Source organism: Osmerus mordax, chromosome 3, assembly GCF_038355195.1.
Source record: "Osmerus mordax isolate fOsmMor3 chromosome 3, fOsmMor3.pri, whole genome shotgun sequence".
In the NCBI taxonomy this organism is placed as follows: domain Eukaryota; kingdom Metazoa; phylum Chordata; class Actinopteri; order Osmeriformes; family Osmeridae; genus Osmerus; species Osmerus mordax.
In genome coordinates, this window is record NC_090052.1 from 13,861,432 (window position 1) to 14,143,356 (window position 281,925).

At 42.8% G+C, this 281,925-nt stretch overlaps 26 protein-coding genes and 1 pseudogene across 33 annotated transcripts in view; 12 read left to right on the top strand and 15 right to left on the bottom strand.

Annotated features, from left to right (window-relative positions):
* Positions 1-6,010: 6,010 nt before the first annotated feature.
* Positions 6,011-13,455, top strand: cbx4 (chromobox homolog 4 (Pc class homolog, Drosophila)). Of its 2 annotated transcripts, XM_067232917.1 has the most exons (5): positions 6,011-6,189; positions 6,290-6,333; positions 6,975-7,040; positions 8,972-9,038; positions 10,319-13,455. In XM_067232917.1, the coding sequence occupies exons 1-5, from the start codon at positions 6,121-6,123 to the stop codon at positions 11,723-11,725; spliced, it is 1,653 nt and encodes a 550-aa protein (XP_067089018.1). In that variant the 5' UTR covers positions 6,011-6,120; the 3' UTR covers positions 11,726-13,455. The 2 variants fall into 2 exon arrangements, with proteins under 2 accessions (XP_067089018.1, XP_067089019.1); XM_067232918.1 differs by lacking the exons at positions 6,011-6,189; positions 6,290-6,333; positions 6,975-7,040 and adding an exon at positions 7,273-7,328.
* Positions 13,456-19,597: 6,142 nt separating this feature from the next.
* Positions 19,598-22,150, top strand: cbx8a (chromobox homolog 8a (Pc class homolog, Drosophila)). Its single transcript, XM_067233113.1, has 5 exons — positions 19,598-19,738; positions 19,865-19,908; positions 20,313-20,378; positions 20,496-20,562; positions 21,068-22,150. Exons 1-5 carry the CDS (start codon positions 19,598-19,600, stop codon positions 21,923-21,925), a joined length of 1,176 nt encoding a protein of 391 aa, XP_067089214.1. The 3' UTR covers positions 21,926-22,150.
* A 3,554-nt stretch (positions 22,151-25,704) lies between these two features.
* LOC136940825 (meteorin-like protein) lies at positions 25,705-30,469 on the top strand. Its single transcript, XM_067233141.1, has 4 exons — positions 25,705-26,423; positions 26,768-27,165; positions 28,376-28,435; positions 29,909-30,469. Exons 1-4 carry the CDS (start codon positions 26,320-26,322, stop codon positions 30,244-30,246), a joined length of 900 nt encoding a protein of 299 aa, XP_067089242.1. The 5' UTR covers positions 25,705-26,319; the 3' UTR covers positions 30,247-30,469.
* A 3,419-nt stretch (positions 30,470-33,888) lies between these two features.
* aqp8b (aquaporin 8b) lies at positions 33,889-36,421 on the bottom strand. The gene is made up of 5 exons (XM_067232812.1): positions 36,118-36,421; positions 35,494-35,620; positions 34,983-35,197; positions 34,199-34,333; positions 33,889-33,950 (listed from the first exon to the last, which is right to left on the bottom strand). The coding sequence occupies exons 1-5, from the start codon at positions 36,369-36,371 to the stop codon at positions 33,908-33,910; spliced, it is 774 nt and encodes a 257-aa protein (XP_067088913.1). The 5' UTR covers positions 36,372-36,421; the 3' UTR covers positions 33,889-33,907.
* Positions 36,422-37,570: 1,149 nt separating this feature from the next.
* On the bottom strand, positions 37,571-40,545 carry LOC136940701 (aquaporin-8-like). The gene is made up of 5 exons (XM_067232969.1): positions 40,256-40,545; positions 39,729-39,855; positions 38,713-38,927; positions 38,100-38,234; positions 37,571-37,632 (listed from the first exon to the last, which is right to left on the bottom strand). Exons 1-5 carry the CDS (start codon positions 40,543-40,545, stop codon positions 37,590-37,592), a joined length of 810 nt encoding a protein of 269 aa, XP_067089070.1. The 3' UTR covers positions 37,571-37,589.
* Positions 40,546-45,093: 4,548 nt separating this feature from the next.
* arhgap17b (Rho GTPase activating protein 17b) lies at positions 45,094-65,902 on the top strand. The gene is given in 21 exon segments (XM_067233755.1): positions 45,094-45,449; positions 49,964-50,003; positions 53,735-53,839; positions 54,586-54,662; positions 54,863-54,974; positions 55,333-55,409; positions 55,666-55,783; positions 56,918-56,986; positions 57,104-57,185; positions 57,285-57,412; positions 58,071-58,182; positions 58,447-58,528; positions 58,735-58,815; positions 58,905-59,018; positions 59,219-59,310; positions 59,524-59,656; positions 60,343-60,603; positions 61,403-61,524; positions 61,663-61,685; positions 61,687-62,110; positions 63,877-65,902. Coding segments are annotated over 21 exon segments (2,457 nt in total). The 5' UTR covers positions 45,094-45,396; the 3' UTR covers positions 64,029-65,902.
* Positions 65,903-66,062: 160 nt separating this feature from the next.
* On the bottom strand, positions 66,063-73,497 carry slc5a11 (solute carrier family 5 member 11). 3 transcript variants are annotated; one of them, XM_067233759.1, is made up of 16 exons: positions 73,405-73,497; positions 72,176-72,369; positions 71,730-71,801; positions 71,342-71,446; positions 71,007-71,066; positions 70,805-70,909; positions 70,575-70,680; positions 70,086-70,166; positions 69,654-69,859; positions 69,288-69,423; positions 69,021-69,128; positions 68,680-68,830; positions 68,400-68,568; positions 67,314-67,529; positions 66,806-66,980; positions 66,063-66,664 (listed from the first exon to the last, which is right to left on the bottom strand). In XM_067233759.1, exons 2-16 carry the CDS (start codon positions 72,320-72,322, stop codon positions 66,447-66,449), a joined length of 2,055 nt encoding a protein of 684 aa, XP_067089860.1. In that variant the 5' UTR covers positions 72,323-72,369; positions 73,405-73,497; the 3' UTR covers positions 66,063-66,446. The 3 variants fall into 3 exon arrangements, with proteins under 3 accessions (XP_067089860.1, XP_067089858.1, XP_067089859.1); XM_067233757.1 differs by having other exon boundaries at positions 68,400-68,830; XM_067233758.1 differs by having other exon boundaries at positions 68,400-68,830; positions 72,176-72,363; positions 73,401-73,482.
* A 2,221-nt stretch (positions 73,498-75,718) lies between these two features.
* grid2ipa (glutamate receptor, ionotropic, delta 2 (Grid2) interacting protein, a) lies at positions 75,719-101,601 on the bottom strand. Its single transcript, XM_067232710.1, has 25 exons — positions 101,521-101,601; positions 100,017-100,319; positions 99,532-99,864; positions 99,287-99,441; positions 90,829-91,104; positions 89,434-89,519; positions 88,796-88,865; positions 87,264-87,572; positions 86,869-87,013; positions 86,491-86,644; positions 86,079-86,182; positions 85,766-85,915; positions 85,563-85,581; positions 84,869-85,224; positions 84,183-84,629; positions 82,644-83,801; positions 82,357-82,444; positions 81,654-81,731; positions 79,908-80,104; positions 77,982-78,137; positions 77,438-77,524; positions 77,218-77,347; positions 76,983-77,101; positions 76,647-76,811; positions 75,719-76,217 (listed from the first exon to the last, which is right to left on the bottom strand). The coding sequence occupies exons 1-25, from the start codon at positions 101,599-101,601 to the stop codon at positions 76,137-76,139; spliced, it is 5,247 nt and encodes a 1,748-aa protein (XP_067088811.1). The 3' UTR covers positions 75,719-76,136.
* A 1,380-nt stretch (positions 101,602-102,981) lies between these two features.
* Positions 102,982-109,468, bottom strand: e4f1 (E4F transcription factor 1). The gene is made up of 14 exons (XM_067233756.1): positions 109,375-109,468; positions 108,795-108,937; positions 108,563-108,644; positions 108,274-108,458; positions 107,985-108,105; positions 107,577-107,729; positions 107,279-107,439; positions 106,769-107,119; positions 106,490-106,604; positions 105,933-106,150; positions 105,526-105,724; positions 105,039-105,208; positions 104,693-104,755; positions 102,982-104,499 (listed from the first exon to the last, which is right to left on the bottom strand). The coding sequence occupies exons 1-14, from the start codon at positions 109,466-109,468 to the stop codon at positions 104,143-104,145; spliced, it is 2,412 nt and encodes an 803-aa protein (XP_067089857.1). The 3' UTR covers positions 102,982-104,142.
* Positions 109,469-112,728: 3,260 nt separating this feature from the next.
* Positions 112,729-118,668, top strand: zgc:113333 (beta-N-acetylhexosaminidase). The gene is made up of 14 exons (XM_067233770.1): positions 112,729-112,813; positions 114,135-114,306; positions 114,879-114,932; positions 115,101-115,210; positions 115,318-115,405; positions 115,640-115,804; positions 115,927-116,110; positions 116,276-116,347; positions 116,555-116,762; positions 116,889-116,971; positions 117,194-117,269; positions 117,416-117,514; positions 117,647-117,736; positions 118,163-118,668. The coding sequence occupies exons 1-14, from the start codon at positions 112,734-112,736 to the stop codon at positions 118,344-118,346; spliced, it is 1,665 nt and encodes a 554-aa protein (XP_067089871.1). The 5' UTR covers positions 112,729-112,733; the 3' UTR covers positions 118,347-118,668.
* A 1,422-nt stretch (positions 118,669-120,090) lies between these two features.
* On the top strand, positions 120,091-124,118 carry narfl (nuclear prelamin A recognition factor-like). The gene is made up of 11 exons (XM_067233762.1): positions 120,091-120,160; positions 120,676-120,771; positions 120,891-121,034; positions 121,102-121,231; positions 121,332-121,466; positions 121,664-121,782; positions 121,948-122,077; positions 122,221-122,293; positions 122,423-122,560; positions 123,077-123,234; positions 123,398-124,118. Exons 1-11 carry the CDS (start codon positions 120,095-120,097, stop codon positions 123,637-123,639), a joined length of 1,431 nt encoding a protein of 476 aa, XP_067089863.1. The 5' UTR covers positions 120,091-120,094; the 3' UTR covers positions 123,640-124,118.
* Positions 124,119-128,273: 4,155 nt separating this feature from the next.
* hagh (hydroxyacylglutathione hydrolase) lies at positions 128,274-131,461 on the bottom strand. 2 transcript variants are annotated; one of them, XM_067233765.1, is made up of 9 exons: positions 131,348-131,461; positions 130,612-130,790; positions 130,442-130,506; positions 130,138-130,255; positions 129,918-130,026; positions 129,553-129,656; positions 129,389-129,460; positions 129,173-129,252; positions 128,274-128,979 (listed from the first exon to the last, which is right to left on the bottom strand). In XM_067233765.1, exons 1-9 carry the CDS (start codon positions 131,418-131,420, stop codon positions 128,880-128,882), a joined length of 900 nt encoding a protein of 299 aa, XP_067089866.1. In that variant the 5' UTR covers positions 131,421-131,461; the 3' UTR covers positions 128,274-128,879. The 2 variants fall into 2 exon arrangements, with proteins under 2 accessions (XP_067089866.1, XP_067089865.1); XM_067233764.1 differs by having other exon boundaries at positions 128,275-128,979; positions 129,359-129,460.
* A 358-nt stretch (positions 131,462-131,819) lies between these two features.
* On the top strand, positions 131,820-133,333 carry fahd1 (fumarylacetoacetate hydrolase domain containing 1). Its single transcript, XM_067233766.1, has one exon. The coding sequence runs from the start codon at positions 131,896-131,898 to the stop codon at positions 132,556-132,558; it is 663 nt and encodes a 220-aa protein (XP_067089867.1). The 5' UTR covers positions 131,820-131,895; the 3' UTR covers positions 132,559-133,333.
* Positions 133,334-142,211: 8,878 nt separating this feature from the next.
* On the bottom strand, positions 142,212-159,848 carry LOC136941291 (heparan sulfate glucosamine 3-O-sulfotransferase 6-like). The gene is made up of 2 exons (XM_067233763.1): positions 159,334-159,848; positions 142,212-143,884 (listed from the first exon to the last, which is right to left on the bottom strand). Exons 1-2 carry the CDS (start codon positions 159,846-159,848, stop codon positions 143,266-143,268), a joined length of 1,134 nt encoding a protein of 377 aa, XP_067089864.1. The 3' UTR covers positions 142,212-143,265.
* An 8,486-nt stretch (positions 159,849-168,334) lies between these two features.
* On the bottom strand, positions 168,335-169,644 carry LOC136941295 (methionine-R-sulfoxide reductase B1-A-like; annotated as a pseudogene).
* Positions 168,335-176,620, bottom strand: LOC136941296 (methionine-R-sulfoxide reductase B1-A-like). Of its 2 annotated transcripts, XM_067233769.1 has the most exons (5): positions 176,494-176,620; positions 176,383-176,453; positions 175,196-175,338; positions 174,920-175,034; positions 174,303-174,834 (listed from the first exon to the last, which is right to left on the bottom strand). In XM_067233769.1, exons 2-5 carry the CDS (start codon positions 176,435-176,437, stop codon positions 174,815-174,817), a joined length of 333 nt encoding a protein of 110 aa, XP_067089870.1. In that variant the 5' UTR covers positions 176,438-176,453; positions 176,494-176,620; the 3' UTR covers positions 174,303-174,814. The 2 variants fall into 2 exon arrangements, with proteins under 2 accessions (XP_067089869.1, XP_067089870.1); XM_067233768.1 differs by lacking the exon at positions 174,303-174,834 and adding an exon at positions 168,335-168,776 and having other exon boundaries at positions 176,383-176,586.
* Positions 176,621-184,401: 7,781 nt separating this feature from the next.
* On the top strand, positions 184,402-192,050 carry LOC136941285 (testis-expressed protein 2-like). Its single transcript, XM_067233754.1, has 11 exons — positions 184,402-185,625; positions 187,154-187,354; positions 187,794-188,082; positions 188,192-188,397; positions 189,260-189,418; positions 190,070-190,169; positions 190,610-190,742; positions 190,830-190,967; positions 191,188-191,394; positions 191,561-191,681; positions 191,829-192,050. The coding sequence occupies exons 1-11, from the start codon at positions 184,402-184,404 to the stop codon at positions 191,970-191,972; spliced, it is 2,922 nt and encodes a 973-aa protein (XP_067089855.1). The 3' UTR covers positions 191,973-192,050.
* Positions 192,051-192,815: 765 nt separating this feature from the next.
* On the bottom strand, positions 192,816-197,572 carry LOC136940875 (large ribosomal subunit protein uL3-like). The gene is made up of 10 exons (XM_067233203.1): positions 197,448-197,572; positions 196,050-196,242; positions 195,530-195,698; positions 195,278-195,413; positions 194,414-194,600; positions 193,998-194,158; positions 193,666-193,767; positions 193,417-193,512; positions 193,094-193,213; positions 192,816-192,929 (listed from the first exon to the last, which is right to left on the bottom strand). Exons 1-10 carry the CDS (start codon positions 197,448-197,450, stop codon positions 192,873-192,875), a joined length of 1,224 nt encoding a protein of 407 aa, XP_067089304.1. The 5' UTR covers positions 197,451-197,572; the 3' UTR covers positions 192,816-192,872.
* Positions 197,573-199,050: 1,478 nt separating this feature from the next.
* ndufb10 (NADH:ubiquinone oxidoreductase subunit B10) lies at positions 199,051-200,667 on the top strand. The gene is made up of 4 exons (XM_067233178.1): positions 199,051-199,262; positions 199,719-199,857; positions 200,191-200,330; positions 200,513-200,667. Exons 1-4 carry the CDS (start codon positions 199,115-199,117, stop codon positions 200,596-200,598), a joined length of 513 nt encoding a protein of 170 aa, XP_067089279.1. The 5' UTR covers positions 199,051-199,114; the 3' UTR covers positions 200,599-200,667.
* Positions 200,668-201,547: 880 nt separating this feature from the next.
* On the bottom strand, positions 201,548-203,499 carry rps2 (ribosomal protein S2). The gene is made up of 7 exons (XM_067233268.1): positions 203,480-203,499; positions 203,045-203,182; positions 202,819-202,908; positions 202,632-202,739; positions 202,206-202,539; positions 201,771-201,862; positions 201,548-201,669 (listed from the first exon to the last, which is right to left on the bottom strand). Exons 2-7 carry the CDS (start codon positions 203,177-203,179, stop codon positions 201,589-201,591), a joined length of 840 nt encoding a protein of 279 aa, XP_067089369.1. The 5' UTR covers positions 203,180-203,182; positions 203,480-203,499; the 3' UTR covers positions 201,548-201,588.
* Positions 203,500-204,011: 512 nt separating this feature from the next.
* On the bottom strand, positions 204,012-205,937 carry LOC136940924 (RING finger protein 151-like). The gene is made up of 4 exons (XM_067233269.1): positions 205,923-205,937; positions 204,928-205,097; positions 204,697-204,793; positions 204,012-204,479 (listed from the first exon to the last, which is right to left on the bottom strand). The coding sequence occupies exons 1-4, from the start codon at positions 205,923-205,925 to the stop codon at positions 204,012-204,014; spliced, it is 738 nt and encodes a 245-aa protein (XP_067089370.1). The 5' UTR covers positions 205,926-205,937.
* A 428-nt stretch (positions 205,938-206,365) lies between these two features.
* tbl3 (transducin beta like 3) lies at positions 206,366-218,837 on the top strand. Its single transcript, XM_067233659.1, has 23 exons — positions 206,366-206,504; positions 206,637-206,688; positions 206,823-206,918; positions 207,020-207,067; positions 207,156-207,297; positions 207,930-208,014; positions 208,154-208,324; positions 208,446-208,521; positions 208,610-208,706; positions 208,842-209,053; positions 209,327-209,468; positions 209,926-209,984; positions 210,133-210,239; positions 210,569-210,704; positions 213,437-213,667; positions 214,555-214,625; positions 214,745-214,901; positions 215,154-215,212; positions 215,427-215,530; positions 216,349-216,420; positions 216,700-216,858; positions 216,988-217,081; positions 217,965-218,837. The coding sequence occupies exons 1-23, from the start codon at positions 206,473-206,475 to the stop codon at positions 218,350-218,352; spliced, it is 2,790 nt and encodes a 929-aa protein (XP_067089760.1). The 5' UTR covers positions 206,366-206,472; the 3' UTR covers positions 218,353-218,837.
* A 3,035-nt stretch (positions 218,838-221,872) lies between these two features.
* Positions 221,873-232,668, bottom strand: LOC136941006 (NADPH oxidase organizer 1-like). Of its 2 annotated transcripts, XM_067233375.1 has the most exons (10): positions 232,331-232,668; positions 231,738-231,797; positions 231,090-231,197; positions 230,899-231,000; positions 230,685-230,815; positions 230,354-230,413; positions 225,791-225,951; positions 224,325-224,438; positions 224,100-224,217; positions 221,873-223,614 (listed from the first exon to the last, which is right to left on the bottom strand). In XM_067233375.1, exons 1-10 carry the CDS (start codon positions 232,559-232,561, stop codon positions 222,852-222,854), a joined length of 1,848 nt encoding a protein of 615 aa, XP_067089476.1. In that variant the 5' UTR covers positions 232,562-232,668; the 3' UTR covers positions 221,873-222,851. The 2 variants fall into 2 exon arrangements, with proteins under 2 accessions (XP_067089476.1, XP_067089475.1); XM_067233374.1 differs by lacking the exons at positions 230,354-230,413; positions 230,685-230,815; positions 230,899-231,000; ... (1 more) ...; positions 231,738-231,797; positions 232,331-232,668 and adding exons at positions 226,148-226,322; positions 226,436-226,508; positions 226,599-226,679; positions 226,870-226,982 and having other exon boundaries at positions 225,791-225,996.
* A 1,630-nt stretch (positions 232,669-234,298) lies between these two features.
* Positions 234,299-239,666, bottom strand: drc3 (dynein regulatory complex subunit 3). Its single transcript, XM_067232711.1, has 12 exons — positions 239,507-239,666; positions 239,273-239,389; positions 238,934-239,100; positions 237,798-237,944; positions 236,825-236,944; positions 236,590-236,702; positions 236,285-236,459; positions 235,536-235,667; positions 235,157-235,227; positions 234,902-235,025; positions 234,528-234,659; positions 234,299-234,412 (listed from the first exon to the last, which is right to left on the bottom strand). Exons 1-12 carry the CDS (start codon positions 239,664-239,666, stop codon positions 234,299-234,301), a joined length of 1,572 nt encoding a protein of 523 aa, XP_067088812.1.
* A 1,272-nt stretch (positions 239,667-240,938) lies between these two features.
* LOC136940497 (TOM1-like protein 2) lies at positions 240,939-262,205 on the top strand. Of its 2 annotated transcripts, XM_067232677.1 has the most exons (16): positions 240,939-241,003; positions 246,962-247,046; positions 248,994-249,072; positions 249,722-249,871; positions 250,376-250,510; positions 250,638-250,808; positions 251,068-251,184; positions 252,083-252,216; positions 252,365-252,407; positions 253,916-254,090; positions 254,795-254,912; positions 254,993-255,068; positions 256,038-256,106; positions 258,267-258,326; positions 258,990-259,026; positions 259,201-262,205. In XM_067232677.1, the coding sequence occupies exons 1-16, from the start codon at positions 240,952-240,954 to the stop codon at positions 259,356-259,358; spliced, it is 1,659 nt and encodes a 552-aa protein (XP_067088778.1). In that variant the 5' UTR covers positions 240,939-240,951; the 3' UTR covers positions 259,359-262,205. The 2 variants fall into 2 exon arrangements, with proteins under 2 accessions (XP_067088778.1, XP_067088779.1); XM_067232678.1 differs by lacking the exons at positions 256,038-256,106; positions 258,267-258,326.
* Positions 262,206-263,623: 1,418 nt separating this feature from the next.
* Positions 263,624-277,662, top strand: srebf1 (sterol regulatory element binding transcription factor 1). The gene is made up of 19 exons (XM_067232612.1): positions 263,624-263,970; positions 266,462-267,037; positions 267,499-267,674; positions 267,820-267,966; positions 268,192-268,410; positions 268,645-268,759; positions 269,347-269,507; positions 269,808-270,015; positions 270,168-270,352; positions 270,626-270,887; positions 271,128-271,294; positions 271,786-271,954; positions 272,207-272,315; positions 272,402-272,511; positions 273,212-273,344; positions 273,712-273,877; positions 274,762-274,983; positions 275,348-275,459; positions 275,596-277,662. Exons 1-19 carry the CDS (start codon positions 263,865-263,867, stop codon positions 275,814-275,816), a joined length of 3,564 nt encoding a protein of 1,187 aa, XP_067088713.1. The 5' UTR covers positions 263,624-263,864; the 3' UTR covers positions 275,817-277,662.
* A 2,342-nt stretch (positions 277,663-280,004) lies between these two features.
* Positions 280,005-281,925, bottom strand: part of LOC136940524 (retinoic acid-induced protein 1) — a 13,868-nt gene continuing 11,947 nt past the window's right edge. Inside the window, exon 4 of the mRNA XM_067232712.1 lies at positions 280,005-280,030. Coding sequence (XP_067088813.1) covers positions 280,022-280,030 — 9 coding nt within the window. The 3' untranslated portion in view covers positions 280,005-280,021. The remainder of the gene's footprint in view (positions 280,031-281,925) is intronic.

A 281,925-nucleotide genomic window follows, 5' to 3' on the forward strand; every position in this document is an offset into this window, starting at 1 on the left:
AAATGTAATACAAGTCTGAAATCCTTATTGTCCTCTCTGCCCCCCCCCCCCCCCCCCTAAAAGAAGCCTTATCTCCCGACCCCTCCTCTGAACTCCTTTTTGCTCTGCGCAGCCAATCAAAATCCAAAATGAGTTATAAAAAACCACCAGGGTGGTTGGCAGCGCGGCGGCATTTCCATATAGATGGCTCGACACATTAAACTCGTCTGTCTGTACTCCATCCATCCAACCGCCCTTTATTACACTTAGATGGAGAGATGGTCTTTTTCATCTACATCATCGACTTCTAACATCCCCTTTTACTCTCTCTATCGCTTCTCTCTGCCCCAGACACTAGATTGTTTTTAAACCACCGCTGACCTACAGAGTGAACCCAGGTCTGATTCTGCTGCTTGGTTTATTTGTGTTTACGTTGATGCAGTTGGAGCATTGTGGTTGTTCATGGGTTGAGGGAAGGTTTTGGTCAGCAGGAAAATCAGCAGCCAGTGTTTTTGCTATGGCAAGACAAAAAGACAGCTTTTTGTCACACAGCTCCAGGGCTTGTGTAAATTAAAATGCAATTAAAAAGAGGCAAATAAGCTCTCCCCAGAGATGAGGCAAGCGATGGAGGGTGGGAGCAATGGAGGGTGGGAGGGAGCAATGGAGGGAGAGAGGGAGGGCGGTAGGGAGGGGGGGAGGGGAGGCAAACAAGTACCATATTATAGACTCAGGATAAGAGCCCATGTCACTCATCATTAGCATGTTATTAGGCTAGGCGTCTAAGTCAGAGTGTGGGTGATATGAAAACTGAAGCAAACTGTAGCGGATGTTATTCTCATGTCGGCCTAACAGAGAGGTAACAAAAGTATGTTTTAACAGTTTTTTTTTACCATCGATTCTGTTTTTATTGGCAACTATTTGTGACCTACATTGTATAACCCTAATAAGGATTTTTTACAAGCTGTGCTCTACAATATTTACCACTGGCAGGGAAATCTATGCCAGACAGATAGTCCATTCTCAGACACCGTGGCCCAGACTGCACAGTGTCAGGCTCAGTACAGTATTGACAGGACTGCTGCTACGACTGCATTCCTAAGGATTCCACAGCACACCATCACAACCTACCCCCCTCTGCCCCCACCCACCACCACCCACAGAGCCCCCCTCCAGCCCCTTAGCCCTTTTGGAGCGTGGGGCTCTACTACCAGGCCACCCCCCCCCCCTTCCCTCATACATTTTTACCCCCACCCCGTGCCCTCCAATCTCTTCAAACCCCTCTCTTTGGCTCCTGGCTAGGGGGGGTAGAAGAGGTGAGGTGGAAGGGGGGCATGTGCCCCACACAACGGCAGGCAGGAGGGGGAGCCCACCCTCGTGGGGGCACCCCTCTCCCTAGATGAGAACCCCCCTCCCCGCTCACCCCCCCAACTCTGCCAGCACCACCACAACAATGACCGTGACAATGACACTGGAGAAGGAATTTCCTCTCCCTGCTCCCCCCTCCCTTCCCCTGTCACACAACGTACCACATAAAAAATCCTGCAACGGGCCCTGGATTAATGGTTTCCTAATAGCCTTCATTTGTTACAATTATCATAATTAAACATCTGTCTGAAACCAACAAAGGAAAGAGAAATGTATGTTTTAAGACATGAGTGCCAGGAGTTGTATATTTGAAATTGCCAAATTTGCTGTCTAAAAATTAATGGCTTGTCTACAATGATCACAATGTCTACAATAGGCACACAAATTCAAGGCCTTCAAACTACAACTTCACCCTGAACCCTAATCTATAATAAACCATCCAATTCAACAGGGCTTTCCAAATAAACATAATTCAATATTGTCAGCATATGTAGGTGGAAGATGCCCCCCACCCCAAGTACTTCCATTGGTTTGTGTGTGTATTTATGTGTTTTGTGTGTAGCCCTGCAACATCAGTCTGTTTGAAGGGAGGGGGGGTCTTAATAACCCCCCACTGGGCACTGTGAGAATGGCTGTAGGGCCCTCTTAACATTTTTGTAATGCTTCCCCTCCCTCTCCTTCTCCAACCAATCCCCTTTTCACCCATCTCTCTTTTGATGGGTAAATCAGACGGACACTTGACCAGGCTCCACCACGCTGATACCGCTCTGATATCTTCTCTCTCTTTCTATCTCTCTCTCTCTCTCAAATCTCTCCCTCTTTCTTTTTACATCTTGTCTCCTCCTTACATTCACTTTCATCCCCTTCTCAGTATGCCCTTAGCACTCCTTTATTTCCAAGAGTACACACTGTGTCAGTAACGCCCCTCTCTTACCCAAGTTGGCACTCTTGGTACTGTCAGTGGTGGCACCCTCTCTCACCCCCCTTCCCTCCCAGGAGAGAGATAATGAGAGAGAGAAAGAAATAGAAAGAGAGAGATAAAGGGGGAAGGAGAGGGGGAGGGAGGGAGGGAGGGAGGAGAGAGACAAGAGAGTGAGAGGGAGGGAGGGAGGGAGGGAGGGAGGGAGGGAGGGAGGGAGGGAGGGAGGGAGGGAGGAGGAGTTGTGGGTGATCCGCTGTGTAAAGGTCAGATTCTGAGATCTCACACAGGGCCTCACTGTCTCAGAATCCCTGTGGTGAGGCAATCAAAGATCACAGCTTAGCCTGACCCTGGCCCTGCCAGAAACACCACACACACACAAACATATGTGCACCTACCCACAAACATATTCATACACTCACATACAGCCTATAGCCAAAAGTAAAGTGTGTATAGGCCTACACATACAGAAAAAAGTGATTTGCTTGCTTGTATACTCATAGACATAATTAAAGGCCTGCACGGCTCTTGGCATGCACGTGTATATTGCTCACAATCAAACCATTACGCGCACCTAGATTACTTAAACACTTTCTCCTAGGCCTGCTGGGTGATCGTTTTGCGAAATGTTTTAACGTTAACTTTTTGCATATAAATAAACTAAAACCTGCACAGAAAGTATTTATGGGTTCCCATTTATGATGAATAGTACTTTCTGGTGGCGACGGCAGAGTGTTTCTTCCCATCAGCTCCATGATAAATGTTCTGTTCGTGACGATGACCTCGGCTTTGATGGCCAAGGCTTTTCATTCCAGGTAGCTTCCTCTGTCCAGGCCAACATTCCAACCACAGCCGCAACAACATTTGACCTTGATCAGCTACAGATAGCAGAATGTTTTTTTTGTTGTTGACATTTTCGCTCTGTTTCTCTCTCGGCTCATTTTCTCTTAACTCACATTAAAGTCTGATCCTCTAAGCAATACATTAAAGCATTTGAGTCAACTTTATTTAAAGTGTTATGAAGAACAATTACAAACACAGAATTCGAGTTTTATAAATAATGAATAAAGGCCATACTTCAATTTCTGAAAAATAATCCGTCTTTGTTGAATACACAACTGAGAAATGTGCCCGTTGAGAGTTGGCCTACATGTTATTGTATACAATCATAGGCTGTCTCCACAATTGTTCAATAGGCTAGAGAACGTTTGAATATAATAATGACTCTTGTCTAGTTCCAAGCCTTTCAGAGGACAGCCTCGGAAATAATTAGACCTAATGAAGACAATCTACAGAAAGTGTGAAAGCGCAACAATCATATTGGTCAAGAACAGACAGCGTGTAAGAGGAAACAAATCTTTCACTTAGGTATGGTATGAATGCATATTTATTCTGTCACTGAGGAACTACCGCAGGCTTGTGTGATGAAGTCACAAACATCCACAACTGTCACCGTGCATGGTTTACCTTTAACCGGTATGACGCAGTAAAGCTTTATGCTTTGAAAATACTTGTACATAGTGTTATTATGCTAGATAGGCCTAAATGTTACAAATTCTGCTTGTTGGAATTGTTGGTTTCAACTCAGTTGTATGCTATAGCACCCAAGGGTTTAGGGATGGTGTTGAGTTAGACGGCTGCAACAACGTTAATGGTAATACTAAATGTAGCCATCTACTTCAACATTAACCAGCATTTAGCTTACCAGTAAACGCTGGCACATCCAGAACTCGGGTTGCGTTTGGATATAGCCAACAAAGGGTTGGTCTCTACTGAACAATTTAATCCCTTAAGTAGGCTACTGGTATCATGGCTCAATCGAAGAAATGCAGACTGATAATGTAAGAGCCAGTAACAACAAATGTAAGACATTTCCGAAAAGGTGATTCTATTGTAACACTTTACGTGCCAATTCGTGTTACAGGCATTTATTTTTGGGATGTTTTCCAAATAAAGACATATGCTTATTAGAGGGGAACTTGAGCTCTACCTGTGACATTTGCTCATATTGGCAACATCCAGAGTTGGATTATAGCTTCCCATATCCCTCAACCCTTCTGCTGTTGCTAGGGAAGCAGGGCGTATTCGCCCCCTGACCGCAATTGAAGGACAAATGAAAAAACACAAAAATTGCACGGTGCATGCTTCCATCGTCGACTGGTTTTACAATAGGCGATATCTTATTGGTACCCACTATGTATTTCTAAAGTGAGATGTGGGTATTGATAAAGTAATGGTGAGAAATTTCGCTCCTTTAAATCCATTACCATATATGGAAGGGGAGCGCTGTATCGTGCTTGTTTGCAATAGGCTGGCTGTTGCCGCTCTATGAAGGTTTATCTGTTAACCCTTGAAGGGCTGAATTACATTTTTAGTGTTTTAACATAGACTACATAACCTTTAGATTTCAGCCCTATTTTGCACTTAAGAGTCCAACCCATAGGCTACTTAATCAACACACCAAATCATTTTGATGCACATCTCGGCTAATACAATGTTTACATGCAAATAAGAATGATCACCTGTTCCAAATGCAGTGCCCGAATCGATAAAGACGTTATTTCTCATCTATTCGTTAAATAATTGTCATAGACATCGTGAATGTTGGTTTCCACAAGGTGTATGGCTAGTTGATGAAATTCGTTTAGGTCAAGGCTATTTATCGTGAACAGTAGGTTAGGCCTAATGATTGTGGACATTTTAAACGTTATGGGTTTTGGAAAGGGTAGGCCTACCATGAAGTTGCCAAGCTCGAGTAGGACATAGCTTTCTGGCATCTGTCAATGTTCAAATGGCATTTGTAAACGTCCAGAGGACATGACACTGGTTTCAGTGAGAGTGTAGTGTGACCTATTTGCAGTAAACCAATACAGTATAGTGTCGTTTTTTTCTGAATGCAATATTGGGTTTGTTAGACAAAATACGTTTTTTCAATGTCTTTCAATCTTAGCATATCGTCACATTGGTCTGTCTGTACCAGTTAGAGTTAGGCATTTCATGAATTAAAATATCTAAGGTAATCCACGATAGGCCTCGATGCTGAAGGTCTACTGTCAGATTCGCAGAATTGACAAACTATTGGATTAATTGTAAAGTTTCGTGAATCAACCCGTGGCAAATATTTAGGTAGAAGATATGCATTTAGGCAATTATGAGACATTGACGATATTAACTGTAGGCTAATGACGTTAACTTAAACATCTGTAATGTGATAGCAGTTTGAGTTTTGAAAATGTGCTTAAAGTTTAACCGACAGCATTAGACATAAATTGCACCTGGCATAATACCTTACTATTTTAGGCTGAATGTATGTCATAGTAAAACTCAGGGTTCGCAACCTAAACCAAAAACTTTGGTTTAGTTTAATAGAACTAACATTTCTTACAGAGCACTTAACCTATTTGTTTCCTGTGTAAGGAATACGCTATAGCATTTTTATTTTCATATCCCCAAGCAGTCCAACTTTGCTCTCAAACCATGAGCAGAAAGGATAACCTCTACGAGCTTTCACCTCCCCCTCATGGTCCTGACGTCATGTGGCAGGCTACTGCACAGTGCAGCGCAGCTACTCTGGTGTGAGTATCGTCCTGCTTATTGCCTGTGAGGACCCCGAAAGAGCGAGAAAAGAGTGAGTGAGAGAGAGACAGAGAGACAGAGAGAGAGAGAGAGAGAGAGAGAGAGAGAGAGAGAGCGAGAGAGAGAGCTAGCGTGAAAAGGGAGAGGAGTGGAGGAGGGAATACAGTTTGGTTTGATAGCGTACAACTGGAAAACTACTAAACCTTGAGAACGCACGGAGCGAAGGCATCAACTGTTCCTATATTCCAGTCTCGGTTCGCTGAAACCGGATTCAAACGAGAATGGAACTACCTGCAGCCGGAGAGCATGTCTTTGCGGTTGAAGGCATAGAAAAGAAACGCATTCGGAAGGTAACATTAACGTCAATGCAGATTTTAAGAGCTTTCAGCGCCACAGCTAATGTTCATTTGGTTTTCAAGTGGCTCATCAATATATTTCTCTCTCCGACAGGGTAGAATAGAGTATCTGGTGAAGTGGAGAGGGTGGTCTCCCAAGTAAGTAGACACAGTTATTTAGAATGTGATTATGATTTTGCACTGTGGGAGTCCTACAGTATATGTTTTTCTCAAAAATCCCTCTCGCCTGATATGGGTACGCGCGCGCTAAAGCGAGCGAGTGTGTGACAGTGTAGCCACGGATGCCTTCACTAATTTATGCGAGGGAAGGGGGTAGGCACAGCCATGTAATCCCGTTTTAATTATTTCTGCACTGCCAGCGAATTTACGAGACAGTGGTGCTAAAATGGCCGACTGTAACTCGGTGCACCGAAAATATTGGAGGTGCAAAGAATCTGTCTTCCAAATTTAACTCCTACACATCATATCATACTTGAGACATAACCAGGCTTTCATTTCTGTAGAATGCGTGAGATCCGCATGTATTGGAATGGATTTCCTTAGCCAGATGCACTAAATCACCCACATAATCCATAAATTTACAACAACTACGGGCGTTGTTATAAAAACGCGTAGCCTAGTATAATGCATATCAGACCAATTTGATTAGCAATAGCACGACGTTAACCAACATTAATGAAAAGGGGGACATCAATGAACACACATTTTGAGCAGTTGTGTCAGTAGCTAAGTTGTCTTTTACCCCCGTGGTCAATTGACATGTTTGTTTGTATCTGCAGATACAACACATGGGAGCCGGAGGAAAACATCCTTGACCCGCGCCTTCTCGTCGCCTTCCAAAACAGGTGAGACAGACTTTGTACATGGCCTAGAAACCCCGAGCTGAGCCATGACCTTATATAGTCATGGGAGGAGGGGCGGTGTAGCAGCACTGTTATGGATACCCCCACACAGGCTATATCCCACGGGGGAAGTGTTTGAATGCTGCTTGTAATAATTCAAAAGACATGCTCACGGAAGGATTTGACACGCGCATATGTTGGCTAATGTTTGAAATGCAGCATTTTGTTGACGACTGCTGGGTTTTGTGTCAAGGTTAGGCCTGCATTATAGGCCTGGGAGCTGGAATAATGGTGAGATGATCAGTCTTTTGGGTCCCATCTGCGTGTTTGTTGTAACATGCAATAAATGCAGTCATATAATTAAACATTAAACCTACAGTAGGCATGGTTAACCACTCCCTAACGGTTTATGTTGGGTTTACTGTCGGGAGACCATGGTCAGTTGGGAGTGTATAACATTAGAGTCTTTTAAAATTAGCTGCATTTATTTCTGAGACAATAGCATTCAGTAATGGCATAACCGCACAGGCATGACACTGACTTCGACTGAAAACTATTAATTGCCTATTAAAAATTAGTTCTTAGACCCTATTTGAATGCAAAAATATAGGCCTAATACTCATAGTCTATGCTTCGGATATAGCGTGCTTTTGGCTTAAGGAAATACGCCTACATCACGACACACAGACATGATTGTGTAAATGATTACATATGTTGCTGTCGTTATATCTCAATAATGTGACGGAGCATTGTGTCCGGTCGACTGGTTCTATCCCACGGGCGTAGGCCACCGACCTTGTGTTATTCGGGCAGTGGTACTGGGCTAGGTCGACGAAATACACGGGGGAGGGAATGCTATCACATTATCCGAAAACACTAATTGACATCCAATGCTCCCCGGCCTTTCTGCAACAGTAGCCAGCCTAATATTCCCGGACCCCCGCGGCCTTGCCTGCACGTGTGTCAGAATGCTACGCGGTGAACTCTGCTGGATTCAACGCGGTTTGGGGGGAGGGGAGCCAATGTGGGAGGCAGCAATTGCCAAATCTTCTGTAACAGAGGTCGACCCTGTACATCTCGTGTGTTAAATTATACACGGTCACATATGTGATATGATTCAAGAAAGTTTACATTTTGGTTTCAGTGCCTCCTTTGTCAGACATGGTACATTGGTACATTAGAACGGGCAGCAATGGTCGATTTCAGTCTGCGGCGTCACCCAGTAATAGGTTATGAGCAAATAATTACTCAAGGTAGGCTATAGCTTGGAAAATATTTCAATAAAGACCGGCCTAAATAGGATGTAATGAATACACCCCTCCCCAACTACAGTGTTTGTGGAGTTATTTAGTTCCTGATTGTTACTAATTGCATAACCACACTATTAAATCAGCAGTTAAACATTAAGACTTTTTCCTGTTAATTGCATACAAATGTGTGCATCTCAAACACCCCTCATGACCCTAATTAGGATTTAAAATTACTTTTTCAACCATAGAAAATGTCATATAGGTTTGCAAGAAAAGATGATGTTGAAGAGAGAGAGATTCTCCTTGCTGTAGCCCTAATTTATTTTTTTCCCCATAATGAGAATATGGAATGGGCCGATTACCATGGAGAGAGCTATGCAAATAAGAAAGACTATAATGCTTTACAGCAGGTCACACTTGGGCCTTCATTAGTCTTCCTAATCAGAATTCCACTTTCGACCTTGACTAGATCACATTTCTACAATGTACCTGAAATGTCAGACCAATTGTCCTAGCAATGTGATTTGACTTACATTTGGTTTTATAATAGAGTACATTTGCATGTAGTTGATAACATATGTATTTTTGTTAGTCAATTAATATTTTTTGTTGGCTAAAGATGATGCTTGACAAAAAATACACCACAGATTGTCAACAGAGGTAACATTGATTTTGTCTTTACAGAGAAAGACAGGAGCAGATGATGGGGTGTCACAAACGGGGCCCAAAACCAAAACATCCTTTAGTCCAGGTAACAGTTCTCTTCACACATATGATTTCACCAACATCTGCTGTATTTACTGCTGTTTACATTATGCTGAAAGCAACCAGCTTAATTTAGCATTCTCCAAAGAGAAAGATTGAGAGAAGGAGAGAGAGAGAGCTGGCTCCTATGTCAGGTGTTTTTGAGATACTCTCATTATGGCTGTGGTTATTTTGAGTACATTTGCATTAAGGGGGAGACAGAGATTGGGTCCTCCAGCTGGTCTGCTCTACAAACTCATCATGAAACACAGTTTCATGATGAGGGAGGGAGGGAGGGAGTCAGGTGGCTGAGCGGTGAGGGAGTGAGGGAGCGGTGAGGGAGTCGGGCTAGTAATCCGAAGGTTGCCAGTTCGATTCCCGGTCATGCCAACTGACGTTGTGTCCTTGGGCAAGGCACTTCACCCTACTTGCCTCGGGGGGAATGTCCCTGTACATACTGTAAGTCGCTCTGGATAAGAGCGTCTGCTAAATGACTAAAAAATTTTTTTAAAATTTTTGTTGCCTGGGGTTATGGAAGTATTGCTCCAGTGCATTCATTTCAGTGCTTTCATTTTTGTCTATGATAGCAGCTGTATGTGCACATCTAAGTTTCTTTTTTGGAACCGTTTGAAGTGTAGTAAAAACGTGTTCTATTGTCCCTTGTAAATCAAGACTTAATTTCCATGTTACCAATGGGCCCTAATTTCATGTTCGTGTTGAAGGAAATAATAACAACACATTATCTTTACTACAAGTTAAATGTGTTTGTGGTGGGAGAAGGGGGGGGGGGGCATGGAGGTCAACAGATGATATATTCCAAAAACAGACATTAGTTTCCTGTGGCCTCAAGTGTGAGACATGGGTTCATGTATGCTTGTGTGCATATGGTTCTTGACTGGTATCCTAGCATATTTGTGAGTGAGAAGGCCTAGTTCTGTAACTTTCATGAACACCCTGTCAGTACATTTAGTCATTTTAGTTAAGAGACATGCAGTTTGACAAGTCTCTTAATCCAATTTAACCCTGACTCCATATTTACTCATTCTACACCAATTTTTAGAGACTGTGTTCTAAGTATTTCTCATAAATATGTTTATTGGCAAGAGGAATTTATTGACTCCACACTGGCCATTCTAATAATGATCATCCATGCCTGAACCACCCAGACTTGAGTAATAATAGTTCACATCGTTCAGTTGAAGAACTAGATTTCCAATACTTTTAAATGTGTTTTTGTCCATAAAAACATGTGATGCTGATATCCTATCCTATTTGTCTCTCTTTTAGGTTCCATCTTTTGCCCGGAGATCCAGTATCCCAGCCGGTTTTGAGGAGACATCCCAGGATGCAGAGAACCGCCTCAAGTCTGACCTGGTCCAGATGCAGAGGTCTCAGCCCCAGCAATATCAGCTGAACAGCAAGAAGCACCACCAATACCAGCCCAACAGCCAGGAGGTCCCCGCTGACCAGGTAGCCAATGGGAAGAAGAAGTACTTCTACCAGCTCAACAGCAAGAAGCATCACCATTACCAGCCTGACCCCAAGATGTATGACGCCCAGTCGACCAGACCCAAGGAGGTCAAAGTTCAAGAGGCAGTCAGCAAACCGTCTAATCCTGGTTGGAACCTGCCCCCGGCACTGCAGCAGAAATGGGTGCGGGACAAAGACACGGGCTGCCTGAGCAAAGTCAAAGACCTGGTTGTGGAGACCAAGAATCCGCCGTCCAGCCTCAGTGAGGGTGAGAGCGAACTAGCCGTAAAGCCTGGCCCCAAAGAAGCATCCCTACCCAGTGCCCTCAGTAGCAAGATGAAGATAATCAAGAACAAAAACAATAACGGACGCATCGTCATAGTCATGAGCAAATACATGGATGGAAACAAGGCTCAGTCATCAAAGGGTAAACAAGAAGACCCAGAAGGGGAGGAAGAACAACAAAACACCAAGCAGTTAGAGAACTACCCTTCGGACAGATCCAAAATAACTGGAATCTTGCACCAGGACTTCAGTGTCCCAAAAGAGATCTGTAATGGCAGTTCACCCCCTGCTGCAGAACACCCGAAAAAATGCTGCCCAAAGGACAGACATTTCTCTAAACCTTCTCCGAGTACAGCGGAGGAATACAACACTGAAGTAGCTAGGGGTCAGGCGGACTTACCAGATGACCTGCCCCTCCAGCTAACTCCCAGGTCTCCCCCAACACCATGGGCAATGGACACCAGCATCCCTACACAGACGACAGTGGACCACATCCGGATCCCTTCGATCCCCTTTGACCGAAAACGGAAGCTGTCTGAGCCTGTGGTGGACAGGAGTGTTTGTAAGAAGGTTCTCAGCTCCAGGAGTCTCAGTGTGCCCAGTGCTGCACTATCTCCGCCCCAGGACAAGCCAATTGACCTCCATTGCAGTGGCCCACGCCTGAGCAGTGGATGTGAGGTTACGGACCCAACTAGTCAGGACGAGCCCATGGACCTTAGTTGTCCAAAGACCAAGAAACAACCTGAGCTAGAACCAGCACCAGCACCTGAGCCTGATATTAAGACCTCAATGATTGTGGGGGAGGAGTCTGAGAGAATCTCTGAGAGGGCGAAGGCAGAGCTTGCCCTGACATTTTCACCTTTCATGGGAAATATTATCATCACGGATGTTACTACAAACAGTCTAACTGTCACATTTAAGGAATATGTTCCTGTATAAATAGCTCTTGGACAACATCGGAGTACTTGAGGGAGTTGGGGGGGGCATGTCAATATGTGTACAAATAATTAAAAAAAGAAGAAAAAAAAAGAAGAATTAACATTTTGTATATATGGAAAAATGTATAATTTATCTTTAAAATCAATATGTTTCTTATAATGCTTTATACTGTAACTCCTCTGATGTAGAAATGCCAAGAAAGTGCCCTCATGGATTTGAGTGACTGCATTCAGGTGGATTTAATTTACCAGTATAAAGATCTGTTGTCTGTTGACAACAGATCTTGTCTGTTGTATGGAACTTCAGGTGTAATGGAATATCTTTTGCTGTCGTTTCATAAAGGTGCTACAAAAATACCCACCAAACCTATAGCCTGAGATATATGAAGTTTTATAGATATTTTATACTTAATAATGGCAACTATTTTGGTCCAAATAAAAGGTAGGCTTGAAGTAGTTAATTGATGATCACAGTGATCCAAGATCAGTTTAAAAGCACTTAACTATATTTGCATTCTTGGTTGAGTTTTTCATCCCTCTTAATGCTTTTCAGTATAATCTAGTACAGTGTATTCAGTCTGAGTCAGGTGCCTACTATGTTGTTTGGTTTGTGGAGTGTAGGAGGAATTAATGGACGATGCAAATGTAAAATGTGGTTGTAGTATCTAGCACCCATATTGACTCTACCCACTAATGAAAACATCAATGACTGCATTGTGTTTCAAGTACTTGTTAACTTATACTCCAGTACTTTTAAGACCCTTTTAAAAGTTGATTCTTAAAGGTTTAAGACAATACAGAAACTAATTAACTGAGTGTGAGATATATGTTTATTTTATTGCTTAGCGAAAGGTGTATGTGTAGTAATCATTATGTAAATTACCTCAACAATGAATTGTGATGGACTGAGTTTCTTCGATCAATACTAAATTTTATCCATACATGCAAATTCTGATTTATATTTTTACAGTAATCTGGTAATCCAAATTGTGAGCTTTTTTTAATGCTATAGATCGATTATATAATTCCAGAAAGCCAATATTTGACCGTATATGCATTTGAGATTCCTATTAACGTTTGAATTTTACACTAACACATATGTATCTCAGCCAGCCACAAAATTAGCTTTACTCTGATCTGAAAGATACATGTGACTGATGAAAGTTCAGCACAAGGGTTACTTAAGGGTTACAGGTCTTCTTGAACACTCATCTCTTAATATCCCTCTTCTAGGTGACAAGGATTTTAAGATTAGCATATACAATTCAATGAGCACAAGCTTGATTATCACAAATGAATGCTGCTAAACATGAAAGTGTCATAGTGTTTCCTGTGAGAGAATTAGAATGTAACCTTGATTTGAGTCAAAATGACTGCAAGCCAATGACTACACACTGACTGCAAAGCTGTATGATTTCTATAACAGAAATCTGAGATTTTTAACGTATACATGGTAATGACCATACTAAACAGCTATATATTCTCAATACTGTACTGTCCAATATATATGTAAAATTCCTGTTGCATCAAAACCTTACAATAATACTGTTAATCCATAACATTTGGCGTTTTTGAAAAGACAATGTGTCCTTTTGTTGACATGACTTCCATGCACTTGGTTCAAAAGGCAAGATGTTTTCTGAAAAGGTGGGGCTTTGGGTGGAGCTGGTCCTGTCTGTTGGCACAGCTTACTCTGGTATGTTTCACAATAAAGCTAGAGAAATGACCTTTCCCTGACGTTGTCTGATGTTGGTATGCTGTGGAACCCTGCTGTGTGCTATGCAGTGTTAAGGGTGGATGAATTAAGGCTTTGTTACACTCAGTGTGGGAGAAATTTCTTTATTTGCATGTTGCTGGCATACAGGCAGCTTTTTGTACCCTCAAGTTACCTAAAAATATAGAACTTCAAAGTATATTTACAAGGTCTTCCCCATAAGAGCTTCTGTAAGTGTCATAATGTTTTAATTAGTTATTTATTTAAATTATATTAATCCCCTAAAACACTTTCTGTCACATTTTCTGTGGCAGAGAGACCTCTTAAAGGAAGAAAAGGTCACGTTACATAAGCACAAACAACACAGAATCATCTGTGTTGCATAACTCAACCAACCACTTAATTAAAACTTTATTATCCAGCCAACACATAACTGTAAAGTAAGGACAGCATTTAATAGGACAGCATACCTCACTGAAATACTCAATTAACATGTTACTGTCATGTCCACTTTTATCATAAAGAAAATCTTAAGTAAGTTAAATCTATGGATACTTAAGACATAGGGTCGTTTTAAATGAATCATTGAACTTATGTATTACTTAAATGATTTCCATTTCAAGTACACACATAGCTTTTATTTCAAACAGCATTATACGTTTTGGAGAAGGGACTGGAAGCCTCACAGCACGAAATTCTCCTGTCTTGTCCCAAACTTCCGTATTGGGAGTCAGGTGGCTGAGTGGTTAGGGGATCGGTCTAGTAATCTGAAGGTTGTTCGATTCCCGGCCGTGTAAAATTACTTTGTGTCCTTGGGCAAGGCACTTCACCCTACTTGCCTCGGGGGGAATGTCCCTGTACTTACTTATCCAGAGCGACCTGTAGGTCGCTCTGGATAAGAGCGTCTGCTAAATGACTAAATGTAAATGTATCACAACCTTATTGAAACGTTGGTAGGCTATTTGAAACGATGAATTATTGACACAGATTAAACCAATACAAGTCACATTTACTTTTAATAGTTCATAACCCTTGCTTGACTATTGAAGGATTAATCTAGACCGCAAACCATTTAAATAAATGATCATCAGGTCTAACATCAGGCTGATGTAGCATAATGCAGGATTAGGGCTGGGCCATGGTGTTCATGGACACAGTAGGAAACAATACAATTTAATAGGTAGCTCGCCCACGGCCCTGTTATTCACGTTATATTCCCACAGACCCACAGCAGGCCTCCCCCGTCCTAATTTCGACCAAGATTGTTATGAATAGACCTATATTTTGCGGTCAGTCTCTGACTCACAACTCACAAACATTTCACTTTAGAAACCTTAAGACATTTTGGATGTATAGGCTTTTGAAGTAAGTAAGTACATTTTCGAATTCCTGATGGAGTGTAGTGGATTCTAGAGTTTGCTTTGACTGTGAATAAGTGAAATAGTCTATAAAGATTTAGAGCCAAATGTAGAGCCACAATAAATAACACACACACACACACACTCACACACAGAGACACACACACACACACACGGGCACTCATTATCACGGTACTCAAACGTATTTCATATGTTTATCGAAAGAAAATGAAAAGAAAATGGGTAGTTTCCTCTTTATCATCATGTCTAAATTCTTTGTAAAATTACTATTGATTATAAACCTATCGGCGACAATTATTGATTCACTCGTGTAGCTTATTTATATATTATGAACGCATAGCCTATAAAAAAAGTGTTAACAGTATACGCTGATGAACATGAATTACATTTATTTTGATTTAACAGGTTGAAATCCATTATTTGTGTTCTTTCAATGCCCCAAAAACCTCAACATGTATCCTTATTTTCAAACAAATGTAGGCTAGTTGTGAAAGAGGAATCTGTGTTACAACTCCGTGTTAAAGCACATGCTTGTAGACACTTGTTGAATTACAGCACTAGTCGGTGATATCCTCCAGTAGTATATAAAATAAGTGAAATAGGCCTACGATTTAAAGTGAAAATCTTAGCCTATGACTTCGGAAAAATAAGTTGCTATTTCCCACTTTCCTGCCAGTTGGACTCGGTCTATTCCAAAAGGTGCTTTCATTATCAAATAAGGTCATATCACAAACTAAATTAGGTTTCTGCAGTATTCGAACCATTCACGGTTTCTTAACTAATTGGCCTATATGTTTCAGTTGATATTGATGGAAAATCTACCTAGGCTATAGACCACGTCGGAAGCATACGACTGCCCTGCTTGGTCGGTTATTGTTCAACGTTTATAGGCTATATTCTATTTAGGCTTAGCCTATACTGTTCTTACTCTCATTAGCCCCTTTACTTTTTCACGCATCGAAGCGAAGGCAGAAAAGGAGACAGCCATTTGCTACATAACCCCCTCAACATTGAATGTTCTCTGTGCTTTTGCTAAGGAAATGGTCGCTTGGTGTAATGCGCTGAGAGTTAGAGGTGTATAGCCTTATAATTTACAGATTCAGATATGAGATGTAGGCTAATACATCAAGGTAATTCTGGCCACATGTCAACTGGGTCATGAATAATGCATTAACCTACAGTTGAAACATAGGTAAAAAGAGTCGAACAAAACTAGGCTACATCTGCCACATTTTTATCTCTAGGCTACTGAAAGCAAAAAGTAAATTGCTACAATATTATCACAGAACATGCCATCTTTAACTGTGCGCTAACTCGGTCGTTCAGTCAAGTCAAAACTAGGCTTCGCATCGCTTTACATAGGCTAGAGGAGGCGAGCATATTTATAGAACAAGTGTGATGTTTCACATTCCAGGTTTATCTTTTTACAGTGCGTCCAAGCATTTCACCGCCATGAGCGTTCAAATTATTCAATGACTGACCAGCTCTCTAAACAATTCTCTTATTGTACATGGACGTAAGGGTGTAGGCTAAATTAAACCTACACTTGATTTTAACATGGAATATTTCCCAAACGTGTTTTCGACTTATGATATTTGACTTGTGCAGTCCTGTTAGTCATAAAAGTGACATCATTTTGGCATCATTTTTCTAACGAGACTTGCAAGGATATTTATTGCAAACAGGCCTCTGCCAAGCCATCATAAAATCACAATCTCGTAGCTATAGCTATGGGAGCTTTTCATAAACAGTTTTGCCAGCAGGGCACCCAACATGTTAGTGGTTTTAATTTGTAGATTTAGGAAAACAGCAATAACACGCAAGCGGTAATATAGGCAGTCGCCCAGAAATCGTAAGCCGATGTCGAATGTTTTCAAAGCACTGTGTAACTGGCTGTCGCCATTGCGGCACTGCCGTCAAAGTGCTACCGCAATCGTCGACGCCACCAAATAAGAGTCTCGCAGATTGCGTTGTGCTAATGTCTTCTAAGCAAGAGACAGTTATCTTGTGATAGGCAGTGACTTGTCTTGGTTATGCATAAACCACGGAAATGTCGCTCTGTGGTTGAGCCAGCATCAAAATGGTGGTATGAATTCAACTGCAGACGCATCTTTTGTCCGCACCCTTTGTCTGCTGTTTCGTAAAAAGCGAATAATAAGGCGAATGAATAAAGGCAGAGAAAGTATTAAAGGTCGCTTATATGTAGGCCTACATATATTTGATTAATAATCGATAATTATTTGGACGTTCTCTTTTACTTTACATTCTGTCGACCAGGCAACATCTCTCCATAGTGCATGTGATGGTGTAATTAACGCACAAAAACTGTTCACATAGCTTACTATAGGCATATGTAATTCAAGAAAATGTGATAATGCATGGAACTTAATGGAACCATGCACCAATTTTGTTGATGCATGTTGTATAGAATTGCAAACGCATGGCTGAATGTAGCCTATCATTCCATTAATCCGCCATGTTGTTACAAAAAAACCCACACGGTAATTGTGTCCTTATTGCTACAAAATAAACTCTTAATATTTAATTCATACCCATCAACACAAATTAATAACCAATGTAGTCTACAATTAAGTCAGACTGCTCTGTCAATATTAACATCATAGCATGTACGGGCCTATGCCAATTAATATAAAGGTGATGTTTCCATAATGTAAGCTATTTCCAAGTGAACTTTTCTCTTTTGTTCCCATAAATACCTTTTGCATATCCCAGTCCATTTATCGGTTACAAAATATTGTATGGTTATGCTGAACCAGTAGCCTATTAATTAGCCTATATTTGGTTTTGTCACAGTGTGAGTATGGGTTATCTTTACTTATCCATAACAGTAGGTTAGGTAGTCTAAAACCTCATCTAAATAAAATAGTATAGGGCAAATGTTTGATTGTAAATCATTTAATAATGTATCCGCTGTATGAAGCAAGATAGAGGCGATGACAAGACGTCACGAATAAAAATAAGTTAAGGAGCTCTCATGCTAAAAATAATAAAATAAAAAAATGTATATTGTCTTATTTTCGGATAGCTTGTTCAAAGATCACAATGGTCGTAAATTATTATTAATAACAAATGTTATTCATTTTATCCTGCGTTAGCATACATCTCATATTATTTAAGCATTGTCAGCCATTTTTTTATAAAGGTATGAAGGTGAAATTGCTATTAGTTAGTATTAGAATTGCTAATAGTGCAATTCATTATTATAACTTGAGATATGATTGTTATTGGTATATTATAAACAGTAGGCTATTATTATTTATTATAATATGTACTATAATTGTTGTTATAATGGTTTGTGTTTTTAGGATTGTTGTTTTCTATTAGCCTTTTAACAGTTTATGACAATGTTTCAGAGAGGTTAATTGAAATAATAAGCCTTAAAACTGCTGTAATGCTTCAATCAGTCTTTATCGAAAACAAGCCAGTGAAAATACAGAATGAATTTATCTTGTTTATATGTTCTAGCCTATGTTTTGGAGGAGCATGAACTCCAGTTTGCATTTACATTTAGCAGACGCTCTTATCCAGAGCGACTTACAGTAAGTACAGGGACATTCCCCCGAAGCAAGTAGGGTGAAGTGTCTTGCCCACGGCCGGAAATCGATTTGGCAACCTTCTGATTACTAGCCCGATTCCCTAACCGCTCAGCCATCTGACTCCCTTTAAAGAAGAATATATTTTATTGTAGAATTTAAATAGGAAATCCTATCAATACGAAGTGAATGCCAATGATAGTCCTACCATCCAATTCAGAGAAAATATCTTTGAACTTTCTTCTGGCATTCTGTCTTTTGTAATCATAGCCTAGTCTATAGGCCTATAGGGCTCAGAGAGCAATTAAACAAAAAATACGTATTTCTGTATAAGAAATTAAAGTGACAGCCTATAGCCTCATAAAGTATTAAATGTAGCCTATACTAGGGCCGAGGCTATTTACAAAATTACAGTTTTATCATTTGGCCTATGGAAAAATTGTGTCAACGGTAGGCTATAAAGGGAAACATAATAACTGTCACTTAAGTCTTGTAGCTGTAGGTGCTGAACCTTTCATTTCACGTGAGAACAAACGAGTAGGCCTATAAACTAGATTTGTCAAATTCTAGCCTATAGGCCCTTGGTGGTTGTTGTAGCCTAGGCTACAACAATATATAGGCTAGAGAGATCAATCAAACGACTGGCGCCTAAATACGGGCTGGGAGTCCAAGTTCAATTGTATTGTTAAATGTTTGAATAGGCCTTCCTTATAAATAGGCTATACGATAGGCCTACCTTATTCAATTTTCAAGTTAAGGAATAGGCTAAAGAAATAGAGCGTTCAGACATTATGAACAGTCAATGAAAATGCACATGATGATATAGGCAAGGCAACAGTCAAGGTTTAGGCTGGTCAATTATTTCGCTTTTGGTAAGCCGGCGTATCAGCACCTTAAAACTAGGCCTATAGTTAATGCTGACAAAACTCGGATAAATCTGCGGACAAATTATTTAAATTATTGCGTCCTCTGCACTTTTCCAAAAAGACCACACCAAAAGATCAATTGTGGTAAAAATGGAAGAACGGAGATAAAATCTAGGCTACGCAATAAATCGAAGTAGCGTACACATTTGAGATTCAAGTAGGCTAAAGTTAGGCGACCCCCTTCAGCAACTCAGAGCACGTAGCAACAGCTGAGCTAATGTGCTCAACCAGACAAGGTCCCAGCGACTGCGTGCCTGGCAACAGAAAGAACGTGATGACGTCTTCGTTGGTCTGCGTATTATGGGATGTGTGGAATTAAACAGCGAGAGCAGTGGAAAGAAAAAAATATATATAAACGACATTGAAGTAAACATGGAGCTGTCGGCTGTTGGGGAGAGAGTGTTCGCTGCCGAGTCCATCATTAAACGACGTATACGACGGGTATGTAGCTAATTTTTCAACACACATCCGTGTTTCTTCGTATAGCGCAACCATTTGTATGAGCACATTTCACTGACATAACGTCGCCAATAAGTAATACCCCTGCATTTGCTGTTTTACTTGCAGGGCCGATTGGAATATCTTGTGAAATGGAAGGGCTGGTCTCAAAAGTGAGTAAATATAAACGCAGCCTTGGTTTGTCGTTCTGTAAGGCAGCAGAGCTTGAAGCTTGACATAAGCGTTTCAGTGGTTGTTAACGTTCCTTGCGGTGTAGGCTAGGCGATAAGCAAGCATTTAGGTTACCCAAAGTCCATACACGTAATGTAGCCTATAGATAGTTGTGCGTAACGATTGGCTTTTGGAATCGCTTTTGCATGTAGGCCTACGGGACATAGACGCAAGACGTCCGTTTTACTAGCAAATCACTAGCGCACCAAACGTCCGTTAGTAAAAGTCCACGACGTTTTCTGCTTAGATAATTTATTTACAAATGTAACCTTTAGTGCTTTTAATCATGAATACGCACAGATTTAGGAAACCTTTTATAGGTCCGTCGTTTACTTGTTTTGGATAGGTATAGCACCTGGGAACCCGAGGAAAACATTCTCGATGCAAGGCTCTTCGCAGCATTCGAGGAGAGGTACAGTTTTGACAGCACCGCAGGGCCCATAAAGGGCGAATTCAACTTCCATCCCATACACTAGTTAGTCAAATGCTATTAAATCTGTTTAGGTCTGATAACATATTTATATTACAGGGAACGCGAGAGGGAATTATTTGGGCCGAAGAAGAGGGGGCCCAAACCTGAAACATTTCTGCTGAAGGTGAGAGAATACACTGCGAGCAACTGGACAGTTTAGCATCTGCAGTTCTGTCAAGCATTCTGACTCGTCATGCTGATTGGCTGACGCATGAATGATTAATATTTTCATGACAGGAAACTACACACCAAAGTTTTCAAATGAGATGAAAGCACAGCTTGTGAGTTGTTAAGCTAACTTTTAACACAGGCTACCAATAATGCATCCATCATGGAAAACGTATTGTAAGTCTAAACATACAGATGTCTCTGAGGTGATATTAATCCCATATTAGTATGGTTACATTTATTCAACATCATATGACATGATATGCATTTTAATACAATAATAAAGCCAGCCACGACAAGGTCACAGATTGACTGTGATCAGTTTGGACCTCTGCGTTCTCACAAACTGTTGTTTCCAAACGTTGTTTTCTGACGAGATCAAAATATATAACATACAATTTGGTTAACTTTCAAGCGGTTTCAGAAACACAACTCTTAATTCCTGTTTTCTGTCTCTCCAGGCCAAAGCTAAAGCAAGAGTAAAGACATATGAATTCCGGAGAGAAATTCCAAGGGGTATTCAAGTTTCATACCCTGTCCCAGAGCCTGTCTTTACGCCGAGAGCTCGAGAGGGGTTAAGAGCCGTTGTCCCCACAATATTTCCTCCAAGCACCGTCAACAGAGGGGAGAGTGTGCGTCTAAGACCGTCGGGGCCTGAGAGAAGGCCTCGACTTGCCTCTCAATCCTCATTCAGGGTGGAGGAATTTGTTAATGTTCCCAAAAAGAGAGGACCAAAGCCCAAAGTACACTCACGTTTTGACATAAATTCTGACAGCTCTTCAACTGTACCTGCAAATAAGAGCAGGTTGGGGGAGGTGGAAGAATATGATCTGTCTAAAACACAAAGGCATTATCCTCACGAGGAAGAAACTTCAAATAAAAGCGTTATCCAGCTAACACGAAAGTTTCAAGAAGACACAACCATCACGCAAAAAGCAAGCAGTGCACAAAGGCAAGTGGGGAGTGCATCCCACTCACGCACCATGAACCGAGACAATGGACACCCCCTCATGGCCGGACCTGAACATCAAAGCCACAGGACTAACGACTGCCCAGGTGCCATATCTATTCAACACCCCAAGTTGAAACACTTATCTAAGAACTATCGACACAACAGTGATTACATAAATCAAGACCAGCCCACCGTAGTTGCCAAAATACCGGAATCAATTAATGTTGACAAGCCCTCAAAGGTGTCTTGGACCCCATGTCTGGGCAACTTAGAGAAGGTGGTGGTGACAGATGTGACAACAAACTTTTTGACAGTCACCATAAAAGAGAGCAGCACGGACCAAGGTTTTTTTAAGCCTAAAAGATAAGTCTGTTTACATCAGTTTTTGATATAAGATCAGAGATGTATAATTGCAAGAACCTTTTGTTGGTTATTATGCCTATATTTAACATACAATTTTAATTTGTTACTACCTAGAGCAATAGGCCTTCTGTATAAGCTATGTATAATAAGTATTTAATGTTAAATGTATATTGACCAAATTAAACTACCCAGTCTTTTAATTGACTATAGGCCTACCTGTACGATAAAACATGTTTTCCTTTCATGTTCTGCATGCTTTACATCTTGACCTTTAGGCCATTAATACATGATATATAGGCAAATATACATAAATAGCAACCATATCAACGAGTTACCCTTTTCGAAACAATTGGCCGCATTCTTGTCCTATATTGATTACGAACTCTTATGACCTACATGCTTCACAATCGGAAAAATAGGCTATATGGTAATAGATGCCTTGCATTTCTTAACAATGATTATAACTATTTTTTTTATTGAATATGTGAAAATGTACGTCAAGAATAATGCTGACTTTTGCCTTGTAACTTCATGCTGAGTACCCGGAAGTTTTAACAATGTAATTGGATATTGGCGATGGAACAGTTTCTTGGACTCCCTGCCAAGTGTGTCAAATCAAAACGGCACAGCTGTGAAAGAAACTGATATTATTTAGGTTATACCTTACACTGGACTTCCTGCGCATTATACACCGATAAGTTCAGTTTTTAGGATTTAAGTCGCAAATTTTTCATGCATTTTAGAACCGTTCTGGTTTTTTATTGAAATATGCAATTGTTAGTCATGTGTTAGGGTAGGCTATAGATAGCTTATATCGGCCTACAGGCCTGCATACAATTTTTATGGCCTAATACGACATCGATATTCCATGGAGAATTGCTACTCGAATACTTTTTGAGGTTGCAGACGGTTAGTCTTGTTCAATAGAATCGCCATGTTACCATTGCATTGCATTGGACGACAGGCCTATCAATTTAAGCAACGCTGAAACAAATAATTATCGCCTGTTAAGATCGAAACGTCAATTGAGACTTGTAAAAGCATTTTTCACGTGTCACGTTTCATGTGTCACGTCAAAGAAATACATAACATTACGGCTGCATCTTAAAGATAGGCTACAGGCAACTTAAAATCGTTTCACTTAGCATCAATCTCATCAAAATTTGAAAACGAGATCGGCCATTACCTTCCTTTTTACATTAGCCTATGCTGAATCTGGCTTTCATGCAGCTTGAATTTTGATTCATGGGATAAGCGCGTCATTGTGTGCCATTTCTTTGCAACTGAAGAAAATATCAGGAGACTTGCCTATCTGGAAAAGTGCCAGAAACACGACTGATCAAAGGTCACAGCTGTACACAGGTGTTTATAAACAATTTGACAACAAATTCATCATTTCACCCTGTGTCGTCAAGTCCTTCACGCAGGTGATTTTTGCGTTTCAGATTTCAAATGTTCAGACAGACCTGAACGACATGAATAGGCCTAGTCGGCACAGGTCTTGCATGACAAAGCATATGTCAGATATAGGCTGTCGGCGTATACCCATTCAGACAGCAGATTCGGTCCCACCAGGAGGAGCCTACAAAGCCACTGCAGGGTTATTCTTTTTTCAGTTGAGTTACAAAGCATCTATTCATTTTACCCTCCCAATGGTACCAGGCACTGAAGCATGCACGTGACATAAAAAGTTTAACCCAAAATCAGCCTTATGCAATCAAAATAGGCACTGACTAAAGCACGAGTCGGTACCGACGATTTAGTCTTGTCCTCACACGTGAGAGATGAAAGAGGAATGCGATATACAATTGTTAGCTGAGGTAAGCCTATACATTTCGGAACCATGCCAAACCAACAATTGAAAATGAATTTCAATGACCTATGTTGGTATTTCGTGCGCCATAAGAATGTGGAGGTAATATTAGGCTACATGTTGATCAAGTTTTCAGTTGTAGGCCAGTTGAAATACTGAAATCCTTCAAGCCTTGCAGCCTCAGCAGCAAATAGCCTACTTATCCCGCAGTTGTGAAAATATTATGCCATATGAGTGCAATTTACCCAACAAAATAGGCCATAAAACCGCATAAGCCTTTGGATCTATCTCTAGCCATGCCAATGAGGTATTAGACTTTGCCAGCCTTCCACTTCCACACAGTGCTAGACATCCAGACTCCCGCAAGATGTCGCCATGGACGTGACTTTGCCTGATTTGGGCTCAATTTGATTATCCATCCTTCCACAGAGCCTACGTGTAGGTTCATTAACACGATGCGATTTGTTGAAATATGAGTTTGAAACCCTTTTTATAATTGCTTAACAATATAGTATTTTACACACAATTTATAAATTAACCGCTGCTACCGAATGAGGGCTTTTTTGTATTTGTATCTGTCGGTATTTTGACACTTAACTTGCCAGATATGCGTGTAGCCTACATGCGACAACTAGGCTATACGAAGCGCAAACGCAAAAAGTAATCAATTAGCCGACATTTGTGGAAATTGTCGAACCCTTCCATTTACGGACATTTATCCTTTCAATCCTTCTTTTTCAATGGTAGTTCCAGAACAAATACTTTCATGCGGCACTCTTTTGAGATCTTAGTCTCTGCAGTACCTAGGGTGAATACAGGTAAGGGACACTTTCAGAAAAATTGCTTTGTACGTCACCTTTTGTCATGAACGTATTATCAAACATGATACCTTTATGAAAAGCTTAAAGTCTCCCTTAAACTAGTCATGAGGAAAAAACATGAAAGACCAAACACAGGAAGCATGACCCTTCTTTGAATCTCTGCTGACCAAACCCCAAATATTTTGATGTGCTATTGGTAAAGTGGGACACCTGTCAAAGTGGGACAGCATTATTATCTATTTAAGTATTACATTTAAGTATTTTAAAATACATTTTCTATTATAGTATATAGTATAGGCTACTATTAAGTATAACACTTAACTTCTTTACTCGAAATAAAAATCTAAGGCTACTTTAATGCACTCTACTCACTCTACTTATTCAACATTCTCTTGATCCCTGCCCTTATCTTCTCTTTCTCGTTCCTCATCTTCCTCCTTGTCTGTTTAACCGTTATATTCTGAAATAAATTTTTAACTGTTTTACATGATACAAAAAATAAGTCAATTATAGCCTATCCCAAAGTAGTTACTATTAATAGATGCAATCATTCTTGACATGTAAATTCATAATAAACACAGAAAAAGGGTACACAAACCCCCTTTAAAAGGACTAGGACTGACTTTTCATAGATTTTGGAGATCCTGTCGTTGAAAAGACACATATGCCACTCCCCCAAAAGTGACATGACAAATATAGAACCCCACCAATTCAGCCCTTTACCCTCCAAGGATGTACTCTGTTATGAGTTTTGATCAGTTTTGGGATTCAGGTGGATGAGCGGTTAGGGAATCGGGCTAGTAATCTGAGGGTTGCCAGTTCAATTCCCGTCCGTGCGAAATGACGTTGTGTCCTTGGGCAAGGCACTTCACCCTACTTGCCTCGGGGGAATGTCCCTGTACTTACTGTAAGTCGCTCTGAATAAGAGCGTCTGCTAAATGACTAAATGTAGTATTTACACATGAAGACACAGACGATCAAGCTTAAGTCTCCCACTTTACCCTCTGTCCCACTACCTATTTCCCCTATAATGCTATTACATGTCTAAATGTGGATTTGAAAATTATGCACTCAGTATGCTGGATAGATATACGTGTGCTACAGCCTCATGAGTTAATCTGGGGTACACTATCAGTGAAAAACATTACTGCAGAATAATACATTATTAATTTGAAAAAGGATCAATCTAAATGAGGAAAACGCTCAAGAAACCAATCCTTGTGGGATACTTCATTCGATAGTGGCATTCTAAATACTCCATTACAGCTGTTGAGAGTCTGCACGTTGGTCCCGCAAAGAAACAGATGGCTAGAGCCTTTCCGGATTGTCTTTACAGAAAGCTAAAAGAAAGCGACAAAGAGACTTACAGCGTTAAATGGACTGGCATTCACTCTGGCAAAGCCTAATTTGGCCGTGCACTTACCACCAGTGAATTAGTCAGTGCTTTCCAATCATTTAGGTTAAACTTACCTACTTAAGTAGCCTAATGTTTTCGTTTTGTAGAGTGTAATTTCTGAAATTATAATGATATAAATCTATATATCCCAGCCTACGCTTGAAACGTTTTGTGACCTGCAGCGACGACCTCTGACGCACGCGCCCAAATCAATGACAAAAGTGGTATGATGCAGTGAAAAGTCACATCCAGTTGTAGTCACAGCAGCGGATAGGCTCACATTCAAAGAGTTTCTCTGTTATACAAACAAGTCTGGGGATACATGTTGTGCTTGGGGATGTTTTATCACCAAGTTTACTTTGGAGATCATGTTAATGATGGTGAATACAATGTCACTAAAGCCGGTCTTTTTAGCTTTACTGTGTTTATACTGGCGACAGTGTGTGGCTGACCTGTGTAACTGGAGTGGAAGGTGAGACTTTATTTAGAATATTTATGTTTCAAACATAATTATATGTTTTAATCAAAACATTACATTGTGTTTGCATCAAACATCCGATAGCCTAGCTTTTCCGTCTGAATTCCTCGAACTCTTTTGGTTTGAGTTTGAAATAATCTTTGGCTAGGTCTTTCGCTTAGAAGCGAACCTATGTACCTAGTGTATTTTATCTAACCAGAACTAATCTGTTAAATGACCGCTTTTCTTTGTTTATGAGTAGCCTATGCTAGATGAAGAGTAGGCTAGTCTTCATTTGAGTCTGTTGTAATTGTCCCAGACCTAACAAGTGTCCCATCTCACGTGTGCTCTCTATCCAGTGGTTTGGCGCGTGAAACTCACTCTCGGACGGTGCTGCAGGTGCGGCTGCGCTGCACGGAAGGGTCGGTAGAGTGGGTGTACCCGAACCAAGCTTTGAGGGTTGTCCTGGAGCCCAATCTTTCATCTTCACGCCACACAACAGTGTGCATCAAACCGTTCCGCAACTTCCGTGGCGCCAGTGTATACATCGAACGTGGTGGGGAACTGGATTTGTTGTTGGCTGATGAAGGGCGTCCTGAGCAGGTGTTCTGTTTTCGGGCGGATGGACCGCAGAAACCAGCTATTTTTCTTCAGGCCAACCTGGAAAGCGATATCAGCCGACGGCCCGTGGGCTTCAGATACGAGTTGCTTGGAAACCGGAGTACAGCGCCAAACCTGGGCAAAAGTGTGTTGCAGGGTGGGTATAATTGGGATATCATAATTATGTGTCCATCCTGTTCTAAGCTATTGAAAGGTGTGTGACGTGGTTCTTAATTATTACATTTGTGAAATTGTATCAAATACAGTAATTCTACTGACTTAATCATTAACAACCTTTCATTTAAATTACTATGACACTATACATAAAACCAGTGTACCAGCCATGTAAAAGGGTACTATTGTAAAACGTTGTGAGGTGTTAGGTTGTGGTGGAGGGGCTCTGAGGACTGTAGTTGCCAATTTCAGGGGCCAAAAAGTCAGTTCATTATTCAATTAAAGACTGACTCCAATCGCACCAGGCAGAGCTGGCAGCTGCTGGCCAGCCTGGTGTTTTGTCTGGCTGTCTGGTGTCTGCAGGGGACAAAGCAGAGAGAACAGAGTTGTGAGCAGGGAATCTGGAGGGCACTGGCCTGAATGGAAATAGCAAATACTTTTTGGATTCCACAGATGCCTCATCTGTGTGTGTGTGCCTGTCTCAAAAGAATGATGTCATTCTCTTTAGCCCAGTTGTGATGTCTGTTTATTACATTTGTTAACTATGTGTGTGTGTGGAGTGGAAAGTGGGCTGGTGGTGGTGGTGGTGGTGGTGGGGGGGGGGGGGGTCTGATGTAGATTACTGGTAGCTGACTTCACCAAAGGGTCATTCAATTATGATGGTACTATGAGAGTCAGACATGGAGGTCAAGACTAATGAAGGCCTTTGATCTGTAATAAAGAGTGTGAATGGAGCAGTGATGCATGTCTGGCATTCCCCCATCTGACCCTTGGTTTCTGGGTGGGAGAGATAGCAGGATCCTCTGGTATTCTCTTCAGTCAATGGAGAGTGTTAGCTTTTGCCAATTGTCTTCTGTGAACAAATAAAGAGGAAAGTTGAAAGTTAGATTAAAGGTTGATTCTTGCCTAGTAATCAGGTGTGTTGAAGTTGGTGGTTTGAAGGTCAGTGAAACTCCTACAGCTAGGGAGGGAGGGTGGAAGGGACAATCTCAGGCTGAATGACAGACTGTTACGTGTGATTGCGAGAGATGGTCAGTGTAGTGCATTAGTGTACTAGTGTACAGTGACATTTAAAATGGGATAAGGGAAATGGGACTGATAGACAGACTGTGCTGCATTTTCACCTCTGTCAACCAGCATACAGTATCTCATTACTTATGATTCTATAAACCTTCTGTTCTTTCATCCTATAGCTGCCTGCCGGCCCTGCAACAACACTGAACAGCTTCTTGCCATCTGCACCAGTGACTTTGGTACGAAGCTTTAATTTTATCTACCAATATCTCACTATTCCAATTCCTTCTCACTATTCCTATTACTATAGGGAATCAGGTGGCTGAGCGGTTAGGGGATCGGGCTCGTAATCTGAAGGTTGCCAGTTCGATTCCCGGCCGTGCCAAATGACGTTGTGTCCTTGGGCAAGGCACTTCACCCTACTTGCCTCGGGGGAATGTCCCTGTACTGACTGTAAGTCGCTCTGGATAAGAGCGTCTGCTAAATGACTAAATGTAATGTAAATGTATTCCAAAGTTTTTGTCTTATTCAAAATTCATATTAAAGATCCTGTAAAGTTCATCACACCACAGAAGAATGTGTTGTTAACTACGAATCCAAATTCGAATGAAAAAGAAACACAGACAAGTATGTTAAATTAGGCTTTGAAATCGTGAGAAAATCCGCAGTCTAATCTACTAGAGACTGGGGGAGGTGTGTCGCCTGAAGGAGCTGAATCTCCGCCCCCTCGAATTAATTGAATTTAGCAACAACAGCAACACTAGCTAAATCAATTGCAGATATCAGAACAGACCTACCTGCAGACTATGAGTGTTTTATGTATTAATTACTTTGTCTTTGCATCGTACTAACTGAGTAACAGAATGCAACCATCTGTGATTTGACGTAGATAGGTCGCTGTGACGTAGATCGGCCGGATTTTGGCTCCGCCTATACAAAACCTGAGCTGAAAACGGAAGAGAAACTGTTCAACGGTCTAACTCCACATTTCAGTGCGACAAAGTTTTTGCGCTTTGCACATGCTTTCAGGAACTCATTTCACACGTACTATGTAATGTACTGAGAAGCAAATCATGGAATTTGCTTTACAGGATCTTTAAGACATAAAATGCCCAGATCCCTCTTCTCCCGAGGGCTGCTAATTCATGCAACAAAGACTGCATGCAAGGGAATGGAGAAGAGGGTAGTGGAAGGGGGTAGGGGGGTTGGGTGACCTGGTTTGTTCCCAGAGAACAGCACCCGTGGCTGGACAAGATGGGGCTGAACAGATGTGGGGGCTGAGAGAACACAATGGAAGGCGCACAGGCTTAAAACAGCAACAGAGCAGAAGCAATAGGCCCATTGAGTCCCAAGTCCATTTATAGCCTGACTCTTGTGCCCTAATCTCACAAATTGTCATCATGGACTTTTTGATGAGAGAAAATAGCTGGCTAATGAAAGTGTAAATGGTTGTAGAGGATGAGTGGAAGGCATGGGAGGGATTCTTGTGTGTAGAGAGTTGAGATTTGGAAGGAAGTCTGAATCTTAGTATTCTCTCACCAGAGCATCTATCGCTCTTTATCGTTGCCTCTTCTGGATCTTTTTCCATTCTCTGTGAAGGACCCTGTGTTTCATTGCACTCACTTGTAAGTGGTCGTAGATGTGTGTGATCACCTTTTTCTTGTTTCAGCACTGATCCCTGGTGACCGTTTCCTGCTTTGTTTTTGCTACAGTTGTCCGTGGCTCCATCAGAAGCGTATCCCATGACAAGGAGCGGCAGACCTCGCTGGTGGAGATCTCAGAAGGGAGGATGTTCCGCCAACGCAGTGGGGTGTTTGAACGAGAGACGGCCACCGCAGGGGCAACCAGGTCTGGGTCCTCCTGGCACGGACACATCCACACCCTTCTACAGTGTCATGTGAAGCCAGGGGGTGGGGAGTTCCTCTTTACAGGGTCAGAGCACTTTGGGGAAGCCTGGTTAGGCTGCGCCCCGCGATACAAAGACTTCCTGTCTCTATACCACAAAGCTCGGAAGGCCCGTTTGAATTCCTGTGACTTCCCCCTGGACTGATTGTCACTTCTAGAGCCCTGCTCTCTGCTTAAAAACTATATTTACTCTAAATGGAACACAATCCCCAGAGTCTCTCCACTGTGACACCACAGGGTGACTTTGTTGACTTGCCACAACAACGCCTGTATGCCATTGCCGTGGCTCCGTGCAAAATCAGCAGGGACCTATCTGGTGTAGACCTAGGGCAGAGACCCCGGTGGGGGTTAGAGCTACGGGTTCTCCTGAGGCCGTGCCTGCTTCACTGGGGGGCGGGGCGGGGGGGGGGGACAACTTAGAGAGCCTGGGCCTTTGTCTTTCTCCCCTCACAACCCACTCCCCAGCAGCCGATAGAAGGCTGGACGGCTGCTTCTCTTTGTGCTTTCTTCTGCTTTGACTGCTGCTCACTTTAGAGCCTACGTATCAGAGTTGTCGCCTGAACAGATATAGCAATTTTGAGGAATGTGTATGTTCATGAATAGATAGGTTTTATTTACACCCATCAGTGCATTTGTTTTGTTTAAAACATTTTATGGATATAGTTGATGGTGATGTATAATTATTTACTTATTATCTGGATTCCAAACAGGGTAAAGATGATGTTCCTGGAGCACACTATCAGTTTGTATGCTGACAAATATAAAAAAATACGCTTCGATCTCCAGAGGAATCCAAGATTAAACATCTTCATTCATCATTACATTGCGTGAAATCTTTCCGTATTTTTTACCCTTTACAAGGAATCCAAACTGTAATATGTAACACTTATCAAATAAAATAAGTTGAAGGGCTTGAACAGATATTGTAACAGTCTTGCCTAATAAAATAAATTAAAGAACTGAACAGATACATTTTGATTGGAAATGAAAACATTGGGTCTAATTGGATGGAAAGTCCTGAATCCCCCCCCCCCTCACACACACACACACACACACACACACCACCACCACCACCCCGCCCCCTCCCCCCTCCATATTGATGGGCGTGGCTGTCATTGCTGCATTGTAGCAAGCCAGTGAACTGAGCAATGCAGAGTGGGGTTTTACAGAAACACTGGGTTAGTGAATGAACAGGCCTGCTTTTCTTCAACCTCATGATAAATCTCACTATCTCTCTATTCCTCCTTTATCAAGCAGGTTCATATAGAAACCTTAGCAATGTTTTCATAAAAAAATTTGCAATGAATTATGGCAGATTTATATGTATTCGACATTAACAGAGTTATGATTTAGATCAACATATAACATTGTTTTACCAATGTTCAGGTAATTAATTAATTTGGCTTCAAAACATTGGTATCCAAAATATTGCACAATGTATGCAATCAAAAGTCTAAATGCGAAACAATTAGAAATATAGCTAGGGGTAATGAAGTATATAACAGCAAAGTCTCAAGAACAAAGCATTAAAGTCTTACAAACATAAGATTATTATCTGAGGCCATTGCATCTTTTTATATATTTGGACTGCTTAGGATACAGGAATTTTTACTTCCGTTTCTCATCGTAATGCATAATCTCTTATAGGAGGGGAATTAGGGTTTTGATTCAAAAGCGTTATTTTCTTGCCATATTCTTCAATCAACCAAACACCTAATGGAAATTAGATAGCTCTACCATTAAATGATATACATATGTCTGTAAGATAGCTAAAGCAATGAGGGGGATGAACCAGTTTTCTAAAAGGGTGTTTTGCCCTTCGATCATAGCTTGGGAAATAGAATGGACAGATGTGGCTTAGGGGTTCTTGAGAGCTCCCAAAGTCTAAGGCTTAGCCCCTCCCACAAAGGAGGAACAATTAATTGACTTTTAAAGCAACTTATTTTTCTGCCTATTCCACACTTCTCCTTGGCTGAGCAGGATTCACAAATTGCTGTGTTGAACTTTTTATTGGGACTAAATAGGTGCCAATGAAAGTGTAAATGACTGTGGGGTGAATGGGGCCCACACAATGGCCTGGTGGTGACAAGGCCCCCAGCAGACATAATGATCATTGTCACGGCTGCTGTCACACAGAGACACCATGGCTCATGAATCCAGGCGGGTAAATTCAGTGAGCAAAGCAATGGAGAAGTCTTATCTTGCTATGTATCTGTTTATGTAACAGTTTTTACTCATATCTTTTCATTTCCTTCCTTCCGATTTCTTCTTCTGGACAGAAAGAATAATAAAAATGAAAAAGATCTTTGACCATTTACATATAGTAATAATTTCGTTTCATGACAAATTACTTTGCTTCTGCTATATACATTTACATTTAGTCATTTAGCAGACGCTCTTACCCAGAGCGACTTACAGTAAGTACAGGGACACTCCCCCCAAAGCAAGGAGGGTGAAGTGCCTTGCCCAAGGACACAACATCAATTGACACGGCCGGGAATCGAACTGGCAACCTTCAGATTACTAGCCCGACTCCCTCACCGCTCAGCCATCTGACTCCATATATACTCCATATACACAGTCAGAAACGTTTTACAGAATACATAGATTTTCCTCAAACCAGTACTTTATAGTGTTTTGTAATTGACCTAAATATAATCACAAACTCAAAATATTCAAGAAATGTTTTCTATCATGAGGAATATGTGACACAACAACGTTTTTAAAACTGCACCCGAAGTTTTGTCCGTTTTAAACTATGCCTTCCAGTCAAAGTCAAGGGGTTTCAATCCCCGACCCCTCCCTCCACATTGTCCTGGTGCTGGGGGCTGACCATGTCAAATTCCCCATCTGAATATTGTCTGCTCGGCAGGCTTTTCAGCCCAAACAATTCCCATCTCTGGGAATTCCAGCAGGCCCTCATCAGGGGAACGTCCGGGGAGTCCCTGGAGGGCCGAGCTGGGAGCCCCTCGCTGGCCGTGCCTGCAGGAGTCCACCCTGGCTGAGGGGTAATTGGTTTACCCAGGCCCCAGACTGTGTTCCCATGTGGGCCGCTGCCGGGGAGAGGCCCAGGGTTACAAATGGAAACAGCAGGATCCCCTCCGTCTCTGCTTTAGTATTCACGGGTCTGGCTATAGAGACCAGGGGCTGGAGACCCAAGAGCACAAAGCCATGTAGAAATGGGACCAGAAATTCAAAAGATTTCCATTCGGCCTTCAGTCTTTGGCTGTATTTTTTGTCAAAGCTCCATTTTTCATAATTGGGTTATAGAGAAAGTGATTTTGTTATCTTGTTGTTTGTGTCCTTTCTGTTGATTCATAAGATAATGAGAGGAGAGTTGATTGCAAAGTTGTAGAAATTGTGTTCCTCCACAACTAATACACCTGGTTGGCTTTCAGTCTTTCCTTTGTCTTCCATGAAAATTTTAAATTATCATATTGAGTAACAGCTAACATCATTTTGTTCTGCCATTACATTTTAGAAGTGTTGTGTGTGTGTCATTTGTCTTGCCAAACTCTTGCTGCCAAGAATAACTATAATCCAGTCTGCTCAATGGACAACATAACACATAATGTGGCTTTAGTGTCCGTATGAATATACATTTTTATTAATAAAAAAATCTCATCTCAAGCTCAAATACGAGCACAGGGACTATTATTAAATTCAAAAACATACAGAGAAATTGAAATCTAATTTAAACTTACAAAAAGGTATTACTTTTGCGTCCATGTATGTCTACAAATAACAAACAAGTTGCAGCCATGAACAAACATCTTAGAGAAATGGCAACGTGATTCATTTAATCTTTATTTCAGGATGACACGAGTCTTTTTGTCTCCGAGAAGAAGTCTGAAAAAGGAAATAACAATAGACAGAATTTGTATCCAGGGTTATTTAAATACACGCAACATAACCACATTATTGTGATCCTATAAGCATCCATATCATGACGACTACACAGGCTAACAAGCATATGGTTTATGTTGTGTTTGCCAACACTCATTGCCCACCAGTCTCGTGGATCTCGTGGAGAATACACTACCAGACAGAACTTGGTGACACAGTGAATCTTTCTGGGACCATCATTCTACACCTACCTGACCAAGGCAGCTGCTATTAGGCCTCCTGTAATGGGTCCAACCCAGTATACCCAATGGTAGGTCCAATAGTTGGTCATGACTGCAGGACCCAAGGCTCTGGCTGGGTTCAAACAGGTTCCAGATACATCTCCTCTGTGAAAACAAAGTGAAAAACAAGAATTTGTCAATTGGATTACAAGATTTGGTGTAGGCTATATTGTGTCAAGGTAAAATTCAACTTTACTGTCCGTAAGCTTTAGACTGTTAAATGAAAACAGTGAGTCAACAGAAGTAAAAGAGTTTAGTCAAAAACAGACTATACTGTCATGACTATATTACTATATAAAGAACTTCTACTGTTTGACATGATTTTCTTATCGTCATGCTGAAGATGGGTTTCATGTACACACATGAAACCCATCTTTAACCTGCAATGGAAAGGAGGATCACAAAATATTAACTTTAAGTCAGTGAGTCTTTAACTGTCAGTTTATCATGAAGCTATTAACCATTGTTTGACAAGTACTTAATTATTAACATAAAACGTAATCAGAAATCATACATGATTTATGTGTTATTCTTTTCATTAAGCAGTTTTAATCTAGTTGTTACCGTAACACAGTTATGGCCTGATGGGGTGATTCAACATTATTGTTAGTCTTTGGATCTATTTTCTACCATCTTATTTCCTTTTGGGATACAAAAGTGGTTCCTGAATCAACCATCACATTACCGAACACTTCCACCTTTTCAGAGAGACAATGGACAAAGTCGTTCGCCCAGTCCTGCTCCAGTGACTCACCCTGCCAGCACGTTGATGATGACAGTGCAGCCCACCATGAAGGGCACCAGGGGGCTCCTGCTCTTGGCGTTGACGGCCCCCAGCAGCACCACCATGGTGATGAGGCAGGTCATGGCCACCTCCCCAAACAGAGCGCCCCACAGCTGCGTCTCGGACTGCAGCAGGGAGAAGGCGCCCCCCTGGGCCCGGGCGTAGTTCTCTGCTGGGGTCATGACCTGAGGACGAGGGATCGAGAAAATGGGACATCACGGAATCTGCCATTGATCAAATCCAATAGAAGCAAGTTTTATTTTGTATAACCTTTTTTACAAGCGTTGTCACAGAGGGCTTCACATACGCACATAGAACTGATGAACCTGCTGTCTGTGACAGGAGGCTGAATAGTTTGTATGAGTGGTTGTTCGCATGCCTGGATCCATGTACACAGTGAGAGTCAAAGGACTTGGAGGGGAAGTGAACAGGTGTTGGCATGGATACATGTGCAAAACTGGTTGCAATGGTGTGGCCTCACCTTGGCCATGGCCGCCCCCACGATCCCTCCTATCAGCTGACTAATGAGGTAGGGGGCTACCATTTTCAGCTTCATGCCTCCACACAGGTATATAGCCAAGGTGAAAGGGGGGTTGAAATGGGAGCCACTGTGAAAGAATACAAAAGGTCAGTTGCCTGGGTTGAGTTTTATGAAGTGCTGTTTTGCAGTTTTACACACTGTTGTCCTCAACTTTCACCTTTGTATCAGTCAGGAGGTTTGTGTTGAAGGACTAGCCCTATTACCAACGATTAGACATTGGTAATAGATCAACCCAATAACAGGACAACTCTGAGCACTTTGAGGGTAGCCTGGTGTATCTAAGTTGTCAAACGTACACAGCATATGGGGAACACAGGATTTATATGTCAGAACAATCTTGTTTATGGATGGAGTCAGCTAGTACTCAAACTTTTTTATCTGCACTTCTGAACTTCAGATTATTTTGCATTTCTCAACAACGTCAAACGTGAACGTGCACCAAAATTATTTCACCCAAGAACTTGCATGTCCTCAGGAGAATACCTACACTGCACATTCAGGACACAATATTAAAAATAGATTAGACAAGGGACTTAACAACTGCATCCATGAGGTTCTACTTACCTGATCTCAGCCATGCAAGCCACCAGCACAGCCACAGCTAACCCATGCACCAATGCTGGCTGCAGTCTCCCTGCTGCCTCCACATTCTCAATGACCGACACGCACCCGATGAACACAAAGAACATTGTCCCCACTAGCTCTGCCAGGCAGGGCTGGACCAGGCGCTCAAACATGTTTTGAGGACTGGTCAGTGTTTTCTTGTGGTCCACCAAGGATGTTTCCACATCACTAAGCTCCATCTTCTCTTCAGCCATGTGGGAGTTTGTGTGTGACACGAGACAGGTCTTGAAGTGTTGTGCTGGAGATCAAGAGACAGTGCTGCAAAGGAATCTGTGTCCAAATATATCCACACCAGTGCTCTCTAATCACCTGAACTTTGATTAGTCCACAAGGAGAGAGAGTGTGTGTGTGGGGAGGGTATAAAGTTTAATCACTCCTTTTAGTAGCTATAGACACTTTGGCACAGTGAATGATCTTTTCATGATTACAGTTGTTTCATTAAAACACAGTACAGCAAGATTAACCACACATCACAAGATTTTGCTGACATGCTTATAAAATGGACAAACTGATGTTTCTTATTAGTACTGCAATCTACTTCGGAGTGGTGTCAGATATTAATGAATATCATTAAAAGATGTCACACATACTAGTAACAGTAACCACAGTAAAAGAATTAAAGTCATATAGACACAGATGTGGGCAAGTAACCGGGTAGATCAGACAAAGCATTTTTAACAGCTTTATTAAGTGTTTTTCAGCTGTGTAATGTCTGCTGCTGGACAGGCTCACAAAGACAAAAAGCTGAGTGAACATGGGATTTTTCTTTTTTGAATTAAATATAGAATATTGATTATAGATTAATGCTAAATATTGCATTTGTAAAGTATTCAAAATCAAACAATGTTATTGTTGTGGAGTTGCAGACACTAAATGCAGGCCATTATCCTTTTGTTACCAGAGGTTGGAGACATGGAACATCTAATACAACTTCTTGACCTTCTAAAGGTGAATCATTTCTGATTGAGTTAATAAATAATGTATCTTGGACCTTTGACATCTGCAGGTTTTGATACATGATACAATGCTGATGTGTTACACTTGAAGAACATTGGACACGTACAGTAAGTTACGGGAATTGGAATCGAATTTCACGTTTTGTCAACTTAATAAAAATAAAGTAAACTTTAAGTAAAAAGTTCTGTGATATGTCATCAAAACTTTTCACCCTTCTTTGTGTGAAATTTAAATCCCACAGCATTGCACAGCAACAGCAAGTAATGTATTTGTACATACATCGAGAAGTGAATTACAAATATGAAAATAAATTAAACCTTGGTACACAGGTACAAACCTTGGTACACTTGGTACAAACTACTATAATTATTTTTGAACTTGTCAGATAATTAAAGACTTGTTAAGGTATCTCAAAAAACAATTAAAAGTTAAATTAGGATCATTAGTTAAATCCATCACCTCAAAAAAACTCGAACTTTTTCATCCCCTAGCAGCAATCTGAAAGAATAAAAAACACATATTGTCAAAACTATGACAGACAGTTCAGAAAGTTTAAAAATACATGAGGTGAAACACAGCACTGTTAAGGAAAAAAATAACTAAACTTGAGTGAAAAACAAGGTTTATGACTGTCTGAGAAAACAACAGTCACAAGTTCCTTTTGTCTGCTGGACTCGAGGTGAGGTACAGCAGGTTAATGTTTGTCAGAAAGTAATGTGCAGTGTCTTCAACAGCTTGTTTTATGAAGCTGCTTTTTCCAACAGCTGTATAACACTATCAGCTGATTTGCAAGCCAATATGAGCAGATATAACATACTTTCCCCCACCTACCTCACACCATATATTCATGAATGTCTGAACTATGACTGAATAGAGGGACACATTAATACTGTGATTGATGTGAGACCTAGACATTTAAGACTAATGCAGTGTAAAGTGGACTAAAGGACTGCAGGCTAGCATACCTGACTATACTGCCAGTCAGCACAGCCCCGGCCATGGGTCCAAGCCAGTAGATCCAGTGATAGCTCCAGTAGTTAGCCATCACAGCAGGACCAAAGGCTCGTGCTGGGTTCATACAGGCTCCAGACACTGCCCCCCTGGAAGACAGAGGGGGATGTCAAGCATGCATGTACTGACTGTACATTTACAATGTGTGTAATGCTTGTATGCAGAATGTTAATGTTGTATATATGTAACATCTGTATCTTGGCACTCCAGCTTAACCTCTAGTTCTGTTTAATTGTCTACAATATCCGAAGGACATTGGCAGGTAGCCGTGACAAAGCATGATAACAATAAAGTAACACATTAATGACCCCTTGATAACGATAAAAACGAGTCGTTGCAAGCTACAGCATTGAGCCAATTTTTTTTAGTCTTTGATCCCATTCTGTTTAGCCCACTCTTCTAAAACCCATCCTAAGCACAGAACACCAGGCCCTAGCCTAAGTCTCCCCACATCTCTGAAACCCATCCAACACAGTACACCGCCAGGCCCCGACCCAAGTGTCCCCATCTCATCCAACACAGTACACCGACAGGTGTCCCCACCCTTTGTCCCACACAGGGTCTCACCCAGCCAGTATGTCTGCAGTCACAGTCAGCCCAATGCAGAGAGGGGCCAGTAGGCTGCTGGTGCGTTTGTTTACTGCTCCCATACACACCGTCATGGTCAAGAACATTGTCATCAACACCTCTGCAATTGTAGCTGGGCCTATTTGGGTGTCACCCTGCACCGTGTTGAACGCAGCCCCGGATGCATTGACGTAGTTCTCCATGGGGGAAATGGCCTAGAGAGGGATATAAAGGACCAAACATGACAACAGTCCGTTCTGTTTCCAGATTATTCTTGGACTGGAAAACCACTTGGACCTGGTCTCTTCTGTTTATTTCAAGTAATTTTTTAGCTCTGGAAACATTTCCCATTGTGCCTCTAACCATTAACTTCTAATGACAAGTGAATGTATGTGGAGTCACTTCATCCCATTCTTCAGCGAAAATCGTTCTTTCATGCCCTTAAGAAAGCCAGTGCAGACAAAGATACTGTAGCAGGTTAAGGGGTGTGGGGTTTCCACAATATCAAGCTGAATAAAACCTCGGCACACACCGTCCAATTTCCATGCACAAGTCTCTTTAATTCGTCACATACGTCTCTGGTCATATACACCCTTTTATAAGCAACCACACAATCAATTAACCTCTCAACGAGACACAGCCTGTCTCGTTGAAGCAAGAAGTCCCTACATGGCTCGGGGGTGGATCCAACGGGCTGCCAGATACCTGCCCTCAGCCACCACTCCCCTCACCTCTCCCTGCCGTCTGCCACAATACTATATAAATAACCATTATCAATACTGGAGACAATTTCAGGATAAGGATAAGAATGGAATGTGGAAGTGCTAAATGTGTGAAATTATTTCCCTTTATCTTTTAAGCACTTGTTTGTCTTCTACCTTCGACATAAGTTGTTTTTAAATGTGCTTTATAAATACATTTGACTCGACTTGACTTCCTTTATGTTTATGACAATATGTTTTACAGTGACAACACAGTACATTTGACCTGTTAGGACGAGACGGAGGGATGCCCACCTTGGCCAGGCCAGCCCCCATGAGCCCTCCACAAAGCTGGGCCAGTATGTAGGGGAACAGCATCAGCAAGTTGAGACCACCGACCAGAAAGACAGACACAGACACGGCAGGGTTGAAATGACCCCCGCTGGAGAGAGAACAGGACATTCACATCAAACTTAATCTCAAAAATGTATTATTGGCCCCAATAAAACCTGTTAAATCTACACTCATAAGCTGTGGGGCTCAAAAGTACGATATAGAGTTCTGAGAATTTATTTAGCATCTCTCTGATCTTTTTTTTTTTTAAGAAACAAGGTGAACAGCAGTTTGTATGATTGTTGGCTTATCTAAACCAGCACCTTTCCCTGAGTTAAAAATGACTTCCTGGGTGGAGTAATTCTGGGATTTAAAAAACAAAATCATCATCACTAAACAAACTGTTGATATACTTTTGAGACATATTTTCATATCATCACAAGATAAGAAAGTCGGCATCGACCCCACCTAGCCTCCCCTCTCTTCTCCCCCTCTTTAGTGTTCTGTACCTGATCTCTCCAAATACAGCGATGACGATGCCCAGAGCAAGGCCGTGTGCCAGGGCTGGCTGCAGTCTCCCGGTGCCCTCCGAGTTCTCGATGACAGACAGGCACCCCACAAAGATAAACAAGGTGGAGCCCACCAGCTCAGCCAGGCAGGGTTGAACGATGCGCTCAAACGCACCCCTTAGGGTTTTGGAGCCAGTCTGTTTGTCTATGACCCCTTTTTCACCATGAACAACACTAACGTCCAGCGTTGACAGGTCACACAGCTCCGTCTTGGACTCACTCGTGGACATCTTGGAAAGTTACTGATAGCAACTGTGGAGAGCTTGTGAGTCGCCAATGCTATCTGATCTAGATTTTATGCTTGTGTCAGAGCTGGGGGGTGGGGTGGGGGTATAGTGGAAGAGGGAGGTGGTAGAGAAGGAGTGAAAATGTGAAAATGGAAGGAAGGTGACCCTGTTAATTTATAAATGATGATATTGTCCTAGTAAACCTACACCTCAAACCTATTTGAGTTTACTATATTTGCTTCCTGTGATTTACTATTCTGTGTTTTTTTCTGGAGACGGCTTTAAGGTGTTGTGAGGCTGTAGAGAGACTATAAAGATAAACGTGGGTTCTGATGGGGGACAGGTAACAATGTGTCTTTGACACTTTTTGGATAAATAAACAAATCATACTAATATTGTAGCATCATATACTGTATATGAATATTGTAAGAACATATATATTTTGATATTTAAGGCTGCAAAAGAAAGTATCAACCCTTTCAATTGCTTTTGTCAAATGAAAAAATTTTTTTACTGAGATTGTAGCAGACCTTATTTTATAATGAACTTACTTTGTACATTTAGCTTGGAAGGGCTTTATCATTTCATGAAGGAAACGTCTAGGACAAAACAGCATTCAACAATCCTTTGACATTGATTCTTCAAGTGTTTGTCTTTCCAGTACTTGTGTTAGTGGCTGCAGAGAATTACAGGAAGGAAATGATATACAAATGTGGTTATCTCTGTCTTTTTTTTATTTATCACATAGGTGTTTCACAACATAATTCACCCATTTAATGACACTGGTTACATTTCTAGAGGTAACGCTCTCTCTTCCCAATGAAGGTTCTGTCTGTTCTTTACTTGAAAGTAATGTAGAGATTTATTGTGAAAAAGGGTGTGATGAAGAAAGTGTTTTGTCCGTTTCTTCATAAACGGAGTGACTAAGTTCAGTTGAGTTCTGGATTTATTTAGTATTAACAATCTGCAGATTGGGAGAGAAAACCAGACCTCTGACCATAAATGACAACACAACACCAGGCTTAGGTCTCAATCATGTCTCTCTACGCTCTGAAGGCCAGAAGACCATCTTTTATAGGGCACAAGAATGTAAACATAGATAGTGACAGTCAGGCAGTAATAACGTTAGAACAGTTGCAGAGAAAGAGATTCGCCAACTATGATCAAGAGATCATAGTTGGCGCTCTCCTTGTAGTCATGACAAGGGACGTTTACCCAGTACTTTCTCCTGAGCCCAAACATCTATTAACCCTGACACATAGACACAATCTACTCTTATTAATAGCAAGCTCACATGAGAACATACTAACTAGTATCCAATGGCTTGTTCTATTGATTAGTGAATAATGTAAGCACACAGGAAATCCCCCCAAAAAATATAAACAGAAATGTAACTTCAAACTTGAAATGATTAGCTGTTCATTCATCCATTCATTTATCTTAAAGCAGAATGGCTGCATCTACAAGTCATGTCTCCTTTTTGGGCAGCACTACATTTTCTCTGCACATTTGTATGTTTACATTGGGTTTATTTTTTCCCTTTTATTTCTCAAAAGTAATTAAAATACAATATACATCACAGTGATATCAGCTGTTTCATGCACGTCATTCAGAATGTAAGTTGACCAATGGGTACTTTTACTGTTGACTCAGTATATAGAGATGAAGGCACTAAATATATTCAGCATTTAATATTATCTTAAAATAAGTTTGACTGAGTAGAAATTCCCTTAAAATGGAAAGCACATGTCTGTGCATTGTGCCTCTTATGCAATATCACATTTCTTGGACATGCTCTCTACAAGGGTAATAGTTGTCAGGGAGTCAGGTGGCTGAGCGGTGAGGGAGTCGGACTAGTAATCCGAAGGTTGCCAGTTCGATTCCTGGTCATGCCAACTGACGTTGTGTCCTTGGGCAAGGCACTTCACCCTACTTGCCTCGGGGGAATGTCCCTGTACTTACTGTAAGTCGCTCTGGATAAGTGCGTCTGCTAAATGACTAAATGTAAATGTAATATTTAACGGCCCAACAAGTTCCAAGGATATAACATACTATGGCAGGTCAACATACACATTTTGAATAAACTTTTTAACAAAAACATGTATTTTCCATAATAATAAGACTAATTACAAAAAGATTTAAGAGTGGGTTCCATTTCCTGGAGCTTGTGTCCCACGTGTCCTTGTCTATGCTTCTTAACACGACAGAAATGACTGGCCTTGTCGGTGCATTGTCGGGGCGTATCTACCAGTTCTCAATTTGTTATTGAGCCCGTATAAATCCTATCAGTTATGTCTCTCAGGATACATGCAATGAAACAACTGATCTCAATATACAAAGGTATCCATCCCTGGCTGCCCCTGTAACACCATTTAATCTAGATGCATAGGGCAATAGTTCTGGAGGTTTAGTATCTAAGACAAACGCCACATGGCCTCAGTCAAATCATAGACCTACAGAAAAGAGTAAACTGCAATAATATCTTGCTATAAACCAGGCAATTACACTTTTGTTTGTTCAAACAAGTTAAAAGATAACTTTGAAAACCATCCAACGGCCACCTGGTTGGTCACTGGGGTAAATGGTTATACCTCCTCATCATATAGATAAGATGAAGCTCTGATATGCTCCTTTAAACCTGACTGAGGTTTCAAGGCTCATAACTCCTGCCTGACTGAGGACATAAGATGTAAATATGTTCTGGACCTGAACTCTGTGACAAGCTCAATACTGGACAATAACATAGGGATAAACCATGACAAAACCAGAGATGGGTATTTTTTAAATAAATATTGTAGGTGGTGTCTTCAAGGAGATTGTATTTATAATAGTGGTGGTCATAGATTATTATTATTATTTTTTTTATCTAGATAATCTCACTGTAATCTTGGCGTTAATCTAGATTAATATGGCTCATTTGAATTCTGTCAAAGGCATTCAGAATATGTGTGCTACCCAAATAATTACTAAAAGTAAGTCTTTGAGAACGGGTTTCTCAAGCCAGGTGGCGCATTATACCAGGAGCTCATCTCCTGTTTCCAAAATGCATCACAAACTGCTTGAGAAAGCTGTTCTACTATGATAATTGGTGATGAAAATAAATTATGTTCAATAAGATGTACTTGTGTTTATTAACTGTTTATTAGATTAGTTAGCTTGGCTGATAGAGCTGTGCTGACGGGCTTGCCTCGGTTGCACTCAAACATCGTAGTTTGACGACGACTCTTCCCCTGCGCTACATCAGTGCTTGGCCCGGCATCTTCCGCATTAGTTAAGGATTGCGTTTAGGTGGTATTTGAGACTGGAAGAACTCCTACAGTAAACTAATTCCGCATAGCACAAGGTGCAAACAACCTTAGTCTTGTCGAGGTTTCCATTGGGAAGCTTCTTAAAAATACATTTTCCCTGAAGCAAACCAGGCGGCTTCATAGCTGCATCCATCTTATCACGTCACGTTTGATGTGATAATTTCATACACAAGATACAGGTTCGAAGACTCGTTCTCGCCCCCTACAGTGCAATTCGGCTAGGTATACATCCGCGCTAAATTATCAAGGTGAAAGTCATCATAGCTTGCGTAGTATAGACCCAGCTCCCAACCCATTTTTTTTATTGCCCGATAAGAGTCTCACGTTAACGAAGCGCGTTAACGCCGATAACGGCCCACCACTAATTTATAATAAACTACAGTATAGGCCTACTGCCTTTTTCAGAATCAGAATCAGAATCAGAAAGGGATTTATTCGCCATGAAAGTTTGCACAGACAAGGAATTTGCTTTGGCAGGAAGGTGCATACAATAAACATATACCTAAAATTTAAATATGTGGACTAACTATACTAATATGTGGACTAACTATACTAACTAGACTAACTATACTTTTTTGAACCAATCATCCCAATGAAATGGAATTAAAACATGTTTTGGTGTAGAATCTGGGAAGGTTGTACACATGTAGTAACTGCACAATGATTTAAAAGACAAGATACCCAAACAACCACAAGGTTGCAGTAGAACTCTAGGAATGACAACATAGCGTTCTAGAAGTTAGACTTTGTCCTTTAATAAGATCGGCCCCTCTGTCATATAAATATGCTCTTGTTGGCATACTGTCTAGTATGGTTAACCTGCTTTGATATGACGGATATTTACAATGATTAGGCTTTGCAATTAAGTGTGAGTAAGATACGTAAAATAAATATACATTGCGAGCCGAGTAGCCTATATAATTTGAGCTCGAAAGGCCCATCACAATACATACACATACCGACAGAAATAATGCAATTGACTGCTACTACAGTATTCTATAACACAATAAGGATAAACCCTGCTACATCTTGTCACCAATAAACAGGTATGATAGAACTTCAACCATAACGTTTATCAAAGGCTCAGCTTTACAACAATGTAAATATTTTGGAGTTTGCATATCATATTGGCCCATTACTAGGGCCGTGCTCCTGCAGTTTTACCAAGGTATCACATGTCACCACTGGGCCACAGAATACAGTAGGGAAGTGAAGAGCACTTCCTTCTTTCCCCATACAGCACAGTTCAACACATAATGATACGATGGGAGTATCTTACAAACTTGATATGGAGCCCGAAAAAGTGGGTGAATGTTGTATTTTGTAATCTAATTTTCGATTAGTAAAGGTGGAAACTTTTGGAAGGAATGAAAAATCTGTTCACAGGCTATTTAGTTATTTAACATACGTGGTCGGCGTCGCCTTTTCCATGATAATGGCAGCAACGTAAGACAACTTTTGGATTTACGATTGATGAAGAATAAAAGGCAACTTGAGGCACCTCACAATTTCTAACTCATTGGATTCAGTGGAACTGGAAAGCAAAATGAAGAAACAGTTTAACCGCATGAAACAGCTCGCCAACCAAACAGTTGGAAGGTATGTGATACGAAGAATACGTTTTGACTGACATTTTGTCCGGACTGAGTTATATAGGAACAAGTCATGGGCTACCTTAAAAATTCACTTACTACTTTGTTTACTGTGTGCGTAAACATACTATGTTGTAACATTTGTACCAGTTCAAGAATTTTGAGTTACAATGATACGTGTCACAATACTTCTGTTATTTTCTGAATTCGCGAGCTAACCACCCCCATGTGAGCCACAGAGCAGCAATCAGTGGGCGGTGTCAGAAGGTTTTGACCATCTACCTGCAAAGTTGATAACATTGGATAGGTCAAATTCAAGCTCATTGCATCCTCATAAACGTATTCATTAACAGTCTTGCCATGTACAACAACTTTGGCATAATACAATGCAATGATAGCCCACTGGACGCACATTTGATTTAATGCACGCATATGTTAATTAACAAACTGGATTAACAGGTAATTATTTATGGCTCTGAAAGTAGAAGGCTACTTTGAGAAAAATTAATGAAAAGTGGGGGAGCAACTATTAATCCACACACTCAGATCCCCAGGACCTACATATGGCTTATGTCGCGGCCCTTCTCCATTTCTCTATCCTTCTCCATTTCTCTATCCGGCTTCTATCTTTCTATCCTATCAGGGATTACCTTTAACCTCTCAGAGCCCCTCCCCTCTTTCTCCTCTCACTCTCAGCCTCCAACTATGGTGTCTTTAGCTACATTAGGAGTTGGTCTGTCCACCATGCCTGAAATCATAACAATTTTGTTGCAGTTTTGTGTAAGAGGAATGTTTCTCCATGCATCATTATTCAGTTGAATGGAGTCGCCATGTTTTTTCATTTATTGGGTAAGAGCAATGAAAGAAGTAGCAAAGCAAACTGAATGCTGTGCAGAGTACAGGGATGTGTAATTGCATAGTATTTGCATGTGTGTTAGCCTAGATAAAGTAGATCCAGTCCTGGATTATATGTATGTTGATGTCAGTGATTGTCAGTGATCTAGACAGATCATCAACATTATTCCACTGGTAATGGATGTGTCCTATTGTACAGAGTAAGGATACATCCCTTAGAACACCTGTGGTCTAGTTAAAGACTGCTGGAATACCCATCACCTCTTTCATATTACAGTAAACTGGAAAAGTGAAACACCCATCCTAATAGACCAATATCGGGCCTCACGTTAAGTCAGTCCACGTAAATTCCTCCACGTTAAATTGATCTCAGAAGCACTATACTAGTCTCAATATTCAGTTAATTGGGGCTGTTGTCATGAAGGCGTACTACTGTATTTGGTCTTTGTGAGGGACACCAGCTCTACATCTAGAGACACTGTATGTGAGCAGGCTATGCGGCATCTTCAGTTGCTTCCTCTCAGCGCTTACGCCTGTGTAGCTTTATCAGTGACAATGTGTTTCTGTATGAATTACACCTTTAGACTCTATGCTGTAAATAACTATGGTTCAGCCATAGTAACCTTCATCAACCCATAGCGTCCACTAAGCGCTATCAGAAAGCCATTCAATACACTATCTGTGTATTCTGGTTTCCAATAGTCTTTCTCTTTCTCAGTACTTCCTGTTACTCCACACATACCATAACGATGAGTTATTTCTAATATATATACTGTCATTACTAGTTAAATAACTGGTATTGTACTGTGTTGTTTTGGGCTTACTTGCCATAGTTGTATGCAAAGCATTATGGGTTATCTGGTTGTTGTAACGTCGATAATTGTCAGCAAAACATAGTTAAACTATCTCTCTGCTTCGGACTCGGATTATATTATGAAGTATATGATCAAATATTGTATAAATATAAGAAATGTAAAGTTGAACATTTTCCCGCTCTGCCAAACAAATCCATCTGAGGGGAGAGGTGGAGTTTGCATGCGTGCATATTCCTAAAATCATTTTATTGATCCATTCCTCATCACCACAGTTTACCTTGTAGAATTGTAATATAACACCAGTGCTTGGCTTCCCTGGTTCAGTCTGGGCTGTAGCACAGGAGAGTCTATTCATAGAATTATGTCTGAAAGTCCTGCATGCACAAAATCAATGCTAATTCAATATTGACATTTTTTAATCGGCGTCTACCTCCTAGTCTTTAGGCTGCTATCTAGCTAACATCAAACATACGAAGACCTTGCAATAGATTGCAAACACACAACTTTGGGACTAATAAAAGCATTCAGTGCCACACCGGTTGTACATTTTAAAGTAGTGTGTGTAGTGGAGTGTACTGAGGATATTACTTCACATTTACAGTATTATATAATGTTGTTAATCAACAAAAAACTGTAGTAAGTTATGGTTTGTGAAAAGCCTTGAAAGAAAGGAAATTCTAATAACCACCACAACCCTAACTGAATCGATGTCAAAGTGTTTTGTGACGTAAGCAGTTTGATGTTCAGCAGACTAACATAGCAATAGGTGCTGTATCAGTTGTGATAGCTGTGTACTGGAAGGTTGGCTTGTTCTATAAAATCTTACTAAAGAATATTACCAGAATCAATAGGACTGTATTGGTTATAATCATGACCCTCCATTTGGTTGAAAAATCCATGTTTAACCTGGATTTGTAAACAATCTGTGATTTTGCAGAAATAGCACTACTTACAATATGGGGTATTTACAATATAAGTTGATGTGTCAAAGGGCTTTGTGATTGGTTGTGAAAGTGATGTGATGGAAACATTAACAGTTTGTTTGGGGGGAATTTTGAATGGAAGTGCCAACCAAACCATAACTATGCACAGATGCCGAAATTGTGCTTGTGTGAATGAGGGTTTACTGATCCCAGTGAGCTTTAGGCCTAGTCTGCTGGTCCTGTTAGAAAGCCTCTGGGGAAGGATTGTGTGTATGTGTGTGTGTGTGTGTGTGTGTATGCACATGATTGTGTGGATGTGTACCATGACTGTGTGCCGGCATATTGGAGAGTGTATATATGTATGTGTGTGTGAGGAATGACCTCAGTTTATGATCTTCCTGGCTCAGCAGTATAAGAAATCCCCAATGATGCATTAACAATTTTCTTCAGCCATACCACATGCGCGCACACACATACATGCACACACAATGTGTTAAGTTTGTCATATGTTATTATGCGTGTGGGGAAAATATACCAGGCTTTCCTGTCTTTCCTGACTTAAATCAGAGAGTAATTCCATATTCCACATCACTTCCAACCAACTAAGATTTTCTGTCTGTGTTGAAATTGTCACAGTGGAGTGACATACTTTATATATATCATTTACATTTAGTCATTTAGCAGACGCTCTTATCCAGAGCGACTTACAATTAGTACAGGGACATTCCCCCCGAGCTAAGTAGGGTCAAGTGCCTTGCCCAAGGACACAACGTCAATTTTCACGACCGGGAATCGAACCAGCAACCTTCTGATTACTAGCCCAATTCCCTAACCGCTCAGCCTCCTGACTCCCATATACATATATCTAACAATATTGTTTTAATTTTCAATTTATTTAATAACTTTTCTGAAAGAGTCAATATCTAAACTGCACTGTGTCATTTAATATGTATTGGACTGATACAACATAGGTTACATTAGATAGAATAGTAGTATTTATATCTCAAACTGGAAAATGTAGGTTTCACAGCAGCTCTGTTAAACGTACATTAAAAAGATTGCTCCCTGTCAAAACTTTTCCTTCCAACCCCCATAGCTGACAAGCTTGCATCAGACAACACACAAATAGGTTACACCTTACCTCACCCTGTTGCCATAACAAAGAAGGTGGATTTCACAGAACAGGAAGTCAGAAATCTAGCAAGCTCTTTCTATTTAAACACCAACACTGAGTAGAGATGGGATGCATGTATGTGTGTTGTAGGTGTTAGTGTATGTCTTTGTGTGGGTGCTGTAGGCTTTGATTTTATATTTTGGTCAAGTAGATATTGACTATGGATTTAGGCCAATATTTGTTGATTGTAAAGTTGGTATTAACACATGCACAGTATGGATATAAGACTACTTGACTACTTGAATTCATAATATACATGTTGTTTGCTTAGATAGTCAAACAACACTCTTTATCCTGACAAGACTTCAGTTTGATAGTCACACTGCAAGTTACTTCTTGTTCAGCTAAAATAATGCGATGCAGTTGCACCACTCAAAAATAGTTAACTCGTTACGCTATTTTTGTTAGCGTATGAATTGCAATGAAAAAATATTTTTGGGAGGGTTACACCAAGGATCGCTTCTGAACAGCATATACATGTTGATGCAACCAAGTCCATTGTCTCAGGATTTACTTGAAAATGTCATCAGGTGCTCATAATTAACACTTTAATATGTATTTAAAAGTTTACTAACTCAGTACTAATATTGCTTTAGAAGACATTTGAAGTCTTGCCCTGGGATAGGATATCATGTTACACACACTTCCAGGAAGTTGGTCGTAGCTATGTCATGCCATTTTAGATAACGGTTTTAAGCTTTGTGATTGACTGCTTTGGTTTGTCATCTAACCTTTGACGTGCTTCCCTCCACAGAGCAGAGAAGACAGAGGTGCTGAGTGATGACCTTCTACAGGTAAACATGTCCATTCTTACATTTCTCAGAAGTGTACTACCATTTCGAAGTGTACTCCCCTTCAAGGTGTAGTCTCCTTTCTTAGGACACTCAGAACAGAACCCATAGGCCTTGTCCCATTCCAGTGGAGCTGTGTTTTATAATCACCTCAATGCAGTCTACTACACCTACTACGATTTTTTTATTTGATTTGATTTACTACCATGATTCACTCTTGGAAGTAAGTGAACCCAAAACGACTTGAATAACTTACTCCAAAAAAGCAACATCTAAGAAATCCAGGGCTCTCCATGGTCAGTGGTCTTATTGGCAGCGATAGGTCGTTGTGTTCGTTTTTAATGAGTAGTTGCCAACATACGGCCAGCGTGTGTGTTAAAGGGGGGCATGTGTATGTTGCCAACTTCTTTGTGTGGGAAAGAGAGCTCCCATGTTTTTTCAATCAAGGCAGATCTCGGCAGTTTGTGCTCTTGAACGCAAGGATGCAAGAAGTGGAACATGTTAGCTGAATGAGAAGACTGGTTAGTAGATGGATGAACAGAGAGAAGAAGGGTTGGACAGATATGAGTTTAGAGATACATGAGACAGAGAAGGTGAATAGTGACCCTGGTAGGTGTAATAGGAAAGGCGGGGTTGGAGGGGTTGGGGGCGCAGGAGAGTGTGCGGTGTGTTTATAGGGGAGGAGTGTGACTGATTGGGAGACTTGTTATGAAGGAGTGACAGAGAATTACTTTATCTGAACAGCATGAAGACCCTCGCCCCCAGCTCCTCATTATAAAAATTTAGTCACACTTTTATGACACGTCAAGCTGTACTATGAACCGAAGCCTCACCCTGCACACATGAAAAGGTACTCAAATACTAGATGGACTATTGTATATAATTAAATAGTTATGTTAAAAAGACACAATGATACTGTCCCTTAATAACATTACTATATACTATATACAGTATTCTCAATCATTCAGTTTGAGGTGGCAACTCCTCAAACTGAATAATATCTCAGTTAAAGAGTTAGTCAGAGTTAAAGCCAGTGTTCTAGCCCTGAATGATAATTTACACTGCCCTGACCCAGCCCCTCAGGGGAATGCATGATAGAATCCCTCTCTATGGGTGTCTCTGCTGAACTTTGCCTCTGTGGAGAAATGCTTTGTGCTGTGCTAGGACATTCCTACTTCTCATTCCTGCTGGATAGAGTAATAGCTGTTTGGATATCTGGCCTGGCCGAGTCATGCTCCTCACTGGTGTCTCAGTGATGATGCAGTCCAGCGTTTAGATAGCTAATCTGGATGTTAGACTACTAAAATCTATCTTAGTATGGTTTTACAGAAAACACATGGATGTAGGAAGGGAGGCAGGCACATATCCACAAAATCTTGCAGTAAACATACAGGAGGGATGATGGCAATCAACAGATATTACACATGACATGTGGGAAAATAGTTTAGCACTGTCAACAAGAGTAATTGCATATGGCAGACAGATTTTTCTATGTAAACACAAGACGTATCATTTCAGCGTGCATAGCAGAGATACATAGCGAGTTGTCTTGTTTGATAATGGCTCTTTACTGGGAGTTCTGTCAATTTGGACCGTAAGTAAGTACAGATGTGCCTGTTTGAATTCGTTTTCCACACATCCTACAACCCAACTCTGCTTGTGAGACTGTCCATTGTGTTTACTTGGCCAATTCTCCTCCCAAAAAAACGAGCAACAAATCTCTCCCACTCTTTCTCTCCTAGCACTTTAGCTTAAAGTAATGTGACAATGTCGTTTTACTGCTGGACTTTCCACTGCAGTACTACGGCCTCCAGCACTTGTTTCAACACGTCTCTCTCTTACAGAAGATGCAGCCCTGACTGGCTGACTGGCTGACTGACATTAGGGTCTAGCCAGAATGGCCTACAGTACAGTTTCTGTGGGCTGCCACACTGAAAAGTAAGGCAAGGGCTCTGCCACGACTGATACAAGCAAGTTATTTAGTCAGCCAGTCAGTGAATCAGCCAGTCAGTCCTTAATTTAGTGAGTCATCCAGTCAGCCAGGCAGCCTATGAGAGAAAGCTGGAGGTACAGCCTGAGTCGTAGGACGTTCCAAATTCTATTTTATTTCTGGTCAGGGGCTCAACAGTTGCTGGCTACTGGTCTGTCTGGAAAAAGATAGACTGTAAAACATATAATCAAATGGAGAGGGAGGCAAAAATGATGTGCCTGTTGTTTTGTATGACTTGCCATGGCCCTCTGTTAGTTGGCTTGTTCTTCCCCACCCCAGCCAGAGGGCAGGACTAGGTAAATGCAGCCATCGACTGAGCCAGATGGGTGAGAAGGAGCAGTGGAGTGTGTGTTCTGTGTGTGTGGAGCCAGTCTGGATCAGGCCATGGCCCCGGCCCCCTCTTCCTGTCGGTGGAAGTGCTGAACAAGTGCTTGTTTTTGTCTGTTGGTTGCTGTTTTTGTGGTCACACCTCTCTCTCTCTCTTGCCCTCTCTCTCTCTCTCTTTTGTCTCCCTCTCTCTCTGTCTCTCTCCCTCTGGCTGTGCCCTTTTCTCTCCATCTCTCCACTGCCCCTCTCTCTTTTGTTCCATTCTCCATTCCAACATGACCAAATGCATTATCTCTTGATCAGATCCCTACCAGTCTTTACAGTGTATCTTTATGGTCTTCATATTTAACATGCATAACTCACTCAACGATTTTCATCAACAAAGACAGTAGAGGTATTGTGGTGACCAGAAAACATGTCTAGCAGTCCCTGGAGTCACGTCAAGCCTATCAACCCATCCTCAGCCTGGTCAGACATGAACCAGGACTTAGGCATTAGTTCTACAGTCTACAAATCAATTGGGAGTCCTGGTCTAGCTGTGGAAAGGTAGAGGGGGGGGGGGGGGGGCACCTGACGGCGTGAGAAAGAGAGAATGATAGATAGATAGATAGATAGATAGAGAGAGTGAGAGAGAGAGAGAGAGAGAGAGAGAGAGAGAGAGAGAGAGAGAGGCAATACAGAGGGAAAAGAGTGAGATGCAGCAATGGTACATTAACAGGACAGGAAAGGAGGATGAGAGCCAGATAGAGAGAGAAGAGGAAGGAAGGGTTGGATGTTGCCAGTGACATGGCCCTAGAGACAGTCGGGTGGGCGCCTACTGTAAAATAGGAAGATACATGAGGAAGTTAACACTTTAATGCAGACATCTCTCACCTCATACGAAAAATGCTGTGTGTGTTTTTAGTGTGGCACAAAATATGGCCCAGCGTTATACCTATAACTTTTCTATCAAACAAAAATGCATTTTCACAAAGTGTTTCAGTTAGATACGTTTCATAGTTTGAAACGTACCCCCCCACACACACACACACACACAGTCACGAACACCCAGACATTAACATACACACCCTCCATCTGGCTGTCAGGGCTGCATGTTAGCGTGCAGCATGCGCTACACACTTTCCTGTCCTGACTGAAAATAGGGAAATGAAAACAGGCCTCCCTCATATATCATGTGTAGATAACAAGGCCTGTATGGAAAGTTTCAGCCAGAACTAACTGTTACACCTCTGTAAGTGTAACATCTGTGTTTTCAAACGACTTGCGCTTGATATCGGTTTAACAAAATGTGTCTTTTTCATTCATCTGTTTTCCACATGGGTGTATTCCTGGTCTAGTAAGCCCATGCTTGCATTGTGTGTGTGTGTGTGTGTGTGTGTGTCTGTGTGTGTCTGTGTGTGTATGTGTGTGTTTGCAGATCGAAAGGAGGATGGAGCTGGTTCGTCTTGTGTCTCACAACGCCCACAAGAGGCTAGTGTCTTGTCTGCAGGGACATATTGGCACAGACGCAGACAAGAGACACGTGAGGATTCTCTCTCTTCTAGTATTTTTCACTCACTCTCTCTCTCTCTCTCTCTCTCTCTCTCTCTCTCTCTCTCTCTCTCTCTCTCTCTCTCTCTCTCCTCCAGTACATCACCTCCCTCTCACTCTCCACCATATCTCTCCCTCCCTCTCTCCCCTCTCCATACCTCTCACTCCCTCTCTCTCCAGTACCTCTCCCTCCATTCTGTCCATCGTCATGTGTCTACCACTCATCTATGAAACAAACTCAGTAGGATTTCTGTGTATATCCACTCTATCATGATACAGGTCTGCTTGTCCTGTTCAAACTTGGCTCTTTGAGACAGCATTTAAGTAAATTAGGTTCAGAGTTGGGTTTCTCTGCTATTACTATAAAATACAGTAGCTCCCTCTACTTACAGAGACACTTGGAGAAAAAGTGTGCAGCTTGCCAATTTCCGAGCAGCCCCAACCCAGCTCTATAACAAAACTTGGACGACTCAAAGGAAATCCTCATTATCCTGGCTTTGAAATCCTCTCCCTATCTTATGCACCCTCTTGACGATTGTCACATCATAAGCAATGACGCCATTCCAGTTTGACCAATTTCCATGTTACGTTTCCCCCAAAATCCCCTGGACTATATAACCAAGGGTGCTTAACACATACTCAGCTATACTAATCACATATACCTACATTAATATATACAATGACAATTATTGTAATTCAACTCCATTTCCCAGCATGCCTCTGTTTACCTTGCTGCAGAAAAAGCTTCCCCTGACGGCCCTGTCCCAGGCCATGGAAGACGGTGGGGCTCAGCTGGGAGAGGAGAGTTTGATTGGGTGCGTCTGGAGACTGCTGTCAGAGGGTTTGACCACAAATGGAAACACATATCTACCTTCACCACCCAGTCGAGGGCCCCTCACTTGTGTTTGTGCTGTTTTCTCTCCAGGAATGTTAGAGATAACGTTATTTTTTTATCCCTCCCTCCCTTCCACCCTCTTTGTGTGTGCGTGCCTGCTCCCTATGTGCGTATGTGTAGGAAGATGATTGGTGTGTGTGGGGAGGCTGAGAGCAAGCTGGCGTCTGAACTGATGCAGCACGAGGTCCAAATAGTCAAAGATATCCTCGACCCTCTCAACCTGCTAGCAGAGGTGGGCACTGACTAGCACACACAGCCACACACACACACAGCCGCACACATAAACACACACACATACACTCTGTAGATGAACACCCGCTTGTCCCTGTCTTTAAGCTTTACATCGATAGCATATAAACTGATTGTGAAACCATTTTACCCCATAACTCTTTCCTGTTCATTAAAGTATAATTGTAATTTCATTAGGAATGTTTCACATGAGGATGAATCCAATTCTAACTCTACTAACCCTACTAAAAGTAGAAAGTTTAATTGGAAAGCATTTTTCTCATTGTGTGTGTGTGTGCCATGTACATGGTGCATTTGTGTACATGCTTTGTGACACACATCCTTTTTTTTTACTGTCCTAGGTGGACATTCCCAACATCCTGAAACAGAGGAAGCAACTAGCCAAGCTGGTTCTGGACTATGACTCAGCCAGAGCCAGGTAGTGTGACACATCTGACCCACTGCTGCTCTGCCCCGCACCCTGGGGGCCAGACCTGCAGGGAGGGCAGGGGGTTGTCTAGGACAGTACTAACACACAGAAAGGTTTCACTGATAGTTTCATATCAAGTTATTAAACACTGTCCAACACAATCCAAAAAGGCATGATGTGTCAGTTGAATTTGGGATGTAAAGCTTTTGTACACTCAGTAGAGAAAGCAGGACAAAATAACAAACAGAACTTTTGTTGGCCTCAGGTGGCACCAGGCAACCAAGTCTGTCATCAGTGCTGGCAACAGTCAGGCGATGGCCGCCAAGGCCGACTCCCTCAAGGATGAGATGGACGAGGCTCTGAACAAAGTGGAAATTTGCAAGGTACTAACAGGTTTAAAAAATATATTAAATGGACAGTTTATTTGCTAAGTATTTCTGCAATATAGTAATCACATCGAAACCTCCTGGAGACCTGTAATGTAAAGCCACTAAATACACGGTTACATTGATTTTAGAGATTGATTTTTTTGAGGTGAAGTGTCTACTATTACAGTATGATGTCAACACCTATCCGGTTTATGGGGATGGGCAACTGAAGTTACATATCCTCAAAGGGAAATAGAATATAACTCGCATATATATATTTACAAGGTATTCTGTGGACAGAACAGTCAGCACAAGTTGGGCAGTTCAGGACATGTGTGGACATAGTAAAAAAAAAAAAACAAGCAGTTATTTGACCAAACAAACACGAGTGGGCTTGACTCCTAGTTCAGTCAAGACACTCACGTTATTTGATTTGATAACCATAGACATGGAAATAGGTTTGATTTGTGGAGTGGATGTATCTAGGGGAAGCACTCCCTGCCTCTAGCATTAGCAACATACATAGCATATGAGGCAGGGAGCATATTGAGGAATAATGCCCCCTGATAGACAGTAACATGCAAACAACACATGGGAGATGGGGATGGTGGAGGGTGGCAGAATCACAACAAAACAACAACCAGAAGTGAGTGTAGGAGTATCCGTGCAGCAGTATAATGCCGCCTTATCAGACGTGGCCCAATGGGCTTGAAGCAGCTAACTCGGGTGTAGTGCCTGAACTGCCTTTGCTCATTGAATACCAGATCTAATAACTATGGCTACCTGAATAATTTAGAAGAGGATAACTTTTAGGGACATTCCATCTTATGGTAGCTACTAATCAAGATGGGATTATAACTTGGTAACAAAGGAGATATTGTGAGTATGAACAGCAGAACATGGTATTCCTTATTAAAGCCATGCCAGAATGGGTCTAGATTATTAAAAGGCTCTCTGGTCATAGGTGCTTGTGAAATGTGCTCCATTTCCTATACCATTTAAGGCTGTAGTAGAAGATTAGAGGTTTGTTGCAGGAACATTTGAAAAGCCACTTAGAGGTGGGGGGAGGGTTAAGAGTGAAACTGAAACTTTGTTTTGAAAGTCAAAATGAAAACGTTATACTTTTTGTTGTATCTGTTTCCTACTCAGGACCAGCTGTCTGCAGAATTGTACAACTTCTCCTCTAAGGAAGGGGACTATGCACGATATTATGTCATGGTACAGTATCATCCATGTTAAACTCACAGATTTAAAACAGAAGAAATCATAGAATTTGATTAAATGCACATTTGGTGTGTTTGTTTGTTTGTTTGCACATGTGTATGTGTTGTTCAGTTGTTAGAGGCCCAGGCAGACTACCACAGAAGATCTCTCTCAGCTCTTGAGGCAGTCCTGCCCACCATCCAGGCACAGCAAGGTAAAGTTCACAGCTATGATCCACCATTACTCTCAGTTTACCTCAAACTACATTCATTTTGAGGAAACGGGCATCCACTGACAGACATTTTGTGTCTAGACTCGTGGATGGAGAAGCCAGCTTTCGGCACAGTCCTGGAGGAGCACCTAAAGAGGAGTAACCGTGAGATCGCCCTGCCCATCGAGGCCTGTGTCATGATGCTGCTGGAGACAGGCATGAAGGAGGAGGTGAGCACCATCTGGGTCGGAGGTCAGGGTTGAAGTGACAGGATCGGGGTCAGGGATGGTTGATCAGTATGTACTTTTACTGCAGAAAAATGACCTTAAAACTGGGCCCAAAATGGACTTGTTTTAGAGTTATATGAAAGTTTGGTTTAAAAGGACCAGTGGTATTCTGTTTGTATTTCTGCTGGTTGTACCCACACTCCAGATGGGTCAGTGATGCGGAGAAAAACCTAAAACCATGCGGTCGATTTGTGGTAGTTCAGCCTCAGATTTGGCAGAAAGCTACCTCTAACTTTGGACAGAGAACCACATTTCTGTCTGTTAGCTATTAGTCTTGGCGCTATAAGTCTGTTAAATTATAACAGACCATACTCTACATCTACTTAGGACTATCATTCAGTAAATGTTTTATGGTGGGAGTCAGAACTATTTAATGTGTTTCATGCTCTCTTATGGACATAGATAACTACATGCAGAATTACTGTTAGTATATTAGAATTTCACCCTGGACACACAGTGGGAAAACAGGCTTTTTATTCTCTACTTCTCTTTTTTTCTTCTTCCTGCTGCAAAAGTCCGACAACTGGTCTTATATTAGCATCGAAACTAGACAAAAGCTTCCCCTCCAAAAATTTCTCAAATTGATCTTTTGTTTGTGCAGGGCTTGTTCAGAATCGCAGCGGGGGCCTCCAAACTGAAGAAGCTCAAGGCAGCGCTGGACTGTTCCACCTCGCAGCTAGAAGAGTTTTACTCTGACCCCCATGCCGTAGCTGGTACGACCCTTATAAAACAAATAATGTTTACCATGGGGTAATTATGGGATGGAGTTCCTCACATATACTTTCGCGAGGATGGGAGACACATGGATGGGAGACATACTGGGAAAAGATTATATTAGAAAATGCAACAAACGAGAACAAAACGAAAAGCTTCAAGCATTCTTTGAGCCAGAAGCATAGGTTGCCTTGTAATTGTTGACCCAGTGAGCTGAAGTGAAGGACTTTAGCAGTACGTCTGTCCTTTTTGTCTGTTTCCAGGAGCCCTGAAGTCCTACCTCAGGGAACTACCTGAACCCCTCATGACCTTTCAACTGTATGATGAGTGGATTCAAGCCTCCAAGTAAGAAAACACTCCACACACACAAACTGACACACACACAGGTTACCTTTCCTTACACACAGTGCACACATGCAGTACAGTGTGTTTGTTATAAACACACCTGAAGCTGTTTACATGACCCAAATTTGGTATGATATAGAACTTTTTGATTGGCATCCTTGTATATTGGCTGAATGCAGATGTTGTGGTGTGTGTGTTATTTGCAGTGTGACAGACTCAGATAAGAGACTCCAGGCTCTGTGGGTAATATGTGACTCAATGCCAAAAAACCACAAGGCCAACCTCAGGTGGGTTCTATTCCGTTCTACTCATATCTACTCATCCTTGCCACTCACCAATTTACAAGGTGGTTAGATGTTTTTGTGTGTGTTGGCAGGTATTTAGTGAAGTTTCTGGCTAAGCTGGCTCAGGATAGTGAGGTGAACAAGATGTCTCCCAGTAACATCGCCATAGTGCTGGGTCCTAACCTGTTGTGGGCCAAGAATGAGGGGTGAGGCACACACACACCTGGATCCCCTACACACAGCCCACATCAGTTTCATTAACAGGCAGGGCATCAATGTATCCCGTGGTGGATTTTGACCAAATACTGTTTCAATGTAAATCGACAACAACTTTCTGCACAACCTAAACCTTGGTGTTTGTTTTGTGTGTTTCTCATCCCTCTGTGTTTTTCTCCCCACTGATCAGAACTCTGGCAGAGATGGCAGCTGCTACATCTGTCCATGTAGTAGCCATCATAGAACCCATCATCCAGCACGCTGACTGGTTCTTCCCTGATGGTGAGACAGCAAATGTCCTCGCAACGCCTCAATTCCACTTCTACTCTCCACACCCTACTATTAAACTACGGTTCCTCACAAAGAACGTGATGATAACTTTATGATACAGATTTTGGCCCGATTTACACTGTAGAGTAGTTACTGCCTTGTCATCATTGCATCTGTCTGCCTAAATGACCCCCTTTATCTTGGCCCCCCTTCCACCCTCTTCAGAGGTGGACTTCAATGTGTCAGGTATGTTTGCCATGCCCACCCACACGCCTGTCCTGGATTCCGAGCCAGGCGCCTTCGACAGGAGACGCCCAGGGAGCCAGGGGTCGGAGGGGGAGAGCGTCCGTAAAGACAGGTACCTGTCCCGCCTCAACCCCAGCCTCAGCCTCCCCCCCCAGCTCCAGCCCAAGCTCCGCCCCCCACCCCTGGCACGTTCCCTCAGCAGGCAGGAGGGACGGGGCATTGCCGTCCAAGCCCTTTATGTAGTAGCTGACGAGTCCATCACCGTCACTGATAGGCCCCCCATGGAGGGGCTGTCACAGCTTCACACCCCTAAGCTATCCCCATAAGCTGTGCCTTAAAGCTCTAACCCCGTGGACCTAGTGTTTTGTTAAAAAGGGATTTTTTGTTTCTTTGTTTACACTACAGTATTGCAATGTTAAAATGAGTATCCTAAAAAGAAATTGGTACTTAATAATGTTGGTAAATTGATGAACTATGACACTTTCTCTAGGCATTTGCTGGGATATTAATTCTAATTTGTCTTCATTTGTCTTCTGTAATTTCCTTTGTGTCTATTAAAGCTTAGATTTTAGTTTTCTGGCTGTACTTTTTGTGTGGGTTTCCTCTCTCGACTATACTCTTGACAAGACAAGAAATATCAAAGTCACTTATGTGGTACTTTGCTTGTATGTCCTACATTTGTTTTTCTGGTGTCTTAAATGGGGAATATATCTCAATCTTTCTCTCCCTCGCTCTCTGACGGTGACAGTGGTATGTGTGTGTGTCCTCACTCTCGCCCCCTCTCCCCCTCCTTCATAGCCCTGTTAACAAACAGCCGGATTACCCCCCTCGTAGATCTGGCACCCAAAATAGAAAACAGCAGCAGCCCACCTCACCTGTCTTCCAGCCCTCCCTGCCCCCCCTGGAGGCCGGAGGCCTCACCCAGTCCAAGTCCCAGACCCAGACCCCGTTTGGGGGTTCTGAGGCTGGGCAGCCTGGCCTGGGTGGTGGGGATGGAGTTCAGGGTGAAGTCCAGGTAGTCCAGGGGCAGACTGTGTTTTTCAGCTCTGAGGAGAGCAGGTAAGGAGTGAGCAGATACAGAGACCCCTCCTTCACCCAAGGGCCTCCCCGCCACACACTGCCAATCAGCAATCAGGAGCTGTTCTCCCCACTGTTGATCCAGGCTTGCCGTCTCCGTTTTACTGTTTGTTTTGTTCATTTGTGGTGACTCAATAAAGATATGTTGAAATCTCTCAATCAGTCTTAATATTGCTCCCTCCATGAGGTGAGTTGTGCTGTACAGCAATTTGTGTACTTCCAATAGTGAATGATTTAGTACAGGACCACTGGCTCCTTTACCTGCCTGTTGCTGTATGTCTTTTGTTGTCCTGCCTGGATAAGACAGGTCAGCCTGTCTGTTTGCGTTGTTGCTTGTGTGTCTGTCTGCCTGTCCTTCTATGTGTCGATCCTATCTGACTCCATCATCCCCATGGAGATGGTCACATGACTTCCTCTCGCTGCTGGCTGAAATCTACAAATTAGTTTCATTTGATCTATTTCTTGGCAAATTAATTTATTGTGCTGCACTTGTTGTTATGATTTCAGAGATGTTTGTTTTTAATCTTGCTTTTACAGTGTGTGCTGTATTGAGCAATGCAACCTCAACCCACATGTATTCCAAATATCAAATTATACACTCATCATCCACCATGATTGCTGAGAAAGTGACTAACCTAATAGAAAACTCAGCTTGTAATAGTCAGCATGTCTTGCAAGACATCTCTTTTCATTGATTCAGACATCACATGTTGAGTGTCAAGTGTCAGTTGTATCACATGTTTGATTGACAGCTGGTTGCTTTATATTCCTATCTTTACAGTCCAGCCCGTGACCCTGCATCCACACCACCTCAACAGAGGAATGGTTCATCTCAGCTCATGGTGGGGACCCCGCAGTCCCAGAGTGGGTCCAGGGGTCCCAGTCCCCACATGGTGCGCCGAGGTGAGAGAGAATCCACTCCTTCACCACTCCACATCCCCTGGTATCCACCAGCCAAAGTCATCAATGCTCACACCTCAATGAAAGTGTGGGTTATTGAACTGGATAAAGTGTTGTTGTTTTCTTATGATTACTCTCCAGGTACTAAGAAGCAGGCCCCCGCCCCCCCCCCGACAGGCCCCCTTCATAGCTCAGTCCATCAGCCAGAGTCCGGCCTCCCCACAGCCCCAGCCCAGAGCTTCCCCCAGCCCAGCAGCCAACAGCCCCTTTCCCTCCATCATACCCCGACGCCAGTCTGGCAAAGATAGCCACATTCACGCCCCCAGCCACCCACCCCCCCAGCCTCCCCAACTCCTTCAACCCCAGGGGGATCCTGACCTCTCCCCTCCCAGAACCCCCACCCCTCCGGGCACCCCCACACAGGACAGCCCCCCCTCCAACCCCCTCTCCTCTTTTCATTCAGGCTCCCTCCCCCGACCCACTAGGCCCGCCCCTAAGCCCCGTCCCCGGCCCAGCATGCCTCCTCCCCCTCAACCCTCGGGCGGAGACGACAATGGGATCTGTAGCTCTGCCTCCAAGATCATCACAGGTAATTTCATTGTTGTGTTTTTTCTGATTGTCATATACGATTGTGTGCTTATAGCACATAAAGTGTCGAGTGTAACGTCAGTATAGTACTAAAGGAAACACTGTTTGAACAGCACAGATGACTGTGTAAAGATTAAGTAGAGCCATCAGGCAAGGAGTGATAAGATAAAAGCTATAATAAGTGCAGGAAATGTAGAGAAAGTGAAAGCAATACTTTGAAGGAAGGAAGGTAAAGAAGGACAGAGTTTCAGCTTCATCATCATCCTGTAATAAGAAGACACTAGAAGAGTAGAGGTTACCTTCCAGGCTTTTTGGTGGATGTGTGTGTCTGCACGCACACACTGTAGTCATGTCCCTTTTCCTCAAAGAAACTCTCATACAGTTCCAGACAAACCCAAGGAGTCAGTTCTATGTTTTAGTAGCAGATTAAAGATATGCAATGGTCCAGGCATGGCTCCAGCTACTGAGGCCTTTCAACTGGCAGGAACATCCTTGGTTGCCAAAATATTAATTATATCAATTATTAGGGGTGGGAATCTTTTGGTACCTCACGATTCGATTCTTGGGGTCACCATTCGATAAAAAATGGATTCACGATTTTTTTTCCAGAGATTTCTTTACATATATATATATATATACATTTTCTTCCCCCACCCCTATTAATTATAGTCTTGGAATGGGTTTAAAATGTGTACTTGAAACATGATACTCTTGATTATTATCATGTAGCTAAGCATACTGTAAGTAGTCCTAGACTCGGACTAGGGCTTTGAGTCTGTGTATCTTGCTTTCATTCAGTTTGCAAAGCTACATTTTTATATTTAATGTTCTACTCACAAATCAAGCATCACATTTAATTGATTCATAATGAGATGCATATTACGTGATAGCACAGATAAATGGTGTACAGAAGTGAGAAACAGCATTTCAAAAGATTTTCTACAGATAATTGTTTCTATAGGCATGATTCCCTTTGCTTTTGGTGTCACTGACTCCTAGTGCCTCACGCACAGACTGTGATTGTGGTGATATAATGCATGATGGGAAATATTAAAATATTGCAGATGTCTGACCCTCCCTGTCTGTGAGCTGACATTATGCGGCAGGTAATGGTAAGGATATGATTGGCTGATGCTGCCCTTGCTTCCTGATTACTAATTTTAGTGTTGCATCTGTGTGTGTGCCAGTATGTGTGTGTGCCAGTATGTGCGTGTGCCAGTATGTGTGTGTGCGTGTATGGCTGAGTGTGTGAGTGACCACGTACATGCTTTTATGTATGATGTTGCCCTATACATTAACCCTGCTTCTTAACCATGCATGTTACCTACACTATACCCTTGGCTTGGCCTTGGTTGATCCTGCTAACTACCTAGATAAACTAACTCAGTTCAACAGATGGTATACTCCAACACCATTTCACTTCCTGCTTCATCTTCCTGAAGTATGGTACAGGAGGCGGTATACATGGACATGTATTCTTCAGAACACACCAAGGATAGCCTTGAACCACATTTGATAAAGTTGTCATTAAGGAACATGCCTTGTTACATTTTGTTATTCTGTTTCATTATTGCATTAATTCCAAATTGAAATCGAAGATATATATCCTTGGTGTATTTTTCTTGCTTGTGTTGTCTTCAGTCCAAGGTGTCGGTTGTGTGAATATGATAGGCCAGGAGTGTGTGGGGGTGTCTGTACTGTAGACTTGAAGAAGGGTGGCGCGTTTCAGTTGATTTGGTTACTTACACATCTCTCTGCTCATTGTAGATGGAGGCTTGTCCCTGAAGGGGATTGGTCGAGCCTTTGTTCCGGAAATTGCTGTGGACCAAAAGGGGGAGAGCTCTGCTGGTCAGGAGCCCACCCCCTACTTGGCCCTTCCCACTCAGCCTGACATCCAGTCTGAAAGCACTAGTCTATGAGAAGGGAGGAGCCACAGCAACTGAAAAGCATTTTTCCTTCACCTGATTGGTCGATATCTTCACAATATATTTGGCAAACAGCCTTTTATTAGAGTCAGACACAAGATCAGACCCTTAAGAGATGACCTCTGAGCATTCCTGTGCTACAAACAGAGACATACTGGATCAAACCAAAGCCTCATCATATGTGCATATGGACCTTATGACTTCCCTTTGAACATTGGCCCAGAACTAAACTACCAAACATGACCTCTGGCAATATTAGCTCATACAATATTCTTACATTTAGTCATTTTTTTTCTCTTAAATTGAAAAAATGTAGTATGGACCAGTCCCCTCGCCAAGCCTTACTGGGACTTGAACCTAAATCAAATAAAGCCATTGCATTTTGAAAACAGGTATCTTGCTGTATACTGGGACTGGGCCATATAAACTCTGACCTTCTGCTGTCTAGCTTAGCTTCCATTTCAACTCGATGCTATTGGTCTATCATTATATGTCATTCCGTGTGAAAGCAATCAAGTTTCAATGAGTTTCTCATGTAAAAGGAATTTTGATATTGAGTGGGGAAGGACATTGCATTTATACATTTAAAATGAGAGCTAGTATTTTTCTACCGTATATGCAAGGTTTTTGAGTTGGGAATGTTTCTCATGGGAGGGTGCCTTTTAATGTGTTTTCACATATCTCTGGATTGTTATTGTTGTAATGCTCTTCTTTTATAGTTTGTATGGGCTAAAGAATGCTTTGTTCAGTCTCTTAAGTGCTTTTCATAACTGACACATCGTTGATGTGCTTGCACACATTCAGCAAATCCCAAATTGCAGGTAGCATTATAAAACAAATTAAAATATGAGAAACAGAGACCCCAATTCTTGTTAACTTCCACACTTTCCATCATCTCGAGTTTGATTGACAGTGGTTTCACAAGATAAGCCTCACTGAAGGTGATTGACGGAACATAATTTGCTCAAAAGTAGCGGGTTGCTCCATAATTAGAAATTGACATTCCACAGGCACTGTGCTGTTGCTAAACAACAACTCTCTTAGGGCAACATCAGCTTACACAACATGTTTAAACTTGAAATAATCTTACCTATTGTACCTTCAAGACCAATGGCCACCCATCAATATGCAGAGGCTCACATCAAATAAGTAGTTTCCAATTGATTTATTATGTGATTTTGCTGCTCTAAGTTTGCTGAATATAAAGGTTCACAAAGATCAATCAATATTTAGTGTAGAGTACACTATTAAAAAACTGCATTCACCCTGAAGCTGTGCCTTACCCACTCCCAACATACACTGTTTGTTGTGTTGCTCTTGTTGTCTTAAAACCAGTGTTACCTCAATTTACTATATTAGAACTTCTGTTGGGGTAGGACTGATCTTTTTAATATATGTTTAATTTCACGGCAGACTAGTTGTCTTGAAAAACTATCATTCCAAAGGAGCAAAACACCAAGGACAGCACTGTTAGAAAAGGGATACATGTTTATGTTTTCATTCGAGAAACGATTTGATCTTTTCATATATTGATTGTTTGTTGATTTAGCTTAGAAGATGATAGATTTAAAGCTACAACCAAAGAGACCCAATAGCCCAAATATTTGACCTTTTTTTTCTTCATTTAGGCTTTATGACATCTTACATAGCTTTTTAAATCTATTTTGAGTCGCTTCTTCTGTCTTGACTGCACTTTTGATAAACCTGGCTGTCCCTCGTTCTGTCGTAAGAAAATTCTCCAGGACATGAGCATAATATGTTATATACTGTGGGTGCATACCTTAATTGTTCATATTATAGGACATACATTTTTTGGTATTAATACTTCCAGTAGAACAAATAATAAAATTGTATTCTTCATAAAAGTGTCACTGTATCAAGTGTATATATTTCCATCATCTTTGTTATTCAAACTATTGAGAACAAAACATTGTTCTGTGGCTTCATGCACTGGCTATTTTAGCAAAGCTATATTGTAAATTACAATACCTATCTAATATAAAACAGTAGAGCTGATCAGTCCAGTTTAGTCAGAAAGATAATTGTACAGTTTATTGTAAAACAGATATTCTTACAAGAACTTTGATGTTTGATAACATCGTGTCAAACAACTTATCATAGAACACAGCCTCAAATTACAATTTTTATTAATAGACATTGCACTTTAAATATCATTTTGTATGTCATTACCTTGACATATGCTTTCCATATCACTACATTAAGATAATCAGAAGTATACATTTACTAATAAATAACATGACAAAGAACCTGGGACAGTTTTCAAATAAGCCATTTGAAGGATTCTCCTTAAGTAGCAAGATATTTTAATACGAATCACAGAAGGTGATAATCAATCCACAACATCCATCAGAATTAGCTCGAAGAGGCTAAGAGAGATACGAGAGTATCTCATTAAGCCCAGTAGCTGATGATGAAGACTATCACAGAGAGACAGATGAGAAGATTGGCGTTGACCATGTTGCGAAGGCAGGGCTTCTCCTCTAGAGAAGACACAGTGTCCCTATGTGGAGGCGGAGCGTGCGGGGTGGCCTCCCTCTGACGCTCCATCCCACACAGCCAATAGAGCGCCTTCGTCAACCTGGACTGGCTCCCCCCACTGGCTGCAGAGTCTGGGGAGAGGGGTAAGAGATATGCGTGTGCATGGGAACATGTTGATGCTGCTTTCATGCATGCAAGGTGTGTGAGATTTGAAGCTACCTGATTAACGCCAAAACAACACTGCTTCTGACAGAATCATCACAATGACCCACCTTTCCTTTCGTTGTGCACTTGTTCCTTCTGCTCCTGCTCCACCACGATGCTCTCCTCTCTGTCCATATCCATCTCCTCTGGAACCCTGCTCATCTCTTCGGTGCTCCTCACCTCTAGGTCCACCTTGGGCTCATCCACAGGGTCAAACCTGCTGAACCAGGTAAGGCGACTGATCTGTTTGACAAAGCCACATCTAGGATCAGTCATACAACAAACAGTATCCATCTACATGTCACTCAGCCCCGTCTCAGCTACTGCACCTACCAAACTTACAGGTCAATAGGTAAAGCTATGCTGAGGTAACAAACTTTACACCAATTCAGGGTTGTAGTTGACAAGAACAAAACATTTCATTTTATTTTGATTTCCTTACTGATGGTATAAACATTGCTTTCATCAAGCCCACAAAAACTGTAGGAAAATATTGCTACTCATGATCTGATTTGGTGGATTCTATCTAAATTGCCCCTCAGTCAGACTCAGCGTCCCTCCCCAGGCCTCCCTCACCTGCTCCGGGCTGGGCTTCTCTGTGGCCAGGCTGACAGACACCACCACCAGCATGCAGAACAGAGACAGCATGGTGGAGAAGTAGAGGTAGTGGACGTCCTTCACCACCACAGGTCTGGTGTCCTCTTCAAAGCACAGGGGTACAGGATAGACAAAGTCCAGAACCATCCTTACACAGCCCACTAGCAGACCCAGGACAAGGCCCCAGAATGCCCCCTGTGGATGGAGGAGGCAAGGTTGTCACACATGCAAGAAAGCACAGAAGCATACATGCATAAGGCATGCTTAACTATTGAGGTATAAAATGTTGCTACATATTATTTTTATATAATTAGATGTTAGCCATAATACATGTTCACTACCCCCTACTGTACTGTACACACCCTACAGCAGGGGTCCCCAAACCACGGCCCGCCAACGCATTTGGACCGGCCCTCTGAACAATGTCAGAGACTTTTTATTAAAAAAACTTTTATATATATATATTTTTTAAGTTTACACTGATTAATATGCATAAGTAAGTAAATGTTTTTATTTCAATAGCAATGAATATGAAAAAAGGATATTACGATAGTAATAATGCTCTTTTAATAGGCTATATATCCCTTGATATGTACGGATGTACTGTGCATATCAAAATAATAAACAAATCTAGCGAATACATTTAAAATCATTATAAAATCTCCATAATAATACTGGTAGTCACTCCGGCCAGGGCTGTAATAATAATATATATTGGGGGGGACACATCCCCCCCAACATTCGAATCTGGTCAAAATATCCCCCCCAATATATTTATATAAAAATATAAATAAAATATAAATGTGCTACACTACGACAGTCAACCAAATATACAAATAAATTATTTATTTTTTAAAGTTCTCAGGGCGGGACCCTCAGACTCCCCAGCAGATTTTGTCCCCCCCAATTTTGACTCCATGGCTACGGCCTTGCTCCGGCCGATGTTATTTTCTGTTACAGACCGAACCGGCCCCACATTAAAGAAAGGAAAAATGATCTGGCCCTCGCAGAAAAAAGTTTGGGGACCCCTGCCCTACAGGGTAGGTTTCAGCTCCACACACTCACCTTTTCGTTGGTCCTCCTCCAGAAACAGCCAGCCAGGAAAACTATGGAGACTGGGGGCTGGAGGTACGTACTGATGGACTGGATGTAGATGAACAGTTGACCTCCCTGGCTGGCCTGGACCACAGGTATCCACACCACTGAGATCACCACCAGCACCAGCACAAAACTCCTACACACAAATAGAAGCACGTACACACACACACAGATGTATTTACCCTGTGAACATGTGTGTAAAATACTGTATGTCAAGGCTGTTCCGTGCACGTGGTGGCGTGTGCACCTGCCCACGATCATGAGCTCCCACTCGGAGGCCCTCGGTCGGAGATGCCTCCACAGGTCCAAGGTAAAGATGGTGCTGGAGCTGTTGAAGATGGAGGTGAGGGAGGACATGAGGGCCGCTATCATCACCGCCATCATCAGACCACGCAGACCTAACACACACACACAAACAATTAAACACATAGCTGTGGTTCCTTAACTGTGTTAGATTGAGAGAGCTAGACAATAAAAGCTTTAGGCTAATAATTGTGTGTGAGAAAGACAGGAGAGAGGGAGAGAGAGAGAGTTAGAAAGATGGAGAAGGGGAGAGAGAGAGAGAGAGAGAAAGAGGGACCTCCTCACCCGAAGGCAGTAGCTCCATTACCAGTTTGGCGTAGGCAATGTCTGAACAGCCCACACTGTTCCCACACACCTTTTTACACACATCTGGGTCCCCACAAGCCACCTCGTCTGGACAGTAAACAACAAACAACTAACTTCAGATAGCTTTGGAGGAAGTCACACCATTGTTAATAAGCTGCTAATGAAACCAGTATTTCTGTTTCTCTGTATACTATGTCCAGTAAGCATGTGCCAAGTGTGTGTCAACATCATGGTGTCCATGACAACCTGGGTAGAGTATTCTGCTGATCATGCCAGGAAGTAGCATCATAAAGAAGGGCAGGATCTTGAGGTAGGCAGCCAATAGGGAGCCTCCTTTAGCATGGAGCAGGTTTTTAGCAGCCAAAGACCGCTGCACTATTACCTTAAAAGATAGAAATGGGACTATTACCTTGTATCTCATTATAAGGTATCACATTCTGACCCTCAACAAAGACTTTTAGGTGTTAAATTATATACATACCGGTATTGACAACAATAACTCTTTTCCTCAATCATCATTCTTACATTCTGACCCTCACAAAATATTTTCGTAATCACATTCTGATGATAGTCTGATCCTTTCCAGCTGTGTAGTCTGTCTGTGACACTGACCTGGTCAGAGCACCAGTACCACATGGAGGGGATGGACATGCCTATGATGATGCCCGGCCAAGGCAGGTCAGAGGTCACTGGATCTCGGAACAGGTGGAAGGCGTCATCACGGGGGAGGCCGCAAGTGGTGTTGGGGACGCGTACTGAGGGGATGGCACTGGCATACCCCTCCAGGAGGCCGTTCCAGCCCCCCACCTCCACGAAACCTCCCCAGGTGAAAAAAAGAATCAGACAAAGCACACAATGTACTATACATACCATTTGTTCTAAAACAATAATTAAATCACTCAAGTCAAATAGTGTTAGCAGTCCATTAATTACAGGATTATATAATATCATGTGGTTGAACTGTATCTGGCTGGCAAACTAAATCATCCTCTTGAAAAAACAAGAAAAACACCAAGACCTTGTGAGTGTAACACAGAGACTCACTAAAGCCCATGAGACTGAGAGCTCCTATCAACATGATGCCAGTCTGGGCAGCATCTGTGTAGATGACTGCAGCCAGTCCACCTGAAACAACACACACACACAGTACCTCGATAGAAGACACACAATAACAGACTATTGGCTGTTTCTTATTCCACTGGATAGATCGTAAACCCTACAGTTGACTGGGTCCGCAAATTGTGTATTTTTCCATTAAATAATCAAGTGAGAGAGATCTGGGGGAAACATTGAGAGAGAGAGAGAGAGAGAGAGAGAGAGAGAGAGAGAGAGAGAGAGAGAGAGAGAGAGAGAGAGAGAGAGAGAGAGAGAGAGAGAGAGAGAGAGGAAAGTCCATAGTAATGGGATGAATACTGTTTCTGTGGCTCCACCGTTGCTTTGGCAATGTGAACATTTGTTTCTTAATGCTAATAAAGCCAATTGAATTTAATTGAGAGAGAGAGAGAAGAGTGTGCTGGGGATGCTGGGTGTCACCTGCTACAGTGTAGACAGCAGTGATGAGGAGCAGTACTATCACAGCAACGTAGATGTTCCACTGGAGGGCTTGCTGGATAAACACTGCTCCAGCATACATGTCCACCTGCAGGAACACACACACACACACGAGACATGAGCAGCTCAGAGTCACAGTGCATCAACACCAGTGTTACAAAACATATTTTTACGTTTCAGACCAACGTCAGAGATGCCTCTATTTTACTCACCGATATTTTTGTGAAGATGTAAATAAATAAATACAAAATTGCTATAAATAATTGTATTCTTTTCCCCCCAAAACGCCTCTGCAAAAATTCTGGCATGGTTGTGACCTGCGAAAAAAGGTTTTACACCAGCATGTCACTATTGACTGTTTTATTAATATTGCCATATTTTTTAACTTTAAATGTAATGTCGTAAACCCCTCACCCCTGAGGCAATATAGATAGGCAGAAAGAGCCAGCCCAGAAGCAGCACCATCAGCATGCCCTGTTAATAGCACACACTAGCACTGAGTCACCTTGGGAACTGGAGTTTATTTATGACCAGAGGCCACAGAGAAAAACTCACAACATTTCAATTTGTATTTCATTTCAAACTGCTGCATGGCAACATGTACAATATTAAAGTTCTACTTAGCTGTATGACAAAAACAAAGTTTGCATTGATTTGCCAGCACTGAAGTATAAAGGAATCCTTCTCAAATGGTGAATATGCAGTTTCAGAATAAAACCTGACCTCTTGATTTAGAGACCCAGTCTTACATTCCACTCGTACGCCACAGCACCGATACCAGCCGCTGCCCCTGACCCTGCCAGACCGATGAAGTGCCCGCTGCCAACATTACTGGCAAACAGAGAGGTGCCCACCTACAGCAGGATGGGAGAGAGACAGAGCATAGCAACTGTCAGAACAAGCCTAAATCCTTGCTCTGCTTCCATTTGTGCATACTGAAAGGGGAATCACAGCCACACTTCTCTGTTTTACCGCATGTTGTGAACTTTCTGGACCATTTTAAGTGAAGAGATTGAATCACTCGTTTCCTTTGGCCTAAATCTGCAGACTGTCAGAAAAGACAGTCTGCAGATTTGCTGCTCCAGGAAGCTAACATTTTTCACAGAACGTCCCCTGTCGGTCTTGAGTTTCACTCACCGGCCACCAGGACATGCTCTTTCCTGCCAGGAAGTAACCATCCACTGTGCTCCTCTTGGTCTTCCACATGGACTGGTGGAGAAGGGGAGTGTGTCAGAGAAGCTCTACTCTTCATAACGAGTTTATAATTTAGAGTTTTTAATTTTGTCCTATAAGCATATAAGTTGTAGTGCTACCAAATTTTGGTTTGACCAGATCTGACACCAGTAGGTTGGTAGTTTTACACAACTACATATACATACCCCTCTGACCAACATCAGTCATCAGCATGATGAGAAACAGCTCAACTTCATTGAGAAATGGCAGCACCCAACTCATGCCAGGTGCCATTTCCTTATTCTTTCCAAATTACAGTGATCCATCCATCAAGATCATCTCCAAGTAGAAGCAATAAGGATTTGTGTTGAAAGACTTGGAACAGGGCTCAGGTTTATCTGCACACTTACCCACAGGCCCACAGCCAACACCAAGAGGAAGTAGACCACGAGTACCACAATGTCCACAACAACAAGGGTGGACTGTGGCCCTGGACCTCCAGTGGACGGGGTTGGGGGAAGGGAGGGGGCTGCACTGGTCCCCTGGCTGCTAGCCATCAGGTCTGCGGTTGCTAAAATTTCAGGAGGTGAATGTGTGTCTTCCACTGAGACAGGAGACAGATATTCTGTTGTTTATTTTCAACTGACGTCACATACTCCCAATATTTCATGATCAGACAGACTTTACACTCAGTTGGTCTATTTTGAGTCAGTATATTGTCCAATCTCACAACTAATTAATGCTCAGGTTTGATGTAGCGTGTGGATGTGCGTGTGTGTGTTTGAGGCTACTTGGCTGCTACTTGGAGCAGACTGTGAGGATCTGTTATCTGACAATTAGTCTAACTGGGGGTTTCTACATCTGATAATAAGCAAATGTAAAAGTGTCTTGCTTATTATCAGATGTAGATAAGTGTGTTGAGTAATATTAACAGTGATAAACTGTCTTGATTGTTTACAATTATCAAAGTCAACATTTCCAAACAGTTTCAGAAATCCCACAGTAAGACTAATTGTAAGGTAACAGATGCTGTTCAAAACATACATAACATCTTAAATAAAGATGTCAGTATTTGAGTACAAGAGTAGAACTATCAGGTGTACTTGCAAGGTACACACTACTAAAGTTTAGTATTGTATACTGCTTGTATATTTTAGTTTTCTGTTTCTTCACTTGTGTAAGAACACATTCATTCAATCCTTATTTTCCAATCACATGGGCAGTTAGTACATTTTCCTCTCAGTGACAGGAATGAAAGCAAGTACAGTCCTGATGAGAAACAGTGACTTTAGGTTTAACTAGTAGTGTGTACCTTGCAGGAAATACACCTGATAGTTCTACTCTTGTACACAAATACTGACATCTTTATTTAAGATGTGTTTTGAACAGCATCTGTTACGTGACAATTAGTCTTACTGAGGGATTTCTGAAACTCTGTTTGGAAATGTTGACTTTGATCATTGTAAACAATCAAGACCGTTTATTACTGTTATTATTACTCAACACACTTATCTACATCTGATAATAAGCAAATGTAAAAGTGTCTTTTACAAAAAAGAGACACTTTTACATTTGCTTATTATCAGATGTAGATCCCCCAGTAAGACTAGTTGTCTGGTAACAGATGCTTATCACTTACCTTGTTGGTAGACAGTAAAACTCCAGGTTTAATTCCAGATGGTTTGTCCTGATGTAATTTCACATGGTCAAAACCCTAGAGCATATCCAGTCTCACACATTAAGCACTAAGGGAGCTTTCTCGTTTCTTAATTCTCATCCAGAAAACACAATAAAGACGAAGGGATCAAACTCCATTCACACGTTATATATTACTACATACTGGTTAAAATGTCACCCAGTTTTATCACCACATTGCACCACACGTGCATGGCGTTATGTAGTTGTTCAAAATACAGTGCTGTCCAGATAGAATTTAAAGCATTAAAAAAATGGACATGTTACATCTCTACAACAAGCTAAGGTATTGGTTAATCTAGTATTGTTTTTCAGGAACAGGTGCATTTTAAAATCAGTTTAACTTGACATTTAAAGCACAGATGTGCAAGGTATTTTCCAATATTGAGTAAATTACCTTCTTATCAGTGCACCTCTACTAAGTGCAATGTCTTGATCATCATAGCACACATATTTACGCACACATGTCCTGATTGTCAAGTGTTTGATTTACCCTTCACAACATAAAAAACATGCAGCAATTTATTTGTAGGTTAGGGTTGAATGTTATTGTGCTACACTCAATAGTTGTCAGTATTCTTACAATAAGAAACAGAAGACCCCTAATTTCTTAGGCCTTTATCGAACATAAATGATTTACTGAGTGTAGTCTTAAATGGATTTCAATCAAAAGAAAAGAGTATTGTAAGATGATGAACATCCCCACTGAGAACAGTAACAGAATAATGTATTAACAGCACAACATTGATTCCTATTGCTTTAAATGAATGATATTACATTTTTAGTCTTATAAATGTTCTACAAATTTCAGAGAAGCTATTAAACACTGAAAATACAATCACTTATCTGAACATGGTGTAAAAGATTTACCAACATTAGCTTGAAAATAAATAACCAAGTCCCTATTATTGCTTCATTTTCAGCCCATAGAAAATATACCAGTTGAGATGGACTGAGTCCCTTCTTTTTCAAAGTCCTTGGAGTACTTGAGAAACAATGGGCTGAAATCTGTATTGTTAGAATCCATTCAAATATCTGCAATAATAAAGTATGTCTACATATAAGTCCATAAAACAACCTGCAGTAAATCGTCAACATTGCACACTGCCCGTATAGACATTTCTGTATTAAAGCGGCACTCCTCAAAAGAGCCAAGTTTGTCCCTTGTCTTTAGACACTAAAATGGGTTTAAAGTGGGACAAAACAACGATTTAGGAATTGTTATACAATCACCTTTACAAAACACTGTGTAAACAATCCCAAACAATTGTATACTCACTTAAATAGGTGTATCATGAACATATATGTTTAAAATAAGAGTGTTCATTTAGACTTTTCATATACATTCAATGAGGTGGGTGCGGCTTACAAAAAATACAGAATATTTTAGTAACATATCAGTTTCAAAAACCACCAACTGTGGTTTTCACAAATACACCGATAACCAATTACGGTGTTAATCTAACATTACGGTTTTGATGACCTTATTTCCTTATTTTCTATCTTAAAGATATGGGCAGCACTTTACATTAAGGTTACATTAGCCCCAAATCAGTATGTATAGTAATAACTTTGTAGTTACATAGGTTCTACTATGTAGTTACAACTACAAATTAGTGGTACAAGTTATTACAACTTTCCCTTCCGCTGTTGGCCTCTTCAACAAGGCCAAGGGACCACACTGACTCAAATGACTTATTGCTTAAAACACACTGCTTTTGCACTGCACCACAACATGGTATCTTGTACATTTGTATTTTTTGTAATATTTGTATTTTTGTATTTTTATATTGTAATTTACGGCAACTTATATTTATCCCACTTAGTACTGCTAGTTTATGTACCCTTAGTATAGTTAGTCCACATATTTAAATTTTAGGTATATGTTTATTGTATGCACCTTCCTGCCAAAGCAAATTCCTTGTCTGTGCAAACTTTCATGGCGAATAAATCCCTTTCTGATTCTGATTCTGATTCTGATACGGGGAGTAGGGGCTTTCCAGGGGGTAAGTGGATTGTTTTGGTAACACAACCTTCAACTGCCCCTTTATAAGATTCACTTACCCCAACACCCCTCCCCTATACTTCTTTCTTACACTTTTGTAATAACCTATACTGCAAACACTTAAGTCAATTTAATTTCACAGCAATTCCTATGCACTTCCAAGGTTTTTGCAATGTAGCAATACTTTGCAATGTTTGCAAAGTATTGCTATGTAGGAGCATGGTAATTAACGTAACCTTAATGCGGTGTTGCATAGATACTTAACTTTGATATTTTTGTGAAATTGCTCATACCATATTTACAAAAAACATTTGGCCATTGCAATGACAGGCAGAGCAATCAAACAAATGCATTAGCTGTCATTGTTTTGTACTGTTCATTGAAAGGCTTTCTCAGTTGATGCTTATACTACTGCTATTTCCTCATAATTCATTGGCTGTATATTTACAACTGACTTTATTCCAAACTCAAGAGTTTTTTTCCTTGCAATGGAAATTGCACCATTCTAATTCTGAACAGTGTTATTCACAGCCATGGGTTTACAGATAGCTATTGAAGTCTAACTAAGAAGTCTAACTCAGACTCAGTCTCTACTGCAGATAGACATAAAAAAAAACATGATGTAGCAAGATGTGTGTGTGTGTGAGTGTGTGTCTGTGTGTGCAGCCTTATTACCAGGCTAGTGGAGAGGCCATTCGTGGACTCCTGGGGCTCTTCAGGCCCTCAGAAGTCTGGTGCTCGCTCAGTGCTCTCTGAAAGAAAGATGCAAAATAAGTAATTAAGCGAAGTAACCATATGATACTGTGATAAAGCAGGCAAGGAGTTTGCGTTTTGGGATGAAAGTGCATGACAACTTTACTTAGAAATAAACAAGATACAGAACAAAGGGCAAACGCCACACGGCCATCGATAACAAAACAAAGAACAAGACTTCACAACGAGGTCAGAGAAAACTCAGCTTATATAGCCACCCTAATAAGTAAACACAAAACAGGTGCGTTTAATATTCTGGTGACGCAGATCGGCGCTCAGACGCTGTGTGAACTGTGACAGATACACATAGCTTCATGGTCACAGTATTTCAGATACAGTATAACGAATCAGAAAACAGAAACAATAGTTCTGAAAAGCCACGCACTCACAAAAACTTTCTGAATTATGCTCCTAGTTGGTTAACCCACCTCAAACTTGCTGATGAAGTCAGAGAAGATGCCAAAGAAGGCCTCTGTGTTGGTGATCTTGCCGTCCTCTCCAAAGAAGGATGCAGTCTTGGCAAACTCCTCCATGGCTCTCTGCTGGAGTGACTCCAGAGACTGGATTGCCGGGTGGCTGTTTTCCAGAAAAGTCTGATCAAACTGGGGTCAAGGTCTCAACATAAGAGGGCATGGACACTGTCTGGTGTTGCTGAGGGTGCATGTGTCCTAAATTTCTCTGACAGCATATCCCTGTACTGTGTAAACAGCAGAAGACACACACACAAACACATACACAAACACACAGACGGACCTCAAAGATACACTCATGATGGCACTAAAGCGGTCTTCGGGGGTAGCAGGCATCTTCTGACAGGCAGATCTGATCTCCTGGATAGTGGTGTGAAGGTCGTTCAGGTCGGACGTGATGGTCTTTTGGTTCACTTCGGAGCGAGGGCAAGACCGAGAGAAAACGAAAGGGAGAGATAAAAAACAGTTAGTCATTGGTCAGTTACACAAAGATGACACAGCCACACACAGAAACACATGTTCTATCTACCCTTGGCTGCAAGCGGAACCATGGTGAGGTCCTTGGCAAAGTCAAGAACATCAGGGAAGTGGTGACACAATGACTTGACAAGGATGTGCAGAAAGGTTGACTTCCCATCCACCGTCTTTGTGGTACCGAGCTGCAGAGGAAAAGAAGGAAGATGGATAACATACAGGAACTATTATGCTTTAAATAATAATAATATCGGTGCCAACAGTATCAGTTTTACTTCAGTGAGGAAGTTGATCTTGAAGCCCGTGGTCTTGCCAGTCTTGGGCTGTCCGTTGTTAAGGTAGTTCCCCATTGCCAGCACAAACTGAAAGAAATATCGGACATAGGGAAGTAAGATGCTCGGTTATACAAAAGTCAAAATGAAACAACAGAATTAATCTCATAGTCATTACAGCCTTTCATTTCAGGGAAAATGCATACTGGCATCTTGTTTAGACACAACAAATCCATGTGTTATTTTAACCTTGCTCTTGATTTCACAAAAATGTCCCATCGCAATGGTTTCTTTAAACAAAATATTCATAAGTATGTTTTGTAAAGAGTTGAATATGTGTAAAATGACTACTTAAAAACAGAGTAATTGAGTGAGAGCAATACATTATGGTGTTTCTTCTATTGACACAGCACCCATAAAAAAAATATAACAGTATTGGTTTCTGATTCTAAGGTATTTTACACTCCTGAACAGTACCACATCATATTGCATTACATTCTTTTTTATAATTCTTTGATATTACTCAATGGACGTTTTTGTATGGCACCTCCAGGATCTTGGCCAGTTTTTTGCTGGTCTTGAGTTCCACTGAGGCCTTGTAGATGCAGTCGTACCCTCCTCTCATCTCCTCTGTCTTTTCCTGCAGGGAGCACTTGAAATGCAGGCTCTGCAGACGGGTTTTATACTCTGGTACAGATAACATCTGTGGTGTGGACAAAAGCATAACACAGGAACCCTTACAAAAAAGAAGTATACTTCAAGTTTATTTTGTAAGTATACTTAGTATAAAAAGTATACTATTATCATGTTACTTAAAGTATACTAGCAGTGTACTTATTTACTATTTTTGTACTAAGTAAACTGAATTGGCCCACTTTTTAGGTCACTTAGTACACTTTAAAGTACACTTAGTCTATTTCAAGGTTTACTTTTGAATACTGTAAAGTAGCCTGTGTAGTGCACTTTCAGTTCATCAAGTATACTTCCTAAAGTACTTAAAAGTATACCTTGGAATACTCTGAAGTAACCTGTGTAGTGCACTTCCAGTTCATGACGTATACTTCCTAAAGAGCCTCAAATATACTGTGCAATACTTTTAAGTGCACTTTCAATTAATGTAAGTACTTCAAGATTAAACTCAAATAAAATTTTGCGAATACTTACTAATGTATTATAATATTTAGGAGCCCCTCAACGCCTCAGATTATAAGTCACTTAGCGAGAACAGGGGACATTGCAACGTTTCACTGCAATTTCTGAGCAGAAAGAAACTATTCACTGCGTAAACTTTGACAGTCAAAGAATCCAGCTCTTCTTATCAAACGTAACAGTAATTTAACTCATGGTTACAATGGTAAACCACCACAGCAATGACCACGCAACAAAACATTACATTCTAAGCAGACACATTTAAAAAACGAAATTCATGAAGTTACATTTGTATTTCGAACAAACGGCAAACTTCAGCAAATGTTAACACTATTTACCGCCTTGCATCATGGGAATTGACCAGCCAATGAGCCACGCTATCTTCATTTTTTTCACGTCGTTATTTAGTTCTTCAGTCAGTTTGACAGTTTAACCTTCAAATGCATAATGCAACCCTTCTGTCTGCTTCGTTCTCAAGTAGCTTTTTATTTTTTTCCATTAATACTCCAATTGATAATTATTAGTGTAAGATTATAGGGCTTCAGAATGTTTTGGCAGTAATTAAGGTTACAGCTTCAGTACCAAAAAAGATTCAATGTGCAATGCATAATAGATTTTCATAGACATGAATAATTGGAATGAGATGGATCTAAAAACTTTAACCTGTAATGTACTTTAAAATTATTTTGACTGTTTTTGCTGTATAATAATAGAAAACTTACATCCTACTCCAGAATAAATGTATACCATTTTCTGTTTCTAAGCATACTACTTGATATACTTAAAAGTATATCAAAAGTGAACTATTTTCTAAGTATACTTCTTACAAAAGTGAACTATTTTCAAAGCATACTTAAAAGTACATCAAAAGTGAACTATTTTCTAAGTATACTTCTTACAAAAGTGAACTATTTTCAAAGCATACTTAAAAGTATATCAAAAGTGAACTATTTTCAAAGCATACTTATAAGTATATCAAAAGTGAACTATTTTCTAAGTATACTTCTTAAAAGTATATCAAAAGTGAACTATTTTCTAAGCATACTTCTTAAAAGTATATCAAAAGTGAACTAAAAGTGTACTATCCATATTTTAGTATACTTATACTATACTTTAATATACTTCTTTTTTTGTAAGGGAAAGTATAAACACACCCACAGTTACAAAAGTAACCAATGACTGATCCCTCACACTTACACTCAAAACCCTGACACCAAAATGTCCTATAACCATAAAAATGTGTGGCCCCTCACATCCAGCATGAAGACATTAACCCAGCGCCACCACCCCTCACCCTACAACCCCCAGCAGAGAGCCCTGGTACCTGCAGTACAAACTGGTCTGGTTCACTCAGTTTGCTGGGCTCCTGTCTGTACTGCTCGTACTGCTTGACCTCCTCTGCGTCTGGGGCGTACAGCAGCAGCTGCTTGATGTGGGCAGGCTCCAGCCTATCTGTGGACATGGTCATCAGAACCTGCCGAAGTTCACCCGGCGACAGCTTCAGGTGGGCAATCAGGATAGCTGGGGGTCAAAGGTCCTTGTTTGAAACTTTATCCATCAGTCAAACTCATTTCCCATTGCATTGTATCTGGGACGTAGTACTATATGGCAGAGGTCATTATCGTAAAGGTGCAGATTTGAAAAACAAATGGATTGGCCAAGTTGTGTAGTTGGATGACAAGTTTACAGTTTTTCTCAATTGCTAAAACACTAAAACCCATTGGCTGAACAAAGTTCTCAGTTGCTTGAACTCATGTAGCTAATTGTGCAGTCTGTTGTCAATACCTTAAACCATTTCACATGGTAAAACACAATTTGCAGATCTCACATAGACTTTTCAGCAAAACTTTAAACACATTCTCATTCTCAAAACACATTCTGCACTCTGATGCACATGTCATCCATACTGGTAAACACAAATGGCAACAATCAAATACAAATAGAGAAAATATGTCATTGACAAAACACAACCACTCAAAATTGATTTAACTTTTTTCAAATGATGTGACACAACCAATATAAGCCAATTCAGAGAGCAAACAGGTTGTTGAAGGTGGGGAAATATTGCCTGTGATGTCGACGAAGTGCTCTGGCCTGACCCAGCCCAAAGACAAGAAGAAGCACATTGATCACATGTTTACTCCTTAGATTGTTGTCCCTTTTACTGTAGTATTGTATTCTGTAGTACAGTGCATTGTAGGCTGTATACTGTACAATGAACAAATTGTATGGCCCTGAACATTGTGCTTTCCATTTGTTACAGTAACAGTACTGACTGCTCAATAGATTTTGACTGGTTGCAGGTTCATATCAACAAAGAACAAGAGTGAGTTGCGAGTAGTGAGATGTAGGGTACAGTACTGTATAGGGGTACAAGGAGGAGAAAGAACAAAAAAATTGCTAAGAGCAAAGCAGAGTAGTAGGGGGGAGTCAGGTGGCTGAGCGGTTAGGGAAGCGGGCTAGTAATCTGAAGGTTGCCGGTTCGATTCCCGGCTGTGCCACATGACGTTGTGTCCTTGGGCAAGGCACTTCACCCTACTTGCCTCGGGGAGAATGTCCCTGTACTTACTGTAAGTCGCTCTGGATAAGAGCGTCTGCTAAATGACTAAATGTAAATGTAGTAATTTCTGATACATTTTGAGCTACTATGATAGAACATGTTGTCGTTCATCAAAAGACAATGATTGATAAATATGAAATTTGTTTTGAGATTACGAAAAAATGTACTTCTTCTTGAGAACTATATGTTTTGAACAATGTGTTTTCATTTTTTTGTGTATTGTTTACTGACTGCTTAATAGTGTATATCATTTTGATCACTTTGTTTATGATTTGAGAGCAGTGTTTGATTTTGAGCACAGGTAAAACTGTTTTGAGGCGAAAGTTTCATTTTGCAAGATAATTCAGAGGTTTTGTAAATAGTGCTTGAAGATGAGGTTTTGTGTTTACAGTTTTGAGAAAATGGGTGACTGTTTGAAGAATGTGTTTTAGCAATTGTGAAAAACTGTAACAGCAGCAATTACGCATGAAGCCCACTCTGTTGAGTAGGCTCAACAGCAGCAGTACTCACATGCGTTGTAGGCCTTCTTGTGGGAGAGAATCTCTACAACATCTTTCTTCTTAAATGACTCAGGCTGAGGGGTGAGCTCTGGAAGAGAAACTGATATACAACATTACAGAGTTAGGACAGGAGGTCCTCTGTGAGAGGGAGGGACAGAGAGAGAGACAGAGAGAGAGAGAGAGAGAGAGAGAGAGAGAGAGAGAGAGAGAGAGAGACAGAGAGAGAGAGAGAGGGAGGAAGAGACAGAGAGAGAGAGAGAGAGAGAGAGAAGAGACAGAGAGAGAGACAGAGACAGACAGAGAGAGAGAGAGAGAGAGAGAGAGAGAGAGAGAGAGAGAGAGAGAGAAAAGAAAGAGGAAACAGGGAAGGGAGAGAGAGAGAGTGGTGGGCAAGCTAGCACTGATGAACAGTGAAGTGTGTGTACAACAGTATTTCTTTCACTATTTTAAGTTTATGTGGGTCGGAAGACTTAAATGGGTCAGAGAAGTGCCTGAGGCTGAGTTGAGTCATTTGTCAAAGGGACCACTGATCAAAAGCTTTTAAAGACCGCAGTGGGTCTGACATGAAGTGTACTCACAGTTGGCAGAAAAAAAGTGAGTCACGTAAAATGTGTGCTAACACAGATCACCCACACATTTTCAAAAAGATACACACTCATAAACACACGTACACCCACATGTGCACACACACAAGTGGGTATAATTGTACTCACTAGGGTTCTTTTGGGTCCCAAAGTGAAGCTCCAGGTCCAGATACTTCACCATGTCATGCAGTTTGTCATAGTCTGAATCCTCACCTAACTGGAATAGGTATTTTATATATTAGGATTAACATCTCAAAGGTTATGTAAAAATATGTGAATATAATGCAAAAAAGATAAAATGTCTACAGTATATCAGGGGTAGTAACCTCTTCAGTGTCTCCCAAACTGCCCTCTGCATTCTGCCCCAATCCCTGCCACCCTTCTGTTCATGCTCATTATGCCCCCACCCATCTCACCTGTCCCCAGATGGTGCCCTCTGACTTCTCCACCTGCTCCCAGCGCAGCCTCTTCACACTCATGTGATTGGAGTCCATCCTCTGAGGGGAGGGGCGGGGCAGAGGGGGCGGGGAGCAGGGAGGGGGCAAGGGTGGAGGGGGCGGGGGCCCCAGGTGATCTGACGGGTCAGAGAGAGAGTGGGTGAGTGACTGGGGCTGGGGTTGGCCGTGGTGGTGGGACTGGGCCTGCAGGACGTGCTGGGAGGGCTGGGACTGAGGACGCGGCTGGTTGGAGGGGTGGACGTGGTGGGTGGCCGGATAGGGTTTCTGGGGCTGGAGGGGCTGGAAGGTGGAGAGGGAAAGCTGCTGGGGCTGGAGGGGTTGGAAGGTGGAGAGCAGGGGCTGGGGCCGGTGGGACGGCTGGGGTGAGTGGATCAGGTGGATCTGGTGGTGGTGCTCAGACGGAGGGGGCTGGGGGGTGATGTGGTGGATGTGGTGGATGTGGGGGGTGGGGTGGCTCTGCTGGACAGAGCGGGGGCGCTGGGGAGAGGGCTGGGTCTGGTGAGGGTGGTGTGCCTGTTGGATCTGCTGATCCTGGGGTCTCCCTTGAGGAGATGTTGGAGCCTGATGACCTTGATGACCCCTTAGGCTCTTCCGACTTTGGTGGGGCTGGCAGTGGGTCTCTTGGTTGACGTGAGCGGGGAGAGAGGCCGGTTGATCCAGGTGGATCTGGTGAGCTTGGTGGAGGAGCTCTGTGGAGGAGTGGTGGGCTTGGGGCTGGAGGTTTTGGTGACTCTGGTGAACTTGGTGCAGGAGCTCTGTGGAGGAGTGGTGGACTTGGGATTGGAGGCTTTGGTGACTCTGGTAGATGCCCTCAGAGTACTGACTCTGACCAGGGTGGTGAGGAGATGTGGCAGAACGAGGATGATGGTGACGGTGGTGAAGGCTTTGCTGGCTTTGTTGCTGTTGCTGTTGTTGTTGGAGCTGCAGCTGCAGCTTTAGTTGTTGTTGTTGTGCTTGTTGCATCTGGTACAAAGGGTGGTTGGCTTGCGGGTGGGCGGAGTCTGGAGAAGGGAGCGGGGGAAGGGATTGGTGGAGCTGCTGGAGGAGGTGTGGTGAGTGGGCTGACTGGTGCGAGGATTGGGTCGGCAGCGATTGGTGTCCTTGGTAGATTTGCTGCTCCTGGTATGCTTGGAGTTCCTGGTAGGCTAGTTGCTCTTTGAGGGTTTGTTGCTCTTGGTAGGCTTGCTGTTGCTCTTGGTAGGCTTGTTGTTCTTTGAGTGCTTGTTGCTCCTGGTATATTAGCTGCTGCTCTTGGTAAGCTTTCTGTTCCTTGTAGGCTTGTCTCTCCTGATAGGCTTGTTGTTGCTTTTGGTAAGATTGTTGTTGTTGTTGTTCCTGGTAGGCTTGTTGTTGGTCTTGATAGGCTTGTTGTTGGTCTTGGTAGGCTTGTTGTTGGTCCTGGTAAGCTTGTTGTTCCTGGAAGGCTTGGTCTTCGTACGCCTGCAGATCTTGGTACACCTGTTGTTCTTGGTAAGCCTTCTGCTCCTGCAATGCAGCGTGGGCCAGCAAGTCCTCCCGGGTAGGGAGCACCTTGTGAAGCGACTGCCTTTTCGTGGGTGGGTTTGAGCGAGGGGGTGGGGGCGGCGGCGGGCCCTGGTGGCGGCGCTGTGAGGGTAGGTGTGCTCTGGGAGAGTGATCGGGGGTGTAGGGGAGCGAGGTGGGCTGCTGCAAGGGGGACTGCCGCTGCTGCATCGGCGGGGGGGGAGGAGGAGGGGGCGGGTCGTTGAACTGGACGGGCGGGGGCGGAGGCGGGGTCAAGGGCGGCGGGGGGATGTGCTCGGAGGACGAGGAGTAGGTAAGCGAGGACGCGTCCTCTCCGCTGCTGCTGTGCGCCTCGCTGGGACTGCTCAGCTCTGGGGGCAGGAAACCCCCGTCCTCTTCATCATCCATGCCCACCTCGTCATCCTCATCCTCCTCGTCTGGGAAGCTCATCTGGACAATATCCTGGCATTACCACCAAACACATTCGCATTAAGGCTTGGGGGGTTCAGTCTTAGCTGCTTTACAATCTTAGCTACTGTACGGTAATGTGTGCATGTAAATACATACAATTCTCAAAGGTTCTCAAGGATAAATACCAAACACTATACACATTTGTATTCTCTACACAACCTTCAGACTAAATTAATCATCACAGGGCTACTCCAGAAGGGTTGTTTCATTTGCTTGGTGGCTGACCCTACCTCCTCATAGTCGTTTTCGGGGGACAGGAAGTCATTTTCGGGGGACAGGAAGTCATCGACGATGGCCACCCTCTGTCCCAGTTGCTCGCTCAGCGCGTTGAGGAAGCGGTCCGTGTCCTCAGAGCGAGGGGGGTGGGAGAAGGTGTACCGTCTCTTGCTGCTGCGGTGGTTGGGTGGGCTAGGGGGGTAGTCTGGGGGGTCCGGAGGTGAAGGAGGGGGGCTGTCCAGGCTGATGTACGGGTTGGACTCAGCGCTGGTCTGGCTGGTCAGCCCTTGGGGGTAGAACTGAGACGGGGCAGGGGGGCTGGGGAGGGGCTCTGGCCAAGAGGTGGGGGGTGGAGGGACCTTACGGCCACCTGACCAGAAGGGATGAAGACACATTTACATTACATTTACATTTATTCATTTAGCAGACGCTTTTATCCAAAGCGACTTCCAAGAGAGAGCTTTACAAAGTGCATAGGTCACTTATCATAACAACAAGATAGCCAAAAAACATCGCGAGTAGCCAAAACATGAAGCACACATTGTGAACAACCAAAGTAAGTGCCAAAGGGCACCAAAGACACCAGTGTTACAGAGTACGTACACCATACATTTTTCTGGTAACCAATAACGACTATGGTGGTGCTTCAATGGTCCATTACTGCTGGACAGTTTATCTACTGGGCTTTCTTTCAATGAAAGACAGCACCTGTAAGCCTACGGATGGACTTTAGAGCAGATTCCATTGTGTTGTGCACACTGAAGTAGAAAATGTATTCCTCACTACTACAGACATCTAGAAACAACAATGGTCTTCATAATTGTATGGCAATGCATAAGTCTAATTTGCTCATTTTAAAAGTCTATGCTGGGGTACAGTATGCTGGTTCAAACTGAAACAGTGAGAAGCACACCTGTGTTGGCATGCATGGAGGGCGAGTTGGCGAGTGAGAGGGACTCCAGTTCTAGAATGCTGTCGGGGGCCGGAGGAGCACGGCTCTTCAGGGACTTGGACCGCTTCCCTGAGTACATGTTCTCCAGCTCAGCATACACTGCCGACAGCTAGAGCGGGGAGAACCTTACAATCAGGAACACAATAATTTGATACTTTTTTGTGTGTGACAAGTTACTATTTTCCTTTCAATCAATCCATGTACTGGTGATTGTCTTAAAAGCTGGTTTTGGTGACTTTGTGATAGTACCTCTCCGTGGGCTTGATACTTACATTGGTGAGGTTGTTGGGGGTCTCGGGAAGAGAGGTGCCGTCTCCAGACTGCCTCTCTCCTGGTGCCAGCCTCATGCCCATCTCCATGGGCTCTGCACGGACCCCTAAGGCACAGGGTTAAGGCACACTCAGGATGCAGCTAAATTCCAATGTATATGCAAACTTTTGGATAATGGATAGGATAATGTGATTAGGGGGGAGGTCATTTTTACTTGATCACATTTTTAAAAATCTTTTTAACTGAATGGATCCCAGGAAGAATAGTTGTTGCTGAGGCCTCAGCTAATGGGGATCCAATTAAATCATTTCAATAACTTATCGTGAATGTTTCATCACAATTAGGATGATTCCGATTCTGACGAATCAGGTGGTGAGGTGGTGAATGAGGAGAAAGGCATGTAGAGCAAGCTACCCATTCCCAGGTGTGTGCCTATGACCAGGTCGTCGGAGCTCCGCCCTCTCACGCTGTTCCTGGTGTAGGTGGTGCCTGTTACTCTCATGGAGCTGCTACGACGATGGGGCTCAGGTGCGGGCTCTGGCTCTGGAGGAGGAGCTGGAACACACACACATTAATGTTTACTCAGCCTACCATCCCAAACACACACACTTGTCCCACACTCACAAACGCACACACAGACATCAATGTCCACACACACAGACACACACATACACCCTACCATCCCAAACACACACACCCAAAAAACCTATGGCCCACACTCACAAACACACACACACCCAAACCCCACTACTACCATGAACACACACAGTGCCAGCTCTGACCTGCTGCAGCCTTGAAGCCCAGGAAGCGCGAGATCTTGTTCTGGCAGTGCTCCTGCTCCTCATAGGTCAGCAGCTGGTAGACAAACTGCCAGATGACCTGCTTGGCTGGCGTGTCCAACACCGGAAACACATCCACAATCAGCGTGTCAACGTTCCTGTTGCCACGTAAACAAACCGGAAACAAACAGGTTCAGTGCTCTCTCCGTCACCCCCCTCTCTCTCTCTGCCTCTCTTGTTTCTGTCTCCCTCACTCTCGCTCTCTGTTTACTTCGCTACCAGTCACTCTGACCACTCCCTTTCCGCTCCCTTCTCCCTCCCTCCCTCCCTCCCTCCCTCCCTCCCTCCCTCCCTCCCTCCCTCCCTCCCTCCCTCCCTCCCTCCCTCCCTCCCTCCCTCCCTCCTCACCGGTGCTGGAAGAAGTTCTCCAGGGCCTTGCAGATGGAGTACCTCTCCTGGATGGTGAGCAGGTGCTCCAGCTGCTGCCCAAAGGTCCTCCCCTGGACCCGGATGCTGGGAGGGAGGATCTCTGCCACCCACTGCAGAGAGCTGAGCACCGGGGAGCGGGCACACTCCGACATGCTGCCCCCCAAACCTCCACCTCCGGCCAGGTCTGACTCGGTTTGGTTGAAGGTGGGAGGCCCGTCCTCCACCACCAGGGTGGGCATAGCTCCACTGCCCTGGAGCATGGAGACCACCTTCTCATGGGAGCAGCTCCTGGAGGATACACACACAGACACACATTCATGGGAATATAAAAACGTAAATAAACACCCACATACATTCATGGAAAGATAAACACATAATTAGACACACAGACATAGGCCTACAAGTTCATGGAAATATAAACACGATTAAACGCATACTCACTGACAGATTAAATGAATCACAATTTTCATCTAGTTCAGAGATGATAAAACTAATCCTTATCAAATTTCAAGCCTATCCTGTTATAGGCTCCTTGTCAGTTCCACCACCTAAAAGAAACACGAAAGAGCCTGTGGAGATTTTCAGTGTTCTGCGTTTCTCATTTTCTCCCATTGAAGTTGTCATGAAAAGTCACACCTCTACAGTCCATCTCCACCTGGAATGCTTTGTTACTTTCATCTGATCTATTTACAGAGACACATTTTCTATGAAAATTTGGTGCAAAACATACACACACACAAGTTGCACACCCATACTCACTGTACACACAAGTTAAGGCACAAAAACAAACAAACACATGCACACACAAACACAAAACAAAACACACTGTCAAAATGCAGCTCATTATTCTCGCTTCAAAGAATGAGAATATTTTCTTTGTCATGGCCATGGCCTGATGTTTTCCAGTGTTAACCCTGCAAGTGTTTTCCTGTCGGTCCCTGTGTGTGTGTCTGTGGCATGGGCATGTCTGTCTCTCTCTCTCTGTCTCTCTCTCTCTCCCTCCGTTCCCTGGTTCCTGGCTCCACCAGCACACCTGCTCTTCGTTGCCATCCGCTCACCTGCCTTCCATCCACTCACTCACTCCATCAGTACAAGAACCCGGCTCTCATTTCCAGACCTCGTCAAATGGTTGTAGCAGTTCCAGTGGCATACCTCCTTGGTGTTGTGTTCAGCTCTTCGTATGGAAACTTGAACTTTATACTTAGTCTTTCCTAGTATTCAGGTTTGCCTGTCTGTTTGTCTGTCTGTCTGTCTGTCTGCCCCCCCAGCCTGCCTGTGCTTTTCACCATCGCTCCTCAATTCCCAGCCATCTGCGACAAGAAACCTTCCTAAACCTCACCCGTGTCTGCTCTGCATTTGGGTTTGCTGTCAACAAAGTAACAAGAATCCTATTTGTTTCACTGTTGGACATCTTTTAAAGTATGTATGCACACAATGTGTCATGTGTAGTTGTGTGGTAGGCACCACAGCAGAATGCACAGAAGATCAGATGAGAACATGATGGACGTTACCTCATATCCAGGCCGTTCAAGAACAAAATGCGGTCCCCAGGTTTAAGGCCGGCCTTCTCTGCTGGGCTCCCTGGTGGGTGAGAGAGAGAGAGAGAGAGAGAGAGAGAGAGAGAGAGAGAGAGGAGGGGAGTGAGAGAGAGAGAGAGAGGGGGGGGGGTGAGAGAGAAAGAGAGAGAGAGAGAGAGAGAGGGGGGGGGTGAGAGAGAGAGAGAGGTTGACATAAAGACTATACAAATAAGACTAGGTTTTCTACCAACACACAGATGAGCTACAGAAGCATTCTAAAGTCAGCATGAGCTCAGTGTTGTCGACAGGGCTTCAGTGGCAACAACATGGCATGTAAATTGACTGAAATAACGATTCTCTGACATACCAGTCTGTGTCTTTGACACTTCACATGATGTGTTTTCAGTTACCACGTGGACGAGTGAGGACTTTGTAGAACAGGCGTAACATCCTAATCTACCTTCTATATCCTGTCAACTGTCATTCATTCCTAGCCTACATCTTAAATTCCTTTTGTAGCATTTTTCGTAATGGGATCTGTACAATAACACAAAGAATATCACTGAGTAGATGCACACAGACACACATTAACAGGCAAACATATACAAACACACACGGCTCTCCAAGTCTACCTGGAATAACTGAGTCAATCCACACTGGGGCATGGCCTCTAAGGGTGAAGCCAAAACTCAGGTTCCCCTTGCACACTCTCACTGTCCTATGGAAGAAAGACACCAGTTAGGGTAGGGAAGAAGGTAGGTACAGACTCAAGGTAGGGTAGGGGACGATATGGGTACTCAGACACCAGGCAGCGTAGGGTACGAGGTAGAACAAGTCCTAAGAACATATAAGAACACTTCAGATGAATGTCAGGTTCTGGACTTCCAGCTGTGGAGTAATACAGACTACAGCCCTTCATGTGACCTCCAATCAGTGTTGCCAGGTCCGCGGTTTTCCCGCAGAATTGGGCTACTTTTGAAGTGTTGTTGCGGGTTGAATTTTTTTGCATGCAAATTACATGAATATCTTTAAAGAAAAATCCAGATTTTATTTATTTATTTATACCCAAATCCTACCAAACAGACTCCAGATCAGCACGTACACACATGGACATGGGACAAGCCCACATACACACACGCACTGTGCGTGTGCACACGTGCCTCGGCCGATATATGCTTCTCCATTTTCGAGTTCTGATATTGGGCTGGTTTTTGGGCTGGTTTTATTGGCCATTGGGCTAGCCACTATCCAGTACTTTCGGCTGGATGAACACACTTAGAGGATGATGTTTCAATGATGATGATGTTTGTGTCAGGTTCTTGCCGGCAAAGCTGCCAGAAATTCCCAGTGTGTGAGAATAGCCCACTTAGACATAGACATCTAATCCCCAGGGGAAAATACAGTTGCAACATTATTTGATGAACAAAGTTTAAGCCACAGAAGAGGTGCCCTGTAGGCAGTCTTTCTCTCTTTCTTCCTGTGGATTTTTTCCAGAGTGTATTTTTACTAGGAATTAATATTCAGAGCTGCATAAGTCAACATCAAGAAAAAACTACTTCTGTATTGAAGGCAAGCTATTCTTTAAAGACCCATATCCTCATGACTTTCAAACGTCGTCAATGCCATCTTAGAAATATGACTTGGCATGGAAGTGAGATAATGAGGTTTTTAATAGTTTTTCTGTCCAACTGACGTATATAGGCTTATTTTGGCAAACATACTCCTACACACCTCTATTCACAAGCTAGGCTTTTACACTCATGCATGTCAGATGGGATACACTGAATTTATGGTGTGTGTATTAGGTCATTAAAAGGATTGAATTGCAGGAAATGTTATTCAAAGACCTCTACTGACTGCTTAAAATTGCACACATCTCAAGTCATACTAACACAGTATAAGACATGCATTGACTGCTAGAGAAAGACCGAACACCACTATCTATGACACATGTTGTATTGTATCATCAGTATGTCAAATCCAAAGTTCTTATTGGCTGTGACAAGAATACATCTACAAGTCCTGACCTGCGATTGGTGCTAGCGGCGCCGGCGTGTCCAGCGATGAGTGAGGTGGTCTTCCTGAGCCCGCGGGCTGGGAGTGGCGCGCCCTCCTCGGCGTGAGTGCGGGGGACCGAACTGGCCCTGGTGGAAACCAGCAGGCGCTCCGGGTGGTCCTCGCTACGGCTCCGACGCAGCCGGTTACGGCTGGGGTCACTGAAGCTTCGCCCCTTCAGTCGGCCCATCAGGCTCTGGGACACCACATCGTCAAAGCGTTCTCGGTGCTTCTTGGGGATGAAGATCCTGGCGAACATGTTAAACACAAAGTATAACCTCAGAGAGACACAATGAAGGAGAGCGCACAAGGACACTTTTGTGCTTCAGAGTCTAGCCCAGTCTGAGAAGTCCTGAGGAGAAGAGGAAAGCAGACAAGCCTGCTGCAGAGTGCCAGGAGGAGAACAAAGTCAGAGTATCCATATACACAGACAGATAGAAAGGTTTACATCCAAAGAATCCACGACTGAAGTATTTACATTTATAGTAGCATAACAGCCAAACTAACACAAACTAACAGTCAACTGATCATGTAACATAAGAAGAAAATTCCTTGAAATGTTAATGTGGAGCTCATTTAATCCGTGGCGGAGGAGTGTGACTTCCCTGTGTCATTTCTCTGTTTGCCTGTCACACGCAGCTCCAGGTGGGAACGCCCATCTCAGTGTGACACCATCCTGCTGCTGGGAGAGAACCACCGAGCAATACTGCAGCTGCCTCCACCGCTCTTTCTCTTTCTCTCTCTCCTTCTTTCCCTTCCTTCAACTCTTTCCCAAGTGTGCATTATATTACTCTCTCTTTCTCTCTCTCTGCCTCTCTCTATCTCTTTCTCTCTCTTACTCCCTCTATCTCTCTCTCTTTTCCCTCTCTCTTTCTCCTCTCTCTTTCTTCATCTGTCTATTTCTCTCTTTCGTATCCCATCTGCTTTTTCTCCCTCACACACAGTCATGCTCTCTCTTGCTCCCTTATCCTAAGTCATACACATCGACTTCCCACTCAACTGTAGAATGCCACAGAACAATAAGGTTTTCAAGCACAAATCCCTCAGCTGACAACACAATTCACAGAAACAAATCCTTTTTCAAAGCTTAAATGTGAGAGCTCTAAAATATTCAACCAGGATAGGTTTGCATGAGGACACAGAACTCCTCTCACAGGAAAAGCTCATTAGAAGTAGAGAGACACACACCCACACACCTGAAACTTCACGAACTCCACACACTTCTACAGTCAGCCACAGACAACTGCTCATTGATTGAGCTGTTGGAAAGAAGAGCAGTCTTACAAGCTGTGTAGGTGGAACAACTGTGACATTCTCCTTTCATGAAAGATCAATATGAGACATTGAGACGCTCAGTAACTCGGTTCTATTCCTGAAAATAAACCAGGCCATGAATCACACACCCACTTCAAACACATGTACAGCATGCGGAGATTTAACAACTAGGATTAAGTCATAGAATTTATGGAGCCTAATAGGGATTTACGCTAACATGAAAATAAACTATCAACTAACTACTAAAACCATAGCTACAGCTGCATGCTGTGTTCAGTATGTCATACTCTCAGTGAACCACACATGCACGCATACACTTAGTGTATGCGTGCATGTATGCGTGTTATATTCAGACACTAGATGATGAAGACATGTTGGTTCTGGAGTTGTATCCTCTTCAGTCACTTCTGACCTGTGCTTCCTGTCTCCTACACACTCCTTGCCACCCACCATTCATTTAGCAAGATGGAAATACATTTACAGAAGGCACACGCACACACATGCACACTCCAACACACACACAGACACATACACACTGTGCTTCATACCTCCTACACACACCTTGCCTCCATTCATTTAACAAGATGGACTATATTTAGAGCACATACACACCCACACACACACAGTGTTGTTGAATAAAAAGGGTTGTCTTGATGAGTCACCAGAGAAGGAGACAGCCAGAGCAGTGTGTTATCTTTATGGAGGGCTCTCCAATCACAAAAATAACATCTGTGGAATCCTGCAAATATTTTTTAAACAGGATGTGTGCGTGCTTTCTAAATGATGTGTTGCATCCTAAAGTAGTCTGTGGAAATCATAGTCAGAGAATTCAAACATTCAAACACTTTTGATTTAAATCAGTTCGATATTTCCATATTTATCGAGGGAAGGGAGTCATCATCACCTAACCTGCAGGAAGCAAGCATCTGCACAGTCTGAGGCACCAGGGGGCTCTGCAACGCCACCCAGAGGATGGCCATGGATCTGTATGATGGCAACACCAGAAGCACAAAAGGCATTCTGCCCAGATAGGGAAGTGATAAAGATAATGATCATCCCTGTATCATAGTTTTCCTTGTACAACCTCCCCCAGATTTACAGTCAACTCTCAAGAGTCAGAATTAAATGAGAACACAGCCTGTATTCTATATCGAGAGAGAACAAGAGAGGAGAGTGAGCGAGAGAGGAGAGTGAGCGAGAGAGATAAGAGAGAGACAGATGTTGGAAAAGGGGAAAGAGGGAGGGAGAGGGAACAGGTAGAAGAAAAGGTGGAAACAAAAAGTTTGCATTGCAGTAAATTAAATTGTTTTTAGGCCAGGGACAGGTGAGGTAAGGCAAGGCAAGGTAGCCCATTAAATCTGTGTCAAAAGGCTATGTAGGGCACAGCGTCTTTACCTGAGGAAACACAAACCATGAACAGGGCTGTGCAGACAAAATGAAGGACGGGAAAGAATACAAACTTTGGGTGCTACACTGAGCTACCACCTTATTGGTATGATCTATGAAATCCTCCTTTGAGGGTAGAAGAAAGGAAAGAAAGGTAAATGGACTGCATTTATATAGCGCCTTTCTACCTTAGCAGCACTCAAAGCGCTTTACAATGTTTGCCTCTCATTCACCCATTCATACTCACACTCACAGCAGCGAGCTACCATGCAAGGCACCGGCCTGCCCATCAGGAGCAACTTGGGGTTCAGAGTCTTGCTCAAGAATACTTCGGCACATGGCCTGGGAGGAATCGGGGATCGAACCGCCAACCTTGCGATTAACAAACGACCCTCTCTACCTCCTGAGCCACAGCCGCCCCAGGAAAGAAAGAAATGTAAAATAAGACAAAGGTAAGCCGAAAACTGACACCATTTCACTTACTTGAACTTGACATTTTAGCTAATTGTGTCTCCTACTTATTATTACAAATTACAGATCCAGCATTCAAGTCACTATTCAAGCTCTTCTCTCCTAAGTGTAAACACATCCCATCAGAAGAATAGAAGGAGCTGGAATAAGTCTGATACAGGCTTGGGTGGATGTAGGCCTCAGTCTGCCCTCAATTAGAAGCAGGTCGAGGAGTCTATAATTAGGGTGGTAGGAGGGGCCGGATCAAGGACACTCCACATGGAGGGATGAATGACAACGGGAAGTTGAGAAAAGTTATTACGGAAAGAAGTCAATTATCTGAGACCCACTTCAGCACAGATTGACAACACAGCGAAGGTGGTGTAGTGAACCAGTGTTGAAATCACTCGAATGACGTAGATAGATTGTTAAACGTTATGTTTTTATCCTGTTTCCCGCTCATTAGGTGTAAAGAAAATGTTACGAGTAATTCAAGGGATACTGCTGTCCAACAGTAAACCTAACACTTAAAGACAGCATCCACACCAATGACAACACCTTACTACACCGCAGACACTCACACAGACGCACCCTCAGAAACACAGTGTAATCCCTACACATTTCAACGTTGCCTGCAAGAAACACCATCTAAACCTCGACTCAGCATTTAAAGTATCGAAGAACAAAGATAAGGGAATGCTACCGAAAATGTCGGGAGATGCTCCTGTCCCTTCCCATGGCTCTTCAGGGCTTCCAGGAAGTGCCTCAGCTTAGCATTGCAACACAAACAGCACGCCGGTAACAAACGTAGTCCTCATTAAGTCTCAGTGAACAACTCTCTCCCCCAAAAAAGAAAGACAACGGAAAGGAAGGAAGAAAGAACAAAGAAAGTACAGTGGAAGATTCTTAATCTCCAAAAGCCATGCGTTCCTGCAGGCTGGAGAGTGGTTGAGACGGTTGAGAGGGAGGTGGAAAAACAGTATGACTCCTACTCTCAAAGCCGTCAAAACAACCTAAGACTTCGAGAGATGTGCTTCATCTCTTCCCCTCTCCTCTTTCTCTTGCTCTTCCTCCTCCTCTTCCTCGTCCACCGATACACCCGGGAGTGGTCACCGTAACTGTTGTGGAGAACCGTGATCACCCACTCATCTGAAGCGTGAACGCAGGAGACAAAATATTCTACACTGCTTTTCTCTTAACCGAAGATGGAAAAGAGAGTTGGATGAAGGGAGGAACTAGTGAGGAGGGTGCAAGGAGAAGAGTGCAGGAGAGAAGGAAACAGTCCCTCTGGACTCCCAGAGGCAGGTCAGAACAATGAGATCTAGTGATGTGCGCATGGGAGAGGGATAAAGAGGAAGACAGACATCTGTGTCGTATAAGCTTATAATCACGCATGACTGTTAACCACATTAATTTGCTGTGGAGTCGACTGCAGTCAAAAAAAGCAAACAGCTACATGGACCGTGAAGGGAATGACTTTCTCAAAAAAGAAAATTCGAGACAGACGTGAGTTCTGAGTCTCTCAAAACAAAAACAACATATTTCTTTGTCTACTTTACATAATCACCTCTTAATCACCAAAGTAGAAAACAATATAATTTCCAGATATTGGCCTCAAGTTGTCTGCTTATTCATTTGCACGGTGTGACAGCCATGGTGACACTATAACATGTACACTTTTGTGTAACTTTCAAACGTTCCAGCCCCTTTACCGATAGCCCCTGGGTTTTTGAGTAGTTTAAGAAGCTATGCCGGAGAGTGCGTCAGAAACCTAAGAGAGGATTTATTAACAGAAGTAGGCCTCTTAAAAATAGAGCAGCTCCTCGGGAGGGCTGGGGGCAGATTTGTGGGGACAGAGATGGCCAGGCTGGTCAGGTTTGGAGTAGGGCCTGGTGACAACAGTCTCTTCACCTGGCCCAAGCCTGTCTAGCCCTCCTGTTGTGTTCATTTCTTGTTCACTACTTTTGTGTTCCCGGTCAAAAGTGACCGCCCCATTATAGCTGACTATAATTCCATAATAATACATATATTATCAACTAAAGTTGTGTTACATCTTTTTAGCAACTTAACCAGTTTTAACCATTTATGGCCTGTAGGCCTCATTGACACAAGCGTATGCAATTCGTTTTTGAGTGAAATAAGCATAATATATGGATTATTTTGAATATGTACGCTTGGATGTTGGTCCGGTCTATCTCCTTCCAGTTGTCTTTGTAAACACATCTACCCTCCAAGTTAGTCATGTTTATGACTATGGTTTCAATGGACTCTGTCAGGAACAGTTTGAAGCAGGATTTTATGTCATCAACCCGGGAGATGGCATATTTGGTACCCTGGGGTCATCCTGATGACATTTTCAGTCGACCTCTCCACTCAAGTGGAGATGAAGAACAAACCACAAACTCCCATTCTTGGACAGGAATGTCATAACAACCTCAGCAGGGCCCTCTTCCTCATCATTAGATTGTTCAACATCTGTTGTCTCTTCGTGTGGATCATAGTCTGTGTGTGTGTGTATGTTTGTGTGTGCATATGTGTACTCAAACACCATGCATGTTGGGTCTGGGAGGGTAAGAGTGTCCATCTGTTGTATGGGTGTGTGCCTGAACAACAATTTTTAAATTGATTTGTCTTACCCATTCATTCAAATGACCGGTCATTTTTGACCGGGAACACCACAGGTGTACAAAAGTTAAATAAAACACCCACATTTTTATGAAATTCTGAAAAAAATGTTTTGGCTGTTTAGATACCCTGTGTGGACAAAGTCAAACAACATTTTTTCAGGGAGAAAACTTGTAAATCGGTCACTTTTGACCGGAACACAACAGGAGGGCTAGGACACACACACACAAACACACCCTCCACCTGGGGGTGTACATGAGAGAGTGTGTGGAGTGTATGGAGGCTTGGTGAGTGTGTGTGGGCGTGTACATGCATGACTGTGTATTTAACAACAAAAATAAAATTATGAAAGGCTGTCAAAAACAAGATGGAGAAGAAAGAAAGAAAGAAAGAAAGAAAGAAAAAAAGAAAGAAAGGGAGGGAGGGAGGGGGTCTATTAAATGCATTATCTTATGTCACACATTTTAAAGGACACATGAAGATCTCCGCGCAGGCCATTTTTCTCATAAGTATCTGTAATCCAAAATTCTAAAGCAAGAAACTAGACTTGACAGATCAGAATTATGAATGCAGTGATGGAGGTGACACACATACTCCTGTTCACACTGTCATTCAGACAGGGTGACTGGGATCACATCTGTCAGTGAAATCTAGCTCATTTCCATCAGAACAGGTCAAAGAGATCACAACAAGAGGATATACAGCAAGCGGCAGGGGACAAACTGTCTGAAAGGGTATCTACATTCATAAACAATGCCACAATATCATCAGGACTGAACCAAATGTCCGTTCAGTAGAGCCTGCGTCACCATGTCTTAAAACACATACTGGGAAATGGCAGCACAGTCATATTCTGCCATGAAAGGTCTGAAAAAGCATTCTCATGCTCTCACATCCAGAAATTCTGACTGTCTCACATTACCTCTCAAAATACATTAGTAATGGAACACCTGTGCCTCAGAAAACACGGCTATATTTTTTACTCAAATATTTTGGAATAAAAATGCAAACGGAGGTGTGCCGAATGCTGACTCAGGGACAATCAGAAGAAAAGACAGTTTGTCTCAAACAGCAGGTAGACTGTGCCTTGTTAAACTCTTGTTTCCCCACAGACAACCGATAATAAACCAGAGCCAGTCTAGATTGATTGCTTTGCAATGTGAACTCATTCCTAGTAAAACCACGTCCTACAGTACTTCAAAACTCCAAACTCAAGCATTGTGGCATTATCATCAAACGTTTATACAAAGTATCACAAATCTCTCACTTAATAATACATTTGTTTTAGCCTGTTCACCAGATCACAAAGATGGAAACAGCCTCACAAAAATTTTATACTCCCAGATCATCGAGCAGCAACACTCACCTTAGGCAGTTCCACATCACTTCCTGAAGTATGTTGGCAATCCAAAGGATGTATGTGTGTGTGTATCAGTGTTTGTGCATGTGTATGTAGGTGTGTTTATATGTGTATGTCAGTCTCTGTGTGTGTATGTTACCGTACGTGTGTTTATGTGTGTGTGTGTGTGTGTGTGTGTGTGTGTGTGTGTGCATGAAGGTGCTGTAACTGCAGTGTGGGGATGCAGCAGATGTTAGAGTAACTGTGTATGTGTGCATCTCCTGCCAGCAACAGAAAAGTGACTGTAGCAGCAAAGAGCTGGATAAGAGGGGGAAAAGCGTCTGAAAAATTAAGCACGGCAATGAATGTGTGTGTTTCACAATGATCACAAATTGCTTGCGTATGCAAAAGTGTTTGTTTTCTGTTTTGCGATCAATGCTGAGGATAAAGAAATGTGATATTCCCTGAGGCTTTTGACAGTTTCCCTCTGTACCTGCTGAAGAAATGAACTCTGCTCACTGACATCCACTGCCTCGAGGACTTCAAAGTGGCAGCACAATCCGACAGTTTACTTCTCTGATCAAAATCATCAAGATCTATTCTTAATGGAGGCTGTTTCCACCTTCAACAATGGTGAACATGCTGAGACAAGCTTTTCACCCTGAAATATTGATTCTAGTGCAATTAGAGCAGCTTGTTGTTTCCCCACTGGATGTAAACCCATTGGACCTAAAGAATTACAAAGCTTTCATCTTTAATCTTCATATTTTCATCTTTCCATCTTTGTAAAACACTGTTGTGGTGCACAACACAATCGTAGATTCATCATTACATTCTGGACTTCACCAAAACATAAAGAATGTTAAAATCAAAGCTGCCAGAATCGTATCCTACACCTGTACATCCCCTCGCATCTAAAAAAGTGTGTCTATCTGGCTTGGCTCATGTTGAAATATTGTATTCATATGCTGTCCTGATTAAATCACGAACAGTGACGTCATTGAATATACAGTATATGCTGTGTACAGTATACATATAGCTAAAGTTAGACATTGCTGTCAAGTTTGAAGCAATGACATTTGTGTCTGCTTTGGATTTACAGTTTATATTTTGGCGTTGGTGGATGAGAGTGAATGGTAAGGTAGTCTGTTTGAACACTGACTAGACTGTTTTTGCTGCACTTTAATACAGAGGCTTCAATGACAGGAGGTGAGTCAGAAAAGTGCAGTAAGAAATCCAAACTAACTTCTGAAGAGTGTTTGTGTATGTTTGAATCCCTTTTCAGTTTTCCCCCCGAAGGACAGCATAATAGACCTAAGGGGCAATCCACCAACTTTAACGTAGCTGATTGGTACCTGACACTGTCAATCAGCTGCTGATGGTCCTCATTGATCAGTATATCAGGGAGGGCGTCAGCCAGGCTCTCCACATCCCTCTCAGCAGCGTACTGCTTCAGAACCTCAAACAGCTTCTCCTTCACATCCAGCTCCTCTCCCAGGACCTCCTCAACCTGAAACACACACACACAAATACATTTGTTTAGACATACTAGCAAGCAGGTGTACTAAAACACAAAACAAACACACACTAAAACACCCACCTTCTTATTAAACTCCAGGGCCTTCTGGGCACGGTCCTGCCGTACGCTGTCTCCACTCTGTGACATCACCTTCATGCTGTTGCTGAGGCGCTTGGGTCGCCGGCTCATACTGAGCACGCCAAGACGCAACGGGCGCCCCTGGGCTGCCTTGATCATGGCGGCAGCGGTCTCGTGCTGTTTGACGGGGATGCCGTTGACCTCCATAACAAAGTCGCCAGCCTTGAGGCCGCTGCGGCCAGCAGGACAGTTGGGCATGCAGTCCTCCACCAGCAGGGGGCTGTCTCCAACAATGGTGAAGCCAAAACGACCGTCTGGGCCTGGAGCGATGTCAATCTGGGAAAAGAGAGTTGTGACAATGCCCTTAGACAGATTCATCATTGGTTTGCAAGTGATGTACATTATTTGTTCAAGTGATAGCTTCATTTTCTTGTCTGTGAATGCAGACACAGATACATCCCCCTAGATGTGATCCCTCTGGTCCTGACCTGTTCTATGCGGGAGACCACCCCGATGCTGGGGGGTACGGTCTTGAGGGTCTGAGCCAGGGCGATGAGGGCCTGGGTGCTGAGGTTGGACACTTCCTGGCCTTCAATGTCCACCACCTGGTCCCCAGGCTGCAGACCTGCCAGGTAGGCACTGCTGCCCTCCACCACAGACAGAATGTAGCTGGGCCCCGTACCCCCCAGACGGAAGCCAAACTCCTCCGGCCAGTTCTGGTTGGTGGCCGGAAGTGTCAGGTCTGGGTCGTGGGACAAAGGAGGAGAAGGGGAGGAAGAGGGGGAAGGATATGGACAAGAAGAGAGAGAGAAGTTTGGAGAGTGTGAGAAAGAGGGCAGGGGGGGAGAGAGAATGTTGCAGAGAAACAAATAAGGAGAAGGAAGGGTAGAAGAGGTCATGTTGAGTTGAGCTAGATAACTAAGATTAAGATCCTATTGTTTGTGAAAACACTAACTGTACTAATCATAACAGTTTAATCAAATTAACAGACCAGGCAATTGGCAATTGGTTTGGGCGTTTGGGGAACCGATATGTTTAAAAAATGCCAGCCTACCTAAGAAGAGATAAATCAATCAATCCAATGACATGGAAAGACAAAACAGACTCTGTGAAGGACTCCATTAAACCCTTGTTATTACCGATGGTTCTGACAGAAAATTAAACAAAAATTAAGGTAAGAATGCTATATAGGACACTTGGAACAGATCCATGTCTGTCATGTCGTCCTGTAGTGAACCATTGGCCCTCCCCTGGTCACTGGCCTCATTCTGGCTTTGCAGTGAAGAGCTACATCCCAGTAGTAATCTCATCTTCTACATTTTAGGAACTGATCTAAAAATCAATCAGCCTAAGGCTAAGTGAACAATGTCCATTGCTTATGAAGAAAAAGAGACCAGGAAAGGAAGTTGTCTCATTCTATAGAGGTGTGGTCCTTCCTTCCTGTCCATACTTTGCATCTCCATTGTTGGCAGCCCCATGTGCATGTAATGCTCTCATTCATTCAGATAGCCCATAACTATTGACAGATTAACCTCATGTGGATCAAAATACATTGAAAATCTTAGTTAAAACTGTGATGACAGCAGGTAAAGTTGCGTTGTCAGACAAAAGACTGAAAGGGGTACATTTCTCTCACTGGCACGTGATGTACATAACACACAAACACACACACACCCAAGTGAATGCCAAAACGATTTAGTCTGGAGTGAATCAGTAGCATCACTCATGAGATGAACAAACTGAATTCTGTCAGTAAAAGTTTGGTCAAACAGAAGCTAATTTCAACCAAAAAATAGAAGAATTAAACACTTTTCTTCTCACAAGGCCACACACAGAGTTAAAACTAGCCCAATTCTTGAACACAGCGCCCGAAATACTACAAAAACTAGCGGCCCATGTAAACACACAGCACTAGGCTCTCTTTGTTCTCTTCTCACCTCACTGGAGAAGAAACAGATACGAGTAAGAAAAAGGAAATGTACAAGACTTACAGAAGTCTTTTGAGGCGCTGCGGGTTCCAGACTTGCTCTGTCGCAGCGAGAAGCGCCCTTTCCTACTCAGAAAGCGCCTCATCTTCACCCCTGTGGCGTTCACTTTTTACTCAAGGCCTGCCAGCCGCTGCCCCAAAACCCCGGTCCTGGGAGTCAAAGCAGCTGAAAAGTGCCCCCGCTACCACTTCTATGCACCCCCCGCCGACACCAACAGGGTAAGCCCACTCAGGTAGTCACATCAGCGGTTACAGGAGGCTGACGCCTTTCCTTGCCTGGATCAGAAAACTAGAGATCCAGGAGAGACAGGAGACAGGAGACATGGTCTGGAAGTCAAGCGCCCCATTGTGCGTAAGATTGTTCGCCCCCAGCCTCTCAGCCCAAGCTCTATTGCAGAGCACTGATCAGAAAACTAGGACACTCTCACTTGGTCTTTTAATGGTTCTTTCGCGAGAAAAGGTACTGCGAAGCCCCATTTGTCTATAAATACCTCTCTCTCTTCCTCCAGCCCCCTCTCTCTCTCACTCTCTCTCTCTCTTTTGGATGAGGCCCTCTCAGAGGGCTGAGGAGTGACCCAGAAACTGTGTCGTTTTCAGGGAGGGACAGTTCTCTCTGATTAGAGAGTTTGTGTGAACCTAAGAATGTGGGCACCAGGCACACTTATACAGCCTCAAGACATCCTCAAGGTTAGACTCCTCAATTTCAGAAATACCCAGGGCAAAGCTGAATATGCTAAACAATAAACATCACTACTGCTGAAAGAGATATATATGCAGGTATCCCATGCAATACAGGTCATAAGTATGTGAGTGTTGCTAGATGAGCAGCGATGACTCAGACTCAGTCTGTTAGTCCTGTAACTCAGCAGGGATGCAACAGACATTAGACATTTTTTTCCAGTTTTTCTTTTGCATTTAATATCTGAAGTTTGCATTCTTCACTGGCAACTCTACTCCTCAGGGGCACACTAAATTTCCATGGAATCGTGATACAGAGCTTTCCTGTGGAAAATTATTTACAGTGGACTGTATTTCAATTGTCTATTCAAAAACAATTTAGGATAGACAATTCCTGTCAGAGGATGAGAAGAAAAATATTAAAGAACGCATAGCCTGAGGCAAGCATTTTATTTTATTTTTACCCACATGGACTTTGTGCAACCTTTGAAGAAAGATTTAATGTGTAGGTGTATTTTGCTTCCATTAAACGCTGTGATTTAAAGTTTGTGAATTTTAAAATGAATAAAATACTTAACAGGTATCATGGTCCCCAACATGTATCAGTGGAGAGGGAGAGAGAACCAGGGAGATGAGAAGAGATAACCATAGGCAAGGTGAGCAGCAGGGGTGTCTTGGCCTTATTCTGCCAAACTGATGAATCAACCCCCGCTCCATCTGGGCTCCTCACTGAGAGCCATTTTCTATAGCAAGTCACAACTAGACCCAATCAATCACTCTATTACATATTTACTTTAAAGTGTATTTAATTAAACAATGTTTCTGTCACACATACTCACACACGCAACCCTCACACATCCTTCCACCCTCATTCCACTCTCAAAGACTAACAGGTGGACTTATAGTTTAGAAAATAAGCTTTTATTCCTTTGCATCCAACAGCACTTGTGTTGGGCCTGTGTGTCTGTATACTTTACTGGCCTAGTTATCATGCTGTGAGCTACATGTGATTGACCAGCTCAGAATAGCCCATGTGTGTCCAGGGAATAGACTGGCCCCCCATAAACACACAAGACAGCATCAGAGCCCAGGCCAGCAGTTAGAACTCTCAACCACAGACAGCAGACGTCTACTGCTACAAGCATTGAAGTGGTTCTTCTATGGTCAAGACAAATGTAGGTCTTTAGGTAGTATGTTTTTTTGGGGGTAAGACGCCAAAATACTTTAATTTCTAGAATTTTGGATTCCCAGTCATTGGGATGAAACAAGGACAGGAAGAAATCAAGGCAATGACCACATTTGAACAGAATTCAGAAAACATGTACACAACCTGGGAAAATAGTAGACATACTGCCACAGGTAGAGGAACCTTAAATAAACTAAATGTAACTACCAGACTCATCACTGTTTCCAGACAAGGCAAGAGGAGTTGAGAATGTCCTTGTACAAAAGAAACTTTGCTCCATCCCTCAAACCATTAAGAAACATATAAAAAATAATGTTAATAAATAACTGCCTATTAAATAACTAAGCATTGCAGTTATCAATAAAGAACATTTGAAAACCACTCTGCTCCAGTACAAAATTTGCTACGACAGCCAGCTAAAACAACAGTGTTAATTCCAACTCATTTGTGAACATCATAAATTATCAGAACACAAAAAGGTCCAATTTCATGTCCATTGCCTTCCTTCAATTCAAAACATCCTCAGTCATATACTAACTTGAAATTCTCTAAGCACACTATGTCCTCATAGCACAAGATGTCTTCCAGCGCAAATACAATATATTCATTTATCAACCATCATTGAAGTCCTCAGAATGAAGTGTGTTCCACATCATCTTCATTCACGTACTCAAGTCATTCCGTGTCCTCCTAAGTCCTTGCGTACCACAGTCTCACAAGTCCTAATGAAATGACGTCCTCTTCGTTTCTTCTGAACGCGTCCTCATACGATGACAGTCTGGACTTCCACCTCAGGAGACGTGATAACAAACTCCTCCTGCTGCTCCATCACCTCCACCTCCTGTTCTTCTGCCGCGGTTACCATGGTGAACGTGCCCTCTGGCGTCTCCAGTGCCCCTCCCGCGGCCAATAGCGTGCCGTCGCTGATGGCGGAGGCCAGCGTCATGGATACTTGCTCGGTCAGGCTCTCGGGCGTCGCTATGGTGATGGTGTCCCCGCTGTCGGAGACGGAGGGGCCCTCGTCCATGGTCACGTTGCGCAAGATGATGTGGTGGCCGCCCCTGCCGCCACGCGATTGGTTGACGATCTGCTGGACCACCTTCATGATGTGGTTGCCCATCTGGGGGATGAGGAGAGAGAGATGAAAAAGGGGCAATGGAAAGGAGAGGGGGGGCGGGAAGGAGAGAAGGATGAAAAAGGGGAGTGAGAAGGAGAGGGGGACGGCTTGGAGAGAAGGATGAGCCTAGTATGGGCCTGTTCATGCATATTCTCAGTCTCGAGAGACTATGGGCAGGAAGGAGCAGAGAACTGACCTGATTCTGGCCGTCTTGGATGACTGTTACCTCCTCACCCGGCAGTGCCTCGTCTGTTGGGGTCTGGAGGACACACAAGAGAATCAGGACAGCCGCCCTGGGTACCTGTCTGTCTATGCATGTGTGTGGAAACTAGATTCTCAGCCAAATATGTGTGTGTTTCAGTGAGTCTGAGAAAGTGAGTGAGAGAGTGTGTGTGTGTGTGTGTGTGTGTGGGCGGGCGGGAGAGTGTATGTGTAGGAGCATGTGAGTGAGAGACAGACTGTGTGTGTGTGCATGTATGAGAGAGAAAGTGAGAGTGTGCGTGTGTGTGTGTGGTGGTGGGGGGGGGGGACTGGTCTCTCACCCCTATGATGTACTCCTGGGTGTCGGCCACTACGGAGGAGAACTCCACCAGGACTGCATGAGGGTCCTCAGAGATGATGGCTGCTGTGGCAACACTGTCTGCAGACGCCTGGTCTTCCATCACCTCAGCCTGGTCTGCACACCCATCTTTCTGACCCACAAAACAGCCTCCTGAGACACACACACAGTGAGATTTTGGGGATAAATTGATTTATTTTTATTTTTGTATTATTATTAAATGGTTGGAACAATACTGAAACTCTAAATGTTTGAAACTAAAGACAAAATGCTCAAGTCTAATATTACTTGAGCATTTGTGTAGGTCCTGGCAATGTGTAGATTAACATTTTTCGATAGAACACTGACATGGATTGCAGATCTACGTGATGCAGATGTCATGCAATTGGAAAGCTAGCCAATCAATGATGCAGGTAGACAGTATTTGACCAATTGGCTTACTCATTTATTTAGCTGTTAATGACTCTGACCTTTGGCACGCAAGTGGCGATTGAGTGTCCCATGTTCAGCAAAGCCCCGCCCACACTTGTGGCACTTGAAGGGCTTCTCTCCGGTGTGATGGCGGATGTGACGTACAAGAGAGCCTTTCTCCCTGAAACCCCGCAAGCAGAACTGGCACACATAAGGCTTTTCCTGAGCATGGGTGCGCTGGTGTACCTGCAAGGCATTCTGGGAGCAAGAAGAGAAGGATGTGTGTGTGTGGGGGTTATTATAAATGAATAAACTGTCAATCCACCATATATTTAATGTTTATGAATGAAGTGCGTTTTTATCAATATGACAAAGGAAGGTATCTTGCACTTTGACATTTCAATAAATACATGAAAAAGTGTGTTCATGGAGTATCCGATTTTCCAGGTGAGGCCTGTCCACAAACCTTGGTCTTGTAGCCTTTGTCACAGCTGTTGCAGTGGAAGGGTCTCTCATCAGAATGGGCCCTCATGTGCTCACGGACGTGTCCGATGGTCTTGTAGAGTTTGCCACACTCTCCGCACTTGTACCTCCTCTCGCTGAGGTGGACCTCCATGTGCTTCTTCAGCAGGTAGCCTGTCAGGAACTCCTTTTGACACTTCACACACTTGAAGGGCTTGTAGCCTGCAGTAGGGGAGCAGAGATGCGAGTTGTGACCGTCTACGCCAGAGGTCTCCCACTCCTGGAGCGCTACCTTCCTGTGGGCTGATTCTAATAATTAGCTGGTTGATGTGTTGAATCAGGTTAGTTACAACTAGGGTTGGAGCAAAAACCTACTCGAAGCTTGCTCTGCAGGAACAGGGTTGGAGAAGATAAGATGCTAAGCCATAGCAGTGACTGGGAGCAAGTTGAAAGCACTGGAGATGTTTGCTATTCCAGTATCCTCTAGTATCTCTAGCCAACAGCTGGCTTTTGACAGACATCCTGTGAATTGGGACAGCTAAGCCATATAACTGAGCTTACCTAGATGGCCTTTGACATGAAAGCGCAGGTAGTTGAGCCCCTTGAAGGAGCGATTACAGTGAGGACATTTGTGCATTTTAGAGGATGGCTGCTCCTCCTCCCTGTCAGACATTTCCTGTAGGGGTGAAAAACGTTTTGGACAATGTTGGAGACATACTGAGGATGAAAAAATCTGTTTTTAATTCTATAGCATTCTACTACATGAAACACCGACTTCAAGACTCCTCAGACTTCCACCTGACCTCCATCTAGCCTGTAACAAGCCACTCCTTTGCTCACCAGAGTCACGTCAATCTCTGTCTCCATTTCCACACATTCCTCTGTCACTTGGATATCTGTCATCCTGCCATCCGAGTCAGGCAGCTGCAGGACATCTTTAGGTGCCTCCTCCGCTGTCTCCTCGTCCTCAACTTCCCCCTCCGCCTTGCCCTCCGCCTCGCCCTCCGCCTCGCCCTCCGCCTCGCCCTCCGTCTCGCCCTCCGTCTCGCCCTCCGTCTCGCCCTCCGCTTCGCCCTCCGCTTCCTTCACCGCCACCTCTGTCCCCAGGGCAATACCAGAGTTGATGATGGCCTGGCAGATGAGGTTGTCTCCCACACCAAGGACCTCGGCTGGAGACTGTTCCTCCACCACCTGGACACAGTGAGAGCACAGGAGGAGTTGGTGTCAGCAGCAAACTGAGTAAATGGCAAGGAACAGTGGGGGGTGGGGATGTACTGCAGTGAAAACATATTGTCATGTTCAACATATGGCCTTACATTTTTCCATTTAAGGACAACAGTCCACACCCACCTGCTCCACCTCTGCAGCTCCCTCGACCTCCATGAAGTGGACCTCATGGATGACCCGCTGGGCAGGACAATCCACCACTCTGACCACTGCAGCCTTGTCCTCCAGCTGCTGCTCGTCTACTTCCTGCTGGCCAGTCAGTTGGGGGGAGGGCATCTCCACTCCTGAAACATACAGTGCTATCATTGGCTGGATGGAAGACGTGTTAACACAGATTTCCTTTCATCAACTAGTTAGGTGTCCAGGAAAATATTTTCATGTGGATGTCTCGATGTCTTTCGTTAGCTGAGGAGCACGCTACCTTTCTGCACCCCGTCCTTGCTGACCAGTATCTCTTTGTACTGGTTGAAGCGAATCTTCTCTGTGCATGGGGTGATGGACTTGAGGTGCCTGGTGAGGGCCCCTGACTCTCGGAAGGAGAGCCCACAGAGGCTACACCTGTAGGGACGCTCATCTGTGGGTCAGAAGATAGAGAAGACAGGGGTGGAAAGAAATGGTGCTGTGTTCATAGAGGTTCCTTGTCGTTTACTCCATTGAGACAGTTAATGTTCAGAATAATAAACACCGAGCTGTAAGCGTTAATGTGCAGATATATCCTACAGATAAAATGAGTTGACATTATAATACTTTTGAACTTTCTGAATGTTCATTCAGCTGTCAAGCCCACCAGGAAAAAAATAGACCCATGTTTTGAGCCCTCCTCTTGTACCTGTGTGGCGGCGGTTGTGACGAATCAGGGAGCCTTTGGTGCGGAAGGCATTCCCACACAGCTCACAAGGGAAGTTTTTCATTCCACTGTGGGTAATCATATGGGTTCTCAGGATGTTGGTCTGGAATGAAATAGACAAGGAAGGTATTTTCTGCTCTGTGCTTAACCACTTTGTATGTGATGTTAAAGTGCAGGCTGTCAAGTTGAACATAGACACATCTATGTTGGAGGGTATCTTTGTAGTAATATATAGTAAGTATAATGCATGCACATTTTCAGTATGACTCACTGTTTTGAAAGTTTTGTCGCAAATATCACAAACGTAGCGTCCCTCGTTGTTAATCTTGAAAATTGTCCTGGTATTGTCACCACTGTCAGGACTGTGGGTGGCTTCTGCACCTTGTGCATCCTCAGAAGCTTTCGCTGTAGCGGTCCTTTTCCTGCGAACCCGGGACAATCTTCCCTCTGTCACAACTACACCAGAAACAATCCGGAAGATTCCGATTAATGGTTTAGAGCTTACATTCCCAAGGGTTCAACTGGTCCTGGCAATGTATTGTCACTGGGAGGTAATTTACCATTTGTGTTATACTTGTCTGGATCATCGGAGGACAAGTCCACGTTCACCTCGACAGCAGTGCGTCCATCAGAGGTGGAGACCTGAAACGAAGAACACAAACTATAGTGTTTCACTGGCATACCATCATGGCTAATAACTATTGGGAGACAACAGGGCTTGAGATGTTGAAACTCTCAAGCAGCGGTCTGTTGTAACAATCACGCGCACGCATATTTTTGTCACTGGAATACCTCTTGTTTATCACACTTTGGTTTCTTGTCGTGGGTTTGCGTTTCAATGCGTCGCTTGCAGTTCTGGTGCAACTTATGTTGAATGAAAGCCTCCAGCGTGGAGAACTCCGACTGGCAACGTCCGCACTTGTGTACATCCTCATCTATAAATACACAGCACATGATAAATGTGTACATGCCCGCAGAAAGGTTTGATTCACGGGCTTATCAAGTAGCTACTTAATGACAAGCAAAGGTAAATAACGGTAGATTATAGCTGACAAGCTAAATGCTGGGTCAAGTGGCACCGACGTTAAAAGATGGTCAATCAACTCGATATTCATATATCAGTAGAACAGACCTCCTTTGCTACAAGGCGTTTTTCTAGCATGCAGCCATAATACTACTGTTGTTAGCTAGCTAGGCTAGTAGCTAGCTAGGCTAGCTAGCTGCACTATGAATCTAGGAATTGACAGCCCTGCTCTGTGAACCTATTACAAGCTTGCTAGGCTAGCTGGCTAAATAAAATGACATAATCGGAGCAGGCCCACACAGCCGCCTTTATAAATAAAACGCTATGATTGTAATCAAATCGTTTTACCTTCGTCTCCGAGTGTAGTTTGAATCGTAATGATGTTGCCGTGATCCGTTTGCTCACTCTCTGTTTCTGCCGTATTATTATTTTCTACATTCATGTCGTTTGACTTCTCCGTCTCTGTCGCAACGATACAAGAGGGAAAACATGGCGGATTTACGACCTCGTAGTCATAACAACAAAAGGGCAAAGGAAGTGAGAGGAGGATGGATAACTATTGAAAACTTCGATGTATTTTTTCATTTTTCAATATTTAGGCCACATTATCGAAATTCTTCATACAGTTCTGATACAGATTACAAATGTCCTTACTTAATTTCACCAATTTTCAGACAGATTGGCACAGCAATTATTTTCCAATCCACAATGCACCAAAACTACCAAAACACATGTCTATTATCAACTCTTTCTTCCATAACACTAACAGGTTGCAACTACGTTGTCACCCAAAATGCACACTTGTAGGTCAATCACAACAAGGTTGCATTAGGCCTACACAATGTTATCTGTAGTAAAATGCAGACATCCCAAGTCTCCCGGAAGGTCCGGGATTCTCCCGCATTTCAATAGCGGCTCCCTGACGCCCGCAAATGCTCTACAGTCTCCCGGAAATCGGGGATTCAGGGATAACTTCTGGTAGAGATAGGTGCATATCGCGTCCTGATTGCATTGGGGGGGGGGGGGGGGGGGGGTTACGTGCAGGTACATCAGGGGTACATCATGCGTCCGGATTGCGTCCCGGGGGGGACGGGGGGGACGACCACCTCCCAGAAATGAGTCTCTACAGGTTGGGATGTCTGAAAATGTCTTAACAAAACAAGAATGACACCACTCCAGTCCACTGCAGTAGCCTATATCTTACAGGAATGGATCAGAAATATGCAAGCTTCAATATGTTTTGTTTCATTTTCTGACACTGAGTTAGGGCTGAACGATTAATTGCATTTGCGATAATATCGCGATGTGACAAAACGAGATTTTGTAATGCCAAAGGTTGCGATTTTACTTTGGTCACGTGACACGCGAGAGTAACGCAGTTTGCAGACGAAGGATCAACTTTGCACGTTACACTAACCTTTACACTTTACCTTGACCTGTACGATGGCCTCAGGCTCGACGTACAGAACCTGACACTACAGACACTTTGTCAATTTTGCTTTCAAAAAAGATGCTGCAGTGTCAAGTATTGTCCAAAACCTGCCTGGCTAACGTTGCTACCTCACGGGGCAACGTACCAACCTAATTCGGCCCTAAAATATGTAGTATGCATAGCTAAAATGCTGAACACCAGTGTGTCAAATAAGCCTAATCACACCCGACAGGATCACTGATCGAAATGTTCAAAGCTTAACACCATATTAATGTAGGCTACTACTAAATTAGCCTACTCAAGCAGTAACAGCGTTCATCACTCCCCAGCATCCTATGCCAGGATCCTGTTTGTGGACTTCAGCTCTGCCTTCAATACCATCATCCCCGCCCTGCTTCAGGACAAGCTCTCCCAGCTGAACGTGCCTGATTCCATTATTGTATATTTAATTCTATTCTAATCCCACTTAGTACTGCTAGTTTATGTACCCTTAGTATAGATAGTCCACATATTTAAATTTTAGGTATATGTTTATTGTATGCACCTTCCTGCCAAAGCAAATTCCTTGTCTGTGCAAACTTTCATGGCGAATAAATCCCATTCTGATTCTGATCACGAAAGATATGATCCCCCTCGGTGATACACATACAGTAGGATCACTGACCTTGCCATACTGTTTCTGTTAAGCTTCTGACTGGATCAGAAATGTTCAGACAGTGTTTCTTTTTCTTCTAAGATTTAACCTTTAGATGAGTTCTAAATATTTCCGACTGTCTCCACAGCGCAAGTTATTTTTCCGAAACGGTACTGTAGCTAGCTAGCTAGCTTTAGTTAGGAACTGCAACTAAAGCGTATACGTTTCTAGTTTAGCTTTGATTTACCAAAATATTTTCTATGAGGTAGGCTACAGGCGGTATGTTCTCCTTAGTTTTTCTGAACTTTGTGTGTTATGTTGTTGACTGGAGATCAGTAGGCTAGCTACCAGCTAACAGAAGAATATTGCAGGGTATTTTGGCACATTTTTTGGGGCTGTGTTTTTCTGTGTTGCTCATTCCGTGAATGCACGATCCTTAGTTGTACCTCGTTGTAAAGGTGACTAATCAGGCTTTCCAATGATAGAAAATACAATACTATTGTATATTATATTGGTATTATTGAAAGGGAAGGAATAATCGACCAAAATAACGTTTCCGAACTTTTTTTGAGGAGTTTATGATGACCTGATCGACACTCCAAGTGTATTATTATACCCGGGAGAAGTTCTCTTTTGCCTCCGACATGCGCAGTTGAGCATGCTTGATAGTCGTGTGACGTAGGGTGATAATTGGTCGGATTTGTTAACTTTTGAGAACGTCTTCGGACAAATAAGAACAGCGTATTGGTCCAATTATAATACTAATATGTAAGAAACACTGTTAATTATAGAACACATTGAAGTCTCTGTCATAAAATAGCCCAGTCATACTCGATTCCTAGAATAGCCTACATAGTGCATTTTATTTTAATTATGATTCATTAAATATGTGAAAAAAACATTTAAACGAAGCCCGGACGTTGTATTAAAATGGTGGCCAACCCTGGTCCTCAAGAGCAGTAGTCCTGCATGTTTAGATGTTTCCCTGTAACGACCATTCACTTGAATCAGCTGTGCTGGAGCAGCGTGGCTATGTTTATGATGTGAAGCAGCAATGCAGGTCTACCACACGAGGGCGCACATGTCTAGGGTCAAGTAGCCTACCTACCTACCTACCTACCTACCTACCTACCTACCTACCTACCTACCTACCTACCTATAGTCTACGACCTATACCTACATGGCAAATGGGCTATTAGGTCTATGTATAGTGACCATACAAATTTATAAATAAATACATAAAAATACAATATATATTGTATTTGTACAATACAATACAAATACAATATATATATATTGTATTTGTTACCCGAATGTCACAGAATGTCACAGATCCAGACAGACAAGAGAACAAAACACACGGAAGTGCGCGTTTAGTTGCAATTGGCATTTGCGCTACTGTTGAGGGCGCGTCGTAAAGTTTTCTGGTGACTTGCATCTCTATGCCATGATTTTTGTTGGATAGAATTAATTACAAAGCAGGCGTTCTGGTAAGTAAATGTGCCATGTGTCTAATCATATTGACACCACAATGATGCGTAATATTGGTGGAATAGGAACAGTGAATGCAAAAGGATGTTTTATGAGTGTACATGTGTTTTACAGTGCTGTGCCATATTTTCTTGTGACAGGTGAAGCACCATGGCTACTAAAGTTCTAAGGTCGATTGCAATCACTCTTACCGTTTTTGCTGTTGTCAAACTTTTGTTTTTTAATTCAGGGTAAGTTTCCACTCATCATTTGCTGGACGGTTCAATAATCCAGTTATATACAAATGTTACTACTCTGTATGCATTTTGAATTAGTTGACTGTGCAACGTCACACAAAGTACTTAAAGGTGACATGACATGAAAACTTCACTTTAGGAGGTTATTTAACATTAATATGAGTTCCCCTAGCCTGCCTTTGGTCCCCTAGTGGCTAGAATTTTCGATAGGTGTAAACCAAGCCCTGGGTGTTCTTCTCCGCCTTTGAGAAAATGAAGGCTCAATTGCTCTGTTTGAAAATCTGAAGGTGAAGGTTACCTCCCCTCTCTCTGCTTTGCCCGCCCAGAGAATCTGGCCCACCCATAAGAAACTGAGCTACGACCGTGCAAGTGTTTTTATCCTCGAGAGACATCATGGCTTGCAAACGAACGAAGCATTACATTTGCTCAGTTTGGATGTACAAAGGAAAACAAAAATCATTTTACAGTTCCTTCATCGAGCCTCTGAAGACCCAGTGTCTTAATTTTATTTTCTCTGGAAATGCGCCTACACAACTTCTGTTGTAAGCGCATTTGTTTTGCATGTCTGCGCCAGACACTTCAGCCACGACTGTTTCCTCAACTTGAGCTAATACAAAACTGGCCTTGCTGAAATTAAATTCTGGATCAGTACTAACTCGATCTCCTTCGTCCAGCTACTAACCTCGGACATGAAAGTTAACTAACGCTATATCATTTTGTAGCTTTACCTAGCCCTTAGAATGTGGCTGTAACATTAGCTCTGCAGCTAACAGCTGAGTTACTGTCGCTAATGGAAAGGTAGATAGCATCAAGTATGTGTGTGAATACACATGCTGTAACGTGAGTGTTGTACACTTCTTTGTTATTTGGATAACCGTTCTGCTGTTGGTCATATATATATATATAAAGGCGATATCCGCCTTTCCCCTCATTGAAATGACAGAGTGTGTACCTCTGCAAACCAAGGTTATCAGATGAGAATGGGCAAATTCGAGGCATCTTACAGCAACAGGGCTACAGCCATTGCGATACATCCATTGTAAACATTAGCGCATGGTGCCGCCGCTCCGCTCCACATTAGCATTTAAAGCTACAGACACCAAAACAGCGCGTTCTAAGGAAAGCTCCTTGTGGGACTGCTAGTAGTGGCTGTAATTCTGCACCAAGGCTGAATTTCGGGAAAGAGACTTCTGATACAGTATTAGGGGACCACTAAGGCCTATATAAAAGCATCCAAAAAAAGCATGTCATGTCACCTTTAAAAATGAAATTATACTCCATGAAATATCTCATTTAATTTTGCTTCTAATCTCAGAACAAAGAGGAATAACATGAAGACTGTTATTGATCCTGGGACGTTTTGGCAAATAAACCTTGAAAATAAAGTAGATAGGATGGATCCATTTAAGTTGAAGGAAGAAGTGAAACCAAAGATCATTTCAGCTGTGCCACAAGTCAACAAGTCTGATAGGGCTGACGCAGTGAAGGTAGTAGCACCTTTGAATAAAAGCCCTCTACATATTTGGGTCATTATTTGACTTGCTAATTTTACTTTGTCTGTGTAATGTATGTGTGTTACTTGTAATCCTACTTCTATTAGTTATATTATTGTAGAATCTTGGTTTAGTAAATTTGGGTCATTATTTGACTTGCTATTTTGACTTTGTCTAGGTCAGAGTTGGCGAACTCTGATAGCATACAAGAACTCTGGTCCCTTGAAGTATTTAAAGAAATATGTAAAACAATCTGTATTCTTGATCTGAGGCAAAGGATCTGTTAACAGAGAATACGGCCCATACTCTTGACCTGGGGAAAGGATCTGTTAACAGAGTGTATGGTTTTATATATATACAGATCAGGGGTGAACCAATGTTACTTTTAAGATGCATGTTTAAAGTTGTTTTCTCTCTTGAACAGAGATCTTATTAGGATTTTTATTTTTGTTTGAATTGTTTATCACTTGTATTATTGTTTTTATTGATTTTATGTAAAGCACCTTGAGCTACAATTCTTGTATGAAATGTGCTATATAAATAAAGTCTTACTTACTTACTTACAGATAGTCCACCTGGATCTGAAAGGTGCTGCACCCAAAGTGGATTACCTAGAGCAGGTGAGAAAGGTTGACCTGAAGTTAGAGGTCTGTAGACTTCCAAAATCATGTTGTGTCTGGATTTTCTAATGATTAATGGACTAGGACGGCAGTTTTTGCTACTATAATTGATGCTGTACAAAACATTTCCCACCAGATCTAGAGAGATTATGATTGTTCTCATTCCAGATCTTTCCCCTGCTTTCATCTCTGGGTGCCGATGGGATACTGTTAGAGTATGAGGATATGTTCCCCTATTATGGAGACCTACAGATTCTTAGATCCCCATATGCATACAGGTGACCTACAGTACACTTGTCAACATTGACAGGAAAGTAACCTTTTGCAAATGGATGTTTCAAAGGAACTGAATAATAATCGAGTATGTCTCTGTTTTGTGGTGCAGCATGGAGGACATTGAGAAAATAAAGAGCTTTGCCAAACTTAACAAACTGGATATCATCCCTCTTGTCCAAGTGTTTGGACACCTTGAGGTATGTGGCTCACATTCCAGAATGCCTCTCCATTTTTTATCTAACAGAACTGAAAACACACAGTGGTGTAAAATCCTTCTGTTAACTTATTCTTCAAATTTCCCAAAAATATTTATGATTAAAAAAATAATCCAGATCACATAATATCTCATATTGTATGTGTTGTACCATCATTGATTAAATATAGCACAGTTATTGATTCAAACCCCACAGAAACATTTCTTCTGCTTTTAGTTTGTGTTGAAGCATAAGCAGTACTTTCCCCTGAGGGAGGTGATACAGTTACCCAACGATCTGAATCCCCACCACCCCGACTCTGTGACCCTTGTGAAAAGTATGGTGTCCCAGGTCATGGCCTGTCATCCTGAGGCCACCTGGTTCCACATGGGGGCCGATGAAGTGAGAGACCCTCCCTGGTTATACAGAGCTTTGTGTGTGTCTCTACCAGCATGTAAAATGTGGAAGTACATTTTTTGTTTGCTCTGTAGTATAATTCTATCCCTGGTCTCTGTGTTGCATAGGTTTTTGGTCTGGGGACCGGTGAAGATTCTAAGAATTGGTTACAAGGCAACAAGGGAGGTGTTGATCAGATGTTCCTGAAGCACACAGTGGAAATGGCCCGCTTCATCTCGGAGAAAAGACCAGGGCTCAGAGTCCTGATGTGGGATGATATGTTAAGAAAAATAAGCCCCACATCTGTTCAAGGTATGGTATTGTCATCATCATCATGCATCAGATTCCCTTTGTGTTAAGTTTGACATGACAATCAGCATAGTTTTGTATTGAGTACAATGAAATGCACATATTTACACTCACTTGTCTCTTGGTGAGTCAGTGGGTGCTTGACTGACAATTTATATTTGATCACAGAGTCTGGCCTGCAGAATTTTGCCATTCCAACTATATGGAACTATGGGAGTTCAGTAGATACAGATGTTATTGGTATGTACTTGGCTTTCACATATAGCATAGCATATACAAGTTTTAGCATACAGTATATGGTATTTTAGCATACATGTTTAAGTGTTTTGTTATCCTACATAGCTATATTTCATTAGGCAGTGATAGTATGGCGTATAATGCAAAACTCATAATTGTCTTTAAGAGTCTTTGAGAATGTTGCCAGATGTGCTACTTTCTGGTCACCAGGTAATCTGATATCTAGATACGAATCTGCCGGGTTCCAGAGTTTATGGTTTGCCAGTGCATTCAAAGGTGCCTCGCTTATCAACCAGATATGGACACCGCTTGAACACCACTTGCAAAACCACCTATCCTGGCTCAATGTCATGACCTATATGTTCACCAAATACCCCTCCATAGCTCTGAAAGGCATCATGTTAACTGGATGGCAAAGGTCAGACATAGATTTATTGACAGGACTTCTGAGTTCCATCTCAGATTTTCAATATAGATTGAGCATTTGTATCGCCACTGATACTGTTTCAGCAATATTCTTGTCTAAAGTTGAATCATTTTCCAGGTATGAGCATCACACTGTGTTATGTGAACTGTTTCCTGTTGGCATCCCTTCCCTGGCCATGTGTCTTCTGACACTCAAACATGGTAGGTGGGATAGGACCAGGGGCGAATAAATAATAATACAGGATACAAATGTTTGAGGGTTTACAGGGTTTAGTTGCAGTCCAGTGGGTGTATGTGAAGCCCTCTTTGACATTGCTTGTAAAAAGGGCTATACAAGTGTGATGTGATTCATAATGCACGACACGCTTGTCCAGACAGCATTAATTTGGATATACTTCCTCTCTTTTTCTCTGTGTTGAACAGGCTCATTTGGTGAGAAGGCACAAATTGAAGCCCGTCACATACTGGGCTGTAAAATTGAAGTGGAGGAAAATGTATGGTAAGAAATCTATAGAGGATCTTGCTTCTTCAATTGAACTCCTAAAAGTGTTCTTGATTTATTCTGATTTGTTAAACATTGTCATCACTTTATCTATACAGAGAGCTACAGAGTTTGACCTTTGGCCTATTCTATTGTTTTTACAGTAAGGGAAGTGTTGCATTCGCCGGCTCACAGATCTACCATAGGGTGCATACAATTCACACACTACTAAAGGCTGAAGTTAACAAACTCATGGATAACTTGTGAGAATCATTCCATTATATTTGTTTGTCATCAATTCTCAGAAGATCTTCATCTCAAGGTAAAAATCTCAGATGCCTTTAAAAAAAAGGCATGCATGATACTGTGATGTCTTCTGCGTTTGACTACTACAGCTTTATCAAAGGGGGCTTTGGTCGCTACCAGAGAAGGCATAATTTTGCAAACCCAAGACACATTGAAATCTTTCACAATGAACTGAAAACGTGAGTCATATTTTGGAATATGGATGAATGAATGATTACATGGATGTACAGACATTTTACTTTTACTTTAGTATATTCTTTAAAAATATATATACTTCATTATATGCTTTTATCCAAAACAACATACAAATAGTGCATAGTAAGTGCCAAAAATCGGCCTAATCAAGGACTACAAGTGCACAATTCTAACAATATCACAGTGGTTATTTCCAAGGATGGTCTGTATTTTGCCAAGAACAGCTAGGTCTGAATGTGTTAGCATGACAATCAGACTTTGCCAATCAGATGGTTTATCATTTGGTAAAGCCAACTGAAAAACCTCTCACATCCAACACACTTCCTGGCTCTGCTACTTTGTTGATATTTTGTCAATAGTTTCTCTAGATTTTAAAGGCAGCATAATGTATTTGTTGTGTCCTCTGTCAGACTGCTGGACAAGTGGGAGACCTACATAGAAGATTTCCGTGTAGAGATGGGGGCCATCTTCTTTACAGATGCTGTGGAGGAATGGATGGAAGAGAATGTCAACACAGAGCTGGATATAATGCGAGAGTGTGCTGAGGATGCTGAGCGAATTTTAAAGTTGAATGGGCAGCCTAAGTCTCTCTAGACGTATTGTCTGTCCCTGCTGTGTGGGGATTATAACACAACAAGCATTAATATTTGAGGCATATACAAAACTTCTCAGTTTCTGGAAATTGATACATAGAGTTGAATAGACTAAAATCTTCTCTCATGCTGGAACTTTCCAATGAGATTTGTTTCTGATTGCAGCACAGAGAGCTACGTTTACTGTTGTTTAAAGAGTAGAGAAGTACTTCATTGATCCCCAGGTGGGAAATTGTACTGGTACACCCACAATAAAGGGAACAATATCAAACAATATACCAAAATAACAGGATTTAATATCAACTTTAGAACTAAAATATACATGAGTGCAAATAGAAAGTGGGTATCTTAAGTTTTGCTTCTTCATACCCCTTTTCAGAACATTTGTATTATTTCATGTCATATCTGAAGGTATATATACTTACAAGTTTATTCAATTGGAAATCTTGTTTATATTATCAGTTTCTATTTATGTTCAAAATGTATATATGAATATGTAATGCAAGGCTGAGCTAATACTGGTGAATATGTTGTTCGGGATTGTTCTTTTCTTTTTATAACTACTGTTTACCAATCACTTGTGTGGTAAATTGTCTGAAATAATGACAATGACAGATTGTGGTCCAGGTAGTCAAGGGACACGTTATCTGGAAGCAGCCTGTGACCTGTTACCATAACCTGTAGGTTTCCACATTTCTTTCCTTGGCCAGTGTACACACATTTGTTTAAAACGTTGAATTTTGTTTACATGGCTGTTGTGCAATTCTGCTGCATGATCTCACTCTCCTGGTGGAGACTTGTTGTTGTAGATATCCCCCCAGTGGCCGTGCTTCCCTGGTGGGGACAGTACTAGGGGTGGCCTTTATAAAAAGCTGGAACTGGATTCCTTAGTTTATTTGGGGTACTGTGTGTCTCTGTTCCATATAGGGTTATTTTTTGTATCACTTTGGTCATCATTTTGGTACGATAGTACTTTATTTACGACAGTAAATAAAGAAGCACCATTAAGAACTATAGGTAACCAGTTGACCTTCCTTTAAATTGCAAAATTGTATGTTATTTATTCCCATTTTACAATGTTTTAGTGTTTACAGCCTAGCAGTAATAATTGATTGACCATACAATACATTTAGCAGACGCTCTTATCCAGAGCTACTTACAGTAAGTACAGCGAGATTCCCCCCGAGGCAAGTAGGTTGAAGTGCCTTGCCCGAGGACACAACGTCATTTTGCACGGCCGGGAATCGAACTGGCAACCTTCAGATTACTATCCCGATTCCCTAACCGCTCAGTCACCTGACTCCCCGAAACAATACAGTAACATTAAAATACCTTTTTATTCGACTTAATGATGTTGTCATGATGTAACATAATTGAGTATTTACTTTAAATTGTAACAGGGCTGCCAACTTTTCCAACCCCCCCCCCCCCCCCTTAGGCGAGATGTGGCGAGCATCACTCCCCCCCCCCCCCCCCCCCAGGCGAGTTTACACGGCTGTTTCCGCGTCAATGATGCTTCACTTTAACCTGCGCCTCGTCCGTTACTGTTTAAAACGTTAGCTTGGCTACGTGTTTGGCGTTGCCTTTTCAGCGTGAGATATACAATGTGTGGCGTGAGAAATGGTTAAAATGCGTTTCGCCGTGTCTGTGAGAGTTGGCAGCTCTGTTGTAATAAAATAAATTGGATGGAGTATATTCTCTGATGTGTTTTACGACACATAAAATAAACAAATGCTTTACGGCATTAAAATGGCGTCTCATTTCAGCGGTGTGCTACAGTTGACAGATCTCGATGACTTTATCACCCCTTCTCAGGTAATTGAAGCTCGATTTAATTGTGTAGTTTCATCTCATGATGATTTGTATGGACAAAGTCAGTCCCAGAGGTTATTAGTAAGTTTAGCTGATGTGAACGACTAACCTTTTACCGTAACCGTCTATTACATCTAGCAGTACTGTACAGTAGCTTGCGAGTTGGGCTACTTGGCGTAACCCGATGAAGCTAGGCTAGGTGAAACAGATTCGAGCTCACTTGTTACGCCTCGAATTTAATAAATTAGTTAGATCGCTGTGATGTCCCTAGGCCTAAATATGGTAGTTAGGTCACACAATGTTTTGTTGACCAGTTAACCGTAACCTTAGCTAACCAAATCTTAGCTTGCCTGAATTTTATGCTGCTGACGTCTTGATTGACGAACTGGGCAATTTGATTTACCGGTTGGGTAAAATACTGGGTATGATCTCTTCATTTAATTAACACAGTAAAGCTTACACTTTGAAAACACACTAACGTTAATCAACACATGTTTCACCGTCGTTTTGCATTTTAGGAATGTGTAAAACCAGTCAAGGTAGAGAAAAAGCAAGGCAGATCAGTGGCCAAAATTCAGATCGAGGATGACGGCAGTTATTTCCAAGTCAATCAGGTGGGTGCGTCTAAGTAAGCCTGTAACACCAATACCCTTGTGTCTGACCACACAGCCATGTGCAGCTATCCTCTATTCTCTATCCGTAAAGCATGGATTTGTAAACCTTGTTTCCGCAGGATGGCAGGATGCAGAAGCTGGAGAAAGCAAAAATCACTCTGAATGACTGCTTAGCTTGCAGTGGCTGCATTACATCCGCGGAGAGCGTCCTTATCACACAACAGAGCCATGAGGAGTTGTACAGAGTGCTCCGCAATAACAAGGTAAAGCGTGTGTGTATGTCTGTGTGTGTGTCTGTATTAGGCTAATTCTCCCATTACTCCCTGGCAGAGTGGAGCAGAGGAGCAGAAGGTTGTGGTGGTATCTGTGTCTCCCCAGTCCAGAGCATCTTTGGCAGCACGCTATGGCCTTAGCAGTACTGAGGCAGGCAGGAGGCTCACTGCATTCTTCAAGAATCTAGGTCAGTGATTATGAGTTATGAGACATGCTAGCTTGTTCCCATTTCAATATATCCCCCACATATTTGATTTCAAGACAAATGTGGTCCACTTCTGTTTCAGGCGTTCACCATGTGTTTGACACCAGTTTCAGTCGCACCTTCAGCCTGCTGGAGAGCCAAAGGGAGTTTGTGGAGCGTTTCCAGAGGAAGGAGCAAGACAAGAAGGCTCTCCCCATGCTGGCCTCTGCTTGCCCAGGTAAGCCACAACCCAAGACCCCCTTGCACTTCACTGCACTCAAGGTTCATCTTGAGTGCATCATTTTAGATCGGTTGCATCTTTTAATTATTCATGCCCTTTGTCACAAAGCAAATAAGTAGAATAGGCATTGGGAAACAAAACTTCCTCTATGGATAGTTTACTTTTTAGTGTGTGTGATATGTGCATGTATCCAGGGTGGATCTGCTATGCAGAGAAGACCCACGGAGAATTCATTCTTCCCTACATCAGCACCACCCGCTCCCCTCAGCAGGTGATGGGGTCCCTGGTCAAGAGGTACTTCTCTGGACAGCAGGTATACAGCCACTGTCATTTGACAGGGGTCATCATGAAAGGAACTGAATTATATAGTTCTGGATATATTTTTGAATTAGCTACATTTATATATATATATATATATATATATTAGTACTTTTGTTCTGTAATATAGACTTTATTTAGATGTAGGTGGTTTTTACAGGGTCTGAGCCCTCAGCAAATTTACCATGTGACCGTGATGCCCTGCTACGATAAGAAGCTGGAGGCCTCCAGACCAGACTTCTACCTGACTGAAGACGAGACGAGGGAGGTGGACTGTGTCATCACCTCAGGCATGCATTCAGTGTTGACATTTTGAGCATGTAGAGTTGTGTGGATGTATGTTGCCCTTACACACACAAAAACTTAGTTTGACTTTCTGTCTCTCTTTCTCTCTTTTCTGTGTCACTCACTCAATCATTCACTCTGATTACAGGTGAGGTTCTGAAGATGTTAGAAGAGGAGAAAGTATCTCTTAAAGATGTGGAACCTGCACCGTTAGACACAATGTAAGGCTCTCCAATGACATATTCAAACAACCCACTCATATTTTGTGCCAGGAAGAAGAAAGGGTGTGCATGTAAATTTAGGTGTGACCTACTACAAGACAGAATGTGTGTGTGTTTGTGCGCCTGCAGGTTCAGCAGCGTATGTGAGGATGAACTGCAGCGACACGCAGGCAGTGGCTCAGGGGGGTACCTCCATCACGTGTTCAGCCACGCAGCCAGACAGCTGTTCGGAGAGGGCGTCCCGGAGCTGACATACAACACGCTCAAGTAAGTTTGGTTCTACAACATATCAACCTGGGGTGCAGCAGGGACGTACAGAGAAAAAAAACTTGTCATGGGTACTGTACAGTCACTCTGCCACAATGTTGTTTAACTGTATATGGTTGCATATATTGAATTAAGATGACGTAATCTTAACCCTTGTGTTATCTTCAGGCCATTCTGACCCATCAGTCATTGTGACCCACCGTCGTATTGCGACAACTTTACCGCATACAAAAACAAAATGAATAATTTTATTTTAACCGCTGGGCTGTCTCACACACACACCCCCCCCCCCCCCCCCCCCACATTGCGAAGGTTAAAAGAAAATTATTTTTATTTGTTTTTGTATTGGGTAAACACAACGATGGTTCGTTATGAACCTTTGGGTCATGTGACCCGAAAGCAGCACAAGGGTTAATTGGGCTCATCCGAGACACATTTGGGCTCTGAGGTGTTTTATTGGGGAACAATGTTTGCTGTGCTAATTTTGAAACCTCTGCCTGTCCTGTAATCCCTCAGAAACAAAGACTTTCAAGAGGTGACATTGGAGAGGAATGGAACCGTCCTGCTGCGTTTTGCTGCTACCTACGGCTTCCGGAACATCCAGAACCTAGTGCAGAAACTAAAGAGGGGCAAGTCGCCATACCACTTTGTGGAAGTGATGGCCTGTCCTTCAGGTGAGGAGAAAAGAAGAGGCTGTTTTCTTTTGTTTGCAAGACGACGAATGGTCTTAACACAAGACATTGTTTGCCTATTTCTATTCACCTTTGAAAATCCAGGAATGTATGTAGGCGAATAGTTTGAAGCCATCTTCTCAAACAAGATTTTCTTGTATGACAGGATGCCTGAATGGGGGAGGGCAGGTGAAGCCTTTACCTGAGCAGTCCAACAAAGAGCTGCTACAGCAGGTGGAGGATCTGTACAGGGCAGAGCACCCCCTAGTGCCTGAGGAGGATCACCGTGTGGCAGAACTCTACAAGTCCTGGCTACTCTCTTTAGGGGAGGAAAAAGCCAAGGAGCTACTGCATACACAGTACCATGCTGTGGAGAAGGCTGGTAGCGGACTCACTATCAAGTGGTGAAGAGGGATATTGGCAGACAAAGGGGGAAGGTTAGGGGACCTGTGGTGACCAAGGGCTGGTCTGTGATCTTATCTCCACAATCCATAACTTGGATGGGTCTTGATTATGGATTTGAAATGTGCATAAGATGACTAGTGGCTGGTGGTCAGGTCCAGTGAGACATACTTGCCATGTAACTGTGGTAGCCTGTTCCTAACATCAAATATACAGGTATTATTTCTATACGCACAAGCTTAACCATGTCTGTGTATTAAACTGAAGTTATTATAATCTTATAAACTGATTATGGACACCTTAAAATTATACAAATTGTATGCACTGAGGATGTAGGAAAATGTTTGTTTTGTTTTACTTGACCTTGATATTTCAGAGTTTATATATTTCAGAGAAGTCATCATTCCTGCCTAATTTATAATAAACAATGCTATATAGATTAATTGTATTTATCTATTAAATTACATGCAGTGTGGTATTTTGCATCTTTATCAGTGATACATTTATTTAAAAATTTGTTTTGAAACAAATGATATGGCACACTGGGATGCCTTACTGTTTAGTTTCAAACGTATTAGTATAAATGGGAGTTAAATACACTTAAACACTTTACACAGAAAGAGCAAAGTACTGTAACATAATACACAGCCTTGGTTTAAAATGAAAATTATTCTCTGTTATCGCTTTAACTCTGTTTACATAGTGCTTTACTGGGGTGAGCACATACTGTACTTTGCTCTTCAGCCAGATAGCTGTAGAGTATTTGCATGCACATCCATTAATCAAAAGGAATGTTAACATTCATGTTAACAGTTTATTTAATCCGAAACAATGCGTTGGAAATCATACTCAAATCACGAAGAAAAACAACATATGTTATGAGTTCCATCTAGAATAGCCCTATATTTAGCCCTATAGGCTATTTCTAAAAAACAAGTGAAAGGAATACTATACAGTGACAGCATACATTTCCGTAAAGTTTGCATCATGTCTCTGATTCTTATCGGACTTGTACCCCATTCTGCCACTGCAATGCCTTAAGGCCGATTTATACTTCTCCGTTTTTACGGAGACGGACACAGGGAACGCCCTCTCCGACGAGGAATTCCCTCTCCGAGCCCCTCGGAGAGCTCTACGTGCACCTCCTGATTTCCGTGACTATCCGTTGGTCATTTTACGGATACCCCTTGGCTGTGATTGGTCCGTATTAAGAACCGCTTGCGTCAGGGGCGGGGTTGCCGTGATGGCCGTCATAAACAGGACGAACAGAATCCTTTGACCGCCATTGCTGTAAGTTTTTACAATTCATATTTCAGCTAAACAGTACATGTAAATCAGCATCTGAATTAAAATGTGACGAGAAATGGGCAGTGTAGTTGCCGAAAATGTGCGTATTTTATTGATGAAACGGCTAATTTGTACATTTGCTGCGACTTCTCGATAGGTAAATAAACACTCGATGACGACTTACAAAAAACCGTTGCCCCACCTACTCTTCTGGCGGTGAATTGTTTTCAGCACCCACAGCCTTCGGAGTACTATAAATTCAATCGACTCCGTCCGTAACGGAGTCGGAGAAGTATAATTAGGCCTTTAGCTCACACGCTCGCAACCATATAAATCTATGCTCGCGACTGGTTGTCGCAAAGTATGACGTGTACAGCTAGTTGCAAGCGTGCACGAGGTCTCGGAGCTAGGGGAAAAAAGAGCCACTGTTGAAAGCTAGACCGGAAGAGTCGGAAGTGGAAAGATGGCGCGGTCCGGTTTCGTACTCTCGCTTGCCTCACTGCGCCACTGAGCACTTTTCATAGAAATGAATGGGGACGCCATCTTGGAAGACAAAAGTTGCTTCCTCTAGTGGAAGCAACTCTCATTTGTGGATCCACATCTTCCACATAATATAAGCACAACAGAGGATGTATTCCTACGGCAGCTGAAGAAATTCAACCTGCCAAAGACAATGATGGTGCACTTCTACACAGCCATCATTGAGTCCATCCTCACCTCTTCCATCACCGTCTGGTACGCTGCTGCCACTGCCAAGGACAAGAGCAGACTGCAGCGTATCATCCGCACTGCTGAGAAGGTGATCGGCTGCAATCTGCCTACCCTCGAGGACCTGCACACCTCGAGGACCCTGAGGCGTGCGAGGAAGATTGTGGCAGACCCCTCCCACCCTGGTCAGTCCCTGTTCCAGCTACTCCCCTCTGGCAGAAGGCTGCGGTCCATCAGGACCAAAACCTCACGCCATAAGAACAGCTACAGTAGCTTCCATCTGCTACTGGCCTCTTCAACAAGGCCAAGGACTCCCATTGACATTCATTCACTTATTTAACTATTATAAATCCATCTAATGGCAATTCAGTATGCATAAGCCACTTTATCTCAGCATCCGATGTTGACCATTCACGCTGCTCATTATTCTTATTTTTATATATATTTTATTTTATATTTAAATTGTTGTATTCTTAGATTGTTTAGTTCTTAGAAATAGTTAAACTGTTGTACTTTTACTTAATTTAAGATCTGTATATGTTTAGTGTTTTGCACCTCCCTGCCACAGTAAATTCCGTGTTTGTATAACATACATGGCGAATAAACCGAATTCTGATTCTGATTCTCTGATTCTAAACCGAAGAACAGTTTCTCTTCCGTTTTCAGATCAGGTTTTAATGGGCGGAGCCAAAAAATGCCCTATCTACGTCATTTCGCCCTATCTACGTCAGATCACTGAATGGCTCCTCCTGCTGTACTGTTATTGTAGCCTACATCAGCTAGCTAGCTAACTTCAGGATGTCTCCCACCACCCGCAACTGCATCTTCCCTGGATGCAAGAACTACAGCAGCGCTGCAACGCCATTTAAGTTCACTATTGCTAATGAAAGGAAAAATAGGTGGATAGATTTTGTGAAGAGACACGCTCATGGAAAGCTTTGGATAAACTCCAACAGCCGCCTCTGCACTGACCATTTCACAGCGGACAGTTTTAACATGGACCAGAGACAGACGGCTTCTCTTGCAGCCAGGAGCCGTACCGAGCATCGCCCCTCCGGCCGTTCATCCTCCGGTCGCAACAGGACCATCCACCGCCAGCAGTTCATCACTCAGTTCTGTGTGCTTGTTATAATTATACTAGATAACTTGGAGAATATTGATCTAATGTTAAATTGTACCAAATGTAATATTCGCAGACGTTTATCGTTTATTTACATTGTCTATGTTAAATTCAGTCATAGTTTCCATCAATATTTCATTGTTGAATGTGTATAGCCAATTTACCAACTGTACTGTAGCTAGCTACCAGTAGTGCTACAGTAACGGCTAGAGCTATTTCTAGTCCCTCGTCTGAACTGTGGATATAAAAAAAAAAAACGTTATGACAAAACATTGTACTTTAATAGGTAGATACATACCAAGCCCAAAACATTCCGGCTTAAAAATCCAATGGTTATGTCGGGAATCGTCATTTTCTCAATTTGGTGGAGCTAGACTGTGCTAGTAGAGCTAGGCTAGTCTACCGGCGTCATCGACAGCCCAGCCACTTTCAATAGAGAAATGTCAAGTTTGACGCTGCACAAGACAATTATGATAAGCTACACGTTGTTAGTTTGAGATAGTGTTTAGATATATCAATGTAGGAGGCTTCTTTTCTTAGTTGCTGTGGCAAATCTTTAACAAATGAATGTAAGAAACGGTCGCGACTGTAATGGGGTGGAACGTTGGAAAGTTTGACTGCAGACTTGATTACACAGAGAACATATTCATCAGCATAAAAATTCACAACTGAAAGTTATAACTTTGTGTTTGTTTGTATGTTTTCTGTTTTAGATGCCCTAACTCAGAAAATGGGGACAGGAATCTAAGAATTTGCATTTGCCCAGGCAAAAATGACTTCGCTATGCCCCAGACAGGATGGGTGGGGGTGGGCTTCAAACAGAGCAGGAGTGAATTTTTTTAACAATAATAAATATTTTTTACTAATATAAATGGTCTTTTTTCATTTGATCACATAAACCTAATGTGTAGGATAGCCTTCATAACATTTATCCTGGCTGTAAGCAGGACATTTTCACCTATATAGCCTGTTTTATGTGGTTTAATATCGATTGAAATACCATCGAAGTCATGTTGATCTTTAGTTAAGTTATGATTACAACGTTGTTTCAATAGTAATATTGGTGGAAATACCGTTAATATCGCGTTGATTTGGGGTTGTGATTTCAACGTTGTTTCAATATGAAATAAGGGTGCAAAATGATGATGAATCAACATCAGAGTCTGACATTGGTTCAATGAAATTAGCGTTGACAGTGGAATGTTGATTCAACGTATGAAGTTTGCTATCTGGGTATACACTAGAAGTGCATTTGGTAATTTATCAGTAGGCGTAACGACCTCCGGCGCAATTTACAACGGTATTTTCTAACAAATATAAAGCGCAATTTCGTCAATTAATTGTAAAATTACCTTTCAAATCCTGACGATTTCCAGAAATGACCGCTTACAGAGTCGATAACAGCATTCAAGGTATTTGTACATTTTAATCGAGCAGGATTTTTTATTTGTTTTAGTCTTCTTTATACTCACCGTGGAAACCCATTTGCAGTCAAAAATGTACTGAAGACCAACACCTCATGTGCTTTATTGCTTACTAGAACTGCATTGTGGAAGACAAAATCAGGACTTTCGTTGTGACACACTATTACAGCACTAGACCTATAACTACAATATAAGTAAATAATCAAAATAGAACGTTTGATGAGAAAGCTTTATAAAGGTACAACAAAGACGTATCACAACTGAGAAAATAACTTTATGAAATAAAAGCTCAAATAATATGTGCAAACTTAAGATTGCACATATTAAGACATTTTACCAGCTGTCTTCTGATTTTCAGTTTTGTATGCACAAATTGTGAACATTGAGCATTTAAATACAGAAACTAAAATGGTATGCAATCAAAATTTAGCAAACCTTAAAAGGTTTCAACTAATATAATGAAACATTTGCACAGGCCAGCAGATCATATTAAAATAAATTAACATTTGATCAAATCACTTCATAGTAATCAAATATAGTTCAAAATGTTTGTTTGGGCTATATTTTTATATTAGTTAAGCAATGAAATTTAGTAAATACAGCATTATGTGTGACATGTAATATTTTCTGCAGGCATAACAGGAAACAATACAAGTGTATAGTAGTGGACCATATTTTTTAGATTTCTTTAACCCATTGTACATCCATCACTCCTTGGGAACCTTGAAGCCATCTTTCTCTTTCCGGAGACTTCTCATTGTTTCGATAGGGTCCGTTTGTCCAGTATGGTCTTGTACTGCCTTCTCTCTGAGGTAAAAATAAATGAAATGTTGAAGTTTATCTTGCACATGTGCACAAGCACACACACCAGTCTGTGGTACCAGTGGCCTATCCACATTGGTAACAGTACGATTAATAAGCCTACAACACAAACCTTGGCGTATCGTCCATTTAAATTTGTACCATGGAAGAGAAAGTTCTTACAAATTGTGTCTCTTACTTTACGCGCATAAATGGGTTGAATGAGAATTCATCTGCCACTGTGGATGGGATGGTGGGTTCTCCATTGCTGAATTTCTCCTATGGTATCAAACAAGAGCAAATCGCTAATGCATCGATTGCCTTGAGGATGACAGACAACTCAACCCAGTGTTATGAAATACACCATTACATTTATAGTGCATACCTTTGCCCATGCAAGCTTTTTCAAAATTACTTCATTATCCGGCTCCACGTGTCGGGCAAACTTCAGATTGTTGACAGTGTACTCATGACCACAGTAGACACGCTGGAACACAGAACACCGTAATTTGTAACATCACAAATTGTAGAATTGTTTGATTTCATGGTTCTCATTACGTAGAGCAAGAGTAGAATTACCGTTTCAGGAGGCAGTCGTCCCAGGACATCTACCAACGCCCTGTACATCTGCTCTGCTGTACCCTCAAAGAACTTCCCACAGCCAGCCACAAACAGGGTGTCACCTGCACACAAGGAGGTGACACCCACGTCATGGGTTAAAGGTCATACGTGAGAATCAACTGATTGGGGAACATTAAGTGACATTGTCAGCTACTGGGTGTGACTATGCTCATGATCAGAACCAATTAGGTCTGATCTTTGGTTTCAACTTATGGCTTGGTTTGCCTGGGAGGTTAACAACATATCCAGTTCATTCACATTGTACGTCAACACTATTTTTTTTATTTACAAGGGAGAGTATCTAAATAGACGTGACAGTTTACCTGTGAAGACAGCTGGAGGTTCAGTGCTGTTGTTCTTGGTCACAAAGTAGCAAATGTGACCGGTAGTGTGACATGGTGTAAACAAACACTTGACACTTAGAGAGCCAAGCTAGTTATGAGAAGGAAACAGTGTTAGATACATCTGATCGATTCAATCTGATATCCTATGGACAGGAAAGAAACAAAAACAGAACTTAATTGAAGGTAATAATGGAATTACTTTTAAGGTGTTGGAGTGTGACACTTTCTTGGAAAGGGCGTCCACCCTGTCATCTCCTCCATACACAGTGAGCCCAGGCATCAATCTCAACATCTTTTCATTGCCACCTGCATGGTCCCTGGAGAAGGGAGGGAGGGGGAGAAGGGAGGGAGGGGGAGAGAGAGAATATGGTTAATCTAATGTCACCATTCTCTAGCCCTATTCTACATAAGTATGAGTTTGAAATGCCACTGCACTGTGTGATTCCCATTACGAGTGATGTGGGCCACATTGAGTTTACGACTACGTTAGACTGACTTCTTACCAATGGTGATGGGTGGTCAGGACTGTTGTGAGCTTCACTTTGTGCTTTTTGACAGCTTCTAAAACCTGTCAAGACAGAATACGGAAATTCAAAAGAAGAGAGGGCTAGTTTAAACCCTTCAATCTTAGTGAGTTAATCTAAAAGAAGACATTTTAAAATACAGGACATACCTTAACTGGTTCCACAGGGTCAACAATGGCTGCTTCTTTTGTTTCCTCATCAATAAGTAGGTACATGTAGTTGTCAGTGAGCGCAGGCAGCAATTCTATCTTCATGTTGCTCTGCTCCACCAGCAAAGACTTTCTTAAAATGGGGGTGTGAAGAAGGGCTGCTTGGACCCGCAAAGGAGCTGCACACAATATAAACATGTATATAGGATTAATATGGTAGGACAAAGACGTGGTAGAGGTATAAGTAATATACAGGTAAACACTGCAGTGGAGTTGCATTGGCGCTAATTAATTATATGAGTCTAATTAAGACAAAATGCACTTTCTCCTAATCAAGTACTCTAACCATATCAAAAAGAATCACGCAGACGTATTCTTAGGAGACCAGTTCTCTGCTAGACATAGTCTGGGTGTGATTTTTGCAATTCAACAGAGGCAGTTCATATGCTACTATTTACTAATAACTGCATCGTTTAAGAAATGAAATTGGCGCACAGCAGTGAATGAAGTCTACGCCTAGACTTTGCCAGGAACATTCACATTTTAAAGGGGATGATGTAACACTGAGATGATGCTAAACGCTAGCCTGCTAGTGCTAGCAGACAGTTTTGACAGCTTGTCTGTTTCCAAAAGAAGGAAAGCTAACCGCTAGCAACAATGGCAGCTTATAGAACAAAGTGTAGGGCAATGCAGACGCAGAATGTAGATGAAACATAATGGCATGTTCGAAACATACCAAATGTATGCGTTGTCGTCGCTCCAATAACGCCAAGAGTGCAGGCACCCGCTATCAGTGACCTGAATAACATAGCAACACTGTAGCTGTTTGCTAATATATTGCAATCGCATGTTCAGGAACCAGAAAAGTTTGGTTTTACGCACAGTACCGCCCCCTTTTTAACTTTGACCTGGTAAACTACACCAATCCCAGTTAGAGGAGTAGCACGTGTAGGCTTGTTTATAGGCTGGTGAGGAGTCATTTTTCTTTGCCTGTGATGCAGGCAATACGCGCTTTACGCACGTATTATTCTTCTGTTTTTACTCAGGCATAATCATATCTTTTAAAAGTAGTAAACGATATCATCATGAGGCATCCCTGTCAAATAGCCTTCTAATGCAGAACATGTTTCCAGAAATAACTATAATACTAGATTACATTTATAAAATGTTTGTCCCTTCTGTCATTCCTTACTTTTGGGGGCGAGGCATAGGCTACAGCTAGTAGACTAATGTAGGAAGTTATCTGCAGCCGAAGGTCGTTCTGGGAGAAAATTCCATGTCACAATGACTACACGAAATGTTTCTCGGTTTTGGGAGTGGGGACGGAAAATAATATGTGTTGGTAGAAATTATGCGGACCACGCCAAAGAACTGAAGAATGCAGTCCCAACAGAGCCTGTGCTGTTCCTGAAGACCCCATCAGCATACGTGAGAGAAGGTTCCCCTATTCTGATACCTAAATATTCCAGTAACCTGCACCATGAGGTCGAGTTAGGGGTTGTTATTGGGAAAGGGGGCACGGCAATATCTCAATCCACCGCTATGGAGCACATCGCCGGTTACGCGTTGTGCTTGGACATGACTGCCCGGGACATCCAGGACGAATGCAAGTCCAAAGGTTTACCCTGGACTCTGGCTAAAGCATTCAACACCTCCTGTCCCATTAGCGAAGTTATCCCCAAAGAGCGGATTCCTGATCCAGGGAATATCAAGTTGTGGCTCAAAGTAAACGACCAGCTTCGTCAGAACGGCTGCACGTCCCAGATGATCTTCTCCATCCCCTACCTCATCAGCTACATAAGTGAGATCATCACCTTGGAGGAGGGTGATCTGATTTTAACAGGAACACCCAAAGGGGTCTCCAGCGTACAGGAGCATGATGAACTTGAGGCTGGCATTGATGACGTTGTCAGCATGACTTTTAAAGTTGACCGAGTAGGCTACTAGCAAAACGAATATTTTAAGGATATACAGTTTGAGGAATGAAGTGGAAATGGGTTTGGTGGAATTTTCAAAATATTTTTACTCTTTAGACTTGAAGGAATTGACAAATATGGGCTTGAACTGAACGCTTATTTTATAAAGCTTCTGTTCAATTTGGGAATGTTGCCATTTTGTGGAGTTAATTTCTACATTTTGGCACATAACTTGAACACTGTCACAGACAGTAAGGAACCAGTAGAGGGCATTGCTCCCCTTAACAATGAAGAAATGGCTTACATTAAAGTTGAGAAGATTATTAACACGTTATATTATCCTATGACAAAGATTGACCAGATCCTATAAATATATATATCTCATGATTGATGCAAGATGGAAGTGATTAAATTAATGATGATCCACAACCAATGATATTGTCTGATTGTCCAGTCTCAACACCTCCATCCCCATAAATAGGAATGATGTCACTTGAATCCTCATGAGATTAACATTGTAACACAGTACAATCTTTTGTTGTGATTACAAAACCATGTCTGTAGTATTTTGAACTCTACAAACCGTAGGGAAAGAACATAAAGGGTATTCTGTGAAACTTCAAATCTAAATCATCCTCCAGAAAAATCTGTCACATTAAACATCACTACTTGTAGATTGTTGTAAGCTTCCCTCGTACTGTCTCAAGCATGTCACAGATAACGAGTCTCTGGTGTTACAGATACCATACTGTATATACCCTAGTAATTATTATGATTAATATATTGGATATGTTGTCTCCCTTGAATCTTTGCTGAGTGATGCTTTTCGTTATGACAGCGAACAACATTTATCTGACAGAAGTTATCTGTCCTTTAAAGACACAAGACACTTTATTGCCTCCATTGTCTCCCAACTGGTCATTCTTCATCACTGGCTTCCTACAGGACAATCAGCTGACTGGCCATGTACACCAGATGTTAAACTTGTAGACTCTAGCTTGTTGCTTTTCACTTCTAGCACAATGTCAGATAGCTCCTCTAGTTGATTGCAGCCTTAGGCACAATGTTCCTCCAGCGTACCAGGAGATTGGTCAGGAGAGGAGGTAAATAAAGACACTAATAAGACTCCCTGGCGCTAGCCACATTTTTCCAGAGGTGTTTGACATCTGTTCAAGGTTCAGTTACACTTCTCCCACATGCCTCTCTGGTTCAGGATCAATCACAGCCTTTCTTGTCCCAAGGCTGTCTCATGTTACCTGAGTCTATGCAGCCTTGTCTGCACATAGACAATCTTCCCACACTGCCCAGGCATACTATGAACACACCGAGCCATATGCCCCCTAAGGCCCCCCAGGGGACCAGAAGAGTGCCTATCAACAGAACGACTGATAAGCACACAGGTTTTCATCAGGGAGTATAGTTCTGACAGTTAAATCCTGGCCTACAATATTTAAGAATGGAAGTGTAGCCGACTAGCTTTCATCACCAATAGTAGCTTGTGAGCAGGTATTCTTGGATGTAGCCTAGGTCTTCATGTCCTCACAGGTGTCACATGTACATGAGATATGATTCATGGAGTTCATCTTACCCCTGTGGCTGTGGGTATTATCCCCTCTTAGGCCCTGAACAATGGGTTCAAAGCTGGAGTTGGGAGCTTGCTGAGCATTCAGAGGGAAGAATGACATGTTGTCACCACTGAGAGGCCTGAGAAGGTACACTTGACTCGGAGTGGATTACCTGGTGACCGCAGTCCTCAAACCCAACAACACACACCATACTGACAGCAGAAATTACGTCATTCAAGATATGAATTCAAGCCAGAATGGAAAACGGAAGCATTCAGTGATAGTGAGAGGAAGCAGTGAAGTAGCTTCATGAGGTTAATCCCAATGTAAACCAAAGGATTCACAATATAATTGAAACGATTGAATGAAATCGCTTTGCATTTTTTTCTTTACAAGAGTATATACTGTACATACACCATCATAAAAGTACTATTTGATGAAGAAATGTCAAGTTACCTTTTCATTTGAAATGCTTCTCCCTCCTGCGTGTGAAAGCAGGGGTGAGCATGGACTTTTCAAGATGACGGGCCTGCTGTCATACCAAGGGCAGCAAGATGCAGTTTCGTCTTACAGACTCTCTGTATGTCTGTGTGTGTGTGTGTTACTCACAACACCTTAACCAATCCTACCTACTCATCAGCTCTTCACGTCTAGACCGCAGAGGTACAAAACAGGCTGTAGGACATTTGTACTCTTGGGATCTCTCACACACAAGGGTTTTCTTTGAACAGCAAGGTTTCACAATATTTATTTCTTTAGTTAATTTATGTAAAAGGCACCATGCAAAATTTAAAACGTAAAAAAAAAAAACACCATTTGATGCATCATACCAGATTATAGCTTTTAGCTTATCCAATTGTTGTCCCTAATGTAGTCCTTATTTGCATTTGTAGTCCCTAAAGTAATATATAGTGATGCTGGACAACATCTGATACAGTTTTATGCAAAAGTTTGGGAACCCCTGGTCAAAATTTCTGTTACTGTGAATGGTTAAGTGAATAGAAGATGAACTGATCTCCAAAAGGCATAAAGTTAAAGATGAAACAACATTATAAGCAATATTAGTGTATTATTTTTGTTTTGTACAATTTGACTGGCCGTGTCAATTGACTTTGTGTCCTTGGGCAAGGCACTTCACCCTACTTGCTTCGGGGGGAATGTCCCTGTACTTACTGTAAGTCGCTCTGGATAAGAGCGTCTGCTAAAATGGAGCACCATGCCATAGTTTGGGCACCCCAAGAGATTTGATATCTCAGATAATCTTTACCAAGGTCTCAGACCTTAATTATCTTGTTAGTGCTATGGCTTCTTAACAATCATCGATAGAAAAGACCAGGGGTCTCATTTATAAAACTGTGCGTAGGATTCTTACTAAAAGTGTACGCCAAAAGAAAAAAACTCCGATTTATAAAACCGTGCGTACGCACACCTGTAAGCAATGTTCCCTTTATAAATCACAGACTACCCACAAGTGTGCGTACGTGAATCTGCATTTTACCCCGCCCTGAACACGCCCATTTCTAACCATAAATGGTCAATGCAAAGCACCTCATGAATGCTAACCCAGTATATTAATGACCCTGGCATGCGATTGTTCTTCACGGTGAATCATGGCGCTTGACAAATTCTCAGACACTGTTAACCTATTGGTGGAGGCCCGAAAACAACATTATTTGGTGGCCGTTGGATCACCAATAAAAAAAAAACAGTGCAAGTGGCGTCAATTGTGCCAGTGATACCGCAAATCGAGATACAATTTGAAAACAAAAGTGTTTTGTTATGAACAAGTAGTCTATTGAAGTCTGGACTGATAACGAGGACGTAGAGTGTAGCGATTGCGCGGGATCTTAACGACTGCATTTCCAGTTTTTGACATATGATGATATAGCCTATGCACAGTATTAAAAGAAATATATTTAGTTATACAATGTGTTCTGCACTTATCTAAAGGTAGGATATGTGATGTTATCCTGTATTCCATGCAGTCGGGCTCGGGCATCTCCCCCTCCTACATCCCGTAGTGGACAATCTGATGGTGAGACATACAGCGCTGAATTTTGATTGAAAATTTGAGTTGGATTGAACAAGGTGTTTATGGAACAATTATCAGTCAGTACAAGCGCAAATAACACTGCTGGATTTAATCTTCATGATAATTATGAAACCGAGTGAACAAAACGTGTGTAAGGAAAACAAAATATATATAAATATTAGGAGTAATATTCTTCCCACATTTACTTTCTGCAGTCTGATTACAGTACGGTCATCTGCATCGCCAATTCCAACTGCTTCCAAAATGTGCGTAGGCCTACGGGAGGGTCAGAGTTTGCGTGAAGGACCGCACATTCTCCCGTCAAGTTTGTTTTTTTATAAATCACAACCTTTGCGTAGAAAGTGACGTACGCACATTTTCAGCCCCGTTTTGTGCGTACGCAAGCTTTATAAATGAGACCCCAGGTGATGCAAATTCCAAAGCTTTATAAATACTCTAACTTCTCAAACCTTGTCCCAACAATCAGCAGCCATGAGGTCCTCTATGCAGCTGCCTAGCACACTAGAAAATTAAAATAATGGATGCCCACAAAGCAGGATAAGGCTATGAGAATATAGCAAAGCTTTTTCAGTAGCCATTTCCTCAGTTCGTAATGTCATCAAGAAATGGCAGTAAACGGGAACAGTGGAGGTCAAGTTGAGGTCTGGAAGTCCAAGAAAACTTTCAGAGAACTGCTCGTGGGATTGCTAGAAAGGCAAATCAAAACCCCCATTTCACCTTCAGGAACATTTAGCAGACTGGAGTGGTGGTGCACTGTTATACTGTGCAGCGACACCTGCACAAATATGACCTTCATAGAAGAGTCATCAGAAGTAAACCTTTACATTGTCTTCACCACAAAGTTCTAAGTCAGAAATCGAAACAGGCCTGATGCATTTTGGAAACAAGTCCTGTGGACCGATGAAGTTAAAATAACTTTTTGGATGCAATGAGCAAATGTATGGGGGGGTCAGATGGCTGAGCGGTTAGGGACTTGGGCCATTAATCAGAAGGTTGTTGGTTCGATTCCTGGCTGTGCAAAATGACGTTGTGTCCTTGGGCAAGGCACTTCACCCTACTTGCCCTGTGAATGTCGCTCTGGATAAGAGCATCTGCTAAATGACTAAATGTTTAAAAAAAAGACTAAATGTATATGTTTGGAGAAAAAGGGGTGCAGAATTTCATGAAAAGAACACCTGTCCAACTGTTAAGCACCGGCGTTGATCAATCATGCTTTGGGCTTGTGTTGCCACCAGAGGCACGGGGAATATTTCACAAGTAGAGGGAAAAATGGATTCAATAAAATAAGGGCCCTTTATCTTTTTTGTTATTTTAAAACTGTAAAAGATGGAAGTAAAAAGTATTCTTGCTTAGAATATGAATCATCTGTCTTTTATCAACTTTTTGCCTTTCGGAAATCAGATAATCTTTTAATTGCTTAGCTATTCACATTAACAGATGTTTTTTTTATTTAAAGCTGTATATAAATAAACTAAATGCTTACCTGTCTAAAACAGAATGAATTTCAAAACAGCGACTTCAAATTCAACTTTTGACATGGAAATATATTGAAACACTGTAGGCTACAGAGAATCTAGGAATTGAATGTGTATGTTTAGAGAATGACCATTCCTGATACTCTTAGTTGGTTGTTGTGTATTACAAAATTGAGCTGTGGTGAGCCTGAGCTATCCTCTGGAGAAACCACAGCAGGCCCCAGTCTGTGGAAATACTGAGTCTAGGAGGAGTGACTATCTTATCCCATCACAACACTGGGGAGGCATACTGTGTTCATATTGCCAGCAACCCCCCAAAATTAATAAGTCGTATTTTATATGCTGATTGGGATTTGTAGGAAAAAGTATTGCATGTGTGTATGTGAGAAAACATTTGCCTCCTGAAATGTTCTAATTTCTATGACTGGGTGATCCCCACACATGCAAGTAGTTACTCTGTATTCAAGTCAATCCATCATAAAATAATTAATAAGTGGGTGGTTAGGGTTTAATAAAACCATGGAAGAAATCAAGATCCAATTAGTGCTTTATATGGGCATGGCAAAGCTATACCAAGAGGCTGATATAGAAGTGTGTTATGGAATGCATAACAGGGTCCTTGGCAACCGATATGGAACAAGGCCTATTGGCCAGGTGTGCATACCGCCATTTAGCTTCCACACCTGAGTGTGAGTGATAGCAAATAAGCTATTCTTATATATACAGTATATAAGAGAAAACTTAACAAGCTAATGTTAAGATCTACACATTAACTTCTTATGCGTTTCTGAATGTTTCTTACAAAAGTATTAAGTACTGTATGGAAACATTTGCTAATCTATACTACAATGTGAGAAATCTCTCGCTGTGTGTGTGTCTGCCTGTCTGTGTTAGTTTTATAGTGGGATTTTAGGACAACAATTGTTTAACGATTAGCTTGAGAACGGTGTTTATGGATAGAACTCAGTTCTACACATACTACGTTCACGTAGCCAATCACAAATATAGTCTTCTCTGTCAGTTGTCGGTGTCTTATTTGTGTGAATGCGATACAGAAAATACAAGACAATTTTCAGCACAGCATAGCACAAGGGACATACGACTCACCAACGGCATCATGAGAACTGTAACCCATCTATAATTCCAGGAATCTGTGTGTGTCACGAGACACTTATCTTTGGAAGGTATGAACGAGGAGACAAGGGCAGGTGAAGTGTAGACTTTACTTATAATCCATAGTACATTTACACAATACAATAGTTGTTCAGGATACCTAGAATAGCGATAGAGTAGCAAAAAGACAATTACCCACAACTGTGCCTGGTCTGAATAGGGTTTAAATACTGTATGTAATTGGTAATGAGGTGCAGGTGTGTGCAACAATGAGGTGTGAGTCGGTCCGCGTTCCTCTGCTGTCCTCAGTATTCTGGGGAACTAGACCGTCTGAGGGGTGCAAGAGGAGGATCCGTGACAGTGTGTGTCACCTATCACGGGCACTGTGCACTATCTATCTATAGTTCCAGGAATCTGTGTGTGTGTGTGTGTGTGTCTCGACGACATCTTAATCATCAACTGCATCACGGGCACTGTGCACTAGTTTCTTAAACAAGGAGATCCAGTTGGCAACAATAATGTTGTCTACATGTTGCCAGCTTTGGGTGTAAGCCAGTCTATAAATTGTAATTGTTCAAGTTTTCCAATCATGCAAATTGTAAGTGACTATGGTATTTTGGATGTTAAATGGTTTACCAAAGGGTTTAAAAGCCTATTGAAAATGTCACATTAAATGAAACTTTTCTTAACTGGACATAAAGTCACCATGGCTATTGGAATTAAACTGGCCCTAATTACTCTGAACAATTAAAGCTGGAGTCAGTTCTTTAACAACATACAGTGGGACCCTAAACCACAAAGATGAAGAAACTCTGGCATTTCTTCTCTGAGCTGGAGAGACTGCGGTCAGGGTGGAAAATGAGTCCTCTATGGACTGTCTTCATTTAAGGGTCCTCAAAGGGAAACCACTTTTACACTGTAATCCTTTTTATCTGGTGTGTACAAATCAGCCCTTTTCCAACGACAGTTCTAAATGTGGTTCATCCCTCCAGTGTTTTTGATTAGACCTCCATATGCCCAAATGAAAAAAAAACCTGTCCCTTCCATAGGCAAAATATAAACGTCCCTCATCACAGCTAATCTCACATAGTTATAGAGGATGTAACCCAATCCACGTTCTGCGATTTTCATAAGGGCAAAGAAATCCTCAATAGGAATTGAATGCATGCATCAAACTGTGGGCTCAGATCCTTGCAAGACGCATACCAGCAGAGCCAAAACAAATTGTCTCATTGGGAACGGAAGATGTAAAGGTTTATAAACCTGTAATTTGACTTGAAGGAGTTGGCTGGATGTTTTTCTACCAGTGCAGTTGACGATGTAGATAGTTCATGCTATTCACATCCATTTAACCAAACTGATTTGATTCTAAATATTTTATTTGTTTTAAGAACCAAAGAGATTTTTTCAGTTTTCCATGTAAAGCCAGCAAACATGTGTGAATCAGAACTCCTGCAGGCTTGAAAATGGGGCAGTAAACTAAACTACAATGTGTGTTTCCTCCTGTCCACTGTTGTTGGTCTATAACAGAGAAGTGTTAAATGCCCATGTCTGTTCACTACTACATTGTAGGATACTTACAAGCACTGAAATCAAAGGCATGAAATCCAAACTTAAATTAATTGGTTGTATGTACAGTATAGATTGTCAAATTCCCTTTTTACCTTTTGTCTTGTAAAGGACAAAAAAAATCTTGTTCACTCTATTAATGCAAATCATGTTTACATCTACTGTATGGTGTTTAATAAAGCTAGTAGCCTATGATAAATGTCCTGCTGATTTAATAAAGTTTACGGTTTTAATCTGGTACTCTAAGTAATACTTCTTCCAGATGGTAGAATGAGAAATAAGTTATCTTGAACGCTTACCACTGGGCTGGCACAGGGAATAGGCAGCTATCAGCACAACAACTAAATAAAGTGCCATTAAAGTTGGCACATATGAAGTGAGCCAAGGACATTAAAATGGTATAGTGAGGCCCACTAATATGATGTGGCCAGACGTATAAAAGGAGGGGGACTGTGACAGGAATACTGGGTGGAGGTGATGATGAGTGCCAAGGCAACCGGTTACCCAACATGGGCTGGCCTCAGTATCAGCACTCTTTTACATACTGTACATGCAATCACACACACACATACACACACACACACTACACACATGCACGCACGTGCGCACACACACATCATACTGTACATTGCATACTGTTACGGAACACACACATGTTTAAATGGACAACATTTACATGCAATATTTTTATCAAAATTCAAAATTATATAAAAGGTATTACAAAAAATGTAGCATTGTTTAGAAACTATTTCAGTTTTTCCATTGACTGAAAGACTTGGAATGCAGCACAGTGTATTTCAGTGAAGAAGCGGGTTCCTTTTTTTAAATTGTTCACCTGGAACAGATGTGTGTTCCTCCCGTCTGAGACTAGTGCATGAAAGAGAGAAGTGCTGCTAATTCCAGGGGAAGAAGGGGGGCTTTCTAAGTTAGCTGACATATTTCATAATTAAAGGCCACAGCGCACACAGGGCTCAGACTGCACATGTGGTCTCACTATGTGGAGGAAGAGAGAGAGGGAGAGAGACAGGGAGGGAGACAGGGAGAGAGAGAAAGAGAGAGAGACTTGGTGAGATTTCTCTATTTGCAATTTGAAACTCTCAAGTCTGAACAGTGCAGCAGTCAGAAACAGTATGCTCCATCCATTCATTTTTACTGTGTATATGGCACAGTATGAAAGCAGAGAGAGTCTGCTTCAAGTCTGCATGGGCAAAAGACTCCTGGCGTGTGGTGCCATCTTCACATAACAATTGACTGAACTTAAGTCTACTCCAAAGGTCACAGAGTTCATCAAAGATAAACACTGAAATTACTTAAAACTCAAACGAGCAGACGGTATTAGTTCTACTGGTTATAGGTGTTCTTGGAGTGTGGAAGAGCAGTAGTCTCTCATACAGCAATACAGTATATAACACATTACTGAAACCTAACAGAAAGAGACTGGTGAAAAAAATGCCAGTGGAGGACCTTCATGGTAAAACAACTTCATGGTAAAACAACTAACAAACCACAATTTTCGACACCCCAAACTACTTTGGAAATCTTTTCTCCTCCTGTATAGGTTGTATGGCTCAGCATTTTAATAAAGGACACCCTGGCCAAGAACTAGCGTCTGCTAAATGCATGAATGTAAACTATTTAGTTGGTGCTTGGCTCAAGAATAGGGAGGCCCAAAAGTATTTAATTTGGCAGTTGACTACCGCAACACCTCACCAATTATCGCCTGGGAAAGATAGTTTTCTCTAGTGAGTGGCAGCCTGAAACAGAGAGGTTGACCGTAAGGGTGACGGCCCATGACATTCTTGGGGTGACGCAATTTGGTCATTCAAGTAAAGCTTTTGTAAAAAATCTAAACAACACATCAGTCTTGTTATATACAATAATATTGTTTATTCATCATATACATATTTTCCATGGTTCAACACAGAGAAATTGTATTCAATGTGTGAAATTACCTAGCTGGTATTGTCAGTATATGGATTCTCTCATGTTACATTGACATCCGATAGACTAATGTGTAAATTACATAGACATCAGTTTGGGTCTCACATGATTGTTGTTGGTCTGAGTTACAGTTTCTAAAGAGAGGTATCACTGGTCCTATACAGAATTCCTGCTAACAGCATATTATCATTTTTTAACTTAAAATGTGTCTTGATGATATATAAATTACTCATGACATACAATATAATCTGTCCAGAAAAAAAACATTTTGCTTTTAAAGCAAAATATACCCATGCACCGATATAGTATAAGGTTGTGAAAAGTGTTATATAACCGACAAGGAAGAAACACATTTTTTACACTTGTTTGAGAATTTACATAAAACCTTTCACTGAAAACCATTTTTCTTTCAGGAGGAAATCACTATCAATGACCATGTTCAAGGAAATATCCTCAAACGTCAAAGATAATCAGGTTTTCCTTTGTGATATCAAACATCATTAACTTACTGTAAATTCACATACACTGCAATAAATAAACTATTTACATGTCTTTCACACACACATGCTAATTTGGTTATAGGCATATAATAAATCTACTGTGAACAAGTAGAAAAAGTGAACAAGTCAATAAGGTATGTATTTTTCCCTGCTTAATATAACTGTCACTTTTTTGATCATCCACATTGGGACAACATACAATTTCAATATGGAGGCATAGTATTACCAGTTGCTAAGCTATTTGAGGTGAATGTTTCCTGTACATCTTCTTGGACAAAATGGAAATCGTAGCAGTTTAGTTTCTGCCCTTCGATTCCAGAAAGACCTGATGTCATGGCTGTGGCTCCATGTTCCTCTAGCACCACTGAACGGAAATTTACCCAGGATGATGGCTTCAGTAGCTGACCTACTTCCCTCACATTCTCCTTCCCTGAGAATGCTAGCTGTCTGTCATGCTGACAGGCACCTCATGTAAGAGTTTTCTTTCTTTCGCATTTTAATCTGTTATTATGTCACAAACAGTCACGAGTCCCAGCCAAAGTCCTGTCCAGTAATCTGGTAGAATTGCAGGTTGAACGGCCGGTAAAAGTGCCTGAGCTTTTGCAGTACATCCAGGGGAATCTGGGGGTGGGGGCGCCCCTTGGATTTCCCCAGGCAGCGTGGCCTATTACTGCCCTCTGGCTTTTTAAGGCAAGGGAAGCCCTTAGTCTGGTTGAAATAGAAGTGCTTGTCGCTCACCACCCTTTTCAAACCCAGGAAATCTTGGACACGGCCCATCTCTCCAGCTGGGTCTGACACCAGCCGTTCACCACTGACAAACAGGAAGTGGGAGAGGGGAAAGTGCTGGAGCCAGTTCTCTAGGTGTTTTGCATACAGGCCAATGTGTACGGCACTCCAAGATGTGTCAATGAGGCCTGAAGCGTTTTTAAGGGCCAAGTTTTGGAAGGTGGGCAGGCCTGGGTTCTTCGATAGGGTCTGGGTATAGTCAGACACAGCCCGGGTCACAGGGTCCCTGACGACAACAATGAGCTTGGTCCTGCAGTTCATGGCACACACACGGCGTGGAGCTTCCTTGGTGACAAAGTAGCTGGGGGTCTTCTCCATGGTGATCTGGCCCTCCAGAGTCCTCGGCATGAGGTTTCTGTCAGAGACATAGAGGAACATGAGTCATCTGCACTATGGCAATGTAGCATAATATTTTCACCTGTTGACAAAATGATGTTACACATTAGGCCTGCTTGTTAATATGGTCGGCTATTTCTTTTTACAGCACGTATACTTTCCAGCACAGGTCAAGATTTGAACAAAAATAAAATACACCCCTCAAAGTCCTTTTAGGCCTCCAAAAGAATAATTGCATTGTATACCTAAAAACAACCTCTCTCAAAATACATGCAATTAAAACACCATATAGAATGTTTATGAACCAGGACTGGTCCCTCCCAATCTGGTTTTAAGCCAGGCAAAATGGGAGGCCGCATAGTCAATATGGATCTGATGAGTCAAAGCCACAAAACCACTAGAACCACTTTACAGCAATTTCCTTAAGACTTCCGGCCGTCTCCCCCCTCACTACCCCCCTCACTACCCCCCTCCTATCCCTGCACTGTGGAACGATAACTGTGTTCTACCCTCTGGCTCCTGGAGAACCTAAACAGACCTCGGGTCTCATTTCTAAAGCTTGCGTACGCACAAAACGGGGCTGAAAATGTGCGTACGCCACTTTCCACGCAAAGGTTGTGATTTATAAAAAACAAACTTGACGGGAGAATGTGCGGTCCTCCACGCAAACTCTGACCCTCCCGTAGGCCTACACACATTTTGGAAACAGTTGGAATGGGCGACGCAGATGACCGTACTGTAATCAGACTGCAGAAAGTAAATGTGGGAAGAACGATTACTGGTAATATTTATATATTTTGTTTTCCTCACACCCTTTTTTCCCTCGATTTCATAATTATCATGAAGATTTAATCCAGCAGTATTATTTTAGCTTGTACTGAGCGATAATTGTTCCATAAACACCTTGTACAATCAACTCAAATTTTAAATCAAAATTCAGCGCTGTCTCACCATCATATTGTCCACTACCGGAGTGCAGGAGGGGGAAATGCCCGACTGCATGGAATGCAGATAACATCACATATCCTACCTTTAAATAACTGCAGAATACAGTGTATAACTAAATATATTTATTTAATACTGTGCATATATCATCATATGTCAAAAACTGGAAAAACAGTCGTTAAGCTCCCGTGCAATCGCTACACTCCACGTCATCAGTCCAGACTTTAATAGATTACTGTTCATAACAAAACGCTTTTGTTTTCAAATTGTATCTCGACTCGCGGTATCACTGGCACAGTTGACGCCACTCGCACAGTTTTTGTAATTGGTGATCTACCGGCCACCACATTTTCGGAGTTTTCGGGCTCCACCAATAGGCTAACAGTGTCTGAGGAGTTGTCATGCGCTATGATTCACCGTAAAGAACAATCGCATGCCAGGGTCATGATGAGATACTAGATTAGCATTCATGAGGTGCTTTGCATTGACTATTTATGGTTAAAAATAGGTGTGTTCAGGGCGGGGGACAATGCTGATTCACGTACGCACACTTGTGGGTAATCTGTGATTTATAAAGGGAACATTGCGTACAGGTGTGCGTAGGCACGGTTTTATAAATCAGATTTTTTTGGTGGGATTCTTACTAAAAGTGTGCGCTTACTACACTTTTAGTAAGAATCCTACACACAGTTTTATAAATGAGACTGTACGCCCAAAGGCCTAAAATGGGTACGCCAAAAATAAATCTGATTTATAAAACCGTGCGTACGCACACCTGTAAGCAATGTTTCCTTTATAAATCACAGATTACCCACAAGTGTGCGTACGCCCGTTTCTAACCATAAATGGTCAATGCAAAGCACCTCATGAATGCTAATCCAGTATCAGGAGGGAAAAGAACGAAAAGGCGCAACTTCTCAGACACTGACATTAAAATACTTGTAGGCGAGGTGGAGGAGCGAAAAAACACATTAGGCCACAGCAGTGGGATCACCAATAAATAAAAAAGCAAATGCGGGGTAACAATTTGAAAACAAAAGCGTATCCGTAAACACACGTTTCTTCATGCTGGGTTTGTTACGAATAGTATTAAAGTTTGGACTGATAACGAGGACATATAGTGTAGCAATTGCACGGTAGCTTAACGGCTGTATTTCCAGTTTTTGACATATGATATATGCACAGTATTAAATAAATATATTTAGTTATAGGCTACCAAGGGCGTAACCATGGTTTAGACATGGGGGGGGGGGGGGGTCCAAATGCTACACTGTGTTTAGCAGTTATGGATACAGTTTAGGATATGTGATGTTATCCAGGGATGTAGTGGGGGATAAACGCACGTAAACGTCGTTTACGCACCTCCCGAAATTCGGAAATAGCGTAGATCCACCTTCAAATTGCAGAAATAGCGTTTATGCGCGTTTACGCACATCTAAGTTCCCTGCGCCTCGTATTCTGCCGTTGGAATAATCCGAAATAAATTTGGTGTAATTTTAAAACACCAAAGACTACATTTCATATTGTTTAATATATATACGCTGTAGTCTGAATCATTTCATCTGCGCTGTATGGTCTGTGACCCTCCAATCAATGCGTTGTGGCTGCGGCGGCGACACCAATCAGGATCCACGAAGTATGTTAACACCTACACGTTGTGGATTAGTCTGCCTGTTTGGAATGGATTAATTAGCCATGGATATCAGGCGATTTTTGAAGAGACCATCGAGTGGTTCCACTCCCACAGATGCCCGCAAAAGGCCTCAAGTACAGAGTAAGATCAAGGGTGCTTGACGACCCTGTAAATAAATAAATAAATTCATAGTTTACCCACCTCTATTTTTCCCCCTACACCACTGATGTTATCCTGTATTCCATGCAGTCGGGGCATCTCCTAGCCTGGCTCTGCCCTCCTACGTACTTCCGCTCAATTTGGATTTTGCTTCTGTACTAGATCTGGGATTTCAGTGCATCAGTCGGTTTTCAGAAAAAAAAATTGTAGGTCCAATCAGCGAACAGAGGGAGTGGCTGAGAACGATGACGTTGATGTCGTGCACTAGTTTGAGTTGTAGTTCAGTAATGGCGGCGGAGAAAGATGCGAGCGAAGCTATTCTGCGGTTGTGGCAACGCTGCCGAATATCCATAAGTTAAAACCGGAGCAAGAACAATCCTTGCTGAGTTTTGTTGGTGGCCATGATGTTGTGGCCCTCCTCCCCACAGGGTTCGGGAAAAGTTTGATTTTCCAGCTACGGCAGCTAGCTCCGTGGTGAAGGAGTTGGCTAAGGCGAACGCTAGCGATTGGTTATGGCAGATCAGAGTGGCTCTGGGCAGATCCAATAGTTTTAAACTTCAACAGAGTACCCGCCTTCAAGGAAGTTAACGCTTGTCAATGGAGCGATCCATTGTCATTGGAGCGTTAGGACCAGGCTAGGTATCTCCCCCTCCTGCACTGAATTTTTATTTAAAATTTGAGTTGGATTGTACAAGGTGTTTATGGAACAATTATCACTCAGTACAAGCGCAAATATCACTGCTGGATGTAATCTTCATGATGAAATTGAGTGAAAAAAGCGTGTGTGAGGAAAATAAAATATATAAATACTAGAGAGGATACAATTTCTGGGGAAATTGTAGGGTGTGCTTGCTTGCGTCGGTTGCACAGGGGTCTGTATATTTTATATAAAAATGCATCGGGCCTACTTATTATTTATAAAGATTACATAGATTTAAAAGCATCTTTTTTTTGCTGTGTCTGTGATGTCTTCTCATTTCCCCTGCAAGAGGCAGCTGACAGGCTGAATCAAAACGAATACATTTGGCAGACCGGTGTAAAAATTGACCTAATCTCTATGACTTAAACGTCCTTTTAAGTTGTCCCTTCTCGTGATATTTTCAGGCATTTAGCCTACTCATATTGCATTCATTCATTAATAAAGAACCCCCTTTGAAGATTATTCTACGACTTTACCGGCAGAAGATAGAATCGCGATTCAAACAGTACCATCTGCTAACTGAAAATATGCCCCCCAAAACGTAAATAAGCTTGACATTTATTTAGTGGAAAATCGCTCATTCATAAAAAGCTCAGTGGTAGCGATCATTGTCAGTAACAACGCAAAATGCGATATAGCCCTGTGTGGAGAAGCTGCCCCGGTAAATTGTACTACTACGGTACAGTACTAGACTACTGCTGTGTTCGTCTTGGTAGCGATTGCATTGGTTGAATTGGATTTAACGTTCCGTTGTACGGTTTAAGCTGAAATGAATTATTTTCATGAACAGATTGACAACGTTTAGGCTGTGGCAATGAAGTTCAGGTTAGTAGTTAGATAGACTTTTGATTTAAGTAAGGGGAGTACCGAACATGTTCTGTCGCCGTTTGACTTCCTAAACAGCTGTTTAGTGTACTGTAGATGTTTTTGTACAGTAGTGTGTCTCGCGTAAGCTACAGCGTTGCAGTGAGCTACACTGGTTTGAAACCACAGGTAATGGTAATTTCACCAACAAATCGTTTTCTAATGTCAGAATAAATCCTACAACGAAAATGTATATGTGAGGAATGTTTATTTTAACGATTGAAAACAGATAACGCTACATCATAGACCACTGTAGTATGTGTTGCCCGGGCAACACAGGCTAATGTCATGATGCTAATACTTCAGTGAAATAGTAGACTACTGTTTCCGAAAGTAGATGTACTTCCTTAATAATATCAGCTTATATTGTACATTACACATCACAATTGTGTGTCATATCACAAAGTAAAATGAGTAAATAGTTATCACCCTGGCCTCTTTTCTTGTGGTGTTTCTGCAGCTGCCTTGCAGTAAAGCTATAGTTAGCCTAGCTATCCCCCAAGTTAACAGATGCTAAACGAATGTTCTGGCAAAGGTAGTCACGCGTGTTTTCGTGACGTTAGTGACGCAGTGACGTTAGTAACGTCAGTGACTGTGGCTAGCAAATTAGCCACCGTTAGCTTCACTTTTCGCCACAAAAACTTAACTTAAGCTTAAACCATGCAACGGAACGTAAATTCCAATAGAAGCAACTCAATCGCTACCAAGACGAAACTTTTACATTTACATTTACATTTATTCATTTAGCAGACGCTTTTATCCAAAGCGACTTCCAAGAGAGAGCTTTACAAAGTGCATAACTTTTGACACCTACGTTGTCTATGTAGGCCAAATATTGACTGAGTTTTAGGGGGGCAAAAAGAAATAAAAAAAATAATAATAATAATATATATGTGAGAGAACAAAGGTTGTGCTCTCGCCGAAGGCTTGAGCACACCCAATAATATATATGTGAGAGAACAAAGGTTGTGCTCTCGCCGAAGGCTTGAGCACACCCAATTACCGTTCTTCCCACATTTACTTTCTGCAGTCTGACTACATACGGTCATCTGCATCGCCAATTCCCACTGTCTCCAAAATGTGCGTAGGCCTGCGGATGGGTCAGAGTTTGCGTGGAGGACCGCACATTCTCCCGTCAAGTTTGTTTTGTATAAATCACAACTTTTGCGTGGGAAGTGGCGTACGCACATTTCCAGACCCGTTTTGTGCGTACACAACGTTTATAAATGAGACGACCTTCAATTAGAACACCTGCAGTTGATTGCCTGAGTGACATCAACTGATGATGTGATGCTCTGCCCGAATGCCATGCCAGAACTAGCTCCGCCAATATATAAACATCACATTGTAGTTAATGGCTGTGCATTGAGGGAGATCTATCTATAATTACTAGTTTGTTTTACAATTATGAAAACTAACCCAGAATAACTGTAATCAAGTAGGGTGCTAACATGAACCACATCTAAATGCTGCGTTAATTTATTTTCATTTCAACTGCACTATACAACTGGTAACTGATACCACATCCTGTCTGTCCCAGTCCTTCTCAAGATCAATGAGTCTGGCTCTCCATGCCAGTGGTGCTAAACAGATCTTAGCTAATGGAGGTGTTAATGTTTGGTAGAAACCAAATCAGCTTTTTGTGACTTATGGGGGTCACCCTCCCTCAGACGTGAAGTTTGTCACAGCTGTAATTGACCAGAAGTTCTCCCTGCCTTACTCATAAATAGTTAATGCCATGTGGCTTTCAGCAGTTCTCCCTGCCTCATCTCTGCCTCATAACTAGGCAAACTAAATGACTAAATGAAAATGTAATCTCTGTCTCAGTGTCCTCTGTAATTACATGAATGAGTTAAAAAACACGATTTTATGACATGAAAAGCTTGTGTTTTAAAAAGTTTTCACAAGTGGAAAGTTGTTAAACCAAAGGACGTAGGTTCTTCTTTTAAGAACCGTCGGTAAATTTGATTCTGTAGCCCTACAGTATATTGATAAGTTCAAAATGTGTTATATTGGCATGACTGACCCAATTTCATAGCAACAACTTGTTCATGAGCTAAAAAAAAACACAACACAAGGTCCACGTTCCCCTCTTCTACAACAGCATGTGCCCCAGGAAACAACTCAGAGCAGGCTTGTTTTGCTGACAGGGCACTCAAACTTGAAATTCGCAACTGTGTACAGGAAGAGGTTCTTTGTTCTTATTGAGGTGATGTGCTACTGATTATATGAGTAATATGTAGTAACCAATCTAGGTCAAAGCATAGCCTACCCCCCACAGGTCAGGATGTTGTGAGATTTTTATGGCTGGAGCCAAGCAAGCCTACTTGACTGCACTAAACCTGTGTTTCACATTTAACTGTTATACCTCCTTTTCATCACTGTAGATATTTGCAACACTACATGAAGATGCATAACATCAACTGCTCTTTCTCAAACTACAGTTCCATGAGCAAGAGCAATAACCATACTCTTTCAGATCTCTTCTTCTAGAAAGTGGAAGATTCTTTTTTTTACTTTTGAGAAGAACCGTGTAGTGCTCGTATCTGCAGGAGTCTGACTCTGTGGGAAGTACAGTCTTCTGTGAGATCTAATTAAAGAGGCGACTGAAAATCAGGCTTGTAAAAGGGGCAGGGGAACAAACAACAAGCTGGAGAAAGAAAAAGAAATTTCCCAGCAGGAATTTGCACAAAGGCTGCCTGAAACAGCCTAAGGGGAACGGAGAGCCTGTCAGGCTGACTTAGTGGGAAAACACTTTTTTTTCTTTCTTAAAAACATGAAAAGTAATTTTACATTGACAATGGAAGGATTTGTAGTGCGAAACCATTAATGTGTACAATAGGTAAGATGCTACTTTATAGAGACCTTAGTACGGGGAAGTCATTGCGAGTTAGCTACTGCATGAGTGAGCGAGCACACCAACAGTTCACACCAACACTGATGTATCAATTTCAGTCAGTAACTGACATATTGAAACACAGACAATATAGACTTAAAACAATATTTGGGTGAATAGAGCGCCATGACCCACCATGCAGATGTCCTGTCTACCCGGGTCTGTGTCTTAAGGGGACAGCTTAGTTGACAAGTCAGAGACGAGGGCCCCAGCCATGGCGCCAGAGTGTAATGGCCGCCCAGACGTGTACAGTACAGGCTTGACTATGGCCTCAGGATGGGTTGTGTGATAGAGCACCAGCACTAGCCAAGTAACAATCAGCATTCCTCAATAGTCAGAGAACTGAACCCACAGAAGTGAAGCTATGGAAGCAGATTTAGCTGGGTAGCTGTTGTCCCATGTTTGGAATGACACTTACGTTCTTCACCCCTGCAATCCCCCTTCTGAAGTCTCTCATCAGTGCCGAGTCAAACACTGGGACTGTGTTTTGTCAGACTTCAGACTTGAAAGCAGATAGCCCACAGTGTGGGTACCAGACTAGATTTCCTACACCCATCCAACCCTCCAAACCAAAACAGGAAACGGAAGTGGTACGATAGGATCTCCATGGGCAACCACAGGAGTGACAAGGATGCTGGCACCACCCACAGATTCAAAAGCTGTTCCTGTGCATGATACTTTTGAAAGTTGTGACTGATTATTCCCTTAGCAGTGGGTCTGTAGTGCACTGGACACTGCAGTGGAAGGCTGATACCATGGGCACTGTTTGTGTGTGTGCTGGTCCCTCTTTATTGAGACTAGTGCACAGTGCCCATGATGCAGTTGGTGATGAAAGATGAAACACACAATTACAGTAAGTACAGTAAGCACAATGAGGTGTGAGACCCATCAAGCAGAGACTCCAGCCAGCAACTCCAGATTTTAGCATATGAAAGGTGGGGGCAGGGTAACACCCAGCCTTACAATTTCATTGTGAATTACAGCCTCTGATACAGCCTCCTAATGCATGTGCTAATGAAGTGTATGGTGCGAGGTGAGCATGGTTCTCAACATTATTGTGGGAAACTCATTGCTCTAAAATCCAATTTAAAAAAATACACAGATACATACATACCCAGACATACACACACACACAGATATTCCTGACATTATTAGAGAGATGAAACACAACAGGCTAATTACCGACTATCGTAAAAGTGACAAGATTCCCAAGAAGACATTTTGAAGGACCAGTAATGGATTCAACATTTAGAAGCATGGAAGATGTACAATTTCTTTTCAAACTATAGTAATACTGAGGAGGCTATTTGTCAAAAGCATGTTAGTGATATACTCACCAAATCTAATTTCTCTTCAGAAACTGTTGCTGCCTGCTGATATAATTAGTTATATTACTCTCAATATAGAACTAATTTAAAACTTTGAACAGTGAGTATGCGTGACAAATCAGTTGGCCTTCCTATTTAATGGTTAATTGCAATGTTTCAATTGAACATTTGTAATTTTTAACCTAACATTATTCTTGTGGGTATGGCAGGGCAACCAAGCATGAAAACGAAGCATTCGAAGCATTACATTTTGGCTTGGTGAAGTCAGGTTATTATTTCTATTCACTGACATGCGTCTTTTACAACTTATTCCTATAGAACCCCACAAAATGGCCAGACTGAAATTTCTGTTTTTTATTGGCTCCACAATGGACCACAATGCACCTCAAATTATTATAATTCCCACCATATGGGGTGTGAGTATACCCTGGCACTACAGCAGCCAGAAAGCCCAACCCCAAGTGGGGTTACACTTTAAAACACAGTGCAGCTGAACACCACAGCCAAACCACTTCCTGGTCTGTAAAATCACTCAACGCGTTTGGGTCACACTTTTGCCTGATGGCTGAAGGCAAGACGCCAGAGAGAATGAGGTGTGTGAAAAATCACCTTTACCTTTAGGAAATCAGATTTGCGTGTAAAGGTGTATTTACTATTCTCTATGTTGTATTAGGATTGTCTGTAAAGGCTTGAAAACTAGCAGGAATACTACAATGGTAAAATAAATCAAATCCAGTACAGGTCTGGCACTAAAACCAGAGAAAAATTCCTCAATTGACTGCAATAAATAATGTATGTGGAATAACTGTGAATCTGGGAACACAGAGAATTTCCTATTTACAGAATGAAATGTATTCATGTTTGTCATACAGTGTCAGCATTCTTGCTGATCAATCTGCAGTTATGTTGATGAATAGGGCAGAAATTAATCTTGTCTGATCAATATTCTGTCATCCAGATCAATGTTTTTAATTCAGTTCTTGCTTTTCAAAATGAATATATTATCAGAGATTGGAGAGATAAAACAAGAGGAGTAGGAGAAAAGGAAGAGGGGAAATCAGGGACCCTTCTCGGGCAACGCAGTCCTGCTCACTAATAATTGATTATAACAATGTTGGTTATTTTCTAACTGTACATCCTTCATCATACCAGATTCCAGCACATTCACCTGTTGTTCTAATTTCCTTAATGTCACTAAAATCATTGTTTTTTTAAGAGTCTATCTTTCTAGTAGTATTGATATCTGCCTGTGCACTTCTGAAGCTGCCCTGACAAGATTTACATTGATGTTTAATTGCAATCCGATTGACTGAGGCCTTTGGTGTCAGGGGTGAAGGTCAGCCAATTGACAAGCTGTCAAAATCCTAGCAACAGGACTTGGTGATCTGGCATGGTTTTTCCTCAAATAAAGCATCAATGATCTTTCCATTAATCATGGTGTGTGTTTTATCATACATTTTCAGTAGCAACCTGGTCACAGTGTGTTGAAATAATGACTTATGCCATAACTCCAAGTATGAGAATATTGTTTAAATAATTTACCATGACATACTCCAGGAATCAAAATAATTGCAAAACAGCTTCAGGCCTATTTCTAATTTTGTATTCAGGACTAGTATAAGTAGAAGTGTCCCATGGTGCTTTGCAGCTGCCTCACAGCAAGAAGGTCCTGGGTTTGATTCCTGCATGTGGCATGTTCTCCTCAGGCCTATCGGTGTGTGTATGTGAAGAATAAACATTTCTTCCTCTGAAAGTAAAGATTTAAATTGAACATCTGATACAGAAGTCAGAAACCGTGAGGGACAAAATAATATCACATAGGCAAATATATGTTTGTTTGTTGTGACATGTCATCGCTCTCTCAATGACGTCGCCATCTCTCAAGGAAAGATTCTGTGTTGACATGTACTGTAAATGTACAGCTATGAAAAAAAATAAGAGACCACTGCACCTTTTTTTCCTTTAAAAAAAAGTTGAGAAGGACATTTTTTTATGTGTGGAACAGAAGGGTAAAAGGTGAAAAAGGTGCAGTGGTCTCTTATTATTTTCAAGAGCTGTATATACACTGTATGAAATGTCCACGAGAGAATACAAGGATTACTGTAGATAAATAAAATTCTTGCTGTGATTTGAGAGATGGTTGGGGAGGTTTTGTTGGAGCAAAAGGCTATTACTGTACAGTAAGTTGAAAGAGGCCACATCAGAATCAGAATTCGGTTTATTCGCCATGTATGTTATACAAATACGGAATTTACTGTGGCAGGGAGGTGCAAACACTAAACATATACAAATCTTAAATTAAGTAAAGGTACAGAAGTTTAACTATTCCTAAGAACTAAACAATCTAAGAATAAAACAATTTTAATATAAAATAAAATGTATATAAAAATAAGAGTAAGAATAAGAATGAGCATCATGAGTGGTCAACATAGTGCAATAACGCAATCAGATACTGGGTTAAATAATGAATGAATGTCAATGGGAGTCCTTGGCCTTGTTGAAGAGGCCAGTAGCAGATGGAAAGAAACTGTTCTTATGGCGTGAGGTTTTGGTCCTGATGGACCGTAGCCTTCTGCCGGAGGGGAGTAGCTGGAACAGGGAGTGGCCAGGGTGGGAGGAGTTGGACACAATCTTCCTCGCTCGCCTCAGGGTCCTCGAGGTGTGCAGGTCCTCGAGGGTAGGCAGATTGCAGCCGATCAACTTCTCAGCAGTGCAGATGATACGCTGCAGTCTGCTCTTGTCCTTGGCAGTGGCAGCAGCATACCAGACGGTGATGGAAGAGGTGAGGATGGACTCAATGATGGCTGTGTAGAAGTGCACCATCATTGTCTTTGGCAGGTTGAATTTCTTCAGCTGCCGTAGGAAGTACATCCTCTGTTGTGCTTTCTTGGTGAGGGAGCTGATGTTCCCACTTGAGGTCCTGGGAGAGGATAGTGCCCAGGAAGCGGAAGGACTCCACAGTGTTGACTGGGGAGTCGCACAGGGTGATGGGGGTGAGTGGGGCTGTATTCTTCCTGAAGTCCACAACCATCTCCACTGTTTTAAGAGCTTTGAGCTCTAAGTTGTTCTGGCTGCACCAAGTCACCAGGTTGTCAGCTTCCCACCTATAATCAGACTCTTCCCTGTCAGAGATGAGCCCAATGAAGGTGGTGTCGTCCGCAAACTTCAGAAGTTTGACAGACGGATGACTGGAGGTGCAACTGTTGGTGTACAGGGAGAAGAGCAGAGGGGAAAGGACGCAGCCCTTAGGAGATCCGGTGCTGATGGACCGGGAGTCAGAGACTTGTGTTCCCAGCTTAACGCACTGCTTCCTGTGAGACAGGAAATCTGTGATCCACCTGCAGGTGGAGTCGGCACGATCAGCTGGGAAAGCTTGTCCTGAAGCAGGGCGGGGATGATGGTGTTGAAGGCAGAGCTGAAATCCACAAACAGCATCCTGGCGTAGGATGCTGGGGAGTCCAGGTGCTGTAGGGTGAAGTGGAGGGCCATGTTAACGGCGTCATCCACCGACCTGTTGGCTCTGTAGGCAAACTGCAGTGGGTCCAGGAAAGGGTCGGTGATGGATTTGAGGTGTGCCAGCACAAGGCGCTCAAAAGACTTCATAACCACAGAGGTCAGGGCGACGGGTCTGTAGTCATTGAGTCCTGTTGGCCTTGGCTTTTTGCTTTGTTTACCATTTTACTTATGTATGATGATTAGGTACCCTTAGGTATTAAGTAACCTAATTGCATAGACACAAGGGCAGTATAATTGTAATGTTCTGCATTGTTGAGCAATGTCAATGTCCTTTTTTGAAATTAGTTTTTTTTTTTATCTGCAAAAATAGATAACACTTCTATAACTGAGAAAAATGAATGAGACTACTATAACTCATTGGAACCTGACCGAGAAAGACACAAGTTCCTTTAACCCATACTGTGGTGACAAAACACAACAAGCTGTGCCATTGTGCGATGAAAACCTGTGGTTTTCCTGTGCTGTCTGGTGTGGTGGCTCTCATGAACCCATATGAAAAGCTTCATTCCTAAGTCGACTTAAACCCAGGAAACAACACAGAAAATAGTTAAATCCCCTTTTTGATTTGGACAGGGTTTCTGTGGGTTTCCCTTAACTCTGTTAAGAGCTCATATGCACACATGTAGACGAACAGAAAAGGGAGGGAGAGTGGGAGAAAGAAGAAATGGGACAACAGATATAATAGCAAGAGGACATCAGAGCTGAGAAGACAGTGTTTGTTTCACAGCCAGTGCCATTGGAACAGTCCACACATCTCCAATTTACTGTGTGTGAAGTCTGTGCACATGGGATCTGGGTCTCTCACCCTTGACGGAACAACATTTTTACGTGAGAGGGCACGTCTCTTCCTATCCCATGAAAAACAGACTCAGTTAAAACTGAAGCTAAATACTGTTCTGATTAGAAGCTATTTACAGTCAAAAGCCTTATTTTTACAGTGACTTGGCAATTGACCAATACGAAACATGAGGCTTACAGTAATATGAAAGTTATGTACAAGTTAGTAATGCAGCAGTCAGAAAGCATTTTGTTTTTGTGTAGGCAGACTCACCACCATTTACTAGAATGCCATCAGAAATTCAGAAGAGCAGGAAACTGACACACTGGAGAGGAGGCACACAACAACAACCTGGCACTGTAATGACATGCAAAAGTAAGGGTCTCTCTTGTGTCTGTGTGTGTACGTGTGTGTGTGTGTGTGTGCGTGTGTGTGTGTGTGTGTGCATGTGTGTGTGTGTGTGTGTGTGTGTGCATGTGTGTGTGTGTGTGTGTGTGTGTGTGTGTGTGATAGAAAGATACAGACAGGTGAGAGAGAAAGACGGGAAGTCTGTGTGAGGTCCTCCCTGGTAACAGAGTGAGTCAAGAAGAAAGAGGTCAGGTGTGCTCTCCTGTGAGGTGTGTTTCCCTGACAGTGACTCAAGGGAGAGGGCCATGAAGGTTCCACATGGATGGGCTCGTCCAGGCACCTAACTGTCACTTTCTGTCACCTTTTTGTGTTACTTCGAATAGATCCAAACAAAACAGATTCCCCACAACATCTTTTTGTCCCTTCATAGTTCCTTCATTGTATTCCGGTATACATGAATCAACCATTAATACTGAACTTGTAGTTGTCTTCCTGTATCTATTTGTTCAATGATTAAGAGATGCTTGTAAACATCACAATGCTACATTTGTGTGATTGTGTTGATGTAATGTAGGCTGCAGTACGTGTGTATGGAGTCAGTTTCTGAGACCTGCTTGGCAGCTTGGCAATTAAAGCACATCTAGTACACAACCCTACCCAGCCCTGGGCCCTGCCCCCTGAAAAACAGGTCTGCCATAGGCATTTCCACATAAACACTTCATCCACCATTCTGAAAGAGGGTAAGAGAAAGAGACACAGTGAAGGAACAAGAGAGAGAGGTATATGGGGTTAAAGAGAACAACAGCAACAGAAGTGAGAGAAGACACAGAGAAAGAGACAGAGGGAAGAAAGGGGAGGAGAGGAAAATGGAGAGGAGAGAGCGTGTGGAGCAAAAGTGAGAGATTAAGAATGGAATAGAGGAAGAAGAGAAGGAGGACAAGTCTAGCACCAGCAGCGGGCTAAAATTATCAGTGGCAAAAATGTTTCCATGTGTCCTTATGTTTGAAGTTAACTTAAAACACTGCAAAAAAAGATTGAGAAAAAAGGCAGAACATATGACATTACAGTTAAGAATACCTTTCCCTCTTATTCATATTTAAACTTGATTTAATAGTTAAAATAAAAGTTGCATTATTTACTTCAAGAGCTCTCCCCATGTTGTTTCTCAAGCAACAGTATATTGTTCACAGATTAAAAAAGGCCTATCTATTCAGTCTTTTCTATAGTTTCAAAGCTCTGTAATGTAAGCTATAAGCTTGTGAAAGATATGTTCATGACTTTCCTTAAAAAATTAGACATAGTGTCCCTTGCCATGTCATTAGGTTTGATAACCTCATAGGCAAAACCACACTGTCTAGATGCTTCCAGACCATCTGGAGATGATCAGCACGTACTCAAGCCCTTCACTTAGACCTTTTATTAGCCTTCATTGCAACTAAATAACCGTTCTGGTCAAATAATTTTATCCATCAAGCCCTAATACTGGAACAGTTCCCTAGGCCTATGTCCCTGAATAAGAATATTATATGCCACAATTTATCATGTCAATGTCCCTATAAACATTTACATTAATTGATCTGAATTAGTTCTTACCAGCTTATATGTTTTATTATATTACAAGGTAAAATCCAACTGTCTTAGTCCTCTTATGGTGAGCATTATTTTAAATAAGTAGCCATGAATTGAATGCTAATGTGTGATAAAAAAGAAAAAAAGAAATTGGCCTGCAAGTTTTTGAAAAGGCTGTCGTGATGATGAACTGGCCCTTTGGGACAAGGACCATCACCCGTTTCTTAACAGGAGAGTGGTTTTCCCTTATAGGTCAACAGACTCATCTCAACCGTCATCCTCTGCCGATTCATCATCCCGCTGTGACTGGGCTGTCCACAGCTGCATGTGCCTCTAAGCAGTAGGCTGGTGAGCATCTTTAATGACATTTTGCAACTCTCGCCTAAATCAACGAGTTAGGCTATATGTCTTGAAACGTAATTTTACCTATTGTAGAGTGAATTCGGGTAATCTGGGACATTGGGTAATGTGGGACACCTAAAGCGTTTTCTTCCCTGCTATGACAATGTTCAGTCCACAGAACTTTGACTCTAGGTTTATCATGGATCTTATGACTGAAATCACAAAATGTGATTGGTGTGGTGTCACAGAAAGGGTCAGGGCACTAGTTAATCAGGAAGCTCCGATGAGAAAATGTATGCAAAAAATGTCCCAGATTACCCGAATTCACCCGACCTGCATTTAACGTAAACATTTTATCAATAGGCATTTTGGTCGATATTTCGGTCTTACCTGTACCATTCGAGTCCTTTATCGAAAAATCTGTCAAAAAAGTGAGGTTCCGCGCCAACAGCTCTCAAGTCCGGGTGAATACGGAGGAACTCCAGCAGAGCGCGCGTTCCACCTTTTTTCACACCAATAATGATGGCTTGAGGGAACTTTTTACTGCCAAATGTGTTGGACACGGGGATACCGTCTGACATTTGCCGTCCGACTCCTTCCACCTGTTTGACGGCAACGGTTAAAGCGGTTCTAGTTGAAAGGACTGTACTGTTCCATCGAGTCGGTGTTTCGGGGAGTTGACTGAGATGCTCTGATGGTCGCAGGTTGTCATCAATAACATCCATGACATTATAGTGCCGGTTTAGAAATTGTCTGTCATAAACTGGTCTTGGCGCCGAGTCACAAAATTCGGTTAGACAGTAGAAAAAGTAGGTAAAAATTACGATCATGGTAAAACACACTGACACTTTGGACAGCGCCTTTCCAAAGTTGAACCTAGTTTTACATACACTACATGATCCCATGAGTTGTTCTTCTCGTCTATCCTCAAAAAACAAAACGTTGACACCATGCTTCTTTTTCCAACATCGAGTCAATTAATTATTTCTAAGACTGTTGAAGAAAGGTAAATTTAAAATGTGTGTAATTGCAGATAGCTTGTCATTAAACTAGACTTTCTACATAATGTTGTCAAACGTCACGTATAAGAGATGTGAAGAAAAACGTATCTATACTCATTGCAGTCAAACATTTGTCATTCATCGTTGTGAAGTCAATTAACCTGCCTTTGAGTTTTGCAGGCTGTTCACTGCCTTGCCCTGGACTCAAGTCTGGTCTGGTGATCACATATTCAACATTTCCTCCCTTCTCCCCTTCAAAGACATGCACGCCCTTTTTAGAAGTCTCCACCCTTCCCTTAAGGAGCACAGAATAACATTCCCCATGAGACAAATACAGAAATGGAAGATCAAAAAGTTAATTGTTTCTTTTATTTTGAATGTACAACCGTGGCCAAAAGTATTGGGAGCGACATACATTTTGTCTTTGCAAAGCTTGCTGGGCCTTGGCATAAAATGACTGCTAACATAATTTCAGTAAGTCATATCATCAGCACAGGGGAAAGTGTGAACTAGTTATAGCCAGGTGAAATCACTCTATCATTCTGATTGTATTTTAAGAGCAGATTGACTGCTGTATAAGAGGGGACTATTTGCATATATTGAACATTTTCGCAACAAAAAATCTTACGAAAATATGAAATGTGCCTTTTTGTATTCCAGTATTCTATAGAAACATGTGAAAACATTTTCCTCAAATACTGAAGCAGCAAAAAACACAATATTTGTCATTGTGTGAGTGTGCATGTGTTCAACCCCAGGACCTGTTACAAGGAGATGTCAGAGATGTAGTCCCATTCTAACACTGCGTCCTGTATAGGGTTTCAGATGAGTGAGATTAGAGGTGGTATCGTTTTACCTAATACCTGCTGTCTCCTGTTTGAATAGACAGGATAAGAAGGGATGAGGATATCATCTCTGTCTGGGAAGTGGTCACTTTGGCTGTCATTCTCTGTATTTGTATGTATTCCTCTTTATCTTATATAGTAAGTTTGCTGTGATCTCAATTTGTTTTCTGTCAAAACCATCACATGTTTACATAAGAAGTTTAATAAAAAAATGTCCTGTCAAATGTAAATTATGTGAACAAAGGACTTTGTATAAGTTGGCATAGGCATGACAAATATAGAATAATTATATGTTTTCAGGCCCAAACAGCCATTGTAAATCAATTTAAAGAGAGGGCTGCCTGGCACTTTGGAATTCACAGCTTTGAAAATGACTGAGACTTTAGGATGGAGTCACAACAAGGTCAGAATCCAGCCTTGCTTTCATCAAACTCTTTATTTGCTTTTTCTCTGTACTAATTGCTCTATTTGGATCTATATTGACAGTTTTGGATCCAGAAATATAAACGCTGAAAATGTTGAAACAAACAGTCACTGGTGATGTCCAAAACACATGTTCGGAGTGCTGGTTAAGGGGTGTATGTGTATGTGTATTGTTTATATTTGTGTATGTGTGTGTTCATGTGTGTTTGTGTGTGGTGTGTGTCCATTTGATGTGTATGTGTGTATTGTTTAAATGTACTGTATGTGTGTGTGTGTCCGTGTGTGTGTCCGTTCATGTGTGTGTGTGTGAGAACACATGGTGTGTACATACAGCGCGCTCCATGTTTTTGTGTTTGCATCGCCTGTGTATGTATGTTACTGATTTCCATAGCTTGAGGCCCTTAAGATGGTGTGTCCATGTGTCAGCCATTACAGCAAATTACAAGTCCTTCCTCATGAAAAGGAGAATGTTCCACTCTCATTTGGTCATTTCCAGTACTAAAGAGAAGCTCTTGGCTATACTGTGATAGCCACAAGATATCCAGCAGAACCCTAACCGGCTCTGACAGAGTCATGAAACCACCATCCAGGAGGGGATATTTATCTGGCTGTTTTGGAACCTGATGAGTCTTATTGAGTATGAATAATATGACCTTCACATCAGGATATTTTGTAAGTTTCAAATTACTTTCCAACAATTAGTCAGCTATAATTACTCTACAACTACAGTTTAAAAGTGCTTCAAATTACATAATTATCTATTGAGGAGATTAGATATTTGTTTGATCTAGTTTATCTATTGATATTGTGTGCAGATTGAAAGGAGAAGCATCTCCAATGACAACCATAACACTGTCAGATGGAGCGTTTGAAGTTTGGGTGCCTTGAAAGGACCGCATCAATCTGTCTCATATGACTTGAATTTGACCCTGTCCCCTTCCTATGGGTAAAAAGCACATCTCCTTATTCCCACTCCTACAGGACACACACACACACTTTCATACCTGAAACCATAAAGACACACACATCTTTACTGTATACAGGAAACAGCTCCCAGGGCCTCAGGTGACAAGACCAAAGAAATCAGTTGCTGTTATAGATAGACAGATGGAATTATCCACCACCTCAGACTCTGCCTGGTGGACTAACACAATTGATCTACAGGTACACTTTCATGGTTCCTGCATCCTATGGCTGAGAAGAGTGTTACTCTACAATGGAGAACAGTTGGATGTACACATTCATATTCATTTCCTACAACAGTTATATAAGTCCTAGTTCATGTTTTATTACACTGCCAATAAGTACACACAGCTGTCTAACTGTAAACAAAAGGTACACCCAGTTTGTCAGACACCCAAAAGCCGGCTGACGAGAAACTCTGTAATATACTTTTCATCTTGGCAATAAAAAGCAAACGGGGCATGTCTGGACAGGACATTTTTTTAGAAACTTTTATTTACTTTCTCCAAAGTCTTTATACTATCTATTGAATGAGGCTCTCATGGGAATCTTACTGTGAGACCAGGAATTAAAGAGACTGACAATCATGTCATCACACAAGCCACAGAGTGTTTGGGAAATGCCTGCCCTTCTAATCCTCTACTGCTCTGTGGTGAAGGGGGATCTGAACACTGGATCTCAGCGCGTGTGTGTCGTTCTGTGTGTGTACAGATACAGTATGAGCTTGTGTGTGCATGTATATATCAGTCTGTATGTGTGTATACATAGGTGTGTGTGTGTGTGTGTGTGTTGGGGGGGGGTCTAAAAGAGAGAGGGAGAGAAAACTCTGATTAGTTCAGTATACAGTTACATGCCTTCCAGCTCAGTAAGGGGATTAACCAAGACTTGTGGCTGCAGAGTTGACAGCCCTGTAAAGGTGAAATGTTATGCAGTGTGTGCACGTGTATTTTGTCTTCTTCTGTGTGTGCGTGCCTGTAGGGTGTAAGAGTGAGTGTTGTCTGAGGGATCCTTTTCAACGTTTGTTCATATTTGCGTGCACATCTGCTTCGATCATGCTGCATTCTACACTTCAGCCTGTTGTCTTTCTGCCTGGGGAGCGACTCATTCCCGCCTCACACTCTTCAGCTCCACAGCCGTGACGTCAACGTCAAACCACAAGCACGTCTTTTATGTGTTACTGTCACCACGTATTTCCGCACAGTGTGTGAAAAACAACTTTCTTTTCCATGAGAGGACTGACAGACATGGACACAGACGTGGGGCAGGGGTTTCAGTGCAGAGCTTCACTGTAACGATTGGGACACGAGAGCCACGGACCGAACCTGTTCCTCTTTATCACTCCAGTATGCATGTCGTCCATGACAACAACAGTCCTTGATTTTAATAGAGTGGTGAATAGGGGTGTGTGGGAATGTGTGTTTATGTGTATGCATGTGTGTATGTGTGTGTGGGGTGGGTGATCGTGTGCACTGTGAATCTGGAAGATTTTTGGTGGCAAGTGAAGGTTCAAACTGTCCTGATGAGTAGAGGGGGGCCTTCTTTTCACGAGGTAAAGATAGAGGAGGGTGTCCTACCTCTGAGCAAATCTGGGAGAGGGGAGAAAGTTTTGCGGGTTATCCTTTGTTCCTGGTATGATTTGGTCTGGAGAAGGATGTCTGCATACCTCAGTCTTCCAAGGAGAGAAGAAGGGCTTTGGAGAGGCTCATTGATGGTCCCTTTGTAGATTTGTCAGGGTTGCAAGAGCATGGCAATGCCTGCCTGTGTGTGTGTCCCCCCCCACATACACACACGCCCACTCACAAGCACAAACATCAGAACTCTCTCTCTCCCCCTCTATCTCTCTCTCTATATATATATATATAATTTTTTGGGGGGGGACCTGTGGGAATTTGCTCTAAGGCTCTGACCTCACCCATTGCTAAATCCCAAACCCTCCTGCATCCTTCTCTCTTACCCCTGCTTCCCTCCCACCACCCCCCATCAACGCTGTCCCAGCCAGTCATCTGGACCCACTTTTGGGGTTCTGGGGAATCAGAGACTCTGTGTTGTTGGCGAGTAGGAACACCAGTTACTGTCTCCTATGCTCCACCAAAACCAAACTACTCTTCACCACAGGCCTGGGTTTTGTGCAATCGGACCAAATATTCAGTTAGGTCTACCTGCCTCAGAATGTCAACTCTCCAGAGAAGGATGTAACACTTTGGAGATCGAATGGAAACAGAATGTTTCATGTAAGAATCGCACAGTAGACGGGAGGGTTTGTGTGCATGCGTGTGGGTGTGTGCGTGCATGTGTGTCAAGGTGTTCAATGACAGAAAGCTGTAGAGGTGTGGAATTACCCTCTCTAGGGTGATGAGAGGAATCCAGATGTGAATATTGTAAATCAGACACACACACACGATGCCTGTGCTGAAAAGTTAAAAGGAGGCCCATTTCTGGAGGGCATGTCTACCCAGAAAGCCTACATTTTCTAACTCTAGTATTTATCCCCAGCCTTCTCCTAAAGTGTCTCTCAACTTTTTCATCACATTCTCTCCTGTGCTTACTCCATTGAGTGAATGCAGTCTGAACACACATGTAAACACACTCACAATCACACACACTCCATATCCCTTTCACATGCAGGTTAAGGTCTAAGTGATGGGTCATTCCCTGGATTATAGTTGTTGAGAAGAAGAAAGGCTGCAATATCAGGCCAAGACAACCCTGCACCCTCCACAGAAGTTAGCAATCAGAGCTACCCAAGGGGCAATTTCAGCCATTAAGACCACCCATTTGGGGGCTGTGGGGGGGCCTTTGGTCCCCTTAGAGACAGGAGACACACATGCGGAATCAGAAACTCCACACAGACGTGCAAGCAGATAGATTAGTACAAAATGCCATGAGGGGATAAAGTCAATGTGCTTCATGCACACACTGTCTATGTCTCGCATAGAAGTAGACACACCAGCACGAATGCAATACAATGATCTTGTATGGATCTAAGGTGGCCGGAAGCCCTAACCAAAGATGAGAGAGGATGAACTGCCACAAATTGTAGAGGGGGTGAGGCAAATGGGGGGTAGGGGGTTGGATGTCCATGTGGCACCATATCCTAGGAAAGACTGAGGTAGTTATTCTGTTATTCCCAATATAGTTCAGTTTATATGTCTACTTCAGAGATGTTTTCAGGATGGCGTATGATGTATTAATGTAACTGCCCTCTGACATTTTGACATGTGATGACATGATTATTGCTTTTTCCAGAGTCTTACTTTTTAATATCTTTGAACTGACCTCATGTATCATTTGACAGAAAATTCAAACCTTGCACACATTTCCATTTGGGGGAAAATGTGCATTTGATCAATGCTTCCTTTCCCTGGATGTTATTCTCTCGAAGGTTTCATTTAATCATTGATACCAGCTTGACTTTTCCAAGACCTCTAATCTCAACTCTTCAGGATCCATCACACATAATAAAATATATACTAGAAGAGCTATCTCTTGAGGACAGTACAGATTTACAAAACACAAACAAACACAAACCTCCAACACATGGTTTGGCCACAACTTCTCTTTTATCTCATCTTACATGGCCTGGTTGTGTTTTCTTCTGCAACCCAAATGCACCATTCTGGACGATGAATGAACGGAACAAGTAGCACAAGGTAAACAAGACTACTTCTCCTTTCTTCTTCTCTCAGTTCTCTTGATTCTTATCTCCTGGTCTATCTTGAGGTCCACAACAATGAAAACTAGAGCACAGTTGCACGTTGGAACATCTCTGGGGTGTGACATCTCAGTGATGCTCTCAGATTTCCACACCTAACAGTCCCATCCACAGATGCACCGATGAGAGCAGAAACGGGATGTTATGTTTGCAAATAATGTTCAATAAAATATACCATTCAAGTCTTTGAACCTCAGAACAGTACAGATACAAGAATGCAAATTCAAGTCAACAAAATAAAGAAGAAATACAGTTCTTCAGGACACCCTCATAACTGGGATCTTTACATTCAGGAACTTGGATCGCACTCTTCACAACAGTAACTCATACCTAGCCAGTATCCACACAAATGTGCAAAGAACAGAACTAGAACAATGGCCAAGCAGGAGTTACAACAGTTCCGGAACGTTCCTTTGATCCAGAGATGAAGTCCTATTCTCGTGGCATGTATGCAACCATGTTTACACTGTTCTTCATCACTAAGTCGGAGACAGATGTTTGGTCTGGCCAAGGGGAAGCATACTGTACATGATTGCGCCCACTGAAACATATGGCTGGCAGTCCTGCCACAGAAAGACTCTCCTGTAGCCCCCTTCTACACTGCAGCCCCGTGTGTCAGGTGGTGAGCAGTAGCATGCACATTGCATTATACATGATACTCCCTGATTAAATCAGCCTTGTTTATTATTCTTTTAGCACAGATAGGAAAGCTTTATTTCCTGTTTAAATGATTGCACACACGGTGCGTGATCGGGATTTAATACACAATTAGTGCTTCTGTGGAGCATTAGATGATGGATTTCTTCAAATAAGTACATTCTGCCTAAATGAGGCAACAGGCTCAGGGGTATACCTGTGTGTGAGTGTGTGTGTGTGTGTGTGTGTGTGTGTGTGTGCTTCCGAATACACAGATAGTGTTTTGTGCCTCCAAGTTTAAGAAGATGTTTACGCAAAGGCCTCCACAGGCAAGTAACCAGTCTCATTAAAGCAAGATGTGACTTGAAATGAGTCAATGGCATGGACATGTGTTCATGGTGTAGTGTTTGAACTAGCTAGCAGTAGTATTCTAATTAAATAGGGGTTCCTCTCATTGTTATTAGATAGGCCCTTGGAGGTCAAGTGAAGAGAACAAAGGTTGACAGTTAAGTTTGTCTCAGTTATTGGAGAGGGGTTACGGTTTCTATACTTCCTGCTCACTTCCTCTGGGCATGCAGCTGATTAGCAGTGCCATGGTCCTGGCCATTTTAAACAGGTACCATTCCATTACACAGGGTTGTGTGTCGCCAACAGATTAGATCATGTTTCTCTGTCTTTGATAAAAACTGTATCTCAGTTTTTATCTGTGTCTTTTACCTTGTCCCCCTTGCATTCTCCTCACCTTACCTTTCATCTCCCTGATGCCAGCTGTGTCTGTCTGCAGCGTATGGTACATGCAGGTGTACAGAGAGAAGGCAGTACACAGGCATGTGAGCAGTCTACTCCAGTAACAGGAGTAGACATAAGGAAAGGATTACTCTGCCAATTAATAAGGCAGGAGGTAAGGTCAACAACGTGGGTCTCCAGGCTTCAAGCAGAGGAAGGAAAACATGTCTCATCAATTAACTATCCTAAGAGATTAGACATGCTTTAAGTCACTGCCCATTTCATTTTTTGGATTTGTAGACTTAATCCAGTGTGTTTAGAAATGCTGATTGCCCCTAGGCTCATACTCATTATGAAAAGTATGCATTTTTTGTTACTAAGATACCTGGCTCGATTCTCTGTGATATATTGTGTGGCTGTGGCTGTGAAATACATGGAGGATTTGAAAGGGCCAGAGAGCACAGATTTTTTCAATAAAACTATGTACTAAAACCACAGTTCAGAACTATGAGAAAACTTGCAGTTGCATTCCCTGCCATAATCCCACACTTGACAATGTACCTTTGAACTCCATACCTCTGATCCCCCACCCTTTGAAAGGAGCGGAGACGCACCTGCTCTTCAGACAGACTTAAGCACCAGTGGGGCCCTTGAACCCCACTGTTTGGGATTTCACTGTGGCTGTGAGTAGAAGTGGTGTTAAAGACACACTGATACATTGTTTTGCTCTCCACCCTAAATAGTGTGGTTATGATGTAGGCCTACTAACAAATAAGCATGCATATTACATCTTTTGTTGCCAGAGACGCCTTAATCGGCCATCACATTCTGAGCTTGTAAAGCTTGTCTTAAAGAAAACTGTCATTAATTTAGTTGAACCTGTGTGCTTTGTAATAAATCCTATTTTAGACTTTTTTCTAAATTCCATGATGGAGCAGCCACTGTCTTTTCTAATCTAGCTCCATCTAGTGTACCTTCATCCAAACTGAAGTTTAGGTCCGTCTTTCATAAACAAAATTAATGAACTTTCTGTTCAGAACCAATACATGTATGGCATCGGAAGGAATTTGTAAGTGATATGGACAGTCAATTAAACAATCATTTTATTGTGTCTAGTATGTAAGAGATTAAAACTAAACTTTGTCCAACAAAGAGTCCTGTAATGGCACATTAACAAACACTCACGTAGAAAGTTACGCATAAAGTCCTTTTGTGACACAAACAGCAGTAATGATCCCCTTCTGACTGAGAAGTCAAGCTAGACGATGAAACCATGATTGTATATCAAGCATAGTGAGGCCTAGTCAGAACTTTGTTTGTATCAAAGTGGTTAATGTGCATAAAAATGTCCTCCAATGTATTTGCTGTCTAGTGAGGTCACTGTCCATCGGTGTCCTGGTGGTCCCAGTCTGGTCTTTAGACCAGGACACTTCATCCTTTGTCCCCACATGTAGACACTCTCCACACACTTCTACATTTCTGCCTGCACCTAACACACCTGCTCCCCTTACTGTCCATCCACCTTATCTGAGAGAGAGAGAGAGAGAGAGAGAGAGAGAGAGAGAGAGAGAGAGAGAGAGAGAGAGACAGAGAAAGAGAGGTGGGGGGGGGGGGTAGAGAGGGGGGAGGTAAAACCATAAAAATACTTTATTCCTTTCTTGTACTCAAAGGCATACCTACAACATTTGACTTCTGTCTGATGAATACATTCATACCCTTAGGGACGAACGTCAGTGAGCTGCTGAAAATTCAAAAGCGTGATAGTCCCTCCTTTGGTCCATCATGAAGGAACTCATGACCTAGTCCATTCCCACATTTCCCACAGCAAACCTAAAAAAACAACATCCAGGTGACATGCCTCTACAAACGTTTACTACCAAACATCATCAGCAGTTACTGTGACACTTCATCTAGCTGTAGTTCAAGTGTTGACAGCTACGTAGGGTTGCACATGCCCAAGGTAAGTCAGAAAGCACCTTTATAGGCCCCCAAGCCTCTGGATATCTGGCCACACTGTCTTCATGAATGGTTTCAGAGAAAGCTGGCCAGGGAGAGGAGTGATCAAACTTGGACACACTTGAGAACAGCTCGTATCCACAATCTGAACACACATATATACCTGAGAGGAGAAGCAAGCATTAAAGCAGTCGCTACATTGCTCAGTATACATACAGGATCTAGCATTTTGTGTAATATAGTGCGCTGTTTAGATGCAAGTCATTCTATCATGCAACTCACCAGGCTGAAAGTGATCTTTGTAAATCTCTCCTCCGGAGAAAGAACAGTAGGACATTTCCTCCATTGTTGAAGAGATATATTATAAATATGAGCTATATCAGAAAAGATTCAATCTTGTGAGTGTCAGCACTTCCTTCCCTGTTAGAAGCCTGTCCGTCTAAAAATGGAACTGTTATGGTTGGATCAAATTACAAATAATGTTGTGGTTTCGCAACAGTACTCAGCGTGCCACAAGGTGGCAGTACAGTGTGTTTTATGACTAAAATGTTAAGCCGCATGGAAAAGAGAAAAGTTCAGATGCAAGGGTCAGTGAGATATAATTGGGTGTGCTTTGCCTTCGGCAAGGGCACAACCTTTGTTCTCTCACATATATATACGGGAGTCAGGTGGCTGAGCGGTTAGGGAAGCGGGCTAGTAATCCGAAGGTTGCCAGTTCGATTCTCGGTCATGCCAACTGACATTGTGTCCTTGGGCAAGGCACTTCACCCTACTTGCCTCGGGGAGAATGTCCCTGTACTTACTGTAGGCCGCTCTGGATAAGAGCGTCTGCTAAATGTAAATGTAAATATATTTATTGTGAGAATGCTGTTAAGCATTCTCACTATTGTTTTCCTGTTTCTCTTTATTATTATTATTATTATTGTTGTGAGAATGCTGTTAAGCATTCTCACTATTGTTTTCCTGTTTCTCTTTATTATTATTATTGTGAGAATGCTGTTAAGCATTCTCACTATTGTTTTCCTGTTTCTCTTTATTATTGTGAGAATGCTGTTAAGCATTCTCACTATTATTTTCCTGTTTCTCTTTATTATTATTATTATATCAACTTCTTAGTTCTTCCGCTCTGGATAAGAGCGTCTGCTAAATGTAAATGTAAATATATTTATTGTGAGAATGCTGTTAAGCATTCTCACTATTGTTTTCCTGTTTCTCTTTATTATTATTATTATTATTGTTGTGAGAATGCTGTTAAGCATTCTCACTATTGTTTTCCTGTTTCTCTTTATTATTATTATTGTGAGAATGCTGTTAAGCATTCTCACTATTGTTTTCCTGTTTCTCTTTATTATTGTGAGAATGCTGTTAAGCATTCTCACTATTATTTTCCTGTTTCTCTTTATTATTATTATTATATCAACTTCTTAGTTCTTCCGCCGTTTTTTGGCCTTTAACTAGTTCTGCATACTTTCACCGATTCCTACAATTTTTGTATCAAAACGTTCAGCTCCTTCAGGAGATGTTGGCTATGACTTTTGGTATTTCTCACTTTTATACTTTTTAAGACATTAAGGTTTTTGTGCAAATTATTCTCCCATTAAAAGTAATGGTAAATCCTTTCAAATCATTAAAAAGCTTCCTCTTCTTTCAAACGTAACTACTTCAGCATACTTTCAGCTAGAGACACCATTCAACCTTTAAAATGTTCACAAGACATTCAGCTATTCCCAAATGATTCAGCTTTTTCAACTATTCAGCCAATTTTGAATTATGACAGTTTGAAATACATTAAAATGTTTGCTCCTTCTTGATTTTTATGAATGAGCAGCCAGCAGAGTGGCACTCTGTTGGCTGCTCTTTTTCTGATATTCAACTAAATTGTCAAACAAATTCCTCTAACGTTCATATAGTTTAACGTACAGAAACAAGTTATACCTTAAAATGTAGGAAGAATTGTCCTCTTTCAGCCAATGTAACTACTAAAGAGCTCACATTTACAGATTTTCAGCTATGGGCCTTGAAGCGAGAGCAGCCTTTCAAATTCTCTCACTAACTTCAATGGAGAGGTGGGTAAAATCCGTCAGAGAAAGCAGGAAGGAAGACGATTTCGAAACTGCCGGTAGAGACATATTTCTGACCGCACATACATATAAAGGACATCTCTAGTTTCGGCAGAGTCTTGGGTCTCGGAAAATATCCTCATTTTATTGATTGGAAGTGTAGTTTTGCGTCTAGGTCAACTTGTTTGAGGTGTGGATGCTAGGTAAATGTTCGTTTTTATCTCTGCCTAGCTCGTTAGCGATCACAGCTGCTCCATCGCCGTGGCAACCAAACAAACACGCACCAGGAAAGCAAAAGGAACACGTTTTTCACAGCTGCTCCATCGCCGTGGCAACCAAACAAACACGCACCAGGAAAGCAAAAGGAACACGTTTTTGAAACTGCAGGTAGAGTCGTATTTCTGACTGCACAGACATATAAAGAATATCTCTGGTTTCGGCAGAGTCTTGGGTCTTGGAAAATATCCTTATATTTTGGATTGGACGTACAGTTTTGTGTCTATGTTATCTTGTTTGAGGTGTGGATTCTAGCTACATTTCTCTTATTCTCTGCCCTCAGAGCGTTAGCAATCATAGCTGCACCATCACCGTAACGACAGACACGCACCACTCAGTCTCTCACACAGGTGATTGGTACGTTTACTTGACCATGAGAAACCCGATTACTAGCAATTGTCGGTTTATGCCAATAATACAATTACTCCGTTTACATGTGTAATTAGTTATGCGATTACTAAATAAACGCGTCTACATGATTCTTTTTTATTAATCGTTGTATGCTCCACGGACAAAACTTGCACCATCATCCTTCTGCAACGAAGTGTCGCCGTGTCTTCCTGTATCGGCTCTACTGCTGTATGTTTCATTCCATCAACACATTGAATCCTACTAAGAAAGCCGAGTAAACGCATAGGCTATATCTGCTACTGCTAATACTATCCCAACTGTAATTTCATCTGTTAAAACGATAATATTCTTGTTACGACTAGCTAGCCTACTTCTACTGTTTAACAGTTCAGCTTTCAGCTTCTCCCACATTGTAGGCTATTTTAGCTCTTAGCTTTGTTAAGATGATGCAGTTCAGCTTCCACACTGCCTCTTTTGTGTGACTCACACATTTTTGAAATTCATTTCAGCTTGCGGGTTCTTTCTCATTTCTCACTTTTATACTTTTTAAAATATTAAGGTTTTTGTGCAAATTATTCTCCCTTTAAAAGTAATGGTAAATCCTTTAAAATCATTGTTGGAATGCTGCTCCAGCCCCTTTCAAAAATACCTTTTGGTTGCTTTGAAGCTTCAGCTTATAACTTTCTACTAAATGTTCACAATTTTCCGCTTTTTTAGCATGGTCAGCTATCCCCATTCAGGTTTTCAGCATTCTCACTGCTGTTTCGCAGGAACAGCCGTTTCTAGTTATTGTTTATTTTCGCCCCCCTAAGGATCAGTCAATATTTGGACTACATAGACAACCAAGGTGTCAACAGTTTCGTATTGGTAGCGATTGTGTTGGTTGTATTTTTATTTACGTTCCGTTGCATGGTTTAAGTAGAAATTTCGTTTTTGTGGTGAAAAGTGAAGCTAACGGTGGCTAATTTGCTAGCTACAGTCACTGACGTTACTAACGTCCTACGTCACTAACGTCACGAAAACACGCGTGACTACCTGTAGCAGAACATTAGTTTCGCATCTGTTAACTTGGGGGATAGCTAGGCTATCTATAGCTTTACTGATAACTATTTACTCATTTTACTTTGTGATGTGAAACACAATTGTGAAATGTAATGTACAATATTAGCTGATATTATTAAGGAAGTAGGCCCACATCTACTTTCGGAAAGGGTAGTCTACTATTTCACTAAAGCATTAACATCATGACATTAGCCTCTGTTGCCCGGGCAACACATACTACAGTGGTCTATGATGCATCTGGTTTCAATCGTTAAAATGAAAATTCCTCACAAATACATTTTCGTTGTAGGATTTATTATGACATTACATTACAAGTAAACGATTTGTGGGTGAAATTATCATTACCTGTGGTTTCAAACCAGTGTTGCTCACTGCAACGCTGTAGCCTACGCGAGACACTACAAAAACATCTACACAGATGTTTAGGAAGTCAAACGGCGATGTTCGGCACTCCCCTTACTTAAATCAAAAGTCTTTCAATAGGTGAAACTATCTGACTTCTAACCTGAACTTCATTGCCACAGCCTAAACTTTGTCAATCTGTTCATGAAAATAATTAATTTCAGCCTAAACCGTACAACGGAACGTTAAATCCAATTCAACCAACGCAATCGCTGCCAAGACGAACACAGCAGTAGTCTAGTACTGTACTGTAGTAGTACAATTTACCGGGGCAGCTTCTCCACACAGGGCTATATCGCATTTGGCGTTGTTACTGACAATGATCGCTACCAGTGAGCTTTTTATGAATGAGCGATTTCCACTAAATAAATGTCAAGCTTATTTACGTTTTTGGGGGCATATTTTCAGTTAGCAGATGGTAGGCTACTGTTTGAATCGCGATTCCATCTTCTACTGCCGGTAACATCGTAGAATAATCTTCAAATGGGGTTCTTTATTAATGAATGAATGCAGTAGGCTAAATGCCTGAAAATATCACGAGAAGGGAAAACTTAAAAGGACGTTTAAATCATAGAGATTAGGTCAATTTTGACACCGGTCTGCCAAATTTATTCGTTTGATTCAGCTATGAGACTGCCTCTTGCAGGGGAAATGAGAAGACATCATATTTCATTCTACACTTAACTCGTATTTTGAGTTGTAAATGAGCAGCAAAAAAAAGATGCTTTTAAATCTATGTAATCTTTATAAATAATAAGTAGGCCCTATGCATTGTTTTATAAAATATACAGAAATATCTGTTGTAAAAATGTCATTAAAAAACGGACCCCTGTGCAACCGACGCAAGCAAGCACACCCTACAATTTCCCCAGAAATTGTACCCTCTCTAGTTACTTTTTTTATATGACCATTTGATATAAGTGAAAGATTCAGAGAAACAAAGTCAGTCAGATTTTTTGTTTTTTCAAACAAAAATGTACATTCTTCTGCATATTCTTTATTATAAGACCAAAAGAAAATATGAATTTATAATGATGATTCATATGATTGGTGCTGCGGTGGTTGCTAAAGCTATTTTATCATTTCTGTTTTTCAATAGAAGTTCAATTGTATTAATTCTGACATTTGTGACACAAAACAGCAGTAATGATCCCCTTTTGACTGAGAGGTCAAGCTAGAAGATGAAACCATGATTGCATATCAAGCATATTGAGACCTAGTCAGAACTTTGTGCGTATCAAAGGGGTTAATGTGCATAAATATGTCATTGTATATATTTGATATTACTGAGTCTTCCACTGTATTTGCTTTCTAGTGAGGTCACTGTCCATCGGTGTCCTGGTGGTCCCAGTCTGGGCTTTAGACCAGGACACTTCATCCTTTGTCCCCACATTTACCTGTCCAGACACTCTCCAAACACTTCTAAATTTCTACATGCACCTAACACATCTGCTCCCCTTACTGTCCATCCACCTTATCTGAGGGGAAAGAGAGAGAGAGAGAGGTCTTTTTATATAGCACTGTTGAAAACTGATCTTCAAATATAAGTCCATTACAACGCACCTTTAGGGATGAACGTCAGGGAGCTGCTGAATATTCAAAAGCGAGAGAGTCCTTTGGCTGGTCCATCGTTTACAAACTCATGGCCTAGTCCGTTACCACACTTCCCACAACGTACCTGAAACACGCGTTTCAAAAATGCAAGAAAAACTTATTACGCACACAATTCTGCGTAGTGCATTTCATTTAAGAAAAGCATCATAAATAATCCATGGTATAGGCTACTAACTATACCCTGATGGACGAGCCAGTCTGAGTGTATCATCCGCATGAGCCTACCTTGTATGCCCCTGGTCTCTCCTCATGCTTAGACACACTGTCATCATGAACAGTTTCTGTGAATGCTGGCCAAGGGGACGAGTGTTCGTACTTAGACATGCTGGAAAAGAGCTGGTAGCCACACTTGGCACACACATACACACCTGGGTAGAGGCGATAGGGTCGAAGAGAGGTCAGAGAGCACGAAGCAGCATATTACACACACATTAATCCATGGTATTCCGATGACTTGTCATTGGTAGGCTACTCATTTATTGACTGATATAACCATAGATATATAAAGGGTAGATGTCTTGTCCGCGTTGCCGGACAACGGAGTCGAACGTCCGCACATGGCGGCCATCTTGCTACAGTCAACTCGCTCAACCATAACATTGTGTTGATGCTACATGTACATTTACATTACATTTTACGGTTTGGTTTGTTTATCAACGTCAGAGATGTCGTTATGCCACTGCATACTTCTATTCTATTTTTAAAAACATAACATAATTATTCATAAGTATGCAGTGGCATAACGACATCTCTGACGTTGATAAACAAACCAAACCGTTTAAAAATCGGTTGAAAATTTTGCAAGTTATGGTCATTTAAAAAGTACATGTAGCATCAACACAATGTTATGGGTGAGCGAGTTGACTGTAGCAAGATGGCCGCCATGTGCGGACGTTCTAGACTCCGCCGTAAGACATCTAGTCTTTACATATATCTATGGATATAACTGCAATGTATTACTTTACATTATTACGTATATTTCATTGTATTGATAATTATATGCGCAGGTGTTTTTGTCTAAGTCCAAGTTTTTGTAACAGTTGCGTAATTAATGATAATATCTAGTCTAGGTCTTATAAGACCTACTATAGTAGGCTACTAGCACTGTCTGTTGTACAGTACAGGAGCTACTAGTAGCTCTAGCTAGCTAATAATGATTGTTGTGCAAGAGTACAGTACAACATTTTATTAGATTTAGCATAGTTTAGCACACCCTCTTATCGAAACTTTCTGACAGTTGTATAGATATTAACATATGATCGATATTGGACATGTCGATGTCTTGCCCCAAATAATCTGCTAGCTATTACGTTACTTCACTTCCAACACTAGTACGGGAATAGACAGCTATTACAACATTGCAACGCTAGTGAGAGCTACTAGCTTAGCATAAGTAGTTTTGAGGCACTGACCTGGTTTAAAGTGGTCTTTAAAGACCTCTCCACCGAAAAAAGAACAAAACGACATCCCTTCACTCTACTGTACCAAGCAGACTGTTCTAATGAAACTTTTTAGAAAAGACCACCTAGCCTTCAGTTGGCAGCCACTGAACTTCAGATAGCACTACTTTTTCGCGGAACGCACAGCCAAGATTCTAGCCATCACATAACAATTGTCCAAGTTTGGTCACCACTTGTGTTCCTACATTATACCACAAGGTGGTAATATTTCCATAGTACCAGAAACTAGAAAGGGTAACATTTCTCTCATAGACCTATATAACTAGACCAAGCTAGAGATATTTCTGTATATTTTAAATAAGTATGCATTCTTATTTACTTTTACATTTAGTCATTTAGCAGTCGCTCTTATCCAGAGCAACTTACAGTAAGTTCATGGACATTCCCCCGAGGCAAGTAGGGTGAAGGACACAACGTTATTTCGGCCGGCCGGGAATCAAACCAGTAACCTTCTGATTTATAGCCTGATTCCCTAACCACTCAGCCATCTGACCTCCCTTATTATTATGAAGAGATTAAATAAAAAATGCATTAAAAAACATACAACATACATTTGTTGCTGCTCATTTACTACAAAGATTTACACAAAATACTAAGAGTGAAGTGTAGAATGAAACAGGGTTCTATTCTTTGGAAAATCATAAAAGCCTAAAGCCATCCACTCACCCCCCCCCCCCCCCCCCCTTTATGCCGCATTGTAGCAGATTTTCACTTTCCGAATGACCCTGTGTAGTAGCCTACTGTGCACATGACTGTATTTGACTAATTCCAAAGAGAGATATTCTCAAGAACAGTATTTTATTTATTTATAGTTTCATCTCTTCATATATTCCTAACATAATCTTAAAATGGTCATTGTTAAAGAGCTATGCAGGTTTTAATAAATCTTCAAGGTTAAATGGAGTTCTGGAATTTCTTGAAATGGCCTACCCACAATCTTACCATGTATATACTAAGGATTCATCACAATGATAAATCAAATCAAAATGTATTTGTATAGCCCTTTTTACACGCAAGCATGTCACAGAGGGCTTCACATACACCCATAGAACTGCTCCTCAACCAACCTAAACCCTCAAGGAAGACAAGGAAAAACTCCCAGAAAAACTCACTGCAGGAGAAAAAATTGAAGAAACATTGGGAGGAGCAATTCAGTGAGGGATCCCCTCCTCCAGAGACAGTTGGTGAAAGAGAGGAGCAGAACACAGGCTTAACATAGTCATACAGCAGGGAAGTGTTAATGGGTTTTGAAACATCAAAATCCATTGTTCAACTTGGTAGATGTAGGAAGGGACCGGGAAACTCGCTGTTGCCCGTCATGGAGACTGGTTTCCGGTTGGCGACCAGGTCCAGTGTTGGCAAACCGACGACCAGGCAGGTGCTGACAGCTCAAACCCCCCACACCACAGGGGATGTGAAGAGGGGATAGAGGAAAGAGAGCAGGGATTAGAGAATGCCAGGAGCAGCTAACAGTTACAGTCATATTAGAATGAAATCCCCACCGGTCAAGTCTGGACTAGTGCAGCAATTTAGCAGAGCAAAAAAAGGGTACTTGATGCAGCCCTAGACACTAAGACAGCGCCAGCCCGCCTCAGTTGGAACATGAAATCTGTTCCAGGGGAAAGAACTCTAAAATAAGTTATATTTATAGAATAAGGGTGAGAATGAGAGAGCACATTTCTAAAACTGTTGTTTAGTCAAATTTAGGTTAATTATGGCCACAGGCCTAACTGTAATGATGCAATATTTATCATACACCACTGACTAAGAGAGCCTTACAACTGTGCCTTACAACTGTGCAGCCTCACAGATGTATCTGCAATGATAAATAGCTACAAATATAATTGCTGCCCCTGAGCACTTTCATAATAAGAAACTACGGGATGGATATTTTGGACATGTTTTTGATGTGTAAACTGACACAGGGATTTTCAGACACTAACTTTTTAAAGGCAAAATTATTTGTTGCCTTTCATTGTTTCCCTTGAGCAGGGAACATATCCTGAAAACATGAGGTTACGTGCTCAGTCTTTTGATAACAAACAAAAGGTAAACTACTATATTTTCCTGCCAAGAATAACATGCAACCAACGGTGACCAAATGCATATTTCTGTTACGGCCAAAATAACAGCCGTAACCCCACCCCCCTCCCCTTATCAATGGTTGCCTGGCCATCGGAAACATATGTCTGAGGAATAGATGTATTGGTACTGAATTGAAAGTCCACAGAAAGGTAAATGCATGACAGTTATTATGAAATACTAATTTACATTCAACGTCATTCAACATACAAACCTGAACCAGAACAAAGTGGCAACTGTATATCCTGTTTGATTCAAGCTAATGGAACCTATTATCTGAAGGTCAGTTTAATGTGTTTGTGCCGTTGTTTGGACTGCCCTCTTGGACCCCCTCTGTGGCGACCAGGAAGGTTGGCCATTTCCAGTCAGACTCCTGATAGGTTTCAAGCTCCATCAAGAGGCATTCGAACAAGGGTTCAACTATTCATAGGGAGGGATTGACAGATCCATAGGCCTACATGTTATTATTATCGTTATTATCACTTTGCGGTATTTATACCTCTCCAGGATCGTATAACTACAATATATTTGACATGTATATTGTTGTTATATGAATACTATAGGCCTGGATCATAAACTGCATTGCAGCTTAGTTAAATGTTTTTATGTAATTCTATCATGAGTAGCCTATCTATTGCATAACTATGCGTACAGGACTTCACTGCAGTGGCAATAGTGCTGCTTAGAGTAGTGTACAACCTGACGTGTCTGATAAAAGGTGATAGTTTGACAAGAAATAGCAGTTTTAAGGCAAGGGCAAATATTCGAAAGATTTGACTACCTTCCCTGTGTTTTGAATTGGCGCATCAACAACAGACGTGGTACTGTCAACTCGGTTAATCTGGATTAGAGTTTCGCTCTGCAGCCAGGACTCTAATAATCAGATTATTCAGCAGTCGTTTGGCACTTCTTGAAGGGGAAGCAGAGCAGGCTAGTACGGCTTCACATGTCTTCGGTGTCTACGCAGAGTGGTGTGATGAAGAGGATTCGTTTGTATCCCCGAAAGTCTATGAATGGGAGACCAGATGCTACTAAATATGATGTAGCCTGCATGTCGATTAGTAAAACACGATGAACCGCTCAAGGATTCAACCCAAGAAAAGTTAAATTACGATTTCTGTAGACCAGCTCTTGGTAGGCTATGTGGTGCATCGCTGTGCAACATTCATTCAGAGTACAGCGCTTTCCGCAGTGCATTACTGTCGCCGCAACAGACTTCCGAGCTCGACGGCTGCGATTGGACTTCTTTTGACAGACCTGTCAATCAAATAGAAGAATTACATGTTGTTCTTCCTTAGACCAACTCATACAATTCAAGGTGAGTTTACTACTGTAGCCTGACATTCTTGAAATAACTAAGAGGAAGTCTTTCACAGGATTTCAGCATGGAAATGAATCCTTTTGAAATTGTAGGGGCCATGCAGGCCCATTGTCTCTCTTAGCACAGGTTTGGAAACATCAAATACTAACTAAATGGCTGTGGTGCAGAATAAATAGCCAAAACATTGGAGAGCATGGCTGCAGGGGAGAACGGGGTATGTTGTCACACTTTTCACACTGTCTAACGTTTACTGAGCACCATACATCACAATGGTTTAATACCAATACCAAATGAAAGAAGGAAGTCTTGGGCACATATGTTGTATTCATAACATTTTCATATCTTATCTCATTACGGAGTTGTAGACTGTTGAATAGAGATTGTGCACTTGTGACAATTTGCCCCATCGGCGGGTAAATTGTCACACTAGATTATGTAGTGATAAGAACACAACTACTTAACTGTGAATATCGATTTTTATTTCTAAATTCAAACCAGAACTGGAAATATAAACAATCATGTCTAAAGAATTTGGAAAAACAATTATTTCAATCCAAACAATACACATTTCAATCAAAACACAAAGTGGAAAAACCCCTTTACTTTGAACTTTAAACTCAAACGTTCTCTGGCTTGCACATAGATCCATGATAACTGGTGATAATCCCATCAGATTATTTGTCTGATATAGAGAAGGTCTGTCAATTAGACATTGCCCGGTTAATCCACAACCCTCTGATCTCAGCGGCTATAGAAATACTGTGTGCAGTGCCGGTCCTTCCTATAGGCGACATAGGCAGCCACCTAGGGCGGCATGAGGAGGGGGGCGGCAATTTCCCAAGTGCATCCACTTAAATTAACCCTCCCACTATCCTTGAGTTTCAAACACACTACCAGCAGAGGGTGCCCCATAAATTCAGATATTCTGAATTTAACCAATCACTGCATTTCTGCGTCTGTCACCACCATAAGAATATGTCCGAACATATCCAAATAATCCTACAAGGACATGCTACAGCAAACTCACATGCAAACAACTTGAGTCAGGCAAGTCATCATTGGGAATTGGCAGGATGTGTTGCTCTTTCAGGGGTGTTGAGATTTACCACTTATGACCTGCTTTAGACTTCTCTGGTCTCACTAAGACCATTAAAGTCAGTCCTCGTCTTTTCATCTTCACCTGGAATCCACTGCTGAACCTCTTGTGTTGCTTCTCCCTGGCTACCCAATTTAGGACTGCCGTCACTAAGAGCATTACTGTGGTTTACATCCTGAGACTTGCATTATTTTGGTCAAAATAAAAACTGAATCAAGATTAGAATGAGTTTTTCATCATAATTTGTTTCTCAGAATTGGAAAAGGTTGTTAGGTTTGCAGTTTTTTTGGAAATGGTTGGTTGGTTCTTAGAAGATTAAATCTAATTGGCCTAATTGGCCTTAAGACCATTGTTTCAAACAAAGCAAGCAGCCTCTGCACCTTGAAGATTTTGTCAACATGACTGTCCTCTTACGTATACTTCCTGCTGCAACATGAGAGATCTGTTTTCATATACCCAACATGCTTGACAAGTCCATCTTAGAAGTGAGGATTCAAAGACACCTTCACACACCGTTCATCACAACCCACACAAACATACAAAACAAACATACAAAAATGATAATCATACCCCAAATTCAGTTGGAGTCAGGAGTTGGAGTTGCAGCCATCTAGAGCATCAGTAACTGTCACACTCCCCAGCTACCTATCTCTCTTCTGTAAAAACAGTGGAGAAGGCCTGAAACCCAGCCAAGCCTCCGCTGACTGAGACGTTTCTCCAGCCAGGTCAGCATGGAGGACTGATCTCAGTTGAACTGTGAAGTAGAAATTGATCAGGCTAATGTAGGGACATGGCTAATAGATTAGGCAGAAGCAGGAGGCAGGGGGTGAGGCTGAGATTTCACTTCTGGCTTGCTAATATGTTAGCTATAGCAAGCTGGCAGACTGGTAGTAGGCTCTACCAGGGAATAGTCAGAATTTTATTTTGGGGGATGTCCCATCTTAAAATGAAGGGGCATAAAAAAAAAACATATATACAGTATACATCTCAACAACGCCTACATTTTTTATTTTAAGCAATCAAAAATCTGGGGGGGATGGACATGTAAATGAGGGGGCCTAGACCCCCTCGTTATGCCCATGATTCACTGTACTTTGTGTGTCTGAGTGTATATCAGGACTTTCAATGTCCCAATGATAAAGAGTGGCATAGCTCCAGACATGACCTGCATAAGAATATATAAATGATTTGTCGCTTTTAGTGGATTATGTGAGCCCAGCACAGCTTTGTCTGATAATAATTTGTCAGTTGAGGGAGGCTGAACTGTCTCACCACAGGTCATTCAATCAACTGTCACTACTTGTGACAGTGTGTTTACATGTGTGTGAATGTGTGCATTTTGCTACCGATTTGTGTGTGTCTATATGTCTGTGTGTGAATGTGTTTTAACTGTGTAACCCAATGAAAACTGGGTGGCCCCAGTTTTAAGCCTCTACATGCACTGTCATAAAGCCTTTTGAAAATATGGAGATTAAAGGGAATCCACTTTTTGTCAGGTAATGTCTAGTCATGAGGATGTCTACCATGTTTCTGTTGCTTGATACAGAATTGGCAATGATTTGCTAGACTCTGGATGGACGCAGCAAGGCTCACTTCCCCAAAGGACAAGCCATTTGCACAGTGCTTATGTCTAATGGAAGGGTTTTAGGCTCTGGAGGAAGGAGGCTTCATCACTGGGCCTTTAACTGAGAAACACAGAAACACAGCCAATACCATGTTTTTGTTGTACCTGTGATTTGGGTATGCAAAGTATTTGGTGTGTGTGTGTGAGAGGGAGATATAGATAGCAAGAGAAATGTGATGTTGGAGATACTTGCCCTCTTTCTGTCTATTTGTACTTCTGTTTTGTGCAAGTGTCACAAGTCAAGTTAATGATGCTTTATAAAAACTTTCATATTGTATATGGAAATATGAGGGTGTGTGTGTTGTGTTTGCATTCATGTGTGTGTACAAGCATAAAGGCATATGTGTATTTGGGTATGTGCCTATATGCAACTGAGTTCTCATTTCGAGATTCTCATTTCATATTATCTGCTGGATGTCCAGTCTCCTAACAGAAGAAACATCAAACCTCTGCTAATGTTCAACAGCCCCACTGAAAAACAATTTACGGGTGTATGTATGTCTTAAAATCCTATGACACATTTTCTTAGAATCTCCACAAAGGAAGAGCTTTTCATTTTTCCACAAAGAAGGTAAACGCTCTCTGTCTCGTTCAGCAGAATGTCCAGAACATTGTCTCGTAGATGAAGAGAGAAAAAGAGTAACAGAACAAGAGAAAGACACAAGGTCACCTGAACTTTTTATCCTTGCTGTTTACACTTTGTCACTCAACATGAAAGATGTACGACCAGCAGGATTATGATTAATGTTCTCATAGCAATAATACAATGTACTTTTTCCAATGACTTTTACGGCACCTAGGCATTTATTGAAGCCACAGAAGGTTCCAGAGCTTTCTTTTATACAGTTACCTGAAGCTCTACCATCAGCTCCTCTTTAACCCTGTAATCTTGTCTGCTAATTTGAGATTAGGGGTGTCTGATTGGGATTGACTACAGGATTAAAATCTTGAGTACTGGCCTACTTCTCCGATTATTTCAGAGGTGAAAAAGGCCCACCCAGCTCCGGTCTACCACCTCGGGTCTATTCATGTTATCACCCAGACCTACATTTACATTAATCATTTAGCAGACGCTCTTATCTAGAGCGACTTACAGTAAGTACAGGGTCATTCCCCCGAGGCAAGTAGGGTGAAGTGCCTTGCCCATGGACACAACGTCATTTTTGCATGGCCGGGATACAAACTGGCAACCTTCAGATAACTAGCCCGATTCCCTACCCACTCAGCCACCTGACTCCCCGGTTTTAGTGAGAGAACATGGAAAGACGTGGCCGTGGGGGAGTATAAGAGTTAGTGAAAGATGTGAGGAGAAAAAGAAATCAGGTAAGAGGGAGGTAGTGGGAATAAAGGGAAAAAATAGGGGGAAATGAGAGGAAGTTCTGTGATGTAAGGTGAAAGGAGAAGAGAAATAGGAGAAGGAGAGCCGAGGAGAGCAGACTGAGGCTGTAAACTGGCTGTAAACAGCCACTGTGTTGACAGGCTAGCGATGACTGGATGCTGTGTGGGCGGAGTGTGTTTGTCAGCAGGGTAGGATGGACAGTCCTGCAGGGCAGAGCTGGAGAGCTGCCCCAGCACTGTCTGTATCCTGAAGGCTTCTCACTGTTATCGGTCTATTCTGTGAAAATTCCAGTTGGAATGAAGATCAGCAGCTACACTATCAGCGTCAATAAGGGTGATATTACTATTGTCTGTATATTGATGAAAGAAAATGTATATGAACATTTGTTTGTTTCTCTGCCTTTTCCCTTAGGGTTCAGGCTGTAAACTTGCCGAATGACTATGACCTGTGGCCATCTGTTGGTGGATATGTGTCCTTAGCCTGAACAGGGAGGCACTTAATGTGACAAGATGGAGGAGAGCGAACTCATTTTTAGCCTTAACCGACAGGACGAGGGCCCAATGGTGGCCTTCTCCAAAGACAAAGCTGGGTCTAGGCCAGATCCAAGCCTGGGATTTGAGTTGGGTCTGGACCTGGGCCAGCGGCGCCACTCCAAGACCTTCCATGTTCCCCTTTCCCCCTCTTCCCCAGGCTCTCTGGCAGACCTGTCAGCATGCTCAGCCAGGCCCTTCTCTAGCACTAGCTTGGTGAAATCCTTGTCAACTGAACTGGATTCCAAAGAGACCGGCTCCATCAGACCCAAACCTCTCCTCAGCTTGGTCAAATCCCTCTCGACCGAGATCTCCCGCCATGGCGAGCCAGAGGTCAACCTCTCCAAGTCAGACTCCAAGCTCCATATGCACCCCTGGAAACAGCTAACTAAGCCCAAGCTTCCGGAGGCCACTTCTGGAGCAGGTGCAGCGAGTAAGGAGGATGCCTGGACTGACCTCTCACCGACAGAGCCCCGGGGGAGCTCCCTGATTGCTGAGTTTGAGGACACACGTAGGAAATTCTCAGAGGCCATGCAGGACCCCCTCAGCATGCTGAATAAAATCATGGGGGAGGAGAGCTCAGGGAGTCCCAAACAGAGAAGGTGTGCTGGGGCAGGGGACTCACCTAGCCCCCTGGCCTGTGCAGGAGGTGGGAGTGGGACTCCCTTGAACAGTGAGGACGGTAGTCTACACACTCAAGGTCCCAGGTGCCGGAAGAAGACAGAGAAGGAGGTGAGGAGCGTGTGTGAAACACCCCTGAGGACACCCAAAACAGCGGCTCTTTCCCCAGAAAAACCCCACCGAGGACACACACGCACACCGAGCAGGGACAGCCACTTTGAGATCTGCACCTATGGGGATGTGATTGAGGTGGTGGAGGTTCAGGGGGGATCCGAGGAGGCCGACGTCCATGGGAGTTCCCATCCGGTCAGGGTTCCTGGGGCTTCTGTGCCCCGTGGCTGGCTCTTCCTGGTGGGTCTGCTGGCTTACGGCTTCTTTGTGCTCCCCTTGCCGTCCTACATCACAGGACTGTCTCTTGGGCTGGCCTGTGGCTTTATGCTGGGGCTCCTGGTAGTGCTGGTGCTGACCCCTCGACAGTCAGCGTGGTCCCCCAGGAGCCAGGCAGAGGCAGGGGCTCGTGAACATCACAACCTGCCCTCCATCCCCCTATCTGGGGCAAAGAGGGACACTGAGGTCCTGGAGGTGAGTACGGTAGTGGGCACACAGATACAAACACATTAGCTCAGGCACAAATTCTAGGATATATTACATAGGTTTGCAATCAGGACGCACACTCAACACACACACATACAATTCATAATGCTTTGGTACAAGCTGAATTTAACAACAAAAATTACAAGCAAAGCAAATTATTCATGGATGTTGATCTTGGTGTATGAATGCGAGTAAGAGGCAATGGCAAGGACAAGTCTTGTCCCGAGCTACATAACAACTACAGTGTGCTGGAAGGAAGCCTTTGTTTCAGTCTAGCCAAGAATGAATCAGGCCAGGTGCTGATTTGTTAAGACTGAGGGGCTTAAAGAGACTCTCTCTCTATCCTTTGCTTTTTTCCATCCTTCTCAGTGATTCCTTCATCCCGTGTGTCTAACTTTTTCTTTCTGTCCTCTCTCTGTATCTCTCACTCGCTGAGATACAAACTGAAATACAAGGTTCCTCACAATGATATCTGATATTCACTTTGGTTAGCATCAGCATTTGACTCACATATCCCAAGAGCTGAATCAGTTGGGTTCAAATCTATAATATTTGTGTTGCTCCCTGGCCTAGTAGGTGAACAGATGATTCCAGTGAGGCAGATGAATGCAAAAGGATGGCCACTTAAGCCCTAACCCAAGAGTTCTATCTCCCGAAATACATCACAGAGAGGGGGAAAGATCTGATGTAGATAGCTTCAGGCTTATTTACCTACAGTAATGCTGATTTGGCTCCATGTGATACACTGGATAAAGAACCAGTGAACGTGAGAGAAATGGGGAGCTGGCATAAAGCTGCATGAACAATTAAGTTGAATCTTATTGACACGTTAATCAGATCAGTGGTGTGTATGATATTGTTAAATGATTCATTTGAATATACTTTACAACAGGTCACTAAACAAAATACATTTACAAAGAAAATGTATTTGACTCATTCTGAAAATGAGTGACATTTATTTAGATAGTCGAGAGATGCTGAATGGATGCTCAGTAAACTATCAAATGTTGAATGACTAATGAGTAACTCTCAGTTTGACCATAACCAGCGATGGCATATCAGCATAGATGCAGTTTCCTAATAATTCCTTCATTGAATCTACAGATAATCTCCAGGGCACTGTCCAAGTAAAGTCTTAGCTAAGCAGATCCCAAAAGCTCTCCAAGACTCCCTCAGCCAACAGTGCGAGAGAGTTCACTCAAGGTGAGCTCATCAGTGGAGCAACATACAAACAAACACATACCTACTCTATCTGACGTCCTGCAGCGCTGGAGCCAGTGTCCTGAAGTTACATGAGGCAGATGTATTCTGCTGTCTCTCGTGGAGAGCACGGAGGATTTCCTATCACGCTTCAGTAGCGTTGACCTGAAATTATTCTGGGATGCTTTATCACAGTTTGGGTTTCTGGGACGTGTTCCTTTGTTTTCTAATGCTGTGGACAACAAACATCCGTGTTTGGCTTGCTTTAAACCCTGAAACCATAACTCTAGCCTGATGATGTACTGTGTGTGTTTAGGGCTGGATGAACGAGATACATGCCTATGACCCAGAGACCTACCACCCATCACTCACCCACTCGGTGTATGCCACCCTGGACGGCAGCCGGCTGCACCTAGCGTACCCACGCACCAACATACCCCGGCAGGCAACCTTTGAAGAGCACTCCCACGAGGCCGTGTTTGTACGCTCACGCACCTACCAGCTGGCGGACTGCAAGGTCAGCGCAGGCAAACACTGATGCAGACACACACAGAAAATCACACACATTCAGACAGTGTGTGCACACACCTACACACTCATAGGTTTTCCTGCCCTCCCATCCACACACACAAACATTTCTGCCAAGGGTCAGGTGAACATGCCCCCTTGATGGAAAAAGAGAGAGACAAAAGAGAGAGCATGAGATAAAGACAAAGTCACCTGAACTCTGGACCTTCACTATTCACATTGTGTCATGACTTTGTTAGAAAATAGATGTGCTAAAAATACGTATAACACTGAAAATGCAGCTTTCCCTGTCATCCTTTGAAACCAGGATGACAGGTACCTGTAGAAAGGGAAGTAGACACAATGAAAAAAAAACAATACAATTTGTTTAAATGAAATTAAAAATCTGTCAATAAATATATTTCTTATCATCATCTTTTTCTTATCAGGTCTCTCTACTGCCCCCTGTCCTTGCGCGAAAAAGAGTTTGGAACAAGAAATATCCCATCTGCATCATACTGGCAGATGGAGAGGTGGAGGAAGTGAGCCTGATAGAGGGACAGGAGGAGGAGGAGAGGACGGACAAACAGACGTTCCCAGACACATTCTCTGACTTGCCCGTCACCCTTTACCTGTTTGGCCGTACAGGAAGAGAGAAAGAGGAGTGGTTCCAGCACTTCCTATCTGCCTCCAGGCCTGAATTCAAAAGGTGCCAGAGTATAGAGGGCTCCAAATCTGGTAAGAAAAAAATATTATGTCCAGTGTTGCCATAAAATCTGTGCCACACTCCTTTCCTCTATCCCCTTCTCATCTCTCTCAATTCCTCTTTTTGTTTCCCCCTCTCCAGAAGCTATGAGCAGTAAAGGCTCTATCTCTGGGAGTACTGAGGACCTGGTCCCTCCAACGGGCCTACGGGATCTGGCAGGGGGCATTAAAGAGAGGGTCCTGTTGGACTACAGCTCCTACATGACAAGTCTCGTTGGCTCAGAGAGCAGCAGTCCAACCCGCAGCCCCTGCCACAGCGACCACGGTAGCCCCACAGTCCTCAAGAGAGTAAGTTAACAGATAAAACAAATCTGTGACTTGATTTTATGTATACCTCAAGAGCCTGGGATTATTATTGTTAAATGCTAAATTAAATGCTAAATTATTGGTAGACACTAATATCTAGATATCATTTTACTTCTCAGTTTTTGACGAGTCATGTAGCCTCAGTAATTCTATAGGATTTGACTGTGGATAGCTGATGGAACAAGAAATGTCCTACAACGCAGTACCTTAACATTTCTACAGATTCCACCGGCACAGCTCTTTTCAGTGAATCAGTGAATCAGCAACTCAGTGTTTTTTTTTCAATTTAACCTGTGCTTGTCATACCATTTTTCATCAAAACCGACATTGAGTAAATTGACTAAATCAACACAGCTACAGGCCTGCCTTACTCAGCCAAACAATCCATAGCATGCTGAGTGGACCAAATGCCAAAATCTTAAGGCGTGGAAAATATCAAATATCACCTGGCGAGGGTATTTATAGTGCAACAGTCAGGGTAGGAAGTGCACCAACTACCTAACTGTTAATCTGGTCTTTGATGTCTACTGGGTTGGACCGCCTGTGTTCTCAGCTTATGTTCTCAAGGACAGCTACATGGTGTATAGCTGCTGATGCAATCAGATGTGTTTCAAGCCTCGAATTATGTAGACATTTGTTTCTTTAAGTTCTTTTAAATATGCTGTGATGTTAATAGGAGAGTAGGTACACTAATTACTCACATCTTAGGCGATCTTAGGACAACTTTGTTTTTATTTACACAGCCCCATGCCGCTTACTGTAGACAGTTTTGTGGACCTGGGTAGACCTTTCACAGATTGTTCAGGGTCTGTCATGTCTCCCCTCTCCTCCTGATCCTCCTCAGATCCCCAGTGAAGAGGCTTCTGCTGGGGGCAGCTCTGCAGAGGGCCAGACTGCCTGGGTCAACTCCCTGGTGGGCCGCATCTTTTGGGACTTCCTCAGGGAAAAGTACTGGGCTGACCAGGTGACCCACAAGATCCAGAAAAAACTCAGCAAGATCAGGGTGCGTCTTGTGGAGAGGAATAGGAAACGTAGATGGATGGATGTATGGATGGATGGAAGGATTGGTGGATAGATGGATGAATGGCTGGATGGATGGATTGGTGAGCGATTGGTTTAATGGGCTTTTTAACTCATAGATGACAATTTAAGCTTATAAATTCAGTGGCAGTTATACTGTTGAACACAAGGTCAACGTCATAATGCTGATCCACTCACATGTAGGTAGAGGGGGAAGAGAGGAAGGAAGGAACCGAGAGAGATGGGGGGAGGGAGAGAAAGTAGGTAGGGAAGAGAGATGAGAGAGGACGAGAGGGCGGTGGAGGAAGAGAGAGAGAGAGAGGGGAAAAGGAGGGAGAAAAAGATGGGGAGGTAGAAAGGAGATAAGAGGAGGGGAGGAAGGAGGGAAAGAGGGAGGGAATGTTTTGGCAGTTCCTCCCTGCTGTACTGCCACGTACTGCAACTTTCTCTTGGTCTTGCTTCCACCCCTTTTCCTGTCTCACACACAGTCACAACAGTTTTACCAAACACGCAGTCAACACATATCCAGCTCAAAATGTCAACTGTAAGAGTTACTTCAATGACCTTCAATTTAAACTCTGGAACACATCATAAACAGAGCTTTGTCCTCCCTATGCTGTTTGTCCCACTTTAGTTGCCGTACTTCATGAATGAGTTGACCTTGGCTGACTTGGACATGGGCATCTGCATGCCCCAGGTACTCAGCACTTCCAAGCCATCGCTGGACCACCGAGGTGAGGCAGGGTGTGTGTGTGACTGGATGCATTCTTATGTATCTATAGTATGTTTTCATGTGTGCCTTTGAGAGTGCATGTGGGAGGAAGCGCAAGTGTATGTGTGTGCTCCCAAAATCAATCTTCTACTTCATACACACAGAGATAAACGCAGCTTATCCAAATACACAAGTCCCACAGGTTGTGGCTAGGCCACACTTTCGTTTTTCTCCACAGGACTTACTCATCCTTTTACGATTAACTCAACCCGACAGAAAAACATTACAGTACATTTCATTACCATCTGAAGTGGTCCCTGGCTCATGGAAAGACAACCCAATAGCTACGTCCTTTAGTTATTATTATATAAATTGATGTTATATTATAGGTTGATATAACACACTAATGTATTGAATAGTAGATTCACATGCCTGTTTCTCTTTTTCTCTCTCCTCTGCCAGGCCTGTGGCTGGAGTTGGAGGTGGTGTATGCAGGCTGCCTGCAGATGACCCTGGAGACTAAGATGAACCTGTGTAAGTTGGGCAAGGAGAGCGGGGCAGAGGCCCACAGAATCCCAGAGGCCCGCCAAGTAGGGTAAGACACAGTCATCCTGTTCCTTCCAGATCACACACAGTACTCTGAGTCTCTCTGGATCTCACTTTGTGTGTGTGTGTGTTCTAGTTCCAAACCCAGGCTGTGTGTGTTGGCTGATAGCGATGAGGAGTCCTCCAGTGCTGGGTCATCTGACGAGGAGGATCTACCTCCATCGGAGCCTCAAGGAACCCCGGGAGAAAAAGGCACACCACCATTGGCTGATGGGTAACATAAGATCAAATAAGAATCCCTGACATGAATTTAAGGCTTTTGGAATGAACTTACAATAAAACAATTGAGACAAATCTTCTACACCTTCACTAAGACCTTTAATGGACACCAGTCCAAATTGAATAACTTTTATTAACACATATAACATACTGTCATAATAAAGGAAAAAAAACACTGGAACATGCCAATAGGTTGCCCCTTTGATGCCCCTTAGACATGGGGGTAGCACCAGTAGAAAGATCCTGAGGTTCATGGACAAGATTGCCAAGTCCAAGTATTTCCAGAAGGCCACGGAGAATGAGTACATAAAAAAGAAGATTGCAGAAGTTTCAAACATGCCACTGATGCTGACTGTAGAAGTTCTGGAGCTCTCTGGAACCTTGGCTGTCAACATACCACCGCCCCCTACAGACAGAATATGGTACTTGGAGCACACCCACAACACAGTACATTGGAAATTTTATTTTATTCATTTACCATACATTTTTATCCAAAGCGACGTACAAATAATGCGGATACAGTGCTCTGGGTCAAACTGAAACGTGTGCTATGTTTTTCTCGTTTGTGTGTGTTTGTGTCTCTTCCAGGTACAGTTTTCGCGTGCCCCCCAGGTTGGACCTGCGTGTACGCCCCATGCTGGGAGAGAGGGAGGTCACCTTCACACACGTCACAGAATGGATTGAGAGAAAGCTCACATGTGAATTCCAGGTCAGTCCCCCTACACTGCCAATACATCCAATTACAGAAATACAACTCAAAATTCATGAGGTAGCCAGGCTAAGTCTCACTTCTTTGCCAGCCTTGTTCTGTCCTGCCCTCTCTCAACCATAACTGTTGTCTCACTGCCGCCTCCAGAAAGTGTTTGTGATGCCCAACATGGACGACCTCTACCTCCCCCTAATGACCTCCGGCCTGGACAACCCCCCGCCATTCCAACACTCTCCTGCCCTCTCTTCGCACCATTCTTCAGACGAATCCCAGGAGTTTGTTTCAGAGTAGCATCACACAATGTCCGGGAATGGAACTGCAATATCCTCCCCTAACGTGGGTCCCGCATGGGTTCACTGATAGTGGATTCTTCAGCAAATGTGGCCCGACGTTGCCAGGACAGTTAGTTGGGACTCTGTTACAGGGTTGAGGAAGTGTGTATGTACTGTGTAGCAAAGCATGCAGACACAGGCCAGAGTAGCATGGCTCAACTCTGAGAACGAGAGGCATGATGGACGTCGCTTGCCATGTTGTTATAGCACCCCCTACTGCTTCAGAGGAGGGAACTGACACTAGTTAAATGAACTGGGAGCTGGGATGCTTCTCTTCTGACTGTGTATTCTAGTTCATAACGGGTTTCCTCTCTGGTAGTGGATTTGAGTAGCAGGACTCTGTCTGGTACAAGGGGCTTACTGCTCTGTTCTAATGGCACATTCATGCTGATGATAAGACCAACATTTTTCAAAGATGTTTGAATGCAAGAAGAAATGGTGTCCCCAGGAGGACTACTGCCCCTCTGCATTTGTTATCTTTAACTTCCTTTTCTTCCATTCTCTTTTCTTATTCTCTACCACCTCCCACCACCTCCCCTCCCCTACCCAGCCACCCCTCACCTTGCCAGTATTGACTTTCAGTCTGCATGGATTCCTTTGTACAGTTTAATTGCTCTTAATTCTAAAAGACAATAAAGAATGTATCCGTTTAAAGTGTTTTTATTCAGTGTGTTGTGAGATAGAGCAAATTACTTAAACCTAGAAAAGCAAATGTATTCTTTTCATACAGAAATACATTCATACAAAAGATATTGGACTATTTCTTATTTCACTCACAAAGCAAAGAGAGATACACATTAGCTGTTGTAAGACTGTTTTAATGTTTTGTACATGTTTTCAGTTGTAGAAATCAATTTATCTAGGACTCCTCCGACACTGGCTCTGGTATCTTCTTCAGGTCCTTCTTCAAGGGACCCTGCAGGTCACAAAGAGGTCAGGGGTTAAACCTACACACATTTTGCACAGGGATGTTCTATCAACATAGAGGATTGAATATCAGACCCCACTGGACAGCTCACAACAGTACATATGCACATAAACACACAGAGTCTCACACATATACACACACACCACACTCACCAGGAAGGCCCTCTTTTCCTGGGCGGTCTGGAAGCAACCGTGACCAAACTTGGAGGTTGTGTCAATGAACTTGAGTTCAATGGTCTCCTTAGACTTGCGAGATGTGTGTACCAGCATTGACTATGAGACACACACACAAACAAGTTATCCTGGTTGAACACTAGCACGGTTAAGAAGCAGGTTGGTATTTGTCTTATTACGTGATCACCCAACCATTATAGATTAGAGTCACAGAAGTATGGTATTCTAACCATTGTATGTGCATTTAATTTGACATTTTTACAAATGTCCAGCTCTCTACATGGAACATGGTGGTTCTCTACCTTTCTCAGCGTAAGGACACGTTTCTGGGGTCCAACCACACAGCCCTTCATCATCAAGAAGTCGTTTTTCACTTCTCCATAATGAGGGAAGCCTCCCTACAGAGAACAATAGGGAGGAGAGGAGTAGGTAGACCGATAAGAGAAAAAACCCAAATATTAGCCTCAATAGAGAATAATCCCAATTAATTAACCCAATTTGCTCCAATCCCATTTTTAGCAGAACAGAGGTCCTGTTGAGGTGATTTGTACCAAGGGGGTGATACTCTTCTGGCTGGTGTCAAAGATGGTGGAGGCGTTGTTGTGGATCACTTTTCCATCCTGGACGTGGAACCCTTTACCAATGCGATAGATCTGTAGATGCAGGGCAGCCTTTAGATAAACTTCACCCACACTCAGAGACACTGGTACAATGTGAAAACCTTTAATAAAGTGTAATGAGTTTTAGGAAAGCTTAAGAAATCTGTTAATTGATTTTGTTCTGTCAAGTAGATTATGTAAAGAAGATTGTATAAAAACACAATATTATATAAATATATAATTTTCTCTGTCATCCATCTATGATGCTAGGTTGTAAGACTGGCCTTCTTGTTGAGCTCAGTGCGATGGTTGTAGCCCTTCTGGCCGGCACGAGCAATGGTGTAGGCTACACGAGCAGGGTGCCAGGCTCCAATACACGCCACCTTGCGCAGGCCTTTATGGGTCTTCCTTTGCAGCTTCTTTGTGTGCCAGCGGCTGGTCACTCCTACAAGAGAACACAGGTGAGGACCCAAGGCCAAGGTTATGACAAGGTTATGAGTGTAGTGTGTGTTTGTGTGTGTGTGAGATGTTTGCACACGGCACACACTTCCACCAAACAAATTTCACACATTCAAAGAGACAACCTTCAAACGTTCTTAAAAAGGATATACACAAATGACCACCGATATCGTAAACATATCATTCCTCCATCGCTGCTTATCCCCATCACAGCTGCAGGGTAGCTGTTGGCTCCTCCTACCTTTCATGCCGTGACCTTTGGTGACTCCGATGACGTCGATCATCTCGTCCTGGTAGAACACGGAGGCGACAGGGACGGCCTGCTCCAGGCGCTCCCTCGCCCAGTCCACCTTGTCTGAGACGGTGCCTCCGTTCAGCTGCACCTCCATGACGTGAGCCTTCTTCTGCTTGATGGGCAGCAGGCGCACCTGGAGTGTGTATATGCGCGTGTGTGTGGTAGTGGGTGTGGGGGAGGGTGGGGGAGGGGGCAGGATTCAGGGCTCAGTTACTGCACTATTTCCACATACACGTGGAACAGTGCACTGGTTCTTTCTTATGGATCCCCATAAACATGATGTAATATGAATTCATACATATATTCAAAAACCCCACACTCCTACACACTTCAATACCCACAAGAGTACTTGCGCAAACACACACAGACACACAGTGGTGTTTGCCAACATGTCCGTTCCCCTGTGGCTATTTTCCACGTGCTGCCAGTGTCTGCCCTAAAGGATTATTTTTAAACTGCCATTTGAAACTCCATACTGGAGCACTCCTCCCGGACACAGGGGTGGAAAGTGGAGTGGACACATGCATTTGTTTGCAGTGGAGGGGGGGAAGGGGGGGACGGGGACTAGAAGATTTAGAATGGATGGTCGGAGGAGGGTTTCTTTCCGATCATAAGGATAACTCCTCCCCACCCTTGCTCTTTCCAAGAGGCTAGGCTAGGGTTAGGGTAGGGTAGTTGTCAGGTGTGTGAACCCCCAGGGGTATGGTGGTGTGTCAATCTGAAACAAAGTCCTAGGACTCAGACGGGAGGTTTTAAGGGGCAAAATATAGAACATTCTAGACTGACTCTATAGAGTTTATGTGAGCTTACCTGAGAATGCACAAGGACCCTGATGGCTGAGCAGTATTTCTTCATCGCAGCAAAGTCCTTCTCCAGCTGCTTCTTCCCCGTCTCATCTTGCCACTTCTTGCTGTACTTGGTGAAAGCCTTCTTCTTGCTCTTGAACCTGGAAGAGTTGGGGAAGGTAACGTTGTGCTAACAACAGTAGTATCAACTACCAACACACACAAATACACTACTAAGTCACATACACAGTACAAACACACATACGCACACACACACCAGTTTTTGTAGTATCTGCGCTTGCACTCGTCACTCATGTGCTCAGCGAAGATGGTTTTGAAGGAGCGCGGGCCACGGATGGTTTGGATGTAACCCACAATGCCCACCACAATGATGGGCGGCGTCTCAATGATGGTGACCGCCTCCACCACCTCTCTCTTGGACTGTTCTGTGAGGGGGTGAAGCAGGGACAGGCTCAGAAGAGACAAAACTCCCAGAAGACAGAGAGACAATGGATGATGACAGAATCCCAAGACAATACCTGGAGTGTAGCCCCATTTTATTGATGACTGTAGAAACCCAGACATGTATTGAAAGTCACATGTCCCTTAAATACCCCCACTAACTTTGATGAGGGACTCGAAAACAACTCGAAAGTTGAACTTGAAACCCCTTAACAGGAGTGCATTCAGACAAGATAGATCCACTCTGGTTATTCTCAAAAACTATGAATGCAGGAATGAATCCCTTCAATGTATAACTTCACCAGTAACCCTACTGTTGCCCAGCGTGTACATACTTAGCCCAGTGCGATGCATCTCCCTGAGGATGTGGGTCATGCCAGCCTTGTACCCAAGGAAGGCGGTGAGGTGGACAGGCAGGTTGGGGTCATCCTTGGGCCAGGTGCGGGGCTTTCCTCTGTGCTTCTTGCTGCGCTTGTGGGGCAGGAAGCCCATGTGCCCATGACGCGGAGCGTGGAATTTACGATGAGACTGGAATAGTAAGGTAAAGTTGTACACATATTTACACATGCTCACAACCATTCGTTAAATATGTCCTATGTTAGAGCTATGGCATGGGGAACATATGTCCTGTTAGACCCTCTATTTTCACCATCATAAAAAATTACATTATAAATAATGTACATGAAAACCTGTGCTCAATAGAGCAGGTCAGTTAAACAGCCACCAACTTGATTTTTAATATCAACAGCAAAGTGAAATCTGGACCCAGATCCATTTCCTGCCAGTGAGCATTAGAGATACCCCATTCACAAAACCACTATTCATACGTTTATGTCCTCTGAGTACCCTACACACATGTTAGCCTGGCAAAGTACCCAGAACAGATGTCAGGAAGAGGCAAGAGACAGAGGAGGGGAGCTGTATTCTGAGAATGAATGGCCATGTCTTTTTGCCCCCCTCTTTGGCCCAACGGCTTCTCTGCGCAAGTGGCAACATTTGTTGTGTGTCTTCAGTTTGTGTGTGTTTTTGTTACTGTGTGTACACACACAAACACTATCTCACTTGCAGACATGAGAGACAGGGAGCACAACCACTTGAAAGACAAAGTTGTAAAACTGAATGTACTAAATTCCCTAAATTAAACAATTTGAATGGGAAGCTAATCACATTCTTATTAATGTAAATTAATGTAATTATGTCAGGATGTCATTATTTATAATTATAAGTCCCATAAACCTCATGAAAAGTTTAAATAATAATAATAAAAGGTTTACTTTTTGAAGTACATTGGAACTACTTGTCTGAAAGTTTATTTAAAACTTGTATTAGTCATACATGTACATGCGTCGTTTGCCAAACAAAAAATAAACTTTTTCCTGATGTCCCCCATTGCAAACAATTACTTAAGGAAACACATTTTAAAAATCCCAGGACAAACTTAGAAACTAGAATAGAATCTTGATGATTGAATGAAAACATGAGAACTCAGAGACTGACACCACGAGTAAAAAAGCAGACGCCATTGCACTACTACACTGCACGTGGTCTCCTTGAAAACAGCCATGACAAGACAACTCTCTCCCAAATTCCTCACATCCTCACCAAACACACAAAATCAACTGGAAAATCAAGACCCATAGTCACAAACACAAATAGAACCCTCTCACTAAGCCTAATGGAGAGAGTGTTGTCCCTGAGGGGAAGAAGAAAGGCACATGCAGAAGAGGACTGACCATGTCTGTGTGTGCCGTCCAGGCGAGGGACAGAAAGAGACAGGAACAAGGGCTGATGTAAGGGTTATGCTTAAGATGATACTCAGTTTAGGGGGCTCTAATTTGGTGACTGGCCCAGTTAAGGAGTCGTGTTCGCTTTCAACAAGCCTCTATCCCAAGCCTCTATGCCAAGACTGGTCAGGGGGAGAAAGGGGAGTGGGAGGGGAGGGAGAGAGGGGGGCACCATAATTCTAGGCTGGTCAGGTGGTGAGGCCATCTGTGTGGAGGGGGAGAAATAAAAAGGGATAGAGCATGTAACACTACACCACATAATTTACATCTACAGAATTTAAATTTAAGTTGTATAATGACATAAGGAAAACAAAAAATCATCAGATCTGAACTTTATGCGACCAGTGTTGGGGTAGTTAATCAAAAAAAGTAATATATTACACATTACTAGTTACTTAAAAAAAAAGCTTTACTTTACTAGATTACTCAGGGCTGAAAGTAACTAGTTACACTACTAGTTACATTACTTTTGGATTACTCCGTGACATCACCTGAGATGCACTTGCCAAATAACAATACATATGCCCAAATCAACTCAGACTTATTATAATGAGGACAGATCAGATTTTGTAATGTTGGTTTGCCCCTCTCGGCCACCGTACAGATCTCTCTTTTATGCTTTTTAATAGGCTACCACAAAGCTGACAAAGTTGTGAACATCAACCTAAAAGTTTAAGCAAACACACGTAGCCTACTGTAAAGGGAAGTTTGATTTGTTGTTTTTTTCTCCTCCTGATATGCAGATCGCAGTAATGCAAGTAACGCAAGTAACGCAAGAGATTTTTGTATTAGTAGGCCTAACTGTAATGCGATTACTGAAGTTATCAACAGTAATGTGTTACATTACTGCGTTACAGACAAATGTAATCTGATTACAGTAACGCGTTTCTTTGTAACGCTGTATGCGACTGAGCATTCCTTGCTCTGATCTATTCTCCAGCCATTTAAAGTTACAAATCCCTAGATTTGTAGATCTCATCCATTTAGATTTAATAATGTAGCCCTGTTTATGAAGATGTAGCCTACATTTAAATACTCATTCTTTAACATCGTTTTATGAACATGCAATAGTTGGACAAATTATTCTACAGATTTTACAGTGAAATTGTTTTAAAGATCCTGTAAAGTGGAATTAAAAACGAGTTTCAAATTCACCACACCACAGAATAATGTGTTATTAGGTGAGTTCGACTTCATGAAGCGCCGGCGGCGCCGACAGCCGGCTGCCTTGAAACTGAGAATGCCATTGGCTGATTTATGTCAGCAGGGCTGCAGGCGGCTGCAGGCAACGCCGGCGCTGCATAAAGTCGAACGCACCTACTAACAACCTTCTCCCACACTGACCTTTTACCTTCGAACTCTGCTTTCAAAAAAATATAAACATTTATAAATATGTAATTGGGAATAAAATTATGTATATGCATATGTATTGAATAAACTCTCATCAAATGGTATTAAATGTGACTGTGTAAATGTGTATATTCTGAATTCTCGGATGAATGTTCATGACCTCTATTCTCCATGTTGATTTCTACGCGCATGCGCAACCTAAAAAAAAAAGAGCAGAAGAGGTCGAATAGAAGGGACTATTTATTATACTGCTGAAATAGAGCGCAATGCCTCAAGATTACGATAAAGATGCTTATCCGGAGCCTCCCCGGAAAACTCCCGTTGCGGAAAAGCAGACAACTCTTCCCAATCCAGCCCTGATCTTGTCAAAGCTGTACTACTATTCCGTGGACCTGCCAGTGACCACAGTCAAAGGTGAGCTACCTAGCTAGACTACAACTAACAACGTTAAGTATTTAAAGTCATGTATCAGACTGTCTTGCTTGAATCAGTGTGTTATTAATTCCGAAGAAAAACAACATCTAGAAAACAAGTCACACGAATAATCAATCGGCCGTATGGTAAAGTATTTGGCTCCGTTACGTGTCCCCCACCAATATCTGTTAGCGCTATGCTAGCTCGCATCAACTAGAGCTTTAGAGTTCTAGGCCTATCAGCTCGTGCAGTTAATTGGAGATAGCCAAGCTAGCTATTTGTTATTGTTTTTGCATGTTCATGTTACATTCATTTTCAGCAAACTGCAAATTACTTCGATCCACCGAATGTATTTCAGATCAACACAACTCAGACGCCTATGTATACTCTTCTCTCTTAATCTAGCCTACCTAGTATCAGATAGTCTTAACATTAACCTCTTTGGTCACCGTTTAGGTTTTGCTGAAGCAATTCAGTCCAAGCACAAGTACTACTACTACCACCAGAATTTCCGTCGTGTCCCTGAACTGACCGAGTGCCAGGAGGGAGACTACCTGTGCTACTATGAGGCAGAAATGCAATGGAGAAGAGACCAGTACGTTTTTAAGTATTTTCTTTCCTCCAGGAGGGGTGTGCATGCTTTGCTTGTCTTGCAACAACATACCTGGAATAATATTTAGGCTGATGAGACATTTGTTTATTTAAAACGGTTGTGGTTAGTGCAGAGTGGAAGTTTATGAATTGGATGCATAGGGATGTGTAAAAGTTATTTAACTGGCCCAACAGTTGAGTTGGGTCCCTGTTAAATACAAATAATAAGCTAATTTCGCTGTATAGCAAAGTAACTTGTAGTTTCAAATGACATGGTGTATTTGTGATCTTTACATAAACTCTTAAGTGCTTTGTTGTTACTGTTCCCTCTTATCAGTAAGGTGGACCAGGAGATTGTGAAGGTTGTTCAGGAGCGTCTGAGGGCTTGCCAGCAGAGAGAGGGCAACAGCTACCACCAGAACTGTGTTAAGGAGCTCCAGCAGTTTGAGCAGGTGGCCAAGGCCTATCAGTCACGCTGTACGTACCACCAACAGTCCTCACATGATGCACATGACCAGTTGATGAAAATTTGATTTGTGAAACCAATGACAGTCCTTATGATGAAGATGTGGACTGGTTAGAATGCCTTACCAATTATGAATGTCAAGCAACGTCTGTAGCTGTACTGTTCAAAACCTTAACCCCTAATTTTGTTTTAGATGGGGATCTGGGAGCTTATGCCAGCGCAAGAAAATGTCTGATGAAGCAGAAAGAAAGGATGGTGGCAGAGGCACAGAAGGCCTAGAAACTACTCTTCCGTATTTCCATGTATTAAATGTAAAATAAATGTTTATGGGATCTGATCCTCGATTAATTCTGCAGTGTTACTTGGTTCTCATTTTGCTGAGTTCATTTCAACTTCTAGCCCTCACTTGACTGCATTGCTTTACATTTATGCATTTAGCACTTTTATCCAAAGCGACTTCCAAGAGAGAGCTTTACAATAGAGCATAGGTTACTGATCATAACGATAGCCCCAAACATTGCAAGCAGCCTAAACATGAAGCATTGTGGAAAACCAAGTAAGTGCCAAAGGGAAGACCCATAAGAGCATGCAGTTAGTTACAATTGAACAACGGCTCCCCACAAGAGTGCACCTGAAAAGGCAAACAGTAAAATATTTCTAAGTACAAAAATTTGAAACCGTTACAACTAAGCAACACGTCTCAATACGAGTCAGTGATCCTAGAGGAAACATCAGGTCCAGCCAAGCATTGTTACGTGCCTTTGTACTCCAGGAACAAGTGCATCTTGAGCCTTTTCTTGAAGGTGGGGAGACAGTGTCCCTGATGGAGGTGGGGAGTTGATTCCACCATTGGGAGGCCAGACAGGAGAAGAGCTTGTGTTGGGACCGGGCACTCTTGAGCAGTGGGCCCACTAGACGGTTGTCTGAAGACCATAGGTGGCGGGGGGGTGTAAGGCTGGAGGAGAGGCTTGATGTAGACGGGTGCAGCCCCGTTCACCGCTCGGAAGGTCAGTACCAGTCTTTAATCTGATACGGGCCATGATGGGAAGCCAGTGGAGGGAGATGGGGAGCGGGAGAAGCTTTCCACACATGCATCCACAATGCACATCCACTCATGTACATTTTTCTTGAAATGGCAGTAATGTTTTTTTATGACAGGACTCAAACCTCCCAAGTGTAACACATAACTAATGGAGTTGGAGTTTGTGTAGGAATAATCAAAACAGAATGGTATTTCACAACCTTTTATTTAATCCACTGTACAAAACACTAGGAGGCTGCAGGGACAGGAGCCTGGGTCCTCTGCACTGAAACCCTGGTGTGAGTCTTGGCCAGGTGGTCAGTGAACTCCTGCAGGAAAAACAAGGAACATGAGCATTTATATCAAAGTCATTAAACTTTCCAAAACCATCACTGCAATTGCTGACGGAATGACAAGTCTTCGTACTGACCTGGTAGGGAGACTTGGTGAAGACGGTCTCCTTCCAGAGATCAGGGGTCAGGTAGCTGTAGGTCTTGGAGATGGCATCAAAGGTGGCCTTGGCTGTTAAGTGTACAGACAGGTTAGTATAAAAAGGAGCAGAGTAACGTAACCCTATGGGGCAACAGGGTTGAATGTTGAATACATAAAAGGGGAACAGAGGAGACTACTGGCGAGTCTTTCTGCCGTGCATCATCATACTCGTTAATATCTCTCCGGATAACGACAACTCCACCACTATACAGGTGAGGCTGAGCAGAGCAAGGAGAGGCTAGAGCAGAACTCACTCCACAAATGGCTTACATTAGCCTAAGATATTTAACAAGCTTATCTAAAAGGATGCTAATTTTTGATGATGGCTCGAACATCTATTTCAAATCAGTGACTAGAGTCAGGAGGATCTTACCGAAGTTGCCGAGGGTGGCTGTGCAGCCCCTGGCGGAGGTGTAGCAATCGTCAATGCCAGCCATCATGAGCAGCTTCTTGGGCACAGGGGCAGACACAATGCCAGTACCGCGGGGAGCTGGGATGAGACGCACCAGGACAGAGCCGCAGCGACCAGTCACCTTGCAGGGCACGGTGTGGGGCTTGCCGATCTTGTTCCCCCAGTAGCCTCTCCTCACGGGGACGATGGAGAGCTTGGCCAGGATGATGGCCCCACGGATGGCCGTGGCCACCTCCTTGGAGCACTTCACTCCCAGACCCACATGGCCGTTGTAGTCACCGATGGCAACGAAGGCCTGTGGATCGGCAGGGAATCGATCCGTTTATTTGGCATGTTGGAAAAAATGGGTAGCGACAAAGCTCATTTTTTAAGGGGGGGGGGGGTTACCTTAAACCTGGTGCGCTGACCAGCCCTAGTCTGCTTCTGAACAGGCATAATCTTAAGCACCTCATCCTTCAGAGAGGACCCCAGGAAGAAGTCGATGATCTCAGACTCCTGATGAACAAGAATCAACACATGAGCACAACAAAACCATTTTACATTAATTTTAAGTCAAAATCCACCTTCAAGTTACCTTGATGGGCAGAGAGTACAGGTAGATCTCCTCTAGAGACTTGATCTTCATGTCCTTGACCAGGCGGCCAAGCTTGGTCACTGGCACCCACTAAAAATAAAAATAAATCATTTTAGCTACCTGGATGAGGTATAGGACCAAACGTCTCAGACATTAGTTAGAATCACAGTAATGATACTGTTTAAAGCTTTCCATAGCTCAGCTCGTGAGAACGGGTTAAGCGCACCTCCTTGTCCTCGGATTTGCCACCCCTGGCTCCACGGCCCCTGCCACGGCCTCTGCCGCGTCCACGGCCGCGACCACGGCCTCCACTGCCGAAACCTCCACGGAATCCACCTCTAGCACCGGCGTCGTCCGCCATTTGCTGTTATGAGATAAGTGTAAAAAATAAGACCTAAAGACTGATGTGGGGTAATTACGTTGTTAAACAACAATTCCACACGAGCTTTGCCGCCATGTTTGCATCCAGCATCTTACGCCGGCTTAACATGGAGCAATGCCGACATTTAATCAAATCTAAGTCACTTAATAATACATTTTATTAAAATTAAGTTTGGGGGCGATTGCTAATGTTACCGCAAACAAGATGATTACAAAACACTATAAGATGCACTAGATATTTTATGATTGTCTAGACAGAGGAGATCTCCGTGTTACTTACGTGATCTGTATAACAGGAAGAAGGCCCTGACGTGGTTCCGCTCGAATTTATAAAGAAGCAAACCTCGCGATGTTTTTCGTGACACTTTTTCTAAACGGCATGTGGTTTTCAGTCTAGTGTTGACAGCAAAGGTTATATTCAACAAAATATAAAATTTTTAAGTTCAAAGATATAATTATTAATTGAATTGATTAATATGTTATACAGTCACCCCTAATCATTTTTATATTATAGTGCATTTGTTTTCTGGAAGTCAGATTTCCATGATTTGCTGCAGAGAAATGAAATTTTAATGCCTCTATATTCAGTGCTGTGGTTTATAGATATGATTTCAAATGCTATTCAGACACAAAATATTCAGCTAATTTATGGACTTTATTTACAAAACACAATAGTTTCAATAGTTTAATTTATCCTTCATAAGACAAATTCAGTGCAATTCAACACAAATTCAATGCAACTATGGACAAATAAGCATCAATAATACATCAGGTTAACTGTGGCATGCAGCCAGAGCTGCAGCCCTTGCTTTTCAGGAGCTACTGTTGCTGCTACTCAGTGTCCCTGTGCTGCCACTGCTTTCCCCCACATCCTCCTCCTCCACCTCCACCAGGTCATCCATGACCTCAAGGCTCTCACAGATGAGGCCAATCTGCCGCTTCATGTGGGCCATGGTGCTCTGCATCCTCCTCATCTTCCTCTGGAGGGCTGTTGCGATGGCCCGGTGGTTCCTCTGCCTTGCCTCGTACTCATGCCTCAGCTCCTTGTAGCAGTTGTGCTGGGCCTGGGTGCGGTGTGACAGCACTGTGCCACAGCCCATGTGGCAGGGTTGGCGCCAGTGCTCACAGTGCCGGGCGTGGGTCTCCAGGTCCCTGCGGAGGAGCTGTGCCCGGCAGCCCTGGTAGGGGCAGGGGACCAGCTCGAACAGACAGCCCATGCTGTGGCAGTACTGCTCCGAGAGGGGGAAGGTGGACGGACAACCCCGGATCTCATTTTTACACTGAGAGGGGAAAAGTGGAAGTTTGTTTTCGACAGGGTCAAATGAAACATTAAGTAGACTTGAATTGTCTGTCTGTGTAATTGAGTGAGCCTGACTGCGTATTTGTATTACAGGTTTATCATACAGCAACAGACAGTGTATTATTTTCACTTACAGACAGTGAAAATTACACGGTGTAATAAATGCTTTATAATTATATACATGAACAACTGCTTACCTTAACCTTTAGGCGACCAATTGATTTGCTCAGCTTGAACATCACAAATATTAAATTCTGATTAACAGGCTTTCTGCAACAGGGGCAAGTCTCCTGTCTACAAGAGGGCAAGAACAACACATGGTTATCATAATCCATACAGATTATCATGTGAAGACACGTGTTTGTTTTAAATTGATCCCCTGGACTTTATGAAAAACATGTTTGTTTGTGGTGAGGCACAACCAATACCTCTTCAGCCATTGTAAAATGCATTTCTTGCAGAAGATGTGGTGGCATGCAGCTCTTACTGGGCACCTGAGGACCCCCTGGCATATGGTGCAGATCAGGTCATAGTCAGGGGTCTCCACAAACAGCTCCACGTCATAGCCCCCACTTTGCCAAGACGCATCTGGGTCCGCCTACACACAATAATATACACACATCAGTCTAAATACTGTCTTCATATATTCACATTACAGTTTACAGTTTTTACATTGTTTTAACAACAATGTCATTTTATTTCACCATTTGGTTAACAAGGTGTACAGCAACCAACGATAATGTCAACAAGTCACCTGTGTCAGTAACAATAGTTTTGTTCTGGAACGTCATATGATCCAGACCATGTGACTAAATAAAGCAGTTGTAATGGTCTCTTGAGTATTCTCTTCTACATTTAGCAAGCCACATAGACGATGACCCAAAAGACCAGAAAATTCACAATGTTTAGCTAAAATAATGTTGTTTCTAGAAGAGCTGAAATATAATAAACAAAAACTAACACAATGAATATCGTAGAAAAACTCCACTGTAGTAAAAGTCTAAAGAAGACTGACAAATAGGACAACACGTTATAGCGTAATTAAAACAAAACATGAAACAACACATTTTAGACATAAAGATTGGAAGATGTCTATTACCAACAATATATTAATTTGTCCGACGTTAGTAGCAAAACAAATACACTAAAGTCATATTAAGTGGGAAGCCAATAATCAGTTCTGATATATGTTCAGCAAAAGTATGTTCCTTACTCACCATAATAATCTCGTCTGTTTAGCCTGTTTACATTCCCGTTGTCCCTATCGCACATACTCACGAGCGCCACATAACACACCCTCTACTATCAATGGAACACACACATGAACATTCTTAACTAACATAAAGGAGTGACCATGCGCACTGACATACGAACAAACCCCAAAATTATATAAAGCATTCAACATATGGCATTTGTAACACACCATGTCGTTTCCTCTCTGTTCTAGCATCAGTCGTTAGATCCCATCTGTGAAGAACAACTTTTTGTTCTGTTGAATAGTTGTCTCTAGCATCGTCTTTTATCTTCAATCGCACTGCCATTGGCTGTTGTAAACATAATAGTAGTATATATACTACATATAATTGTGAGAAATATAATTGTGAGAAAAAAAATTCCCGTTTACCTGAGCAGTTTTAATTAAGTCTGCAGTTATAGCAGGGTTAACGTATTCATGTAAATTGTATCAAAGGAAAGCCATTTCGTTTTCGTGATTGAGTTAGCGTTAGATTGCAAGAAAAAAAAAAATATGAATCATGGTGAACACATGGGATAACTTTCTAGCCAACCACAGCACAGTGCGCTTTTTCAGCACTCACTGCCCGTGACGTCTAATCTGTGCGACGAACACCATTTTTTACAACACATGTGGAATGTGTTGATGAGCAAATGCATTTTAAAAATAAGTTAATATAACAATACAACTGCAAGTGGAATCGTAAACATTGTGATTTGAGGCACGTCCACAAAACAAAATGGCTAATAGCAACCTCCAGTTCAAGACCAAGTAAGTGAATACACTAAACGTGTATTAACCGACCTCGCTAGCTAGCTAGATAAGTAGCCATCTAACCCATCACACTTCGATAGCAGGAATAGAAGTTTACTGAAGTTATTAACGCACATGGTTTGTTTCTAGCTATGCAGTTTCCAGCAAGATCGAACCATTTTACAAAGGAGGAAAAGTACAAGTACGTTTTTGACCGACTGTTCATCCGGTCGATGTTGCCGAGCCTCAGTTGACGTGTGGGATAAACTGTCACATTTTAGCTAACTGGAGATGTTGAAGCTCTTGACCCATTTGATGTCATCTTTGTTCTTTCAGATCAGCAAAGATGAGAAATATTTATTTTGTACCTGTGGCACACGCGTCAACGTTCTGCAAATTGTCACAGGAAAAATTGTCCACAGTATCGAACAGGTTAGACAGTTTTTTTTTAAGTACACGTGTTACGAAGTCATGACAACAATCGCAAGTGGTTTTTACTTCTTATTTCTATTCTTCCTCTTTTGTAACTACAGGATGACCAGGAGGACATCACATCATTTGCGCTCAGTTATGATGATAAGGTAAATAAAAACTTTTCTAACCAAAAGGAGGTATAAGGACCATGAAGAAAGGATTCACTTTCATAATACTCTATCCCTCTCTGCCTAGATCCTGGTGACTGCCAGTAAGGCTCTGCTGCTGAAACAATGGGATTGGCAACAGGCACAGTGCACCCGCTCTTGGAGGGCCATCCACAATGTGCCTATTGCTAGCATGACCTTTGACCCCACCTCAACCCTCTTGGCCACAGGTGAACAGACAACACACACTGCAAAAGTGTCATGAGTTCCAGACATTATATTAATATCTGCATGCTCTAATGTTGATGCACACCGGGCTTGGGTGGTGTGCTGTAGAGAGTTTAGATCAGGGGTGGCCAAACTTTTTTCTGCGAGGGCCAGATAATTTTCCTTTCTTTAATGTGGGGCCGGATCGGTCTGTAACAGAAAATTACATCGGCCGGAGTAACTACCAGTATTATTGTGTAGATTTTATTATGATTTTAAATGTATTTATTATGCTAGAATAGTTTATTATTTTGTTATGCACCATACATCCGTCCATATCAAGGGGTATATAGCCTATTAAAAGAGCATTGTTACTATCGTAATTACCTTTTTTCATATTCATTGCAATTGAAATCAAAACATTTACTTACGTATGCATATTAATCAGTGTGAATAAAAAAATAATCATATATACGTATAGAAATAGATAAAATAAAAAATGTCTCTGGCATTGTTCAGAGGGCTGGACCAAATGCGTGGGTGGGCCGTTTTCGGCCTGCGGGCTGTAGTTTGGGAACCCCTGGTTTAGATAAATACCAGTAGCACCTTGAAGTGAACCCTAATCATATTTATGTGATATTTTGTTGCTTGCTAGGCGGCTGTGATGGCACTATCAAGCTATGGGACGTTTTGAAGCAGTACTGTACACACAACCTGAAGGGCTCTGCTGGAGTCGTACAGTAAGTCACCACTTTCATAAACCCTAATCTCATGGTAACTACCCCAGCAGCACACAACCACAATCTGAATGATTGCTGATTTACATGTAGGTTATGTACTAGCCTAGATCTATTTTTCTATTGTTCTGTTCTCCGGTAGTCTGGTCCAGTTCCATCCAGACATAAGCCTGCTGCAGCTCTTCTCCTCCTCCATGGACTGCGGCATCCGTTTGTGGGACCTGCGCTCCAGCCAGTGTGTGTGCATCCTGCAGAGCCACTACAGTGCCGTCACCTCCCTGGCCTTCACGCCAGAAGGAGACACCATGGTCAGGTATGCTGGACCCAGGATAGAGCTGCAGCTCCTTTAGGGAAGGACAACAAGCCCTTGTGGTTTCATGATGCAACCTTCCACTCTTTTGGGATGTTAATGTGATGTGTTTTTGGGGTTGCAGCTCTGGCAGGGACAAGATCTGTACAGTGTGGGACTTGAAAACGAGGACAGCCAAGAGAACAGTACCTGTCTATGAGGTGAGGTGTCTGGTAAACCTTGGGTTAGGATGCAAAATCTCTTTTTGCTTTTCAGCGTGTTGACACCTCTGTGTGTGTCTCACTTCAGGCAGTGGAGAGTGTTGTGTTGCTTTCTGAGAACGAAGATTATTCTCATATTGGAGTGAAGACTAAAGAGTTGCACTTCATCACAGCAGGGAGCAAAGGTCAGTCCTATGCCCAAACTTAACAAACATAAGATATTGAACATAGTTGAAACCTTAGTTAAATCCACGTTTCTTGTGCTCTCAGTCAGTCGTCACTCTCCCATTCTCACTCTCTGTTCATCCCTGCCTCTACAGGGGTGCTAAGAGTTTGGGAGGCCAGCTCTGCTCGGTGTGTGTTCACCCAGACCCTCCCCGTGGCTGATTCTGAGGGGGGGGAAGAGGAGGATGGGGACCCACGCAGTCTCACGTACTGCCTCCCCCTGCCCAACTCCTCCAGCCTGGCCACAGTCACCGCCGAGCACAACATCCTGCTGTACCAGCTTCCCACTCTTACCACTCTGCAACAGGTGGGCCAATGGGGAGAAAGGGAATAGCAATTATTAAGGCAATGAGACAAATCCACAGGAACAGTAAAGTAACGTAGACTCAGACATGTGCAAAACAAAATAAGTGTTGTATTGTAAAATACAATAAGATAAAATAACAGTAAAAGGCTGCCAGTTGCTTAAAAGTGCAGTGCATTACATCTCAATCAAAGGCCATGGAGGGTAGTCTTATTATAATGCTATTACCACCCACTCACATGCATTCTCTTTTTGTCCCTCTCTCTTCCCCCACAGTTTGTGGGCTACAATGACGAGGTCCTGGATGTAAAGTTTATGGGGAAAGGGGACAGCCATATTGTGGTGGCCACTAACAGCTCTCAGATAAAGGTGTTTGAGCTGGCCACTAGCAGCTGTCAGATCCTCTATGGACACACAGGTGAGCCAGCAGAGGGCAGTACCTCACCACTGTGCTGCATGGGTGGCTGTAGAGAGGATAGGAGTGTAAGAAGCAAATACATGTTTGCAGAGCAGCAAGGACAAAACCGAGGGAGAAACTTTGTATTTATAAGTTAATTATTGTTACATTTTGTGTATGTATTTGTGTATGTATTGATTTTTACATCAGTAACAGTACTTGTATATAGACAGTTTCCATAAGTGTTAACACTGTTCAAAGTACATTATGAAGCATTACTACTTAATGGAGACTGTATTTCTTCAGACTACTTGAAAGCAATTGTCAGGAACAGTTGGAATATTCAGATAACGGTTCCTCTCTGTGGTAACTTTATCTGGTCACATTTCACTCTTTGTGAAGGTTGCGTTAGCCCATTGCCTCATGTTGAAGTCCTTTCCCTCATTTCCATCTTCCCTCTCTTTTTCCCCCTTCACAGACACAGTTCTGTCACTAGACGTGTTCAAAAAGGGCCTCCTTTTTGCCAGCTGTGCCAAGGTGAGCTGTGTAATGGACTCGTTCAGAAGAGTGCACTCTTGCTCTCATGCTTGCTCAATGTATTTGCAAACAAACAGACATTGTTCCCAGAGTTTTAATGCCATTCCCCTCCTCACCATCACCCCCCAACCCCCGACTCCCCCCCCAGGACAAGAGTGTGCGTGTGTGGAGAATGGACAGTGCCAGCGGCCAGGTCTGCTGTGTGGCACAGGGCTCCAGCCATGCCAATGCTGTGGGCTCCGTCACCTGCTCTAGGTAAACACACACAGTGTTGACTCAGCCTCCCCAGTTGCCCATCACAGCTATTCTTGGCAGATATTCTTCCCTGACCAACAGTAATTGTGAGGTCATGTCACCCAGAATGTAAGAGAATGTTCATAGCAGGTACTGGACTGGGATTCTCAATTCTAAACTCGGAAGCCCACTGTGCAGCACTGTCTTGTATGGGTGTGTGAAACCTAAGAGCATGTTAATGGTCTTTAGTTCAATGGAGGAAATATCTGTCAAGATTGACAAGAATGATCTATTGATAATTGTATACTGCCCTAACTGTTTCCATGTTCTGTGTGTGTGTCTGTCTCCAGGATGAAAGAGACATTTGTGGTGTCTGGCAGTCAGGACTGTACAATCAAGGTATGGGATCTTCCAGAGGGGATTGTTGACAGTGGAAGTGACATGCATGAGCTGACTGCCAGGCTCACGGAGAAGGCACATGATAAGGTACTAGAAATGTTGCCCTGCAACCCATTTTGTCATGCCCTCAGAACCACACCCATCACTACCGGATTCCTCAGGTTCTCATTAATACTCACACACATTCACTCGTGAGTGTGTATACACACACACACACAAAAAGACATCCAGTTGCTGTAAGGTAGGTGTCATTTTGCAGAAGGAAGTTTCCTTAGCTGTTATTTCCTTGTGCTCACTGAGCCTTTGTGTGTTCTTATTTCTCTTTCGTTTGTTTATATCAGGTAGGGTTTTGACTGTTTGGTTTGATCCAATGATTAACTTTGTAAAATTCTCAGGTATGTAGATTTATCAGGAACTAGTGCACAGTGCCTGTTATGTCAGTGAAACACCCAAATACAGATTACTTGAACTTTAGATAAAATTGGTGGCACACACACATTTTTCTTGAATTATAGATTGGGCACAGTGCCCGCATTGATTTTGTGGACACACACAGATTTCTGGAATTAATAGATAGTGCAGTGCCCGTGATGCAGCTTGTGATGACAGTTCTTCTCAGTGGCTTTGGTATATTTCTCAGATCACAATTGAAATATATCTCTGAAGTATTTGTTCTATTCTAGTCACTTATGCACATCATAAAAACAATTTCTCATTATTTTAAAGCAATTTGTCAGTGCTCAAGTACATTCATTCAAATTAAAAATGTAGCCTTCATTCGTTTGCTGGTTCCTACGTTATCAATTGCTATGTATGTTGATCCATGGTTCTTTTAAATTTTCTTGCCACCACAAACTTCGAGGCCATATCGGTTATAAAAGCGAATTCACATTTAAATAACAGTAGGCTATAAGGTACCCAAAAACTTATTTGAGAATTGCCAGTTGAAAGGTTTTCCAGCAAGTGATGATGCCTAAAGGAATGGAAATCAAATCCCTGTTGTCTTTCTAGGCTTAACTGTCGTGATTTTGTGTAGTCCAGAGCCATTACTCTACACAGCAACAATTGTAGCTAATAACCTTACATTTACATTTAGTCATTTAGCAGACGCTATTATCCAGAGTAACTTACAGTAAATACAGGGACATTCCCCCGAGGCAAGTAGGGTGAAGTGCCTTGCCCAGAGACACAACGTCATTTGGCACGGCCAGGAATCGAACTGGCAACCTTCTAATTGGTAGCCCGATTCCCTAACCGCTCAGGCATCTGCTCCTTCCAGCTACACCTACTGAAATAAACCATCCACTTTAAATCTTATTTTTTTGTTGTTATTTTATCAATAAAATAGTCGTGGAATTTCTGTATTGCACAAATAATATTGTTCATGTCTTAATTATGCCTGTTTTCAGGCTCGCTATATTCATATAGTTTCGGATCGCGAGAGCTAGCTTAATGCAGGCCAAGTTAACTCAAGATGGCTGAGTCCAGAGCAAAGAGAGTAAGCCAAACTGGTGGCAAATTATTTTTGGCAAATGTTGAAATACTTATCCAAACAACGTAAATCGTGGCACTGCACTCTGTTGGATTATAAAAAGGACACCTGCAAAATATGAACGTTGCAGAGTGCCTGGTTCTTGAGATGATCGTGGGAAACTAAACCCATTCTAATTTGTACACACACAGACATATAGGTTAATGAATGTTAAAGTGACTTTCTACATTCCAAATCTGGTTGATTTGGAATGATCCAGCCACGCATGGTTGGACGCATAAGGATGTAACTGAGGAAAAATAAAAGTAAATGTGGCAGAACCGCTTTGTCTTTATTACGTGCCTGGCCTGGAACATTGTCGTGAGAGGATGAAAATATATATAAAAACACAAAATGCTTTTAGTAGCACAAGCAATGCGCTACATTATATACAGAGCCTACATTTTGTAAGTAGAGCAATGTAGGCAATTGTTTGATAGGGAAGCACAGGCAATCAGAGAGTGAAACATGTTATAATGTAGCGGATTGCATGTGCTCCCCCCTATTGCGTAACCTGCATTTCATGAGAACAAATTAACAAGTAGTTGCATTTAAAATGAGAACTTAAGAACAGTTGTTCTTTGCCTTATCGTAATAATTTAGTTGTTAAGGATGGCCTTGTGTTACTCTGCACACATGATAAATAAACCACTTGACATTCACCTGCTGTTATCATTGTGCCACTGTCTTATCGTAGGAATTTCCCACAAACTATTCTTGCGTCTTGGTCTTTGTCAAGAAATGTGTCATACATCAATTCTGACAGCTCAAAGCAGTCGGAATCGAAACCTGATCGACAGGTCAAAAAGTGTAGTTTGCTGTAGGCGCGTTGTGTGAATACGATCAGGATATTTTTTTGCAATTCAGTAGGAGTGTAACGATACACTCAGCTCACAATACAATACGTATCACGATACTGGGTGTACGTTACAATACGTATCACGGTTTAAAATTCAACTGAAATTCAATTAACAGATTTATTTCCAAAACAGGCTTGGAACTTTCTTTGTTGTACATACAATTTAGTTAACTCAGTTCAAGCGATTTCTGTGAATGCAATGAATGCACGCATGATGCAGGTGCAGAGTAGGTCGCGTGTTGGTAGCTCAACCAATAGGATCAAACGGACGTCATATTGTAAAAATATTGCCATAACTCTACGATACATATTGTACAATCTTTGTATTGGGATATATTGTTCCACGATATATTGTTCCACCCCTACAATTCAGTAAAGAAATCAGTGCAAATATTTGACCCCCACCGTCCATGTCCTCTGACCCCTTAGGATGTGAACAGCGTGGCCGTGTCACCCAATGACAAGCTGGTGGCGTCGGGCTCCCAGGACCGCACTGCCAAGCTCTGGTCCCTGGCGGACATGTCCTTGCTGGGGGTGTTCAGAGGCCACCGCCGAGGCATCTGGGCCGTGGTCTTCTCCCCCATGGACCAGGTGCTGGCCACAGCGTCTGCCGATGGCACCGTCAAACTCTGGAGTCTGCAGGACTGCAGTTGCCTCAAGGTCAGAGGGAGGGCTGGAAAGGGGTGCACATGTATTTAGTGTGTCGGATTCGGTCTGCCCTGGACAACAATGTGTCTCAACATTTTTCAAGCTATTGCAAATGTTAGCTTATGTAGTTTAAACTAATGCAAATGTTAGCTTAAGTGTATCATCATTACAAAACACATTCATACGTAACATTCACACATAAGGATCATCAATCCAGCTGTCTAAATATGTGTAGTCATGTACACGCTCAATGAAAGAGCGTGTCCAGAGAAGTTATACAAGCTGAAAACATTTTGAGCAATCTTTTCGCGCTCACATTTACATTTAGTCATTTAGCAGACGCTCTTATCCAGAGCGACTTACAGTAAGTACAGGGACATTCCCCCGAGGCAAGTAGGGTGAAGTGCCTTGCCCAAGGACACATCGTCAGTTTGCATGACCGGGAATCGAACTGGCAACCTTCGGATTACTAGCCCGATTCCCTAACCACTCAGCCATCCCCTAAAGTGTGGTGCCCTAAAGCTTAAAGTAAAGGCCTCATGAAAGATGTAAGGATAAACTTTGTTTCCTGGTAATTAAGTAGGTTTTAAACCAGTTGCTCGCTCTCTGATTCAAGCAGACTTAATTCAATATTTAATGTACAAAGGTCAGTTTAGGGTCAGTACATAATATACAAAGTATAAATCATTGTTGAATGCATTAGGATAAGTGCAGCACAGTGAATATAGATAACAAGCACCTTGGAATGAATACTCAGAAATTTAACATGCTTGAGTTTTGTCATGTCAAATTATACGTCACTGACACAAACTTAAGGCAATGATTGAAAAGGATGTATTTTTGTAATGTAGATGTTTCTGGGAATGGGCACCTAACTCGGATGATGTTTTGTCATACAGACATTCGAGGGTCACGATGCATCCGTGCTGAAAATCATCTTTGTGTGCAGAGGGACTCAGCTGCTCACCAGGTACCCTTCTGAACTACGAGCTTACGCACGCACCACACTTCAGTTTTGCACCTTATCAGTTATGTCAATTCTACGTGCTTGTGTATTCAACACCTTCACACACGGTCTCTTTTCTCCAGTGGCTCAGATGGGCTGGTCAAGCTGTGGACCATTAAGACCAACGAATGTGTGAAGACCCTCGACGCCCACCAGGATAAGGTGTGGGGCCTCCACGCAAGCCGCAAGGATGACAAGATGGTGACCGCTTCGGCCGACTCCAACATAACTATCTGGACGGTGAGTAGGCAAAAACTCACCTTTTCATAACCCTCTCTTTTAGTTTGGAATTTGAGACAAATGATGCTTAGAATGTTGGGGATAAGGCTGTCAGGTTAACCCCATGGTTAACCTTTACAAACCAATACCCTACACTATGAGTTGGGAGATTAAGTGCTGTAAATAAAGTCTAAGAGGTATACTGCTAAACAGTTGAATCCCTCAGCTGTTCCAGTAGGCACAAAGTAGTCATACTTCTTTCTTTTTGTCCAGGATGTGACAGAGATTGAGATAGCTGAGGAGCAGGCCAAACAGGAAGATCAAATTCTAAAGTGAGTATCGCTTACTGTTTTAGACCATGCAGCCCACACCCACCTTGTTTCTGCACACTTAATGAATACCTCTCTCCTCCTGGCTGTTTTCACAGCCTCTGTCAGTGTGGATTCAAAGTGTTATTAGTATCAAACCTGTATCTAAAGTGAGTAAATATATGTATGTATATTTCACGCAGTTTGATGTAGCCTGGATTGTGGTGTGTGTTAACAGGAAGCAGGAGTTATCCAACTTGCTCCATGAGAAGAAGTACCTCAAAGCCCTGGGATTGGCTATATCACTGGACCAGCCCCATACAGTGCTCAAAGTCATTAAAGGTGTGTGCACAGGATGTGCTTCCTTATATCCAGTCCTACAGTTGAAATTGTCGTCCATCCCTTTCACACTGTCACGGTCATGTTTTTCAAAGCAAGTTCACGCTTGTCTTCACCCTGCCTTCTTGTGTTATCTGAACAATGACAAAAAGGGTTTTCTAGACAGATGAAACATGGGTTGGACATTCCGCTTTTCCCATGTAGAACATTTGACTCACTTGAAGCTGTGAACAATATGAATTCTCTCGAGGGCTATCAACATGAGTGCACACCTCTCCCCTTTCCAGATACATTATACCATTGTAATTACTCACTGTTGTGGAGAAAAGGTCCAAATTCAAAGCTGCAAGTCAGTTGATCCTTACCGCGATATAGCAGATTTGTGTGTGCAATGTCAGCAATAAGCCTGTACATGCTAATCATTGTCAGTATCACTCAATTCATGATGCAGTGCTCACGACAATACTTAAGGTAGGGACTGTAGTGTATTATGTCATAGTGGGATGGTACTCACCCACGTATGGAATATTTAGAAATTACTTAACAGCCTTATGTACAAGATTTTGTTGTTGTGGGCGCACACTTGAATCAGAATGGGTTTTATTTGCCATGAAAGTTCACACAGACAAATGTACTGTGGCAGGAAAGTGAATACATTAAACATAAAATAATCTTAAATAAGTAGTGTTCAAGTCTAACTAATACTAAGGGGATAAAATGTTTTTTTTTTAACTCATTGAACCATTCTGTAGATTTAGAGAATTCTCTTCCCATCTCCTGATGTGGGTTCCATAACCTATATTCTGTTACGACTTTCCTAGCCATCCAACAGGGGGAAGATGGCCACCTCCAGCTGGAGAAGACTGTCTTGAACCTACGCCAAGACCAGAAAGGTAAGATAGATGCCTTTACAGTTCTGAACTGTACAGCACAGTGATAGATATCCCAGATCTGTGAGGATATTTAGTTCCCTTGTCAGTAAATGTCTGGAGATGAGATCTTTACTAACTGAACATGGTAGAACCCCCACCCCCAAATATTTTCACATTTCCCATGGAAAACGTGTACCAAAATGTAACCCCTCATTATAACACATACCCAACCCCATCACTTCTGCTATATCTTCACTATACTCACCCTCCCTCCTTGCTCACCCTCCCTCATTGCTCCAGAGTCCATCCTGCGCTATTGTGTGGTGTGGAACACCAATGCCCGCAGCTGCCAGGATGCCCAGGCTGTCATCCAGGTGCTACTCACACACCTGCCCCCTGAAGAGCTTCTGCAGTACCAGGGGGCTCGCACCCACCTGGAGGGACTTATACCATACACAGGTGAGGCCGAGGGGGGTGTGTGACTGCAGGTGTGTGTCTGTGCGTTCACAAGTCTTCCACTGAAAACACGTTTCTAGAAGTTTCCTCTCCATGCCCTGGTGTCACCATGACCTCTTCCCTCCCCTGTAGAGAGACACATGCAGAGAATCGGCCGTCTGCTGCAGGCGTCCATGTTCCTGGACTACATGTGGCAGAAGATGAGAGTGACCGGAGCTCCAGCCAGGTGAGACAGAACGACGAGGGGGCTTTAGACACTTGCCTACACATTCTGAAATGCACACCGACAGTCAGAAATACATCTCCCAACTCTAGTTGTAGGGTATTTATTAGTGCTGTCAGTTAAACGCGTTATTAACGGTGTTAACGCAAACCCATTTTAACTGCGTCAAAAAAAATTATCGCAAGATTTACATTTTTGTCCTAGCAAACTTTGTTGCTTTATTAACATGCTGTTGCAACAACTACTGACGTTAGAAAAACGACAACACCACACCGGATCTAGCTAGACCGGAAACAAAACAACAGGCACGCCGCACACACTTGTTTGGGCTTGCGAGCCGGCTAAAGAGTAGTAGGCTAACGTTACGTTTTGAGTGGATGGCAAGCCCAAGACGCTGAAATGGATGCTAATAAGATTCTGATTAAATATTTGTATCGTTTGACAGCACTAGTATTTATATATCAAAATAGGTAGTGTCTCCTTATACAGGAAGAGATGCTGGACATTTCTTGAAACCCACCTCAGAAGTGACAAACCAGTTTTGTAGCATGTCTGACTAACACGGAACAGTTGGCTATTTTCCAGTCTCAATGCTATGGTGCTTGTGAGCTGTCAACACCTATTGTATCAATGAGCACAGCTCTCTGTCTAGTGTCTGGAAGAAACGACAGATACCTATGATTAATACTCACTTCACAAATACAACTGTCAACTAACAATATACCTCAGTCGGTAGACATATCTGGAGCTTGTGCTACTTTTTCATTCAAACAAGCCAAGTATACTTCATAAAAGCATATGTATCAGGTATGTCAGCCTCCTGACATACCTGTGTGTGTACAGGACTTGGGAACTTGACAATACTTTATATCTTGACATTTTTCAGTATGGACTCCCAGGATGAGGAGATGGACTCTGCTCCTCTTCAGGAGACCCAACTCCTTTTAATAACGGACAAGGACCATGGAAAAGGTGTAGAGGAGGAGGAGGATGACATTAACGAGGAAGATCCAGACTGCTCAGCAGATATGGAGGTCATAAGAAACGGTAATGACAATAATGATGACGAAGTCAGCATCTGCAAGAAGACCTCTGTAAACAGAGGAAAGGCAGAGAATGGGAATGAAAATGGCGAACACCACTCTAGTGAGGAGAGCTCTGGAGAGGAGGAGGATAGGGACCAGGGAGATCAAACAACAGCCAAAATAGCCAAGTTTCAGATGACCACCCTTTTAGCCGAATCCCATCCACCACTCCAGACTCCCAGCAGCTGACAAGGACCTACATGCCCGTCAGACAGAACCCTTTCCTGGAGTGGGTATTCTGGGGTGGGCTCTTCCCATGGAGTGCTGCACAAAGCAACGCACTGACTGCGGATGCATGGACAAACAGACTGACAGGTCCAGAATGACCTTTATGAACTGCTATTAAAGTTGAAGATGTGAATGTGGTTGTGCTTATCAGGTCACAAATACAAACATCTAGGGTGGAACATCCACTCAAATCTTTTGTTCACTTCTATGTCAATAACAATGTGTCAGCAGTGTCCATTACTTAAAAACAGAATCATAAACGTCTGTTCCCCCCCTCCCCCCCATGGTTGGAACTGCAGCTCTCTGTAACTTGCTATCTCTACATTTTTGTAATCCTGCTCGACCAACTCTTCCACATGGCAAAACAAGTTGGTTTATGTAACTAAGAATTTTGTTTGAGACAACTATCTGGAATAAAATGTTTGCTCTGTAGGAGAAGTTTTGTTTCCACGTGTGGTGTGATTCAACCTGTGGTGAAGAAAAAATACTTTGTGACCACACAAAATGTTTATGAAATCTGTCGTTAGTAACACACTGGAGAATCTTTCAGCTAAACAAAAAAAGAGGCAATATGATTTTGCACTATTTCATGGACAACCTCCTTTTACAAATTCTTGCCCATTTGTTTCCTTATAGCTTTGATTTTAAATTGTTTGATTAATCTATACCTACCTCACAACTTCAAAGGGAAGAATAGTTAAACATTTTAGTACCTGGGGGGTGAGGCCCTTTATTTTAGACAGTCACTTTACATACGCAGTAATGTCTCATGGTAACACATCAAAATATTCAAGAGTGTGTATGCCTCCTTTTGACATTGTCATTCTCTGATTAACATCTTTGTCAAGAACCGTCAGAAATTAAATGACACAAAAGAAATGCCCTGGGCTGCGTTTCCCGATAACCACGGGCGTTGTTAGACATAAAACTGTACTGGGGAACAGGCCCATATTCATATCCCTTTTTTTTTCTTCTATTGTGCTGCGCACAATGCACTACTCAGCTATAGAAGCTCACCTTGCTTAATCCACTATACAACAGTTCAGGGACGCAAATTTGATATCAGCTTTGGCAGCGACATCAATTGTTAATGCGACAATTTTTTCGCATTCATTTGAGCGCAAACTGTTTTTTTTTTGCTTCGTGTAATATTGTTTTTGTTTTAGTCACAATAAGATGATCGGTAGGCCTATCATTTAGAAATATCTTTAGTTTTGTAATGTTTTCTTAGCCTACCTCAATTCTGACGTGTGCCGAGTCCAACACCCGGGGCCTCATGTATACACGTTGCGTACGCACGCTGGTTTTCACGCACACTTTGTGACGTATAAAGATTTACTTGACGTGAGAATGTGCGGGCCGTCCGCAAAGTCTTGTCTGGCTCTGTAACATGGCGAATTCTAACTGAAAAGTGCCGAAACTCACCAACATTACAAAATAAAGGTTCCACCACTACGTTTATGACGTTGACTATTTAAAAAACATAAAAATAAAAGTTTGATCATTAATGTGGATGATCACATCAAAATGCCAAAACCCAAAACGGGAAATGCTATATAGCCTTCTGTTTAATCCGCCACCATTTAATCACTTCTGTTACATTTGAGGGTGTCAAACGAACGACAAAATCACTCAGGAAATGCATGTCACGCTAACCCTATAGCTGCCATGCTGTTACGATGCACCACTCGTTTCTTCATTTAAAGTTTTACATCGGACCATTTCTTCTTAATTTCTGCCATGGTCCGGTTCTCTGAACCCACAGCATTTATGGCCCTATAATAATAATAATGATTTTGTTTGTAATGCACTTTTCATTTAGCTAAATCTCAAAGTGCTACAAGTTAAAAACAAGAAAGGGCGCAAATAGTGACAGTTTTCCACTCCGCCGACATTCTTTTGTCGCTAATACCTGATGACAGGCCGCCAAACAGTACACATTTTCTCGCCTCCACCTCTGTTGTCAGAACCTCGATCTCACAGTCACCGTATTTCTTCGAATAAAAGCCGCGGCGTTTAACTATCATTTTTGGTGCGGCGTTTATTCAAGGGCAGCGTTTTTTCGAAGAAATACGGTAATTCAGACAAAGAAATTACCTCAGGAGCACTTTTATATATATACAATCTCTAATGTATAAGATTGCACAACTTACATACCAGAAGATGGTGTACGGCCTACCTACGCACAGAAATATTCACATGTATTAAAACCGGTCGTACGCCAGGTCCTGCTTAGCCTGGTCCTAACCAGACTCTCGTACATTGCATTTGTACAGAGAGTCTGGCCTCGCTCCATTGACAAGCGTTGACTTCCTTGTAGGCGGGTACTCTGTTAAAGTTTAAAACTATTGGATCTGTCCAGAGCCACTCTGATCTGCCATAACCAGTCGCTAGCGTTCGCCTTAGCCAATTCCTTCACCACTACTGTAACAGAGCTAGCTGCCGTAGCTGGAAAATCAAACTGTTCCCGAACCCCGTGGGGAGGAGGGAACAGAAAAAATGTGCGCGCTCGCATATTGATGTCCCTGCCAAAGCTGATATCAAACTTGCGTCCCTGAACTGTTGTATAGTGCGCAGCAAGATTGAAAGAACAAAGGGATATGAATAGGGGCCTGTGCCCCAGTAGAGTTTTACATTTACATTTAGTCATGTTATAGACGCTCTTATCCAGAGCGACTTACAGTAAGTACAGGGACATTCCCCCGAGGCAAGTAGGGTGAAGTGCCTTGCCCAAGAACACGTCATTTTGCATGGCCGGGAATCGAACCGGCAACCTTCTGATTAATAATAGCCGGAGTTCCAAACAGCTCAGCCATCTGACTCCAGTCGGACTCCAGTTTATGTCTCACAAGTCACACCTCTGGTCTAGTTCATTGAAAAATATCCCAGTTTCAGTTTAACTGCTGTAAAAATAATAAATATATATATTTAAAGAGTTTTGTTTTTTCCATGTTGCATCCATGTACCCTTGTTTTTAGGGTCGGCCTAGGCCTACTGGTGTTTCTACTGAGTCTGCTTAAGATGCACTTAGCGATCTACGACTGATCTGGAGGTCTCGTTAATCTATGAGCATTTTCAAGAGCCTTTAGCTACGATGGCTTTGGGAAACGGCCCGTAAAACTAAGATCCATCGTACGATGGATTCTACGATCAATTTAGCCTTACGATGCTTTCGGGAAACACTGAACTGTAAAAGAGACACTGAAATGCTGTTATGTTACGTTAGTCTGTCTCACTCATCACATTTGCACACCACCAGTCTGTTGATGTGTAAAAAAGAAATGTTAAGCAAGTAGGTTTTTGGCAGCACTGTGATAATAAATACCAGTGTAGAAAGTCAAGTGGTGCAAGATGAATTGGAGAACAATGACCCTTTTGCTGATATGCTCAGCCTCCTTACAGTTGTGTTCCAAAGAATCTTATAACTAAATGTAAATACAGACAAGTTTTCTACAATTATTGTTTATTATTACTCATTGCAGTACAGTCTAAGAAAACTGACAACCTTTCTGACTGATATAGAATAAATTATGGTATGCGGATAGAACCCAATAGAAAAAAGAAACATCAAAAGTATCATAACTGATAAATGTTCTTATAATTCTTTCTTCCTCGTTTTAGTATCCTTTAGCTTCATAAAAAAATAATACAATTTGGGAAGAAAGACACTTAAGCAGTCATTAATTCTAGATATGATTTCACAATTATTCATTATTAATTAATTAGCACACAACACAAAATGTTCAGGCTTATATACATAAATTAGAACAGAAAATAACTGCCAAAAAGTATTTCAAAATATATTTCAAGAATACCATAGGAGATGACTGTTCTTATAATAGTTCTAAACTCTTTAGTGACTTTAGTGACCCAACTGTTTAGTGAACCAAATTAATAACCAAATTGCTTGGACACTGTTGTCATAAACCTTGTTCTCGATAGTGTCCAAAAGTGGCCGTACGTTTCAAGTGGTGAACAAGAAGCCAAATCATCCTCACAGTCGCTTCAACGATCAACCCTTGACAGTAACGTGATTGGCATACATGTGCCTGGCGGCAACATGGCAACAAGGTGACTGACCATGCCATACCTATAGTATGTAGGGAGGTTAGAGTGAGGAACTCTCCAACGTTCCTACCAACCAAATTACAGCCTCTTACTTTGATATTTAAACATATAAACACGCATTGGATTTTAAAACCAGAATGTTATAGGTGTGTATCTACATAGTAAAGTACAATGTTGTGACAAATTTGTATTATATTTAAATATTTGTAAAATTCCCGACGAGCGTCGAGAGCTAGCTGGACGATAATGGGAACCCTTACGCTACCCATAATACAAAGCCAAGCACAATAATCAACCAAAAAACGTCCAAACAGTCTCACAAGTTGACCTCAAACCAGTCTTCATTCACTTCCTCCTGACCATCATGCTACCGTGTTGCTGGCACCACTCCCTCAGTGGCTGGCTATTTCGGTGGGAACTGGCAACACCTTGGCCTTTGAGACGTTCTTGCGGGTGACTGTGGTACAGCGAGACATGATCTCATGTGCCCGGGGCCTGGGGGGCACCCTGGGTGTGGTGGGCATCTTAAACAGGTTAGGGTCAGACCTGCTGGACGTTATCTTTCCTTTAGTCTGCAGGCCTCCATTTCCGTCAGGGCTGAGGTGGTCCATCCCCATGGGGGGCGGAGTCCTGCTCAGACGGAGTGCCTCGTTCATGTCCCCGCTGCTCAGGTTGAGAGAGGAGGAGCAGCAGGAACTGAATTCACTGCCCAGGCTGTCATTGCTGTCCTGGCTGTCATAGCTGCTGGCTGTCAGGCTCCTCCCACGCCTGTCTCCCTCCACGTCCTCCACCACCATGATAGTGGGGGTTTGCTGGCCCATGGTGGAAACTGTTTGAGGACAGGGCTCTGGGTGGTGCTTTGGGCGTGGCTCGGGGTGGGGCTCCGATAAAATGTTCAGAGAACGGGACATGTACTTACTGGCAGGATGAAGGTGATTGGTGGAAAAGGGTTGAAGGCCAGGGGGCTGCAGGAGGTTGCTCTGTGATCGGCTGTGCTCTTGGGATTGTCTGGCCAGGGAGGGCCCGGGGACCTGCAGGGAGGCCTGCGTGAGGTTAGATCCTCGTAAGTCTTGTTGCAGGGTGACCAGGCGCCCAAGGGGGTTGTTGTAGGGCTGTAGGTACATGACGGGAACGTAGCCAGTCTTACTGTTGTGTCTGGGAGAAGAAGAGAAGGATTCGAAGACAGACATGAGCTTTAATTAGTGTCAAGGATACCAAAGCACAACCATCTTGGGTATTCAAGAAAACCAAAGACTATGATCGTGATTATCACAGATCAGTATTGTCAGCTTTTTTCTTTCTTTTTTTTAGTCAAAAATTTGTAGAAAAATTATGAAATTTGTCAAACATTATGAGGCTGTTTAGTCCATAGAATGTAAGCAAACTCAAAGTCCTTTAATGGGCATTTAACAATCAAAGAGCAGCAAATAATGTGACGGCATTCTTGTTGACTAAATCAGTTAAGGCCAGCGTCCTAAACAGTGTCCTAAACAAGAGACAAAACATATTTTTGATAAACTGTACTAAAAGTGATATAGTAGACCATGGCTAGACAATCTTTTCCAGGAAACCATGTAGTGCAGTGATATTGATTACCTACTGGTAATGAATGACATGCTCTACATTGTGATGTAACCTACCTGATGAGCCACCAGCCATTATCAGACTTTTGCAGGACTTCCACCACTGAACCCATTTCTAAAGACACCTCGTCTCTATTGGTAGCCTTGTAATTTTTCACAGCACAGTACAGGGCATCTAGATTCAGAGGCCCGATGTTAGACATATTTTGTTCGTTAAGTGTTGTGTCATCAGAAAATTTGCTTCAAAAAATTCCAACATAACCAATGTGTTCAGTCACTTACTTTCTCCATGGGTCACAAATCCGTCATTTTCATCCCCATCATCCTCAATCTTCTCCAGGTAGGGGGCTGGGAACCAGGCCAATCGTTTATCCTCATTCTCAACTAGCCACCAGCCTGTATATGCAGAGAAAGAAGAGGAAGCAATGAGATTGATGGACATATCCATTTAACGAGGCAGTAGGCCTACACTAATACAGGTTCATCCTTTATAAGTTATTACGAGGTAATGAGCATTAAGCGATTCAAACAATACATTGGAGAATGTTGAAAAGTGTTTCTAGAATGATTTTGCGGCCATGGTAGTACAAAATACGTGCGCATAGTAATTGGCGCCACCGTACAGCAGAAATGTTTTCACCTGCTTTAGGGATGGGTATCAGGTGGTATGTGGTTCCCAGTGATTCGATTCCTTGGAATCTTTAGCAAAATTCCTTAACGATTCTGTTAACGAATCTGTGCCGTTGCGCATGCGCGACCTTTTATCGTTTATTGAGACAGACTGCAGCAAACATGGCAACTAGGAAGAAGCGTTCTAAAGTTTGGTTGTATTTCACACGACAAAATGACAACAATGCCACTTGTAACGTGTGTAAAAAGTCTATTTCATTGAAGGGATGAAATACTACAAATATGAAGAAGCATTTGAACACACAGCATGGAATGAAGTTACTGGAACGTCATGTGTTCGATGCATGCAGCAGCGCAGCTAACGTTCGCGCTTCATCTCTAACTATCTAAGGTAGAGCTAAACTGCTCAAAAGTGATCACAACCACTTGTTACTGTGTGCAGCAATTTGCCTTTATTGTGTGTAGTCGATCTAGTTATCTTCTGTCCCGTCGTTTGAAGCATACATTTTAGCTCCGGCATTCGTCTCCCATAAGTATTGATCTTATTGATCATTTCACGTTATCGGGGCGGCGTCAGCAAACGTTCGTGTGTCCCATTATTAAACTGAGCATATCGATTTTTAATCCATTATTAAATTTAGCATTTTAATTGTTTAACCTTTTAATAGTCCTGTTAAATGTGCCTGAAAACGCCAAAACAACATGCACAAAGTACATTGAAAGCTGTTGTTGAACCATTTGGAGTACATGCATGTAAATGGTCTCTTTTGAAAGGTGACACTGAAGTTGTGATCCCTGTTGTTAGGACAACCGTAAGTCCTACTGGTGTTGAGTAATAGAAGCTTGAACACAAGGAAACTGAAAGTTTTTATCTCCGACTAGATTTTGTTTTGAAAACAGAGGCCTGAAGAGGCCTAGGTGGTATAGCTCATTTCAGAGCCAGTCAAAGCCAGTTTGAGAAATTCGTTTAGAACGAGTGTGTGTGTGTGGGGGTGCAGGACGCACATACCTAGTTGGCTGTAGAGGAATCGATAAGAGAATATATAAGGAATCGAATCGATAAGCAGGAATTGATAAGGAGTCGGAATCGTTAAAATCTTATCAATACGCATCCCTACCTACTTTGTCCTTGATGAGTACGTCAACATTTTCGTCAACCGCTACTTTAAAGGGTCGATTCTTGGTGTCCTTTGTCTCGTAGGGGGCCAGACACCTGTATGCCTCGGTCACGAACGGTTGCGTCACGTTGCCATTGTTGTCATGTCCACCGGAGCCTAGACTTCCTTTGTCTTCGATGGTGTCCTGTGAGGGCATAATCACGATGCTGCGGAAATAAAATATTTGTGAACTTTTGGAATCTGAAACCAATCTAAACGGTCATAAACGCTGTGGTTTATAGCCCGTTAAGCCTATGCGTAATGCGTGCGTAAATCTAAAAGTTTCAACCAGAATAGTACACGGTAGCCTCTAATGACCTATTCTTGGCGAAGTCAGGATGGAGGTCTTGGTCTTTGGGATGGAAGAACTGGATTAGCTCAGAGCTTTCTAACACGCGCGGATCACAGCTCAGGAGTTCGCTGCAATACTTTTCCAGATATTTGAGGCACATAACTGTCTTGTTGGTGCCCTTCTGAGATCCCATGCCTTTGTCTTAAAATGAAATGTGAAACATGGGTTTAATAATATAGAAGAAATGTAGCATATAAAGTAAACAATGCAAGACAATTAGTCAATTATTTTAAAAACAATTGACACAATCTTACTTTTAAATTTTGGAATAATTCTGTCCGATTTTTTCAGATGGTTTGCAGGAGGAAATGCTTTCTTCATTTGCTTCTGTTCAACAAATAGTTAAATATACGATTAAGAATAATTGTGTGTATTGAAATCGTATTTGTGATTTAATTATATATATAAGTAACTCACGTGAAGTTTCTTGAAGTCATCACAACTTCTGTAAACAAGTATGTCACTCTGGTCTGACCAAAGCACCGATGTCATAAACATCTAAAAGCAAAATAAAATGCTAAATTTTTATGAAATCTTTCTTAAGTTTAAACGTTTTAGTCTATTGGCAAAACGAAAACTGTACACACAAAGAATAATAAAATACCAAATAGGCCTATATGAAAATAATTTAGTAAAGTAAAAAAACAAACATTTGATGAAAAGCTTTATGTAAATATAGTCTACTTACTTTGGTCTTTTCTTTTTGCACCAAGCCAATCATCCTGACTCTGATTGGATACCGTTGCGCTTCCATTGTTGTTGCAAAAGAGTTTACTCCTGGTGAGTTTTGCGCTGTGTACAGAGGATAGCTAACCTATTGAACGCCGTGGGCCGGTGGCACAGGTGCATATATTCCTCCGAGTTGAAGGCGTGACTGTGGAGTACGTGAGAAGTACGTAGGCCTACACAAGTGATGAGAAATCTTTGGAAGCATATATCCTTACTCTACACACTAACTCTCCCAGCACATTTACAAAAAAATAATAATCCATCTTTCAGCCCTAAATACTTTTTTTTTTCAGCAATGAGTCTTGAACACTTTTATCATATTTGAATACAGGAAGGGGTTGGTGATTAATACACCACCTTTCAATATTTTACAATGGAACTGCTTGTTCAACAGCTTGTGTCAGTCCATAAAGTCACACAATTTGTGTGAGGTGTCAAAGTTAAATATGAAATTGAGAAACTCACTGCCTTAGAAGTACAGGACATAATACTACTGTACCACTGACCAGTGGCAATCTGCCTGTCCCATGCCTTTAAGTCAGCATGAGATAGTTTCTTTAATTTCCATTTAGCTCATTTCATATCGTTTACTTTAGATCTTCTGGCATATCAAATAAAAAATACACAGGAATACTGCGTTTAGAAACGTTCATACCTTAAATATAAAAAAGAAGTGTGAGTATTTCCAATACACTCAACATACAATATTACTCAAAACCATTTAACGTAAAAAACGTTTAAAAAACGGACTATTTAATAGTACACCATTGCCATCTACTGGCCAAACAACAAAAGTACTTTCTGTTTCTAATTCTCTCTATTCATGTTATTTTCTCATTTATATACATTGTAGCTTGTGTAAATCCACATAAATGTAATAGAAGTTTTTGTTTCATACTTTCTTAACTCCTTAAATTATGGTTTATGAGGTACTCCGATGTCTCACCAGGTAGAGCACATACCATTTAGGGTGAGGCCCTAACACAGGGCCCTGGATTTGATTCTGGCCCAGGCCATTTCCTACATGTCTCTCTCCAACTGTCTTTCGGTTTAAAAATTAATGCTTAACACTTTGAAATAATGATTGTGATATGGTCTGCATCATGTCTTTGAATTAGAACTGCAAATTGCCAAGCATATATTATTCAAACTTTATTCACAATCTCAAATATATCTCTTGAGCAAACACTTTTGTCAAATTTTACATGCATTCTTTGTTTGGTCAGAAGAATTACATGATCAAAGTCGGCAGTTCAGTTTGTAATGCATCTTCAAACCTGATAACATTTGTCACTTAAAATAACCTTTGAGCAATACTGTCTAAAGCAGCAATTTCCAAATGTGTCTTTAGTCATACAGCCTATGCCTAGCATTACACAGGTCAGTAATGACACCTTGCATGAAATACTACTAATACGACTACTGAGGTAGGCTTAGTAGTTCCGCTTCATATTTCACAACTTGTCCACCCAGACTTCCTGAATCGCTGATGTCAGGTCTATGACAAACCAATCTCCTTTTTCGTTTCACTGAACCATGGGGCGTCACCAGTGGGATTTGCAAACATGAAGCTAAACACTTCAACGGACCAACTTCCAGTCAACTTGCCGTGATCAAAAGCAAAAATGCTTGTGTATAGGTCAAATTCCAGAAAGACCAATGGAGTGAAACAGAATGTTTGCTGTAGAGATCAGGATGGTTTACCAGGCCAGAGTATTCCCTCCTAGACGTCATTCTCCCTTATCACACAAACAGGTTTCCACACTCGAGAGCCAACCTCTCAAATAGAAAAAGAAAATTATACTGTAATGGTGCTTTGTACAAACATTTGACATTTAAGGCAGCTAGGGTTTTCCTTAGTCACAAAAACACATCTATTCACACATGGAAAGGTGAATGTCTTGAAGACCTTTCTGGTCGTTTTAAGATTGATGGAGACGACCAAACTGATCCTTTAGGGCCTCTTGTGCGTTTGTATAATGAGAAGTTCTGGGAAGGATGTGGGCTATGCAGTGCACACATCATACATTTGCAGATTTAGAAATGACAGGCAAGGAACCTCATGACCACATGGTTCACACTCGCATTCCAATGTCAGGCCATCATAAGAATTTAATTCGAATGAAGCTGCCTGAAATTAAATTTAAAATAAAAATACATTTTCAATAAAATTCAGGGCTAATGCAGAGGACAACTGAGTATTTTGTTTCAAAAGCTGGTGGATAAAAATAAACAAAATATATTTTTTTTTTCCATCTTTATATGTATGTATATTCATGTATACAAATCAACAACATTTACTGTCAATAAATAATCTCTGTTTGTGTGATCGCTCATAATATTTTAAAAATCATCTCTGAAAATAAAAATGGAACGTTTTTTAGTGCCACTGGATTATTAACCGGCAGCCATTGTGTACTTGCATAGAACAATGAGAGAAGCAATGTTAAAGCGTTTAGCTGTTCGCTTGAGGCGATAGGTAGGAGAGGCTTTCTTCTTTTAATTACATTAGCAGCTTGAAAATAGACACTAATATACACTATGAATGGGTCCTACTACACTCAGAAGAATTTTCTTCAACAATATAGCTACCGCTTCACCCTTGGGACACAGCCAACACAGACATCGGCATGGCCGATGCCCTAACTGATTCACAAGTTTCTCTATAACTCCCACACTAGCTAGCAACCCCTATATCTATGGACCTGTAGCAACAGCCTGACCATAATGTAAGGTTCATAAATCAATAGCAAACGACAATCATCGCTGGCCTACTCATGTATCAAACCCAAAGAGTCAATTGCTTCTGTGGAACACTTGCAAAAGGTCACTCTTGTCAATATTATTCATGTGACCTTCTAACAGAGGGTCATCAACATCCCTAGTTCACCCTCAGGCTACATCACTCTCAATTAAGCCTCATTGCAATGTCTTCAAAGTATATGACATAAAAACTCAAAGGAAATTCCAATCTTTCGATATATTTCTCTCCTCGACAGATACTGCTTCAATGACCCAACAACCCATAACCAAACCATAACAAGGCAAGACAAAAAAAACATTGGCAGTTAACATTCTGACTATCCCCAACTGAAAGAAAAGAGCAGTTGAAAAGAGGCTGACAAGAGGATTTCTTAAGATCTGTCCTTAGAAAAATAGGGAAAAATGAACTAAGTCACGTTGCTTTGTATCCCAGTTCATGCAACATCCAGATTGAGGCAAACTGGGATATGTGCCTTTCTGTCAGCAACCACGTCCTTGATCTCACCACGCATTTCCATCCGCCTGCCCATCTGTGTGCGTGTCTCTCTTGCCAATCAACAGACCAGACTGGTACATCCCTCCTTGGCATGCCTGGATAGTTGACCTCCTCCCTCGATTTGTCTATAGGGCAGTGCCAATCAACCTGCCCTATCCAGTAGTCCCAGGGGTTTGGGTGTCACCGGAATTCATAGATAGGCATACTGTGTTCAGGGAGATGGGTGAGGTTTAACGACTGGTACCTGGGAGAAACAAGAGGGAAGAGGAAAAGATCAGTGTAGAAAACACAACATTGGGGTTAAATCCAAACAAGAGGAATTCTTCAACTGCTCATTCAGAATATCTAATAGCTACTTAGCATATTGCACACTAGTTGTAGTTAAGGTTGGATTACGAACAGTGGTAACAGATGCAATAAAGAAACAGCAGCTGTAGTGTAATGCTACCCATAGTAGCAGTAGTAGTAGCAGCAGTATCGGCAGTAATAGCATCATTAGTAGTGTAGCTAGCTACCATTCGGAGCTCCTGTGGTAGTAGTAGCCCTCGATAGTAGCTGTAGATTTCTGGAAGCAGATGTAGTAGAAGCCAGCAAAAGAGGCTCCACTGATGTCTTTGATGGTATGATCCGGTACTAGGAACTGCTCCTGTAGGCCAGAGACACTGGGTGAAGTCAAAGGTAAACAATTACAGAGATAGAGAGAGACACTCAGCAAATGTTCCCCTGTACCTTCCACCTCATGAAGACAAAGTCACTGTTCTTCAGCCCTTCGTAGTCAAAGTCGTCCGAGTTGAAGCTTTTTGCGTACTGGTAGAAAGCCTGAAACTTTCCCTGGCAAAACAGAAAAAACAAATCCATTGGTAACAATGAGCAGACAAACTTAAAAACCTGGACACTTTCAGGCCTTTCAGTGTACCTACCCAGTGTTTCCGGTCAACATCCTCATCAGCGTCCCACTTTCTAGTTAAAAAGGGCCTCTTTCTGCTTATTATTTCCCCGGCGAAGAACGTGGTGAGAGTAGGATACTCCTGTGTGGAAGAGAGAGAAAATATGAAGAGAGAGAGCAAACCAATGTCTAAACAAAAAACAGACAATTCAGAAACACTCCCAATTACAATACTGTTTAACCCCAGCTACTTGTTGCTATGAAATATGCCAAGCTAAATTAGAGCTGACCCAGCGCCTGTCACAGATGGATTAACATCTTTCTCATGGAGGATAGGGACTATACAGCACAGTATCTGAAGAGAGGATCCAGGTTGCAAACAGTATGTAGAGGGCTGGTCAAATTGTGTTTGTGTAGGAAGTTGTATGGAAGAGCACATAATGTTTGTTACAGTGGTAATAGCTTGTTGTTAACATGATTAGGCTAAAACAATTTTTCTTCTTGCACAGAAGGACTTGTGTGCTTCCTTACAACTGTTAGTTTGAGATGTGCAATTTATAGTGAGGACTCTGCATATGTAACCTAGCCTACAAGTTCTCAGACAATTGACTACCATCGCCAATCAAGCTATGATAACATAAATCCATGCCTTAAGTGGGAACCCCGTTCTAGTCATCTTTACCTCTGTTAGGCCTTTGATCTTCAAGTATCCACACAGATAGGAGTCCTCCATTGTCACGTGCTGTGAGTTAAACACAATGTCAATTGTCATGCACAAAAGTCTGTTTCAGAAACATCAGCTTGAAGGAATAAACTTTCCTTTTTTGTGTGTTTAATTAATAAGCAATGCAGTTAAAGGTCTGTCAGCCACATTAAGACTACATCTGCAAACATAGGTTATGTCAGTTTAACGGTTAGGAGATTGTTTACATCACGAAAAGCAATGCCAGTCAGTCGGTAACTAGCTTGCATATTCGTTTTTCAAGTGTTTGAAAAGGCTAGGTAGTGCACCAGACTTGCTTTCTAAAACAGGTTACAGTTTCAGCGGAGGCATTTGCTACGGTATGCCAACGGGTCTCAAATGCGGAGTTCTAATGTGTCATCCATACATGGTAAGCTCATGCAATGCTACCTTCATGCTGACTAGCATTAGCTTAACATACTGCCAGCTACCTGGTAATACGAAAATGTAAAACATTGTTCACAGGAAATGAACATCTTGTTGATCAGCTACTGTAGTGCTGCATGCATGTGTCAGTACAGTCTGCACTTCACCTGTAAAACGACGTCAACGTCATATGAATTTCCTTTGCTCTTCTGATGCCCCCGAAACTGTGAGCCACTGTACAGGAGCGAAGTAGTCACGCCCGGCTGTTGCGTGTTAATCGGCGGCGGAGGGATAAGTGAGGCCGAGGATAGACGGGCCGCAACTGGGCTGCCACAGCACTCCGTACGGACCGGCATGATGAGCGCTAGCGCGTCAGTGTCACCGACCGCAACAGTCATGAACCTTCAGTCAGAAAACAGTTAGAGAAAGAGGGGTTACTGACCCAGCGGTCCGCCAGTTAAAAAACTGGTCCACCCCGGTACCAGGCTTGCTCTGCCTAGTTGGAACGCTGACGACGGCTGATGGTTTCTAAACTAGTGGAAATTGGAAAACTGCAACGGTGCAACAGAAATTAGCATAATTTGATTCTATTGGTTAAAGGTACACACATGTATTTTGAATTAGAATCTTATTGGCTACTTTACCGAAATGTATTTTGGGACATGTATTCGCTTATTTGCCAACGTACCAAAGAGGTCTTGAACAGTAGTAGCCTATTTGCTGTAAAAAAAGACCACATGATGAACATTCCTTCAGTGAATGTAATTCACCAGCATTTTTTAGGTCATGTTTTCAGGTTTGATTGTACTTGAATGTGACAGACGAAACAAACGTGTTGTAATGTTGCTCTGGATAAGTTCTGCTCTGTAAAGTTTCTCTGGATAAGAGCGTCTGCTAAAATGACTAAATGTAATGTTTCATAGAGAGATTAACAGTAACGTAAAATCTGTGTTGTTGTACGGCTCGGAGTGCTGGCGAGTAGCATCTTACGACATGAAAAAAGTCGAAGCCTTCCATAATGGATGCCTCAGGAAACTGTCGAATCTTCTGGCCTGAGAAAATAACCAATGCACATCTATACAAGAAGACTAAGTGCAACAGTGTGGTGCTAGAGATCAAACGCCGCCGACTCAAATGGCTCGGACACGTTCTCAGGATGGACCAGGACCGCATCCCCAAGATCGCCCTACGATGGACTCCACCTGGGAAAAGGAAGCAAGGCCGGCCCAAGAACACCTGGCGGCGAACGGTGACAGCGGAGCTGAAGGAGATGAACCTAACCTGGGGCGAGGCACAGCATGCGGCACAAGACAGGTCCAGATGGAGGCAGATCGTCGAAGCCTTATGTCCCATTAGGGACGAAGAGGATTAGTATAGAGAGATTAAACACTAATAACTGGTCTTTTCACTCTCACTCACAATCATTTAGGTGCACTCTTTTAAGGTGTGCACCAAATGAAGACTGTTTTATAGAACTTGTATTTAGTCGGTGCTGACCTTTTGTGTAGTGGTTTGGGAATCAGAATTTGGCTAATAAGAACAGGCTTAATCGGCTTGTCAGAGTGGCCAGTAAAGTCATTGGGTCATTTGGTATAGTTTCCACCCACAGAACAAAAAGACTTGTGGACTCTTGTGTTTGTTTTACTTTTGGGAGGCTACATTTGCATATATGAATGGCAGTAAGTATTCATTGACAGAACTTATTTCTGGGTTTCAACATGAAGTGATTCTTGTACTGTACGGTATTGTGTTGTTGTCTCTGTGTGGTGTCATGTATGCTGTTTATGTAGTATTTATGATGGATTGAATGTGTTTTAATACCTGTCTACAAACTAATTTCCCCTAGTGGGATAAATAAAATGTACTTGACTCTCTCTGTAAAACACACACACCAGATAACTGTAGATGGCAGAATGTTGCTGTAATTCAATTCTTATAAATCATAAATACATAACTAAGCACTTTGGCTTCCAAAGTTTCTTCTCTAAGCACTTTGTCTTCTATCACAGTTTCTTCTCCTGGTGCATTACCAGAAAACAAAATGAAAAACCACATAAAAAAATATAGATTTGATCAAAACAGAATTTTTCAGAAATGTGATCATGGATGTCATTATGGTCTGGATTGTGCCTCCTTCAGGGGTGTTCATGTTGTTGCTGCATCTCATCCAGTTGATTTCTCACATAGTCTACGTAATTATGGATCTCTGAGATACGCTTTCGATTCCTCTTTACCTCCTCATCTTGGATCTGAAGGAATGAGCAAACAGGAGTAAAAATCTGAAATGATACGTAAATACTATTCTCTACCAGCAAAACTTTGGTCATTTGGTATGTGTGTGTCTATGTGTCTTCCTCTTCATACCGATTTCATGAGAGATCCCATCCAGTTGTTAATGCGGGTCACTAGCTCATCCTCCCGGTTGTCGATCTTGAGAAGGTGTGTGTCGTGAGAGGCACTGACTGCGTTGATCACTGTGTCCTTGTCTACAAACAGCTGGAAGACACATAGTATACTAAAGATTGTAAGAGAGATAGATTAATCGTAAAGAATTATGCAGCGTTGCTTGAGTAATACACAGAATAATTATGAGCGTTCATAGCTGGTGGATAACATCCTTGTCATGTGCAAAACCACTCCAAAGGCGAACCCAATGCTAAGTACCCCAGGTAGATGAATGTTAGGGGGAGGGTCTCCCACACCAAAAGCACAGTAACCTTCTTGAGTCAGACACTCACCATTCTCACGTCATAAGGCATGTCTTCTTCCAGCTCATTCTTTGCCACCCTCTCCAGTGTTGCCACAGCAATCTCCAAAAGCTTCTCGTGGTGGTGGTTCTCCAGGTCTCGACATTGGGCAAAAGTGCTTCGGAGTTAAATCAACTCTTTACTATCTGTGTTTGTGTGCATGTGAGATAGTCCCACTGTGTTCCCATAACCCTTTTATAACTGATAGTGGTGAGGGAAGGGAATCCACAACTGGACAAAGGATATATTCCTTGAACAATCTCGACGAACCCGGCAACCATGTCTGTGATGTTCCTCTCAAAGTCTTTGATTATATCCTACAAGATGTTAAATAATTGCAATGTAAATATATACATATATACTAATATACATATTAAAAACCAACAACATGGATTTCAATGTCTTTAGATATTTGTGTAGCATACTGTTCCTTCCAACAAAGTATATCCAACATGGATTTTCCTGCTGAGTTTGCAACACTGAGAAACACAATCAGTTATTGAATGCACCATATGGTGCATGTAATTGAACCTGAACGAATTTGAAGTAACACACAACTATGTAACTATCCAGTTCCATTCATATATCCTGTGTGTATATCCCCTCCACCATGCCCTGCTCTCACCTCCAGCTGGTCCACCAGCTGCAGCTCCAGGGTCATGAGGCTGTCGCACAGCAAGCTGATCGCCTCACTGCAGTGCATCACTTGGGCCTCCAGGAGGTGCATGTCTGTAGCCTGCTGCATTTCTCCCATCCACTGCATTGTACCCAGAGGACAGGGACGATAACTTGGGTATTTTGAGATGTTAAGACCTCTGCTTTAAAAGGTCAACTGACTGAAACGTTTATATAATGGTATTGGATCTGGAAGACTAATCTCTTTAACTTTAAGTAAATATTGAGTTCACAGAGAAACTTTTCTCATTAAAAAGCCCCCATCTTATTAAGGAATGTGTTTACATTTTTCATCTGTCTTAATCTATTTGCTAATGAGGAGATGAGACAAAAATAAGCCATCTGAGGCCCAGGTGGCATCAAGCTGATTAGCCAATATTCCTCCGCTGATAGGATTAAACATCAAAACCTGCAACCGTGACCCGCTAATCTGCCAGCCAATTAATACTCATGTACATTTAGTCATTTAGTCATGTACAGAGCCACAATTGATCAGAAAGAATTGCACACGCACAAATCAAACATCCATGATCTTTTTAGCCATTATCGGTATCAGTGTCGGAACTAGTTCTGTACCAATTTGTGTAAACCATCAGGTTGAACAGATTGAATCTTTTTATTTATTTTTTACACTTTTTGGTTTCATGGAAGACTCGATACGTCACAAGAGATGGATATGGTTTTATGGCAGTAGCTCACCTGTCGCCTGGTCATCTCGAAGTCAGCGGCGACCTGTGCTGCTCTTTGCTGGTTGTCAGACACAGCTTCTTTGGAGCAGCCAAAGAAGGATTTGACCTCGCTCTCCCTGCGGCCCTGCTGAGCCAAGCCAATCTCAAACACCTGCTCACACAGCACCACCAACTGGCTTTTGTATGTAAGGACAAAGTCAAGGAACATTTCACACTGGACTTTTCCAATCACTAACACACATCTGACAGAAAAATATATTTGTTGGTTTAATTAATTATGCCTCTTAAATGAAGAGAATGGACATCAAAGAATATGTTTCTAGTAGGACATCTACTCCAGGAAGGTAGGCCAGTTTGCTTGCTTCTGGGTCATCTGCATACATACTGTCAAACAGATATGGCCCATTCAAGAACTCCACAAAAGCATCCTGAAGGGAGTGGAAGAAAACACAGATGCATACACATACAACAATACATTTATTCATTTCAAGTTGAATACACAAAAGAATGGGACACTGACACTGTGCTAGCTACTGAGTATGGAGGTTACCCTGTGTAGCTGCAGCTCCTCCTCGAGGCCTTGCTTAGCCTCCAAAGCCTTCTGCTCCTGAGTCTCATTGTGTTTCATCTCCTCAATAGAATTCTGGTATTTTCCATAAGCGTGTTCTCGCTAGACAAGAAAACTGTGTTTAGTGGCAGCCAGAATGTAATAATGGGTAAGGTGTAGTGGAAGAATTCTGAAGACACTTTACGCTCAAATAGTCAGGATGCTGGATTAATACAAATTATTTACTCAGTACCGTAAAGTACTTAAGCGCTCTGTGACCGATCCGCTGGAGGACACATAACACAAGTGTCATTCAGCCGAGTGATACCAACCCTAAAACATACTGTATCTTATATAGACTCACAACATACATTTTTCTCCACTGTTAACAATAAGTGTTTAAAAAAAGGTCAAACTGCTGCTTCAATAGCACTAAGTCTCCAACTGACCTTTTCAAGTACTTCCCTCTTACGTCATACGTCTTAATTGGGAGGATGTAGAAAATGCCCACTCCCAATGGACATAAAACCACATAAATTCAATTACAAAGGTGCCTGCAAACCTCTTACTCCTTGACTAGCCTGGCCTGCCATGCAAAAGGCCTGGGTTTGATTCCCAGACAATGTTGTAACTTTTGTGGGATCGGGCTTTGTGCTGGGGATTGTATCATGTTGACACTTATGCCCATGACTTTTCATAGAAGAGAACAGGATAGTGGACAATAATGCAGGAGAGGTGGGTTCAGTTCCCTGATGATGGTAATCAGTGAACTACTTACCAGAGGACGCATATTGTGAAACCTTGTGACCAGCAGTTTTGCAATTCTCTGGCATACATAAATGATTGAGATGCTTACGGTTGAAATATGAAGTCTGTTTACAAAGCTTGGTCATAGTAGGGTTAGGGATAGTAAGAAGTAATCTAGCAAGATTCAAGTGGAGATATTTGTGTAAGCTTTGAATGAGTTGCCACTAACCGTCTGCTTGTCCAGTAACCTGTAGTCCAGGTAGACCAAATCTGAGAGATATGCAGTCACAAAGATCTTGTAGTTCTCTGCTTCGCAGATTATGTTCCCAGCTAGATCGAGGGAGCAGAGATTCTTGAACTTTCTGAGGTAGATCACCTGGTCAGAGCATCACATTGTAAAAGTTATGTTTTGTATAGGCTGACTTCTAACATACAGTACAGTATACAGTACAATGAGCACTAAAAGTCCAAGTACAATGGCACATGCTTTGCTGTTAGGATTCTGCACTTAGTATGGCATGTTACTAAAATCAAAACTGTCAGCTTTAATTTTTGGGTATGTTCATACATATCAGATGTACCATTTAGAAATGATAGCAAGCACATAGTTCCTCCATTTTAGGGCACCAGAAGGCCCTGGGCAAATTGACATTACTGTATGTAAAACAAAGTAATCCTATTTAATAGTTGGTTGCATTTCCTTTGCATGCAATGTCTGTGACCAAGTCATCATCAAACACAGGGTATCTTTGACAGTGATGCTATTTCAGTCCTGCACTCCAGTCGTCTTCATTTCCTGCTTGTTTAAAGGGCTTTTGTCTTCAGATGCTTCTTTAGCATGTCAAATTGGATTCAGATTTGTCGATTAACTTGGCTAAGCAACAATCTTTAAAAGACCTGCGAAAAACGACTCAAACTTCAGTCATTACCTTTTACAGTGATCATTCTTTTCATAGTCAGTCTTACATGTGCTCTATTTTATAAAAAAACAATTATGTCAACTTATTGTTAAGCCTTATGATGGCCAATTTAATTCGCGTCAACACTACTGTGTTTCTCACATTCAAAGAAGGGACTATGAACAAATTGAATTCTTTACTGGTTAATCTGATAAGGATCTAAATACCCTCAAATTGAGCTACTTATCTGCACTGTACCCTCATAATCATAATGTGTCATTTAATATCCTGCTGAAAGACAAAATTAATTTGTATTTATTTATTTATACATCCCAAATAAGTCATTTGAGAAGGTATTATTAAGCAGCTAGAAATATACAATCATCTAAACAAAAGCTGTAGGCCTACGGTATATAATGTGTGAAGGATTTGAATCATGATGAGGATTTAATACAAGGTAGCTCACATTTTCTAGCTGGGCCAAGCAGTTGTTTCCAAGAGAGAGAAGTTTCAGGTTTAGAAGTGTGTCCATGTTGTGTATGACAGAGATGCGATTGTTGAACAGACTCAGGTCCTCCAGGTTCACCAGAGTGTCTAACCCCTCAATCACCTCAATGTTGTTAAAGGACAGGTCTAGAGGAGGGTGAGAGAGAGAGAGAGAGAGAGAGTAGAGAGAGAGAAACAAACAGACAGAGACAGAGATTGGAGGAAGCCGAGATCAAGTGTTATTCAAGGAATAAGCTCCAGTTGAATACAAATCCAGTTAAATGAAAATATGAATACAAGATGATAAAAGCCTCTTTACTAAGAATTGTAAGATTAATGAGTGTCTCTAGTCCCTCTATCTTGCTAATCTTGTTGCATTCCAGCTGTAGTTTAGTCAGGGCCGTAAACTGCCAGAGGTGGTCAATCTTCCTGATGTCTATGCAGAAACAGCAAACAGTGAATGTAAGTTTGTTGCCCTTTCAGAAACAATGTGCACCAGTAACAAATAATGTAAAATATTTTAAAACATTAATTTAAATCAAACATTCCATACTTCTGTAGTCCAGACTCAACTGGCAGACTTCATTATAGTGGATGCCTTCTTCCTTGGCAATGCGCCCAGCCTGCTCTTGAGGGCCTTGTTCCTCCACAGCCTTCTGCAGCATCTCCTCATCCACCACATTAAGCTTCACAGTGTCAAATAGCCAACTCATGCTGCTAATGTGATAGACGCTGTACTCTGTCTACGGTTACTTAGGAGAGAGAGAAAAAAAAAAAAGCTAAGATACAGAGGAAAAACTGTGACTGTTGATTCTAATGTAGCTAGATAAGCCTAAGAGTGTGTGTGGACAGTGCATCCACTGCACTGTCCACACACACTGACTGTTTTCAATCATCATTCATTACCCAAACGAGATTATTGGTCTTTTTGTCTTGCTGTTCTGTAAAACCACAGGGAAACCAAACAACGTTCCCCAAAAACAGCCCACTAACTCTGCTTAAGTTAAATGTTTGACTTGTAACTACCAAGGGTAGCCTAGCAACAGTAGGCACATTTTTATGGTTGAGGTTTCTTCAAGATAAACTTTTCACCTCACCTTCAGCTACAGAAAATCGTATCTATGACTTGTCTCACATGCACAGCTAACAGACCGTAGTACGGACCAGACTAACGACAACTGTCGACATGTCGCTATTTCTGAATAATGTAGTGAATGTTAATGACAACAAGTTAGCGGTTTCAGACACAGCCACGGTCCGTCCATCCTACCTGTATTCATCCAGAATTTCTTTGCCGAAAGACATGTATACGGTTGCTTAGCAACTTTGTATGTCTGAGCTGCATTCAAGGCATTCAACTGTTGCAAGCAGAGGGAACCGTTTCTCCAATGATTATTGCAAAATGATGATCATTACAATGCATTATGTATTGTCATACATAATAGCTCATACAAATTAGCTTCAGAAATATAGCGATGCCTGACTAGATGACAATTAAGTTAATACATAGTCATCTAGGAGGATCATTCATTTAAAAGCTGTTAAAATTAGCTATAGATCCTAAATTCCTAAATTGTGTTAGCCTATCTGTTTCAGTAGGCCTAGTTATTATCTTATGCATCGTATAATTGTATTCCGTTTCCTTTTATTTATTTATTTGTACAAAGATTAGATTATAGATTACTGACTGCAATGAAATTAAACCAATAAATAGTATACTTATTTGGACAACAATCGAAAAACAATTGTCATTCAATCATATTTTTTTTCCTATACCTAATGTCAATTACTGTAAATTTGTAAATGCGGTCATTTAGCTACTCAAGCAAAGGGTTGGGTATTACAGAACAAATCATGGATTGCCGTTATTTTGATCGACGTGAACCTCAGCCGTTCACATTTAACGCAGATGTCTGCCAATAGAGTTCACTATGGGAGGGACTTAACGCCTCCGTTTCAGTTTCTGTCATTCTGTGCGGATTGTTTGTTGTCATCAAGATGGAGTTCCTACTGGGCAATCCGTACAGCACTCCAGTCGGCCAGTGTATAGGTGAGTAAGCGGTTACGCTGTAGTGTAATACGTTTTGTAATTAAAGGCACATAATGTTAGGCTGTACTTTAACCAATTGTTATTCAATTGTTGTCAAACACCCATAGCAGTCGGGTTAACGCTAGTAACAGTAGCAACAGCATCAGCATCCTTTTGCCACCCCTCAAACCGCGAGTCACTGTCACAGAGTGCAACTGCCAGCAAACGTCGTCAGCTAGCTGGAATGTGCCGTTTAGCGTTTACATTCACTGGACGTTACGCCCAGACTAAACACATTAGTTAGCTAAAGCTTTGCGGATAAGTTGGTTAGCTTGCTAGTTTTGTCTAACAGCAAGGTGCTAGAGCTAATTCATGTTCCAATGGCATTGCATGTAATTTGACAATATGGGTTGATAACTAGTCTCTACAACCATCAACATTGGTTAATAAGATAACTGACGCAAAGTTTAGTTCTAGAAGTGCATGCAGTTTTCAACAACAAAAAAAGTCTGCATATCTGTGAAAATGGTGACAATGACTCAGATGTGGACATGGGCTGTGGTTACGACAATACACTTAGAACTATAGATGTCTCTTTCTTGCTAGTATTTTCAGAGCGCATGCAGGGTGAACCAATCAAGCCTAACAACTCCCTGAAATGATACATTATTTACTGTACCAGAAGATGAAAAAATAAAGATCAGCATTTTTTTGGGTCATAATGGTCAGGGCCTGGGAATATGATCTAATTGCGATCATTTACATATCTTAACATTATGTGGGTTATGTTGTTAGCTAGAGAATTGTCTCCAAACTTTACACAGATCTTTTTTTTTTTTCAGAGCTTTAGCAACCTTTTCCCTTTTCCTAAATAATTATGTCTTCGGCTGTCTTTGTTTAGTGACTTAATCTGTATCTCTAAACAGGTTTAAAATGCAGGTTTTCTAGTCCAGTCTAAACCATCTCATCTAAATTTAAGACAAATGTTTTACCACGGTAGCATTTCCTGTTGGCTGTTGCATTGACCTAATAATATTTAGTGGGACATTGCTAAACTGTGTAGCCTAACATTCCTTTCAGACACTGTGTTGACAGTTTTCGCAGGGTTTGCTAAACGCTGTTTTGTAAATGTTTTGATTTGATTGGACATGTCTGCTTGGAAGTGTATCATTTGAGTGTATGGCCTAGTTCTTCAACAGGCGCATCTGGCTCTGCACTGGCTCTGCAAATGTTTTTTCTGTACTGTTACCAATTTTATTTATTTCTATAAAGTAAAAAGTGAGAATTGAGTACCTGTGGTTGTGATAGTCCAATGGTAAATCAAAACATAGAGTGACGCTTGCTTCCACTCATGAAACCATCTGTTTTGCATGCAAGTTCTATCACATAAAGAGCTCATTGACTGTGGACAGTGACTTGCAGAATCTCTAACTCTTTGTTAGATATAGGCCTGGTCTACGTTTTGGAAACACAAGCCCCAGTATTTATGTAAGCCAGGTATTAATGAGCATTGATCATGGTAAGGTTAGGGACAGGCATGGCCTTGGTTAATGCATAACACAAAATCCTGAGGGACAGTGAACCTTTGTCATAAACACAGATTGTCTAGTGGTTTCTCACAGCGGTATGACAGGCTACCACATTACTCTCCCGAACTGCAACCCTGATTCCTGATCTCTCAGAACGTTTTTGACATTTAGCCTAGCATTTGTGAAATGCTGATAGGATTGCTCTAGGCAAAATGAGCTAAATCCGTTTGCCTAATATGTGAGGGGGAATAATTAGATGGAATTGCATGGCTATAGAATAATGAGGTTTTGTCTTGAGAGCTTTTAACTGGCCTGGGTGTACCCTTCTCCTCTGCTCTCCTCCTTTCTGCTCCTTTAGTCAGCTGTCTAGTGCCAAGTCATCCAAGATGGCTGCCGAACAGCACCAGCGAAGTGAACTCCCAACGAGTCACGTTACAAAGGTCTCCTCAGGTCATGCAATGGACAGCAACATCTAGAGTTTCACTGGTCTGACAGCAGATATAATCGAACTCTCTCAGATCAGTCATTATCTCTCTGGTTGAGTTCCTGTACTGTACTGTTGTACTGTATTGCAGCTGTCAGTTTGGAAGCAACAGTGGTACCCAACACCGCAGCAGCAGGACAGGTGTCAGGTTCTCTGCTGAGGACACGAGAGAACAGGAGGGAGTGTGAGTGTGCGAGCGAGTGAGCTGGAAAGACAGCTCCACAAATGAGCTTTGCATTGTTGTGCACTTAATTGGGGGGGTTATCATTACCTAAGTGGCAGGCAGCGGGTTACATTTGATGAGAGAGAAAGGTGTGTGTGTGTGTGTGTGTATGCACGTCACTGTGTTTAGCTATTGTTTTGGAGCATGTTCATCATACTGTGTTTTTTGTATTACAGTTGTTATACAAATAGGCTAATGCGTAGCAAAGACGGCCAAGCCGCTGTCTTAGACTGAGACTGTCCCCATCTAGACGAGACGGAAAGATGCAGCAATCTGAAAGGCCATTAGTGGAGCGCTTCGTGTTTTAGCATTATGGATGGTACCTCATGGGCTGAAGCACCCAGTTGGAATAAACATGCAGTATACCGTAATAAACTAACTTTTGCTGCTGCTTTTTTCAATATAATGAGACAAACTTTCCCAGAATATCGTTTATTAGCTATGTGCATAAACGGATGGAAAGTAGCTAAGTCAATTGTTTGGCAGGAGTAACAGTATAAAGATGGCGAGGAGGGAACGCTTCTAGTCCAAAAAGTGAATAAGGGGAATGTGTTTATATAGGCCAGATTTATTAGACAAATAAAAACCATTAGGCATAAAAAAAGACAGCCGAGAGAGAGAGGAAGGATATAGATGTGTTGTTGGCAGTGGACGGCACAGCCTGCCGCCCCTGTGACCCTCGTGACTGGCTGTACTGGTGCCAGTTCACAGCAGACTGGTCAGGCCAGGGGTAAGGAACCAACTAACGACTCTCCGTTGGGGAAGACTGGATGCTGGTAGAGCAGCCTTTCTAAACCCTTGTCCTCAGGGACCCTCTGCCCTGCATGTATAGGGGGTTAATATTGGCAAAACAACCAAAACATAATTCCCCTATGGATTAAAGGAAGATGGGAAACTGAACAGTGTATTAACATGAAACAAATAATATCAATACCAATGGAATTACAGTTATTTGACTGGGTTAAATCAGAGCAAGAATGGTCAAAGTAAGGTTAAACTAATTGCAAAATAGTGAAATCAATTACAAGGCAAACATGTTACAAAATGAAGGTTAACTCTTACCTACTCTACCATGATTATTTAAGAAAACAAGAGGTAAGGAAGGAGAAGGACAAGCCAGAGCTGAGGAGAAGGTCTCAGGAGATGAAGAATCCGCAGAACAATGCTTCACAATTCCGTACCCAAGAACCACCAATCACACCACATCTTGACCCTTACTTATCAACATATGACTAGCAATGCTACAGTAAGTTACGCAATGAGGTGTGAGACCCATCAAGTAGAGACTCCGTCTAGCATCTCCAGATTTAAGCATATGGGGGCAGGTTGACACCCAGTCTTACAATGTTTTAGAGATAGTTTTCTCTTCAAACACACCTGATTCAAATGAGTGGGTAGTTATCATGCTTCTGCTCAGCTTGATAACGAGCCATTCATATAAATCAGGTGTATGGGAGCAGGAACAGGGTTTAGATAAGCTGCTGTAGATTGACACGGCCATGACAAAGATGGTTCTTGAATGTGCGAGACATGGGTCTCTACTTTTGTAGAGACATGGCTCTCTACTTTTTCTTCATTCTTGCTTTGCCGTCCATGTTCCAATCCACTTGAGGAGATTACTTGGGATATAGGCTACTGTCCTACCCACAGACACACTCTCTCTCTCACACACACACACACACTGGAGCTGAGCTGCTAAACACAACATTCATGTTGTTCAGGCTAGTTTGCTTACGTTCACCTGCCCCAGAATACTCAAACTTCAGTGCTGTAAGCGCATGCCACTTTTGGTGTGACGTTGTACACAAGCAACACATAGAGTACCAGGCCTGCAGCCTCAAAGTTCCTCACACTCACAGTGGACTCTCAGTGCTCTGCCTTGGTCGGATAGGTTGACGATGAGGGGTGTTAATAAGTCATGAGCCAGCACCTCTAGGAGAGCACCCTACCCAGAGAGAGGCTGCTGTTCTGGGCACGACTGCCAGCTCTGGGCCCCTGTGGTGGAGGTGAAAGGACCCGAGGAAGCCCTCAAACTTGCCCCTGAAATAGGTTGGTATCTAGATTTGAAGATGGACACCTTTTTATAGGATGTCAAATGAAGTTCAACTTGTTGTGAGTGGGTACATGATGCAAAGAGGTTGAGAGGTTCGGACTGAGTGACTGTTGCCACATTTCTCAGCCCTGTGCGTTATCAGCATCTGGCACGTTTTTCTGTTAACACCTGGGGCTAAATCGGAAGGGAAGTCAGGCGTCGGTTTGCTCTGCTTTTCAGATGCTGATAGACCACTGGCTGTTCTCTCACACATTGAGGTTGAAATTACAGGCAGCATGACCTAACCAGAGAGAGAAGGTAATTGCAGTCTTCTATGTGATACCGGTTTCTAATGAGTGAATGGGACAGGTAGGCTAGGCTAGATGCCCTATGCTACTTTCAATGTCTCTAATATATTAGACCTAGGCTACTTTTCATGCAAATGTTGTCCCTAAATGGGTGGGTGTCACTTGAAAGCATTTTCAATTACGGCAGCGAAGTAGCAAAGGCCAGCTTAGTTGTTGTTCTGTGTCGTCATTGAAGAGCTAGTTGTTGTTGTTGTAGGTCTGCCAGAGATAAGTCTGCTGTTAATTTTGTACCTTACTCTTCTCACCTCAGACTAGAGCAAGCTATGAGTAACCCAACCACACTCAGCTGTGAACAAGGATGACTCATTGGCTTGTTGTTGACTGTTTTTGCCGTTCTACATTGAGCAAGTTCAGACTTATGTCGATCATCGGCTGCTTTGCCAAACAGATCTACACTTGTTGGTGCATATCCAGATGCTGCTGTGGCCAGTTCTGACCAAGACCATCCTAAATGCATTTCTATGCAGCAGGAAATCAAAAGAATAATGAACCACATTATTGATAGACTCCTGGACTAGACGTCAGCTCAATTATGTCTTAAAAACACCAGGTTAACTATCCAATAAGTCTAATTTTCACATTTCCCTTTCCTCTCGACCTACCAATAGAAAAGTCTCTGGGGACACACAAAAAAGGCATGTTGTAGGCTAACGATTACACATGCTGGCTTACACAACCTGAACGTTTCTCACGCGTAACGTTACATAAGCCACGGGCTGCTCTAATTAGTCCAGCCTTGTGAGGTGGGGACAGGCCATGATGCGGTCAGACTGAAATACAGCCGTGGGCTTAGTAGAGCTGGCAGGGAGCTGGTCAGCTGTCAGACCTCTCCACCCCTCCTCTCCCCCAGCCTGCTCTGCAGCAGCAGTTAACTGCAGATGTAGCTGGTAGGGGTGGTAGCAGTAGCACAACTGGGAAAACTACAGTTGTCATATGGGTCCAGTTTCCCAGACATATAAGCCTAGTCTTAAAGGAATAGAACAATTCGATGAAGATGTCCATTGAAAACGTTTTTAAGGCTAGGACTAGGCTTTATACATGTCTGGGAAACTGGGCCATAGAGTATAGCACTACTAGACCAGATCTTTGTAGGTTATAGCCCACTGTATATCTTGAAAGCCTTTTATATGAATACTGTCTAAACTGAAATCAAATGTATGTCTTTTATGACTAGCCATAAAGGGGATTAAGATGACTGATCCCAAAATTTTGTCCAGCAACAACCTTTGGTTTTACTGCCGGGTCTACATCCTAAACTGACACCTAGCCAGAGTAGCATATCCTCCTTCAGGTGCTGATGTCACTTCTTGTCAGCCAGGTTGACTTCCTGTTGTCTCCCACAGAGAGGGCCACGGATGGCGGCCTGCAGAACGAGGACTGGACCCTCAACATGGAGATCTGTGACATCATCAACGAAACTGAGGACGGGTGAGTGACTGCTGCTGCGCCGTCCAGCCTGGATGTGACACACACACACACACACACACACACACACACACACACACACACACACACACACACACACACACACACACACACACACACACACACACACACCAGGGCTTGAAACTAACTTTTGAACTTGGTGCTCCCAACTTTGAAAAAGTTAGGAGCACCAGCAAAAATATTGGAGCACCCACTGAATATTAAGGAGCACCACAACCACAATTTTTATGTTGTTGATTTATTTTATGTTGTGGCTCCTTGCCATGTGACAATGGAGCGCAGTGACAAGGAGTGACTGACGGGTAATATTAACCAAACAAATATCTCTTTAAAGTTAAGAACGTAAAGATGAAATGTAATTGGTTATGTAACGTTGGATAGAATGGTGGACCGGTCACTGTATACACATACTGTGTAGTAGGCTAATTAGCAAGCGTTTTGTAAAGAAATTAAAGCAGTTCGCACCATAACGATCATTTGCTCTCACACAAATGCTCCCAAATATATTTTGATGTCGCACAGACACAATTTTGGGAGCATATGCGACCAAAGTGGTCACAATTTCAAGCCCTACACACACACACACACACACACACACACACACACACACACACACACACACACACACACACACACACACACACACACCCTCTCTCTGTCAAACACACCCACTGCGTGTTTCCACTAGACTGGAGACAAACAGTGTTGAGACAGCCAAAGCAAAAACATTCTTTCATTACTCAGGTCTTTAAAGTTTCTTTGATATACTGAGATGAGAGCTGTTTGGATTCTCCTGCTGGGAGGATTGTAGTATCAAATAGGAAGGATGTGACTCTGGCTGATGTTTTCTCCTTTTCCTCTGAACACTCCCTCTCTCACACATTCCTTATGCCCACATGCACTTGTCCTTTGGCATGCTGCATGAATACACACGCACACACAAACACACACACACGCACAAACACTGAGCTCACTTTCCTTTCTGCTTGATAGAACACTGGGGCGTTTTTGTGTTCCAGTGCTCAACAAGTTAGGCAGGGTCTGTCCAGGCCCTCTTTTGTTTATAGCAATGGTAGAGTGCAATAATGTCCTATTTCTTATTATCAATCAAGTATCACACTTATAAGGAATTCTTAAGTATAATTAATTGAAAAAAGCTTAATAGTAAGCCAAACCATGGTAATATTAAAACTGAATGCAGGATACCACCTATTTAGTACAGATACGTGTGTGTACGTGTATGTACATGTTGCCTATAAACACTGCAACCTTTGTTTTGAACCTTTTACCTGTTCAAACTTTGTGCCTGCAGAGCCGTCTATACTGCTTACTCGAGTATGTCTCGTACCTACTTTGCCATTCTCTTAGTGGCTCACTGTTGGTCTGTGGCTGCCGAGCATGTTCCATCAGCACCTCTAGGATCAGCAAGACAGTCTGGGAGACTATAGTTCCCTCGGCAGCACTCTGGAAGATGTTTTATTCAGTACACAGTCAGAGCCCTGACTGACACACTGTGATATAGTCACTCTCCCTACTCTCTCTCTGTCTCTACACTGCTCTCAAACTTCACATGGTGCCCAGTTCATGAAGGAGTTCATGAAGGAGTTCATAAAGGAGTTCATAAAGGGGTTCATAAAAGCTTGTTACCTTCCGTCTGCAGAGAGACGAGTACGTGAGGCAATGTGGCCTCTGTTGAGGAGTAGCTTTTGATCTAGTAGCAGGAGAGACTGATACATGACAGACATGCAGGCAGGCAGGCAGAGAGGCAAGCAACAACCATCGAGAATGTGCAGGCCAGCTTTCCTTAGCATGTTCTGTCCGAAAAGTTTGAATTCCTCTGTATGCTTCAGTATGCTTGAGTCGTGAAAGCCATACACCTGGCAAACATAGTTACCGTGCTCTTCTCTGTGGTTTGTTGTGCCTCTGCAGGCCTAAAGACTCAATGAGAGCACTGAAGAAGAGGCTGGGTGGGAATAAGAACTACAGAGAGGTGATGCTGGCACTGACGGTAAGATCAACAGCCACCTTAAAAACTACAGTACCCACACCTACTGGGCGACTGCATGGAATGTGCACCCCAACGACAGTGACATTCTAGTTTACATTTGATTGGATGTATTTTCAGTTAAGGTCAACTCTTTGAGGCTTTAACAATCAATGTTTATTAATGAGCGGGTTGTGTGTGTTGTGGGCTATGCATACCATAACACTTAATCTGTCTACGTTTGGATTCTCTCTCTGGTTTAATCTCTCTGGACATCTTTTCACTGGCTCTCTTTCACTCTGTTAGTGAGTCTTTTTGGTGCCTCAGACACTCACCCTTCCCGCTTTGATATCCCAGATAGCTCCAAACTCCTTTGCTCCATGTCAGATGAAAGCACTTTGTAGAAGAGCTTTCTACGTGAGATCTTTCTTTCAGAGAGCGCAAGTGTCTTGACAAGTATTTTATTTGTGTTCTCCTGTCGGTCTGACTATTTGTTTGTCTGCTCTCTTCTCCTTCTTAAAAAAAGGAAAAAACAGATTTCTTTCATTTGTGATGTTTTGTTTCTAACTTTCTTTCTACTTTCTCCCTTCTTTCTGTCTCCTTTTACTACTTCTCTCTGCTCCCCCCCCCCCCCCCGTCCGCCCTGTCCGCCCCCGTCCGCCCCACTTGCCAGGTGTTGGAGACCTGTGTGAAGAACTGTGGCCACAGATTCCACGTGCTTGTCGCCAACCGGGACTTCATAGATGGCGTGCTGGTCAAAATCATCTCACCTAAAACCAACCCTCCTACCATCGTACAGGACAAAGTACTGGCACTGATCCAGGTACATCTGCTGTCTTCTGTGAGGGTCTTCAATCTCCAAAACACGTTGCTGAAACTGATCTGGGAACAGCAGAGCGGAGCAGTGACTATGCTCAATAACTTCAGGCTAATTCTATCTCCCTGCACCTGTGTGTGACTGCTCTCTCCTTCCTTGAACGGGCTTAGGCTGGACTGAGGTGTAAATGGCAGGCATGCATAGATGGAGTTCATGGGTGGAATATTTTTTATCAGGGGCCAGGTGTGTATAGTGCTACAGTTGTTGAGCTAACTCGTAGATTCCAGACCCCGGAGGGTTGGGTGGGGGGGAAGGTTCTGGTAACAGGTGTGGTCCAGGTGCGTCCTCACCATCATCTATTGATAGCCTAGGTGTTGGAGGCAGTTCACGCTCATGGGGAAGCCTGCCATCTTTAAAGCTTTAGGTAGGTCACAGCTGTAGAAAGAGCCTTTCAGAATGTATGTTTTTTTTTCATACATAAGATAAATAGTGTGTGTATGTGTGTGTCAGGCCTGGGCCGATGCCTTCAGGAGTAGCCCGGACCTGACGGGCGTGGTCCATATTTATGAGGAGCTGAAAAGGAAAGGTATTGAGTTTCCAATGGCAGACCTGGACGCGTTGTCACCCATCCACACTCCACAGAGGGTGAGGAACCATCACACACACATTCCCCCCTGAGTTCCCTCCTGTTGGAGAGTGACAGATATTTTTCATTTTTCTTTACTAAATTCACTTGATGGATTTGAACTAAATAAGCCTTGCTCCTCCGCAGGGTGTGCCTGAAGTGGACCCAGCTGTGCTCAAGTACCGAGCCCCCATCCAGCCCCACGCCGCCGCAGCCCCGCCCCAACCGGTCGTCACTCAGTTGCCGGGCCCCACCTCTGCCACGCAGATCCCCCACATCCCTGAGGTACAGGGCCCAATCACCGCCAACCCCGAACAGGTAAGGAGGACCTTGAACCCTTTAGAAGGACCATGACCCCTTTTAGAAAGACCACAACTCCTTTAGAAGAACCATGCCCCCTTTAGTAGAACCATGAAAGGACCACCACCCCTCAGAAGGACCACAACCCTTTTAGAAGGAGGATGAAATACTGGGTTATGTTCCGTGTGGTTGAATGTTCCAGAGAGCTGAACAAAGCAGGCGCGTGCGGTACGGGGCAATGTTGATCTCCCTCATAACTGACCTTGTGTGTCCCCAGATCGCCAGGCTGCGGAGTGAGCTGGATATCGTGAGAGGAAACACCAAAGTCATGTCAGAGATGCTGACAGAGATGGTGCCAGGACAGGAGGACACCTCTGACCTGGAACTGCTTCAGGTCAGTATCATACCTTGTACACTGCCTGAGCCAAGCCAAGTTATATTCCATCCAGCTATTTAATGTAAATCCAAGTTTGTGTTCGCTGCAGTAACTAGAATGATTAAGGTTGGGCACTTAAGTAGAGATGCAAGTATTGCTTTGTAATGTTCTCCTTCTGCCTTTAGGGGAACTACAGCATGGATTTGATACCCTGACTAGACTAGACAAGTTTTCCATATGCTTCATACTCATTCATACTTTGTTCATTCAAAACACTACTGTTTTATTTCCAAACCATCCGACATTCCTTCGAGGTCTGGCAGCTTTTTCTCACTGTGACAGCTGTTGTCCCGTGTCTCAAAGTCAAAGAGCAACATTTCCGGTTTAAGCTCAATCTGTTTGTAAATCCCTTATTTGTGACTTTCGCGTGACAAGTGAAGACCTCCCCACGCCGCCCAACAGCAAGGTGTTGGATCTCTCTGTGACCACTAGGGGGAGAAGTGTCTCCATGACAGACACCATCTAAATAAGTTCAGAACCTCATGAGGAGAGTGTAAGCCCTGGTCTGATTTTAATCCCCTCGTGCTGAAGGATCTAGGCCAAGAGTAGGATTGTGTGTGTGTGACACAACTTGTGGGAAAAGGCAGTGCAATGTCTTAAGTCTGGTCAGCTAACCTTGGCACAATTTACAGTAGTGTCGTTTTTAGATTACGTAAACCTAGATGCCCTCTTTCAAAATCACTTCATGTGGATCTTTGATAAACTCTTGACATCCCCTGTGGATGAAGGTGTGGATTAAACCCTGAGCTTCTGACCGTGTGATGATATCACACCTGCCTAATCATTTGATTGCTTGTGTGCTTATTTTTAGCATTGATCCGTGTGTGTGTGTGTGTGTGTGTGTGTGTGTGTGTAGGAGCTGAACCGGACTTGCAGGTCCATGCAGCAGAGGGTGGTGGAGCTGATCTCCCGTGTGTCAAACGAGGAGGTGACCGAGGAGCTGTTACATGTCAACGATGACCTCAACAACATCTTCCTACGATACGAAAGGTGCACAGACACACACACATGTCCCTACGCACACACAATTGTGCGCATACACACGTGGGCATGTGGTCTGAATTGCTAGATTAGCAAGATCTACACAATCAGCATTCTATTCAAGTGGGCTCGTGTGTGTGTTGTGTTGTGTTTTCAGGTATGAGAGGTACCGGTCGGGTAGAGCTGCCCAGAACAATGGGGTGAGTCCTTCCTTGAGGGATGAAATCAGCTTGTTTACCCCCAGCTTAAATTGACCTTTTAATCCCAACCAATCTGTAACCTGCGTTGTTTCTGTCTTGTAACAGTCTTTAACATGTTGTCCTGACTCATTTGATCTCAAGATTTGCCTTGCAAATGAAAATCTAAACTTTTGGCCGGTTCCCCATATACGTTCTTCTTCATAGAAGTTTCTGCCGTTATGTATTGTTTTTTTCATTTCCTTTCTGTTGCTTCTGTGTGTTTGGGTGGTGGTTAGCTGAAAGAGGCAAGTACGACTGACTCTATCCCAGTTCAAATGAGTCATGTGGGGTCGATGTTGAACTGTTTCTCCTCAGGCGCTTATGGACCTGTTGTGGGCATCCTATGTGTCAACATGAGACCCTCTGGGTAGAACTAGACAACTAGCATAGAGGACCAGGTCTAAGGGTGCTCCGATCGATTGGTCGCCGATCATTATCGGCCGATAATCATTTTAAATACTCAGGGCTGCGTTTCCCGAAAGCGTCGTGAGCCTAAGTTGATCGTAGAATCCATCGTAGGACGGATCTTAGTTTTACGGGCCGTTCCCAAAGTCATCGTAGCTAAAGTGTCTCTTGAAAATTCGTAACTCTTGAAAGCGCATAGATTAGCCTACTGCTTACGAGCATGTTCGAAATATCGATGGTTTCGTTTTTTGCTCGATCGTTGCTATGATCCATCGTTATCGGGAAACGCAGCCCAGATCGGTACTCACTATAAAGGCTGATCAAAAGAGCCAAATTATATATATAAGAAAAGAGTGGAATATGTTAAACATGTTTCCTGCCACTAAATAAACAGTTGTTGTTAATTCATGATATTTTATCATCTCTTCATTGTTATACTTAATATACATTGTTGTTAAGAATAGTTAAATAGATAATGCTACATGATGAATAGAAGGCTTCAAATAGACCCCTTAATCAGAATCAGAAAGGGGTTTAATCGCCATGAAAGTTTGCACAGACGGAAGGAATTTACTTTGGCAGGAAGGTGCATACATTCAACATATAGGAATCATAAATCTTGAATAGTGGTGTACAAGTCTAACTATACTAAATACTAAAGGTACAAGGTCTATCTAATACTAAAGGGCTGTAAGAATTTTGGATAAAATCAAATTATATATAAAAGATTAAAATTAAACGGTACTCGGTATCGGCCGATACTGCTTCTAGCGACCGGTGATCGGCCCCAAAAATCCTGATCGGAGCACCCCTAACCAGGTCCTTGTGTTTCTCTCTCCTCATGTGTCTCTCTCTGAGCATACTGCCTAAACCTGCGCACCCTTGTAGACAACCCTCACACCCTTGTCCTTACATGGTTTTAACCCTGATGTCTTGTCATGCATACTGTAGAAGCGTCTGTTTTTAGATTGTTCTTTTTCCGTGCCTTCTCTCTTCCTCTGTCTCTTTCTTTCCATCTCTCTTTCACCCTCGCTCTCTCCTTCTCCTCTTCTCTCCATCTCAAGATGCTGAGCGAGGCCACTGAGGACAACCTCATAGACCTGGGTCCAGGCTCCCCTGCCGTGGTCAGCCCCCGGGTCAGCACCAGCCCCAACCCCCCGCCCAGCGTCCCTCCAGCGGGAGCCAGCGCCTCCCCCGCCCGTACCCCCGCATCCCTTTCCACACAGCTGGCCGGCCTGGGTAAGGACTGTTCAGAGCAGGGGGCACTCGCTGTGGATTGGACGCTCACTGACACTCTTGTGCACTGTTGGCTACACACACACATTGCGCTACCACCCTTTTTCCACCTCATTTGTCTACAGCGACCTTCCTTGCGCGCGCACACCTACACACACATGCAGAATAAATCATCGCTAATCTCGGCGTACCTGCCTACGACAGGGGCAGTGGGGTGTAAAGAGCGCTCTTAATAAGAGCCATCATGGAAAGTGAAGGTGTACCTCTACAGCTCTGTGAAAATGACTGCTCCCAGATGAGGATGATCATGATGACCACTTCTCCAGATGAGGTTTCTGCTCTCCCGGGCCGTCCTCCCAAGCCTGGTCCTGCCCTGGGAGAAGAGAGCACCCCTGTAGTCCGGGCAGCGGGGCTGGATGGGGTTAGGGCTGTTAAGTGGAGTGAGGGCAGGCTCCGGGTGATGGATTTTTAGAGGTGCCACTACCACAGAGGTGATACCTCATTATGATGGCAGACATTGGGGACAGGGACCTCATTATGTGTCTCACTTCCTGTCACTCTCTCTCCGACTCTCTCTCCCTCTCTCTCTCATGCATTATCCAACTGTTCTTTTCTTCTTCCAATCTCCATCACATTCCGTCCCTTTTAACCTCCTATCTGGTATCCTTTTCTTCTCTCTCTTTCCTGTCGCCCTCTCCCGGTCCCAGATGTGGGAGCAGACGGCGTCAGTGGGACTCTGTCCTCTCTGTCCAGCCAACCCAACCAGGATGACTTTGACATGTTTGCCCACACCAGGACCAGCTCTTTGGCCGACCAGCGCAAAAAGTAGGTCTCAACCTTCCAAAAATAGACGTTTAGGCTCTAATTCTGTCGTCTAATGCGCGTGTGTGTACACGTGTTCCCAGTGTGAAGTACGAGGATCCACAGGCACTGGGAGGCCTGGCCTCCGCGCTGGATGTGAGACAACAGAATGCTGGAGGGGTAAGTAATCCAAAGCATGCTGGGGGATGGAGTTTTTAAAAAAAAGACTCGCACCCTACCTAATTTCTCTCTCGTTGGCGTGGAATGTGGGTGCAGTGTTGAGATGGCCATCCAGGCTGTCTGTCAGTCCCTGGGCTCTCTGCATGTTATAGCACAGAGCGTGCAGTGACATGTTACAGTATATGTTTTATACACAGCGTATCAAAGCTCTGAATAACCTCCCAGGCATAAGCCATAAGACAGGTGGAACATTGCTGCTGTTTATGGAATATTGGCATTGTGAAGGCAATTGTGATTTATGTGTAGCAACAAGTGGCAATGTCTGTCTAGCTTAAGTATTCTGAACAAGAATATTAAACAAGCTTAATTGAGGTTTTTAAACTCCTATTTTTTGGTTTAAGATACTTTTTAGGGGCAGTATTTTGTTACACCATACATGTTCTTTAAAGAAAATGCATCTTGCATATCTATTATTACTACAAATATCACTCTTGTGCACAATCAGTTAGTACCTATAAGAGAATATTTAAATATTTGAAAGGTTAGAAGAACGTTGTTTTTTTCGATGGCTTATTAGATGAATGTCTCATAACTTCAAGGACGCACACAAACGCACACAGTGCCAGTGAACTCAGATGCTTTATGTCCAGCCAGAATTTCACCTTATCAGCAATCACCCAAGGAAGGTTCAAAGTTTGGATTTCACTCTTTTATATGTTCCCTGTTCTTTTCCTCATGTTCTCATCTTTATGGAATGAACTTGGTCCCTCCCCCCCCCCTCTCTCTCTCTGCCTTTTTGCCCTCTCTGTCTCCCTCAGTAGGGTTCTGTGTAGCACTTTGGCATCTCTGTCTCTCTCTCTCTCTCTCTCTCTCTCTCTCTCTCTCTCTCTCTCTCTCTCTCTCTCTCTGTGCGGTGGGCGGGCGGGCCTCCTCTTCTCCTGTGTAAGGTCTTTTCTGTTGTTGATTCAGCTGAGGGTAAAGGGGGATGATAACGCTGAGTTGGAGCCCATAGACAGCTGGCTCATTACCCAAGGAATGGTGAGGACCCCATCCTCAGTGTCCTCCCCCCCCCCCCGTCATCCATCCGTCCTCCCGTCATCCTCATCCAACCCCATCCTCATCCCCAGTCCCCACCTTGTTAGCCGCTGCCCCCCTGCTCTTGACCAGACCCCCAGCCCTGCTGAACCCAGACATCTCCAACAGTAGAAGGGGGAGGCAGGAGAGCCTAGTCCCAGTCCTACACCTGCTGACGGCTCATGAGAGGAATATTTCAGAGTGAATGGCTACATGCACAGGAGGTTGCCGCTGCATTCCTGTCAGTTTATCCCCCACCCTGCATGGAACACATGCCAAACAACTTCACACACACATACACACACTCATAGACGACCTGACATGGGCTCCCCTTCTCCCTGTCCCTTCCACTGTTGTCAGTCCTCCCCTAATCCTCTCCTCTCTCCATCCCCTCCATGGAGGGAATGGAAGGCCTGCCTGGGCCCCAGGAACGTGGTGTGGGTTGTCATCAGTCTGAGACCTAACCCTATCTAACTGTCATACACCAAACAGAACAGGTAAAAGAGTGAACGATGCTCCTGCTCCACAGCACTATGGTCTCATTCATAAACAGAGTGCCTCACCTTGAGAGGTGGTGGAATGTTCCCAGTGTGTCCAGAATCTGGATAGATAATACAGTCAACTTCTTTGTCACAGAAAGTGTCATTGGCTCTTATCTCCCACCATATTCAAATGCATGCTAACAGTCTCTAGAGAACTGAGGTATCAAACCCAATAATACTAGATAACTCACTTTGAAAACTAGCAAAGTAGTCCCACACTAACGGGAAGTATTCTGTTAACATTCTAACCAATCAATCTAGATGTAGAGCAATACTGCTCAGAATCAGATGAGTTGCTGTTGTTGGAGTTTGATCATATTGACACCGTCCGTCATTGAACGCATTCTGTTGAACAGAACACATACAAACCAGAACACACCCCTTTAATGAACTTTTAAAAACGGCTCTCTTTGGTGACATTCTACAGATCCTCCACATGAATCCAATCACTGCGGGGATTCTGAGTCACAATCACCCACCCTTCTTTCCCCCCTCTGAAGCATTTCTGGAACCCTAGTGATCCTTACAAACCTGTGTCACCTTTTGATATTTTCTTTGAACAAACATCCTTCTAGGAAATGGTTGAAAGTTGATATCAAAGTCCGACCAGGGAAGGCTTTTGGCCTTTCTGGGAAGAATGGGTATCCGGCCAAATCTTCAAGTCCACGGAAACCTTTGGGTACTCGTAAACTTCAAAACCACAAGACTTTGTTTGTGTACAAACACAGTGAATGCAGTTACTTGGAAGATCTTGAGCTGGACTTTTCTTTTCTTATCTTATGTCTTGTTCTTTCAACAGTCCCTACTGTTCTTTAAAATCATGGATATGTTCACTGGGGCACACTGGTGTTTTTCTTACGAAACACTAACCTTTTAACTGCTGTGCCCTTTAATGCTGTGACATATTTTGAAAGGATTCTTGATCCCATTGGTCACTGTTTGTGTGACTAAGAATCCTAGATGAATCACATGACAAGGTGTAGCAATGACATGGACCTATCAGAGTCAGGTCAGCGAAGCTGCATCTTTGACCCCTCCCACATCTATCCTGGATGTCTGTGCTCCTCCACACACATCACCAGCCCCAAGACAACACTCTCCTCCATCCACACAATCACTGCATGCCATGCAGCATTGCTCATGCTCTGTGTGCAGTGTGTGTTTGTTGATCCTCATCTTCAGTCCTCGGAAGCCTGTGTGTTTTAAATTGTTCACCGTGTTGAGGTGATCTGTGAACTGTTCATTGACGAAATTGTGACCATTCATGATAGCCCCAAATGAAACAGGGGAATTCATGACCACAATGAACTAAGTAGATCCCTTTCATCATTATAGAAAACCCTGAACCTACAGGCCTCTGGAAGACGTGTGTGTGTGTGTGTGTGTGTGTGTGTGTGTGTGTGAGAGGATGTTTGTTATATGGGTTTGGTTTGATGGCTTCATTTGGTTGTCATCTATCTCTCTGAGCCTCTGGTGAATCTTTCTTTTTGTTTTATGTTTGTTTGTTGTTGTTGGGCGGCCACGCCCGTTTCTTTTGGGTGGTTTTGGCCGGCGCTTGTTTGTCCATGGCTTTGCTCCATAGATCCCTGTATCGCAGTCCTCTGTCATGGATGACATTGAGGAGTGGCTCTGTACTGATGTGGTGAGACTTCTTTACCTTGATTTCTCTCTCGCTTTCCTTCTCTTTCTCCTTCCTGTCTCCTTTTTCTTTGGCCATATTACTTTTCTATTCATGTATTATAAAAAGGTAGATCCCATTTTTTTATTACTTTTTAATTTACTTAACTTGACCATCTCCTGCCAACTTCATCTAGCCTAACTAATCTTCCACCAATAAAGACATGGTAGTTGTTTAACAGTGTGAGATTGTAGCTATAGTCTTCAAACTCTAAGATGTAGACTTAACCTATAAGAAGTAACAGCATGCCATGCACCTGTGGAAGGCACTGTCTGGTTGTCAATGTGAAGAAAGACCATTTGTTCCCCTGTTTCATGAGTACTGCAGAGTGAAGATGAATGTGTGTATAGGTGCACGTGAATCCTGAGTGGAGGGAACTGCATATTTTCCAAAAATGACGAGTGCTTGGTGCTAGATGTTAGAATGATCTCCTTTTTTGATGTTACGAAGGGGTGACAGGAAAGTACATCCATAAGTTTACTTTCACAATGCTTTAAAAAAAGAAAGTGCATACTTTGTGAGGATGTTTAACATGATGAGACGCTAACATTGCGTTTGTATGGTTTGGCCAGAGTCTACCACACATCTGAGCTTCATTCTCGTTGCTGTTTTTTTTCCTCTGAATAGAAAGGTGATGGGGCAGAGGAAGGGGTGACCAGTGAAGGTACGGATTTAGATGATCAGTGCTTCTAACACAGAACTTAGTACTGCATTATTAATTTCGTTTATTTGATGTGGAAACATCAGGGGTTTATATGCTCCCGTTTGTACAAGTCAAGAACATTGACAACTTTTTGGTTATGATGTCATTCAAGACTTGACTCCTTTCTTCCTCCAGAGTTTGACAAGTTCCTGGAAGAGCGAGCCAAAGTGGCAGATTCCCTACCATCGCCTCCTGGTGGAGACCCTGGCCCGCCCGTCAGCAGTGCCCCAGGCAACACAAGAAGGCAGAGCAAGAAAGCGGAGCGGACGGAGGATGCCCTCTTTGCCTTGTAGACTGTCCCCAGCAGACCTCTGTGTCTGGGGCACACACTGCCCCTGTGCTCCCCTCCTGTAGCCCTCCTATCTGTCCTCCACAACAGAAGAGCGTAGCTTACGAACTCCCCTCGCCCTCGTGTCCCCCCTCGCTTCCTGCCATTGTTGTTCTTTCATGCTAGGGTTTGACATGCTTGCTGCCCGTGCCGCGTCATGGATCACCCTTGTCGTCTTTATCGATCCTTGTGGGAGGTGTTTGTAGTCATCCGTGTCAACTGTAGACCCTGCTCGTAGGAGGACAACGTAGCACTGATGCGCTTGACAACCATTCTGGCTCTCTCATCCACAGATGAAAGGGGACTCCCCCCCCCCCCACTCCCCCAGAGAAAAGAAAACAAAGACAAATAGGAATATACTGGGTAACACTTAAGATCCAGGTGCTTGTAATAAGCGTTAGTCAATAAGTAATAAAGCCCTTATAAGACACTTATTAATATGAATATGTGTTAATAAGACTAAGTGTTATATTAGTTAGTTAGGGTTTGTGTAAGATGAGGTGCTTGTTTAAAGGTAATAAGGCCCTTCCGTTAATAAGATACATGAATGTAATATTACAATCACCTTGATCTAAAGTGTTACCATATGCTGTTATTTTAATACGTTAAGCTAATGAATTATATATGCTTTTATTAATTTAATGGTTTGTGCTGTGTACTAGCGCTGTGGTGTATAGTCCATGGTCAAATCCTATTATGTTTTTGATTCTGTGTAGTATACCTTCAATGCTTCTTGGTGGATCCTGCGTCTGTGACATGCGTCTGAAATGGGAACATGAAATGGCTAGTGCTGCTTAACTACAGTATAACGGTTTCTTCATAGTTAACAAGGTTAACCTGTATATGACTGCTCTACTGTTTGTCAAAGGGAAAACACAAGTGTCTAAAATGTATTTGCTATGTACTCTTCTTTGAGACAACATGTGAAGGGAAAGTACCCAGAACTTCATCCCTTCCCTTCCTCCCCACCCAATTACAACTTTTAATATCTACACTCAGACAGTTGATGAAACCAGACTTTGTAGTATGTTGCTTCTTTTTTACACTGTGTGCAGTGTTTCTAGTTAAACTCCATGCACTCCAAAGAGTAGGCTTTAATGACCAAATCAATAGTTTTTTTCCCTCTAGTATAGGAATAATCCAGCAATGTAATTATTTACCTTTTTCTTCCCGTTTGAGGTTGAGGAAATTTGGTTTTATGTGAACCGTTGATTCAATTATGTGTATTCCTTGTGTTTAGATGATGAGAAATGGTTTTATGATGGGATGCACATATTTTTTCCATCGCTTCAGCCCATTTTGCTATAAAGCACACTTTAAAAAGAATCTTAAGTACAGAGATTTAAGTATTTTCAGTAATTGTTTCATGACATTTAATCATGACTTGAAAGACATTAAGCAAAATATAGCACTATGAATTCAAATTTGAAAAGTACATAGTATATTGTTGGTATACTACTTGACAAAGATAAGAATAATGCAAATACTTTATAGTGATTGTAAAATATGTATGCATATATATAAATGTGTATATACATCCGAGTTATGTAGTATTCTTCTGTATCATCAGGTCATACTGTATGTAGTCGGGCAACCCAGAAGGCCAAGTCTGTTTCCTGGCACTTCCTGTACAGTGTGATGTCATGCAAAATGATATAATATAATAAAACTCCTGTTTATTCCCAGTAACTCCTTCCCCAGTAATCCATAACCAGGCATGGATGTTCAGTAAGTTGGTTGACCAAAACAATAACCTGTATTTTCAATCTTATGTTTACAGTCATCTAAATTTCCTGGTTTAAAAGGGTACATGGTGAATCCTCATCTTTCTTTCTTTCTTTCCATTCATTTATTTACATTCTTTTTGAATTGACATACTTCTGGGAGTTTCAGAGACCAGTTCCCTTAAGTGATTGAAAGCCACTATGGAAAGTCAACCATGGGTGTAGCACTTAAAGGTTAAGTGAGCTGTGGACAAAATGTTTTTTTTTTGTCTTCATGCCAACACAAGTCATTGTGTACAAAGGTTCAGTAACACAATTTGTTCTGGTCTTTGTGATGGATTCTCCATGTAAATCTCATAAGTGTTATGTATGAAACACCTTATGAATTCACATCTCATAATTCATGTATTATGAGATGCTATGGACAGTAAATATGGAATTTATAGCTTAAAGCTAAGATTGTGATAATCAATTTTTACAAATTGTTTTTTTAGTTTACATTACAAAAATAATTTAAATGTATTTTAGACTACAGTATCAGAATAAATTATTAATGAGCTGTAATTTAATATTTGGATGTTGCTTTAGTTTAAAGCTTACTGTATAAACTGCCTCTTGAGAAGCTACATTTACAAACCTGTTTTCTAGATTGTCATGCAGAGAAAAATAAAATGAAAGTGGTCAAATATTACTTTTGTACTTAAAATAGCGAGACCTAAGCATATGGTGTTTGGAAGTTTATTTCTGTATGACTGTCTGTACAATTTGTGTATTAATTATTCCTGCTTTTAAAACAGCTAAAACGTGTTAACTGGTTTTATGACTGATGATGCTAAGCCCTGACTGCAACATGTATTCCTCTAAACTACTCTAAAGATGGTGGTCTGAAAATGTCTTGGAGCTTTGTGGGACTGGACATTCAACTGGCTCCCACTGTATTATTGACTTGTGGGCCACAGTGTCCCATTGTCATCTGTTTGGTTCAGATGTGGGGCTCCCATGCCTCTAGCTGGCTGTGCTTGGTTTCCATTATAACGTATGGTTATTGCACGTATTTAACTGCCCAATAAAACACTAGCAAAGTGTGACCTCTATCTCAAGTTTATGTTTTAATGTGTGTGTGTGTGTGTGTTTGAAAGAGAATGGTTGGGACTAACTTTAATTGCAGATACTTTAACATTAACATACAGGCAGATGTAACTCTCCCACATGTTACACTATCTTTTCTCATACTGTAGTCACATAACCCTTCCTTTCACATTAAAGATGTTGCTTCCATTCATTTAGATGCTCTCCATACAAAGCATATCACAAGCTACAGTATGGAGTTTAACAGTCTTTTGTAGTCAGGCTGATTATTACTTCCACTCATTCAATTAGATAGAAGATCTATTAAATACTTAATTGGACGTGATGAGGGATTTCCAGGAAGTCTGTGGGATCTTGCTGGGATATTTCCATATTGTAATAAGCAGGATATCTATTAGCCATCCCCCTTAGCAACAACACCAGTCCTGCTGACTGCTCTCTATATTACTGGTACTGGATACTTGTCTGCTGTGCTACTGCAGGTCGTTGACCCATTTACCCACCTTTGCAGGCATTTGTATGCCTCTGCTGTGCTTACGTGAGATCACATACTACTGCATATTTTAAATGGGGCTTGAACATTCCGTTTTGGTTAATAGCCAGAAATCTTTTCATTATTCCACGAACGTTTTGGTCCGTATTTCCTTCCTCAGAGTTTAATACACATATATATATACATGTATATTTATTAATTTTTTCAAACTGGAACCAACTAATTATCTCTGCATATTAATTGTTCTGGCTGGTGCAACCTGTGTATCGTTTAAACAGTATCCTTCCTCCTATTCTGGGAGAAATACATGACGTAATCACTGGAACCAAAGTTGTGATGTCAGATCACCCCACTCGGTTTCTGAACACCGCATTGGTCGATTTCTCTGGTTCTACAGGCGGAGTCACCACTACGGGTCAGACAAACGTGGCTATTAAGTTGCCCACCCCTGCTGAGTTTTGATAGGCTGTTTAGGACAAACCCACGATAAACATATCCACGCTGTAGTTTCTCCAGTGATACATTTACCAGAAATACCACCTGTTTGTGCCGAAAATGAGAAATAAATGCATTCCTTGAATAGAATGAATAGAAAGCAGAGAATGTCATATTTGAAATCAACAGTTGTTGGTGTTTTTTTATACTCTGTGTGATTATTGTTTTAACAACAGGTCAATTAAATCACAGTAATTAAAGGCAATAAAAGTTATATATGGATTGTAATGATAAATGGACATCAGAATTTTGTCTGCGATTTGACAGTCAAATACGAGGGTAACTGGCTCGGGAGGTAGCATGTAAGAGTCGGCAGGGATTGGTAAACTTAAGTGTCAATCATTTTCTGCGCACTGGGGTTTGCTTGGCTTTCCCCAGCATGTTTGTTTATCATCAATGAGCGTTGAGCAGTACTGTTGTTTAGCTTGACAAGTTTGACTGGAGGACCATGGAGACACAGGAGAGCAGCTAGATGACAGATCAATAAAAAAAGTTGGAGTACACTTTTCTCTAGTTTGACGTCTATTTCGAACCTGCCAATTTAGCTCATGAAGCAGTTCGGGTGTTACCCTAAGTGGATACTGCATGTAGAGTTCATTTCTAATGGCTTTTAAGCGAACGTTAGAATCTTGACTACGCTGAATACACGAGAAACCTAACGATAGTTAAAATGAATAACTTGTCTTTTGACGATCCGTCACTGGATAACCTGGATCCTACCCTGTCTTTAAATGATCCAAGCGATATTGACACGGCGCTGCTGAACGACATTGATGGTAAGTAAAGTTGGCTAACTTGTATGTCAAACAAACATCACATGAAACCGCTGTCGACTCGAGACATGTCTCCTGAGTGCCAGGAACATGAATGTTTTTCTAACGTAAGCTTATTAGCTAATTAGTCATGTTAAAAGTTGTTGCTTATGAGGCTATTGCCTGCTCAGTTAGCTTGCAAGCTCAACTTTGGCAGGCAAATGACTAGCTAGCTGTATACATTCTGTTTATAGCATGAAAGCAGTCTTTCTGCATTGTCTAACGTTAACAGTACTGACATTCCGCAGTACTGTTATTGGAATTTGAATATCATTGCTGATTTATAATTCCATCAGCAAAGGGGAACTGTTCGGGTTCCTTGTGGTCATAACGTTGCTGATCGTGCCGTCAATTACACTATATGGGTTGTTTAAACAAGTAGCTAGCTCTACCTTAAGTAATTTGCTCTCATATAATTAATAGAAACAGAGCGAGATAATAAGCGATGTAGTTTAAATATACTTGATTAAATTGTATATGGGATTCTTCTCAGCCAGTTGCATCAGGTGTGTGAAATCCATTTTGCCACCCAGCCACGCTTTGTCCGCGCCCCGCCCCCTCCTCCAACTCGTTCTAGTGACATAGGTTACTATCGTGCATTCCCTTGGTCAGGTTCATTTCATGAGGCCATACTAGGGCACAGTGCAAAGACAACCTCATTGGGGCATGATGCTTCTTAATAGAACCTTGCCAAACTGATAAAAAAAACAAAAAAAACACGGATTGGTCATTGTTTTATTATGATAATTATTCTAAGATTATGCACTTACCTGACGAGATTTCTTGGTTTAATTATATATTATGTAATTATATATTGTAGGATCTGTGCTTAATGAAACTGATGCAACAATTATGTATTTTTCATATCTTGTACGCTGTATAATGTATTAATATAAAATAATGAAAAGGCCCCACCAACGCTTGTAAACTTGTCGAGACGTATTCAAAGGTGTTACTAGGATATCGTTACAATATAGTATTGGTGTCTTTGTATAAACTATCCAGCGCCTGCCATGAATGCCATCCACCCCAACATTTGACCGAAAGTAACCCTGGTTGCTGATGTCCGCTAGTAACCTCTTCTCTCAGCCATAGACAAGCGTTCTCTCTTTTCCCTTCTTGGGGGCTGGTTCGCATAGCAAGTCTCTGAAGCTCTCGCTGATTGGTCGGGAGCGATCACCTCATACAAAACATGGTTTACAAATCCAGGCTGCTGTGAGAGGCTCTGCGCAGACATAACCTCGGTCACGTAGTAGTTTATACTTGCAGTATTATATTCCTTAATTATGTTGTATTTGACTCATGTCCACCTCCCATTAGTCTACACCAGGGGTCCCCAAACTTTTTTCTGTTAGGGCCAGATCATTTTCCTTTCTTTAATGTGGGGCTGGGTCGGTCTGTGACAGAAAATTACATGGGCCATAGTATTGTGGAGATTTTATTATGATTTTAAATGTATTTATTATGCTAGATTAGTTTATTATTTTGTTATACACCGTACATCCGTACATATCAAGGGACATATAGCCTATTACAAGAGCATTATTACTATCGTAATGACCTTTTGTCATATTCATTGCTATTGAAATCAAAAGATTTACTTACTTATGCATATTAATCAGTGTGAACTGATTCTTAATTTTTTTGTATAACAAATAAATGTCTATGGCATTGTTCAGAGGGCCGGTCCAAATGCGTGGGCGGGCCATATTCGGCCCGCGGTCCGTAGTTGGTCTACACTTTCAGCAAAAACAGACAGCAAAAACTTGATGAATCTGAAATATTTTATCAGTAGATTGTAAGGTTCCTCACATAACATTACGCCCCATTTTGATATTCATGTAACTAGTAAACAATTTAAAAGTATTGGACACAGGACTGACTCTAACAGTTACTGTTATTTTTTCTGAATAAAAAAGAGCTGTAGCCATTGACAATATTACTTACAAGATACAAGATCAATTTCACCTGGGTTAGAAATAGGACTGGATAGGACAGGGACAGGGAATATGTGTAACTGGACCACAGTTGGTCGTCACTCCTTCATTAGATAGTCCTAACCGCAGTACTGACCCAAGCTTTAGAGCTAGCTGGTCTCATTCGTCCGCTACTCTACACTGTGAGCCATGATGGAGTTACCAATCCCTAGTTTGTTGCCAAGGAGTGGTCCATAATCACATTTTCTCTGATGCATCAGGATCCTTCAAACCAGACGGCATAAATGTGCCATGTTCGTGTGTGTGTGCGTGGTGTGAGTGTGGATAATTATTTAAAGCCATGCTTGGGTGGGGCAGAAAAGAACACAGCATGCAGGTGGTTTTTCATACCTTGCTGTAGCACACATGAAACTAATCTAGGCCTAACTGACAAACTGATACCATCATCATACTGTCATTTTTCCGTGGGGCTGGTAAACCAGTAGTGTTGAACACTTCTCTATCACTCTTGTTTATAGACATGTTGCAGCTCATCAACAACCAGGACATGGAGTTTGGGAGCCTCTTCGACCCCCCTCAGTTCACAGCCCCTCCGGAACTCCCCGTCCTGTCCCACTCCACCTCCACTCCCTCCCCTCCATCCTCCACCCCTTCCTCCTCGCCCTCGTCCATCCAGAGCAGCAGCCCCCACCTGGACGCCCTGCTAGGGCCTCCCATCACCCGCAGCTCCTCCTCCCCAGACAAGGCTTTCCACCCACCCACCTTCCAGCAGTCCCCCCTGGCCCAGGTAGCCAGCCCCCGGCAGCAGCAGCAGACCTCCCCCTCCCAGGCTCCAGCCAGCAAGGGACCCAGGCAGTCCAAAGCAGACCAGCCGGTGCTCTCTCCACCAACACCGACTCGTCCTCAAGCTGCAGCCTCCCCCCTCGCCTCGGGAGGCCAGAACCCTTCGTTCAGTTCGCTGCCTCAGGGCACGTTCACCTCCCCTGCCCCCCAGCAGCAACAACCCCAACCCCTGGCACAGCCTCAACTCCAGACCCAGGCTCAGCCCCAGCAGCAGGCCCGGATTAACTACACCAACCAGAATGGCTACACAGGTGAGGACATGGCATTTGTGTGTGTGCGCGCGCATGCTTTTATTTACAGGTTAGCATGCAGCACGTTTCACCAAGCGTTTGGACTGTCAGTTACTCAACATCAGCTGACTGCATGTCAAAGTCCTAATACAATACCTTTTGGTCACTACAGGAATGACTGTAAGGCAATTGTGTTGACACACAGTTATAGCTGTCTGTACATAGTAGGAGTGGCCCTGCCAGCATTGCTAACCCAGTGACCCCTTACCTACATAGACTTGGTCCAATGATCAAAACCCAGCCCAATGATATACCACCTGTTTATTACTGTGATCTCATGGTTTCACAGGAGTTGAGTTATTTATAAGATGCATTCTTGATTACTTGAAATGCATTTTACGGTAGACCTAATGATGTTCTCCTGATAAAATTATAGTTTGCAAAATTGTGAATGTTTGAAACCCCCCCCCCCCCTTTTCCAGCTGTAAATCAAGGAGGTTCCCCCCCACCAATGACCAGTCTGTCGTCCTCGCCACACAGCGGTCAGCAAATCACCATCCAAGCTCAGGTGCAGGGTCTAACCTCCACCCCCCCCCTTCTGGCCACATCAACCAGCACCCCAGTCCAGAGCATCGCGCCCCACGTACAACAAGTTCCTGTGAGTGTGCGTGTGTTTGTCTGTACACTTAACAAATTACGAATGATCGAGAACACTGTCGTGTCCTCTCTTGTATTTGGACTTGTTCCTTTATTTTTTGCATGTCTGTTTGGATCCTAATCGGGCTCTCATTTCTCCCCCCCAGGTGCTCCTGCAGCCCCAGTTCATCAAGGCAGAGTCTCTGTTGCTCACCACCCTGAAGCATGAACCCTGCATTGTGACCACCATGGCCTCCCCCTGCATCACCTCTCTGGCCACCACCACCTCTTCTGTTCAGAGCACCTCCCTGCAGGTAGGGGTCGCCCCCCGACACCACGCTGCTTAGCGGCGCATCTTATCTTGAGTTCACATCCACCATGGAGCGAAATGGATTTCTTTACCTTGGAATTATGACAGCGGAGGTTCCCAAAATCTCTCTTCCTTTTTATATCTTGATGAAAACACACCCATTTTTTGAATCCCACCTAATCGTGTGATTCTCATGCCCTTCCATCTCTTGTTTTCTTGCCCTCTTCAGGCTCTGATGGGCGGTGGCACCATCCTCACCACAATGCCCATTATGGTGGACGGCGAGAAGCTGCCCATCAACCGCATCGCCATCAGCAGCAAGCAGCTGGGCCCGCCCTTCAAGGGGGAGAAACGGACGGCCCACAACGCCATCGAGAAGCGCTACCGCTCCTCCATCAACGACAAGATAATCGAGCTCAAAGACCTTGTTGCTGGGACCGAGGCCAAGGTGAGGCGATGACACACACCCTCCGAAATGAAACCTCATATACATGTCTATGATATAAAAAATATAAAAAAACTTGTCACATTTTGAACATACTGTGTGTGAGAACTGGTGAACTCTGTTTTGTTGTTGTAGTAGGAGGTGTTGTTGTACTGGAGGTGATTTTTCTTTCTTTTATTCTCTGGCAAGTACAGACTATAACTTTATCCACCGTTTTTTATTTGGGGCCTCCTGAAGCTGAATAAGTCGGCAGTCTTGAGGAAAGCCATCGACTACATTCGCTATATTCAGCAGACCAACCAGAAGCTCAAACAGGAGAACATGGCTCTCAAAATGGCCTCCCAAAAGAACAGTGAGTCTTTTTCTCTGTCTCTTTCATCCACAAGCATTCCTAATGGTCAGGTACACTTCCTGTCAATTCATAACTAAGATGGAACTCTGCAAACTGTTTCACTGAGTTCCTATCCCGATTTCTGTTAGGAAACATCTTTTATCAAGTAGTGCACAGTGTCGATGGAGTCATGAAAGTTTATTCTTGCAGCATGCAGCAAGGAGACAAGTCTATGGCGGTCCAGAGTTGTTGGAACTAGAAATGTTCTTTTTATCCTAGAGTTCTTGCGCAAGTGGTTTTCATTATATTGAGTGGAAAACTACATGATCAGTTTGGAACTGGTTCCAACACAATATGGAGTTTGAAACTGTATCTTTACATGCTGAGTAAAAATCTACATGCTGTGTAAAGATAACGGTCCGCATGTTTAAGTAAGCTTACGGTTACTAGGAGTGGTTCTTCTGTCTGCACGCAAGGATATGTAGCACAACAGTATTCTTCTCAACTTGCATGATACTCACACAGAAATATTTCCAACAATTTCTGAACACAAATTAAGATGAGGTGTGCTTTAAACATATATTTTACCTGGGTCTCCTCTCCTGTAGAGTCCCTCAAGGACCTGGTTGCCATGGAGGTGGACGGGCCACAGACAGACGTGAAGAGTGAGCTGCCCACCCCCCCGGCCTCAGACGTGGGCTCTCCCTCCTCCTTCTCCCACAGTGGCAGCGACTCTGAGCCAGACAGCCCTATGGGGGAGGAAACCAAGGTAACACTGGCCCCAGATATCACTAATATGATCAAGCCCTGTAGACAACCCAATAGAATAAAGCTGTGTTAAATAAAAAAGGGTTATGAATGACTCAGCGTTACATTTCCACCTTGCGTGTTCCCTATGTGCAGGATTCCAATATTTGATCACCTTGGTTCTGAGGTGGTTCCAGGTCTAGCTCCAGTTCTGTAGCTAGAGGGGTCTTTTAATAACCCCTCTGACTACGGTCCCCTCTCTCGCTCGCTCTCTCTCTCGCCCTTTCTCTCGCTCGCTCTCTCTCGCTCTCGTCTTTCTCAGCCAATGGAAAGTGTGGCTGACCGGTGCGCAGGTGGCATGCTCGACCGCTCCCGCATGGCTCTGTGTGCCTTCACCTTCCTCTTCCTGTCCTTCAACCCGCTGGCCGCCATGCTCTGCGGAGCCGTGGAGAGCAGCAGCAGCGCTGCCGCCACCAGCGGCCCAGCGCACCCGGGGACCGGCAGGACAATGCTGGAGGTGGAGAGTGCAGGTAGGAAGGGGACGGAGGAAGAGAAGGAGCAGGGGGGAAGGATGGGAGGGGTGGGGTGGGGACAGAGGGATGGTGATCAAAAGAAATATAAACAAACAAATAAACAAACTGTTAACCCATTTATGTGTGTGTGTGTGTTCGTGTCCCGATAGCGGAATCTTGGGGCTGGATGGACTGGATGCTGCCGACTCTGCTGGTGTGGCTGCTTAACGGCGTGCTGGTGTCTGGGGTTCTGATCCGCCTGCTGGTGTACGGAGAGCCCGTCACCAGACCCCACTCTGGCTCCTCGGTGCTGTTCTGGAGGCACCGCAAGCAGGCCGACCTGGACCTGGCCCGGGTAAGACAGGGATGCACTCAACCGGGTTGAACCCAGGAAACGAATGATCCATTATTTAAATGCTTCAGAGAAATGTTCAGGCCTAAACGTAAACGTGTGTTTGCAGTCTTAACGAACAGACACACGCACGCACAGACAGACACACACGCACGCACATTCACATACTCACTTTCTTTCCTTTTCTTTCTTTTGTTCTTTCCCTCTCTCGCTCTCTCTCTTTCCTTCTCTGTTATTCATCCCTGTTAACTCATCCCGTTCCCTCTCGCCCCCCAGGGGGACTTTGCCCAGGCGGGTCAGAACCTTTGGACGTGTCTGAAGGCGCTGGGCCGGCCCCTGCCCACCTCCCAGCTGGACCTGTCATGCGCCGCCCTCTGGGCCCTCCTCCGCCTCTGCCTGCAGCGCCTGTGGGTGGGCCGCTGGCTGGCCGGCCGCGCCGGGGGGCTCCGTGCCGACCGCCCCCTGCAGGAGGATGCGTGCAAGAGCAGCCGCGACGCAGCGCTGGTCTACCACCGCCTACACCAGCTCCACATGACCGGTGAGGACAGGGAGGGAGATGAGAGGGACCTGGCTCCTACTCTTGTGTGGACCATGTGGTAGATGAAGGTGGCCTGCTTCCACTTCTAACTGTGGGCTCTAGACCTGAATACTTAATCTATATGATTTTGTGTGTTTTTTTTCAACGTTAAGTTGGTGGTCATCCACTTGTTTTTAAATGGGACTGAATACTAAATGATAATCCTTCAGTGCAGTGTGTAACGTGTGTGTGTGTGTGTAGGTAAACTTGGCGGCAGCCACCTGTCTGCGGTCCACATGGCGCTGAGTGCGGTGAACCTGGCTGAGTGCTCGGGCCCCTGCCTGGCTGTGTCCACCCTGGCCGAGGTGTACGTCTCAGCCGCCCTCAGGGTCAAGGCCAGCCTGCCCCGCCTCCTGCACTTCACCTCGGTGAGAGCCTGGCGGTGCCCTGGGTCTCTCTCCCTGTGTCTCTCTCCCTGTCTCTCTCCCTGTGTCTCACCCTGTGTTTCACCCTGTGTCTCTCCCTGTGTCTCTCCCTGTGTCTCTCCCTGTGTCTCTCCCTGTCTCTCTCCCTGCGTCTCTCCCTGGGTCTCTCTCCCTGGGTCTCTCTCCCTGGGTCTCTCTCCCTGGGTCTCTCTCCCTGGGTCTCTCTCCCTGGGTCTCTCCCTGGGTTTCTCTCCCTGTCTCTCCCTGGGTCTCTCTCCCTGGGTCTCTTTCCCTGTCTCTCTTCCTGGGTCTCTCTCTTATCTCTCTCCCTTATCTCTCTCCCCGTATCTATGTATGACCACACGTCTGACCTTTAGCACTCCTGAACTCTTCGCCGAGCATAGCTCAACACCCCACTCCCAGTTAGTGTGTTAAGAGCGTTATGTGTGGTGTGTGTTTAGAGCGTGTGTTAACAGTGTGTGTGTGTGTGTCAGCGTGTGTTCCTGAGCAGCGCGCGGCAGGCCTGCCTGTCCTCCAGCGGCAGTGTGCCCCCGGCCATGCAGTGGCTGCTCCACCCCCTGGGCCACCGCTTCTTCGTGGACGGGGACTGGGCCGTGCGCAGCACCCCCAAGGAGAGCATCTACAGCCAGGCCGGGAACACCGGTCAGTGGTGGTGTACACACACCCACACACACACACACATATATATATATATATATATATATACATACGTATATACTTCTTCTCAGGTAATTGCTCTGATTTGTTAGACTTGTCTAATGTGTGGGACTCTGAAAATAGAAAATCGATTGTGTGTTAGTATTTAATGGGGTACAAATGAAACAGTATATTGACAGTGTACACACACACACACACACACAGGCTCTCACTGAGCGGTGTCTTGTCTCTGTGTAGTGGACCCCTTGGCCCAGGTGACCCAGGCCTTCAGAGAGCACCTGCTGGAGAAGGCTCTGTACTGTGTGGCCCAGCCCAGAGGGGAGAAGACCCCCAGCGATGGGGAGGGGTGAGCCTTACACACACACAGACACACACACACACACACACCTCAAGAGCGAAGGATCACCTGCTGGTTTGTGTGGGTTTCCTCAGTGAGTATGCTGATGCCCTGGAGTACCTCCAGCTGCTGACCAGCGCGTCCGACGCTGCGGGCGCCACCACCCAGTCCTTCGCCATCGGATCCAACATGGCCACCGTCACCGGTACGACCCCCCCCCCCCCCCCCCCCCCCCCCCCCCCGTGTCAAGATGGGTGGAGGCAGTCCTGTCACCTATCCTGCGCAGTCACATGATCCCAGATCAGACACTTTCCTCTCCTGTCCTCCTCTCTCTTCTCTTCTCCTCGCTCCTCTCCCCTCATCACTTCACTCCTCTCTCCTCCCCCCCCCCTCCCCCCCCCCCCCCCTCTCTGAGTAGAGACGTTCAGGGCTCTCAGAGGTGTCCTCCAGTCAGCTTCATCTGTCTCCACTCTGTCTGGGGTCTCCTTGAGAAAAGGGGTGAGGCAGCAGAGAGGTTAGAAAGGGAGACTTCTCAACAACAAAAAAATCTCTTGGCAGGGCTATGGATTTCTCAGCATGTAGGTGCGTGCGTGCGTGTGTGTGTGTGCGTGCGTGTGCGGGTCAGCCGCCAATGTTAAATGAAGGAGCTGTGTGCTCTTGAGGGAGTCGGCGAGGCAGCAGTGTCGGCGTGTCCTGACCACGCCAGATTGATTGAGGTCAGAGTCAGGAGGGCAGCTGTGGAGCTCCGCTCGTCTGCGTGTCTGTCTGCAAGGTGTTTTGGTCTTGGGAGGCTGCACGTACCTTTCTGAGCACGTTCACGGGTGTATGTGCGGCGCGTTAATGGCGTGCGCTCGATGCGTGTGTGTGTGCGTCTGTCCGCCTGACCCCTTGTCTGTGACCTCCAGGCTGCGATCCCCATTCCAAGTGGTGGTCTTCGGTTGCCGTGGTGATCATCAACTGGCTCCAGGGAGACGACGCGGCCGCAGAGCGGCTGTACCCCGCCGTGGAACACCTGCCTCGCAGCCTGCAGGCCGTTGAGTGAGTGCCACACACACACACGAAACATGCATGGAACCACACACAAACGCATGTATACAGGCAGGAAACACAAGCCTCTACAGACGCACGTCGCCAAGAGACGGCGTCGGCAGAGCATCTGCCGTCGCTCCCCCCCGCAGGAACGTCCTCCTGCCAGCGCTCTCGTCTTCCTGTCTCTCGCTCCCCCTTCTTCTTGATCGCATTTCCTTTGTCGAACACACCGACAAACGCGCGTGATTAGCGCGCGCACGTGTTGGTTGTCTTGTTGCTCCTCCGCTCTCTCTCTATCTCTCTCTCTCATATACTGTATATACACACAAACATTCCGATTTTTCTCATCATGGCATCCATCTCTCCCTGTGCCCAGGAGCCCCCTGCCCAAGGCGTGTCTGAACACGTTCCGGGCAGTGCGCTCCCTGCTGGCGCGGCCGCTGAACGGTCCGCTGAGCCTGAGTCACGGTGAGAGGGCCAGCGCGCTGCTGAGGGACAGCCTCAACCTTGGGCCGCACTGCCACAGCAGCAGCATCGACAAGGTACGCACTCGCACGCAGTTCCAACCCTCCCCCCCCCCCAACTACACACACACACAGTATTAACTCCTCCCCCCCAACTACACACGCACACACAGTTCCAACCCTCCCACCCCCAACTACACACACACACACACAGTATTAACTCCTCCCACCCCCAACTACACACACACACAGTATTAACTCCTCCCACCCCCAACTACACACACACACAGTATTAACTCCTCCCACCCCCAACTACACACACACACACAGTATTAACTCCTCCCACCCCCAACTACACACACACAGTATTAACTCCCCCCAAACTACACACACACAGTTTTACCCCCCCCCCCACTACACACACACACACACAGTATCAACCACCCCAACTACCCAGACACACACATCCGCAGTAACACCCCCTCCCCTCCACACACACACACAGTCACACCAGCAATACAGACAATCACTGCAGCCCTCCCACCACACACACCCCGATGCCTGCCCTCGAGCAGCACATCTGCTGTCGCAGCGTGTCGTACCCTGGGGGGGGGGGTGCGTGCGTGCACACGTGTGTGTTTGCGTGAGTGTGTGCGGTAAAGGAGGCGAGAGTGTGTGTCTACAAAGGGCAGAGCTGTGGTGCATTGTAGTTGCATTGCATGTGTGTCTCAGCCGAGTGCAATGTTCCTGCAGTGCAACACGGAGCTGAGCCTACTGCTGCCAGACGGACACCACAGGACACGCACACACGCTCGGCCATTTTGAACGGCTTTGTCAATAACATACACGTGTGTGTGTGTGTGGGTGCTCTTTTAGTGTACCCCCCCCCTCCCACCCTCCCATGCCTACACACACACACTCCCTAACCCCTCATCCCCTCATCTCCGGTCTGTCTGCCCCAGGTGGTGCAGCTGCTGCTGTGTGACCTGCTGCTGGTGACGAGGACTAACGTGTGGCGTCTGCAGCAGGCCCCGGGCCCGGCCCAGGCCCCGGGACAGGCCCAGGGACAGGGCTCCTCTCCTGGGTCGCTGCTGCAGGCCTCCCCCCCTGAGCTCCACGGCTTCCAGCAGGACCTCAGCTCCCTCCGCAAGCTGGCCCAGAGCTTCAGGCCTGCCATGCGCAGGGTGAGAAGGGAATAAACACACACACACGGACACGTTTTGAAATAGTTGAGCCGTCTGCTCTCCGCCCAGCAAAGGATTGGGATGGGTGCGCACACACGCACACCTAGCACACACACACACAGAGGTGTTTAGCTGTTTTCCTCTGAGTGCTTCAAAGTTAAAGCCTGTATGACTCATCATATCCTCCGCCTCCTTTTGTCCTCCCCTGTTCTCTCCCTCCTTCCCTCCCTCCATTTCTCCCCCTCCCTCCCTCCATCTCTCCCTCTCCCCCTCCCTCCCTCTCTCAATCTGTATTCCTCCCCCTCCCTCCATATCACCCCCCGTCTCTCTCCCCCTGTATACATCCCTCCCTCCCTGCCTGCAGTTGTTCCTACATGAGGCCACTGCCAGGCTGATGGCAGGAGCCAGTCCTACTCGTACTCACCAGCTGCTGGACCGCTCCCTCCGACGCAGAGCAACCCCCGGAGCAAAGACAGGTACAACACTGTGTGTGTGTGTCTGTGTGTGTGTGTGTGGGCCTTCTCTACTGCTCTATGTTTTAGACAGAACTGAAATCAGCTTTTAGCTCATCCTCACACACCTCCCTATTTAACGTGTGTGTGTGTGTTACAGAGGAGTGTGAGATGAGGCCAGGCCAGCGCGAGCAGGCGGAGGCGGTGATGTTGGCGTGCCGCTACCTGCCCCCCTCCTTCCTGTCGGCGCCAGGGCAGCGCGTGGGCATGCTGGCGGACGCGGCGCGCACGCTGGAGAAGCTGGGAGACAAGCGCACCCTCCACGACTGTCAGCAGATGATCATCAAGCTGGGCAGCGGCACCACCGTCACCTCCACCTAGAGCAGACACACACACACACACACTCTCACACAGACAGACTCACACACACGCAATTACTCACTCGCTCACACACACACTCTCAGACGGACGTACGGTTATTCACACACACACACGCACACACATTTTTTCACCGACACACACACACGCTTATTTCCTGACACACACGCACTCTCGGACATGTTTACTGACACACACACACACGTATATTTACTGACACACACACTCACTCTCACACATTCTTTACTGACGCACACATAAAAGTGGTGGTTTCTGGCGTTGTGGCAAATGGACCAGACTGGCAGACTGTACAGAACCAAGTCATATCAAACAGATTACACAGACACACTGTCGTGACACACTGTCATCCCCTCTCCCCCCCCCCCCCCTTCCCTCAACATCAGCTCTATCTTTAGCCTAAGTAAAGGGTTGGCGCTTGCATCATCACTATGATTTAAAAAGTTTCACTATTCAGTATACTCAAAATGTAGGTTGACAATTTTCTTCCTCGCTTTTTTGTTTTACTTTTGAACCCCGTTATTTGAAATGCACTGTAGGGACTGAGTGTGTCCACAGGGTGGTGCTATTCTGCAACCGCCCTGCTGGAAATGTGCAATGGCCAGAGAGCTTGTGAGCGTTGGCAGAACCTGCATTGATAGATTAGTCCTGATCGCCTTTGGTCAGGATGCACCTTAATAAGATTTTCGATTGGTGGGTTTTGATGGAGCCGTTTGTCTGATTGGCTTGGATATATCTGTGTGTTGGAGGATCCCAGTTGGACAGACTGGGGGGCTTCTTGGAGGGGCGTGTGGCCTTTCTGACTTCTCACATAGAACCGTATTACAGAGCGGATCCAGATGTCTACCATGTAGAATAGCGGATTGGATCACTCTGTAATTTACAGATCTATGTACCATGGTCTCAAAGGTTTGAAGCCACCAGAATATATGTCTTTTATTCTGCACTAGCCCATTAAGGCTGAAGATGACTTCAATGATTATGGCTTTATGCATTTATTTTCATTCAGTTCAATTTTCATTTTGCTGTGTATATATTTTAACGTGTATTTATAGTCTGTGCAATGGATTTGAGTGATCAGTATTTTATCCATTGGCAGAGTGATTTTAAGGCCCTCCCCCTCGTGTAGCATTGGACAAGGCTACAAAGGCCCCAATTTCAAAGATTATGTTGACAGTTGCCATGGGGATGGGCTTTAAGTGTCAAAATGCGAGGGGGTGGGGGGCGGGCAGTGTCAAAATATCAAGGTGGAGTTGGTAGTCTGACTGCATTGACCATTTGCACTATTGCGCAAGGTGTGTGTGTGGTACAATCGTATCCAAAAGACAAGTTGGCGGTTAGCGTGTCCCTGGGTGACAGGCTCCAGTTTTAGGTATCCAGGAACCTAGACACAGTGTTCACCCTTTATACCAGTAACATAATTCAGAATATCATGCAGGGTCTAAATCATTTGATTATGATCATCAACAACAAATCCCCCCCCAAAGAGAGGGGTGATTGTCCCTTTTTCTGTTACCCTCTGTTGAAAAAGATGTTCTTTTGACCACAGTTGTTTTGAGAACATGGAACGGTACAAAACTCATTGTTTTAGCATGTGTTTTTTTTTCGACTTCATAACAGGAGTGTGTGACATGTCGTCTGTGAAAGTCTTAGGAAGCACTAGGATGATTACCTGTGTGTGTCTCTAGTGTGTGTGTAATTATAGAGGCAAAACAGAACCAACAATATATTCAAATGTCAAATTGTTGTTTTTGTTTCATAACTAACAACTATCTCTGTCTCTTCTCTCATTGGTTTATTCCTGGAAATGTAAATAAAGGAGCATTTTGTAACAAAGACATCAATATCTGGAGCTGGTTCTTTGGATGGGTGGTGGCTAAGTGTGCTATTTGAATGAAAGTGTTTGTCATTACTGTGACGTCCCAGTGCTGTCATACTGAGGTCTCCTTTCCACAGGTCCCTCCCCCATGACCACTCAGAGAACAGAACTGCACTGGTTCCAAACTGCTGTGTGTATCGACCTATCGAGTTCTCTCAGGTCTACGGCGACTAAGGACGGCCCAAAAATGTGCTAACATTACATTTAAAGGGTTTCCTTATAAATGACCTGTCATTGGTCAACTAACCCTAACCCAACACCACTGGCAATCCAAAAAAGTCTTGCCACCCCATTTTTCCAATGCTAAAACATTTGTATTTATTTATTACATTATAGTACATTTCATTCAATAATATTAATATTATTGCCATTATTTTAACTACAATGTTATAATTCATGGTGGCATCGGGCCACACCATCCCTAGGACCTGCCACCCCCTTGGCAGGTGGCACCCCAGGTGAAAATATCTAGATCAGAGTATTTAATCTCAAGATTATTAATAAAGGTGTGTGTGTGTGTGTGTGTGTGTGTGTGTGTGTGTGTGTGTGTGTGTGTGTGTGTGTGTGTGTGTGTGTGTGTGTGTGTGTGTGTGTGTGTGTGTGTGTGTGTGTGTGTGTGTGTGTGTGTGTGTGTGTGTGTGTGTGTGTGAGTGCATGCGTGCACGCTGGGTAGGACCACAATGACAAAAAGAACAGTCGTTGGTCTGAACAGCATTGAAAGGTGCTGGTATATTTGACATAGGCGTTACAAAAACAGTTCAAACAAAGTGATGCTGTCATCGATCTCAAACATGAAATCAAATCACATGAAAAAATCAAAACGGCATGCTTCAACTTAAAACGAGTGACATTCCAAAAAGGTCCTTAGTTTTTTTTGTTTGTTTTTTCTCAATGGATTCTTTTAATAACATTTTATAAGCAATAACATATTCATTTTATAGAAAATAAACATCTCTAGGAAATACTATACACAATTATATTAGTACATCACATCTTACATTTAAACAGCGTCAAATACTTATATACACCATTAAATAATAGGAGCTTCAGAATCGAATATTGAAAGAAGAAGTGATTTTTCAGCGCTTTCTTTTTTGCTCTAATACTGAATGTATCCTGTTGATATGACTGTAGTGCCCCCTAGCGGGTAAATGTGAATAGCATGACAGAGAGAGAGAGAGAGGCTACATCTGTGTCCCGTAGAGAGAGAGTGAGAGAGGACAGCTACACAGCAGGTGCGGAGGACCTTAAGTGTTGGATGTAATGCCAGGGAAAAGTGCTAGGCCTCGTGTGTGGTGAGGATGATGAAGATGAACGGCGATACGTCTGAATTGTACAGCAATGAGGTGCTATGAGATGTATGGAATCCCTTTCGCTCGACCGTTTGACATTTGGGTGACTTGGCGTCTAGTGTACATACTGGATGCGTGCACGGCTAAAGTGGGTGACACTTTTGAAGAGTGTCTTGTTTTTAGATTTTTTTTGTTGTTTTCTTTTTTAAGAACACAAAGCCGGATGTACCAACGTTGACTCAATGGTGTCGTATAGCCGTAAATGCACATCAAAATACACCTTAGTAGGATACGAGCATTATATTAAAATACTGCTTGTTTTTTTTCTCTCTCTCAATATCAGAATATTTAGAACCTGTAAAGCACGTCATGTACATATTTGTAACTTTTTTCAACACGTATGCGCACATTAAGTTACATCCAGTGTGGTGGCTGCTTCGAGGCATGACATCTTCAATCCAGAATGTGCACCCTCATACAGACAAACACATCGATGAGACCATCAAAGAACAGTTCTATCTCCATGAATGTGACATACACACACACTCACCACAATCTGGAACTCTTGGCCATCTGACAAGGTGGCCAGAGGGAGGCTGCTGGCCAATCAGCAGCCACCAGGTGTCCGAATATGATAGCGACCCTTCCAAAGGCGGAACAACGCACTCCGAATCTCAAACAGCCCTCACCAACCCCCCCCACCCCCCCCCCACACACACACACACACACTGTCCCTGGAGCAAGGGTCTCTTAACGCAGTCCATCCTCCTATTGAGGGCTGCAGCCTTTCAGCAAAGGGGATGTGAGATAAAGGGTTGCCAGGGGCAACACTGAGGGGCCTGCTCCAGTGTCCGTATTGCTGCCGTTGAGGCCCCTCAGAGAAACCCCCACCCGATTGGCCGATGCATCTGTCCATTGTGAGCCATCGGCTTCAGGTGTAGTGTCTGGGGGCAGGGTCTGGTTTCTCTGTCTTCTGTCTTCCTGCATAGGCGATGGGATGGGTGGGACACTGGTCTGTTTTACACAGCCTGGAGAGAAAGAGAGAGAGAAACGCACCGTCTCAGACGCAATAATGACCGCCAGACACACATTCACAGGCCCAGACATGTTATGTGTCAGATATTGTGTGCGTGTTTACGTCTCTGTGATCATCTAAAAGAGTGTGTCTTGTGTGTACTTTGGAGAGGTTGTTGGTGTTGCGTCTGTGTGGTACCGTGTGTGTCATACACCTCAGTCTGCCAAAGATGCCAGCTGCATATTTCTTAGCTGAAGCACTGCAGTGTGTGTGTGTGTGAGCCCTTAAATGGTCTTGGTCATCGTGTAGACATGAAAGCTGCAGTGTCTGTGTATGTGCGGTAGAAGGTTTTTTCTTTAAGTGTTGTCTGATCTTGGCCAACTTGAAAGCAACTATACCACTGTGTGTGTGTGTGTGTGTGCGTCTTTGTGTGTGTGTGAGAAAGAGAGTAAGAGAGAGAGAGTGTGTAGCTCTGCAGAGTACAGACATGAAAGCCATAGCTGCAGTGTGCAGGGGTGGAGGATGCAGCTGGCCGATGAACCGGCTTCTGTGAAAGACACAGCAGGAACGCCTACTAATTGTACTGCTGGTGTGGGGTGTTTTTTTTCTTGCTCTTAGGCTAAGAGCAAGAAAAAAAAACTGAGTGCGAATTATACAATGACAATTGGGGGGGGGGGGGTCAATTTCGTGTATCTACCCCCCCGACCTTTTGTTTTTACCTCTTTTGGGGGGTTCCAAGTCTTAATTAGGGGGGTCAACCCCCCCCCCCCAAACCCCCCTGTAATTCGAACCCTGTTCTTAGCCTCTGCAGCCTCTCTCTTTCTCTCTCTCTCTCTCTCTCTCTCTCTCTCTCTCTCTCTCTCTCTCTCTACGTGTCTGCCTCACTAGCATTGTCTATATCTCTCTCTCTTTGTTTCTCTTTCTCTCTCTCTCTCTCTCTCTCTCTTGCTCTCTTTCTCTCTCTGTTTCTCTAGAACTGTCAATCTTTCTCTATCTCTGTCACTCTCACAGTCTCTCTCTCTCCAGTCTCTCGTTTCTTTTCTTTCCCTCTCTTCCTCCCTCCGTCTCTGTTTAGCCAGCCACCTTCCTTATGTGCCTCCTTTTTTCTTCGGAACACAAACCAGCTCCTCTCTTTCCCTGAATCTTTCTTTCAATCTCTCTACATGTTCTGTCATTCCCTGCCGTTGTCTGATATAGCTGCTTCCTCTCTTCCCACACAGCCTCAAAGAACACTCCTAACAGCCTTGGTGTGCTGGTGGCTGTCTGTGATTGTTTGTGTGAGTGTGTGTGAGTGTGGAGGTGTGGTGATGCATGTTTGCAGGAAATGTATACCTGTGAAGATGTTTGTCAGCATTTGAGATATTTCCATTTGCGTGTATGTGCATATACAGTTTGTGTGAGAGGTGTGTGCTTGTGATTACATACAGCTGGAGTGGTGTGTTTTTGATTTTGTGTGTATTTGTGAGTGGTGTGTGTTTGTGTCTGTGTGTATTTACGAGGGGTGTCGATTTGTGTGTGTTTGTGAGTGGTGTGTGTTTGTGATTATAACATTGGGAGTGGTGTGTAAGATCTATTTTAACTGCACGTCTATGCATGGATCTCTGACCCAAACCTCTATGCGCTGCTGTGAGGGCGGCAGTTCTGTACATGTTTTCTTCCCCTCTGTGTGTGTGTGTGTGTGTTTGTGTTCCTCTAGAAGACAGGAGAATGCTGAGAAGAGAGGGGAGAGTTCCAGAGGGAGAGTTATGGTGGGGGTGCTGCGGCTCTGTGTGTTTGTGCGTGTGCGTATGTGTGTGTGTGGGTGGGTGGATGTGCGTATCTCTGGGTGTGTGAGTCTCCATACTGCTCTTTGATTAGGCCGCTCAGCCTGCTAAATTGGCATCACATAGACCCACGGCCCTCAGATCC

Bases quoted from the DNA above. Each gene is read 5' to 3' on its own strand.
- drc3 (XM_067232711.1), bottom strand. From the start codon at position 239,666: ATGAGTTGGCTATTTGACACTGTGAAGCTTAATGTGGTGGATGAGGAG. The intron at 234,660-234,901 runs GTGAGTGTCTGA...TGTGTCTTCCAG, and splicing joins TGCCTTATGACGTGAGAATG to CTGTTTGTAGACAAGGACAC. The intron at 234,413-234,527 runs GTATGAAGAGGA...TCATTCCTTCAG, and splicing joins TGGGATCTCTCATGAAATCG to ATCCAAGATGAGGAGGTAAA.
- aqp8b (XM_067232812.1), bottom strand. From the start codon at position 36,371: ATGGCTGAAGAGAAGATGGAGCTTAGTGATGTGGAAACATCCTTGGTG. The intron at 35,621-36,117 runs GTAAGTAGAACC...ATTCTTTCACAG, and splicing joins GCTTGCATGGCTGAGATCAG to TGGCTCCCATTTCAACCCCC. The intron at 35,198-35,493 runs GTGAGGCCACAC...CCTCGTCCTCAG, and splicing joins TGGGGGCGGCCATGGCCAAG to GTCATGACCCCAGCAGAGAA.
- slc5a11 (XM_067233757.1), bottom strand. From the start codon at position 72,322: ATGGCTAGCAGCCAGGGGACCAGTGCAGCCCCCTCCCTTCCCCCAACC. The intron at 70,681-70,804 runs GTGAGTAAAATA...GTGTTCCTGCAG, and splicing joins ACATCTTCACAAAAATATCG to GTGGACATGTATGCTGGAGC. The intron at 69,860-70,085 runs GTGAGTCTCTGT...TCACCTGGGGAG, and splicing joins TCTCAGTCTCATGGGCTTTA to GTTTCGTGGAGGTGGGGGGC.
- tbl3 (XM_067233659.1), top strand. From the start codon at position 206,473: ATGGCTAATAGCAACCTCCAGTTCAAGACCAA. The intron at 215,531-216,348 runs GTGTGTGCACAG...CGACTTTCCTAG, and splicing joins AGTGCTCAAAGTCATTAAAG to CCATCCAACAGGGGGAAGAT. The intron at 216,421-216,699 runs GTAAGATAGATG...TCATTGCTCCAG, and splicing joins CCTACGCCAAGACCAGAAAG to AGTCCATCCTGCGCTATTGT.
- LOC136940701 (XM_067232969.1), bottom strand. From the start codon at position 40,545: ATGTCCACGAGTGAGTCCAAGACGGAGCTGTGTGACCTGTCAACGCTG. The intron at 39,856-40,255 runs GTACAGAACACT...TTCTCTCTCCAG, and splicing joins GCTGTATTTGGAGAGATCAG to CGGGGGTCATTTCAACCCTG. The intron at 38,928-39,728 runs GTGGGCATCCCT...ATCCCTCTCTAG, and splicing joins TGGGGGCTGGCCTGGCCAAG to GCCATTTCCCCCATGGAGAA.
- LOC136941291 (XM_067233763.1), bottom strand. From the start codon at position 159,848: ATGGGATCATGTAGTGTATGTAAAACTAGGTTCAACTTTGGAAAGGCG. The intron at 143,885-159,333 runs GTAAGACCGAAA...TGTCTCTGACAG, and splicing joins AAAGGACTCGAATGGTACAG to AAACCTCATGCCGAGGACTC.
- ndufb10 (XM_067233178.1), top strand. From the start codon at position 199,115: ATGCCTCAAGATTACGATAAAGATGCTTATCCGGAGCCTCCCCGGAAA. The intron at 199,858-200,190 runs GTACGTTTTTAA...CCCTCTTATCAG, and splicing joins ATGCAATGGAGAAGAGACCA to TAAGGTGGACCAGGAGATTG. The intron at 200,331-200,512 runs GTACGTACCACC...ATTTTGTTTTAG, and splicing joins CAAGGCCTATCAGTCACGCT to ATGGGGATCTGGGAGCTTAT.
- grid2ipa (XM_067232710.1), bottom strand. From the start codon at position 101,601: ATGAGGCGCTTTCTGAGTAGGAAAGGGCGCTTCTCGCTGCGACAGAGC. The intron at 84,630-84,868 runs GTAGGGTCAGCC...TGGTAATGCCAG, and splicing joins CCGAAAACGACTATGAGGAG to GATATTGTCCAGATGAGCTT. The intron at 76,218-76,646 runs GTGGGTTAACCA...TCTTTCTTTCAG, and splicing joins ACTTCATCAGCAAGTTTGAG to AGAGCACTGAGCGAGCACCA.
- e4f1 (XM_067233756.1), bottom strand. From the start codon at position 109,468: ATGAATGTAGAAAATAATAATACGGCAGAAACAGAGAGTGAGCAAACG. The intron at 108,645-108,794 runs GTATTCCAGTGA...TCTTCGTTTCAG, and splicing joins CAAAGTGTGATAAACAAGAG to GTCTCCACCTCTGATGGACG. The intron at 107,730-107,984 runs GTACAAGAGGAG...TCTGACCCACAG, and splicing joins TCACAACCGCCGCCACACAG to ATGAGCGTCCCTACAGGTGT.
- fahd1 (XM_067233766.1), top strand. From the start codon at position 131,896: ATGACTACACGAAATGTTTCTCGGTTTTGGGAGTGGGGACGGAAAATA.
- LOC136940825 (XM_067233141.1), top strand. From the start codon at position 26,320: ATGTTAATGATGGTGAATACAATGTCACTAAAGCCGGTCTTTTTAGCT. The intron at 26,424-26,767 runs GTGAGACTTTAT...CTCTCTATCCAG, and splicing joins CTGTGTAACTGGAGTGGAAG to TGGTTTGGCGCGTGAAACTC. The intron at 28,436-29,908 runs GTACGAAGCTTT...TTTTTGCTACAG, and splicing joins CATCTGCACCAGTGACTTTG to TTGTCCGTGGCTCCATCAGA.
- srebf1 (XM_067232612.1), top strand. From the start codon at position 263,865: ATGAATAACTTGTCTTTTGACGATCCGTCACTGGATAACCTGGATCCT. The intron at 267,038-267,498 runs GTGAGGACATGG...CCCCTTTTCCAG, and splicing joins CAACCAGAATGGCTACACAG to CTGTAAATCAAGGAGGTTCC. The intron at 272,512-273,211 runs GTACGACCCCCC...TGTGACCTCCAG, and splicing joins CAACATGGCCACCGTCACCG to GCTGCGATCCCCATTCCAAG.
- hagh (XM_067233764.1), bottom strand. From the start codon at position 131,420: ATGTTATTCAGGTCACTGATAGCGGGTGCCTGCACTCTTGGCGTTATT. The intron at 130,791-131,347 runs GTATGTTTCGAA...TATTGTGTGCAG, and splicing joins GACGACAACGCATACATTTG to CTCCTTTGCGGGTCCAAGCA. The intron at 128,980-129,172 runs GTAAGAGACACA...TTTTTACCTCAG, and splicing joins AACCCATTTATGCGCGTAAA to AGAGAAGGCAGTACAAGACC.
- narfl (XM_067233762.1), top strand. From the start codon at position 120,095: ATGGCGTCTCATTTCAGCGGTGTGCTACAGTTGACAGATCTCGATGAC. The intron at 120,772-120,890 runs GTGGGTGCGTCT...TTGTTTCCGCAG, and splicing joins GTTATTTCCAAGTCAATCAG to GATGGCAGGATGCAGAAGCT. The intron at 121,783-121,947 runs GTATACAGCCAC...TGGTTTTTACAG, and splicing joins GGTACTTCTCTGGACAGCAG to GGTCTGAGCCCTCAGCAAAT.
- LOC136940875 (XM_067233203.1), bottom strand. The intron at 193,513-193,665 runs GTACAAATCACC...TGTTCTCTGTAG, and splicing joins AGAAGAGTATCACCCCCTTG to GGAGGCTTCCCTCATTATGG. The intron at 193,214-193,416 runs GTAGAGAACCAC...TGTGTCTCATAG, and splicing joins GTGTCCTTACGCTGAGAAAG to TCAATGCTGGTACACACATC.
- LOC136941006 (XM_067233375.1), bottom strand. From the start codon at position 232,561: ATGACTGTTGCGGTCGGTGACACTGACGCGCTAGCGCTCATCATGCCG. The intron at 231,198-231,737 runs GTAAAGATGACT...TCTTCCACACAG, and splicing joins AGATCAAAGGCCTAACAGAG to GAGTATCCTACTCTCACCAC. The intron at 230,816-230,898 runs GTACAGGGGAAC...TCTGGCCTACAG, and splicing joins TTGTCTTCATGAGGTGGAAG to GAGCAGTTCCTAGTACCGGA.
- zgc:113333 (XM_067233770.1), top strand. From the start codon at position 112,734: ATGGCTACTAAAGTTCTAAGGTCGATTGCAATCACTCTTACCGTTTTT. The intron at 116,972-117,193 runs GTAGGTGGGATA...TGTGTTGAACAG, and splicing joins TCTTCTGACACTCAAACATG to GCTCATTTGGTGAGAAGGCA. The intron at 117,270-117,415 runs GTAAGAAATCTA...TTGTTTTTACAG, and splicing joins GAAGTGGAGGAAAATGTATG to TAAGGGAAGTGTTGCATTCG.
- cbx4 (XM_067232917.1), top strand. From the start codon at position 6,121: ATGGAACTACCTGCAGCCGGAGAGCATGTCTTTGCGGTTGAAGGCATA. The intron at 7,041-8,971 runs GTGAGACAGACT...TTGTCTTTACAG, and splicing joins CTCGTCGCCTTCCAAAACAG to AGAAAGACAGGAGCAGATGA. The intron at 9,039-10,318 runs GTAACAGTTCTC...TCTCTCTTTTAG, and splicing joins CAAAACATCCTTTAGTCCAG to GTTCCATCTTTTGCCCGGAG.
- LOC136941285 (XM_067233754.1), top strand. From the start codon at position 184,402: ATGGAGGAGAGCGAACTCATTTTTAGCCTTAACCGACAGGACGAGGGC. The intron at 189,419-190,069 runs GTGCGTCTTGTG...GTCCCACTTTAG, and splicing joins AAAAACTCAGCAAGATCAGG to TTGCCGTACTTCATGAATGA. The intron at 190,743-190,829 runs GTAAGACACAGT...TGTGTGTTCTAG, and splicing joins CCAGAGGCCCGCCAAGTAGG to TTCCAAACCCAGGCTGTGTG.
- cbx8a (XM_067233113.1), top strand. From the start codon at position 19,598: ATGGGATGTGTGGAATTAAACAGCGAGAGCAGTGGAAAGAAAAAAATA. The intron at 19,739-19,864 runs GTATGTAGCTAA...TTTTACTTGCAG, and splicing joins TTAAACGACGTATACGACGG to GGCCGATTGGAATATCTTGT. The intron at 19,909-20,312 runs GTGAGTAAATAT...TGTTTTGGATAG, and splicing joins TGGAAGGGCTGGTCTCAAAA to GTATAGCACCTGGGAACCCG.
- LOC136940497 (XM_067232677.1), top strand. From the start codon at position 240,952: ATGGAGTTCCTACTGGGCAATCCGTACAGCACTCCAGTCGGCCAGTGT. The intron at 247,047-248,993 runs GTGAGTGACTGC...GTGCCTCTGCAG, and splicing joins ATCAACGAAACTGAGGACGG to GCCTAAAGACTCAATGAGAG. The intron at 250,809-251,067 runs GTAAGGAGGACC...GTGTGTCCCCAG, and splicing joins TCACCGCCAACCCCGAACAG to ATCGCCAGGCTGCGGAGTGA.
- rps2 (XM_067233268.1), bottom strand. From the start codon at position 203,179: ATGGCGGACGACGCCGGTGCTAGAGGTGGATTCCGTGGAGGTTTCGGC. The intron at 202,740-202,818 runs GTAACTTGAAGG...CTTGTTCATCAG, and splicing joins TGTACTCTCTGCCCATCAAG to GAGTCTGAGATCATCGACTT. The intron at 202,540-202,631 runs GTAACCCCCCCC...GCCGATCCACAG, and splicing joins GTCAGCGCACCAGGTTTAAG to GCCTTCGTTGCCATCGGTGA.
- LOC136940924 (XM_067233269.1), bottom strand. The intron at 204,794-204,927 runs GTATTGGTTGTG...GCCCTCTTGTAG, and splicing joins ATTTTACAATGGCTGAAGAG to ACAGGAGACTTGCCCCTGTT. The intron at 204,480-204,696 runs GTAAGCAGTTGT...TTCCCCTCTCAG, and splicing joins TTGGTCGCCTAAAGGTTAAG to TGTAAAAATGAGATCCGGGG.